This window comes from Camarhynchus parvulus, chromosome 15, assembly GCF_901933205.1.
Source record: "Camarhynchus parvulus chromosome 15, STF_HiC, whole genome shotgun sequence".
Taxonomy (NCBI): domain Eukaryota; kingdom Metazoa; phylum Chordata; class Aves; order Passeriformes; family Thraupidae; genus Camarhynchus; species Camarhynchus parvulus.
In genome coordinates this window covers 5,137,730-5,426,087 of record NC_044585.1, presented here as the reverse complement: position 1 = coordinate 5,426,087, position 288,358 = coordinate 5,137,730, and the positions used below count along the sequence as shown (strand labels likewise).

The 288,358-nt window shown below is 42.8% G+C and overlaps 1 protein-coding gene across 2 annotated transcripts; it reads left to right on the top strand.

Moving 5' to 3' along the window:
* The first annotated feature begins 72,278 nt into the window (after window positions 1–72,278).
* MED13L (mediator complex subunit 13L) lies at window positions 72,279–241,372 on the top strand. Of its 2 annotated transcripts, XM_030958861.1 has the most exons (31): window positions 72,279–72,990; window positions 91,749–91,986; window positions 154,413–154,497; window positions 158,750–158,833; window positions 196,400–196,545; window positions 197,690–197,884; window positions 198,271–198,462; window positions 202,383–202,545; window positions 203,379–203,483; window positions 205,791–206,519; window positions 207,184–207,406; window positions 207,844–207,949; window positions 208,336–208,460; window positions 209,400–209,499; window positions 212,839–213,059; window positions 216,132–216,337; window positions 218,587–219,533; window positions 220,189–220,368; window positions 222,009–222,232; window positions 222,829–223,021; window positions 223,427–223,874; window positions 225,163–225,382; window positions 227,670–227,858; window positions 229,252–229,475; window positions 229,923–230,065; window positions 231,246–231,404; window positions 232,596–232,772; window positions 234,873–235,027; window positions 236,924–237,085; window positions 237,384–237,496; window positions 238,534–241,372. In XM_030958861.1, exons 1-31 carry the CDS (start codon window positions 72,919–72,921, stop codon window positions 238,664–238,666), a joined length of 6,657 nt encoding a protein of 2,218 aa, XP_030814721.1. In that variant the 5' UTR covers window positions 72,279–72,918; the 3' UTR covers window positions 238,667–241,372. The 2 variants fall into 2 exon arrangements, with proteins under 2 accessions (XP_030814721.1, XP_030814722.1); XM_030958862.1 differs by lacking the exons at window positions 231,246–231,404; window positions 232,596–232,772; window positions 234,873–235,027; ... (1 more) ...; window positions 237,384–237,496; window positions 238,534–241,372 and adding an exon at window positions 230,656–231,206.
* Window positions 241,373–288,358: the final 46,986 nt, after the last annotated feature.

Genomic DNA, 288,358 nt, shown 5'->3' with positions numbered 1-288,358 from the left:
AGGCGCTATTGTAACAATAATGAAAAGAAGATGATTAGAATCTGCCTACTAGTGGCAGGGGTTGATGTTACTATACAGCAATAGAATGAAGATGGCATTCTGAGCTTCTTGCATTCTCCACTGATGTGAGCACAGCTTTATCTGCATCTCTGTTGTAAGGTAAAATGGAATTTTCAGAAGAGATAAACTGGGTAATTGCTGTTTTTATTTTAACTGATTCAAAAGCTAATTTTTTTCACATGGAACTGATGCCTTCCATGGAAATTTTGTCTGTGTTAACTTTGGTGAAAGCTTCAGACTATTTTTGGCAGCAATTAAAAGCATTCAAGAGATGCCTGTCACTTCAGCTCATATATTTCCACAGAGTACTTTATTTGTGCTTTATGAAAGAAATAGAAAACACAACAATATGGCTTCTGCTTAACTTGAACTATCTTGCATCTTGCGGCAGCAAGTGACAAGCAATTTTTCTTCATTGGAAGCTGCTCTTCTGGATATCACAGCATGGAGTTGCTGATAGGATTTTCACAAGAAAAATAATAACATCTAGCATTCACAAACACCTGCTGTCCAGTGATCTTAGACTGCTTTGGATAAATATTTATTACGATTCATGACTATGAAATTGGTAACATTTTATTGAACTGGGTTTACAAGAAAAGCTGATTGTTGTCTCTCTAATACTCAAAAGTGGCACTGATTCAAAATGTCAGTGTTTTTCAAGGCTTAATTTGAGGGAACCAGGTCCTGATGTTCAGAGCAGATTAGTTCCCACTTTCTTCAGAAGGGGTTAAATGTGAAGAAATTGAAGAGTTGGGCCAACAGTTTCCCAAAATTAAGAACCAGCTGTGAAGATGTTGCTGCAGAAAATCTGTCTAGTAATTGCTTAAAGGGTCGACAGTGTAGTAGTCAGGCTGAGAATAAAACTAAGAGCTATTTTATTTGCAGGATCCTCTTCTCATTCAAATATTTATGAAGCTTGTTGAATACTTCTCTGTGTGGATTCTGTGGGAGGAAGTATGAAATGTATGTGTGGTATCTCTGATAGAATTTAGCTTGCTGTGTGGGTATAATCTAAAAAAACATTAGATTAAGGGTACAACTGTGTTGAGCTCATCTGATGTATGACATACCCAGCTTCTAAAAGTGGCTCTACTGCAACACCTAATGCTTGGAGCTTTCACCAAAATTCTTCCCTCCACTGCATTCTGAATTTTAAAGTCTGTAATAGGGTTATCTGCCAGCAGTCCCTAATTAATACAGCGTTGAGCCAGCTGGAATCACAAGAGCAAATGGCTCTCCTGGCACACCACAGAGAGGCTTCTGAGGAGTCCCACTGCCTGTGTGCAGTGCCCATCACACTGCACACAGACTTCATCTGCTGGGGCAATTCTTGCCCCAATTAAAAGTCACTTCACAGTCACATTGGCAGCTAGACATCTCTGTGTTTTTTCCTGCTATGCCCAACTGGAAAAAGCAGGTGGAAGAAATAGAGTGGGATTTTTAGGAATGCCTCAGCAATGCTGTATTAAAGCATTGGTGTTTGGAACTCTTCAGAGTGCTGGGCACCAAGGCTGCTGTCCATGATGAAGGTGCAAATGTATGGGCTCAGGGTGGTAATGGGGGGTAATCACCACTGGGAATGAGAATGTGTGGTATGAGTAGAGATGGGTTATTGATGTAGCAGTTGATTTCCTCACAGCTCAGGGCTTGTTTGCAACTCTGCAACCTGGGGAGCTTGTCTGGAAGTTAAGACAGTTCTGTAGAGGAAAGAGTTTGATGCTGGGAGTAATTTTCTACCATCCTTATTCCTTGGTCTTTGTGTTCATGGTGCTGAGGCTACAGTGATATAGGCAGTAAAATTCTTCCTTGCCCCACCTTTGGGCTCTGTGCGACTATAGGACTCCCCGGAGTTCAGCTGTGAAAAGGAACAGAACAGTTTCCCTAAACACTGTACAAACAGGGAAAAAACCACCCCAAGAGTTCCTATATTCACTTATTTCTGGTTCATCACATTGCTACTAGTCCAGACAACGGGAAGGATAAAAATCCCAAGAGGAAATGATTCATGTCTGAGCAGGGAAATTCTGTTCAGAATTACAACTGGCTGCCAGAGTTTAGAATAAGGTTCCCTGCATGACAAGGCTGTGTGCCAGTTTTATAAAACATATAAGTATAATTCATGCAGCATTTCTGTTAATTCCACTCTCTGCTTAAGATATCCATTAAAGCCCATCATATTAATTCAATTGAAAAATTCTCTGGGAATTGTGTTAGATATTTTCCCCATTAAATTAATATTACGATCTTTAAATAGAATTTCTAGACACTCATTGTTGTTCTCAGAACTATCACGCAAATTGATATCTGCTCTCTGCCTTTTTGGGGTTTGACCACTACATCTTTTTCCTTTTTTCTCCTTTTTTCCTCCTGTCTTCTCCTTCCTCCTCAGCCTACATTTAATTATCTTCTTCCTTTTGATTTTTGGGGTCATTAACATGATGCGTGCTGGGACTTGTCACAGGACATTCGGTGTTTGTCTGTCGGTTTGGGCCTCTCTGAATTAATCTGCTAATTAATTAAGGTATGGAACTGTGAAGTGAAATTCCCCAGGTGGCAGCCTGGCCTTATGGTGAGGGAAAGGGCAGCTCGTGTCTCAGTGGTTGGGAGAGGGAAAATGCGATTAAGGTTGTTCAGGACTGACCTTTATGGGCCATTTCAGAGCCAAGGAGAGCTCTGGGCCAAGGGCTGGAGTGGTAGCTCTGCAGATTGATTGCCTGGATCCCAGGATGGTCCAAGGGTTTAGTGCATCCCCAGTATCTACCATGTGAGAAGCACACTGGGGGCACTGCCTGCTCTGGTTTTTAAGGAATGAAGCTGGGAGCCACTGTCCTTCTATCCCCTCACCCAGGTGATAGATGAGTGGGCTGTGCACTTCCTTGGGAATTGCTGCCCTTTTTGCCTCCTAGGGAACCTTGATAAATGCTGCCATGTCTCAATGCAGGTCACATTCAGGATCATCAAAACCCTTGCAGTTCTTTCCTAAAAAATAGTGCAGTTCCTTTTCTGCTTGTGAGCCCTCAGCTTCCCCCACATTGCATTTTGCCTTCTCCCAGACTTTGTTGGAGCTCTTTCTGTGTGGGGTGTCATTGTGTGAACCAGCAGCAATGAGGTAGGAGCCCTTTAAGAAGTTGGGGCATTACCCAAGCAGCTGCTGAATCTGAGAGCTGTGACTCCTCTGTGCTGGAGCACTGGGAACAGCTTGTGCTCACATGGAGAGGAGCAGGTGCCACTGCACAACTGGGGACGGCCGGACACAAGCACAAGAAAACAGCGTCTTGTTCAGCACTAATACTGTTCCACAGCCTGACACAGGCCATGGGCTGCTGCAGGGGTTTGTGCTTGTGAGCTGTCCACCTGCCTGACACCTCCCCTGGCCTTTCTTGATCCAACAGTGAGCTCACATTTCCCACTGGGATTCAGGACAGGAGATGGCCCTGGCTCCTGTCCTGTCACCCGGGCCCAGCCCACAGCGAGCAGCACAGAACTCAGTATAGCCTCTGGCCCAGGAATGGAGAATGCAAGAAGAGGGATTTCCTCTAATCAAGTAGCTCCAGGAGGCTGTTGTTGAGTTAGTGGGTCAATGTGTTTATCTTTCTTTTTTCTTTAGAAAAGTGCAAGTCCTTGCCCCCGTGGTTATTTTTGCCTAACACTGTGCTTCCGGTGAGCAGCTGGGAGAGCTGCCTGACTCAGCACATCTCCAGCCTCAGCACTTCCCAAATGCACTCGAGCAGGACTAGGAGTGCTGTGGGCAAAGCAGGGGGTCCCCTCCTCTGCCTCACAGCCAGTGGAGAGAGATGCTCAGTCACATGGATAGAGGTGTTTGGAGTGACAGGAATCACTTGCTCTGAAGACTGTGCCCACAGATAGGACAAATATGTGGTCTTTATTTGATCTTTATTTCAAAACTATAAACATATGGAAGTTACTGTCTGTAAAAGTACAAAATGATGTACAAAGAACCTGACACAGAGATGGTGTTCTGTAAGGAATAAGAGCCTCTTCCAGAACTTGGTCCTTGCCAGATCAGCCCTACAGAACACACCAAGCTATTACCATGCTTCAGTCCTATGACAACATGCAGTGTCTCACAAGCATCTTGAGTCACATTTTCCGGAAAGGTTCATCACATCCTTGGAGTGGGGCAGAATTTGACCACTCCACATGTGTTACTGAATTTGTAGGAGGTTTGCATGTTGCAGGATTTTGTGGGGTTTTGAGAGGGCAGATAAGGACTGGTGAGGGAGGAGGCTGGGAAGATACCTTTGCCTGGTGATTTGAGTAACAGAGTAAGAATATGAAGAAGTGAACTGTCTCTGCCTCTGTGTTCTGCCCTTTGATTCCATTGTATCTTTTGACTATAATTTTTGATATAAATGTGGTCCCTCTACATATGACTGTATAGTGTCTTACAGCTTAAAACAGCTTGAGGAGAACTTTTTGGGACTATTATGCTACAGGTTTGTAACAAAAATAATGTAAAAATCAATCTGTTCAGTAAAATGCACAGCAACTTGCATGAACAGCAAAATGCTAGCGAGAATGAGGAGGAATTAAATGTGTGATATAATTTGAGTCCATTGTAAAAAAACAAACAAAAAACCCAAAACAACAACAACAAAAAAAACCCACGTAAAATTCCAGTTGCTGTGGGGTTGTTTGTTGGGGGCAGCAGGAAAGGAACTTTGCCTGTTAGCATGGGAATTATTCTGCTTCACAGGGTGACAGTTTTATCATTTGCCTGTATAGGAAGAAAGGTTCTTTAACTAATATGATTTTCTGGCAGCATATCTGATTGGAATTGAGTCTTGTGGAAGCTCTCAAGTTTGTAGATTGATGGAGAAGAGCAAGAAAACTCTTTTTCTCCCCTGGGAGCATATACACCTTCCCTGTGTTTGTCTTTGGGTATTGTGCCTGTGGTAGAGGCAGGGTGTACTTCCCATTCCAAACAGAACAGACTGAGTTATGGGTCTGGCACAGAAGGACTGTTGTGTGTCCTAATGTAAGCACTGACTCTGGTGAGGATCTTTCCTTGTCCTGCCTCAGAGCCAGGCACAGGAGTCACAGCTGTCCAAGGCCAAGCTGCACTTTTCACCAGGTCTGGGAAGTGCTGTATCCTCATTAGAGGATCCACCTTGTTGTACAGAGCCCATCTGGAGATCTTGCTCCACCAACCCTTGCACACAGGCCACACTGCTTTACTCCTCACAGCCTTACACCTGGTCAGGCAGTGATGACGACACAGCCCTCCTTCAGAAAGCTTCAGCTGCACACCCCCCGTAGAAGGCATTAGAGGAGGCCTTCCTTCTTTCAGACTGTCTGCATGGTACAATTAGGATTTCATAGCAACAAGAGCTAATCCTTGTTTACTTATTTTCAAAATTGTAACTAAGGCATCTTTCTGAAGACAGTACTAGGAAAAAAAAAAAAAGGAAAAAGCCCAATCAAGTTTGAGGCTTCAATATTACTCACTTCAGCCAGCTTCAGAATTTGCCTCCGTGGACAGCAATGACTCCTTACACACTTGATTGCTCCATTTCCTCCCTTCCCCCTCAGCAGACTTTTTAATGCCAACTCATACAGAACTCACAGCAGCACAGGAAGCCTTTTGCTATGTAAGAGGGACTTGAGCCCTTTCACATGCTCTTGTGTCATTTTTGAAATTAGATGCACATGTAGCCTCAGTACTACCTGTGCTGATCCTCTGTGAAAAACAGGTTCTTTAAAAGCAAAACTACCCTAGTCCATCCATACATGTGAGTGAGCTTATGTGTGAGTAATACATATATGTGTATGCAGAGAGAGTGAGAGAACTTTGTCATGATTTGGGTTGACTCAGCGGGATTTGCAACCAATATTAGTTGTCACAGGGCTGTTGAGACAGAGATTTTAATGTATGAATAAATAACCAACATAATCTATGCCACACAGACTTGTTGAACCCTGTCCCATGGACATATGAATAGTGTCATTATGAAGGAAGGCTTCAGAGAGTCTTCCCACTTCATCTGTCCAGTCCTTTGCCATCACAGGCGGCTCCATCTCGTGCCTCTGTTCACACAGGGAGCACAGCCCTCGTCTGAAAGCCAAATCCTGTACTTTGCCCCTGTTTTGTGAGGGTGAATAAAGGGCCTCTTCTCTGCCCTCTTGTGCACACAGGACTGACAAAACACTTGTAGGTGGCTCAAAAGATCCTAAAAAGTGTTATCAGCACTACACCATTTCACTGCCTGCCCTCAACCTTGATAACTACTGTGATAAACAGCCATCCCTCTTCAAGGTCAGTCCTGTTTATTGAAGGAGTGGAAGCCTGTCATTTAATCTAGGTTTTTTCTTATGTGTAATAAATATCATGGCTTTTCTGCAGGTTATGCTAATGTTTTTGTTCTCACAGACCTTTAGATTAACCATTTAGATGGTGAACACTTTAAAATAATTTTAACTAAGTGCAGTGGTTAGTCTGGTTATATTGTTCAACCAGCTCCACAACTGAAACTGGCAATGAGAAAATCAGTCTGGTTAAGTTTACTCACCATCCTCCACCTGAGACTTCCAGGAATGACTTGTTTGGTGGGTGCTTGAGAGTACAGGCAGGGTAGGTACTAATCCCAAACCAGTCTGGCTGGGTTGTACAGAAAGAGGTGGAGGGAAGCACCTGACTGGTGTGTGAGAAAACAGCAAGCCTAAGTCAGCAGCATGGTTTGATGGGGCTATTCCTGTTCCTTCTTTCCAGTTAACAGGAAGGTGTTAGAAATTTGGCTCCTAGTCAGGAAAGATATCTTCCTTTCCCTGCCTTTCTCCCCTCTTGAGGGAAAAGAAACTCCCTTCACATCTTATGTATCCTCCCTCCTCTTCCTGAAGTTCTGGCTACTTCAGATTAAATCCAGTTTTCAAAGTGAAGCCCAGGATGGGCCACCCAGTCCATCCTCTACAATGTCTTTGCTGTAGGACCTTATCTTTCACATCCAATCTACCTAGATGGAAGAACTACTGTATCAGTAAATTGCACTTAACTCTTCTGTGGGTTCACTGTGTTCAGCACCTACTGCTGCACAGCATTTTGGCCAAGCATTCAGGAGCCATTTTTGCTTTCTCCCTTGTCTCATTTTTCCACAATTCTTTCCTTCTCATTAAATCACTGGCTATCCTGTGATTATTTAACGGCAGGAGCAGCACTTCCCCTTAACACCCCTGTCTGCCTGTGCAGGAGTTCCCCAGCCCTTTAGTACAAGTCACCCTTGAAAGAAAAAAGGTGGAGAGGGTACAAGGATTCCCACCAGCAGGAACAAAGGCAGGTGCCGGGTGCTGGGGCTGCCCCTGCTGTGTGATCCACCTTGCCTTGAGCCTATGGCTTTAACAGCATCTTTGTCCTCTGAAAGCCTGAGCCTGCACAGCACAATAAATAATGCCTTGGAGCAATGTGACCCGTGGCAAGCAGTAAGTGATGACATTGTCAGACACACACAACTGTTGAAACAACCAGGCTGTAATCATCGTGCTGTACCCACGGAAAGACATTTGGCAAATGAGATTCCATTTTCACATTGGTCTGTGCTGAGCATGTAAATTTCCAGCAGGACAAGCGGCATTAGAGATGTGTAATTGATTGTCTGAATTATAATAAACAATCTGTGACAGGTGATCATCCATCATATTCCTGCTGCATGTTCCAGCACCACAGTGAGACACAGGGAGAAAGGGAAAGATCTGGAACATGAGCAAGGGAAATGGGAAGTCGGGTTCACACAGAAATACAGAAGGAATAGAATAGAATAGAATAGAATAGAATAGAATAGAATAGAATAGAATAGAATAGAATAGAATAGAATAGAATAGAATAGAATAGAATAGAAAAAAGGGCCACAGTCGAAGTGAGAGGGGACCGCAACCGGGAGAAAGTGCAGAATGCCCTGAGTCCTGAGGGATGTGAAGGCCTGCGATGTGCAGTGGTGCTGCTTGAGAATCCAAGTGATGGGAATGATGGTTCTCTCCTAAGGGGGACAGCAGCCCAGAGCAGCTCAGCTCTTTTGTTTCTCAGACCAGCCTTTCCAGGGAAAAAATGGTTGCTCTTGGACAGAGTGTTGAAAAAAAGACATGCTAGGAAAAAATGATGAAAAAGGTGTTTCTGATTAGAAGGACAAAAGTATTTACAGGAATATTTGCAGGCATACCTCTTGGGAAGCCCCATGGTCTTATTTCCACCCTCTGTACTCAAGCTGACTAAGCAACTGTGGGAATAATTTGCCATTTAATACACCTGGTTTTTTTTGTGTAACTTGTCTTTGCAGTATGAATGATCACATTTTTTCCCCAAAAAAGTTTGGGAAACTTAATGTCTCTCAGATTTGCTTATGGACAGTTTTATGGCGTTAAGACAATCACCCATACTTTAATTGCCCCAGTATTGTTTATATTTGCTGCTTTATCAAATTGCTCAGACAGTTTCTCTATAGACCTTTGCCCATAAACATTCGAAATTCATTCTCTGCAAGCATGATAGTCACCAGAATTTGTGATGTAAGTGATTGTGTAAAATGGATGCGAACACAACTGGTACAAATTCACCTAAATGGGGTAGAAGAATGAAGTAAACATGGTGAAAATTCTTAAAATTATTATAAAAATCTTTAAAGATGTAATAACTTTTATTTGATCAAATAGTGGTTGAAATAGATTATGTGATGTGCCTGAGACATCAAGATTAAGCTTTGTTTCAGGGGGTAAAAATAATTCCATTCTTTTTGTGTAACAACTGACTGTGGACATATCTTCTACTGAGACTGCTCTGCCCAGATGTCAAAAATCAGTCCTGTTCCACTGAAATTCTGCCATCAGTGAAGCAGTGGCCATTTGTTCCTTGAAATCTTTCACAGGAATTTGATTGAGGCATCCAAGTTTTCTATGAGAACAGAAGTGGTGGAGGGGAAGGCACAGTGCAAACCACTGGTTTCTGAAACTGGAAACAAACTTTTTCCCAAGAAGGAGAAATGAGGGTGAGAATGGAAAAGCCTTGTAGCAAAGCAGGATATGTTCTGGACAGAGACTCCCTGAATCCAAGGCGCAATATTTACCCTCTCATAATTTTCTTTTCTGATGGTTATTCTGTGACTCAAGGAAAATATGGGAAGGGATGCAGTTGGAGAAGTGGAAAACCTCAGTGGAGGCTTTATCTCTGAAGGGAAATGGGAGATGGCTCAGACTGGGAAGCTGCAGGGCTATGCTGCCTGGCTTTGACTGTAAGTAACTGCTGCTGGCACAGTGGGGGTTTATTTTGGCCCAGACTGGCCCTGGGAACAGCAGAGAAACTAAGGCTCTTGGAATTCTCCCCTTTACGATTCACTCAGCAAATTGGCTTCAAAAGAGTATTAAAAAAAAAAATAAGAGACAGGAAATATATCCAAATATTGAAGCCAAGGTTTGTATGTGAAACTGTGAGAAGGAGATTAAAGACCCAACAACGCTGGGCTCCCTGAGTAGGGAATTTAAAGGGGACTGGAAGGAAGGGCTTGTGCAGATGGAGGGGAATGAACTCCTATTCTGAAGAGCTTGTTCAGCCCTGTGTGAAATCTGGTTGTGATCCCTGGGTGGGGAATAACCTCCTTCCCAGCAAACACAACAAATTCCCAGTATCTGTGGCAGGGACCAGGAAGGACTGAGGGGCTGCAAGGAAGGAGGCAGCCCAGGCTTTTTGTGTTTGTGTGTTTCAATCATCCCAATTTTTGCTGTTTCCATTAGTGCTGCTCCACTCCCCAGGGCTGCCCCCTTCCCTTCCCTTCCCTTCCCTTCCCTTCCCTTCCCTTCCCTTCCCTTCCCTTCCCTTCCCTTCCCTTCCCTTCCCTTCCCTTCCCTTCCCTTCCCTTCCCTTCCCTTCCCTTCCCTTCCCTTCCCTTCCCTTCCCTTCCCTTCCCTTCCCTTCCCTTCCCTTCCCTTCCCTTCCCTTCCCGACATCCTTTGGCTTAATGTTCATCTCCCATGCAGGAGGTGAACCACAGAGCACTGAACCAGCAAGGAATCTGGCAATGGCATGAACAAAGCACACTATAGGATCAAAGTCACCTGGTGCATAATGATTAAAACTAGTTCAGGTGAAAACATCAGAATCAGGATTTAAAAAAAAACTTAATTGCTACAAAGTCGTGTAGTCAGTTCATATGGGACACAGTTTAGTCCATGTGAAAGGAATGTAAAATATAATTTTCAGTATGAGTATTATTTGTTATATTATGTATTTTTAGCCTAGAGGATGAATTATATATCCTAAATACCTGTTTCAACACATAACCCACTAATTCTGAAGCATATGGCAAATGCTGGAACCTTCAGGTTATGTACAAACTGAACTGATTTTATTCCTGTCTTAATGGTTTGTGAAAAGGCAACATAATAGTTTCCATCACGGAACATTACTAGAAACAGTATTATTTAAAATCCAGACTTTGTTGCAAATGCAGTTCTTCTTTTTATTTTTCTTTTCTTTGTCCCAGCCAGATCATCAGTTAAGTTGGACATGACAATATTTTTCTCCTTCTTTTAATAAATGTAAACAGAACTAAGCAGAGAGCAGAAACTCTCTTCAGCCTTAAGATACCCAATTTTTCATTTGACCTTTATAAAAAGTCAATTTGTGCTTTGTTTCTTTAACGTGAAATCTAAAATGCCCTCCAGCCCCTTCCTCACAGAATTCATTTTTGGCCATAAGCAAAGCAATTCTGCCTTTGCTCTTTTCAGGCACTGCTGAAGCTCAGGAGGCAGGGGCGTCATTTCTGCTTTTTGTTTCTGCTGGAGGGTTCATGTTGCAGAGCTCTGGTGTCACTGCCCCTCTCTTGGCAGTTAACTGTGCTTTGCAGAACATCAGTGTGAGTTCCGTTTGAGGAGGGATAACTGTGGATGGAAGAGGGATGAACCCCCAGAGTGCTGGTGATGCATCTGTTGCTGAGAACAAGTTAGGCCAGTTCTTAAGTTCCTTAGGCCAGAAGTGGTGGCTCATTGAGGGTGACTCACCCTTTGGAGATCCCCCATCACAGCAGAAAGAGGCTGAATTTTCAGAACAGGGAAACACCTCTGTTTGCAGCTGATGGGTCACAGTTCTGCAGAACTCCTTTATTACATGGCGAACGTTTGATAGGAGTGGGCATGAAGCGTCCTCTGAATTAATTTGCTCATGTTCCACAAAGCATCACCTGGGGATTTTCTCACAGTAATTTGGATTCTGCCTCTAGGGGTTCAGTGGGAGAGTCACATTCTGTGATTTTTTGTGCCTTTAAAAACTCTGAGTAAATCTCATTACCTTCTTGACTGTCTATCAGTGACTTCCCGGGTAACGTGGTATGGAAAAGCCTTTCCAAAGAGCTCTGCTGTGTCTCTCCAGGTAAGCTCTCCTGCACCTGGGACCACTTCTTAGCTGGTACCCAGGCTGGAAGGGACACGTCCCTTGACCTTATTCCTGATACCACACCCACAGTGCATAGTTTTGGACGCAGGCATACATGCCTTATCATGCCAGCTGTGGTCAAGTATTCACATGAAACCCAGGTTTCCATGGGAGATGCTGCAGATTGAAAGTGTTATTGAAGAATCACAGTTTCCTGTCAGTAAAAATGTCCAGTTTATTTCTGGGTTAAATTTAAATATCAACACATTAGAAAGATGTGGCACTGGGTTGAAAACCCGTGATGGTGTGGTTGATCAAAACAGTCACATTTCTTTTCTGGCTGAACCAAAGTTTCTGATTTACAGGCTGCTTTGATGCCTTAGAGAGGCTGGAAGGTCACCAGAACTGCATGAATTGAACATTACCTTCTACAGACTTCTTTCAAATAACCATGATTTAATCAAGGATTGCATTTTTGGAAATTTAAACACTGTATATTATCCTGCCAATTGCTCAATGTTCTAAAAATAAAGTTAACACAAGAATCAGCCCTACAGAATCAATTTAGTGTCTCTTCTTTCCAAACTTTCTAATCTGTGATAATAAACATTCTTCTTGTAAGCTATTTTATGTATTTTGTGACAGTGCAAGGCATTTAAATTAGCACCTCAAAAAGCTCATGAGCACAGATTTGTTAAGTTTTCCAACACTCAGTGGAAGAAAGTGAAAGTTATTGCACTAGAAGTCTGCAACAGAGTTGGAAGGAGAAAAAAATTAAGGCCTCTGGATTCTGTGAACCCTTTTACTTTAACCACAAGATCTTCCTTTTGCATCTGTGACTCAAGAATAGAAGTTATTTTCTTTCATTGTAATGAGTTGTGGTAATTAGAATATGGAAACAATCTGTGGCCTCTGAAGCTGTGTAGAGATGTCACTACTGCATCTTAGAGTCACTTGGGGCTTTGTGGTCAACCAGAGATAGAATTTGAACTGTCCTGATCCAAAAGCAGAGGCTCTTCTTCATTGTTGGGCTACAAAAGGAATCTGCATTGGCATTTTGCTCTAAAGGGACTGTGGTGTTCACATGTGATAAGGTTTGGTTCTGACCACTCCAATGTTATGTCATCTGTGTCCATAGGAAGGATAGAGCAGCAGGAGTTCCTGGGCAGTGCTCAGTAGCTCTTGATGTCTGATTTACTTATCAGTCAATTCATTTACTGCAGCTTTGTGTGTGCAGTGATATGGCTCAGTGTTGTATAATTCATCTCCCTCTGCAAGAAACTCACTGTCCTGGTTTGCAATGAGACCTTGGAAATGTGTGAGTGTTGCTCAAGGAACTGCATTTTTCTCTCTTTCTGCCTCGGTTCCTATTTTTTACCATCTGCTTGGCTTTACTGATTGCCTTTTGAACTGACAGAACTTCCCAAGGCAGGGAAAACTGTACTGTCCAGCTCTTCTGTCAGTCTCTTCATTCCAGTATCACCCACCTACATTGCCAGGGAATAATAATACACAGAACTGTTTGAAAGCATCTTCATTTACATGCTTTCCAAAATGCCTTTGTGTCTTATCATCAGGAGGCCATTTAAAATTATGTCAGACCTGGAAACCAGTGTTTCGGAATTCATCAGAAATTGGTTGACTCTGTGTTGTTGGGGATCATAGTGGGTGTAGAACAGGAAGACATAACAGAATCATGGGATGGTTTGGGTTGGAAAGAACCTTAAAGGTAATCATGTTCCCATGGGCAGGGACACCTTCCACTATCCCAGATTGCCCCAAGCCCCGTCCAACCTGGCCTTGGACACTTCCAGAGATCCAGGGGCAGCCACAGCTTCTCTGGACAAAAGATTACACAATTATACTCCTTCATGATTTTAAAAGCAGGCAACGCTGGAAGGATGCCTTTGCTCCTGGATCTTCAGAGAAGAGTGAGTTGCCTGGTTTTGTGGGACTGGATAATGGATCCGATCTTCCTGGCCTTGTCCACAGAGAAACTTCCACCGACTGACCAGAGATGCAATTCCAGTGCTCCATCCATTCCAGCATATCTCACCATATGGATATGCTTATTCCTGTGTAAAAACATTCACCCAGGGAGTAATATTATTACAGCAGTAAATCTGTGTCATGCTTATCCTTGAGGATATGAGCTCTTTAAGTGCTGAAAGCTTTAAGGAAGGAACACTGGTAGCCAGTGAAGGGAAATAAGAAAGAAAAATTCTGTTACTCCAAGGAATCTTGTATTTGGCCTTGCCTAAGCTAAGGAGTAAATGGTATATTATCCCCTCATCTTAAGACAAGCCATATATGTGTGTCATCTTGACTAGGTTTTCTTTTTTCCCCCCTCCAAAATTATATTTTTTGGGTGGTATTTGAGGATTTTTTTCCATTCATCTGCAGTTTGAGCAGCTCAGCAGCAAGGTCAAAACAGGGGGTACTGCTGCAAGTAAGATACAAAGGAGGATCTTGCACCACTCATATCTGTTAAGCTCACTGTGCATGTGTCAGAAGCACAAAACCATGTTATTTTTACTCAGGATTTCCCCAAAGTAAATACAGCTTCCTACCTTCTTTTGAACTCACATGAACTCTTCTGATGCCCAGAGGCTGCAGCCACAGTTAAACCCAAGTTTTATTGTTCACCTGTGGGAAAAGCAAAGGCCCCACGTGTCTTCATCATTATGTGAGCAGGAAGTTTGGGTTAGCTGGAACCTGTGGCTGAAAGGAAAGGCCTTGGGATTGCTGTGTATCTCCTTTCTCAGGAATTATGCCTTTGCCTGGACTTGTCAGCAGTGGGACAGGTGGGTTACGGCGTCCAGATCCAGTCCTTGAGGATTAAAGCTATAGACCTTTTAGCTTAACATTAATGCAAGAAGGACTATTACCCATCTTGCACTTTGGGCCTGTGTAACTAGAGGAAGACAAATCAATGGAAACCAGGCCATGGCTGTTTCCCCCATTCTATATTTTAAATAACAATTGTCTTTCTAACTGTTCCTGGAGTCTGGAATAAAATAAATCCCTGGAGAGAAGGGTTACATACAGAACACAAGTGATGTGGCCAGTTTAGAATGGTTCCTTGGAGAGAAGGGTTATGTACAGAAGACAAGTGATGTAGTCAGGGTTAAGTGAAAAATATGATTTATTGTCTGTTTTTACAGTTTATCTTGCTACCATCTTGTATACACACTTTATAAAATACCATTATATTTAGTGCCAGCTCTTGTTTGTATGTGCTAGTCAGTTATAAAGCTTGACAAGGACACCCTACAGTTCTTAAAATAGCTAGACATATTTTTGTTCCAATGAGTTCACCATTTCTAACTACAAAATAAGTTTTAATTACTTCCTATATCTCTATTATGGCTTTTTGATCACTTTAGTCTGATTCTGTTCTTTCTTAATGGATAGATTCCAGACAGTAAAGGCAGAAGAGCTCAGGGAAGGCTGGATGTTGTTTCTGTTTAACAGCCTGAAACATTTCTACTGATGTTACGTGGGGATGATTAAAAGGAAATTCCCTCCATGTAGAAACCTTTGGGGGAAAACACGTTAGAAGAAGGAAGACAAAGAATATTACAAATAAACTCTGCCGCTCAGCAGATATTATGTCAGCAAACCCACTTCCAGCTGGGATCATCGCACAAAGCCCCTGGTTCCTCCAGCTCCAACAGGGAATCAGCCTTTTCCCAACAGAGCTCTTTGGGTGGAGGAGTGCTCATGTTTGCATTGGTCCTCATTGTCTCTGGAAACAGCCTCAACATCGATGGACAGGAGTTCAAGGACTACTCAAACTGCCAGATTTGCAAAATTTTCATTGTAGAGGCTCCTCCAGATCTGGAGTGCCTCTTGTCTCCAATTGTTTGTAAAACTGTGCTGCCTGCAGTAAGAGTGTTCATATGCATTTGTGGGAAAGCCCAGGCACAAGTAACCAGCAAGGATAAGGCAGCGGATGATCTGCTTTGGTGGAGGGGGGACAATTTTATTGTCTATTATCGAGCTACTCTGACATAGTTTTCAAAACAATAGCTTTCTGCTTTTAACAGATGTAATTGTCACTAGGAAAAGATGAGAAGAGGAGCCTCACTGCACCCTCTTGAAACATTTTCTTTCCATAGAAAACTGAGATTTTTAGTGTGGAAGAAAAATATTTCTCTTTTACCCCTTTCTTTTATGTAAGAGAAGACATGAATCCATTCACATTCCCCTATATCTAACAATGGTGAGGTTTCATAGTCTTCATAAAACATGACAAGTTTTTTAGCTAAAGAAGATTGGGACATAGCTACAAAGCTGCATTAAAATCAGAGACTCTTCATTAAGAGGTTATTGGATATTAATTGTCTATTGAAACTGACGAATATTTCATAAGTGAGTTCTTTTCTGCCTGAAGTCAGATCATTGGTGCATTTGCCAATGAGAGACCACTAATAGAGCTACAGCCTGTGGGCAAGTGCTACAGAGAATATTGTGGTGCTGTGTTACAGGAGAGAGATGTAATTTGAGGGCATTTATGTCCAAGAACTGTTGTTTTTGATGAGGCTGGGCACAGAAGGACAACACAGTGGCCAGCTGCACCGTACCACGGAGGTGACAGTGAGCTGGAGGTGCTCTCCCACTGCAAACTGGGGGACCAGTCCAATCAGCCAGAGATGGCAACAGGCCAGGTCATGGCAGATTGATTTGTCCTGAACCTGGGAAAATCCTTGGAGGGAAAGGAGCTTAAAGAAAGCTGTTGGTAATAAGCAGAATTGGCTTTTAATGGGGTTCACAGACATAGAACAGGAAATAAAATCTGTGTTTGCATATGATGGAAGGAAAAGCAGAAAGCGTAGAGCAGCAGTGACTGTCTTGATCTGAAAGGCTCAGCAAGCAGAGCTTAGGCAGCCAGGCTCCATTAAGATCCTATCCATAATGCATGAGGTTTGGAAACCCAGGGGACTGCCCAACAAAAATGGAAGAATCTTCCAAACTCCCCTTCCGAAAGCAAAAGCGCTAGGTTGTCTGTCCCAGAAGGGGCCTGTCAGGAGGGCACTTTGAGTAAGTAATGGCTCACTTTGGCGGAGGTGATGGAGCACTAATGCACTGCATGGAGAGTGCCCGCCCTCCCCGCACTCGCGTGCTCTGTGTTCAAGGATCACCGCGGGCAAACAGCGCTGGGCTTAGTTCATCAGCATTAGTCTGAATTTTGTTTTATTTTGGGCAGATTGTGGGACATAATTCCTGCCTTCAATTTTTTGTCAGACTGGGAACACCATTGCTCTCCCTTTAACTTAGTTAAACCTTAAACATTTAAATGTTAACCCTTTATTTCTCTGGTGTGGTTCTAAAAAGATTAGGTGTCTAGTTCACCAGTTCTGGAGTTTAGAAGAATTTACATGAAGAATGTTGGTTCACATGACTGAAGTACTAGAACAGAGTGGCCAGCCTGAAAATGTTCATTTGGACTTTTCTTGAGACACTGACTGATTTGGTCCTCACATGTTTTCCTGTCTTTTCTGCTGAAGTTGTGTGCCAGACCTGCTATCATTCACTGCAGTCCTGTTTCTCATTTCTCATTCGTGTGGTATTTTTGAGTCTTCAGCATAAATACAGTATTGAAAAAACAGAATCATTAACTGAAATAGTTTCTTCATTATAGTTATTTCTGCTGGAACAAAGATGCAACATGCACTGATTGGAATGACTGAATAAAATGGAGCTTGGAACTGAGGAGATATTTCCCAGCTGTCCATGTTTTATTTCCCTGTGGGCTTTGCATTGTACAGTAACACAGACCTGAGCTGACCTTTGGGATCTTCACAACTGTGGTGTCTGATCTTTTCCACCTCAAAGAAGACAGAGGATCTGTCAGTTCACACATGTCCAATTTATTTGCAGCAAACTACAGAATTTTGGAGAATATAAAGCCTCCATCCCAGACACCACAAAGTCTTTAGCTACCTTATTCTTTGGCATCAGCTGAGGGAACAGCTGGAACAGCAGGGATGGAAGTCACAGTACCAGAAACATCTTTGGCTCCACTGAAATCAAACTTGGCAAAGTATAATGGTAAATTTGCTTCTCAGGCCTGAAAGATGACAATTCCTTCTTCTTACCCAGTAAGGCCTGCTGCCTGGGGTTCAGTTTGACAAGTAAGAGAGATCTTGTTGAGAGATCTTCATGATCTTGAACTGGTGGAGTGTGTCTGGAGTGCAACAAAGAGAATATACCTGATTATTCAGATTTATAGCTCAATAGCTTGGGAGAGACTGCAAATACCGTTGATCCTTTGTCTGAAGCAAAAGCAGAAATATAATTCTTTACCCAACTATAAAAGGACCTAATATTAGTTTTAGAGTATATAAAAGGCTGATGTAAAGAGAGAAGGGATCCATTTTTCTTTATGGTGGATAAACTACGAGAAAACAGTCTACACTTAAGCAAGGAATCTCAGAAAATAGTTTAGGAAACCTTTTCAAATGATAATGGCAATAAAGTACTGAAATTGATTTCTTAGGGAAGTTGAAAGACTTTTTAGAAGAATTTACATAAGGACAAACGAATCTCACTGCAGAGCAGGGAGAAGGACTAGATTGCAAGGCTCTTCCAGGGTATGATCCCACAATTTTATAGTTTGGTTATAATTTGGGCAAAATCCTGGGCTTGTGCTGCAGAATTTGTTTTGCTCCTGTTCTATTCATCTGTCATAGACAGAATGGGACAAAGCCAGGAAAGTTTTTTCTTGTGCATCTTTCTTATTCTTGTACATCTCTCCATTTAGACACAGAGTGTTCTTGCCCCAGCCTGGAATCCAAAATCTAGCTCAATGAGTTTAAAATGACCGAGAAATTTAGAGAGAACTGTTTCTAAACTCTGTAGTTACACACTTGGCCTGTTCCCACATTGGCACATGATCCACCTGGATCCTGTGAGGCCAAGGTAAATGCTGAGCAAGTCTTTCTCAGCCTTTGTGCCAGCACTTGGGAGTCTGGCAGCACTGGCAGCAGTCTCCAGTGAGGCACTGTCCATCCAGATGTTTCAGGGCCAGCATGTGCCAGGTGGCTCCAGCTGCACACCCCACACCACTTGTTGAGGGAAGTCAAGACATAATTATGCTTCCTTTTAGGACAAACTGATTTATTAAAGCATGGTTGTCATTGTCACTGACCTTAGGTAGGTTTTGAAGAATATATGACCTATGGGTTTGTGTTTGGCCCATAAAAATTTTACTCCTTCTACCTATTTACAGACCTGTAAGACCCCATGTGACATTAGGTTAATCTGGGTGTGATTTAATACTTTTTTACCTCAAGACAGCTTCATTTATTGCATTAAAGGAAAAGGCTCTCAGTTTTGGGAGTTGTAGTTCTGTGTCTGTAATATTTTTCCCAGCCATTCTGTGCATTTGCCAGGGATTGTGTTACTTCCACTTAATGAGAGCTGAAAGTCACCTTGTAGGAGCAGCAACTGCAGGCAGTGGGCAATAACCTGCCTAGTGATGTTAATATTAACATTCAGTTATCATGAACCACACTCTCACTGCATATAGAACTCTCTCATAAAGACAATTCCACCAGGGATCAGCAATAGGGACCATGTTCAGAAAGTTACCAGGTGTATGGAGAAGCTCCTGAACATGGATGTTTCAGATTGACATGGAGGGACTGGTACTCTAGTTATGTTTGTTTCCTTTAAGTCCAAAATATTGCAGGATTTTCCCAGCAAAGCATCAGAAATCCTGAGGAAATTTTCTGATCTGTTATAAGGGATCTGTTAAAAGGAGCTAGAAAAAAAATCCATTTTAAAAAACAGAGTCTAAAATACTTTCTTTTCATTGGATATCTCTGCAGTTTTTCCGCAATGCCTTTGTATCCTTCGAAACAGGTCTGTGCCAGGCCTGGATTTTGCTGTGCCTGAGCAGGATGCATTAGGTCTGTTTGTCATTGCCATAACCTTTGTCTCTGGACTTGTCTTTGTGGCACTCATGTGCTGCAGCTCCTGGGAGCTTTTCCCTTCTCACCAATCGTTGAGCCGCTGGCAGCCGCTCTTCCAGTGGGACTGAACCATTTCTACCCTTCCCATCTCTGCACCCTGCCATTGGGAAACAGACCACCTAGAAGGAACAGGTGTGAGTTCTAAGTGATGAAAAGGTGTTAATTGATTGTATTTCTGTTTGAACTTTCTCTTCCCTCTCATATCCACTAGGTCGTCTGTACATTTTGCTGTAGATACTGAGAGAATATTGTAGCAAGTCTCTACTCAGATACCTTGGTCCAGAGTCCTCTGTTTCACTGTTGAAATACTGGTCTGACAAACTCAGAAGTGAGTTGTTGGTCTCTTCAGAATATTAAGAGGGTCCCAATAGAAGGTGAGATGGAAGGCTGGTGCTTCTTGCATAGTCCTGTCAGCAGATTCCCAGGCTCCTGTGCAGGGAGGAGGAACTGGGGGGAATCCTCCTCAGCCTGGGAGGAATTGGTCTCACTGTTGGAGACAGCAGTTCTGAGGAGAATCATGAAGAATAGAAGTCAACCTAGACTCTTGGAAAAGAGATTCCAGGTGAGTACAGGATCCTTTCATTGCTCCAGACATGATTTTGCAGCAAACCCAGAGTTCAGCTTGTTTTGAAAGCAGAGATACTTGTCAGCAATTATTGCTGAGCTAGGGAGGGCACAGTTAAGATAGATAAACTTGTCAGCTGTGTCAACTGTGTTGATGGAAGAGCAGAAGGGCCAGCTGGAAGGTTGAAAAAGACCTGAGATGCAGATAGTGAGGTGGTTCTTGCACAATGCTGCAAAATTGTTGAGAGTATTCTTGGTTCTTGTGTGCTAATTCCACAATTATTACAGAAATGAGCCATGAGTGATGGGTTAAGAGGGTCATATTATCACCAGGAATCATGTTTGGTGTTGGCAACATATTTTTGTAGGCATGCAGGGCTGAATCTTCTAATTTGAGCTCCCCTTGCTATCCTGGTGATTAATTAGGCTCCTCCTTCTGCACGCTATCAGTTTGCTTCTCATCCATCTTTCATATTTGTCGCTTTAAAATGATGGCTTGCTGATTTTCTCCTAAAGTTTTTCATAGTTGTGACTGTTACCTGAGTCTAATATACTTCTTTGGGAAAATCTGGTCGTATAGGATTCTGAGACACCTAATTTGAGACGGGCAGTTGAAGTGTTGCCTGCTCGGCTGCTGGACTTGGGTTGTCTCCATGGCTGGTGAGATCCCCTGAAGGGTCTCTTGGAAGGAAGACTGAATGGTCCTAGCAGGAATTTCCTTTAAATTCTACTCTTGTTTTTATATAAAACTAATCATAAACATATCTGGGGCTTGTAGGACCTAACCAAAACAGTCTCTTTGCTCCAGTGCCTGAGAGCCAGCAGAGGGAGTGTGAGGTAACACTGAACATCCCCAGGCAATGCAGGATGGAGACACCCAGAAAAAACTGGGGCACAAAAGTACTAAGCATCATATTCCTTTCAGATCCCATTAGGAAGGAAGGCTAAATAATCAGCTCACCAAACATAAAAATATGGTGGTAGTAGTAACAAAACCCATTTTAATTCCGTGCTTCTAAGTGGATATTAGCAACAATAACATTAAACAAAATTAAGCCATAAAAAAGTACTCAGGAGTGTCGTATTCCAAGCGAGCACTAGAACCTGATGAGACTTGGGATGTGCTCTCTCCATTACAAATGCTCCCAGGAAGGAGGTGAAAGTCTGTGCTTTGCCCTCGGCATGTTCAGACTGTTGTGTTTGTTTCTATATTGCTCTCTTTCTCTCCCCCTCTCAATAACTTCTGGGTTTCAATCACTGTTTTGCTCAGTCACAGCAAAAGATGTTTAATGCATCTTCATTAATATACATGAAATGCTGTTCCTGTTTTCTGTTGAGGAGGTAACTGGGGCTTTTCCATCTCAGGTCTGGGCTGTGTGGTGAAAGTGGGAGAGACAAAGAGAAAGGGAAGGGGAAGTGGGAGAGAGAGTTGGTTTGTGTCCATGTGTAGGTAGTTTAAAAAACCCAATCTTTTCTGTTCTTGTAGAATATATGTTACATATCCAGGAGACACTCAAAGCAGAGATTTGTGTCAAGCAGGGTGAGAAGGGGAGAAGGGGAGCTTTTTTCCAAACTGTTAAATTTTCAGGCTTGTCAGCCAGCTCTTAATCAAATTGGTGTGTGTCATGTTGGAATGTGTGTCATGTTCTGGCTTCTTCATCAGAATTTCCTATCACAGAAAATCAAACATCTTCTACAGAATTGAAAGTGGATGGCCCTTTTTCACTCCTCTGTTTGCATGACAGATCACGCTGGTACAGAAATCAGACTGAGATTCCTGTGTATCAGTGTATCAGAAATGATAGCAAAGGAATAACAAAAATAACAGGACATACACTTGGATTACTAATCAATCGTGAAAGTAATTACAGCTCATCAACCACTTGGCCTTGTCTAGGCCACTTCTTCTGCTAATAAAGGGAAATATTTTTGCTATCAAAATAAATACTAGTGTTTTCACTGCTCAGAACAGGAAGATTTACCATTGGGTCACTTTGAAATTACAGTGGTATGATAAGGATAAATTATCTGATGAAAATAAAACATCTTTTTCTGTGGCACAGTCAGGAACATTAACTTTTCCTTGGAAAGATTGTTCCTTGCTCCAGTCAGATCCTGTCCAGTGATTTTCTCCCTAAAAATGTATGCATTATAATCTGTGTGTAAGTTCTAGTCTAAGAAAATATTTTTGCAAAGCAGGGAAAAATCAGCATCAACTCGAAGCACGAAATATCTGGAGGTTTGACTCATAAGGCAAATCAAAAGAGTTTTTTTATGTACAACTTGGTAGAGAAATGTAAGAGAGAAATGGTCTCATAATGTAAAATGTTTCATAAAGTCACAAATGCTGTGAGGTTGCAAACGAAAACCCAGAACATGCAACATAAAACCCAAAGGAAAAAACTCTGGGGAAAATCCATTAAAGATGATACAAAGGAGGTAAAAAGAGATGATGAAATTTCTTCTTGACTGAGTCAGAGCACAGAGGAGCACATTTCTAGGAAATATGATAGAAGTACAGCCACTGACTAGGACTGAGTATCATTCCTAGAATTATTTAATTGCTGCACTACTCAGGATTAGGGACTAGAGACACTCTTCAATCTCAAAGATTTGTTCACTACTTCACTACATAGCAGGTAATATTTCATATTCTTGCAGCTCCTCTCAGCAACTGATTTTAAAGAGCTTTAATTAATGCTTCAAATTCCCTTTGTGATCAACAAATGCTGGGCTCCTTGCTCACGCAGGGGATGGGAGAGGAGTGTGAAGTGCAGCTCTGGAGGGATGGGCCTTTCCAAGCTCTGGGCACTGCTGAGTCAGTGCTGCCCAAAGAGAAGCACCTGGGCTGGGTAACCAAACACCTCAGCCTCAACTGTGCATGTGAACTGGCCACCAAAACCTGCCAGTGAATAAGTTTTCACATTGTTCTGATAAAAATATGTTCAAAAATTTGACATACAATATGTGAAGAAAGTGAAATTATTTGGCAACTTGTGCTGAGCTGTGGTAGACTTTTGTTCAATTGTTCTTGACAGAAAGGGTTTTATCCCAGATGACACCTCATAAGCATTATTTAGTCCCCATTTTATATAGTCCAGATGAAATCCAGAGTACTGGAGTGAAGAATGCTGGATTTTGACCCAGAAGTAGAGAATATCAGAATCTGAATCAATGTTTGAAAAGAATCAAAGGCTCTTTTGTCTACTTTGACACCTGATACTCTGCAGCAAAGATTTCCACTTCCAATGAATAAAACTGCCCTAGGCTTGTTTCTTCCTCCAAATATCAAGGGAGTAAATCTCTCCAATTGTTCCAAACTGCATCAATATACAATATCAGGAGGAATGTGCAGGAGAATGGGTATAATGTGAAAAATCTACAAGGCTGAAAATAAAAACTTAACAACCCTCTGATCTGCAGCCTAATCCCATGGTGCAGCTGACCCAGAATTGTAATGCAAATATTGTAGTTCAATCAGGCTATTTTAAGACAGGATAGGAATGAGGCTTCTACTTTCCCCAGAAGGAATGTACATCATTGCCTCTTCTTTAATTTCCTTTTGATTAAAAAAATATTAGACTGTCTGAAGAGTATGTGCTATCTTTTCTGTGTGTTGAGGGAAAGAGGAAAATCAAAAGGAATGAGAAATACAGGTGAACTTGTCAATTCAGGTTCACTGGGAAAAGCTTAGAACTCTTTGTTAGATGCTCTTTATGTGCTGTAATTTGGCTGATTAGAAAATGCAATTTTTTTTTTTTGCATTCTAAAATTCTGAGATCTTCCTGTGAGTTTCTAGACAAGGGGATAAGAGTCAAGTTTCTGTGTAGTTCTTCCCTCCCCAGTTGTTCCAGGTTTATTTGTATAGCCATTAGTTCAGTGAGATTCTATTCTCTCCTCTTCTCTGTGAGGTTTGATACCTAGAGCAGGCTGAAGCTGAGCTTTATTGCCACATTTCCTGCAGCCAACCCAAACAACCAGTGGCAAACCCTTTATTTTTGAGCTTCCCTTGTTTTTTTGAGGTTTGCAAAATATTTGCAAAATGAAAGAAGGTCTTAAAAAAATTTCCAACTGGTCTGCTATGTTTTTATTCTTGAATTGATTGTGCTGGCACTTTTCCATGTGTTCTTTGTCTGCTTTGGAGCCAAAGGGTTCACTTGTGTGGCTGACATGCAACTTTGGAGCAGCTGCCAGAGCCTTTGAATAGCTGATGGCTCAACCTATCCAGTCCCAAGAGATTTAGTGGAAACCGTTTTTACTGCTTTTCACATTCTCTCAAAAGTGTTTGGGAAATGTCAGATGCAGAAAGCATCCCTGAAATGACTCTCCAGGACATGATGGAGAGAGTGGCTTTTCCTGACAGCGTCATGGAGACTCCAGAGAACAGGATAATATTTAGACCAAAAAAACCCACAAAACCAAACCAAACCAAAAGAAAAACAAACAAATAAAAATCCAAACAAAAACAAAACAAAACAACCAGATGATGGCTTTGCTGTTCATCTGGAAGACAATATCAGAGAAGGCTGAGGAAAGAGAACTGCCGACAGAGAGAGTGAGCTATAGGTTTTATCAGGAATATCCTTAGACAAGGGAATGTTGATGAGGTTGAAGCTCTTGAATTTCTATTCTCATGTTTCATTTTACTGTCCCCTGACTGGTTTGCTTTTTGTAGCTGTGGAATGTCAACAGGGTGAATCTGGGGCTGAGATAATGATATTTTACATGAAGATTTGCATGTGGTAGTGAAAACCAGACTGCACTGTATGAACATACACATGCACGCAGGTAAAGTGATGCTTAGAAGTTCTTTAATGCCTGACTTTAGACAGCTCTGTTTCGTTGAGGTTTCTCCTCAGTAGTATGTACTATTATGTAACAGTTTCTGTTACTTTGTGTGTCGATCTGTCACTCCCACACTGCTCTGCTAAAGCCAAAGACAGTTGCTTCGCACATGAAACTTGAAAATGTGAAATTTTAAACTCTTCATGGATTTCAGACACTTATCTCTCCTAAAGATGATCGTTTGATGCAAACTATAAAAATGTTCCTGGATCTGAAAGCTTTGCAGTATTAACTGGAACATGGAGGAAATTATTTTTGCAGTTCTGCATGTTGATGAAGGGAATAAAATCTTTTTTTCATGCAGTCCAGGACTGTCTGGTACTGCAGTGCTCAGGGCCACAGAACTGTTGGGCTGAACATTTTATGTGAAACAAGTGACAAGGTCCTGAGTGAAATGGAGCTGGCAGTTCCAAACAAATGGCCACACAACTGTGCCTGCAATCTTCACAGTGTGTTTTTAGGTTTTGTAAAGACAATCCCCATATTTGGTTTTCATAATTTGTAAAGTTTCTCTTTTTTTTTTTTTTTTTAATCTTCTTCTTCTCTTTTGCAATGCATTAGTTACTATAGTAACTATGCTGGGAATGATATAGAAAGAGACTAGTGCACCCTAGCAGTGAAATAGAAAGCCACTTTATATAATAGCTGGAAATTTATATCATGGGTTTGAAAATACAGCAGTTTTGTGGTGGTTCCCATAACCACATATGTGATACAAGTATATATAGCACTCTTAGGTCATCACTGGTAATAACCCTCTGCTGCTGACATCCAAAGGATGGCAACTGGAATTTTTCACCTCAGACAAAGCTCTCTGACATCCACAGCCAAGCACTTCAACACCATCCACTGTCACCTCCTGAGGAACTTTGGTTGTTATGGAAAATTGCACTTGTAGGCACAACTCTCTGTTACACTGGATTGAACTTCTAACATTCAACAGGGGCTGCCACAGGGTTGTGTCTGCACTGGTCAGTCCAGCAGGGACACATTCCATGCCTATATTCCATGTCTATATTCCATGACTGTGCTCCCATCCCTCTAGTACAACAGCCACAGAGGTTGGGCTGTGATCCTGTTATCTCTTTAGCTGCCCTGCTCTGAGTCAGTGTTTTCACAGGGGAATGCCAAACATTGCAGGAAGCAAAGGCAGAGTAGAAAGTATTCCTGAAGCCAGTTCTGACCTGTTGCTCCTACATAGCTCCAGGAGACACTGAAGTATGAGCTATTTGTTGATAATGATGTATTACACACCTGGTAACTTTGGCCTCTTCTGGTAATAAGAGACTTTTTTCTTTTTCAGGGAGCATATTTAAGCACAGCCTGGTGTAAATTCATACTTTAGTAATTGTGCTCTACCTATCCCTAGAGTTCTGAGGGAAAGCATTACCATTCATTACTTCCTGTCCGAATCTCAGGGCTGCCAGCTCTTGTGATTTTATGGAGTCTCAGGATAGCTGTATTTTCAAAAAGTCCCAGCTCCTGAAGCAATGCAAATATGTGAACTCTATTTCATTACATAAAGGGCACACTTCTGGTTTTCTCAGCTGGGGAAATGTCTGAACTAGCAACTCAGTGCACTGTAAGAGACTGAGGGGGAAAATGTAATTTAAAAATATATTCTTTTTAACAAAGTCTCTTACTTAAGCATGACTGATAAGTTTTGTATGTTTGCACTTGATAACAAGGTATTGTTTGTTTATTTTTGCTGCCATGATCTACTTGGGAGCTTGGATATCCCTCTCTCACTGGTAGAACATCCTTTCCATTACCTCATAAAAGAGTGAAGATTAAACTAGAAACCTATTTAAAAATGTTTTGAGATCTTTGGATGGAAGCTGTGAAAAACACATCTGTCCTCTTAAATATGCATTAATGTCTAAAGCACATTAAAAATTCAGCCCTTAAAATCTTCATCACGTGACCTGAAAATCTGCTGATGTTTCTTTTGACTCTTGAAGGCAGATTCTCGAGGAGCTGCCTAATTTCTTACTTTAATTCCACAAACCCCTTCAGAGCTGCCTGGTTCTTAGGAGCAGAGAAGAACAGGGAATAGTTGAGAGAGAAAAATGGCAGGGAAAGGGAGGAAAAGTCTGTGTGTGCCTGTGGTTCCAGCACAGAGCTTTCAGGAAGTATGGAAAGCACTGAGCAGGGAAAAAATGGTGAGTAAATTGTTTCCCAACTACTGACTTTCTGCAGGTTGTCTTGGATTTAAACTCCTGGAACTGACCGCTGACACAACACTTGGCTGATGGTCTCACCTCATCCACTCCTCTCCCCTACACTGGCCATGGCCTGAGTTTCATCATATCCCCCATCCAAGCTTGTGTTTTTCCCTTGTGAATCCATTTGCTTACAGGATTCCTCACCATGCAGTAGTAGGATGTTTATTTCCATAACATGAACTGTTGGATTCCTGTAACTTGGAGCCCAGAGAAGGGGGAAGGAGCAGGAGAGAGAGAAATGTTTCTGTACAGACCTCTGGCTACAGAGCCCAGTAACCTCTCCAAAGCACTGTCAAATCTCAGCCAACTTTGAGAGGGGTTTGGAATTGTGCTCCAGGCAGGCCTAGGAGAAATTTGCATTGTTCACATTATTGCTGGTATTCTCTGCTTTCTGAACAACAGCCAACAGGAAATTCCTGGGACAAATCTTTCCACTTTTTTTTTTTAATAAAATATTTAGGGGAAAAAAAAAAGAAGGGCAGGAGAGTGAAACCAAGCTGTACAGAACAAAGAAGGCAATATCAAACTCAAATCACAGATATGTAAAATTTTGACCCTCCTTTGTGATTTTATTTATTCTTCTGAAGGATTTATGACTTCACGTGTGTTGTTCCTGTGACATCAGATGGTGTTGCCATGGGAACCATTTTATTGTCAAAAACAAAAGAATTTTGAAGAGTTCCTTAGCAGCACGGGACACAGAGTGCAGAGGATAAAGAAACTACTTTTTATCTAGATGATAAATCTGTTTTATTAGACCCATGATTTTTCAGCTCTGTCCTGCTAGAAGCAAAAATAAATCTGGCAAAAACAACAACTCTTGCACCTGTTAATCAGGGACTGAATTTTTCCCTACATGTAAAATCTTGGGAATTTCCTTTCTTGTCTCCCCCTCCAAAAGACTGATAGCTTCCAAATGCTTTAGCATATGAGGAGAAACAACAATCTGCTCATATAAGCTTTGCAGGAGCAAGTAACAGGAAGTTTGTGTTGCTGTGGGTTTGGTTGCTTTAAATTGATGAAGTATAATGAGCAAAATAAAATATTGACAATTCATATTTTGCTTCCATAATACCTCCAAAATGGAATTTCATGACAGATTTCATAGTTCACATTATTAAATGTAGAGCTCTATATTTTGTACTGAGACCTGCAGGAATGATGGATCCAATGAACCCATAGGTAAAAAAGACTAAAATGCTGTGATTAAGCATGGTTTAAATGTAGAATAATGTTCAAACCCTGCTAACAATGACATGGGATCAACCAGCTAAAAACTAACAGTTAACATGGAGCAAATCTGGTAGTTTTAGATTAATAAAAATAGCAAGTGTGTGGTGTATGAGCTCACTGGTAACACACACTGCCAAGTCCTACAATCCAATCTGAATGTGTATCTACACACAGCCCAGTTTTCCTTAAGGAAAATATCAACATGGGTTCTGAGAAAAAGTTGTTTGAGGAAATTTTAAAATTCCTTTCACATATGTATCCTGCCCTGGTTAAGATTCTGCAGCTGCTGAATTCAGTGCCCCAGCACTGTTGCTGTATTTTGAAAGACAAGTGATCTCATTGCCATATATTTGCTGGAGTAAAAGGAATATGCACAAGGGGATAGGTAGGTTAAATGCCATATGGTTAACCCCAACATTCCTGTTTTAAATGATTCCCCATCTTTGGATGGATATCAGTATTTCACAATATTTTGCTGATCTTTTCCTTTGTAACGAGGTAACCTGGGGAGAGAGAGAGAATGATAGTGACTGTAATTACTTCAAATTTATATCCGCTCTCTGTCCAATCCACCTCTACAAACGTATTCCTGTAGACCTAAACAGCTTAGAAGTGGATCTGAGGGAATATCAAGGATGCAGAATCCCAGCATGGGAAGGAGAAGGAAAGTGCTGCTTAAACATTGACACATTGCCAGATGTAGTGCTTTTTAACATTGGTGGAGGCTTGTTCACACTTGTCAAATCACACTGTGCTTGCTAATGTTGCATTTTCATCAAATATATTAGCTCGCTCTCTATTCCCACTCTCCAGCAATCCTTTTATTTTCATTTTTCCTTCCTTACCTTCATTCCACATTCTTTGTTTTCCCTTTTTGCCCTCATGGTTATTTTCTTTCTTTATTTCTGCCTGGCTCCCCTTGTCAGCTGAGAAAAATCAGTCTGACCCAATCCCCCTTTTTTTCAAACACGTAGGTTAAGCAGATGCCTGCCTGGAGGAATTTACAGTCTCAGCCTGATGTACAACATGCAAGGAATACATAGGCTGATATTCCAGAGTGGAAGTAGTTAGCTGTTAATCAGCAATTGAAGGATGCATGAAAGAAGCACATTTGGGATCTTCTTAGGGGAAAAAAATGGTAAAACAGTGAATGTCTGCCCTGAAGGAAAGGGATCTTTTTTTGGTGCACCAGTGGGTAGTGTCAGTGAAGAAATTGAGTTCAGACCTGAGGATCATTTTGTGTGGAATACTAGGATGCACCAGAAATAACAGGTTACAGTATCTGGGAGTTTCTGATAGGTGAAAAAGAGGGTCTTAAATTAGTTGCGTAAACAAGCTAAGGTTTATGAAGGGATTTAATAAAAATAACATAGAGTAGCAGAACATCCCCTCTTCCCTTTCATTTTAACTGCACACAAAAGCATCAGGATTGTCATTCCTTTGCCCCCTTAGCTCTTTTCCCCATTTCCACATGTCATGTGGAAGGATAAAAAGAGAGCATTGAACTCGGAGTGTCTGATTGGGTTGGACAGGAGAAATACTGAGAAGTCCTTTGCTGAGGGCAGGTCTGTAGGCAGGGAAGGAGGGTGAGGGGAAGGGAGTCGTCCTGAAAGGCTCTTATCTGGGGTCTTATCTGTTTCATCCAAGTGGGGGATGGCTGACAAGTGCAGACACTTAAACAAGGCCAGTGCTAAAGCAGAGCATTGCCCTTCAGTGGTTTGAGAGCTGCTGCTGGAGGGAGAATGTTCAGCAGAACAGAATCCTCGAGGATCACTGAGACAGCCTCAACTGCATAGGGTTTGCTGTCTAGCTGGCAGTGGGTGCTTTTAGGGGCAGGGATCATATTGTAAATAAATATTTTTTAATTTTAATACATAAGCCTTTGTCTTCTTATGGTGCAAAGTGCTAATGCTAAATCTACTCTTCACATAGACAGTTTTTTAGAAGCTCAAAAGGTTTTGCCAAGGAAAGGTTTCATCTTGGGTTCCCCCAGTAGGGTCTTGTACAATACAAATATGCACATTTGTCCAAAAAACAGCAGATGAATTGCTGAAGAAGCAAAGCCAGTGAAGACTCAGTTGTACCAGCCTTGCCATGCACCTGGCGCCTTTGTTGAGCGGGTTCAGTGCTGGGGTTTGGGTTTTGGGGCCTCTGTTGGGGAGTTCAGCTCCTTACATTGCCTTGGGGCAGTTACATATCAGATTTGGGACTAAAGGTATTGATTGTGGAGGATTCCTGTGCACTGCTGCATTGGAAGCCCATGGAAAATTCTGTTCCTTTATGTTGTAGAAGCAGAGAAAACTCCTTGATCCACCAGAATTAATGGAGGAAGAACTACAGACCTGCTCTGTCTCCATATCTTACCATCTTTTCAGCGGGCAATCCCTGTTTTTGTGCCAGCTTAGGGTATTGCATTTATCCTTGATGTGATGGAGATTCCTAAATCTGATGGTTCTCATCCACAGCCTAGACTGTAATGTTTTGGAGTCCTCATGTCCTATGCATAGCAAGGGGAACATATCCAAGTACTTCCTTAAATAGTCCCTCCTCTTTCTGTTCAGGGGAGGGATATGGGGTGTTCAGACATCGGCTTACCACAAACCATCACTCTTTCCATTGTGTGTAATCTGAGGCTTTCCTGTGTTTGGGGAAAGATTTGCAGGGGACTCAAGGAAATGAAGGATGGTAACATGTGCGAAGGTACAGAGCTGCTGGGATTCGCTGGAATGGCTGCAGCTATGATAATGAACCCTTATCAAACACCACTTGCTAAGCCCCTGCCTCTGTGATTACTTTTCAGCTGAAAGGAGCTTTACCTGAATTAGTGTTTTGATTTGAGCAAGAGTGCACTTTTGAAGGGAGTCCCCTCATCAGTTCTGCTTTCTCTGCATGGGAGTGGATTTAGAATGCATTGAATCAATTTATTCTGGAGGCACTTAAACACAAAACATGCTTTAGGAGTAGCACAACCTCCAGCCGGGATGTAAAGACCCAAACCAAGGATTGGTTTTGCAGATCCTCCTAAACCAAACACACAGCTGGGCTGCTCTGTGCATGGAACCAGTCTAAACATAGTCCAAAGCAGAATTCCAGAGCTGAATTCAGTGCTTGCTTTGATCCACTGAGGTGCTGATATTGTACAAAATTACTGGCAGGATGTAGCCAGAACTGGCTGCAGTTTAAATGTCAGAATTAAATGTAAAGATGAGGAACAGGATAAACAAGAATGACTCCCACAGAATGCATCAGTTCATCCCAGCATTTCGCATTGTGAGCAACCATGTGTCTGTCCCTCGGCTTTGTATCAGTGTCAGATACAACAGCTTCTGGTCACCTTTCCATACCACATCCCTGCACTGAAGTCAGCCCCTCTTTTCTCCACATGGGAGTACAACTGTCAGCTGAAAATTTGTGAAAATTCACTTATCAAAAAAGAATTAAAGCTAAAAACTTAATATCAAGAAATGGGAAGGGTAAATGGTGTGGTGTGGGAGTCACTAGTATGTCCCACGTGCCTATGCATTCCCTGCAGATTGGGCTCCCTGCAGTTCAAAGGACAGGGATACCGGAGGGAACTTGAATTTTCAATTCCCTCCATTCCCCACAAAGACCTTATGAAGAAGGAAGCTGGAGGTAAATGTTCCTGTTTTTCATCTCTGGGGTGGGGCAGCTGTTCTCTGCTCTGACTGTGAGCCATCAATTTTGCCAGTGTTTGCCACTGTTCTAAAAAGGGAAAGATTTTAAAACTTTCATCTTGGAGTCAGGGAACAGCTGGGGTGATTCAGGCACTCTGGGCCCTCTGGCTGGCCCTGATTTCCTAATGCTTCATGACCAGCATGAACATAATTGTTTGGTTCTCTTGAGAAGGGTTGTGTTTGTATTTTTGAGAAGGTTGTGTTTGGTTTTTTTTAACCATTAATGTGCATCCCTTGGATCCTGTATTGGTTTGCTGGTTACAGAGAAGAGAACCACTCTGAGTGTGGGTGCAAGGATAAGAGATTACAGCCAGACACACAGGGAGAGATGGGACACAATGGATTTATGGGCTGACGCAATACTGGAGGAATCCTGTCAGAGGACAGGGGGCTCTGCCATATTGAGCACTTCAGACGGGCTGAAGAACAAAGGAAAGCAGTGCTGGCATTGTTTTCAATTCCAGTTTTTGTTCTCCTTAGTCCTAGGAAATTTCATGGTGAAGCAGTCTAAATTATTACCTCCTAATGCTATTGCTTCTTGCTGTGTTTTTGTGGGAATATTATGATTCTTAATTTCTATGGTCCTTTCCACACTTGTGCAGGGATGTTTGGCCACACCATTCCCAGTGGTGGACTTGATGGATTTTCAGAGTTGGGTTATCTGTGTCTTCGATCTCTGATGTAATAAAAATACATTTTTATTGACTAAGCTTTGGTGGTTTTAGATTCTCAGCTGAGAATCTGAACTCAGAAGACTGTGTAGAAATAGAAAGGAGTTTTAGAGACCCTGTCTGCATGCAGGAATCATTTCTGGAATGTGCTGAGTCTTTTAGCTTAACACTTCTACAGGAAAAACCTAGAACATTACAGTTTCATTCCTTCAGACTGATTTATAAACTGGATTTTTAAAGGAGAGGAAAAACTCCAACTTAATTTTTTTTATATGACTATAGACCATTCAAAGTGTACCAAAGTCATAAATCAGATCCCAGAAACAGAGTTCAGGATTTTGCTTTCTGGATGGCCTTTAGGATTCAATTTTCTAGACTTTTGTACAATCTTGTAGTTGACAGAGGATACTGGTAAGTAATTTCTTAATTCCAGGAGGTGTGTCTATGTGAGAAATACAAAATGTATATAATACTGCAAGACCAGCTCCCCCCAAAAAGCCCGAAAACGTGATGTTTGCGTTATGACCACCATGGTTGCTGTAAATCTTGATTAAATTCTTCACCACTGTCTGGCTTTTACATATTCAAAATAATCTTTTTATCCCCCTAAGAGTAAGGGATGACATAGGGCTAGGGAGGAAAACACAAGGACAGTGCTATGCAAGACTTCCCTTAGAATTAATTTGGATAAAATTAGTTTTGGCGTTTTCTCCCCTATCTTATACTTCTCTTCTCCTGTGAAAGGGGAGGAGCGAATCCTGTGAATGCCAGGATTTTCAGGATAGAGTACAGGATTGTGGATCAAAGCAGGAGTCTGTGGGCAGCTTGCCAGCATGTACCCCTCACAGTTCTGTAATGCCTGTGATCCCTAAATCCTGCTCTGAAAGATAAAACCCATGTCTTTCTCAATGTCTACATGGGTAAAACAGGAAAGCCAGTGAGAAAAAGCCTTCCCAGACATGGTGCTTTAGAAATTTGGATTTGACTGCAACCATGTGCATCACATTCAGTTCAACCCACTGGGCAACACTGGATTTTTGCCTCAGCCTAAAAATTGTCTCCATCAAATAATGAATCCTTCCCTTTGTGGGTGTTTTCCAGAAATCTTCTCAGAAGCTTTGCAATATGTGCAAGAGAAAAAATAATTGCCAGGCTGATGCTGAATTCCACCCTCAGCCAGCCGGAGCTCTCCAGCTGCTGCCCCCATTTAGCTCCTAGTCTTGATCTCTCTTGATTTGAACAGGAATAATTTGGCAATTGCCTTTAAAGGTGCAATTGCCATTTGAGATGAGCATCAAGTCCATTTTTTAATGCGACCTATTCCTTCCTCCCTTGCTTTTAGTGGGAGTTGTACAGGTGAACTCATACCTCTTGTGTTCCAGGAGGTTCCAAGGCCTCAGCAGTTGATTTTAGGCTCCCTCCCCTTGTGCTGCTGCTCCTCCAGGCATGGCTGAGCCAGCAGCCCTGCAGGTCTCCTTAGCTGCATGGTAGAGGCAGGAAAATGTCCCTTTTCTGTCAGTAAATAGCACTCCTGAGTGCTTCCCAGCTGGTGGCCATAGTCCCCTGCAGCATTTTCATAGATTTTGCACAGTGCAAAGAGGGTAATTTCTATCTCAGAGAGCACAGGAGTCACACTGTGTTCCTCCAGACTGGGAAGAGCCAGCAGCATGTCAGAGTCATGGAATCATTAACGTTGGAAAAACCCTCTGAGATCATGGACTCCAACCATTCCCCAACACTGCCAAGGGCACCACTGACCCATGTGCCCAAGTGCTACATCCACAGGGCTTGTAAATCCCTCAGAGATGGGAACTGCAGCACTGCCCTGGGCAGCTGTGCCACCCTGACCAACCCTTCCATGAAGAAATTTTTAGAATATCCGACCTAACCCACTCCCCATTCCCCCATCCCCCCCCCCCCCAGCACAACTGAAGCCGTTTCCTCTCCTCCTGTCCCTGTTCCCTGGGAGCAGAGCCTTACCCCCCAGGCTGTTCCCTCCTGTCAGGGAGTTGTGCAGAGCCAGAAGGTCCCTTCTGAGCCTCCTTTTCTCCAGACTGAGCCCCTTTCCCAGCTCCCTCAGCTCCTCCTGGGGTTCCAGCCCTTCCCCCAGCTCCATTCCCTTCCCTGGACATGCTCCCACCCCTCAAGGTCCTCCTTGTCATGAGGGGCTCGGAACAAGGCTCAATGTGCCCCACTCTGGGATAAAATGTCCATTTGGGAAAGTAAGAGAGTGGGGTTGAAATCCTGGGAGAGAGAAGATCTCAGGACTGATGTAGGAATATGCTAGGAATCCAGTGAAATCAATATTTACCATCTTCACAAGGGAAGAAACAAAGTCACAGACTGGTTTATCTGTAGCAAACAGACTCTGGTACAGCCTGGGGACTGCTTACCTGTGTGCAGGTGAGGGACAAAGGTGCCTGTGCTATCTCGTTTCTGTTCTTCCATCTGACAATTGTTACATATCTGAAGAGCCCAGTCCACCAGGAAAGACATCCTACTTCTTTTGCAGGGAAGGTAAGGCTTCAAGGATGTTTGAGGTCACCTTTGTGGTGCTGAATTTCCCAGCTCACAAACCAAGGGAAGGATTTTGAGCCCTTTTTGGGTGCTTGGTTACACTGAGCTGCAGTGAGTGACAGTCCTTTGTGCTCAGTATTTGTTAGATGAACTGGAGCTGCTGCAGAGTCACTCCAGAAACCTCCTCAGCTCATGGGCTTGTTTCCTGAAGCTTTGTCTCTCCCTAGAAAATTAATTCTCCATGCTCTATCCATGCATTGGCATATTTTGTGAAATATTCATTTGTTTTCATATTGCACTTCATTTGGCCACTTCATTGACCTCACCATCAGTTCAGGTTTGGAGCACTGATCTTGTGCTGGTCTTTCATAAACATCTGCCCACTGAATGCTACTTTTTAAACTGGATTATGGCAAGGATGTTCAAAAAATGAATTCAAACCCACCACAAGATTATTGAAACTATGATTCTTTGGTGGTTTTTTCCCCCTTTTCTATCCACTATCCAGAACAGAAGGAAAAAGGTCTAATAAATTTGCTTTTGATTTTTCTAAAAGGAAAGTTCCAGTTGTGTGGCCACAGAAACTAGAGCCTAAAGAAAACATTATAAAACAAAGATTCATTACAAGACCTTGAGAGTGGACAAAGAACTCATCCTCATGGAACAGCTCTTGTGGTGGGCAACAAGAAAAACAAAAAACCCAAATACCACACATGGTGAGTGCTCGGGAGAAAATTCACAAAAAACCCACAGTGCACCAAAAAAACAAACAAACAAACAAAAAAAAACCCACCCCCAAATGAAAAAAACCCAAGTTATTTATTTGTATTAATGTCCTCCATCTGCTTTCTGACTTGTCTTTTTTCTAAACTGAATTGAGATCCTAAGGTCAAACACAAAATGAGAAATAAAGTTCAGAGAGTTTGGGGAAAGTGAACTTCACTGTATATGAGAAAAATTAATGAAAAATTTGGTAATAACTGCTTTATCTCTTTCACTGGACTCTAGCTCATCTTTACATTGTGTCCCTTTTTCTGTCCAGAATCTAAGTGTTTTACTTAGATTCAATAATGTAATTTGAACTTTTCTGTGTGGTAACATTTACAAACCCACCATGGGATCATAATTTACAAATGAAAAGGAAGATGATTTTGTCCATTGGTTGTAAATTTGCAGTGTTTCAGTTCCATCCCGGCTTTACCCATCTGGTGCAGGTTTCCTGGGAGGTGCTGGCACCACACAGCCACTGCAGACCTGGGATTTGTTCTTCTCTTCCTCTTTGCTGGACTGCCCTGCTGTCCCTCCCCACCACGCACTTCTTACACAGCCCAGTGCAGTGAGGCTTGGAAATAAAATTCATCTCCCTGGCATTCCAGGTTTGGAGTCCGAGCCTGGGCTCTTTGTCCCAAGTCTCTGTCTGTGTGTTTGTCCTTTGTGCTCACTCACAGCTCAGGGAATGCTGGAGTGGCTGCAGCACTGCAGTTGTGAGCATCCTTTGGCACTGCAGGAAACACTCGCTGGGGATTGCTGGATATTCAATCCACAATCACAAACCCATCCACAGCTTAAGGCATTTGCTTTTCCTAACACCACCTCAACCCTCACTGAATTGTTAGATGTAAAACTGTTCCATCTCCAGCAACTACTTTTGTTGTCTCTTTTTCCTTTTGGCCTTCTTCTGCATCCGGCTTCACTTTTAATGTATTTTCCTGCTTTTTTCTTTCTATTCAAAGTTCCTCTGGAGAGTGGCTTTGTCCTGCAAAAGCAGTTTGCAAGAGCACCCTCAAAACCTCCAACTACGTAAAGTGTGTACAAGGATCTACGTTTGGGAAGGGTGTCCTGTCTAAATCATTATGTTTTACTTGTCCATAAATCTTCAAAATAAATTAATGAAAAGTGAATCAAGTTCCAAGTCTCCCTTCAGCCCTTTGGTTCCTAAATCAAGTTAATAACCACGTGTGACCTTTAAGGTGGAGGTGCCAGGCCCTTTGGTGCCTGCAGTGGAGTGTAAATCAGGGGCTGCTCAGTTCAGTTCTGCCCCTGTCCTTGGCTGCTGTGCTTTCCCCTTTTTCATGATTTTCAATATATTTTCTGGTTTGGACTTTGAAAAATTTGGGTCGTCATTGGCTGAAAGCAGAGGATAGAGGAGATGTCTGATTGAAATAGGATTTACTGAGGATTCAGTATCCAGTACAGGATTCACTTGTAATAAGTTACTGCTAGGAAAGGTTCGTTAACAGTGTGTGTAACGCAGATATTCTGTGGCACCACGGCCATTCTCAGGTTCCAGCTAAAGGCACTTACAGCATTCACAATGGGGTTAGAAGTGAACATTTTTTCAGCCAAAGGAATCCCTTGAAGTCATTTATTTACTCCAGCAAAAGAAGGAGATCCTCCTGAGGCTGCTACTTCCAGGATTCCTTCTCAAAATCACCCCGTCATTTCATTTTTTGGGGTGTGTGGGTGTTGGTGTCTCTGTGATGGAGAAATAACATTCATGGAGCTTTTGTACCATTGGTGTAGAAGCTGCTCTGGCAACTCCCCATGGCTTATTGAATGCCAAGGTAAATAATAGCCAAAGACATGCATACACTATTATTCTCGTAATTTCCTGCTGCCCTTAGGCAGTAATAACTTACACACCCTATTTTCCAAATGTTTCTAATTTATTTCTCATGAGCAGAATTATCTCATAAGGAAAACTCCTCCCCTTTGCAACCAGTCCCTGTCTCTTCTTTTCCAGCTACCACAGACAAGGTACCAGTCAAGGAAAAAGCTTAGGGATCTCCTGCTCACTGTGGACTCCTGGAAGAGAGCATATTCCAACTCCTCAACTCATTCTCCTTGCTGGTCTGGAGCTCTGGAATTCTCTCTTCCCAAGCCCTAATCCTGCATGCAATGCTGCCTGGAACTCTGCAGAGAGATTTCATCCCTTATAATCCCATCTTGTGGCTCTCATACAGCTCCTGCTTTTCTCTCTGAGCCTGACTGGGATATCCCTGTTATTCCAGTCCCACCTCTGTCATGCACACCTGGAGCTGGATTTGCAACTTGCCTTTTGCATCAGCCACAAAGCTTCTCCTGTGAAAGAGCAAAACAGGGAGGAAGCAGCCAGTTCTATGTTTTCTTAACATTAAGGCAGAAGCATTGTTATAGGCCTTCAGTTCTCCTCTGTTAAGGGATATTTTTGTTTTTCCAATACTTTTTTCCACTTGATTACCGTCTATATTGACTCATGAATTGGTTTTGAGAGTGCAGCAAATGATGTGCAGTGGTGACTAAATGATAATTGAAAATGTAGGAGAAAAGACAACTCAAAATAAAATTCTGAAGATTGGTTAAGCAAATAAAATTACTCAAAATTACCATAAAACTATTTCCATGAATGCTTAGGTGAACCTACAGTTTGAAAAGGATGTTCCTAGGCTGGACTGTGATTCCACTTTGTGACTCCACTCTTGCTTGAACATCCTTTCACATGAAGCTCAGGAGTGGGAGAATCCAGTCCTGAAAGTACATTCATATTTTTTATCTTCCCTTTTAATTTTGAAGGGCTTGCAGAATATATTTTGCATTTTAGCTGTGAATAGACTGCAGTGGAAAAGGCATCTCCTCCATTAGTTTGCAGGAATCCTCAAAACAAAAAGGTTATTGTGCTTCCATGCTCAGTCTTGGAAACTAAAAACACAGAAATATACAGTGAAAATTTGTAGCCATGCTGCAAATTGTTATACAAAATAAATTATTGCTACAAACTGGTAGCTACTGATGTTTCTCTTCTCTACACTCGTGTTTAGCCTGTGAAGTGGTTAAGGGAGCTAGAAAGCAGGATTAGGGTTTTTTTAACACGTTTCCTCTTTCTCAGTCCCATGCACTAATTCAGTGTTGTGGTAACTGGGTTGCAAACACATCTGAGATGTTACTGTTCTCAGGGGTATATGAAGTAAGCAGGTTTTATTAATGTACTGGAAAGTAATCAAGAAAAATAAATTTTCATCCTCTTTCTATGCTATTTATTGTGTGCTCTGCCCCATTCTCCTCCCTGCAGCTTCCTGCTGTGAGAGATGTTCTGCTGCCTTGTCTCCTTCCAGCCCCAAAAGTTGCTTTTTTCCAGCAAAACATGGCTGGAGGAGGGAGAGGAAGGGCTGGGGAGGAGCAGGGTGGGCACAGCCTGGGCTCTGTGCTCACCTCAGGGGTTCCTGGCAGGCAAAGCTTTGTGTTCCTGAGGTGCTGCCTGCACAGCAAATGGCATTCCAGCAGGGAGATGGAAACAGGAGCATGACACATGGGATCAATCCATGAGGGTTGCATCCATTCCTTGGAACTGAGAAGAAAATATTTATGTGGGTTTTTTTTTTAATAAGCCTTTTTAAATTTTGTTCAGTTTAGGCTTTTATAGAACTCTTTTCTCCTTCTTCTTTTGCTTTTTGTGACTAAGTTTTTATCCCACTTTTTTGCTTGGCCATTTTCAAGGAACTCACTTACAAGGCTTTAATTCTGATCTAAGACATTTGCTTCTGTGCTAAATAAAGCAGCAATTAATTATTAAAACCATACCTTTTGTGGCTGAACGTTCTCCCTCATAGCTGTTAAACTCCAAGACATATTTTGCTTTTTAATTATTCATATTTTAAAATTTATTTTGTGAGTATACAGTAAGTGTTTTGTGGGAAACTGGGAGAAGGATGGTCTGGCTTTTGCTGGAGACTGCAGTGTGAGCCAGGAACAGCTCCAGCCCCAATACAACCTTCCTGGATGGCTGGCAGTGCCTAGAAATATCCCAAGTTTCTGCTCAATGCCTGTATGAAAGCATGTGTGGTGTTATTGATGAGCATCTTTGGTACCTCCCTTTCTGCCCCTCAGCCCCCTCAGGTGAGACCCCACCTGCAGAGCTGCCCCAGCCCTGGGGCTCAGCACAGGAAGGACCTGGAGCTGCTGGAGCAAATCTAGAGGAGGCACCAGCATGGTCAGAGTGATGGAGCAGCTCTGCTGGGAGGAAAGGCTGGGACAGTTGAGATTGTTCAGCTAGAGAAGAGAAGCTTGGGACAAGGGCCTGAAGTGCCAGGGCAAAGGGGAATGGCTTTCTCCTGACAGAAGGCAGAGAAGTTGGCTATTAGGAAAAAATTCTTCCCTGTGAAGGTAGAGAAGCCCTGGCACAGGTTGCCCAGAGAAGCTGTGGCACCCATCCCTAGAAGTGTGCCTGAGTCCAGTTTGGAGCAATCTGGGCTAGTGAGAAATGTCCCCACCCATGGCAGGGTAGGGAACAAGATGGACTTGAGGGACTACTCCCACCCAAACCATTCCATGATCCTCTTACAGGCCTGACAAGGACATTGCCCTTCAGTGTGTTCAGGGAGCAGTCCCAGAGATCTAAACTGTTCTGCAGTGCTAGAATAATCACAGGCACAGAGCAAGTGAACCAGATATGCCAACATGGAATGCTGTGTGTTCTCCTCCTCTCTACCCATTGATAAGCCCTGAGTTGGAACAGTACAAACCTCACATTTCTGTATGAACTGAACCACCGTTGCTTTGCCCTGAGAAAAACTGGTTCTGTATGATGAGAAAAATGGCAAATTTATTTGCTTAAGGTTTGAAAGATATTTATGAGCTTTGGTAAGGAGGAAATTCCATCTCTGAACAAAGCCTTACGCACCAGGTTCTTTGTGAACTGCCTGAAGCCCTTTGCTGTAATTATTCATCTGATTTGCGCAGGGTGGATTGGGCACAGCCTATTCCTGCCGACAAACGGAGCCTGACTGCTCCAGCAGTGCTCTTTAAGCCTTTGCCTCTGTGCTGGAAAAACCACAGGAGCCCAGGAAAGGGAGATCTGAACTCAGCTGGTGCCAGCAGCCTGTGCTGTTCAGTGTGGGAGTTATGGTGGCAAAGGGAAACATCTGATGGAACCAGACAGGTCACTGCTGAGTGACAGGGTCCCGTGCTGCTGACAGGGCCATTTTTTTCTAATGAGACTTAAGACTGGAGCTCTGACCTCCCATTGTGTGTTAGCACTTTCTGCAAGGGATGAGAAATTTGGTAGCTGGCCAGATTCCAGCCTGCAGTAAGTTCTTACATTTTGCCTGCTGAGATTCCCTCTGCAGTTTCAGGGACACAGAGTTCCCAACTCATTATCCTGGGGAAGAGCAGACCTCAAATCAGTCTGTACCTTCTTCCCAAGGGCCGCTCCAATCTCTGCTCAGGAACAGGACACAGGGAAAGGTGGAGCTGTGTCAGGGAAATTTAGGTTGGATATCAACAAAAGGTTCTTCCCTCAGAGGGTGCTGGGCACTGCCCAGGCCCCCCAGGGAATGGGCACAGTCCTGAGGGTGCCAAAGCTCCAGGAGTGTTTGGATAAGGCTCTCAGAGACAGGGTGGAATTTGGGGGTGTCTGTGCAGGGCCAGGAGCTGGACTGATGATCTCTTGGGATATCCCAATCCAATTGTTAACAGAGATACAGCAACCGTTTAACCTGTTCAAAAAGGGATGCACTGCAGCAGTAAAGCCCTCCCTGAGTGTACACATGGGTAAACAATGGGTGGTTCAGAAGGAAAACATATCCTTCTCTCCTCCCACACTAGCTTTGCCTGGAATGTGAGGGCAAGCCTTCCTTTTTTGAAGCAAGGATCGTATCAGTTCCAAACAAGAAATTATTTTCTCCCAGCTGATTGAGTGATTAGGAAGGTGCATTTTTGCCCTGCTGCTGCCAGCTTTGGATGGAGTCTTAAGGAGGGAGGTTGTCTCCACAGTTTTGACGTCAAATTATTAAATGATTCAGGAAGTACAATTTTAATTTCAGCCTATGTCTATTTAATGTGAAGAACCAGGCACTTGTGAGGAGATTCTAAAGGTCTAGAGGCTCTGAGTGAACAACAGCCCAAGGATCACTAAGAAAAGGCACTTCACGAAAAGAGAGGCTGTGGAAATTTGTTCTTTAGGGCTGGATATTTGTTTTGACTGGGCTAAAATTGATTTTCTTCACAGAAAAAAAAGGCTTGATGGGACTAAGACACTATTCCTGTGCCCTGTGCTTTCCAAACAAGAAACCAAGCTGTCTTGGAAGACTTCCAGTGTGAAACAAATGGGTGTACAAAATAAAGGGAAGCCTAGTGCACAAGTTCAGCAGTCAAACAGATATTCAGGCTCTTGCTGATCATAGGTATTTGTTCATTACCTTGGGCTTAGAACTGTTGCAAGGCAAACATGATGCTGTGGGCATTGGGAATTTCAAAATCAGATATCCAGCCCAATGCCATAACTTTTTCCCTTCTATTACTGGACTACTGGGACAAATTTTGTAAAAGTCTTGGGCACTGGAAGTCATCTTTTGGCTAGCTGGTCTGTTTTCTCGTATTCTTTTAAAGAAGTCTGCTTCTAATTGCTGGAAGGGCTGCATTGTTTTCTAAACCTCCCCTGGAGGCCCACTTAAAAATTAACATGAGTTTCCACAGTGCTGATGGTAGTGTTGGGTGCTGGATTCCCTCAGCCCAACTCTGTCTCTCTGGATGTGCTGAAGTCTCTGGTCATCTTGTGCTGGGATTTTTCAGCATTCATTTTGCCCATAAGACATGGCCTGGCTGCTGCCAGCTGAGCCTGAAGAGCAGTAGAGCTTCATGTTGCCAGCTCTTCCCACACATCTTATGGTGCCAAAACTATAGAATCATCCTGATCAGCAGAGTGACATGGGATAACCCATTTTTTCAGATTACATGTTTGACATTCCCATGAATTTCTCTCTACCCTTGAGTAGAACTTCATTGGGTGATGGAATTTCCATACATAGGATCTCCTTGGCATGGATTCCTTCCATTTCAGTGGTTTTATTTCCCTTGTGTGTGCACCTAATTTTAAAGATCTTTCTCCTTGGGATGATAGAATATTTTTTTAATAGTAATTAAGAAATGCTTTTGAATGATTATTCTGGAAAACAGCATTTACCTCTCAGTGGAAGTGACTATGCTACACTACTTCCTTACTGGAAACCAGGGATATTTAATATTCTGGAGACAAGAGGAGACCAGGGGTTTAGTTACAAGAGCACAGTGAATTTGGCAGGGACATTCAGTGTAATGCTGCTCAGACTGCCTATGAGAGCAGCAAGTCTGGAATGTGTGCTGTGCAAGCAAGGAATCAGAGAGATTTCAGCCCAAATTAATTAGCATTATGTAAGTGGAGAAAAAGCAGAAATTTAAAGGGGAGGGAGACATCTGTTATGTCTTTGAGTTTCCAAGTCTGCCTGCAAATACAGGTCTCCTGGAAAGACAGGAGGATCTCCATGCTCTTGAAACAGGCAGTAAGTGATGAGGAGCCACTGGCTGAAATCCAGAGGTGTGGTCAGTGCTAATCCTGGCTCTGTCTTGTGAGGGACGGTTTGCTCTTACAACTCTCTGGGACTATTTATTATTATGTTATGATGGGGATTATATGGCAGCAGACTGACACCTCCCTGTCCTCTCCCAACAAATCCAAGCAGAAGTGGCAGTGTCTATCAGACTGATGAATACAATTCCCAAACACTCTTCTGCAGAACAAGAAGTTTTCTGTGATAGCAAGAAATCCTTGCTGACGAATGTGTTGTGTTTTCTCCGAGCTGCTGCTGGCGAAGGCACAGTGGCTCTGGAATACTCCTGAATATCCCAGGCAAAGCAGTGATTGCAGTGGCAAGGTGGGAGGTAATGTTCCAGCAATTTGGAAATCACTGTTGAGAGTTATGATGTTTAGCTAAGGAAACACTTCTCTGAAATAAGACATTAAGGCAGACTGACTCCTTCTCCCCCCATTGCTTTCCTCTGGTGGAATCTATTACAGCATGTTGTGAGGAATAAAAGGAGCGAGGTCAGGTCAGACTGCATGGCCAGGGAGGTCAGACAGGGTTAAGCAGGTCAGGTCACATTTCTGTGTCTTCTGTGGTTCTCCAGGAATTTGGGGTCACTGCTTGGAAACTGCTATTTGACCAGCTGTTGGTAATTTGAGCATTACACAAGAGCAAGTGAAGTCAAAGATGATTCTTGGAGGTAATGATAAGTAAAAAGAGGAATGAATGGAACTCCGATACATTAAAAAATTAAATCCACCGTCTTTTGTTTTATTCCCATTTCAAATAAGCTGTCATGGTTAGCTGACCTAGAAACAAGGACTGTGTGTATTTCACTGTGCTTGAGAAATAAATGCAGCAGAGGCTGTGTGTCTGGGAAAGGAGGACAGGCAACTGAGATGTGCACAAGGTGTTGTTCTCCTGTGAAAATTAACTTGTCACTTCAAAAGTGGCCGGGCACCAAGCATGGACAAAAGCTACTTTGAATATCTACTAAGAGATGGAGCTGTGTTGAAGGGCTAAGAATCATCTTTATCCAGTAATTGCCAAGCATTTAATAACTTTTTTTAAAAGGTACATTATTGTGAGGTGGTTTTCATCACCATTCATCAGGCTGGCAAATGGAGACATCAGGAGGTTAAATAACTTGCCAAAGGTCAGCACAGACCAATGGCAGTGATGGCAGCAGTACCTGGTGCTGAACCTTCCCGGCTGAAATTATTGGCTCTGAAAGAAAGGAAACTCAAGGGCCATAAATTAACTGCTCTTGAATGATGGAAATGCCAGTAGAATCAAGTAAGGGGAGAAAAACCTGGCATCAGCAGCTTAGAGAGGGAAACTTAGGGATGGATTTCCTAATCCCAGGGGAATGGAAGAAGGTGGACTAAAACCATGTTTGCTTAGGGGTTTTATTACTTTTCTTCTGTTGTTTGAATTCTGAGTAAGAATTTGATGCAGGTGTTCCTAAATCTCTCTGTCTTTGCAGGCCAGTCTTATAAAGCTATGATTTTCAGGCCTAAAAGTAGCTACATAGAAGAAAAAGCAAATTCCCTTGAGACTGTTGGTTTATCAGTGATTTCTCCTCCAAGAGAGATGCATGTGGCTCTCTATCCCCTGACATCCTTCTTTTGGATCTCCTGCTCTTGAGTTCTCCAGCACCAGTAGAGGTAATGCTGAGAAAGCCCCAGTGTAGTGGGGAGCAGAGGGAATCCCCTGCCCCTTCACATTCAGTAAGCAAAATCATGTTGTGGGAAAAATAATTTATTTACAGCCCAGCAATACAAACTGAGTTTCAAGAAGACAAATTTTGTGCCTGTTTTACTGAAACTGTAAGGACTGACATCCCTGGTTATGTCACTCTGGGATTTCTACTCCAGCTCAGAGCCCCTACTCACCCTTCTCCTCTACCAACTTCTGCTTGGCAGTTCTTCCTCTGAGCATTGGGTTTGGAGCCATGACAGATCTCTGAACAAAACAGCAATTTCTCTGCACTGTGATTCCCATAGTGTTCTCTGATGTACCTGCAACCCCAGACTCTGAATATTCCATATGCCTTTGTGCAGGAATGTCTACTTTGGAGCTGGGCTGGAGCTGGAGCAGAAGAAGAAAGCCCAGCAAAATGCCACATTTATTAAAACATCCAAGGAACTTACAATGTGACTTAATTGTATACACCATAAAATTGTACTACTACAATAGTTTTATAGGGAGTGAGTGTTTTAAAATCACTTAAGTCTTCCAAACACATTTAATTCATGACAGATTTTCTGGTTTCTAGGTGCTGAAAATGCTCCTGTTACGGAGTACAAAAAGAATTACAAAGCTGATACTACAAGAAAGTTTTGATTTTTCTGCTTCACAAACAAGGGAGACACTTTGTGTGGATATTTGGTGATGGAAGGTTTGGAAAAGCAGGATTAGAGAGGTAAAAATTTGAAGAAGGGCAATTCACTGCCTAATCTTGAGGCACAGATCTCCCCCAGACATTTCACACTGCCAAGGCAGCTTTTCCTGTAGTTTGGGGTCTGTGCTCAGTCTGTGCTCTGCCTCTAGAAAGCATCTGTGAGAATTCTTTTTTCTCATCTATTTTGTAAAGGACAGCTCAAATCAAAAGTTGGTGATGAATTCTGGTGTTTTCTACATATCAATAAACCAACCACTTTAGTGTTTCCCTTTGGGCTATGAAAAACTTGAAATGTAGATACTCCAGTCCCACTGTCTTATTTTCAGTGGCTCGTTAATGGTGTGTACATTGGGTTTTCCTCCATAACATGAACAAGAATAATTCATTTAAAAACAACACAGCAAATGCACTCTTTTTATAGCAGAAGAGAGAAGGATAAGTGTCAGTCAAGACTAGCTCCAAATATGTCTCCAACGAGGCCTCCTACAGAATCAGTGATACTGGCTGGGTGCCATCGAGATTACTCAGGGCTATAACTCTTTAAACAGTGTTTGTTATGGATTTCCACAGGAGAGAAATTTACCAGGGAAGAACAAACAGACCCTGCTACCGGGTTTCCTTGTGCTCTGGAGAAGTGCTCTGAACTGTTTACAATATTGCCTCAGATTTTTCAGAATAGTTTCATTGTCTGGCTGTTGTTTTATCCTTCTCTATTTGTGGGGATGTGAAGTAGCTGAAACAGCACACCTGTTCCCCCCTGGATTTCCATGTTTTCCAAGGGGGCTCTTCCTCAGTTTTGGCCAGGGGTGCACAGAAGACTCCAAACTCACTCCAAAAAGGCCTGACTGTGGAGATGAGCCAGGCTTGGAAGTGCTTTAGCCTCTGCAAGCACACAAGTCTTCAAATGTAAACCAGTATTAAGCTTCAGAGTTATTCCAACAATTTCATTCTCTGATTCAGACAAAGCCTGGGAAATGTTTCTTCAGGACACAGCCACCCTCAAATCCCCATCGTTGGGAAATGGTGTCAGGTTGCACCAGGGGTGTTCAGGCTGGGTATCAGGAAAACTTTCTTCACTGGAAGAGTGGTTAAACATTGGAACAGACTCTAGAGGGCAGGGGTGGAGTCAGCATCCCTGGAAGTTTTCAAAAAGTAAGTGGAGACTTGTGGGCTCTTAATGATGTGTTTTAGTGAGCAGGGGGTCAAAGGTTGGATGTGATGACGTTGGAGGTGTTTTCCAAGCTTATCAATTCTCATCCTGACAACTTCCCTACCTGTTCTTTGGAGTAGGAGTGTTTGGGTTGTGTTGTACCTTCTGGGGGTGGAATGAATCTCCTGTACTTGTGCTTAAATGATGCAAAAAACTCAGTGTAAACTTGGAGATGAATTTCGCTTGGTAGCAATTCTTGGTTTTATTATAACCTCAAGATGTTTGCCTTATGCAGGAATTTCTCATATGGCTTGTCCTTGCTTTTTGGCTTCTCTTGAAAAAAGTTGTGTAGATTACTCCTTTAGGTTTACATAACTCTGAGTTCCTTGAGTATTTATTCAACATAAACCACAAAGGACCAAGAAAAGTTACTGCCTGTGGACAAATCAAGTATTTCAATAATTTATAATCTTTTTAAAAATGTACATCTGATTATTTTTGGGTGCATCCCTACATGACATTTGCCATTTTTACAGATGCTAGGATGACTTCTTTCTCACATGAAAAGCAGTGTAGACTTTTTGGTGCTGAGAGGACAGAGAGATGGAGAGAGCAGTGGTGACAGTGGAGGGATGGGAATTGTGGGGACTGAATGTCAGTGGTGTTTTCTGTTTGAACTGTGGCAAAAGAAAGCACAGGGGAAGAGCCTGGGCTAAAAGACAGTGGCTGCACTCAGGCTGGGATCAGGGGACTGCAGAAGGACTCAGGACTCCATCAGGAAATACAGGGACTGTGTAATATTAGAGACTGGAGCAATGTCTGGGGAACAAAGAGGCATCACGTGAAACAAGAAGAAAACTGTGTGACTGAAGCCCAGGGAAGGCTCCAGCCTGGCCAGGTGTTTGGGATTTGTTCCTCTTTTCCCTCTTGTTAAATGTTGAGGCCAATGGGCACAAAGGCAGGGACCTCCTGCTCTTGGGTATATCTCTGCTTTTACAGTCCTGTCAAGCAGCAGTAGTGTAGAGAAGCTGCTGGGAGCTGTTCAGACAATAATTAAAGCTGTACTGACAATTACAAGGAAAAACTCAGCTATTTTGATCTCAAAAAGGAACTTAAAATAGAAGAAAAGTCAGTTCAAATGTGTCAGTCAAACAGCAATGCTGGGCCAGCTCCTGCCTGACTTACAGACCTATTAAAAAGTCCAATAAAGACATGGCTGGGACCAGGAGAATCCACTCACTGCATAAGGTAACCAAAGCCAGCCCTCAGATAAAGTAGTGTGTGGCTGATCTTTCCATCCCACCACTGTTAATTCCCCATTTCAGCAGGAATGCTCTTGGCTCGAGCACAAACTTGTACAGGAGCACACGTTCTCTGTTCTCTGCATCGTGTGTGGCAAAGAGATCTGCTGTGAGGTGTCTCTAGTCCTTGTCTGAATCACAAGAGGCTTCTCTAATCTCTCTCTGGGAATTTTGATACAATCTATTACCTACAGCTTGGTCTGTGAAATGGATTCAAGAGTGAGGCTGGCAGAATTAAAGCACTGCAGAAGGGTGAAACTCCCAGCTTTCCTATAGTGTATCTTCCTGGGAAAGTTCAGCCTTCCAAGGGGCCAACACACCTGATCCATTGCTCTGCATGGCCAAAGGCAGGGCCACAGGAAATGGCACCACTCCCTAGAGGGTTTTGAGTGTCTGGAACAATGAACATCAGAGCCCACCGTGATTTGAAGATAACCTACCTTGCAAAAGTCTATCCATAGACGATGGGAAGGATCAGAGTTCATCCCTGAACCAGAGGTAGGACAGAAGACACTTTACCAGAGTCATTCTTGTGGCAGCTGCATGTGATACAGCCAATACCTTGCTGTGCTTCAAGGGCAGAGCACACATTTGCCTCTGGAGGAGGACGTGCACATGCTAATCCCACAGGAGCAGCTGCTTAATTAATAAAGCCATGAGGAAAATTCTGTCTGGCTTTTTTCTTGTTTTTCTGACTTCACAGTTGATGAGACCGAGGAACAGAGGACTACACAGAATCTGTTTGCTGCAATGTCTTGGGACCTTCCAGCAGCAGAGAACATGCTTTTTAATGGCTCTTTTGTAGGAAATAATAGTTGTGCATCTGTACAGAGTTGACGAACACTGTGCCATTCTATACAGGTTTAATAGAATCACATAATATGCTGAGCTTGAAGGGATCCAAAGGATCATTGAGTTCAACCCCCAGCCCTGCACAGACACCCCAACAATCCCATCCTGTGCCTGAGAGCATTGTCCAAATGCTCCCAGAGCTCTGGCAGCCTTGGGGCCGTGCCCATTCCCTGGAGAGCCTGTCCAGTGGTGCTTGAGCAGCTCCTGCCATATTAAAACCCCAGCATCGAGTAGCGCTTGGGCCATGTCACTCTGCAGCAGGAAAACATTGGAAAGTAGGTCGTGGAAATAATCCTGCTGGTTCCAGTATACAATGAGGTCGAAAGTTCAGAGTGAGCTGGGGAATGCAGAGAGTTTCTTCTGCCTGGGTGCTGGACATGAGGTACTCACTCTGAGGGGCTGTGGGAGGATGATTTCTCCTAAGTGGGATGTAGCCATCAGCTGGGCTAGATAAAAAATGCAAAATTTACAGAACCATTTCTTCCCAGGAACTTGGTGTCTTCCTTCCTCTCTGAAGTTCTCTGGAGCAGAGTGGGCAGAAAAGACTTGTAAGGTCTCTATATTCAGATGTGCAAGTCCTACATACTGGAAATATATCCAGGTTTCTGGGCAGCTCTGTGATGGTTTGCTCATTCCCAGTTAACAAATTTGTACACAGGATGAGGGAGAAAAGGAGAAAATTGGATGAAGGTCAAATTTAAGATGAACTTGGGGTTAGAAGCTGTGGGTGTCAATGTTTTTAACTCCTTTTTTTTACTTACAGGTTAAATTGTCTTCGAATTTCAAGTGGAATATTCCTGTGATATTTTGGCTGCCCTTGTCCCCAGGACAAGGACATAGAATCCAAATCCATCCTGTGGACTTGATTCAAATCCAGATATTTTTCTGATGCTTTGAAACAGGCATTTGTATCCTTGGTAATATAATCAGAATAACGGAATGATTGGATTGGAAGGACCTTTAAAGATCATCTATTTCCAAACCCCCTGCCATGGGCAGGGACACCTTCCACTATCCCAGGTTGCTCCAAGCCCTGTCCAATCTGACCTTGGACACTTACAGGAAAGGGGCAGCCACAGATTCCCTGGGCACCCTGTGCCAGGGCCTCAACACCCTGACAGAGAAGGGTTTCTTCCCTGCCCACTGGCAGTGGGAAGCCATTCCCTGTATCGTGCCTTTCCAAGCCCTTGTAAATGGTCTCCATGTTTCTTCTTGATCGCTTCAGGTGCTAAAAGGCCACAATCAGGTCACCCCAAAGCTTCTCTTTCCCAGGCTTAAGAATTCCAATTATTTCAGCCTTTCCTTGTAGGAGAGATGCTCCAGCCAGAATCACTCCAACAGCTCCATGTCTTCTCTACTCCTTTCAAAGCAGAAACTATTTGGAAAAACTCCCTGAGAACGCCAGGACTCCCCTCTGACTCCGGTGTCTATGGCACACAAATGACATAAACCCAGTAACTGGGAAAGCTCAAGCTGTGGGAGGGCTCTGCATAGCATAAGATCCTACTGCTGAATCCTCCTGGCTCCTGACAGGTGGTGGTTTATGTGTGTCCCCACAGGAGGGATGCACATAAACCATCATGTTTAATAACTGTCAGTGGATCACTCCTCCATGAAATAGCTTAAGTCCTTTCAGATCCTAGTGCCTCCACAACATCCTGCATCAGTGAATCCCACAGTTTCAATTATGAAGAAAAGCCCATCTTTTTGTCTGTTTTAAAATGGATTTAGCAGATTTCTTCACCATGGCTCCTTAATCATTGTAATGTGAGAAACAGCAAATAATAATATTTCATCCATTTTATCCATGGCACTTGGGATTTACATCTCTGTCTTCATTTTCTCTTCTCTGAGCTGAAGATAATGAGTTAGTCCAGGTTTTGTCACTGATGCAGAGTCCTAGCCTGGCTTTGCTCTTCCATTTGTGTGCATGTGAAACAAGGGCAACATTCTCCACACCATAATTGGTGCTTGTAAAGAATTTAAGGACTATTACACAGAAAAGCTGTTATTGTAACATTCCAAAAGCTGCTTATAAATTAATTCACAGGGATGAATACAGGTGACTTGAGAATAGTTTGGTCATTCTCATCCACAAATGGATTTTCTTACAAAATACAGGTATCAATTAGAGACATCAACTGCAAATTTGGTCATGTACATAATTCCCAGCATGCACACCCAAAATTCTCTTGTCTCTGAAATATGAATATTTGCATGTAAGAAAGGCATAGAGTGAGCCCATTCAGAGCTAATCAGTATTAACTGAAAGAAGAGTTTCCCACATTTTATTCATCGCCCGCCTCATGACTCACTGCTCTTGCAAGGCATCCATCATTCCTGGACCAAATGAAAGGAGAAGTGTGTAGTATTTCTTAAGTCATTTTAGCATAATTAAATTTTGATTTGTCTCTTTCAAAACCCTTTTTTCCTTGCTAAATCTTAGAAAGAGAGATTACTACAAGAGTTTAAATGGCAACTTTCAAAGTCCTACCGGGTTCTCTTCTGAAGGGTTTGTCTGTAGCTCATTTTTTTAATCTTGAAAGCCTCTTTTTCCCTTTCAGATTGTCTGTGCAGATCACTTTGTTTTACTTAATGTAAATACTCCAGCAAATTTCAGAACCAAATAGTGATAGACGTGATTAGAATCAGAGCTTTGTTAAGTAGCATGACAAGATCCTTTATTTCAGCAAGGGAGATCTATCACCTCGCTCACAAATTATCTCATGCTGACAGAGTGAAATGTTCTGTAACCTGATGAAAACAGAACATGATCTAACTGTATTGATACAGGACGGGAGAAATACACACCGTGTTCAAAACAAGTATGTCAGGAAGAGTTCCTTCTTCCCCTGTTTTCATTTTCTGAGGCAGAGTGAGGTAATTGTTTCTCTGATAGGAAAGTGCAGGCAGTGCCTAGTGGATAGGTGGATTTTACTTCTTTGCTCATTAATTGACAGTTCAGGGTCTGTATAACAGGGATGAGGAAGAGCCACCTCATACAGAACACATCACAGAATGCCATCTTGGGAAATTGGACACTGAAAACAGTGTAAAAGCCTTTTTTTCAGGAGGACTGATGTATTGTCTACAGGCAATTATTAAGAATGTCCCTTCCCTCAAATGCTTTTGGTGTCAGGACTAAATTTTATTTGCTGTTACATCAAATCTCAGATTAAGTAATTATCTACTTCATCTAAGCCACAGAAAGTCTGGATTAATACAGGGTTTGTGGAAGGAGTGTCAGCCTAAAGGGCGTATATACCAACAGAGAAAGAAAAACCCAATGGTGAAACCCAGCATCTTTGAGCACTGATATGGAGCAGAATTATCTGGGTCTGTGGCCTTGTTCACCTCTTTGCTGGGTACACTGGTTTGCTCAGTGGATGCCAGGATAGGTTGCAATTCACAGATTCAAGTGCCCACATAAAAATCTGTTGAGATTTCTTGAGGTCAGGCAGGGGGAGCAGGTCAGAGCTGGCTGCTCACACACAGGATTTTACAAATATATGAACAATATAATTTATCACTGGTGCAGGTTAAAGGAATCACCATCTTTAAACCAATGGAAAAGGAGGAGCAGGATTGTTACATGTGTTGTCCAGGCTGTCCTTTGCCACTCTCCCCACAGATTGTTTGATAGTACACTTGAAGCTGAAGCCTCTTGCATGGACTCACTGTACTCAATTTTCAAAGGCAGTTTGTATGCCAAAGCAAATTATTTTTGTATTTTTGGTCATTGACACCACCAAAGCTGCCCCTCTTACTACTCCACCAGCACACTCCTCACTCCAAGCCATTGCTACAAAACACATTTGTACTGAAGAAATGAATTTCCAGCTGAAACACAACACAAAGCTTTCACCACACTTACTGGGGAAGCAGAAGTAGCTATTTTTCAGATCATCAGGTGTATCAGTAAATGTACCTACTCCTTGTCAGTGTTTGTTAAACCTATACTTAAACTGGGCTTTGAAATGGCAGAAAATTACATGTTGGGTTTATCATTAAGGGGGTGCTGGGGGAGAGGAGGACAAAGAACTGTCTGGAATAGGAAAAAAGAAAAAAGAAGGGTTTTATTTCTCAAACACTGGCTGTTGCTGTAAAGGTGAAATGGAATGTTCCATGGTCTATGCTAGTCTCGACCAAATGTGTTAATTCTGAAATTTATCCCAAAATTTGAGTGAGGGAGAATGTGTGTACCCAAACTTAATTCTTGCTGTAATTTCAGCATTTAAATTTTATGCTGCATTCTCTTCTTGTTCTAAACTGCCAGGAAATGTTGTACTGATATGACTGCACACTGTTCCTATCAGATTAAAATCTCTTCTAACTTTGTTGATTATAGTTTGCTCCTGAATGGTGCTGGCTTTTAACCATATCAGTAGTGAAGAGGTATCTCTACACATTAGGTCAAGCTTCCCAAGTAGTTTTGAAAATTAGCAACAAAATAAATATATATGACCTGTGTCACCACTGCTAGTCTTAGAAATGCATGGGAACAAAAATATTTTTTAAAAATGACTTAGAAAAAAGTATTTTTTAATTACTTAGCAAAATGGCAGGGCAGTTATTTGGTTTTTTCACTTCTAAACTCCTCAGTTCTGTACTACCCAGATGATAATTTCCTGCACTTGTATAAAACAAAAATAGTTTTGCTCTAAAAGATGAGATTTGGCACTTAGGGCAAAATTCCCCTCTCCAATCTGCAATGCAGATGCTGTCACCGCAGAGCAGATTCCCAGCGCCTTCCTGCATTCAACTCATGCAGAAAACTTTCCTGACCTCCATGGGAGCTCCATGGAATGGGCCACAGGGGAGCATATTCCCCTGATGTACCTCCCATGTCCAGAACCAAATCAGGACAAGCACTGAATTCATGCTGGGAGGAGCCATTTTAAGCTGGTTCTTCTGTGATCAGATTTCCTTGGAATAACTGAGCAGAATCTGGTGCAAAAGCTCAGATTTTGGCAAGCCTTTGCACAAGTCTGTGAGTGGTTTCCCCTCCCGAATCGAGGTGACAGCTCTGCAAACCTACGAGTGAAAATTTGCCATCAAACCAAAATCCTGGCAGTCTGTGTTGTGTGCAGGAAGAATTAATTTCCCCACAGTGTTGCCCTTAAATTCCTTGTGTCCTTCCATTTCTTCCATCCTACCACTGTCCCCCCAACACATCCCATCTGTCACATGCCTCAGATAACATGGAAAAGTCCTACAGGGAGCACCCCTCGGGATGAAGTGGATCTGAATCCTTCTGGTATTTGTACTGGGGAAGGTCCCTTCCCCTGTGGAGGGAGAATGTGTTAAAGCCAGCCCCACTTGCTGGCTCTGTGTGCCTTGAGGCAATGAAAGCAGGATTTTCTCTTTAAAACACTGCTAATTAGAATGAATAAATCTAATGAAATAGCAACAGTGAATATTAATTGAAATAACCCCCCAAATCTCACCTAGATGCAGTTTGAATTTTTCCGTTGTTTTTTTGGCTATAAAGTCATACAAATAAATTTGTATATGAACATCTATGTCTGGGAAAGTGTGAAAAACCAAAAAATCAGAGACACTACTGAACATTTATTTTGTTAAAAATTTCCAGCAGATATATTTATTTAGCCATGTTGAAATCAATTTCCTTCTTCTCTCTAAATCATTGTATTTGTGGAAAAGAGGGAAAAGAAAGTCACCTAGTTCAGGTTTCTGTGCCAGATTTGGCAAATAATTGAAGGGGGAACTTTTGGAAAATAGTTTTTGTTAAAATGAGATCAGAGCCATCCTACTAAAAATGAGTAGGGCCTGGACACATTAGTTGTTTTAGAAGCTGTTATTTTGGTAGTTTTGAAATGTTATTCCTCCTGGTGCAAGGACTGAAGTCAGTCCAGGGGAGCTCATGAAACAGACCCCTGACATTCAAACTCTTCCTGTGCTGTGAACAGAAGGGGCTAAAGCCATGAAGGGAACTGGTGCTGAAAATGGTTCTGGTGCTGTTCCTTCTAGTTTTCCAAAAACAAGATCTTACCTCTGGAAAACATATTATAACATAAATCCAGAGAGTTTGGGTTATGTGGGTTATGTTATTTTCTTTGCATCTTATTACTGGCTTACTACTTAAAATGTCTGACTTCTTAAAATGAATTTCCTTTATAGGACAGCAAATGTTAAATGTGGTATCACATACACCTTTGTCTGGAATTTTGTTCTTTATAGAGATGTTATTTTTAAATTCCTTGGATGAGACAAGAGGCCTTTCTGTTTAAGTGCCTCACTTGATTCTGTGGTTTCTGTGTTAGGTTGCTCCTCTATAATTTTTTTCATAACCTTGGGCAAGTCACTTAATACCTGCATTTCATTCAAACCCAAATTGGGTGCCAAGAGCTAGAACCTGCCTGCTAAGTCTGCCTTCATCACAGACTTGAGGAGTTGCCTCAATAAGAAGGAAATTGCAAGATTAATTAATATCATGTGTTCTGGGATTAATTAACTCCAAAAATTTCAAGTGAGATACAATAGGAATAAATGATCAATATTGATTTAAGTATGTGGATGATTTTAGAAGAGGAGGTGCTGTCTCAACATCAAAAAAGGTTCTGAGAGGTTTTGCCTTGCTTACATGATTCATATATTTTAAATGCAGTATTGATCTTTGTCATTCAGTGAAAATGAAGGGATAAAATTCTCCTTTTCAATTGTAAAATAATACAAAAGAGACCACAATTATTTCAAAGCTTTCCTTTTCTAAGTTGTAATCAATGCCAGAACTAGAACACATCCCAGACTGTGGTATGCAAACTTATCAGCTGCAGTGTCCCAAACCAACTCAGAGAGGTCTTGTCTGATCCTCCAGGACAGACTCTGGCCTGTGGGAGAAATTCAGTGAAAATCCTGGTGATCAAGGTGTCTCCCAGAGAATGATTGCCCATCCCCTGCCTGTTACTGCATTACACAAGAAATCTCCAATTTAGCCTCTAATCCTGGCAAGCATTTCTTGGCCCACATCGCTGTCCTTTCATGTTGGCCAAGTTTAGAGGGGAGAAGGAGGAGGCTGAAGATGAGCCAGCTGGTTTTAAACCCTTCAGTGCATTCTGTGTTCCCTACACGGGGAATAAAGACAAGCTCTGGGCCTCTTGTTTGCCTTCTGGAGAATGGCTGGGTCATGTTGGGGAACAGAGCTCACGTTCTCTTGCACTTGTGCCTTGTGAGTGGTGTAGTGCCTAAAGACCAAGAGGGATAAACTTGTGCTCCAAAGGAAGTTGGCAATAAAGTTTGCTCTATAAAAAGAAACCTGCAGTTAGGATCCAGTTTCCTATTCTGAGTAAAGACAGGGTGTCGAGTCAGAAATTCCGACCCAGCGGGTCAGGAAGGATTCCAGGACATCTTGAATCACAGCTCCAATGTGTTCTCTTCCTTTCACCCTTTGGCCCAAGTCCCACTGGGATTACTACTCAGAACTATTTTATTCAATTCACTCTGTGCCTGGTGCTTGGTGTGAATACACACTGTGTTTTCCAAAGGCTGGAGCTTCTCTTCATGCCTTAACTGGCTACTCTTGTTTCTCCTCTACTTATTCTGCATTTGAACAGTTTCCCCCCTCCACTCAGAAGCCTTTTCTGTACCTAAACCACAGGAGACACATAATTCTACCCTAAACAATAAGTGGCCTTGCTGTTCCCAGTGTCCCTGTTCCTGATATTTCGCTTGTAAATTATTTGGGTGGTGATTTTATTCCATAATTATTTCTTAATGAGAATTATTTTGCTAAGGACACGGATGATTTTATGGACATATTTGTATTAGGAACTTTTTTCACCTATCTTTCTGGTTTTGTACTTGGCAACCCAGGTGGAGAATAGGAAATATTTCTCATAGTTGTCATTCTCAAGTGGTGCTGACTTCCAACTGTAAGGCCACAAAAATAGTATAAGAAACCATAAATTATATATACTGCGTATAACACATGGTTCTGTGATACTTTATAATGAGAAGAAGTGAAAATTTCAAATCTGTCTGCAAAGAAGACAAAAGGTAAAATAAGGAAATCACTTGTAGAATCACTTAAATTTGGTGAAATGGAGCCAGTGGGACACACTTTACCTGGATGGTTCTACTGAACATTTATTGAATCCCACTCTCCTGGTTTTCTTCCCCCCAACAGGACACTAAATGAGCTGACAATTCTGCAAGCAGCACATGCTAAGGATGAAATGTCCAAAGGTAAAGATAATGCAGTAATTAGCAAAGACAATAGACACCTAAAAATAGAAGAAAAATCTAAAAGGTACATTAACAACCTTAGAAGGAAAATATCCTTGCAGGTGAGTGGAATTCATGGGATGAGCCTATTCCCCATGGTTTCAGTGGTTCTGTGGTCGAAGAGATGTGTTTGCACAAGGCCTTACCTGTCATTAGGTAAAAGAGTCAGTGGCAAAAGAAGGCAAAAGAAGCCTGTGCTTTACTCATTAGGCTTTAATAATTCTTCTCTTTTGCCCAATGTATCTCTCACAGCGCTGCACACTGGGCTATCATCAAAGCAAGGGTGGGGAATGCTCCACCTGGAACAAACACCCTATAATTTAGTATTGAGGTCATTTCCATGGGAGATGTGGGCTTGACCCTCCTTAGGGAGATGTCTCCCATTTCCCTGCTACTGCAGGGACAGGGGACATTGCCCCAGTGTCTGCAGAGCATGTTTTCCAAAAGGATCAACTCAGGTACCTAAACTCGAGGGGAATGATCTTGGATGGAGCTCCAGTTCTGTGGGAGGTGAGCAGAGGAGCCCACAGAGGTCAGCACTTTGTACCTGAAGACCACAAGGTTTAAGCCTTGCTGGAGGAAGACATTCCAAACACCCCCCCTTGCTTCAGGGTTTCCACTGACATTTTGTCTCTGTGTCCATCTGCTGAGGAACCAAACTTTCCCCATGAACATGTGTGCCAAGGAAATCCTGAGAGAGTCGTGCCTTCCCTTGGGCAGAGTGATGCACAAGCCTGACCCCTCAGCCCTGCAAGCTCTGCAAGCTCTCCCTCAGCTCTTTCCCAGACAGATTAACATCTCTGGGAGCTCTCAGCCTCAGACCTAACCAACCATCAGGTTCATGCCATCACCTCAAACTCTTGACCCTTTGCTACAATTTATCAGGCAGGTATGAACTGATCAAGAATCCAAGATGTATTATCCCAGGTTAATTTGGGACATGTGTAAAGGACAGGGAGTTTGGACAATGGAGAATCTAGTTGTTTTTTTTCCCTTTGCCTGAGAAAATTCTGGATCAAAAATCCGATGCTGTGCTGCAAAGACTCAATTCCCTTCCCCTCCAGGACAGTGGCTGGTATTTTCCTTATTTTCCTCATTTGCTGGGCAGTTGCCTACAAGGCTTCAAACTGAGAGTCAGCAGGGAATGCCAGGCTTTCCTTCCCCGCCTTTACTCCAGCACATGCAGGTTGTTTTGGAGGACGATTCCTTTGAAGAAGAAACAATGAAATGTGTGAATCAAACGTTTTCACAGCGGTTGAAAACTGGAGCTTGGCAGAAAAAAGGAGCAGGCAAACATTAAAGACAGTGTAGCAATAAAAAGCAGGGAGCAAAGAGAGAGATGGGGTAGAAGATAACAGGGTATGGGGTAGAGCACACAAGCTAAGCAGGAAAATTAAGATGAGGAAAGGAATGTGGAAAAATGGAGAGGTAAAGATTGAGAAATCTGTTTGGCCAGGTAAGCAAGCTGAGCTGTCTCACTTTGGGAAAAGGGAAGGTTGGAACTGTTGACTGACCTCTGATGAAATCTAGCATGTACTTTCACAACCTCTTAATAAGAGCAGTAAAGTAGTTGTATTGCATAATGATCTGAGAAATGGATACTTGTAACACATTCCAGCACTCCAGCTGTGCTGTCACTGCCAGGACACCAAACTTGTACTGGGTACACTGGGGGTCCTGGGGGGCTGCTGCAGGTGCCTTCCACAAGGCAGGCTGTGCCCACACCTCACAGTTTTGGTGTTTTTTCCTGGAATCTCTGTTGGACTCCTACGTGTCACTTAAGTGCATGTTTCTTTCATCTGAGGTTCTCTTATGAAGGTGAAAGAAAAGGGTTGGTGACTGAGTTTGGTGTTTAGCAGTCATGGCATAACTGAAATTTCGGGGCTTGATGCTGTCGTATAATTGGTTCAAGGAGTTGGAAGGCCTGTCGCCAAGCGTGCACAGCTGATCTGTGGGTCTGTGGTGTGGATGTCCCTGTAGTGAAACCTGAAGAGCTGGGGAGTTTTCCCTATTCTTATCCTGGAAAATACCCTTAAATCTGTGTCCCACAGATATTTACAATGGCCTCTCTGTGCATTCCAGACTTTACAGCTGATTCTGAGCTGGGGTGACCATGCTGCCAAACCCCAAAGCCAGTGGATACTTCCCAAAGGCAGAGCCTGAAGGCTCCCAGGCTGTGGTTTGCTCCTGTGGTGGAGAAGCACATGGAGAGCATTTGTGATTGCACCTTCCCCACTGAGTGCTGCATTCCTTTATTCCTCCTTTACATCACATTTGCCTTGTTGTTGTTGTTTATTTGGGCACAAAATCTCCTGCACCTGCAGTCCCATCACAAATCCTCTGCAGGAGAGTGGTTTTTTCCTCTTGATCCTGGAGGCACTGCTGTGAGAACCTGCTGGTGACACTCCCACAACTCTGCCCTGAGCTGGATGAGCCCTGGGCTCAGGGGGCAAACCCCAGACCTGGAGCTGCTCCTCTTTTCCCTTGTGCGATCCCAAAACTGCTTCAAACCCCGGCAAATTTACACTGTGTGGTGTCATCTCACAGCCCCTGCCAGTGAATGTAAATGGCATAAAGAGCATGTGGAACAGATGGAATGAGACATGCACGTAAAGAATTAAAGTATTTGTGAGGGAATTTGGCAAGGAGGTTGGAATGTTTCAAGCACTGTGTACGGGGGTGGAGGGAGGCAGACCAGGATGAGTTGTGGGGGCCTCTATGCTGGTGATCCATTTCTTTCAGAAACAGTATGTGACCTATTTCTGTAATTGTGCTAAACATAGCAACAAATATTCCCTTCTTCCCACCTTCCTTCGGGAAGCTTGACAACTTTAGTTAGAGAAAAATGTTTCCTTGAGGAAGAGCTGTGAGCTGCTTGATTTTACATTGAAATATTAGATGAAATTAAAGAGAGCAAAGGGAAAAAGGAAGGTCTGAATGGGAATAGGATGGTTTGTTACAAGCAGGGACAGTGCCCTCACCTGTGGACAGTGCAGGGAACCAGTGGGAAAAATCCACAGCTGTTAAACTAACTTAGATGAAATGACTTGGAATTTTAATTTTAAAATGGCATTATGGATTGGATTAGGCCAATTATTTTAAAAGTGACATTTTAGGATATTTTATATATACACACAAAGAGTGACTATAAGTGGCTCACCAAACTGGAAAGAAATGGGATGAAATTTTTTGTAAAGGAGACACAGAAAAGCCACTGGGAAATGGAATAAAAAGTATGGAATTCTGCAGGCTTTTTCCTTTTACAATTGCTCAAAGCAAACTTGGTAACTCATATTTTTGATCAACTCATTACATAACCTTTATCTTGGAAGGTACCTCTTGAAGTTCATGATAATGGCTTGGATTGGCTTTGAGCAGGGACCTCTCCATGCCACAGGTAACACTCACACAGATTAGGGTGACAGTTTTGTAATCTCCAGTCTGTCTTTCTCAGAGAGAGGTGACAGAAGCCTAAATCTGAGGATAAATGTTCTTGTTTGCTGCACAAAACATCTAAATTCAGAGATGGGAAAGGAAGCTTTCCTGCAGCCACAGGAAAAGCTGAAATCTTAAATGAACAGATTTTTGAAAGAAAAAAGCGATGAGTTTGGAACAATGCAGACCAGCAGTTTAGGATATGGTAACACTTGATGGTTTTCATTAAATCCATAACACTTCTTGTGGTGCTACTGGACTTTAAAGGAAGCCCCCAGCCAGCGAGTTTGCCCCAAAAGAAATCTTGAAACAACAGTATGAATAGAAGATAGCAGTCAGGTTTCCCTTGATAATCATAAAAGGCTCAAATTACCTTCCTTTCCATCCCCAAAGGGGGCATAAATACTTCATTTATGAGATTGTTTACGCATGACTAATCTATTTCTACTTGCTAATTGTAATGACTAATGTGTGTTACAAGACAAATATTAGCTTGTAATAATACCTGAACAAGTAGATTTATAAGCGTTAAGCAAAAATACAAATAATTAGCAGAAGCTGACTGGCATTATCATCTAATTAAGTGTAAAGACACTTTCTATATGAAAGCAAAAGCCTGAAGATTTCTCAAGAAGCTGTAGGAATAACTAGGCCATGCTGCTCTCTCGATAAAAGGGCAGGAGTCAGGTAATATTTAATTTTCATGGGAGCTGCATTCAATCACGCTTCCCCCACTGACGTCAGTGCAAGAAAAGCACTTTCGGCCTGTTCCTACCTGCTGAGGCCATATGTCCACTGGGAAGAATTTGGCAGACATCTCCAAGTAGAAGTAATTACAAGAGACAGGAGCAGTCCAGAGAGCAGAGTTTGGGAGTTATTTCTGCACTGCCCAGCTCCCTGCCTACTGCTCCCAGAGAGGGAGTGCAGCTCACCAAGCACTGGGTGTGATACACAGACATACTTCTGGGCTGTGCTGCTTTGTTTAAATTAAATGTGAAAACGTTGCTTCATTAAAAGTGGGTTCTCTTTAGGTGAGGTGGAACATCACCTCACTTATTCCAGCATGTGGAATATGTCTGTATTTTCTGGAGATTCCATTATAAGGGGCACATTGACCAGAGGGATTTCCCAACTGCTACAAAGTAAATTTTGTATTCAGGTCAAAGCTCCACAGCTCATATTATATAAGAAAAGTGGATTTAAAGGGGCACCATTGAGTGTGGTACCTCCTGAAGGAACACAGAGGGCTCACAGGCCAGAAACTCCCATGGATTGTACCCTTCTTGCCTGAGAGCAGTGATTCCCAGACTGTCCTGGGTAGAAAGATAGCTGGTTAATCCCAGGCTGGAGCCAGAGCACACACAGTGAGCAGGCAGCCCTGGTGATGGGAGAATTTGACTCAAGAAGCAACTTGGGACAGAAGTGTGACACTGTGACACAGGGGCTGAAAATTTATGATAGTTGGCTCCAAAGGGACAAGTTGGCTCTAAGGGTACAAATTGGATTTTGGCTCATAGATGGTGTAATTACCTCAAAAATAGTATTCTAGAGCAGCTTATTACAGTAATAATGTAATCCTTCAGGTAACATCTGTGAGTAGCACATAAAATATTTGACCTGTATCACAGACAGGCAGCCAGGAGTCTTGCCTGAAACCACAAAGTAAGCTGAGGGTTGTGCTGGAATTGTTACCCTGCTGTCATGCTTCCAAAACCTTCTTTCCATTTTGACATGGTCCAAGTTTTCAGTATTCTGATAAGTGATTGGAATAGTTCACACTGAGGGACAGGATGAGGAGCTCCTCCCTGGCAGGTACCACAGGAGCACAAGGGGTGAGTCTGACCTTCAGCTGCAAATAATTCCAATGCCTGGACGTAGACTGGGAATGTGCTCCTCCTGCAGCCAAGGGGTCTGCACCCAGCTGAATCTTAGCAAAGATTTTGTGTATCTACAATGTAAACAACAACAAAGCAATGATTTGTGTGCCTTCATCCTGTCCATCTTAGTGGCTTAATATTGAGACGTAGAGATTCAGTAGAATTGCTACTCCTAAGTTTCTCCTTTTACTCAAACTCTGCAGCTCTAATGTGAGTTTAGATTTTACACAAACACATTTCTTCCAAATACAGATTTGGAACACCAACTGTGTTTTGTCAAAATACTGTATTAGCTTGAAGGTGTAGAATAGAATTTAGGCTTTGCAGAACACTGTGATCTGTAGCTTTGTCAATCATTTAAAAAATCTCTTTAGCAAAAAGCAAGCACATTTCAGAATAAGTTTGTATCCATCAAGCCCCAGATCAGCAAGTGCAAACAGCACTTGTTTCTGAATATGAGGAGGAGGGTTTGTTTAAATCAGCAGAGCTGGTCTTTATCTATTTAAGGTCCATGTGCCAGAAAACTGAAGGTCACCTCTGATTAGACTGGACCAGGACCCTCTGTGATTTCAGAAAATACAGGTGCTCATGTGAGCCATTCCCTGTTGGATCAAGAGGTGAATCTTGGGGAGGCAGGGACAGCTCCTTGGTTTGGAGCAGGAAACACTTTCCAGGACTGGGTCAGTGTTACCCTTTCTATCTCTTTGCAAACCCACTCAAATTTTTAATATTTCTTCTGCATAAAATCTCAGTCAAAGGATTGTCAGCCAAAATGATTGGCTGAAAGGGAATGCAGGTATTAGTTCTGTGTGTGACGAGGCCAAGAGGCTGCAGGCTCCACGCAGGAAAATAATAAATATCCCTGTGTAATTCCTTTCATTGTATGTCAAGGAAAGACAAACATTTCAGTTTCTTCTTGAAACAAGTGTCAGAAAAATCCAAAAAAGCAATATTCACTGGGCTGCAGGAAAACAGAAGGCTGAACAGATATCTCTGAGCTGAAAGATAGGTTCCCTTTACACAAACATTTCAAGGCATGGATAGTTTCTCGAGTAATCAAGAAAGCAGTTGATTAAATTAAAAGCAGTTGAAATATTTTATTGTATACGAGTATATTATCTTGTAAGGTGAATATTTTAAATTTTTGATAGTAGGAGTGGTAGCAAAATAGGATTTGCTCTGTAATTCCATTGTAAATTAGGGCATGTGCAACCTTAAAACCTCAGAAAAATGCATTGTTTCATTTAATAGGGCTTGGAAACAGGGATGTCAACACGGGCATCTCTGGAAGTCTTATGGCTCTAATTCCTTTATTCCTTCTCATAATTTTAGAGAAAGTTTTCAGCACAACATTTATCTGCAGTTGATGGATCACTGAATGCTTACAGCTGAAGAAAATGAACATCAAAGATATCCAGTAAATTATTTTAATGGTTGGATCTTTACCAGAGTGAGCTTCGCCTTTTGCATGTTTTGTTTCCCATAAAAACACAGTTCATATATGTTCTGAAGGCAGAATTTAGCCAGAGCTGACTATTTGCTTTGATTTACATTTCTTATAAGTGAGCTGTGAGTGAACTTGACAGCTCCATGGCCGAAGGGAAGTCCTGATACCGAGGTTCCAGAACAAAAGGGCCTTAATGAGGTCACAGTGGTAACAGAATGTAAAACAGAATATTTCTTATTCAATCTCATTATTACTGATGAGCCTCCACTGGGTTGTTCAGGCTCCAGTTCAGAATGGGGTGAGAGGAAGCAAAGACAGAAGGAAGAACAGACCTAAATGTGAATAATACAGAAATTATTACGAATGTGTGCTCTTGAGTGAAATACAGGGATATCACCTTTGCATTTTGGTGAGCACACCTGGCACTGAGCAGCTGATTTAGTCTGTGGATGAGTTCCTTTCAGGGGTATGACCTGAACCTCAGTCTCTCTTTAAATGGTGAAGTCCATGGCAGGGACATCTACTCCAAACCCTCTGCTCTCCAGCCCATAAATGCTCACTGACTGCACAGCTGCTCTCTCATCTTCAGATCCCAAACCTGTGGAATGGCTTGTTCTCTTTTCAGTTTACAACCTAGCCTTGTGCTCTCAGAAATCAAGATGTACAAAATTCGAGAGCACAACAATAAAACATGTTTTAATGACAAGAAAAATAAATCTAGAGGGAAAAGAAGAGGAGAAGTTGGCAACTCCTATTAAATAGTGCCTATAAGGATCTGAATTTGAACAAAAGAATCTGCACAGTGGTTGATGATGGCCTGAAGTTCCAGAGCTGCTGCCTAGAAAGTGTTTTTTATACCTTTCCAGATTGTGGTAACTGTTTTTGCCTATGGATATTTGAAGGAGGAATTGTTGGAAGATAACAGAAGGCAAAGAGCTGCATTAATCCAGGCTCTGATGTGGTCACTGATCACAGACAGGAGCCATAATTTTTATTAATCTTTTTTGTAACATTATTTGAGCATGACTTTCAAAAACCCCAAAGATTTCTTAGGGCTTAAAAGAAAAACTTCACTTTATCTTTTCCCACCACAGGAAAGGAAAATTATTTTTAGAATTCCAAAAAATATTTGGAGTAATGAATTGCATTTGCCCATTCTTTTCCTGCACTTTGTCCACAAAGGCCATACTGGCAGATTAATTTTTTGTTTGTTTTAATTTTAAACTGCAAAGTAAACCTTGTAAGTTTGGCAGGAGAAGCCCTTAGATATTTCAGTGCAATACTTCTCAATTCTTGTTTTTACAGTCATAAACACCTTCTAATGCCAGAGGGGAAGAGGACTTTAATCCAGATAAAATAAGAATTCTTAAACCCTGAAAACTGTACTCAGATTTATGGGCCAATTTGAATATTTGGGCTCCCATGCCAAAAGCTGCACATTCCACATGTGCAGCATGGGTGTTGCCTGCCTGGCTGATTCCAGGGTCATGGCACACCAAGCTGCATCACCCATCCAGAGTTACCCCACAACCTATTCCAACATATAAACTCTGAGTTTTGTTCTCAGAATGTGTTTGCCAAATGTTATTTCCATGTTTACTTTGCCTTTTAGATTTAAATATTTTATTTTTTTTCTCTTGTAGTATTTTTATCCTGTATCTTATTTAACACCTTTTAATAAGCTGAATTCTTACCAAGCGAGCACAACAACATCTGAAAGATGAAATCTCTCTCTTTGATGGTATGAAACCATGACCCAACAGGCCCATCCTCTGCCTGCAGGGCTACTGGGAGCTTCATGTTAGATTATTAAATCCTTCAGAAACTCAGGTATGTTTATTCCTAATGCAAGGTACCTTGCCAAATCACCATTCTTTCCTCTTTTGAGTGCAAAAATAATTTACAAGTTAAAAGTGTTTGCAGTTTTGCTCTGCCTAAATCACACTTCCCTTTTACTCCTAAGTAGTTTCAGTCGTCATTTGCTTCTCTCTGTTTTTCCAAGCAGCTCATTTGCTTTGGTTCTACAGAATATTTAAATGTCAAGTTGTAATGGTGTCTCACAGAAACCAACAGGACAAGCTGGAGCACAAAAGTGCTCCTCACTTCCACTTGAAGATAATTCCTTCCTCTGCCTTCCTTGCAAGGTCTTCTGGCCAGTTCTCTGTCCCACTTGCACCTGAAGCTCCCAAAGCCTTTGTGAAACACAGACCATTCTCATTCTTCCTTTAAAAAAAACTGAGTGAAAACCTGCTCACAGGTTTTGACACATTTTGACTGTCAAATGGGTCAGCATATATGGGACTGCCTGAAGCCTGATTTTTAAATCTTATCTCTATTTCCAACAACTTCTATTTTTTAGCATTACACTTGCTTGAAAGTGACAGTTTGCATTTACTACTTGCTCCATCCCTACCAGTTATACCTGAAATGTCATCTAAATATCACTGTGATGTAGGGAAGGAATCAATCTACTCTGCTCCTGAACTGTTTTTATCCTTTCATCCACAGCCACATTTCTAGAGATTTTCTCGGATTCATTGCTGGCAGTTTAAACTTCACACAGACAAATTTAGCCATCCTTTTTCCCTGGCTGCCTCACACTTCCATCACCAGTAAATGCACCCAGCTACAAGCATTGCTGTTCAGAATGAGTTGGGCACCTTTGGTACCTTCCTTTCTTTCACTGTTCCTTCTCTGTCCATCCCACTCCTCCCTGCTCTCACTGAGCTCCTGCTGCTCCTCCATCCGTAGCACTCAGAGATTATCTTTTCTCTCTTTCTAGAAAGCACAAGATTGTTTATCTCCCTTTGCCTGCCGCTGCTTCCTTTCCTGCCTCTCTTCTATCTTTTACAAGCCAGAGAACAAGCGGCTTCTAAGATAATTTTTCTGTTTTTTGATAAAAATATGGGAGCACATCTGCTCCTGAATCAGCTTAGACATCTCATTCTTGTCATTAGAACTCAAGTATTAATTTGAACTTTTTCTCTTCTCACTTTCCTAATGATGTGACCTTCGGTTAATGGAAGTCCTCTACAACTGTTTGCAGATTTCTTTCAACATTATCTTGGAGGTGGAAAAACTTCCCCAAATTGACTTTCCAGGTCATTAATCTTTCCTCAAACTGCTCTGTAATAGGCACTGTTAGTATAGGATTAAGACAAGCAAATAAAATAATTTTCAGGGAATTTTCATGTGTAGGACTCAGGGGGATGTGGAGCCCTTGACAAGGTTGGCTGATTCAATGGCCGCAGTCTGGTCAGTGGCAGGACATAAACTATGGGTCTATGAACAACTGCTCTACAAACAAACCTTTTACTGATGTTTTTAATTTTTTCTAGAAGTACCCATCCCTTCAGAAAATCAATATCTTGTTTTAAAACTCAGATAACTTTTTTATTTTTACCAGGATTAAATAAACTTGATAATGCAGCTATTCCTGTATCTTAACAAAAGTAAAATGAAAATGTGAGTTCACAGGCAATCTGTATTGGTGTTTAAAAAAAGAACTATTGGGTATTGGTTTGTTTTGTGAATTTTAAAGTTATTTTGATGTTAAAATTAGTTGTTGTTAATTAAGCCAGTGAATTAGTTTGGCTGGTTTGGTTTTGGATTTTTTCCCTCTTAAGTCTCCAATTTGTGGGAGTAAATTTTTTTGATTTAAGAACAAAATAATTTTGGGTTGTTGTTTATAAACACTTGAAAAAAATACGTAAGTATTGAATAAATTGAAAAACACTGTAAGTATTGAATAAATTGAAAAACACTTAAGAAATTTATGCAATCTCATAAAAAGTGAACAACGAGACCACTGAGAACATACCTGGAGTGACGCTGCTCAGCTGTGCTGTATCACAAGAACATACAAAAAGAGATTACATAAATCGTGGTCAAAATCTTCTAAAATTCTGTGACTTTTAATCTGTGCCACCGAACTTGCTCACTTGAATACAACTTATTTAAGGGCAGCCCAAGAGCGGGGGCAAACAGAATTTTTTATTTTTTGCTTTTTGCTATATAGAACAGTTGGAGATCGCTTGCTTGTGTAGTATTCATAATTTGGGTATCATCTCACCCTTCCCTCCCTGTTATTTCCATTACTGGGGAGGAAAACACAGAAAACAGTAAAAATAACACTTGATTAAATAAGACACAAGACAATCCTTAGTGGCACTGCAGCCGCTGGACTTGTTCTAGTGAGTAACCATAATGTTCAGCTAAAATACATAGAAAAATATGTTTCACCTGGAGATGAGTTGTCTTTGTCATGGAATGTTCAATGCTGCTGAAATTTGACATGGACAAAACTTGGCTGAACTCCACTTCTGCTCCTGGTGTGAGAAGGGCCGAATTCTACACCCAGAGCCAGGAGAGCCCTGTCTGAGCCTGCTGCTCCAGCCAGCTGTGTTCCTCCAGGAAATGCTCTTCCCATGGATTGGATGTAGAGCAAAGAGGCCAGACTCTGGGACAAAAAAAGCCAAGCCCCTGTTCACTATTCCATCTTTGCTGGAGCCTCCTGTGACACCTGTGTGCCTTCTCTCATGTCTAGTTTGAAGTTTAAGCAGCACCTGCTGGTGAAAACAAAGGCTATGGAAGTGCTGAGCCATCCTCCTGGAAGAACAGGTTTCATCATTACTCTGAGCTCTGGGTAAGTTGTTCTAGAATGGAATAAGCTGGGGTATCACTGTTTGGAGTAATTTTGTCAAGGTGAGGGCTGGCTCATTCCCAGCTCTGAAGGCTGAGTGTGACCCAACTGAGCTCCACCAGTTTGGGAACTTTCAGTGGCTAAACTTTGGAATTGCAAATTAATCCATTGACAGAATTAGTTAAGACTGTATCTTCCCACTACAGAAAATGGTTATTTTGTATAGTAGAAACCCCAGTGTTACTGTTCATATGAATTGATTTTTGAAAAGAGGTAAAAGAAAACAGGGAATAAAACTGGAATGCCCTGAGTTGAGGAACACGTTCCACCACATACCATCTCAGGTAATTATGCAGGAGGAAGTGTCACTCGTGTGTGATATCTGTAAGTGGAACAGTGTCTGTTTGAAATAGTGTTGCTGTCAGAGACAACAAGGGAACTTCCCTAGTTTGGTATTGGGAAGGGAAGGATTAGACTGTAATGATTTCCCTTCTCTGTGATAACTGAATGCAATATAAAGTCAAGTACCTGGCAAAGGGTACTTATAAAGAAATTCTACCTTTCTTTCAGTTTAAAGCCAAAATGGATTTGGCAGTGCAGGGCCATGATCAAAATGTGTAACCAGTACCAATTCCAAAATGCCAGAACCAGCCACTCAACTTCAGAACATTGCCACAAAACAGGTAATTGAATTACATTACATGATTTTTAGTAAAACTAAAGGAGGGGAGATTTAGATTAGATGGTAGGAGGAAATTGCTTATAGTGAGGATGGGGAGGCCCTGGCACAGGGTGCCCAGAAAAGCTGTGTCTGTCCCATTCCTGGAAGTGTCCAAAGCCAGGTTGGATGGGGCTGAGAGTAGCCTGGGATAGTGCAAGGTCTCCCTGCCCATGGCAGAGGGTGGCACTGGATGGTCTTTAAGGCCCCTCCCAACCCAGGCCATTCTGTGATTTCACAATTTTTAATGTATAAAGTATTTAACATTCATAAGAGTACTGGAAGGTGGCCAAAGCAGCACAGTATGAGTATGATAACATTTCTCCTCATGAAAACGGACCTGAATCATCTGTTAGACCCCACATTTTCCTGACAAAATAAAGCATAATAAGTCACCACTACTTGAAAGATGCAGATAAGAGGAATGGTGCTGACTGGAAACACCATTTGGAGGCTAAGCAGCATATGGAAAAAACAGGAATTCTGCAGTGTCCAATCCTGCACAGTATTTATCTGGATAAGTAATAATACGATTTGCAATTCCAAAATATTTTCTATAATAAGAAAAAATTTTTTTTCACAGTAATGGATGTTCTTTTATACCAGAAATAGGATGGATACTTCATCAAATGGTTTGTTGTCCCTGGGCCTCCTGTAGTGATAGGATGGGTGCGTGGTGCTGCAGTGGAGTTACAAAAGCTGTACTATTTTAATGCGGAAGGATGTGGTTTGGGGTTGGTTAATACACATTGCTTGACATATTTACAAGTGTCAGATTGTGTTCTCTGTTTATAAGACTTGTGCCAAAAGGAAGGGGAGTAACATGGGCCAAAGTACTTCCCTGATTGCGGGTGCCAGGATGCAACAAGCAGTTTCAAGGCTGTGACACTTGGGCTGAATAAATTACAATTGTAACTGAACATTAATAATTTGTATTTGAAAACATTTTTCCTCACAGTATAGGCCCAGTCTTTGCAAGACAGAATTCCTGCTTGGTGTGGCAGGGAAGGGATTGGATGGATGATGGATTTGTCAGAGGAAACACACACGCAGTAAGAACTCTGAGCTGGGTGGAACTTTTCTTTTGGCTTAAATTCTGTCTCTTACTCTGTGCACGTAATTCAGGTAAATGTGATGCCTGTTTGTGGGAGAAATTTGTTACTATGAGGTAAATCCAAACAAACTTCAGTCAGCCATTGCAAGAGATGCTAATCTTAATTTATTGCCAAGAAAAGTAAATTGCAAAAAAGACGCTTAAATGAGATTAAAATCACGATAAGGAAAGCTGCCATTGAGCACTGAGTGAGAACTTTTTCCACTGAGTCACATCATCTAAAATGTGCTGCATTTCTATATTAAAGCTTGAGCTGAAATGCTCCGTATCTTCACCTGTTAAACACAATATTTGCTTTCTACTACCAGTGGAACTCTCCAGTCAGGAGAAACTTAAGCAGGTGACCATAAATCTGCTCCCACTGGTTCAAACAAACGGGTCATTACAAACAGTAAAAATGATTTTTGTGATGAATTATCTCTTTTAAACCGGGTATCTTCTTCTTGCACGGTGCTGACTTAAGAGTTGGACTCCACCATCCTTGTGGGCCCCTGGCAACTCAGAATAATCTGTGGCTCTTCTCCAGACCATGATTATTTTGGGAATGAATTTTATTTGTTTATCTAACTCAAGTGTTTTCGAACTCCCTTTATAAAAAACTAATGCCACCCAAGCTCTTCGAAGCTGTTTCAGGTGAGCATGGGGTGGCTCCAGGGCTGTGCAGGATGTGGGGTTAAACTCGGCTGTGAAGGGGAGCTCGGCGTGCCTTGATACCGCAGTGACCACGGACGAGTTTTGAGGCCTTTTAAAAATTACTTTGAGCACTCTCAGGTGCTGGGGAAACCTCTGGTTATCCGCGGAACGGCCGGAATCAGGATTCCCCCGTGACTGGCACCCCGAGCGACTTCCCTCCCGCGACGGGACACGGTCCCCGTGCCACAGAACATCCCGAGGTGGAAGGGACCCACCGGGAGCACCCAGTCCAGCTCCTGGCCCTGCCAGGGCCGCCCCAATGATCTCCTGCTGTGCATTCCTGAGCGTTCTCCGAGTGCACCGGGAGCCTGGGCAGTGCCCGAAGAAAACCTTGCCCAAATGTCTGTGTAGCCCGTTTGTTTTTTTTGCTTTTTCTTGATGGGTAATAAGAGAATTCTGTCTGGTTCAGAGACAGTAAATAGTAACTTTCCTTATCCCGTTCTTTATGTATTTGGGAAAAAGAAAAAAAAAAAGCTCCTTTGGTGAACTTGTAACATCACAATGTGTAACTGTTTCACCTTTCCCAGGAAGACCCTGGTTTGCTTATGTCCTATGGCACTTTGCGACTTTCCAGTGGTCGCCGGGGAGCCCGTTCAGTGCCCGAGCACCCTCCTGGGGGAGAACCTGGCGTTGCTGTCCCGCCTCCCTGCCCGGGCCGGGCCGTTCCGGGCGCTGGCAGCGATCCCGTGCCGAGCGTCGGGACCCGACCCGGGACCCCCCCGGCCCCGCCGCTCCCGAGCGCCCCCAGCGGGCGGCGGGCGCAGCGCAGCGGCGGCGGGAGGTGCCCCGGCGCCGAGGCCCCGCCCCCGGGCTCGCATCACGTGGTGCGGCGGGGACCAATGGCGCGGCGCGGTGCGGGCCCGGGCGCCATTGCTGTCAGAGCGCAGGAGGCAGAGCGGGCGCGGAGCTGCGGCCGCTGCGGGCACGGCCGGCACAGCGCGGGCGGACAGCGCTCCCTGCCCGGGCCGGGCCGCGCCCGCACCGCCGTCACCCCGCGGGCAGCGCCGACGAGGCGGCGGCGCCGGCAGCAAGAGCGGGAGGAGGAGGAAAACACCATCCACGCACAGCCAGCGGCGGCAGCAGCGAGGGCGGCCGGGCGGGGCGGGGGAGGGGACACAGCGCCCCCCGCCCGCCGACGCCTCCGCACGGGGCCGGGACCGGGACCCCCCTCGCCTCGCCCGCCCCGTGTCCCGCACGGACCCGCCGCCCTCCGCGCGACCCCCGACCGGGGGGCCGCACCTGGACGCGGAAGGGCGGCCCCGGGCCCCCCTTCCTCCTCTTCTTCTCCCGGCCTGGAGGAGCGGGGGACGCGTCCCCCGCTTGCACCGGAGAAGGGCCTCCCGGCTCGAGGATTATCGGCGCGGGGGCGGGTAGCGAGGAGCAGCGCGCCCGCCCCGGCCTCGGCGCGTCCCCTCCCGGCCGCGGGGCCCCGCGGGGCCGAGGGGCCGGAGCGCGGCGGCCGCCCCGGGCAGTGACGGGGGTCGCCCCGGGGGTCGCCCGCCTTGCCCCTCGCCCCCCGGCCGTCCCCCCAGACATGCCCCGCCGTGGCGGCCCGGCTCGCCGAGGATCATGACTGCGGCAGCGAACTGGGTGGCGAACGGGGCCAGCCTGGAGGACTGTCACTCCAACCTCTTCTCGCTGGTGAGTGAGTGGGCGGGTGGGCGCCCGCGGGTGGCTCCGCGCCGGGTTTGCCGGTCGGGAGCAGCTGCCGGGGGTTTATAGGCAGGGCCCGGGGCTGCTCCTGCGCTGGCCCCTCCCCCGGCCCGGTCCCCGTGTTTATTTTGCTCCTTAGCGTGGTTTGCTGCGGGTCTGTGTATCGCGCTTGCAGCTGGAGAGCGGAGAGAGGACAGCTCTGTGTCCCCTGCACGACCATCTTCCCTGGGTAAACAGGCTCCTCTCCCCGCCTCCCTTGGCACTCCGTGCCCTGTGCGCTTTGTGCCACCGAACCGGGGGGTTTTCTCTCCTCTCACAATGACAAACGCCATTTCAGCAGCAACGAACGCTCATGTAGTGTGATCGACTGTCGGACTTAGCTCTGGGCTCCTGTGACGGCGTGTCAGCTGCTGTTACAGCCTGCTCTCCTCTTTGCACACATCGTGCTCGGGGGCAAGAGGTTAAAAAAAAAAACAAACCCAAACCTTTTAATTTTTTCTTCTCTGAAGAACAACAGCGTCTGACAGTAGTGTGCCGGATTGTTTGCATAGATGCCGTCTGCCCATCTCACTGGGAACTTCCGACGTGGATGGCATGGTTTAATGTTGCAGAAATCATGATATCAGTTTTGGCTGGCTATAGACCGGCAATTTAGATTTAAAATACACAAATAATTTGTGTGTAACGGCAAAGTCATTTGGAAATACTTTGCTTTATTTTACCTGGCACGCACAGGAACATTATCCCTTCTGGCTGGGCAACAGCTGAGTGAGCGAGAGGGCTGCTGGATCGTCGGGAGCCTTCCAGTGCTACAGGGATAATGTCGGAGGGGAGGAGGGACTTGTTCAGTGCGTGGTGTGGTGGAGTTAAAACCTTGTGATGCAACTTTGGGGGTAGCATGTGTGAAAGGATCGTGGTGGGTGCCCCCTCCCCGCAGCAGAGCTCTGCCAGAATTGGAGGTGGGTGCATATGTTCTTCTTCTGATAGAACGGAAGAGATTGTTTTTAGCTCCCTTATGAAAATAAGGGAGGGAAAAAAAGGAAATTACTTAGAAATGCAAATGATCAAGCTCTTTGTTTTATGCTTTTTAACGGTATTGTAGTGTATTTGTTATTTTGTCTCAGGATTTGTTTGTTGCTTTTTTTAATTTGGTGTATTTTGCTCGTACCTTTTAAGAATCTGGAACAAGAGCTGTAGTCTTTTGCTGCTAGAAAACTGCCCCAAGAGCTTGTTCTGTGAGAATGATACATTTCTAACTTTGGCTTTTTATCGAATTGTTACGTTATGTAAGCTTGTATCGGTGCTTCTGTTTGAAGGCATGTAGTAATATTTATAAATATGTAGCAGTGCTCTGTGTATCGAGATGCAGGAAGGGTGATTTGGGGGATTGTTATGGTGATTTTGACGACGGCTGCTCTTAGCCGGGGAGGAAAATAAATCGGGAAGCGTGAAGGGAACAATCGTATCTGATTGTAGAAGGGAGGCAGTGGAGGGTTTGCTCCTCGCAGAGTTGTGAAGTCCCCGTTCATTAATGCAGACTGGAGTGTGTGTTTGGAGAGGCGGAACTTCTCCTGCAGTTGCAATCTGCAAATCTGTCACTGGTAAAAATAATTGTTGGCATGCAATTAGCATAAATTATAAAGTGAAGCTATTTCATAGTTATTGTGGGCCTTTTTTCTCCCACCTGACTAGGCTAGGGAAATGTTCAATTTTAAATGGGTGTGTAATATCACTGAAATAAGTTAAACGAAATTCTTTTGCAAGTGGCTTTAATAATAATGAGTTTAATGTGCAACCCTTTAATCTCCTGTGTAATTTTGTGGGAGGTATCTGTGCCTTAATGTGGTGCTGTGTATGAAACTCTGTTTTTATTGTATTCTGGCTCTACAAAAATAAAAAAGGGGATCAAGTAGTAGTATTTTTAAAATACAGCCTATGTGAAAACTATTCAGAAGATTTATTTTATATTGTGTTAGGTTTTTTTGGGATTTATGTAGCAGAGAAAGATATTGAAAATGGAAACACTGACTGAAAATATGTGGCCAGCACCACTGACCCTTTAACCTCAGATTGTCATATTCATTTCAAAATTTATGAAGTGTTTAAGCTACAGTAGTCTGGATTAGTAGTTAGAGAAACTTTTGTTAATCATTTACTTTTTCAGTGTAACAGAACAAAATCTAAACCACTAGCTCGTGGGAATCCATTCATTCTTTAACAGCGCGGTAGATTACAAATATTTTGAAAATTGATTCTGCTATTAGAAGTTGGAGTTTTTTCAACTGCAGGCTTTGTTTTGTGTGTGAATCACAAATAAATGTTTGTGACTGGAGAATTACAGTTCTGAAATAATTATAGTCTATCATGATACTGTTTGTTCATGGTTAAATAATATTCCTTGCCACAGACATTTGTTTTGTGGAAGCAGGAACGCTGTCTCCCTGCCCTGGAGAAGCCAGAGCTCTGTGTCTGCTCTGTCTGGTTGCTGTGGTGGATTTGGGTTGGTTTAACAATTCATGATTTCTATTTTTCTGTCAGCTGTAGACATGCTAGAGAGGTTAGGAGTTGCTACTTCTGAATCTTTTAATGGGCAGTATTTTCTTAAAGCTTTTAGTAACTGATTCTCTTTTATCAGTGATGTCCAGACACTGTGCAGGCTCTCAGTGGCGTGGGCTCAGAATGTGTCACCTGAGGGTCTGAAGTGAAGGTTTTAAAGTTACCTTTGGCTGTGCAGGTGCTGGGGGTGGTGCTGGGCTGGCCCAGCTGGGTTCCATGGAATGTCCCTCTGGATTGCAGCGCTTGGTGGCACTGAGTGTGTGTGTTGTTCTCCAACAGCGTGGGGATCCAGTGCCACCCTGGGAAATGGATTCATGCTGGTGTGCTGTGGCAGGCAGAGCCCCCAGCCAGCCTGCACACACATCCCCAGTCCTGCTCTGAGTGTGGAGCCTTTCCCAGTAAGGTGGTGGAAGGGCTGGTTTGCATCTTTGTTATCAGAGTACTCCTCAAATAATAACTTGTTTAATCTGCTCAGTATAATAGCCTTGCTCATTAAAAATACACTTTCTGTCTGAAATTGCTGTTCCTAGCTCAGCAGTAGGAAAAATGATATTTATCCTCACTCTGTTTTTGCTGTAGTCAAAATGTCTGCTGCTGCTTCTGAAAAGAATGTCTGTTTTGATAAACAGTATTTAATAAGCCATTGTATGGGGCAGTTTATTTAAATACTAATTAAGAGCTGTCTAATAACTATTTAGAGACAAAATGTTCTGAGGTAATATGCTTTGTATTAAAACTTCAGCCTCAGCTGGCAGCAGTCTTCCTGTGAATAATCCTTAATCATAGAAGTAGTCTTACTGAAATTAATTTGACTTTTCCTATGAGTAAGGGTTACTCATATGACAGTGAGGGCTTTCATGAAGCTGTTTCCTCAACTATCTAGGCTTTGGTGCCGTGGTGGATCCAAAGGCACAACTCAGTCTTGGGAAACTGGGGCGAAGTTGCATAACATTGGATATACTGGAGCTGGAAAGAATACATCCAAGGGTGTCAGGAATGACCTGAAATTTGGAGGAGCTTACATGGGGTAGAAAGATTTGGCACTGTAGGAATCTTCATGCTGGAAAAGATACAATTGTGTTCTGGGGAAGTGAGACCAGGTTATAGAAGCTGCTATGGAAGATGTCCCATATTCTTGTAGAAGTGCATTCCTACAGAAACTCACTGCCAGAAGAGTCCAGGCAGTGGGAATTGTGTTCGTTCTTGTTTCAAAGGCAAAGTTTGCAGTTCACATCCAGGAACAGAAGTTGTCCCCTTTGACCAGTGAGCTTTGTTGATGTTTCCAGAATAAAATAAAAGGAATTAAAGCAACCTGAGGTGGCATTTGGCTTATTCTCCTAAAGGTTCTCCATGGCATCAGAAAGTGAAGGTTGCAGAGGCTGCTGTGAGCTATTCCTTGGTGTTGCATAATTGTCAGTAAAGGACTTCATAGTAAATGTTGATTGCTCAATGCCTTCAGTAGTAGTGAATTAACCAGTAGTCCTTGCTTGTTGTGTTTTCATAAATGCAGTGCTCGGAGCAGTGGGCTGGGATTTTGGCATGCTGAATGTTCAGCACTGCACAGTGTCTATCTTGCTTGTTTGGAATTTTATGTAGGTGTGAATTTACATGCATAAATAATTAAGAAATGGAATTAACCTCTCAAGTTGTGCAAAAGTATTTGATTCTATAGTTATCTTTGTCCTGAGTTTTATTAGGTAACAAGACAGAAGTAGAGAGATGACATTAGAAAGCTTGTTCACTTCTTGCTAATAAAAGATTATTTCAGGTTTTAAATCACTTCAGTGGTAGGTTTTTATTATGTCCTGTCAGAGTATTTGACAGTTTAATGGGACATACCAGGGAGAGGGTTTGAAGTGAACAGACCCAGATTTGCAAAGAGATTGGGACAGTGACATTCAGCATGCGTGCCCTGCTCCAGGAGGGAAATTGAGGGATCTGTTGGATAACCAACCTTTTGGGAATATTCCCCAAAAAATGGGAGGGTGCAGGAGTGACATTTGCAGCTCAGAATAAGTGTGCCCAAGCTAATCACTAAGAAATATTTCAGTGAGGTTTCCTTGAAATCCTGAGTATCTTGTGAATGTGCACATGTCCTGGGGCTGGAAATCCTTCCCCAGAGATTCTGTCCTGATTCTGGTGGCACTGTCAGTCCGGTTGTGTGACTGCTGTTGGGAACATCAGCACAAAAATATTAATACCCAAATATCAAGGTGAAGTATTAAAAAATATCCTAGGTAACTACACCTTAGGAACAGGAATTTTAATTTACTGTAACACTATCTGGAAATAGATTTTTCTATTTTTCTACATTTTTAATACAGAATTGACATCATAACCCCAGTTCTCAAACACCCTCCCCACCCTGACTCATTTGATCTTGGATTTTTTTGCCTTCTTCTGAGAGCGCTTCCTCATATGAAAGAATAAAGAAAGATCTACAGATAGAACTTTTAAATCCTTTCTTCTATTATTTTCCTTCTGGACAATGCAGTTCTTTTGAAGAAAATCTAAAGAAACTGAAGGTTTTGATCTTCGGTGGAAAAAATAAGTGTGGTGCATATGAGATATATTTGCTGAGCATGTTAACTTGAGTAACTTTGGTCATTAGATGAAGAAGGAATCTTTATGGATTTTGTTTTAATTTTTTAATCTCTCTAATTCTCAGAAGCATTACATGAAAGGATATGTGTGTTTTCAGATGCACTGCTTTTAAATACCAAAGCCCATCAGTGTTAGGGGGCTGTTGCACTTTGTGGTGAGGTGAACACCTGGGCTGGTTTGAAGCTTCCCTTTCCCTGAATGAGAATGCACCTGTTGTCTCTCCTTTCCTTGATCTCTCGATGGAATTACTCCCACCTCCCCACCTGCCCCAGTCCACTTTTGCATCGTAGTTGTGGCAGCACACTTTTATCAGGGTTTGGGTTTTGCTCTGATCGGAGCAGAGGTGCACCTACAAATTTTTTCTCACATCCTGTGGCTGCAATGGTTGGCACCTTGCTGCATTCCTTCATTGTCTCCCTGATGTTACACCTGCTCCCTCTGCCTGTATTTTTCCTTGAGTGCTGGCTCCAGTGTATGCCAGGATCACCTCATTATAGATTTATGTCCTTTGGTTTTTTCAAGTTGTTCTGTGGTAGCTGTGGAAGGTGGCAGTTGATGTCCACAGACCAACAAAACCCCTTTTCCTGAGCTTGTATGGGATCCTCTGGGCAACCCAGTAACACTGGGTAGTGGTTGGGCTGTTCCCACTGTTGTTAAGGCTGACAAGTGTAGTTTATACAAAACTTTGGAGTCTGTGTGTGTTCATTTACTGTTCTGTGGGTGAGTCGTGTACTTCGTTGTGTAGAGTCTGTCACGGTGGCATTTGCATCTTGTTGGTGCCATAGTAACACAAATAATAAGCAAAAATACTGCTCTGACTGAAAACATGCTTGTTTTAGTATTAACTTGCCAGTTTTAAAAGTGCACAAGTGTTTCCAACAGAAGATCCCAACCCAAATCCAGAAGATTTGCTTATAAGGAGTGTGTGTTTACATGGGGGCATCTTTGTTCCTCAGACCAGGCTGTTCCACTGCTTTCATTTTGAGCTCAAAGTATTCCTTTAAAAATAGATCCTCTTTCCTTGAGTTCCCTGACATCAACTGATAGTTTTAAAGAGAAACCAGCTAATAAAAATATTCTGCTCTGCGGACCTCAAAATCTGGCTAAAAGCTGGTGTTGGGCTCCCTGTGCACACAGTAGTGGAGTGAGCACACAGGGCAGGATAAGGGATACTGGCAATGACAGCTTTTGTTGTTTCCTGCTGTGGCCCAGCTCGTTACAGAGCTGTGCAATAGTGTGATCCCAGCACTGCAAAATGGTAATTAGGGCTGAGTAGAACCTGCTCTGATACCAGGGAAGAAGTTTAGCTTTTCACATTGGGAGGGTTCTCAGCATTTCCTCCTGTAGTAAGGAGCTGCCTTACTCACAAGTGTAAAACATTTAAGCAATCCTTCCTTTGGCTTGGGCTGTGAATATTCATTAATTTTGATGAATTCTGACTCTCACTTTCTACCTTAATCTGTAAAAATATGTTATTTCTCATTGAGTCATGTGTGGCTTAATCCATGAGCAGAATTGCAGTAGTGCATGTGGACATGTGGCTGGAGCTTTTAGTGGCATCCTTGCTTTTGTTTCTTTGAGATGGGGAATTTTATTGTGTGGTGCTGTTGTATAAGGTGCCCTGAGGCAATATTTACATTTATGTGACTAACACAGATGAGCTCAAACATACACAATGACCTTGTCCCTATATTAAGGAATGTATTTAATCAGCTTATGAAAATAGAGAAAAATGGCCAGGCTTCTATTACAAAAGTAATTAGATATGACACATGTTTTTCTGTATCACTTCTTGTGAGTCAGTTACCTCAGCTTTCTTTAATCAGACAGTGTTGCAGCTTAGTCTATTCTTGTTTATGAAAATTATAATTACAGAGGAAAAAATCCCCTCCCCCCTTACATTTTTGTTCCTTCCCCTTCACTTTTCTTCCATGCCTTGGTGGCTCCAGATAGGTCCCTAAATTCATATTTAAGCCTGGAGTGTGGAGCTGACCTAGTGAAAATCTTTTCCCCCTTCTCTCTCCCAGGGCAGCTCTGTTCCCCTCATTCCTCTCTCCCCACCATGTTTTGGCAGTGGTGTGGATTGAACGGAGATCAAAGTGGCTTTGTAACCACAATCCGTGTCTTAGAGAAGGAAATTTAAAGCTTGTTCAGTAAAACTTTATTTCATTCATCTTTTAGCTTTAAAAGAGCTATGCTGTGGTCAGGGCCTTGTGGTTGCCTGTTCTTATGACTCCATATTTGCCCATAAAATACAATATTTTGTGAGAACAGAGGATTGAAAGCAAAATTTAAATGAAAACTCTTCTTTACCTATTGATCAGGCATTGGCAGACTTCCAGTTTTTGATAACAGTGCATTCATAGCTGACAGCTATGAGGTGGAAGTGTCAAAATGTGTTGGTTTTTTACATTATAGACTCCTGACTTTTTACTTATAGGAGTCTCTGATTTACTAAGAAGTTTTCAAACCTAGTTTAATATATCTGCAGTCTCTTAGTGTTGGACTTTTATGAGTCTCACTTCATGTATGTCTACAATGTTACTGGATTTGTCGGCAGCTCTGGTGAGACACAAAATTAATTCCAGGAATATTTTGTACTGGCCATGTCAAGTATTTTTATAAAAAAAGTAATTTCTTTGCTGAGAGAAAATGTGAATTGGTTAAATTACTTTATTCTGAAAAAGCTGCTTTCAGTTTTAGCCCAGTGTTTCTAGTTATTTAATTTTCCATGTGTATTTTAATAAAATTTTGACTGGACCTCTCTGTGAATTTCCATAATTCCCTTCTGGCAAGAGGTGTTGGATTCTTGTCTTTGCAGGAATGACAGTGAGAGAGCTGGCAAAGTGAATCTACATGACCAGTCATGCAGTGGCTTTATTTACTACTTTCCATATTACAGGAGATTCATACACCAGGATTCTCCAGGTGTGGTTTTGAAAGGCTGAGGGATTTTGGCTGCTCCTGACAAGCTGGGCATTGCTGGGTGTCAGTGATGAGGCCAGGGGTGAAGCACTAGGGCTGGGGAATGGAATTCCTGTGCTGTTCCTGCTTTTCTGTCCCAGAGCAGGAGCCTGGGTTGGGCTCCTTTGAGAAGGGAGAGGTGTGCAGGGCAGGGATGGACGTGGGTTAAAACCGAGCTTTGCTGGGCAGGCAGGGATGGACGTGGGTTAAAACCGAGCTTTGCTGGGCAGGCAGGGATGGACGTGGGTTAAAACTGAGCTTTGCTGGGCAGGCAGGGATGGACACAGCTGTAAACCCGTGGGAGCTGCTGTGCTGCTCAGATGTGGGGCACAGGAATGTTCTGTGTCCTTGGTGCAGCTTTTTGTGTAATGGAAGAAAGGGAACCACAGTCTTTAACTCACTGTGCCAAGTTTACTCTGCTCGGGTTGTTACTTCCTCCAGCCTACCCTCCCCCCTGCTTTTTTCTGCCCATATGTCAGATTACTTGGTTTGGGAAACAGCTGATAGTCCATTGTATGACTGATGTTTGACATTTCCTTCCTCTTTCAGTTAAAAAAATCTAGAAAAGAAAGTTAAATTTGGGAAGAATATAGAGGATTCTTTTGTTTTCTTGCAGATTTGATTTTGTAATTTTTTTCATGTGTTGGACTGCTTTTCTGTAGTCCACCTTTCTCCAAGGGGGGACTTTTTTAAATTTGGAAAATAGGCAGTCAGTTCTGATTCTTTCTGAAGAAAGAAGTCAAACCTCATCATTCACCTGTCTGAAAACAAGGGAGGGATACTCTGGCTGCTGGCAAGTTGCATCTTTATTTGCTTTTTTTTGTGTGCTATTGAAGTTTGCAGTGGTAGTTTCCATTTTATTATCTGTTTTCAACCATCTACTCAGAAGTTAAAATATAATTGATTCCCTTTTGTGAAGAAACTGTCTGAAGTGATGGAGAACTCAGAGATGCCTTTCTGTAAAATAGTGTCTGTGACTTGAGCTGTGGGGTGGGTCACTACCTTAGCCCAGGGTTTGGTAATATGAAAAGAATTTCTTCAATTGCTTCTGTCTTTTGTCTTGGAGATGGCATTTTGCTTCCAGGCATTGTGTGCTTCCATACAGCATGCAGGGGTAAATGTTCAGCTCTGCCATGGGTAAACTTCATTCCATGTAGAATTATTAAGGTTGGAAAAGAGCTCCAAGATCAAGTCCTCTTCTTCCCCTTTTCCCAGTAATAACACCTAAACCAAAGCAAGCCCAGTCATGCCTTGTTACTTTTGGCTGCCACGGGTAGATGTTTGGACATGGGTGAGGTTTGTGCATCCTCTGAACCCCAAATTTCTGCCTATTCAGTTTTGTTGTGCAGGTTGGCTTTCCTGTTTCCCTTTTTCACTTCTGGTGATGGGATTCTGGCACAGCACCTTCCCATGTTGTGTGGCTGTGTTGGTGCAAGAGCCAGCAGGACACGTGTGTGGAAGTGCCTGTGTGAGTCTCAGTGCCATGCTGACCTGGGACAGTGCTGCTGCCATCTTTCTGTTTCCTTATGTTCATGTCTTGAATATTTTAGGCTTCAAAGTATCTTTTCAAGTGATGGCTGAGTCTCAGCCCTTTGGCTTCCAGCCATGCTTATCACATTATCCTTTCCCATCTCTGCTGGACTGGGTTACAGTGGAGGGAAGCTGCCAAGCCAGGCACCAGCGTGGGACCATGTTCTGAATTTGCTGGATTGGTTAAAGGCTGCAGATTTGCTAACCAAAGCCTTCACTGAAGGTGAAATATGTTGATGTAACTCAAAGGTCTTTCATCAAAAATTTCTTCTTTAATTCTTTATTGTTTTTAAATGATTCTTTAAGAGTTTTTTCAGTTAGTCCTGAATGACTATAGGTGCTTTTTAGGTGGACAGTGGGTTCTGGCTGAGGGTGGCAGATCTGAGAGTGACCATTGAGTGTTCTGTGTGCTGATGAGATTTCCTAGGTACCTCTTGGTACCTGGTTAAATGAAGGGGCATGGAACAGTGTTGTAGAATCACAATTCCACCAAAGTGTCCTGTCTCAGTGGTGGCCAGTGTTTGTTTGGCCTGCTGCATTTGCTGAAGTGGATGTAGTTGCACTTCCCTTGAATTATCTCCCAGGCTCTCTGTGTATTTGGTTGAGAGGTTTCTTGAACCAGGTAGATATTTTATAGAAAAACTCTAAACTAGTACATAAGTTTTTATCCTGATACAAAAATTTCAGCCACCTCATTTTGGTTTGAGTCTGTGTTCTGCTAATTTAATTTGATATCTGGAAGAAAACCAGCAGCTCTTCTCTAGAGAACCTCAGTTTGCCTCTTGTAAACCAACCAGACTTAATCCATGGATGATTTTTTAACTGTATGGAATATATATTTTTTGACCATTCTTGTAATTCTTCTGGTTTTGGTGTTGTGAAACAAGAGCTGCAGTTTGTGATGAATGTGCAGAGTTGCAGATGAATTGTAATGGCCTCAATTTTTGTGTCACCTTCTGTTTCTTTTATAAGAATTGCTCACATTTGGTTTTGTTTTGCCAACCTGTTTTTGCAGTGGACTGGAAGAAGATACTTTCTCTTTCAGTGTGTCAGTGTGTGCTCATTTTCCTTCTGCTGTGCTTGATTGTAGTCATCTACTTTAGTATTTAACCTTGAATTTCTGTGAGGGTTTGGATCCATATCAGTAATTTGGGTGCTTTTACCAGATTGCTCTTTCTTTTATGCTTGCCACTCAAAAAGCCTTTGTTGGTAACTCCCGCATCTGCCAGAGCTGCTGAAATTTGAGCATTAGTATTGGAGTCCTTTTATATTTTCCACTGGGAAAGATGGTACTTGGTTGCCACCTCAAATTCTTTTTGAGATGAGTCTGATTTTTGTTTCTTTGAAAGAAGCAATTAATCTTTCTGGCTGCCTCCTCTCCTACATGGGCAAAGTCACCCTCACGCTGGGGAGAAAGAGGAAAAAATACCTCATTTCTGTCAGTCCTGTTTACTTTTTAGGCATAAGAGCTCGTGTGTTAGTTTGTGGCCTTTAATAATGTGAAACCTATTATTTTAGAAATGCCTTGGTTTGCTGGTTTTGGATACTGTGATACGGGATCTCAGATGTCCCCAGGTACAGAAGTCCATCAGGGAGATATCTGATAATAGGATTTCGGTTACAGCTAAATCCTTCTCTGAGACTTGCAAAGGTAAAAGATGACACACAAATGCCCTGATACACTGTTGCTTGTCACAAACAGCTCTGGAGTAGGAGCATTTAGATAATCTGTTCCAGGGGGCATGAGGGAAGGAGGCATCATGGATTGCAGGGATTTATCCAGCAGAAAGCTGTTCTGGGCACATGTGCTGCATGCGCTGCCATGCTCGCTTTCATGTTGGTTTTAAGAGCCAAGGAATAACAACAAAAAAAAGGTAATTTTTTCATCCTTCATTTTTAAAAGCTTGTTAGTGGCTGCCCTTTATCCCTTTTTTTCCAGCCACTTGACTGTGTGCTTATGCAGGGAGAGGATTAAAGTCAAACATGTCATTCTGCTGCTGCTCAGTTGCATACTAAGAGGGCTGAGGCTGAGCACTGGGCTCCAAAGCACAAACCATGGCAGGGTGTTTTTTCTGCCGTGGGACACCCATTTCAGAATTAGCTATTTTTTGTTGTGCTATTTTTTGTCTACTCTTGATTTCAGAGCAAGTTTGGAGGACTTTGTGCAGTTATGGCAATACTTGGCCTCACAGAAATGTCCTTCTGAAGCTCATTCGGTGCATGCCAGGCCTCTGCACTGCCATGTGATCCCTCCCTCTTACAGGGACAGAAGGGATAAGCCCTGAGGGAAAGGAACACAAACCATTCCTTGCTTTTTTAAAATGGAAAGCATGAAGAGGAGAATGTTAATATGTAGTTCAGGGAACGATCTGATTTCAGGAGACTCTGCAGGGCTGAGCCGGTCAGTCTGCTGTGGGTTTTCAACCCCCAGAGATCTTCAGACCCAGCAGACAAGATGGGGAATGTCTGTGGACAGGTGCTGGCACGGCTTAGTTGTGCTGTGGGAATAGGAGCCTCTCTCAGGGTGTACAAACAGTCTGTAAAGCTGTGAAGAAAACGAATTTTTTAGTTAAGCAATCTCCTCTATTCCTTCAATTGGCTTGACAGGGATTTAGGCAGATGTTACTAAATACTTTATTTCACTGTGAGGGAGGATGGTGTTTGCCTCCTCCACAAGCAAGGTGTTGTTACAGAGTAGTTTTCAGTCCTCCTGTCCTCGTCCTTTTGTCCTTCCTTCCTAGTGAAGTGTATCAACATGACATAACTTTTATCTGGTATTTAAATGGCTGGAGTGGAGTGTGCAATGATATTTCGTTGCTGTGAGAGGATGATGCAGTGAAATGAGACACTGTAACCAAAACAGATGGTGCTAATCTTGAGTCTGTCTGCAAGATCTTACAGCATTTAATTAAAATGGTGGTGTAATTCCCATGACACCTTTAACTACAGTTTAAATTCTTGGACTATGAACTAAGGGCTTTCTTATGCAGATTTTCACTCATGTGAGTAGTCCTTAGTATGTGTCTCTGGTGGCTTCAGAATAGCTACTTACTAGAATGAAGCTCTCAAGATGAGACACTAATAAAACTGGCAAACATATATATGGCATTTACATGTTTTATGTTCCAATTTGAAGCATAAATTGTAGACTAAAGATACTTAGCAACTACTTTCCTACGTAGAAGCAAACAAAATTCTAAATTAGAGGAATTGTTTAGACTGAGCCTAACTTCAGAGGCTGGTAAATATAATGTTTTAAGGTACCCTGGGCAGTTTAACATTTTCCCCTGGGTTGGAAGGACATTTGATGAAAGCTTTTATATTCCTTTGTTTAACTGAAATGTGTTTGTAGAAGTGATGAGGTGTGGTTTGCTTTTTACATTGCTTGCATTGGTTTTTTAAGACCATTAAAGAAAGTTATGTTTGAAGCACTGGGAAGACCTGAATTTGTATGAGTGCCACCTTTTAGGCAGGCAACTGGGAAGTATTTTTATACTTGGTTTTTGTTTTGTTTCAAATTGGAGAAGTGTGAAAAATAAAATGACCTGAAATTTGCCATGTTGAAAGTCTTTTAGAAAGCAGGGTTGAAGCTGAAGGGCCTGTGTGATTGATATCTGGTTCTTTTATTCATGATATGATCTTACCTCCTTTCCAATGCATCCTTCCTATTTTAAAGTACCAGATGATTTTCTGCGCTCTGCAGCCTGACTCTGTCTTAGCTTTTCTTACTTTTCTGTATGATATGAAGCAGGGAAAAATAGCACATTTATATTGTTTTAGTCACTGTTTTTGATGTAGAGAAACACAAAATAGTTAAAAAATAGCTCTGCTTTGCACTTAATGTGGCCAAATGCAAGAATTGCTCAAACTTTTGATGCTCTCCCTCTTTCTCCTTCTGTTGTGTCTATATTATTGTATGATCTCTCCAAGGGAGCTTTGTGTATTAAAATGGGTGGAATTACTCAAGTGATCTGGAGAAGTTAATTTAGAGTTGGCCTGTCCATTTCCCATAAAACAGAGGCCAAAAAGCATTTGGTGGAGATGAGAAATAAAAGAGGAGGTGGAAGATGGGTTTGTTTGTGTTCCATCTGCAAGGGCTGCAGAAGAGGAAAGCAGTCACAGTGGCTACCCAGCACTAATTATATCTTCAGGGTTGCTGGGAGCATGCCAGCACCAAGTTGTGCACTGTGAAATGTTACTGGGGAATTGTGATTTTTAGCAGCCTAAACTCTACCAATCTGAGTGGAGCACGATGAGATCAGCAGAGGACCCTCCCAGGCTGCCTATTATTGTGATTTAAGCCTGAAGGGGGAAAAGAATGAGAGCTTAGGTTTTCTGTCTCCTAGGAATTCACAGTCGTGGATGGTGTCCTGGAGCCCTGAGCTGTGGCAGGTACATGTGGAGGTGTCTGTATTTAGGGCAGCAGGGTGTGAAAGAAAGTGCTAATTTGCTTTCTGTGTCTCTCTGTTTGTCTGTGTGTGCAGGGGGGATCAGAGGTTTGAACACTCTCAGCTCATCTCTTTTGAGGCTGTTTCACTCTGCAGGGTGTGGTGATGGTCACTGAAACCTGAGTTTGTGTTCCTTTCCAAGGGACTCTGTGTGATCACTCTAAGGCCATGCATCTGAATAAGGACATTGGCAATGCACTGTTTTCATTAATGCCTCTTTCTTGGGGATGTTTTGGGTGGTTTTGGATGCCTGTGTGGAATTTGAACACACTCTTCTACCCTGACAGCTGCTTTTGAAAACATCAGAAACAGATCTTTTTGTGTCTTGGGAATTACTCTGTAAGAAGTTGGATGTTAGTGAAGGGTTTGGGTATTACTGTTAGAGATCCAATTTCTCTGTTTCTTTACACGCTTGGCCCAGTGCATTTAGAACTGGCATCTCACAAATATTCTGTGTCCAAGTGCAGTTGCTGAACTTAGAAAAAAACTCCATTTCAAAACAGCCCCACTTATCTGAGCAAGTAAAAGCCTTCACAGCACAGTGCTCCATAACACATGTTCCTTTATAAACCAAAGCAAAAATCTCATTTAATGCATGATTTGCTTACAGTGTTGGATAATAATAAGTATTTGTAAGTTCTTTGGTTTTTTTGGTCAGGCTTTTTAGCTTTAAAAACATTGTAGCAACTGCAATAAGCCAAAACTATGCATATGGGAAGAGATGCAAGAAACACAGTCAGTTACATCACCTGGCAAGAGTTCTGCTTTGTTCTGCATTCATCTCTAGCCAGTTGTGAGTTAAACAGCATGTTCACAGTTTTGTCCTCAGGTTGGCAACTTTGGTTTCTGTCTCAGTGTTTCAGGCTGCTTTCAAACCAGCAGTTTTACTAATCAGAGCATCTCTGCCCTCCCTGACCTGCTTTGCTGTCCTCAGACTTCCCGGTACAAGCATCTCTGTGGCTGTTTAATGAATCAGGTGTGGGGACTGATCTGAGTAGAGGAAAAAGTCGTTTAATCCAACCCTTCTGGGTTTGAGTCAGCCCAGCTCAGTGTGAATGTCTGAGCAGCAGTTGAGTGCTGCAGGGAAGGCACCCAGGCCAAGCCTGCCCTGGCACCAGTGCTTGCTTGTATTGGTTGAGGTGTTCCCAGACCAGAACAGCAGTCTGGGTGCACTGAAGGCTCTGTTTTATCTGATTGGAGCTGTCCCTGACAGGGGAGATCCCACTCTGCTGTCTCTCCTCTCTTGGGGCTACTCAGGGATTCCTTGGCTGCAGGATGAGCTGTCAGGGTGCTAAGCCTGGAAATGTTTGTCTTTCTCTTGTTTAATTTGGTGAAGTGATCCCATTCACAGAGGGATTCCATGACCAGTAGATCCAGTGTCAGGCTGGGACATGGAAATGCATGGCTGGGGCTGAGGATGAGGCTGTGTTGGGTCAGCCTGAGCTCACTGCCAGTGAAGCACAAATGAAACCACATTTGGCTCTTCAGAACAGTTCCCAGAACCACAGCCCACTGCTTGTCTTGTCTGTGCAAACCCTGCTACAGATGGAGGCCTCTTCAAACCAGGGCTGTTGGTTTGTTTAAAGAAATTAATGTAAATAAATCCCCATGTGGATGCAGATCTTCTCCCTATAGTGTGTTAAATGCTTTACACAGAACATCAGCAGAGGCGTAGAATGTGTGTAAGTGTTTTGGGTGTAGTCTGCTCTTGTGTATTCCTTCTGGATTCAAATTTCTATTTGAATTCAGTTTTAATTAACATGAGGACACAATCCAGAAGTTCTGAGGGATTAGTACTGATGCTTACCTATTAAAAATTTAAACAGAAACAGACATATCCCAATACATGTGCTGAACCACATCTCTGCAGCTCAAACTGGGAAATGAGAGAGCTCATTTAATGCTGCTGCAGAGTTCAAAGCCCCAGGACTTGTCTCTCCCTTTTTTTTGAGACTCTGTGTGTGGGTGGGCACTGGTGTGATCCAGGTTAGTAGTTTATCATTCCTCACAGTCCACAGAATTACAGACTCCAGGAGTTAGCACAGAATTAAATTGGGTGCAGCTCTGCTGATTTCACTGTGCTTTCCTTGACTCTGTTTCATCCCTGCTCTGGGGGGGATGTTGGGGTGATACCTCTGAGCTGGCAGGAAGCCACAGGAGCCTCTTTGCTCTTTGAAACAGCTGAGCTCTGGCTTTTGCTGTGTGGATCAAGCGAGTGCTGCTGTTGGGTAACGTCCTTTGTTCAGTTGAGTTTTTTGGTTTTGGTTTTCATCATCTTCCTGTTCCAAGGTGACTTAGCATGTGTTCTTAGCTGGTTATGGCACAAACATTTAACCTTTTTTCACAGGTTGCCTATGCTGGCACTAATTCTTGGTGTTTTGTGGTCTGTAGTTACATTCATTGTCCTGTTCCAGAAGCTCTGCCCATTCCTTTCCAAGCTACAGCTGGGGATGCATCTAGAGCAGATGTAGATGTTCTGGAGGAGTGCATTTTCTTAGACTGTTTTTTTAGTGTATGAGGTGTTCTAGCACCTTGCTATGGAAAAAATAACTTTACTCCTTCCATTTTTTTCTCTTCCTCCTGCATTCCCCTGCCCTTATCATGCCAGGAAGGTGGCACATGGCTGTGTATCTCAGCCACTCTGGACTATCTTTTCCCCTTTCCTTTTCCATAGTTCCCAACGCTTTGGATGGCTGATCAGCATTTCTGTCTGAGTGCAAGAGCTGAGTGCAAGGGCTGTAGGGAGCCTCCAGCTGGGACAAGCCAGGACTGGTGTCCTGCTGGCAGGATATAGGATGGCAGTGTCCCTGCTGCCCTGTGGACCTAAAGATGTCTGGTGGTTTAGGGGCCTGCAAACAATAAACCCAATTTTCTTGCTGTTCAGTGTTCCATAGGTTTTTCCCCTTCTGAGTGCAGTACTGAGTGGCCATGTGCCTGGTGAGGCCTCTTCAGAAGTCAATTAAATGGGCAGTCTGGATAATCAGTATTTGGGGAAATAGTCCTTGAGGCAGAGTCCCAGGGACTGTAGCCATGGGCCAGAGTCCTGCTGTGCCAGGCAGTATACAGGAATGAGGTGAAACTTTTTCAGAGAATGTATTTACAAGATTCAAGAAATACTTGTGTTTTTTGCTCTGTTGTTGGTATGATGAGCATCACCTTCAGCTCCTCAGCAGTTCGCCAGCCACCTCTTGAACCAGGCTGGCTCCTTCCACCTACTGTGGTGGGCAGAAGTAAATTTTAGAGTTTAAACTTGTAAATGGACAAAGTTTGTGGACTTGAAAAAGGAAATCCTTCTGTGTGTGATGGGGAGTTTGGGTTTTGGAGGAGAAGTTGAATGTCCTTACACAGGTGGTGACAATGGGAGGAATATGTGATCCACAAATCTTTGATTTTCTTTAGGAGTAGAAATTCATTCCTGCAGTCAGTGTTTCCAGTGGGGGTCTTTCCCTAGTCCCTGGCAATTCCCTCTCTTGTCAGAGGTGTAGCTGCTGCCCTGGAGTGTTTGCAGTCCTTGTGGCAGACCAGCTGGCTGTTCCTGCAGGAGCACTTGGGAGCTGAGCACCAGCTGCTTCTGGGCAGCCAAGGGAAAGTGTGAACACTGGAAATGAAGCAGTGGAGGGAATAGCAAAAGCAGGAATGTGGTAACAGGTAGAGAATAGAGTACAAGCCCATTGTGAGCAGGGTATACACACACCAGTTGTGTTTGATAACAACCAGACTGTCCTGGGGGTACTCCCTGTCCTGTGCTGGAGAGTGGAGAGAAAGGGGGAGGCAACAACAGGGACGGGGCAAACTGGGAGTGGAGGAAAATCTCAGGAACACAGAACACCCTGTGTTGGAAGTGACCCATCAAGATCATTGAATCCAGCTCCTGGCCCTGCCCAGGACACCCCAACAATCCCACCCTGTGTATCCTTGAGAGCATTGTTCAAACACTCCTAGAGTTCTGGCAGCCTTGGGGCCTTGCCTGTTCCCTGGGGAAGCTGTTCAGTGCCCAAAGAAAATCTTTCCCAAATGTCTGTGTAGCAAATCTGTTTTTTTCATTTTTCCTTGATGGTTAATAAGGAAATTCCGTCTGGTTGAGAGGCAGGAAATGGCAACTTTCCATATTTTACTTTTGTTCATTTGGACAAAATAAAAATAAAAACTCCATTTGTTAAACCTGTAATGTCACAATGTGAAACTGTTTCAGCTTTTCCAGTAAGTCACTGGTTTTCTTAAGTACTGTGGTGCTTTGTTTGTGACTTTCAAGTGACCAACTTTTGGGCTGACACCAAGCTCACGTGGCCACCAAGCAGCCTGTAGGAAATGAACTTTATTCCCTCTCCCTGTTTGTTTTTTTTCCTTCCTAACTTGTAAGATGACAATAAGATAACAATAAGGCTACAAAAGTAATAAAGCTGTTGGAAATGAATAGAATAGCAATGAATAGAAGTGAGTCAGATTGTGGTGAAAACCTAAATGCAGGGGTAAGCCAGGTTTATTCAGTGCTGTTTCTAAATTCTTTTCCTTGAAGGGGAATATATGAATAGGAGGATTTTTGAACTTGAACTGAGGAATTAACCAATGAAAATGAATCAAACTGACTACAACTAAATTATGAAGTGATCCAATGACTCTTTTCTTTCTTTTTGTTTCCCACAGGCCGAACTCACGGGCATCAAATGGCGTAGGTACAACTTTGAAGGCCATGGGGACTGTGGGCCCATCATTTCAGCTCCAGCCCAGGATGATCCCATCCTGCTCAGCTTCATCCGCTGCCTGCAGGCCAACCTGCTGTGCGTGTGGCGCCGGGACGTCAAACCCGACTGCAAGGAGCTCTGGATATTCTGGTGGGGGGATGAGCCCAACCTGGTCGATGTCATCCACCGCGAGCTGCACAGTAAGCCACTCTTTGCTTCTCAATTACCTCCATTTCTTCCAGTGAAAAAGGAAGTTTTTGTAATGCTTTAACTTCATACCTTATGTGATTTTGTCATAGTTCACGTTTTAAGACCTGCAGGAAAACAAAAACCTGTAAATTTGACTTTCTTTGCCGCATGATAAAATGCAAAGTGAAACTTGAACTCAGGAGGCCTGTAGTCAATATCATGACTTGGATTTTTGTGGAACCTCTGAAAGTAGAGTATATTCTAGTTCCAAGGGATGATGATGATGATAATAATAATAATAATACCTCAGCTCTGGCATAAGGTAGTAGCTGATGGAATAAATATGGAGTCAGGTGAACTCCATGGCACCCCAGGTAAATCTGTGAGGTCAGGACTTGCTCCTTGCTCGTGCTGCAGGATTTAAGCATGATCCAAGGCGAGTTGCAACAAGTGAGTGGAATAGGAGGCAGAAAGAGGCAGGTAGGTCAGAGGTGACAGTGATAATTTGGTGATTATAGGCTTTGTGCAACTGGAGTTGTCCTCAGAGTCACCAGAATGTGGAGCCTTAACATGATAAAGTTACTTCTACTGTGTCTGCTGTGATCCTGTTTGGGTTGACTATATCCAGTATGTATTATTTTCTTTTCAGTGGTGTATTGTTGCTATGACAAGTCTTAGTTTGCCTGAACTACAAGGTGTTTTATTAGGCTGATGAATTTTACCTTCATTTTCACCTTGTGTCTTGCAAGAAAACAACTGAAGTTCACCAGTTCTGGAATAATAACAGTAGTTTAAAAACCCAAGACAATCATAAGGATCAAGTTCTGGTTTCTTGCAATAATTTTTTATCCTTGTGGCCTTTAGACCTTCTAGTGGCTTGGTGATAAAATTTATTTCAAGTACACAGAATATTTTGTTTATCAAGTGTGCTTGAGTTGTCCTTTATCTCCCACCTGTACCCTGCACTGTTTAGTCCTGGATTATGATATATTCATTTATTTTCATTCTGTTCTAAGCACAGTTCCAAACTTCCTGCTTTGATGGCTGCCAGATTGTTTATTTGGCACCAGAGCCTGTGAAATCACAGATATGGAGGCCTGAGTACCTTGGAGCATGTTCCACACAGGTAGCCCTGTGATCATGTATAATTAAAGAGATGGCTCACAAGTGCTGTGCTGAGCCATTCCACTGACATTCATTTTTTATGAGGCACCTGTTTTGAATGAGGGAATGGGTAATATTTCTACTTACCCAGCAAAGCTTTAATAATATATGCTTTTCTCTTAGTGAAATATTGTTTATTTAATATTTCAAATGCAGTAGATGGGACTTAAGTGTCTTTTTATTTGAGGAGAGTTGCAAGTGATACTTCTGTTTCTGTAAATTGATGGAGCTTGTTTATATCTGACATCTTGGTTACAACAATGTGATGCTGCTTCCAGTGGTGGTGGTCTGGAAATCCACTTAAATGTCTGGACAGCTGAACCTGCTTCTGCTGGGTGCACTGTGGGGCAGAATATAGCAAAGCAGCACTGTCACACATTGTCTGCCTGGTTCAAAATTGTATGGAATCACAGAATTATTTAGTTTGGAAAAGACTTCCAAGGTCATTGAGTCCAACCTGTGTCTGATCCCCCAGCTGGAGCACTGAGTGCCACATCCAGGTGTTCCTTGGACACCTCCAAGGATGGGAGCTCCACCACCTCCCTGGGCAGCCCCAGCCAATGTTTAACAACCCCTTCCATGCAGAAATTCCTCCTGGTGTCCAACCTGAGCCTCCTCTGGCACAACTGAGGCTGTTCCCTCTCCTCCTGTCCCTGGGAGCAGAGCGCAAACCCCCTGGCTGTCCCCTCCTGTCAGGAGTTGTGCAGAGCCAGAAGGGCCCTCTGAGCCTCCTTTTCTCCAGACTGAGCCCCTTCCCAGCTACCTCAGCCCCTCCTGGGGCTCCAGCCCCTTCCTCAGCTCTGTTCCCTTCCCTGGACATGCTCTAGCCCCTCAAAGTCCTTCCTGAGCTGAGGGGCTCAGAACTGGACACAGCACTTGAGGTGTCCCCACATCCAGGCTGGAGCCTTGAGAACAGTAACTTCTGAGTGGAATTCAATCTGAAACTCGTTTGTTGTCATGTGTGTAAATCCTACAAGGATAGATTTCCTTGTTCTATATTAAAAGCACATTGAAACACTTGTAGTGACTTATCAGATATAGTTCAAAGTGATGTAAATTGTGTAAGTGTTGTACATTTTCTGCTGATAGAGCTGTTGGGCTCTGTTCAGTACATTTTAGAGTTCAAACATCAGTACCGACAAAATATTGAGCCTCAAATTCAGCCAGAACAAGGCATTTATGTCCATTGATTCCTCGAGATAGGACAAAGGACACAGTTTGTGTTCACTGCTTCATGCAGCCAGAAGGCAAACTGAACAAGTTTATTCTGCTTTTTATAGTATAAACAGGCCACAATACTGAACTATTTGATAGTTGAAATTAGCTTCCTGAAAATATAAAGGGCTTTTCCATGTGGGCATACAAACAGAAAACAGGAAAGTTACTGAAGCAGAGTTTTCCTTGCCTGTCAGCTGGGCCAGGGTAACATGATGCCTTTTTCTGGTGTAACCTACTCAGGAAATGAACTGCTTTGGCTTAAAATGCTGTTCCTGCAGGTTGGATTGTCACTGTGACTTAAGAGTTCCATGGCCAGAACTTTGTTGTTGTGCTGTCACATCTTCAGGAGCACAAGTCCCAGGAATCTGATGCTGCAAATCCAAGAGGAAGCCTAGAGTCTCTGCAAAACATTAACATCTGAGATATAGGGACTATAGGGAATAATGCCTGTTAGTAAGATCATGAATTCTTATCAAGAATAATGTTTTGGATTTCTCTTTTCCTGCCTAGGACTTGTGTCTTGAAAGTGAAATATTTTATTGATAATTAAATTGTAAAGAATTTAATTTTTAAATATTATGTTAATTCAAGTCTAAATTATAATTTTTGATTTTTTTCTGGATAAGAGAGTTGCTGCAATAGTGCTGAATCATATTTACTGCTTTCAGTAAACAGAGGAAAAGTCCAAACTGAGGCTTTGCTTTCAGAAGCACTTCAAAAACTTTTGCTCATGAACTCTTTATCTTTATAACATTGAAGATTTGGTAAACAACAAATCTGCCATTAATAAAAGAATTTCAAATAGTCATAGGAAAACAACTTAGTGGTTGTAAACAGGAGGTATGAGGAGAGTTGTTTATGTAGTAGCTTTCCAAAACTGTGGATAATTAAATGCTGTCATGGGAGATTAAGTAAAAACAATTATTTGCAGAGCAGTTATAGATCAGTGGAGTGGTTGGATTAACCAGGCAGCTGGGAACTTCAGAACTGTCTCTTGCACATTCTCCTACATTTCTTCTTCCTGACAGCCTTGACTGTGGTGTTCTGGTTTTTATTGTGCTGGCATTTAAAACTGGATGAGAGGTTGAAGACCTTTATTCAATCCTGGGTGGGGAAAAGGTGATTGGGGTGGGGTCAGTGAGTGAGGAAAAACTGGAGTGATTCTGTAAGTCTGAAAAAGTTGGGCACGCTTAAGTTTGTTGAAGTTTGGTTTTCTGAAGGATAAATGCTATTTAATGATATTGCCTGGAGAGGTTTGGCAACAGTTGCAGCTCTGGTACCTTTCCCCACAAATCCATTTTTTTGTACATCCGACAGAAGAAGTGGAAGGAGAGGAGGGAGTGTCTGACTGTTGGCAGCGTTTTTGACAGGAACGTTGTGGATTTGCAACTTGCAGAGCTCTCATTTGCATTTGGTGGCCAAATACCATCTGGAGCATCACAGAGAATTTAGACTCAACTCTTGGGTTTTCTTTCTTCTCCCACCCCTGCCCTAGACCCTGTGGGTTCCACAGAGATTATAGGGAAGGGAGATCTGTTCCTCAGTTCCCTTCTTGGCTTTTGCAAAGAGCACTTTGCCCTGACATTTTACACCACTCCAAGAGTTGGACTTGATGATCTTGTGGGTCTTTTTCAACTCAGAATATTCTGTAATTCTCTCACAGTTTTGTCTATCGATTTATAATCTCTGGTCTGGATTTATGGATCTATTCCACTTTGTTTGCTGCATTTGTGGTACAGAATATTGGAATTCTCAGGGATAATGCAGGGATTATAATGTGTACCACTACTAAGAATACAGGTTGGTGACTGTGAGCACAGCACTGGAGGTGGACTCTGGAAGGCTGGCAGGATGTGAGACAGAGCTTGAAAATGAATAAATTCTGGGGTTTTGATAGTTCTTTAGGTAAAACTGCATCTTTCTATCAGCTTAGTAGCTTGTGTGCCTGAACTCAGATTCTGGTAGGTATTTGGGATTTCCATCTATATATTGCACTTGATCCATTAATTTCTGGAGCTGCTTCCCCAGAAAAATGATACTATTTCACTTTCTGCTGTGGAGAATATAAGAATTGGGATGGAAATGCTTATGAAGAATAGATGATCTTGAATGAATTAGGCAAGTCTTTCCTGAAGGATTATTGTACACAATCTTTGCAGCTTGGTAAGTTTAAAAATGTAGCTGAAATTTGAGCTATGACAGGAAAAACCTGGAGCTTCAGCTCGTTCCTGTTTATGAATTCTTGGCATATCGGGCTGGCGCAGCCGTAATCCCCTGGTGCTGATAAAAGTGAGGAGGGAAAAATGCTGCCTGCAGGAAGAGCTGAGTGCAGGGCACCCACATTAACCCACGTGGTTGTGCCCAAAATTAATATTTCTTATTGTTTCTCTACCTGAAATTTCCTGATTTTTACCTACAGGAAAGCAGAACATGTCAGCTCTGTTTTTAAGGATCTTCTCCTGAGGAGAACAACTTGCCCCAGAACTCAATTTAGTTGTTTTTATTCCTGCTAGGAAGGGTTCTTGATGCTCCCTTATGAACTGCCAGATTTCAAAGTTTCATTTAGCAGTCAAGTCAGTGTTTAAACTGTAAATGTTTAGTAGTTAGTGCTTGTCAGCATTTAGTAGGGATTGAAAGAAAAATAAGGGAAAATTTGGAAAAAATTATATTTTTTGGTTCCACTAATGTAAAAGAGAATAAAGTAGTGAAAAATCTACTTTCCATCTCAATTTGAGCCTATTTAAGGTTCTTTCAGGGTACTATATTATTTATGCAATTGTGAGGAATTGGGAGCTCTGTCAGGAATTAGAGTATCTTCGAAGCTGTGTGTAGTGAGATACGTTAATTATTGAATGAGAAGATGTTCCTGTCTATTCAAACACATTTGAAGTGTGGGAAGCAATGCGTGAAATGAAGACTGAGCCCCCTTGCTGTGAAATGGGTGTTCAAATGAGAGTGCTCCTCAGTCTTTTCATTCTGCCATAAGATTATGGCAGCGGGCAAGAAGGGAGGGAGTTGCTGCTGGAATTGCATTACAGCTGACTTGGAGACTTCCTTGGATTTGCCCAAAGGTTATTCCTGGGATCCCTGGGCTTTAGTGAAAGCATGGGATGTGTATTACAACAAGTTTCTGCACTCTGAGTAACTCGATAAACCCCAGAACTCTTGCATGCCCAGTGGTACCAGGAAGGAGAGCAGCCAGGGCATGGAAAAGCAGTTCATGAACAAGGAATAAAGGATCTGAAATGCAAGGCTTTTGGAAGGCTTTCCATTTAAAAAGCAGCAATGAATATCAAGCAGCTGAGTACCACTTATTAATAATTTGAAGTGAAATCTGAAAATGGTTAATTGCCGGTTCTTGAGCGCAGAGTGGAATTAACAAGTAGGTTCCTGTGACAGAAGACTTTATTGGAATATTAAGTTTCTGAAAAGTCTGTTTCTGGCTTGATTATTTTCAATAAGATAAGTAATTTGCATTTTCTTAATTGCCTAGCATAGATTATTCCCAAAGACATGAAAACAAAGTTCAACTTTTCCATTCTTTTGGCAAGAAGATGGGATTGAAAAGTGAATTCCTACTTTCTCAGCCTGTGGAATTGTTCTGTGACCCTTATATCTGACACTGGTAATTGGTGTCCAGTGATTGCCAGTTGAAGTTCAGCTTAGACAAAATAAACTTTTTCTTTTAAGCAGGCATATTAAATGAGGTTATTATGCCATCATTTGGGATTACGGAATTGCTTCATGGGAAAATGCCAACTCCTTTTATACACATGAAGTTGACAAGAGCCTTATTGTGTCTGGGTGAGATGTCTTCATTTTGTTTTGCTTTCTTTTAAAAATAAATGTTCTTCCCACCACTTCTACTCCTTTTACTTAAAAGTTGGTTTACGGGAGTCTTAAAAAAAAATTAAAACTGAGTGTCCTGTTTGGAATTCTGATTGCACTTACCTTTGCCTTAATTCCTCTTTCCTTCAGTGGTTTTGTCTCCACATGAACAGGGAATCTCAGTGTTCAGAGCAGGATCCAATGAGTACATGTGGCATTTGTGAATTCATTACCAATTCTAGTCAAGAAATGGACCTTACTGATCCTTGTGGGTCCCTTCCAGCTCAGGATATTCCATGGATCATTGTCACATAGTGTGTTTTCCCTCTTCTTACAGCTGGCAATATCTAAGGCTAAAAAGTTATTAAGAAGTCTGAAATCTACCGAAGTGCCATATGTAAAAAAGCCTAATGCTTTTTGTTGTTCTATTTTATTTGTATCACTCAAGAATTAACATCCTAATTTTGTTCATGGCTGGGAATTTGGAGGTTTTTCTGTTGATTGCAGCAAATTACCTTCTGAAAACAGTTTAGAGGAAAGACACTGATGGAAGGCAAAGCCAAGAAATTCTCTACTGAATCCATGTGCTTCCTCGTAATCTTTCTGCTTTCCAAATATAAGCTCAGTTCAACTGAAATAGTTGAAATTTTGTGTAATTAACCTTTAGGTTTTCTTTGCCACACAATAGTTCTTGTTTTTCTCTGGTGTTTTTGTGAGAAAAGGAGTTGGCGTTCCAGAGGCAATATTAACAGCTGCCTTCTGGAGGGAAATTTGATGGTCCTTTGGCAGAACTGTTTCAGCAAGGCCAGACTTAGAGCAAATCCAGGATATTTAAAGTGGGATAGAACTGTGGGAGTGGAACTGCCTGGAAAGCACTGGAATTCCAAGCAAGGTTCCAATAGCTGGGAATCCCTCCCAATAACAGCGGAGTGAGGTGTTACTAATGAATCCAGGAGAACTATTGTGTAAAATGGGCTTGGAATTAACTGGAGTGCTGAGAACAAACTCAAGTCCAAATTTTGAATGTAAATAAAATTGATGTGTTACCACAGGCAATTTGGTGAACCACGTAATTAAGTTTTTTCCATGAAAAACGAGACATTATGCTGCAGCTGCAGCAAAGCAGTATGTAAAGGATTTATATTCTAGTTATATGAAAATTAAACAATCATTAAAAGACTGTATTTTTTAAAGTGCTGCTCGGGGAGGGGAGAAATGAAAAAAATCCAATCGGTAGAATTTATTTTTCAGCAATGTATTGGGCAATATCAGCCTCAGTAGTTGATGTTTTTTCCTTTAGGGAATCTCTTTTTCCAGTGAAATGAACTCACTTAACTGTGTGAAGTAAATCTACGTTAGCTTGAAGTGAAATCTGCATTAATAGGGCTCATTACTAATGTTTGTATTTGGATGTATTGAGTAATTCTAATAACACAGGGTAAGCTCTACTGGAAGATTTAGACTTTAAAAATAGATGAAATGCCACCTTCTGAAGAAAATTATAAAAAAATTGCATACAATTGTATTTTGGTAATGGCGTTTTTAGAATAATTAATGAACTTTAAGTGACAATGACAGTGCTGAATTGCAAACAGAAAACACTGAAACACAGCTCTGCTGATGTTAACACATCATTCCTCTTAAGAGAGACATGGTTTTCATTATATAAAAGTCACTTTCTTTATAATGAAGTTCCTGTTAAAGGTCATAAATCTTACTACAGAATTCTTGTACCCCAAGCCTGAGACTGGTTTCATTTTAAGTGGGCTTCATTATACACCTGCACTTACTTATCCTGGGATTTGACTGTAATCTGTAGGGCAAGTGCCTTGGATAGCTGGCAGTGTGTCCATGTAGCAATTCCCAGATGTGATCCATGGCTTGGGGTGTCAGTGATCAGCCAGGAAAATGGGGGGAGGCAGCTTTGGAAATGTGAAGTTTGTTCCTGATGTTCATTGAAACCTCAGGGCCCTGAAACTGGAATATGGCCTTTCCAAAGAAGCAGACAAAACCATATTTCTGTGTGGAATGAAGAGAGGAGCAAGTGGAAAACAACTGAGTACATTGGATAGGCTAAGAATGAGGATGGGCTCTTACCTTTGCTCTTTGCCCATGGGAAGTGGGGGTTTCAGAAGGCAAAGGCTGGAGTTGTGCTGTTAGTTAAGTATTAGTCTCTTCGTTAAAAAAAAAACCAAACAAACCAACCAAGCACCTGTGTCTTGCAGTCACTCATATAATAAGTAGAGCTTTGAGTGGAACAGTGTAAAATTGATTTTCCAAGGCTGAAATGCTCAGTAGTTTGAAGTGAAGGTACAAACCGGAGGAAAGGCATGCTGCAGAGTGAGCACAGCTGAAATGCTTTTGCCTCTTTGTTGATGTAAACCATGCTTAAATGTGTCCTTGGAGCTGAGCAGAGCCAGCAGGAGCTGCAGCCCAGCTCTGGGTGCTGAGCCTGGCTCAGAGCAGCAAAGGCTGCAGTGCTGTTTTGGTCCCAGCAGTGCCCTGCAGCTGTCCCTGTGCTCTCTCAGCTCAGGGCTGCTGGGAGCCCAGCACAGTTTCAGTTTCTGTTCCAGTGCTGAGGGCTGGGAGCTCCCTGAGCTGCCTCTGCCTCTTCCCAGCCCTGCCTCTGCCTTGGCACGAGCCCAGCGCTGGGCTGGGCCCTGGCACACGCACCTCCAGTGTTCCCTGGCTGTCCCGACAGCCATTCCTGCTCCACCTTCACAGCCCTGGTCTCTCTGCTCCTCCTGGACAGTGTCTGCACCAAATCCTGGGACATTGATTGCTTTGGAATAGTCAGTGACCCAGAGGAGTCAAACTGAAATGCTTAGAATTTTTGTAACAAATTGATGGGTGGATCATACAAATAACCAGGCAGAAGTAGCCTCTCAAATTCCTGGAGAAATTGAAATGTGAATTTACTATATTAAAGTGCTTATGTTGATAAACTTGGTCTTAGAAGGAGGAGCAGAAGGTGACAGGTGTGGCAGTTTCTAAGCAGGAAATAAATATCAGATTTGCAATAAAAGATTTCTATTTTGTAGTTGTTCCATGACATTCTGGTTCCTTCTGAAACACAAGTAATAGAACACCTTTCCCACGAAGGAAACTTCTAGTCATAGGTGATGAAAGGGTCATTTTATAGGATTTTTTTTTTACTGGAATGGCTTTAAGAATTTAAAGTACTTATTCTTTAAAGCTCTCTAAAGAGATGGGAAGTATGGACAGTGTTATTGTGTCAACAGGAGCAGCAGGGCTTGGAGTCTGATGAGTTTATGGTTCTGGGGAGCTGGAAGGAAAATTTCTTGGTCCCTTTGGAGTTTGACAAAATTTATTCTATACAATACTTGGCTACATATGTCAACAAAATTCCCTGGAATCTGTTCTCTAAGGGAGCTGAAGGGGAAGTGTGTGGTGTTTGTCTGCCCTGTCATATTTTTTTTGTCTCTTCTATATGAAAAGGATGTGATTTCTGATATTATGGTAATGAGCAGTGTGACTGCAAAGCAAGTTTGGCTTCTGTATTTGAGTGATGTCCTCTGCTCTTATTAAGGGACGGACGTGACATAGGACTGTGCTGGGATAGAATGGTGAAGGGCTTAACTGACAATCCTGACAATCCTGCCCTTTCCAGAGATATTCCTGGGAGTTCTACCACTTTAACTGGCTGCTGGCCAAGAGGAGTCTGTGTCCCTGACAAAAGCTTTATAGGTTTTCTTTAATGTGTAGTTGGCTTATTGGAAGATAACATTTTATTTTTATTTTGTAATAACATTGTAGTTTGAATAACTTACAGGTAACTTAAGCAGTCTCTTGTCATCTCTAATAGCCCTGAGTTGGGAGTCTAATTTGGATTTTCTATACAAAGCAAAGCAAGATTTCCATTGCTGCACCATAGTAAAATAAATTAAATACTTCACTAAAACTGGGGTGTCCTGAAGTGGTGTCTCTATCGTTGCTGCTGCTTCTCTGCTGGTGTTGGTGTTTCCAGCTTCATTAAGGCCTTCTAGTCCTCTGCACAAACCCATGGAATTTATACCCAGCAGGGTTTTGCAGTCCAAATGGAGGAGCTCCCACTTGTTTATTCCTGTTCTTTGGGAAATAGTGTATTCAGGAGCTAATAAGCAGGTGAGGTAAAGCTGAGAGTAAGAAACAGCAGTGTGCTGGAGAGATCTCCCCAGAGAGCCTTTGTACCTGGACAGGCTGTCCTTGGAAGTGGAAAACTTCCAGACAGATATCCCCTGTCCTAGGTGTATGTGGAATTATGGCTCAGTCCCTCTCTGCCTTTTTCCTAAACTAAACCAGACTGCAGGAAGCATTATTTTATTTCTATTTCTTTTGCTGTAAACCACAGTTAAGGCCTGGAAAGTGTGAAGAAAAATGTTTTGCCTGCAAGACTGTTACTGCTTAGTCTCAAAAGTAATGCACTCTAGTACTGAAATTCCTAATCCCTCCCTTTTGGGATAGGGGTTCCTGCCTGGCCTCCTCCTGAGAGGTTCTCAGTAAGCCCACAAAAGGGTAATTGGTGAGCAAACATTACACTCAGCACTGTTTGCTTGTCCTGTCCCAGACAGCTGCTGTAGGATGGCTGAGCCTGGAGGTGAGACGCTGCTCACATTCAAGGGCTCAGATTATTGTGTAGGAACAGCAGAGACAAAAGATCCTGGTGCTTAGAGGTACGCTAAATATATATTTGTATTAAATAAAGAAAATGATACTGCCTTAAAAATAAGTGATTTTTGAATTTAATATGAATTTACATAAGTTCAGTTTTCAGTTCTTCAATGAGTTCTTCCAATTATTTTATGCATTTATTTATTACTGCATAGTAAACATGCCAGCAAACCTGTGTTATAAATCCCCTAGTGAAGTGTTAATTTGCTTCATTTTCCCTCTTCAGGTACTGACTATAGTTTACATTTTGTCATTACTGCACTGAGCAGGAGTTCCTGTAACTTTCTGAAACTCAAAATGTTAAAATTAAGCACCAACCCCAAATTGCCACTTGCTGCCTCTTTAGGATTCCTGATTGTCCTCCCCAAATGCTGGAAGAAGCAACTGAATTTTTTTAGTAGCTTCTTGTGAATTTACTTACTTTGTTTAATTGACATGTAATCACTGAAAAAGTGGAGACCTTGGATTACTGGTACATTGGGAAATCTGGAAGCTCTTCATTGTCCAAGATGCCATTTTCTGGAGCTGGCTGGATATCAGTGCGGTGATGCTGATGTAGCCAAAATAAGGGGGGCTGTGGAAGGAGCTGCCCATAGAGAAGGCTCTGTGATTCATTTCTGTGTGAGTTCAGAATCTTCCTGTGCTCAAACTGCTGAGCTTGGGAGTTCTCTGCTGTCATTTGTCTTTGTTTTAATGGGATTAAGTAATTATGTGTGCATTTTCTTTCAACTAACCAGCCTGATAAAAGCAGGCACAACTGAAGAGCCCATAAATTGTCAGCTCTTCTGTTCCAGCAGAAGTGCTTTGATGGCTCTGCAGATTTTATGTCTTGGTGCATATATTTAGCTGCCCTGCTAAGGTGAGTAAGACTAGAGAGCAGTTTATGTAATCGATGAGCTGAGGGTCTCCCCTGGGGAATGTGCCTGGGGAAAAATGGATCTCAGCTACAGGGCAGTTCTAAAGGAGAAATCCCTGGCACTTCCAAGCAGAAGTAGAAGCTGTTCTTCCAAACACTGGATTAACTTAATTGGAACTAATCATGTCTGGTATTGATGTTTTGGCAGTATCAGTCTTGGTTCAAATTTTGCTGCTGCTTTGCAAAACCTCTGCCTGTGTCCTGCAGCTGTTAAGACTCAGTAGTTTTTTGTAAGTTTGACATCCATCTGATTTTTCAAGTAGGAACTGCTCCCTGTATCATGGCATCTGCAACCCTTTGTGTTTAATGAATTCATCAGGTGTTTGCTATGTGATATCATCAAACCACTTAATTCTTTTCAGAACTTCATTCTTTCTGCATGGCGTGTTTATGCATTCAATTTTATCTTTACTATTAATTCAAATTAAGTCTTGGTTTGAGAGTTTATGTAATCACTTTAATGAAGTGGCTGTGCCTGCTCACTGCTTCTTGTTTATTTTAAATATTGGTCTGAGGAAGTAAAGGTTTTAATGTATTCCAAATTATAACCAGCAGTAACTATGCAATAGACCTCTATTAATTCAGTTTCAAGAGCTCTGCATATAAGATGACTTTTGCACTATTGTGCTGTCTCATAATTTTATGTGAGAACAGGCTGCTGTTAATTTGTTTTCCTGTTAGTCCACATGTGTCAGAGGCAAAATTTGTCATTCCTCTTCTGGCTTGAAGTTGTGCTGTCAGCAGATCCTCTTCTTTTCTGGAGTTTCCCTATTACGCTTAACAATGCAGTTTCTGCATTTTTGGGCTTGTGGCCACTTAATCCCAGGTATCAATTTAAATTAACATGTTAGGATGAGGAATTATTTACTGCATCCTAAAAATTACTTTTCTTGTCACTTATACAGTTTGTTAAAAGCTTTCTGTGGTTACTTTGCACATGTTAAGTGGTCTTGGTTTAAGAACAGTGACTTGTGATGGAAATCCACAACTTCCCAATGCCTGTGGGGCCAATAATCAGTCCAGCCCCCTTGTTTGCCTGTCTTACATGTGGAACTGTTGGTGTCCTGGCTTCCTCCCGCAGTGGACAAGTTCTGTGGGAATGCTGAGCTCTGAGATCCTTACACCCTCCTTCCCTGGCTGTTTGCAGTGGTTTGCAAACCACACCAGTGGCTGCTCTTGCTTTGGGATATGGAGCTGCAGATCTGACTGGAACCAGGAACTGGGAGCTGCCTCAGCCAAAGCTTTGTGTTCAGCTTTTCCCCCCTGGCCACCAGCTCTAAGCTGTGAAGTTATCCAGGATGTGTGTGCAGGATGTGGGATGGAGGAGGAGGAGGGAGCCCTGCTGTAAGTGCTGTGCTGAACAAGCAGGCAATGCAAATGTGAATGGAAGGGAAGGTTGGTTATTGCTCCACCTTGTCTCTGTGTTCTGGGAGCTGGGGAAATTGAGAAAAGGAGACAGAGTTGCTGTGGAACTGTTTTAAACCAGCAGATACCCAGTTTCGCCTCCCATTGCTCACACTACTCCCAGCTAAGTCTTTCTGCTAATCTTCATGTGATTAAGAATGTTGGATGGTGACACAAAGAACTCTACAACGTAATGCTTAAGGATATCCCGCTGTGTGCATTTGATGCCACATCTGGGATGAGATTATAAATAAATAAATGAAAAGGAAAAAGAACAAAAGAAAATACAACCCTGAAATCCCATGAACTGTAACTTTTTAAAGCCTTTGAATATACAGTGCTTGAGGAAAATGGAAGAAGATATTTTGTACAAATATATTAGAAAAGAATACAGAATGCATTTGGAGTACAAAGACTCCCAGAGTTTTATTGGCTGTGGTTGTTGTCAGTGTTAACAAAACACAGTCAGCATGGCCCCAGTCTGTCACTGTGACATGTTGAGCATTTGCAGATGTAAATCCCCATCATATGTCAGAAATATGACATTTTGCAATCAAATAAAAACACACAGAAACTTGGGATTCACAGAACTTTCTGCCATGTACCATAACTCTGGTCATAGCTTCTGTTCAGCATCACAGCTGCCCAGTGGATAAAGGGAATTTTCAAAACCATATGTGCTGTGAAAATGGGGCTGTTTATGTAATGATAGTTTATTTAATGGGAGCTTTGCAAAGAATTGACTGTGCTGTGCAGTGTCCAAGACGGTGAGACACAAAGGAAGTGGCAGGCACAGCCATCATAACCTGAAATCCCATCATCAGATTTTTGTGGAAGTGGATTCAGTTTTTCAGAGCTCAGTATTTCATTGCTGCCAAAAGAATCCTTTTTGTACATACCAAAAGGGGCAGAGCAATGAGAATTGGTGATTGCCCAGCCTTTATTGTTCCTCAATACCAGTGTGATAGTTGGGTTTGTCACTCACCTGCAGCGGCTGCATTACATGGGTGGCATTAGGCCCTGGTGCGTATTCCCCTCAGGAGGCACCATTTGTTGTGACAACGGGTATTTGTGTCACATGCCCTGCTTTGGGTGTGTGAGGGATGTGTTGCACCCTGACCCTGGTGTGCAAGCACAGCAAACGTGTTCAGCACGTGTGCCTGAGCTGAGCTGGTTGTGGCTAAATTCCGCTTCTGCAGGGCTGGGGGCAGCTGCCAAATGGCTGCAAATCACCCCTAAATGCTCAGAGTCCCTGTGTTTCAGCATGGCTTTGAGGTTTGAAGAGATGTAGCCACTGGAGGTGTGTAGGTTCTGACTGTGGATGCACATTTCCTTGAATTCCATGGATTTTGAACTCTGAACAGCAGTGGTTCTGTGAAGGGCTGCCTGTGCTCCTGGCCCATCCATTAAGCTAGACCATCAACCACCCTTCTCTCTCTGAGTTAATAAATATTTTAACATTTCATCAATATTTATTAAATAAAAAACGATCAGCACTATGGAATCCAAATGTAAAGGGGCTTTTTTGGCTGTTATCTGGAATAGAGTTGGGAAAAGATAAGTAGCCTTTAGTGCCTCTTGGATTCCTCTCTGATTTAGCCTTGTAGGAAACGTGGTCATGCTTGGCTTTGTGTTGTTCTGGTTTAAAACTAAACCACCAGATTCTCTGATTTACATAGCAGAAATTATTTTGCTATTATTCTATTTACATTAGTATTTCCTTGTGTATTTGTTAGGCAAATGAATTCCTTGTTAAATGGCTGGGAAGAGGATTTCGAAACACTGGGATTAGTTCCTTTCTCTTGGAAGAAATAGTTAACAAATAGGAAAATGCTCGTGGAGAGCTGAGTTTCTGGCAAGCCCCGGCGGTACAGAGTGTACTGAGCTGGAAATGTTGCCGAGTTAGCACAAACTGTCTGATATAAAAAGCACGTTTTTGTTATAAACACTGCCTGCTCAACAGAGTTGTTGGTCTTACAAAACAGCTTTAAACAGGGACTGTTGCTTTTGAGTAATATTAAATATTTGTCTTCTGGTGAATGTTTTCTTAGGAAAAATCACTGTAGATAGCAAACAAACCAATTCTTTTATTATCCAGTATAAGTGCATTTGAACTTCCTTGTTTTTATCTTGACAGTTTCACTTGAATTTATATGTTTTTGGAGAGGTTATTTTTCACTTGAAAAAGTTTTGGGTTATTTTTCTTCAAAAAAAAAGTATTTGTACAGGTGTCTTCAGATTTCAAAACAGGCTTTGTTCTTTCTGAGCTTTGTCTTGTTGTTTTTCTGGCTTTGTACTGACACTTTGTGGCTGTTTCTGTGGTGTTTCAAATGACAGGAGTCACAACAGCAATGGAAAATAGCAACTTAAATAAACATTTTCAGGAAGTATAAAGCAGGGTGAGTGTGGAAACCTTCCCCAGCTCAAACTCTGTACAAATGTTTTCTACAGCTCTGCCCTGGGAGTAGATTTATAGGAGGGAGATATGAGGCTTCTAGATTTATTTTCTGTGGCTTTTTTTCAATAGTAAATGCTGTGAACAATATGCCTCTAGACACAGTATTTTGTGAACAATCTGTTGGGCATTAACTTATAATAAGCATAAAATTTTCTCTTTTACTGTACAGGGTGATTGGTGTAGTCTCAGTTCTAGGCTGTGTCACCATTCCTCACTTGATCCTGCAGTGTATAAATTACTTTTTTCCAGCTGTCTCTGTGTATGCAATCAAGAAGGTGATGCCATCCTTTTTCTTTCTTTTCTTTGTTTTGTTTTGTGTGGTAGTACACAGTAAGAACAGGATGGAAAAAAAGATAATTTTGGAGCCAAATTCCATTTTTTAGTTACGAGAGCTGATTTAGAGTCAGGGATGATAATTTCTATCTGTGTGAAGATTTGTGGCTGTGTTGGAAGAAGAGCACAACACATTAATTTAACTTATCTCTTCAAAATTCCTCCCCAATATCCCATCCATCCCTGCCTTCTGGCAGTGGGAAGTGGTTCCCTGTGCCCTGTCCCTCCAGGCCCTTGTTTCATTTAGGCCATTTCTGAGTGTCCACTTGGAAGAAACTTCTTGGAGGGTAAAAAAGCACTGAGGGGCAGCTTTGGGTTTAGATCATAACTGAGCAACGTGTTTATTCTCTCCTTAACAACAAGGCAAATCTAATTACTTAATGCTTAACCAATGAATCAAAGCAAACCTTAATCCATGCCTTTTCTTTTGTGCAAATTAAGTGGGCATGTCATTATTTAAATATCCAGCAAGATTCTGGAAAATTTGATTAAACCTCCTAAGAAAACCTTGTGAAATGCAGTAGAGGTGAAGGAAGAATTACACTGCAATTGAGCATAAATAATTATTTTTATCAAATAGCATTGCTCAGTAATGATGTGTGTGATTATATTTCTTTTCTTCTTTGCTTGTTTTGTTGTGGTTTGTGTTTTTACTTCTGCAAGTGTCAGTCTCCTGCTGTCTGTTCCGGGGAGATGCTGTGCAGTCAAATACTTTTTGAGTAAGGAAGAAAGGAACTTGTTTATTGCTGATAATCCAGCCAGACATCAAGGGAAGAAAATATCAAAAGGAAATTTATTAGTCGTCAGCCAATTTTGTTTGGAAATGAAAGATTTGAAAATTACAGGCCAGTCTGAAAGGAAGTTGGAAAACTGTCGTTTTCCCTGTAAAACATGGCCCTTTTCACTTTAAATGCTGCATTTTGAGAGCCCCTGGCTGTTTGTCCTTGCACACTCACCCTGTGTGGATTCCTGTGCCTTGCCACTGGGTGAATGATTAGCAATGGGAAAATGTTACACAAGAAATACTTTGGAATGTTAATTGTAAATCTAATTATTTCCTTCTAAAATGAACCTGAAGCAAATTTCTAGTGACTGTTATTAGGAGAAAAGAGAGGTGGGAGTATAAAGTAGCTGAAACTTGGGGTAGTTGAAAGGGGATCTAGTGATTTGGGCAGAAAGGAGACTTTCCACTGCAATTTCTAAGACATTTTGGAGGATAATTGAAAGGGAGATTTTGTTTCAGAATACTCCGTAGCTTTATTTTAAATGTGTTGCATGGAGTCACACAATCATTTAGGTTGAAAAAGACTTTTGACTTTTGAGATCAGGATATTTTGCAGCTTATAATGGAGCAGCTCATGGGATCAGGTTGTGAAGCTGATGCATTTCTCCTCAGAAATAGTTTTAATTAAACTGTTCGAATTTTAGGTCAAAAAATCTATTTGGAAAACTGAAGGAAATGCAGTTTTGGCTGCCTGTGTTTGGTGGGGGGATGTGTGGGCAGCAGTAGCTCTTGTGTCAATCAGTGCTCATTTAGTGTGGGAGTACAGGTGGGTCGGAACTCACCTCCTCTGACACCCAGTTAAAGACCCAACACACAGAAAGCTCACAACACCCTTCTTCCCCCAACAGCTCACACCTGATTTGACGTTTTCAGCTCCTCTCTTTTTAAATTTAATTTTAAAATTGAAATATCTTGAAATTTATTGGCCAATGTAGTATTATTTCAGCAGTAACCATGTATGAGTGCAAGAAAAGAGTCCCAAAAGAACTCAGGGAAAGTTCAGAGTTAGCAACAAAACTGAAAAATAAAAATTTCAAGCAATGCTTGCTACAAATTTTCTTGTTTTGCTACTAGTAATTTAGAGACTCATTTGCTGTTTTCTAAAATACATGAGAAACTACACAAGTAAGGGCTTTGCAAAACAGAAGTTCTGCCAAAGCATAAACAGTTGTGTGTTTGTATCCCTGTGTGTCTGCAAAACTGGGAAGTCAGGATTATCCTTCCTGTTTCAAGCTGGACATAAAACTCACCCTGAATTCTTTGTGAATATCTGGAACTCTGTGTGTTGAAGGTGGATGTAAGAAATGCTGATGATCATGGGGAGGAATAAAGTTGTTCTAAACTGGGTTAGAAATGACTCCTTCCCACCCCCTTTCAGTGTTTGATATAAAAAAAGAATCTGGTAGAAGATCTCTTCGCTCATTCTGCCCCAACAAACCACAAGAAGAGAAGCTGTTTTTAACTAGATGACATATTTAGTAGTTGCCTTGCCAAAAAAACTTTTTCCTTTCAAACTGGAAATAGTTTTTTGTTCTGCAATAATGATCTTTATTATCTGCATCACTTTTTTTTTTTCCTCTGAAGCTGGTCCCTTCTTCGTGGAAGTTTATTTTTGTAAGGCTTTTCCAGATTTAGGAACTGCATTTGGTGACTCATAGGATTTTTTTTCCTTTGCTTTCTGCCAGGTAGGAGCAGCTGTGTACTTGGTAATTAGCTTACTCTGCCTTTGCTTAACCACTGTGCTCTCACTGTATTCTGGCTGAGGGGGAAAATGCTGCATTTTTCTCCTGTTTGTTTTTTGTGTTCAGTCTACAAAAGCCAGTTTCACCAAGCACTTGAAACAGCCAGAATATTTAAATAGAGCATCGAAGTAAAAGGAGGGCTGTAGAACTGCTGTAAATAATTCTTTTTTCCTCCCCTCTGTGTTCACTTTCTCTGAACATGGTCATTCTGGACAGTATTGTAAGAGCACAGAGGCAACAAAAAGCAGATGGTTACTATAGTTTCAGTGAATGGAGCCAGTTTTACTTGGCTGAAGGTATTTTCTAATTTCTGTCCTCTTGCCTAACATTCATGAAAGGCCTTTCTGAACGCATTGAAGTCCTGACTGTTTTCATATAACATTTGATCTCTTTTACTTATAAAAGCACAAGGACCATCTCTGATGTTTTTAAGTACATCCTTATGCCCAGGGTTTTATTGCCACTGTGGTTGACTCACATCTGTGGAGGAGCACAACCACTTTCCTTATGCCTTGTCCAGCGAAGCTGTGGCTGCCCCTGGATCCCTGAAAGTGCCCAAGGCCAGGTTGGATGGGGCTTGGAGCAGCCTGGGGTAGTGGAAGGTGTCCCTGCCATGGCAGGGGGTGGCACTGGATGGGCTGTAAGGTGCCCCCAACCCAGTCCATGGTTCTGTAATTCAGTGACAAACAACACCTGTAACCATGGGCAGAGTTGGATACGCTTGAACTTCAGGAAACAAAGCAGCAGCCACAGCTTCCTTGTGCCCAGCTGGGGCTGTGCTATGGGAAATTAATTGGGATTGCAGAGGAAGTGATTAGATGACATTTTCAGGAAGCTGCAGTATGTCTGTGGTCATCTAGTGGATGATGGTGAGGATGAAGCTGTGTTATGATTAAATAGACACTTGAAAATGTGAAAGTTTGCTGTTGTTTCATTAAATGAGCATCTGTTGCAACCTTGTTATTTTAAAGCTCATTTTACAGTGCTTAAATCTGAATTTTCTTTGTGAATTGCATAAAGCAAACCTTTCTCCTTGTCCATATGTGCCTTCTTATGTTGTGAGATCGTAATGTCTTTTGTGTGAAACTTGCTGTGTTCTGCCCTAATACTTTGTCAGGTCTGTGACATCCGATTTGGTAGCTGTGAATAGCTGTGAACCCAACTGAAATTCCTGTCACTTGAGGGGCTCAGGAGGAAGAACACTCAGCAACAGCCTCCCCTCCACCAGGATGAAGGATCTGCACAAACGTCTGCCAAGGAGAAATTGCAAGAGATGGCCTTTGCAGTATCTGCAACATTTTATTTTGCTTAGTGTTTAATACTGAAGCCTGAAACGGGTAGAAGAGGTTTTGCAGAGCATAAGGGCTGACAGCAGCATCCCCACGTGGGTCTGTGCATTTTGTCACTGCCAGATGCACATGGATGGGCTTTGTTCCTGTTCCTGGTGTTGTGGAGCAGAGTTTGACAGAAATTATCTATTTTAGTGTGTGCACTCAAGTGCAGGTATCAGTGTTCAGGCAGAGGGCTAAAAATTACAAGCTTAAATCTTTGATTTAAATTCCATGGAAATTTCATGAAACTTGCATGACTTTCTGAGAGCAAAATTGCAAAACACTCAAAAAACAAAGTCCAAGACAAGTTTTGTGGCTTAGGTTTGTTCAGTTCTTCTTTCCACACCCCCTGTGCCTTGTTCTGAACCTGCCGTCAAGAGTTTGGCATCAGGGGAGACAGAGGTGATATTTTACAAGGTCTCTGACTCTAAGGAGATGTGGCCAGTGGGGCTTTGGGGGTTGTTGTGTTTGTTTTCTTTTTTCTTTTCCCAACCCTTATCTCCCGGCTGCCTGATGGCAGGAATTTACTGCAGAGCTCTGACCTCTGCCTGCTGGCCCAGGCACAACCTGGAGTAACACTTTAAACCCTGAGTAGCTCTGTAGTAGTTGGCAGACTCGTGGAAAAGGATTTTTGTTCAGAAGCTGTGCCCAAAAATATTTTCAACTTTAAAAAAAAAATTGTTATAAATTCAGGTGTTTTAATCAGAATTGGTGTTATCACTGCAGTGCTTCCTCTCTGGAGTTGCTGAGGTTTTTAGCTCATGGCTTGAGTTCTTAAGCCATGGCGAAGCAGAAATCCTTTGGCTGATATTTTTTAATTACTTTAGTAGCTGAGGAGTGTTTGTATGTATCCACACAAATATATATATTTAATATATAAGAAAAGCAGCATTTGGTTGGAGTATTAAGCATCTGTTGTGCTTCAAATTCAATTAGCAACTCAACATCTTCATAAAAATACCCAGCACTGTTCACAGTTAATGAGTATTTAATTTTATTAAGGTGCACACTTGGGGTGTGTGTGGGCATGTGAACCCAGAAAATACTTGGAGTTTGCTAATTGTACACTACTCATACTGTATTAAAAATCACAATTAAAAATTTTAGTATTGCTTTGCACTGTGCATTGTGACTTTGGCATTTCTCAGGTGTTCATTTTGGCAGTAGTGCTGTTTTCTGATAATTTTTTCAGTATTTGAATTGGCATGTAGAACTGAGTGGAGTAAACAATCCCAACTATTTTAAATTACAGTTATGATTTGTTTTTTAAGATTGGATGAAAATCAGCTTAAACCTCCTTTGTGCCAACACTGGAATAGCAAGTAAGAAAAGAATTACCATTTAAAAAACAGTGACTGTGAAGAATCTGCAAGTGAATTGTTTTGATTAATTGGTACCACCTTGAGCTGATGGGACTTTATATTAAAATTTATTCCTTACTTTAGGGAACAGATTTTTCCTTGATAGGTGTTATTGTGACTGTAATAGTGCTTTTGCTTTAGAAAAATCTTCAGTTTTGTTGTCTTTCATGCTCTCTGTAATATGCCAGCATAATTTGGCATGAATCCACCTGGATTTTTTTCTTATTTTATTGCTCTGTGAGAAAAGGCAGAACAACTGGAATGGTAAAAACATGGGAGAGATGATGTGAGCTGGGAGCTGGAGCAGGACAGGCAGAGCCTGCGAGGTTGATGGCTCCTCAGAGAGGTCCCTGGTGATAAAAGGTTTGGAGGAGTGGCTGATCCCCTGAGGGCTGTGCAGCCCTTCAGAGGGACCAGGACAGGTGGGAGAGATGGGCAGAGAGGAACATTTGGAAATGCCACAAAGGCAAATGCAGGTCCTGCACCTGGGCAGGAACAGCCCCAGCACCAGCAGAGGCTGGGGTGACCTGTGGGAATCAGCTCTGTGGAGAAGGGCTGGGGTGCTGAGTGTATATGAATACATGGGGTGGAATTTTAGAAATCAGGTGTCCTGTTGGAGACTGAAGGGTTTGGAGAGCTACAAAGACACCAGAACAGTTGCAGCTATAAAAGCCAACAGAGAACTTTTTTTTTGGTATAGAGAATGAGTGTTAAAGTCAAAGGCAGGATAGGAAATAATGTGAATTAGGGAACAGAGATGACCCTGGTGCTTTGTAGGTATAAACCTACTCAGAGTTCAGTTGTTGTCTTGAATTTTCCACCCACACCTTCCCCTATCTCAAAATTTGGCTTTAATAAATGCAGTTCATACCTCTGGCTAGAAGCCAGGTGGAGACTTTGGAGAGAAACTGGTGCCAGGACAGGAAGATCCCACAAAGGGTTGCTATTTCCAGTTAAAAGGTTGGTTAGACTCAAACACTGAGGAGGCTTTACGCAATCTGTGGGGAGGGAAACGAATGATTCAACAGTGTTTCCAGTTAAGAAAGTTATTAACTATTCCTGGCCTTGTCCCTTCATCTTCAGGGAGCAGCTGTTCAAATCCAACCAGGCAAAACTTGAGCAGCTTATCTAAACCAGGTGGCATGTAAGGAACTTTGGTGTGCAGAAGAAAATAAGTTTTGTCTCTAGGCAAACAGATTGTTGCAGGGTTTATCTGTGGCTCTGTGCTCCTCTAGACCCCGAGAGAAGCCAGGTGCTGATAACTATCAAAGAAAGATACCTGGGAACCAGGTCAGGCAGCCTGACCCAAAATACAGCCTTTAGCCCAGATCAGAACCTGAGATGGGATTGTGGAATCACAGAGCTTGATCATTCTGCCTTGTACAGCAATCCTGAGATATTCAGAATTCGTGCTTTTACTGCTGAGTCTGATTCCCAGCAGGCTGGGGTTGGGTGGAGCAGGGGATGCTCAGAGGATCATGACTCCAGTGCTATTTGGGAATTCCTGTTCAACCCTGCCAGCCTGGCCTGGAGCTGCACGCCCCACTCCTCACATGCTGAAATGAATCAAAGTTGTTTAGTCTGCTTGAGTAACCAGCATTCCTGGGGTCAAATAAAAATTCTCTGTGAAGCAGATGGAGCAGTTCAGCCCTAATTGCCCAGCTTGCTTCAGATTTCCACAGCTCATATTTTTGTGTAACATCAGCTTTTGAAAAGTCAGGAAGAGAAAAGAAATGAATAGATAATAACTAAATTCATAAAAAATCAAGAGACTGAAATAACACAGTTTTATTCCTGCTACCCAGAAGGCAAAAGTTTATTAAGGATCTGCTGGAGCTTCAGCTGCTTTCCTACTTAGTCCTGCAGAGGATGTGTCCAAACCCTAAATATGTTAATATCCCAAAAGGGTGACACAGGGTTTTTCCTGTTGTTAAGACCTGGAAGACTTTGAGGTTTACAAATAGAAGGGGGAGTAATTGCAAGGTACTGTACTGTATTTATAGTGGTCTTTTAATAGGTAATAAAATTACAGATGGACCATCATAGGAAAATAACTTGCTGCAGGAAAAATTCCTCAGGATACCTGGTTATTCTCAATATCTACTGCTATAATTTAGGGAAAGACGGACAACAAGCCATGTCTGAATAACAATATATTAATGTTGTGCTCTCTTCCTGAGTCTGCTCTCAAAAGATCTGTGATTGACAAAGAGAAAGGAATTTTAAGAGCTGTTTTGGTTATTTCAGAGAAAGTTTAAAAGGGAGAAGGGACTGGGGTGATGAGGAGGCTGTCATTACCTATCATTTTCAGTCCTGTCTATTGTAGCAAAAATGATAAATGTGCCCTGCTGGTGTTTAGATTTTCTGAGTCCCTCAGCTGTGAGTTGGGTTCCTGCTTTCTCTCCTGCCTTCCTTTGTCTGCTCTTTTTCCTTTCCAGTGTCTCTCTTTACCTGTGGCAGCTCCCAGCTAAAGACCCTCCGCTGATTTTTTTTCCTTCCCCATCCAGGTGCTCAAACAGCCCTGGATGAAGTTATGGAGGCTGGCAGTGAAATGTCTTTGTAAGATCTTGCTCTGCTTGTGTCTTGGCCCCTTCAGAATTTTGCCTTGAAGGGCAGGAACATCTTTTCCTTGCTGGAAGCTGGAATTCCAGCCCATTGCAGTGTGTGCCAGAGATCTCAGAGGGCAATTTCTGAGGCTGCCAGGGTGCTGCTCCTGGGAGCTGTGCAGGAGCAGGGTCAAGCTCCAGCAGCTGGCTGGGCTCCCTGAGCAGACAGCAAAGGTGGCTTTGCTGCACATTCTCCAGCTGGAAGCAGAGGGAAGAAGGGAAGGGAGTCCCTGACAGAACCCTGGAATACTTGTGGCTGGAAGGAACCTGTCCATGGTTCCATCCAGGGTTAAGATGCCATGAGGGAGAGATGCCTCTGCCCCAATAAAGGCACAAATGAGACCATAGGAGAACAAAACCAGATTTTTTTGGACATGGATTTTATTGGACAAGAAATGGGAGCTAGGGAGATAGAAGTATGAAAGAGGTCTTGGAGAGAAAGAGAGCTCAGAAGATGATCAGTTGGAAGTAGATACTTTTTAAGGTCTTTTCCTGCATACTGGTATTCTAGAAGATGTGTAGATGTGCATTTTGATTTAATAGTCTTCTTCTTTCTCTCTCTTCTTCTTTCTCTCTCTTCTTCTTTCTCTCTCTTCTTCTTTCTCTCTCTTCTTCTTTCTCTCTCTTCTTCTTTCTCTCTCTTCTTCTTTCTCTCTCTTCTCTTTTCTTACTATTCTTTTTTCTTCTTTAAAATATTCTTCTTATTCTCGTTCTAATTAATCTTATTCACTTGTTATGCTTACTTACTATGTAATTCTTATTTTTTTAATATTCTTATATTAATTACTACATTTTCATCTTCCTCTTCATCTTCTTATTCCTATTCTCATTCTTATTATTCTTACTAAATTTACTACTACTATTTCTTCTTCATCTTCTTATTCCTATTCTTATTATTCTTACTAAATTTACTACTACTATTTCTTCTTTTCTTCTTCTTAATCTTCTTATTCCTATTATTTTAAAAAAAATTTTAAAAATACTTTTTGTGTAAGTTTTTTTAAAAATTTTTTTTTTTACTACTACTATTTCTTAAACTCTAATTTGTTTTGGAAGAATGGTATGAGTGAAAGTCCTGCAGTCACCTCCCATCTGTGCCCATTCTTCAGGGATATAATCCCAAAGGACCAGCACGGAATCCTTTCAAGAGGAGAATAAATGGCCTTTGATGGCACGAGGGGAGGTTCCGATTCAATATCGGAAGGAATTTTTCTCTGACCGAGGGGTGAGGCATTGGAAGAAGTTGCCCAGGGAGGCACTGGAGTCGCTGTCTCTGAGGTGTTGAGGAGTTGTGCAGATGTGGCCCTTGGGGACGCGGTTTTGCAGTGACGATGGTGCTGCCGGGGTGCCAGTGGCACTGGGTGACCGTCAGGGTCTCTTCCCACCTTGACGACTCAGGGATTCCCTGCTGAGTGCTCTGGCACCAATCGTGTCCCATGCCTGCTGTTTGGGGCTGGCCACAGCAGTGACTGTGGGTGTTGGGGAGATGCTCCAGGGCAGCCGGGGCAGCTGAGGCTGTGAGGCCATGTCCAGGCTGAGGTCGCCTGCGCAGGGAGCCATCCACCATCGACCGGTCCGGGCTGGGCAGGGCCATGGGCGCTACTCCTGCAGCTGCCGCGCCAGGCAGGGCCCACAGAGCAGCGCCCGCAGTGCCCGCAGCGCCCGCCTGAGGCGGCCGGGCCGTTTGCTCGGGGCAGCCGGCTGCTGCCTGCGGGCCTGTGCTCCTGGCTGCGGAGTTGAGGCGCCGCCAGGGCGCTGCAGGGCAGGCCCCAGGCTCTGTGGCCCTGCCTCGGGCCCCCACTGTTCCACGGAGGTTTCGCTGAACAGGGAGGGAAGCGAGGCACACAGTGACTCCGGTGCCTGCCCCTCAACCCAGACCTCGTGAGGGACGGGCGGTGCCAGCCCATCTGCCACAAGATCTGCCGGCCTTTGGGCCCTGCCTTCTGCTTCATACAGCTCGAGGACGCTGACTTCATCCCAGTCATCGTCCTCCTCCTCCTCCTCCCACAGCAAGGGAGTGGGCCCGAAGCTGAAGATGCTTACACGTTCACAGCAGTCCTGTGGGAGATCTGTGCTGCTGCTGTCTTCTTCCATGGAGTCTTGGAATTCTCTGAGCTCCGGTTCGCTGCCATCTTCCCAGTTGGAGAGGTCTTGGGAGCTGCTGAACTCTCCCTGGGACAGCTCTGGCTCTTGGCACTCTTGGGAGAGCTCAGTCTGGCTATAGAATTCCCAGTCTTCAGGATCGCCAGCTGAGCTCTCTTCCTTATTCTCCTCCTCTGCCAGCAGTGACCCCTGCTCTGCCTCTTCCAGCTGCTCACTGTGGGTTTGGGCTCCCAGTGGGCTGGGTGGGGGGTTGGAGGGGTAGCAGGGGCTGTATGGAGCAGAGACTGGGCTCTGTGTCCCTGCTGATGGCACCTCTTCACTGGAGGCAGGAGAATGTGCCTGGGTCTCCCGGCTGCTCATACCTCCTTCCCCTCGCTGGGTCAGCTCTGGGTCAGTCACCTCATTTTCCATTTGGGGCAGCTCCTGAACTGTTGCCCTTTGCTGCCATTGGTAGGGCTGTTGCTGTGCCCCATCTCCGCACAGCACCCTCACAGCTGCCTTCCAGTGGTGCAACTCGTGGGCACTTCTTCCTCTGCATGGGGACGCTTCCTTTGCTGTCATTGCTTGTACCGACGGGTAGAATTCCCAGCTTGTCCCGTCTTGGGCCCCAACATCACCCCACTTGTCATCCATGTCGGGTTTCTTCTCTTCTTCTGTGATGGGTCTCTCCTCTTCCTCAGTGTCTGGTTGTGGCCAGGCCGAGGCACCCACTGCCCCCACCAAGTGCCCACTGAGGGCCTGGTCTTGCTTCCAGCTGGGCAGGGGGCTGGATGACTGGAAGCAGTTGAGGTTTGTCTTGTTCTCTTCTCGCTCTACAGGGAGGTGCTGTAGCATGGACAGATCCCGGGAGCTGCTTCCTTCTACAAGAGCAGTTCTCACGGGACTGGGCACCCCAGGGCTCTGCGCCCCCTGGACATGCACAACACTCATGGTGGGGCTCTCTGATGTCACAAGGGTCTCAGGGCACCACCATGTCCTGCATCATCAAGGGCCCTGTGTCACAAAGGGCCACACCCAGTGCCCCTTCAGCAGCTGGACCCACTGGAAGCTGCATGGAGAAGCCCCTGGATGTGGGCACTTGCAGCCCTTGCTGTGCCCAGGCCTTTCCTGCAGTCCCACAGTGCACCCACGGTGTCATGGTCCCACTTGACAGTCTGACCTGCATCCTGCAGAGCCCTGCCCTGGCAGACTGGGCTGCTGTGGGCACGAGCCATTGGCCAGATGGACGCAGCCAGGCACTTGTGGGCAGTGGCTCTATTGTGCAGCTCAGGCTGGGGATGGGGGGTGTCTCTCAGGGCTCTGCCTTGGCCCTGGGGCTCTTTTGTGGCTTCCCCAATGACACAGGCAGTGGATCAGTCTCCCCCTCAGCATGTTTGCAGGGAATGGGGGAAGCTGAGAGGGGCAGGGGCGCCACGGCAGGATTTGGACATGCACAGGAACCTGGACAAGCTTGAGAAGTGGGAGACAACCTCATCTGACAACCTCATGAGGTCCCACAAGGCCAAGTGCCAGGTGCTGCACCTGGCCCAGGGCAATTCCTGAATCCCGGATTCATCCAGGCCAGAAGAGACCTTCAGATGTGCCCGTTTGGTGCTGCCTCCCTGGCTGCTCCCAGCACCTCCAGAACCAGCACTTGGCTGGCTCCTGGCCTTGCCCATGCCCACTTGCAGCAGGGCTGGCCAGAGGGGAGCCCCCCCAGGCTGTGTCTCTGCCCCCCAGCCCCTGTAGGCAGTGTGTGGCTGCTGGGGACGGCTCCAGAGGGGAACGGCCTTGCAGCAGAAAGTGCCAGAGAGAGCCCAGGGCCAAAGACTCTCTCCCTGCAGGCACTGCTTCTTCAGTGCATTGAAATATCTCCAGTGCTGGAGCGGGCTAATGGCTGTTCCTCATCCCACCCAAAAAGAAGCTGATGGTTGGATATTATTGGAGAATTTCTCTCAAGTTGAGCCTGGCAGGGGATTATTTACAGGGGGAAGCTGCTACAATAAATACCCTGATGCCTCCCCCAGGGTCTGTGTGTTTCAACACTCTTGGCTTTTCTTGATGCTTCTCAAATGAAAAGAAATTCCTGGGGCAGCAGCAGGATTTACCTCTCACCATCAAATACTGTTAAGTAAGTTGGTTTTCCAGTCCATCCAGCTCTTACAGTGGCCATCCTGGCATGCGAGGAATTCTGCATCCTTTTCTGTAGCCACTGTGTCCTTGTCCATCACCCAGATGTGCTGTTTGCATCTGGGGGGGCAGTAAATATCAGCTCCTGCTCTGTGCTGCTGCTGTGGTCTCAGGGAATGTGCTGGCACTGTTCCCCATCTTCTGAGCATTCTCTTCCTTCAATAAATTCTACCAAGCCCTGTAAGCTTTTTTAGAAAGAATCTACCAAGTCATTTTATTGCTTTGAATTTCTGTTTGTTAAATGTGGATTTTGTCAGGCCATTGTTCCTCTTTGCTTTCCTTCTGAGGGCAGGGTCCTGCACAGTCCATCCCTTCCCAGCTCCAACGTTCCACTTGGATTGGTCTTTTTTTTCCAGCCCTGGGGAGACTGGGCTAGAGTGAGAACACCAGCTCTGGTGACTGGTTTTTGTTTGCCTTAACTAGAATGAGCAGGTTTTCCCATCAGTCAGAGGAGATACACCCAAAAGCTAAATTTATATGATTTCAGAAAGTTGAGCACATAATGCTTAAACACAAATGGCTTTTGGAGATTTGTGTAGGTTAATTTAGTCTTTGTTGGGATCTGATGGTTGTTGGTGCCCCAATTCACAGAACAGCTGATGCTTTTTTCTTTTTTTTAGCCACTTGCTTAATTGTTTTTCCTCTTCTGACTCTCATTTTAAATGAGGGAAGAACCTTGTCAGCTGTAAAAATATTTGACTATACTTTAGAATATGTTTATTTGTTCAAACAAAGAAATACTGTCTCTAGAAAAAGGCTGAGTGGAAGATGAGCATGAGTGTTATATTGTGGTGTTGAGTCACATTGGGGGCTTTATTTGTGTCAAGGGTAAACAAAATTTTAAATTATTCCTCTTGTGGTGTTTGTAGATCCTATGACAAGACCTGTTTTGGTTTGTAAATGCAGTATTTTAGTGTCTGGGCTGAACTGGGCGAGTTACAGGAGAGCTAGAGAGTCAGGGGGCGCTCAGGGATTTCGGGGTGGGGGCACTGGGATTTATTTTCCTGCATAATTTGTCTTTGTTTAATCCAGATTCACCGAACTGCTGCCATTCCTTACTTCACTTAAACAGTGTGGAGCCTGCTCCACGGAGGGAGGATCCACATCCCCTGTCACGTTTTCCAGGGAGGAATTGGCACTCCCTGGAGTGAGCCAAATCCGAAATGGCAGTGTCTTTATTTGCATTTTTAGTAACCTCACTTGTATTTGTCATAATTGCTCTCAGTTTTCAATATTTATCTGCTTCTTGATGGCTTCAGGCAAGTGATTAAACCCCTGAATGTGTTGGGTGTTAGAGATCCTCTTGTTGCATCTCACAGGTATTAATCCAGATGTGCTGTGTAAGGGAAAACTGTAGGAGAACTTGCTGCTTCAAATGGGAAAAAATATGTTGTTACTTATGTTTTAATAACATTTGCAATAAGGCCTCGTGGATGGTGTAAGGCACTCTGCTAAAAAAGAATTAAAATAACCTTTCTGCTGAATAATAGCTTTTACTTTTGTAATTACATAATTCTCTCGTTAGATCTAACAATTCTTTTTTAAAGAATTAATGGAAGTGGTTTAAAGGGATTCCCTCACTATAAGAGATACCTGATAGCAGTGGTGAGTGGGAAGCACTAACTGTGATTTGCAGGTGTCCTCAGCACTGGCAGAAATAGATGCATTTAAGACACGCAAGAAAGGAGGAGGAAAGAGGGGGAAATGCTCTGAAGCCACATCCTTTTTTAAAATTGATTTGTTGCATAAAAGTGCAGCTCAGAGCTTTCTTACTGCCTTGCCCTGCCCTGCCCTGTGTGACTGCAGAGCAGCCCCTGTGAGGCAGGAGAGCAGGAGCTGCATTTTGGGTGCCTTTCCTCTGGGAAAACACAGGTCTGAGGGTCGCTGGTGCTGTGAACTGTGAGGTCTGAATCTCAGCCAAGAGATAAAACCATTGACACAGTGAACTGCTCCTTGACATCAACACACTTGTTGGGAATCCACTTTCAAGGCTGCCCTGGATGTGAAGGGTGTTGCTAAAATGATCAGGGAAATGTTATATAGCTGTTTTTATGAGACTGTATTGAATAGTTATTTATTACCTGCTTTTCAATGGTTATTCTCAGTGTTATTGCATTCCAGTATTACAGAAAAAAGGTGCAGAAAAAATCGTGGCTGAATTGTGTCTCCAGGGGCTCCCTTTCTTAGCTTAGACCAAGCAATGTCATCTTCAGCTCAGAATTGTAAATAAAATTCCTGAAATTTGGGCGTTTTGTCCAAGGGCACTAAAGGTGAGCACAGGATTTGGTCACCACACCTGTCCAAGGGCTCACCTTGCAGACAGGAATTGTTCCATTTCCTGGGATCTCTTTAGGAAAAGAGAGGAGGGTGCACACAAACATATGGAACAGATTCCCTGGCCAGGCCATGCCAGCTTTATTTGGATACATAATGAGCTGTGTGAGGGTTTGAATCCTTGCATTGTAGAGCTGGGACTTGGCTTTTACTGCTTTTTTCTTCTCTTTTTCTTTTTTATCCTGGCCCATATGTGGGTTTAGCTACACTGATTTTCTGGAGCCATCAGAGTTGTGTGGAGCAATTTTAGATCACTTGAGCAAGTCCATGAAGCTGAGTTGATGTTGATCACTTGAAACATTGGGTTTTTCTTGCAGTTTAATGGTGCAGCCTATATTTCTACCCAGGCCTGAGGCTCAGCATGACATATAATATACTGCTCCATAAATGTATAGTTTAGTAAAACTCCTGAAAGAGGCAGGATTATTTATCTAGAAATTGTTGACAGAATTGGCCTTTTGTGAAGGGATAGGGTAGTCTCATTCTCATTCACAATGAGGCATTCCTAAAGATTTTCTGAAGTGAAACATTTTTTGATCTTTCTCAAAAATTAGTCTGTGTGGAAGCAGAAAAGGTGTTGATAAAACAGATTTTTAGCTTGTTTTGGGGTTGGTTTTGTTTCAGCTGCTCCAAAGCAGCCTCTAGAATTCCTGCAACTTCCAGAAAGGTGGATCCATCCTGCTCTCCCCTACCAGGCCCTTCTGCAGTGGACTTTGCCTTCTTAATTTCTTGCTGCCCCAGAGCTGCATTTTAAGAACAAAAAGGAGTCTTTTCCTGTAGAGCAAATCCAATTTTACTGGGATGGCAACCCAGGAAGACTGACAAGATTAAGGCCTGCTGGCTGAGGTGTGGATTCATTAGGCAAACTGCCCTTGGAGTTACATGGAATAACCCTTCTAGTGCAGCCTTGGCAATATTGTCCCCTGGGAGCTGTGTTCTTATATTTATTGCAATTCATGTTGTCTGATAAGCATTTCTTAAAGATTTTAAGCATGGCCAATTGCTTTCCTGGCCCTGAGAGCAGTGTCTGTAGGTACTGAGATCCCTGTCATCATTTCTTGAAACTTGAAATTCTGCTGCTGTTATTTTGCTGCAAAAAAACCCCAAACAAATCCTGGAGATGAAGATGAGCACAGTGTTACTTTCACTCTACGTTTGCAGGAGAGGCCATGTAGTCAATTATTACATTATTTCTACTTTGCACACTCACATTTGGGAAACAAGTGCAAAATTGTAACCTGACTGTTGGATTTCACCCTCTCTTAACTTCCATAACTGGAATACTTCGTGCTTCTAATCCCTAATCACTTTTCAATATGTTCTTGCAAAGGGCACCTTCCACTGTCCCAGGCTGCTCCAAGCCCTGTCCAGCCTGGCCTTGGACACTTCCAGGGTTCCAGGGGCAGCTCCAGCTTCTCTGGGCACCTGTGCCAGGGCATCCCCACCCTCCCAGGGAGCAATTCCTTACCAATATCCCGCTTAAACCTACTCTCAGATTAAAATTCTCAAGCTCTTTCCCTCTTGCCTTTTGAAAAAATTGAACTGGCTCACCTGGAATAAACACAATGATATAATTTACTAGGAATTTTTAAGTGCTGTTTGGTGTTAAAATTGAAAATAAGAGTTTGAACAGGCACAGACTTGATGGAAAAAGTTGGATCATCTTTCAGAGTTAGCAGAGATGGTCATGTGTAGGTGGACTCTTTAAAATGTAAATCAGGCTAAAATGAGCTGTTAAAAGCATACTGTGAGTAGGTTTTGTTGGATTTGTTTGTGATCAAATAATGCAGACAGGGATTTGGGAAACAAAAAGCAAAAAATCCTCCTTTATGGATGGTTTTTGATAAGCCCCAAAAAAGTAATAACTGCTCCTCTAAGCTGTCCCTCCTGCAGCTCGGGATATTGCACACCTGTAGCTCAGGCTGAGCTGGAATCCAGCACAGGTATCCATATGCATGGCAGTGCTTTTTTGCAAGGCAACAAAACCAGTTTTCCATTCCCTTTGTCCTTATGAAAAGTCAAGTCTTGTGCTTGATGATCCTGCAGTTGGGAAAATGAGCTGCAGCCAGATGGGGCTGGGTTTTATAGGAAAGCTGTTTAATTATCTGCCTTTCTCCTGCCTTTATGGGCTCAAAATGTGAGTTTGGAGGCATTAAGTGTTTTATTAGACTGACTGTTGTCATTAATGGCATTACAGGTCAGTTGGTGCTGTTAAATCAAATTTGCTGCTCTCACAGTAGTTGAGAGAGGGGGCTGAGGTGAAGCTGAGGATAAACCCCAGTGCTTTGGGGAGTTTCAGACACTGGTGCTGGCTGGGTCAGGAATAGTCAGGGCTAGAAGATATTCAAGTACTCTTGAACCCCCTGTACATCATTCTAATGATTTTACTTGAATGGTGAGAGTGAGCTTTAATTTGTGGCCTTTTGTTATTGTGAGCATTACTTCTTTTTTTTTGTGGAAAAGAGTGATAATTTCTGTGATGTCAGAAGTCAGTGATCACCTGTGCTGCTGCTTCTATTTATGAGCCTCTGTTTACAGACTCTTTATTTAGTTCTTTGAAAAATACACTTTATTAACATAGTCACAACAGCCTGGACTAATGGAAGGTGTGTTTGGAAATAATGGTGTGTGTTGCAGAAACACCCTTATTGCATTGTGCAGCAGGTTTTTGACAGAGCTCCATGAGAAGCAGTTGAAAGTAAGTTCAAGTTGAATTATTAATGGTGTCCAGAGCAAGCAGTCGCCTGTGCATTGCAGTGAATATCTGAATTCCATTAATTGTTTTGAGAAATTACCTAAAAAATTATTTTAGCTAACAACAACAACAACAATAACAACAATAATGTACAGTATAATTATTTAATTTTTAATGTAAATTCTGTACAGTTAGTGTTGCTTAGTGCACAAGATGAATTGCTGGGTAGTAATAATTTTCTGATCAAGAAAAGCCTTCTGTAGGTGCAACAACAAAACCCTTTGCTCTTGGATTCTGTTGACTTAGAGACTGGATTCACTCGCTGCTGTGAATTGGCTGAGTGGGAATGGGCAGGCATTGGTGGTCCTGCCATTCCCACAGGAATACCTTTCTTCTGGAAGATGTTTCATTTCTGCTTTAGCTCACACTTTCAACTTTTCAAGTTTCAGAAGTAGTTTTGTTACTGACAAAATATGAACACCAAATGAGTATGAAAATATTAAATACCTCCTTTGTTTGCAGGAAAGATGGAGTAGAAGTATATGAAAGTGTGTGTCCTACCAGGGATGGTTTGTGTAAAGTTTCCATCCCTGACATGAAAATGGCAAATGAATTAATTGATTTGTTGTACAGGGTGGAGTTGTCAGCCTGGCTTTGGGATTCTGTTCACAAAATTTTTTCCCTTCCCTGTGCCTGCAGCAGAGCTGTCAAGGAGTTGAACTGCTGAGTCCTTTGCTGTTTGCTGCTGCCTGTTCTGGGATCCCAGGTCTGAACTCATGGAAAGGGCACCCTGTGTTCCTTATAGAGCCTTGGTAAGGTTGGCAGCTCCACAGAGCTGGAGCATCAAAGCTCAGCCACCTCTTCTGGGCAGTGCCTGACAGTTCTGGGTGCCAGTGGCTGAGTTACTACGGCAGGGAGCCCCAGAATGTCAGTCCTGAATTCCCCTAGCAGCAGAGAGTGTGCAGTGTAACACACACTCTGCACTCCATGCTCTTCATGGAAGTCTTGGCTTAAATATTTCCTCCTTGAAAGCCTCAGACTCCATGTTCAGCAATGTGACATCTGTGGAATTTGGACTCTGATGTCACAATGCTCATGCAACTTGGGAGGCTTTGCCATTCTGAGCTGCCCTACATGAATTCCACTGAATTCTTCACATCCTGAGCTTAACTGATGAGGTTTTAATATGGACATCAAATTAATCTGCCTCAACTGTCCTGTAGGACTGATGACAATTATTTCTGGTATTTTAGCTGTTGTGCTGTGCTACTCTTTGTGGGGAGCTGTAGCAGGCAGGTTTGGGGTATATTCCTGATTCCTTCCCTTGTGTAACCTCCCATCCACCTTTTCTGCCTGTGTCCTTACAGAGAAGATGTCTGGAGTGCCTGTGGACAACAGGAGACCCCGAAGGCATTCATGTAGTCTTTCATGATTTATGGGCTTGGCAACAAAGGTCTTATCTTTCTCCAGAAGTAAAAGAAAACAAAATTAACAGAAATGCCAGAAAATGAACAGTGGCATGTTTCTGCTTTTAAATCAAGGGAGAAATCAAGCAAACAAAACATTTACCGCTAATCTATAAAACAGACTTTCAGCCAGTCTTAGATTCCTCATTTATTGTTCTCCTGTTCTTATTATTTTGCTCTTATTATTCCTTCATAAAACAGCCGAGAAAATAATTTTCTCTGTGTGGATTTTTTAATGAAGCTCTTTTACCCTATTATTTTTGCTTTTGTTTCCAAAACTTTACAACTCCTTTTTGTGAGAAACGAGACTTTGGTGACCACTGTTGGTTTGGTTGTGTTGTAGTTTATTCTCTGCTATAAACACGCCAGCATTTCCAGGCCTCTTTGTACTTATTTTTCTTTGGGCAGTGCTCAAAAAAGTTAAAATGTTATTGTTTGAAGTGTTTCAGAGTTATTCCTGGCAGGGAATGGGCTTTGTCTCAGCCAGCATCTGCTGCCTGGAACCGTTTCCTGATGGGAGGCCGGATCCGGGAGCTCCTTCCACGCCGAGAGGGGCTGAGAGGCACCTGAGGACAGAGACCTCTGCCACTTGTGCCTGGCTGCAGGGCCACAGCTCAGCCAGCAGTGGCACTTGTGCCTTTTGGAAAGTGTCTGGAATAGAAAAATCCCTTTCCAATGAAATTATCTTATCAAAGTGCCTGGGGAATGCTCAGTGGCTGTGCACGGCTGCGTTACCTTTGCTGTCAAACACCACTTCCATACCTATGGGTTTTTTATGGATCCTGTGGATTTTTTTCTCTCCCAAGTTAGGCTTTCCTTTCCCTCTGCAGCAACATCTGGTTTTGATATAAGGAGGAATAAAGTTGAACACTTCTTCAGAGCTGTATACTATATTGCAAATATCTTCAGAAATTTTCTACTGTTTGGTAATAAAATTTAGTTTGTTTTATAGAAAAATTCCTCTGCAAGTTTCATTTTATCAGAGCCTGGAAGTTTTATCTGACAGGGATGATATTCAATCATTTTCTATTTGAGCCATTTTTATTGGTTATTCTTTCAAGAATTAGGCAATGGTTATTACTTGTTCTGGAAGGGCTTTACCACAATCTACCGAAGTTATAGCATGTACTGTTCCTGCTGTTGAGAGAAAATAAATCTCTTACCAGAGTTGGGGTTTTTTTTTTGCTTAAATTCAGATTAATCAGCTGTGGTAGGAGTTGTTCTTTTAATAATTTCTAACAAGGTCATACACTGAACAATACCATCCATAAAAGGCTGCAGCAGCAGCAGAGAGGGTGTAGTCCTGGAGGTAAGCACTTTGTGTGACAGGTAATCCACTGGAGACAGCCATGTTGTTCATCATTCCAGGCATGAAAAAGCCATTAAATCCAGGGAATGAATGAGGAATGTGGCGCTGCTCTGGCTCCCTCTCCTCTGCAGACTCCGTGTAGGCAGGGCAGACTCTTCTCTTGCTGTTTTCAAGAGGCCATTTGCTGGTTTTTGTCAAAAAGAAAAGCCTCCCTCCCTCCCTCCCTCCCTCCTGTTTTTTTTTAAGCAAAAGCTCTCCAGGCCCTGTGAATTATTAAGATCTGTTAGCACAGTTGCTCTTTCTTTGGGAAATTGGCTGTCAGAAGTAGCAAGAGAGCTCTTAGAAGTCTCTTTGCTTTTGATTAAGTGGAACAGTTGGATCGGTAACAGATTCCAGATTTTATGTGACAGTTCCTCATTTCTGCACAACCTGTGTGATTCCAAGGCCTCCTCTGCCATGTGCCTGTGCAGCTCCCTGTGCATGCATGGAAGTCAGGGTTGGGCACACACACATGCATGGTCACCCACTGGACACTGCCACAGCATTCCCTTTGCTTTCCCTGGAGCACAGAATGCTAACAATGCTCATGGAGATGGATTTCCTACAGCTGCTTCCTTAGGGAGCAGCTTCTGCAGTGATCCAGTAAATATTGTGTCACTCAGAGCAGAACATCATTTGTATGTGCCACCTATTAATGAAGTCATGGTACCAATTCCTTACATTTATGAAGTGTTGCTTTGGAAAATAATCTTTGGGAGAAAATAATCACCATGCACAGCTTCCCTACGTTGTACAAGGAGGGAGACTGGCAGTGTTTGATATTTTTAGAGTGGTCTCATTTCTTCTTTAAAGAGAAAAGGATTTTTCCCCCACAAGTCCATCTTCTCCATCAGTTCTGGACAAATGGATGCACTTGGTTCAGGTTTCTGTCAAGCCCAATTGCAAATGTACCAAGCTGTGGTACATCCATGCCTGCAAGGTAATGAATATGGATTTCAGTGGAAGCTTTTTTGAGAAATGTTTTGAAGTTTACCTCCTCTTGAAACAGGTTTTCAGCTCAGAGGATTAGCTTGCCTAATTAGCATATATTAGCATACACAACTTGCTGTATGGTGGAAGGAGATCTGTTCAGTGCGGGAGCATGGTACCAAATATGTTTGCATCTTTTAAATGAATATTTTATTCTTACTGGACAATTTTGGCCTGGGCAGGTTTAAAAAGCTGGAAAGCCTTCAAAGGGACAACAGGGCATGGGGATCTTGGAATTTTCTGATTTCACTGCTGTCTTCTGGACTTGACTTTGGACAAAGAGGGCTTTGGGGATGGTTTTGGTCTCTGGCATGGAGCACAGGCGGAGCTGCTGGGCTCAGAGGGAATGGTTCAGGGTCCAGTTGGCATTCTAGGTTAGCAACACCCTTCTCCAGAGTCAGACCTGGGTTTGATGCCAGAGGTTGCACCTGAGATGGAGTAAAATCCTGCACTGACAACCACTTATAGCCTGGGGACAGCAAAGCAGCTTTTGTAGGGAAGGATCTGGGCTCCTGGTGGACAAGGACCTCAATATGGATCAGTAGCAGTTCCCCTGTGGATAATTCCCTTCTGCTCTGGGAATGGCTTATTATTCCTCACTCTTAGGCACTGGTGGGACCACCTGGAGCCCTGGGTTCCATGGGAACCCCTCAGGTGGGCAGGCTGTGGGGGCAGCAGGCAGGGGTAGCAGGTTCCTGCTCTGGATGTGCTCAAGGGAAATGAAAAACAACATAAAAAGTTACCTCAATGGGCAGAAATTTCCATTTTGGATCAGAATACTTGTTTCCAAGGAGGATGTTCAAACACTGGAACAAGTTGTCCAGGGAGATGATGGAATCTTCATCCCTGGAGATGTTCCAGACTTGTGTGAGCAGTCTTAGCTAACTTTTGATTTGGTTACAGGCCATGGCCTCAGGAGGGTTCTGGGCTAAATTTTACTGTGATTCCTTTGCTTTTTGGAAGCCACCACCTCAGTCGAGGAGTGTTGTGGCCCAGAAGAGCTGTGGATGCAGACTTGGGCTGTGGGAAGAAGCTGCTTTGGTTTGGTACAAGATTGCTGTCAAGAGATTGGACACAAAGGGCAAATGAACATTAGGAATAGAATTTCCCTGCCAGGTCCCCTCTGTGCCACAGTGTGGATCTTCCCCCTTTTATTTCACTTGTTTTCTGAGGCAGGAGCATTTTTCCTGGAGTATTTGAATCTCAAAGAAATTAAAGTTCTCTGAGCTGAGACACCCAGTTTGCTATTTAGAGCTCTTGGAACATTCACTGGTGGTGATACATTGTGCTCTGACCCTTTTTATATCCCAAAAAGCATTGTTCCCATTCCATAATACAGCCTGGAAGGAGGAGTACAGCATTTACCATCCCTCTGTCCTTTCACTCTTGTTTTCTTCCTTTTTAATGGGCTTTCTGGTGGAATTTAGAATTGTAATTCCCTGCAGTACAGCACTCAGGACTCAGGATGATGTAAATTGAACAAAAAGAGGTTTTTCTGCTGGGTTATACAAAAGACATCAAAATTCCAAGCCAAACCTTGGAACTATAAATGCCTGAGCCAGTCTGGGGGTTGTTACCTGGTCACTGCCTGGCAGGGATGTGTGTGCTGTGCCAGATCTCCTTTCCTCCCTGGAGAATGGGTGCTGTTGGTGCCTTAATTCCCTGCTGCCTTCCTCCTCCCTACTGGAATTTAAACATCAGGATGTTCTGTGATTTCTAATAAACTTTTTAAATAAGAAAGATACTTTGAGAGGCCCTTATTGTTAACAAGGCTTAATGTGCTGTTTTGGTGGTGGTGACCAGTTGGTGTGAGATCCTGGGCTCCTTTTGTTTTCCACCTCGGAATTACATGTCAGAAAATTACAGGAAGTTGGTAAGAGGGAGCAAATAATTTGTGAGATACAATCAAGCTATGTTTTTTTAGCATGTTATCTGCTTCCTCTTTCAGGAAAATATTTCCTCTGAACTATCATCATGTAAAGGTCCTTCATGGGATTTTCTACTCTCAAACCAGCTCCTGCTCTTGGGGAAGTTGCTAATTAGGCAGAAATGGGATTTTAACCTGTCTTATCTTTAAAGGCCAATTCATCCTGTCAAGTCTACGTTCAGTTGTGAGAGCACAACCATAAATCTTTTTAATGCACAACCAAGTCCTGGCTTTTCGTGTGTTGGATATTTTCACCAATTTCTGTGGGGCAGAACTGGTTGTTCCTTGCTTGCAGACAGATTGTTGAGTGTCCAAAGAAAAGTGGTTTGGTAGCTCCAGTGGGATTGCTTGGCACACATCTGTGGGAGGAAAAGTTACTGAAATTAAGGAGCAATTAATTTGTCCTTAAAAAGAAATTAAGGTAAGGAGTGGGGCTGGGTTTATGTAGTGCAGTCCCCAAGCTTAAGGGAGGTCAGGGTTAAATAGAGCCATATTTATGTTTGGGGTGGCTGTAGATCGAGTTCTGTCAATACATAAGGATTTTGGAAAGGCTGAGCAAGAGATGCACCAGGCAAGGTGAAAGAAAGGCTTCCTGGAGGTAACACAGCAGGAATGCCCCTGGTGGTTTTAGGGAGGCAGAGAAAGTATCAGAGTGTCAGGCAAGCTGGAGCCATGAATTACCTTTGGAGTGGAGCCGTAAGAAAAGCTCAGAACTTCTTAGGATCATTTGTTGTGTGGAAGGAAACTTGGAGCTGTGACCTGAAGTGCTGTTTGATTTCAGCTCAGCATCCAGTCGTGGTCTCCTGCTCTGGGAATAAAACCATCTGCAGGTGGTGCCCAGGCTGATTCAGAGGGGCAGAACATCCCCAGCCAGCCAGACTCAGGCCTGGATCCCTCTTGCTCTGATAAATAGATAAAACAGCTTAGGAGAGCTTTTGTTAAATCCTTTGTTACTTGGATACCCCTCTGTGCCTTCGGGGAAGCTGGAATGGTTTGTGGGGTAAAGCATGAGATTTATAACTGAAGAAATGTTGGATTTGGTTGTTACTCAGCTCCTCTGGGAACTCCCATGGAAGGAGGGCTGTGTTTCCAATGTTTTGTGTTATCCTAAAGCTGTTGGAGCTGTGTGTTTGAAAATATTATTATTGATAACATGCATGTACATTATTAAAAGAAAGGTTAGAAACTCATTATAGTTTATACAGGCACAGTGCTTTGGACTTCAGATTGCTGTAGAATGAGGTCAGGATAAGAAATTCACTTTGGAGTGACCCACAGAGCAGCTCCAAACAGTTCTGAAACCTGCAGAATTATTAGATGCTAATTAAAAAAAAAAAAAAAGTCCCTTTTCTTACTGTGTGGATTGTCTTCCTAGAACAGTCTCCCTGTGAGCAGTGCCTTGAGTGCAGTTCCCATTCCAGAAGCACAGAACTCAGGGAGCACCTGCAGTATTTACATTTACATTTACACCAGGGCTCAGACCACTCCTCCTTTCCCTCTGCTTCAGTTTTCCATGCCAACTTTGTCTCCCGGGCCCAGATTTTCATTGTAACTCCGATGTCACATTGTGAAACTCTGCTGGAATAAAGTGGGCCTGGTTTTTGGAACCTCAGGGCAGCCAATAACTTAAATTTGGGCAACGATGCCTTAGACTTACAGGAATTCCGGGTGTGCTGGCACAAGACAGTGGTGATTTCCTGTTTGTTGATTTATCTCTTTTCCATAGGTAAGCTTCAGATAAGATCCACAGGGAATTTTCTCTTGTAGCTCCAGACACTTGTTGCACTGATTAATGGCTGTAAAGAATTTAATGAGTGGAGACAGAGGAGAAAACACAAAGTAAATTATGACCTCAAGCCCTCAAATTAACACACAGATAATCTATGTATTTTAACTAATTTCAATAGCATGTACCTTTATAAAAGATAGGTTGGAGTTGTGGCCCCAGGGGAAGGGTAAGGATATAAAACTTCAGCTATTGTTTTCTCGCTGTGATTTAACATCACCTGGGAGTGATTTGACACTGCTCATTGGGTGCACAGCTGGCTGTGAGAGGACAGCAGATTTTGATGTCATTGCAGGTGGAATTGCTGCCTGACAACCACCCAAATCAATGTAATACTGGAAAACAATTGAATAATTAAATTTATTGTGTAGGTGGAAGGATAAGACACATCTAAGTCATTATGAAGCTCAAGAGTTATCTGGAAGTTCTGATTTACTTCTGAGCTGATAAGGATTGCAGTGTTTTAGTGGTGCAGTGTGGATTACAACTTCAGATCTTACTAGCAATGCAATTTTTCTTATTGTGAGCTGGAAGGAAGCCACAATTAAATAAAAACATCTAGTTTTGCTGTCCAGGAAAGAGATCATACCCCAGCTAATGGTATCAGCTCCTCCAAGCCTCTGGGTGTGGGCAGTGCAACTGAATGATCTCCCTTATCAAAACCAGGTTGGCCCTTGGGATGGAAGAATGATACAGAAGGAGAATGAATAATTAGAAGTTAGGTTTTGTTTTTTGGCAAATGAGACATTCATAAGTAGCCAGACAGACACTAACCTAATAAAACGTTTAAGATCTTTTTTCTCATTACATGAAAAAAATGTGAACAGCTACAAAAACTAATCAGCATCTATTGAGTGCAGGTAAAAAATTAAAACCAGAAATGTGCAGTTTTCATAAATGGTTGTGTTTGCCTGCACAGAGGGGAGGTTCAGCATCCTCCTTCCTTTTGATCTGTTCTCTTAAGGTTCAGAAAGCAAAAAGCCTCTGAGGGAGGTGAGACCCCGGTGTGGGATGGACTTGCCTCGGTGAAATGTCCTTGCCAGTGCCTGGAATGCTGACAGTCCTCAGGTGCAGCATGGCAATGATAACACAGAGTTTAGATTTTGTAAATTTACTTTTGACTTGCACACTGCTGAATTGCTGGCTGCCTTCTATGTATTTTTTTCCATATGTTTAATAGCGGGAGAAACATTATTTTATCAGTGTCTTTCTTTAAACTCCAAATTAGGGTAAATTAATCACAGTTAGTGGCTGCTGCTGCAGGAAGCACTGGCAGGATGGATGGCTTTTGTGTGTGTTTAATATGTTGATACTTCTTGTCAAATAGACTTTCTCCTACTGAGTGTGTTCTGAGTAATGGAAGATGAGAGGGGAAGGGAATTAAATCCCATTTATTCAGTGGTTTATTGTTTCTCTCTCTCATCCCTGAAACCCTCCAAAAGATTAATTAATGGATGACAAACATCTCAGCTTCAGCTATCCAGCTGAAATACATGATGGATCTTGGAGCTCATCAATTTATTATTAGCTTAGCAGTAAAATGATAGGAAATAGTGCAAAATGGACAGAAAGCCCCAAATCCTCACGCTAATCCTGATAAAAGGACAAAGAATTGCTCCTAAATTCCTGTACCAATGGGGATCTTTCTGCTCTTCAGAAATCCTGGCCACATTCCCAGGAGGAAGCAGAGCAAACAGGTGGGGGGGGATTGGGGGGTGGGATGTGGCTCCTGACTTTTGTCCTCGTTGTAACAGCAGAAATCCAAAGTTTGTTCTTACAAAGCGCTAAAAATGACATAACATAGAATGTCCTTTTTAGGCTTGCCTGGATGCTCCGCAGAGCAGTTATTTATGTGTTGCAGCTTTTTGCCACTGAAGCACAATTTCAATATTTTAGATATTCTGGGAACTGTTTTTAAGCCCTTTAGGCACCACAGAAACACAACATTTATTTGTAATTGCTGTGTGTGTTCCATGTGCAGCTTGTTTCAATGTTCTGGACAGGGACGTGTTGCTTACACCGTGTGAGCCCTGAAGAGCACTCATGTATGCAGCAGAAATTCTGATTAAACACCAATTGATCAGGCAATTTATTATCTATTTCTAGATTATTTTCCCCTCAGCTCACATTCTGAGTGCTATTGGAAGGCTTGGGTGCTTTTGCCTCTAGGAGAAGATGCTTCCAGCTGTGTTTGCAGGATCATCTGAATTTCAATCTGATCTGCTTCCAAAAAAGGGACCAATTCCTCCCAGCTGGGCTTTTCTGCCCTAATCTTTGTCACTGTTGGTGGCTGCACCTCTCCAGAGATGCTGGCAGAATAAGTTTGAGGGAAAAGTGGGGATGCAAGAATGGGAGAGAAATAGGGGGAGGAAGGTGATGCTGAGAGGGGTCAGGCTGTGAGAGCTGGGGAGCAAATGTCACCCCAGTGAGGGAGCCATGTCCAGCCTGGGCCCTGGCATGGATGGCACCCTGGGAAATTGCAGACCTTGGAATACCCTGAGGGCCTCGGTGCAGCAGCATTAAAGTGCAGCGAACTCAGAGTGAGGCTCAAGTGCTTCTCCAAAGTTCAGACAGAACTTTGCATCCCTGAATGCTGTGCCTCAGCAACCCCCCTGTGCCCTGCCAGGCCAGGCTGCCCCACAAGGATCTCTGACATAAACAGATTAAAAAACATTAGAAAGGGAAGAAGACCTAAATCTTCTAATTTTCCTTTTCAAGGTTTACTTTAATCTCCATTGCATGCAAAGGTTGAAACAATTGCTGGTGTTTTGTCCCTTCCCACAGGTCCCCATAACTGCTGCACCCCTGGCACGTGATTCAGTCAGATCTCAGTCTGGGTTTGACACCAAAATCCCTGTAGTTCCTAATTTTTTGAATGATGCCATCACATTTTGAGTGTGTGTTAGTCATGGATGGGAAAGGATGGAGTTCTTCTGTGTCTTTTTAAGATGAATGAACTCACTTTGGTCTTTATGGATGGTGGTGCCAAAGCACAAATATTGAGTTACTCCAGCTGAAGTCATTGCTTTGGGAAGAAGAGAAGGAATAGAACACAGGCTTTTTCGTTTTTATTTATTTTTAGAGCCTTACCCATTGTTTCCTGTATTTTTTTTTTATCTTTTAAGGTAGTAAGTCTTGTACAAAAAGCTTTTTTTCCCCTGCATTTTGATGATTTCCTTTAACAAATACTCTAAGTCATAAATATTCCATTGCTTTATTAAAAAAACCAAACCCCACCCAAAGGAAAAAACCCAAACCCACACAAAACCCTCCCACAAATGCAAGGCAAACCCAAGCAAATCTGTTTTTATTTGAAGGATTAGTTTCTGTTTCCCTGTGGCTGTAGCCCAAAGACATAGATCAGGACAGACAGTGTGGTTTTGTGGGGAACAGAGAGAATAAAATTTCCTAGTATTTTCTTTGAAACCATATTTTCTGTTTATAAATGTTATAATATTTAAAATATTTTTATTTGATTTCCTCTCCCTCTTTTCAGATGGGGATATTTTCCTGCATAGTAAATTCAGCTATGTGTAGAAAAACCCTGGGTTTGAATTCTTGAAAGTTAAAAAGGTCTTGTTTTTCAGAAATCAACCCATTCCAGATTGGTTTTAACCTAGATATTTCAAACGTGATTTGGGTTGAGAGAAACAGTTCTGTGAGTGCTCCCAGCAAATATCTCATCCCTCTGGGCAGATGCCATTAAATAAACATGTGTTCACTACTACATAAGAACATTATTTTTCTAATGTGGCATATGCATGACAAGCACAGAAGGCTCAACTGTCAAACTTGGAAAAATATCTGTATAGCTAATTCTGGGCTTGCTCTGCAACCAGCTTTTGCATATGCTGCAAGTGTTGTTTTTCTGCATAAAATGCTTTTGCTTTTCAGTATCCAGTATAATCCTGGGAGTAGAATAAGCCATGAAGTAACAGAATGTCACTGAAGGCCTGTGAGGGACCTGCTGTGAAGCAGAGTAGGTGCAGGTAGAATTTAGATGGTATTAAACCACTGGACATGTCAATGTAATTCATGATTAATTCAATGGTATTGGATGATTTTGGAGGGAAGAGCCTTTTCCCAGTATCCAACCTAAACCTCCCTGGCAGGGCTCTCCTTGAAGAGGGAAGATGAGTGCTTTCAGCATATCCTGAGAATTGATCAGGATTAATTTATGGAATTAGCCAGCCCTCAGAAAGATCGGCCCACTCTCCTTCTGCTGACAGGTGCCCCTAAATGTGTCCTTTTCTCTGGCCAAGGTGTGTGTGAGCAGCATGGAAGCCTCTCCTTTGGAAACTTGCCCTGGAAAGCTTTTCCAAGCTTGCAGGGGATGAGCACCATGGAATAATTGCCTTTAGAGGTCCATGGAAACTGAAATAGAATTGTCAACTGGGGTTACATTATTAACAGCATCTCCCTTTCCTGGATGCTGCACAACCATGATGTAATTAATTAAATATATCTGGACAGTGGGAATAGAGGATCTGGCAGAGGGGCTTGTCTGGAGAGCAGGAGCAGATGCTGCTGTGTCTGGGGCCTGCAGAGTCACGGGGGTGGCACTGGGATGGAGTCACTGGGCACTTCTGTGTAAGGCTCCAGGTGAAATTGTTTTAGCCACAAATTCATCCATGGATTTCACATTGGCTGTGTTACAGACCCAAAAGTGATTCAGTGAAACTGAGCTGTCTGGAAGTTTTAGGCAGCAGAGACAACAAAATAATGTGTGTCACCTGCCAGCCATGTGTGTTGGCTATAAAAGATCACTCATTTCTGACTTTGAAGTCGTACATTTCCCCAAACTTACCCAAAATGATGGGCAAAAATAAGTACAGCCCATTGTACCTCTGCTCACTTACTTCTTGTGTGTCATATTTATATAATCAGTTGCATCTTTTAATAAATTTTGAAAAATTGGGGCTCACTTATATTCCAGACACGGTCGATTACTTTTTTTGGTTTAAAAAAATGGAAGTTAAATAATCACAATGCTGAGAATTGTCTGAGAATGATTGTTGTAGATTTTTCCAAGTAGTAATCACAGGCCCTGCTTAACCAGCTCCATATGGCCCAAGGCATGTAGGCAGCTCTAAGTGGGACAAAGAGTGTTGGAGTGGTAATGAAATATGCAGTAATCATCAGGGCTGTGTGAGCTCTTTACATTATTTCACACTGCTGCTTTGAAACAAAGAACAGGATGTGGCACATTTAATGCTTTCCCCTTGAGAATCTGTTAGAGAAAAGTTCAATTTTTAATTCAAAACGCAAGGGAAGCTGCTACAGAATTAAAGATGTGGATGCTGCCCAGATGATCTATAAATAACTTATCCATGAACAGCAAACCCTCTCGAACAGTCATGAGGAGATAAATGTGCCCCTCCGACAGCACACTCACCCTGAGCCCTTCCTCTCACATTTGGGCTTTTTCTGCTGAGTAATTTCGCTGTCAAAATGGCCCCCAGTTAAACTGGGAGATGCTGATGAGAGCTGTACACTGCAGATAGAATCACAAGTGCCTTTTGTTTTGTTCTTCCATGAATCTTTTCTGTTTGTTTTGCTCTTCCCACTTTGTGCTGGTGCCTGGTGTGATGTCCCCAAGCTGTGCTGCCTCAGGTGCAGAGGCACACCAGCATTGGCTCTCTTGCCCTCCAGCATTATTTTGCCCATTGGCCATCCCTGTCCAATTCCCTGTTTGGCTCCTGCTGCTCAGTTGCTGATCCAGGGGTTTGATTTTAAGGCATGTCCAAGTGTGGAGATCAGCATCATGGAAGATGGTTCTTGGATACAAACACCACACCAAAAAACAGTTACTGCACAGAGCTCCCAAAGTAAAAATGTTGTATTGAGGTAATATTTCAATTTTCATAGATCTGAAATTGCTTCTGAGCTTCCTCCCTCCCATTCTCTTGCTTGGATGCAGATGTATCCTGGTATCTGCTGGGGAGCCAGCCAGGAATAAATGAACATCTTCAAGTGACAAGGTTCTAGTGTGCACTGGTTTGATGTGAATATCTGAGTTTGGACGATTCCTTAGCATTAGAAGTACTTAATACATTAAGTACTTTCTTTAAAATTGTGTTTAAAAGCATCTGTGGTGCTGTCCATAATGTTTTCTAGAATAATGAATTTATTTAATGTTTATTAAGGGTGTTGTAGAATATGAGACTCTTCAGTATATATATGTGTGAGTGTACATATATATTTGTATATGTATATACAAGAGTCTTATGTTCCTTTGATACACCAAAATAAGAGCTTATTAACCAGCAGTGGGATGAAGCCAGTTACTTCCACTTCTTTCTTAAATTGGAGTTTGAAAATGAGCCAAACGAGAAGTTAATTTGTTTTTTCCTCTTAGCTAATCTTGTGTGTATTTGATTGTGTAACTTTCACCAAAATTAGCTTATTTACAAAAAAGCATGGGGCTGGGATGCTGCAGGAGGGAGTCCCTGGTGCCTGGGCTGCTCAGCTCTTGGAAATGAGCACTTCAGGGTTTGGGGTGGATGGGGCAAGGAGAGGCTGTATGGTACTGCTGGAATCTGAGCAAGGGACACCATGCAGGAACTTTGAAGTCTTCTGGACTAATTTATGCTTGATGTCATGTGAAAATGCATTTAAAATATAGAGAGACCAAAAGGAAGTTGAGGAGGGTGTATTTTATTTTAGCTGCAGATTAAATGCAGCATTCCAATGGTGATGTCTTGGCAAGGAAAAGACATTCAGACCACTTCTGTGAAATGCAAAAGTGACAGCAGTGAGAACAGGGATCTATTGCCTTACAGATTTGCTGACAATGCATGGGGAAATTGTTGGGAATGAGGAGAATTTTAGGTGTAAAACACTGCTCATCAGGCACGTTTCCCCACTGCAGTATGAATCACTTGCCAAAACATACCCCAGCAGAAGTGAAGGACTGGTTAAATAATGTGTCTGTCTCCTACTGGTCTGTCTTGGAAAAGATTCTCATGCGTGGTGAAATTATTTCTCTTCCCTGAACATTAGGCATTCCACGAACTTTAGACATTTTCTACTAAGGTTCTTGTAGGTTTTCGTGACCTGATTGATTTTATTTTGCAAAATGAAAAATATCAATAATTTTCCAGAATTACTCCCACTGATCTGACTTTTATTCCTTTCTTATAGCCCAGGTGGAACTCACCACTGTTATTGCTGAAAGTTAAGTTTTGGAGATAAAGGTTAAATACCGACAGTAGTGACCTTTATTTTTGTATTTTTAAGTAAAACAGAGATGGTGCAGTTACTTTAGACATTAAGTCCTCTCTAGCAATTTTAGTAGAAAGAAGCTGCATGTTGATAATTTTGGTGTGCTAATGCTGCAATGAAATAAAGCACCACAGAACATAGGTATTAAATGTGAAGAAATCAAGATTTCTTTTGTTTCTGATGTGATACTTTCTGCAAATTACTTTCTGAGAATTAATTTAGGGGCAGCCCATTTCTACCATGATTATGTGGAAAGCTCAGGGAGGTGCAGGACACTGGTGGTGGGGAAGGAGCACAGCTGGGTTGGGAGGTGCAGCTGGACACAAACTGTGCTCCCAAGGTAAGGGGCACAAGGAGTGACCCAGGGCACGGATTTTATGTAAGACAGCTTGAGATGGTAGCTCAGAGCAATTACATGCAGAGTTATTAAACTGGGATTATCTCCCTTTTGCTACCCTCTTTAAACAACCCAGACATGTTTTGTGGAAATTTAAATGCATTGTAGCTGGGGTTTTATGCCAGCAAAATAATGTCTGGAGTTATTGTGATGCTTTGTGCTCGAAGGCAAAGGTCTCTTACAGGCCATGGGGTATCACATAAACAAGAAGGGAAGCATAAAAGAAAATAAATTGTCAGTAGCATCAGTCATTGATCTGTTGGTTGTATTTGATAACTTTTATCAGGATGAAGAATGTATAATGGAGTACATTTCCAAGAGGATATCTTTCCAGCTGTTTTATATTCTACTTGAGAGGGGACAAGTAAGCAAAGCCAGTGTTTTAGTAATCTTCAGCTGAAGCTTCATTTGCTGTTGGATTATGTTTAAATGTTACCAGTGAGTGCAATTCTTTGGCCCAGAGAGATGGAGCTGGGTGGGGCTGCCAGGGCACTGGGAGATTTCACAGGGGCAGGGGGATTTTTCCCTGTTAATTTGCAGTGAAACTCAAGGGCTGTGATTTGTATTTAGCCATGGTTTGCAGTAGTTAGGAGTTGTTTTTTACATCCCTAGCGTGACAAAGTCAATTAAGTCTGGCTTTGCTGCTTCTGGGGTAAGTAGGTGAGAATTTGGGTTTGGCTGTAGGCGTTCTGAAGTGCAAGATGCATCAGCGATGGAAAATCAGCTTATTTTTGTTCCACGAGGGACAACCGTGGTTGTTGCAGGCACTCTGTGGGGATTGAGCCATGTGTGTGCTTGCTTTTTGACACTAAAATTGTTGACAGAAAGGCAAAATGCCGATGTCCATTGCAGGCTCCAAATGGCAGCTGGCACAGCCTGGCAGCAGATCCCTCCCTCCTCGCCCCACCAGGAATGATCCTGCGGGTTCCCTGTCACACTGGCTCGGGGTCCTGCAAGGGCTGGCTCCTTGCCGGGGTGTCCAGGGGCTGTGCCAATGTTCTGGGCGGGCTGTGCCCAGGGCAGGCTGTGCTCAGTGAAGGCTGTGCCCAAGGCAGGCTGTGCCCAGTGGAGGCTGTGCCCAGTGGAGGTTGTGCCCAGGGTGGGCTGTGCCCAGGGCACACCGAGAGCCCTGTGGATCTCACGGGGTCACCCTGCAGTCCAGCTCAGTCTCAGTCCAGTTCACTTCTCTGGGTGGCTCCTTCTGCATGACAGCCAAGGGCTTTCGTGGAGATGCAGAAATGGATGGTTGTTATTTACTGAAATATTAGGGGAAATTAAGTAGGCTGAGCTGTAATCTTCTTACTGCTGTGCTTTTAAACAGAACTAGATTTTTTAATAAAAGCTCCATTTATAATTATTTTTATTTTAGAAATAGCATTTTGTGTTCTCCTGTGCAGTGAACCCCTGGGCTACGTGCACAGAACCCTCGTGATTTAGAGAGAAGCTGCAGAGTGCTGTGTGCAGAGCACTGTTCTTGGGTGGCTTTGGCTGGATAGCTGTGGGATGCAGCTCAGGAGCGTGCTCTGGGAGGGGAATTTGATGAAAGCCCTTCATATTGCATCCCAGAGGTGTTTTCCCAACACCTGTGCTGCTCCGGTCTGATCGCAGTGTCTGGTGTTCCAGCATGGTGCTATGGTGTGTTCAGGCTGCCCTGTGGGGCTTGTTGACCTTCTACTGCCCTTTGACCCTGGACTTCCAGTCTGTAGGACTGTAGGAGACAGATCCTTCAAGGGCAATAAATTCTCAATATTACTGCTCACAGAGCAGCTATTGCTTAACTGTTCAGAGCAGGGGCCATGGCAGAGTTTCTGTGTTGGGTGGCTCCCCTAGAATAGGGACCCACTGGGTCTGGGAATTGAATTAAATGGTTCCAATCAAGAAGTATTTCAGAAGTCAGCAATTAATGGGGATCTGCAGCCTTGGCTTCTCTGAAAACCTTATAACAGCCTTCCAGGGCCTTAAAGGGGCTCCAGGAGAGCTGGAGGGGGCAACACCTGATGCACCAGTGCAGCTGCCATGGAGTCAGTGGGAGTGGTGCCATCACCAAGAAATGCAGCTGGTGAGAGGGACTGGGCTAAACTGGGAGGGGGACTATTCACTGCGTTTTACTGGCAGCAGGAGCTCTCATAAGCAAGTGAATTAAACAAGTTTAGCCAAGAAAGTTGAACATCTCCCAAACTAGTAAGGCTGCAATTACAGAACACCTTTTTTAAAAAGATGTCAAGAAACTTATTTTTGTTTTCTATTTGTTCAGCTGTTCAGTAGTCTCTTAAGTCTTGGAGATATTGGAATGGTGAGCACACCTTTTGAGGAGTATTCCTCCTCCCCTAAATGGGTGGGGTCATAGGAACAAAAGGTATTTAATGAATTTTGATGGAGAGTTAAGGCTGAGAGACTTGGAGGAACAGGTTAAGACTCCTGATTAGATGGAATGCAGAAGTGGAAGCCACAGACAAGACCAGGGAAGATACTCTTGGGTTGTTGAAGATGAGATCTGTTCTGTTGTCTGAACTGTGGGAATGTGGGATGCTCTATTTCAATAGAGCAGTGCAGGAAGGCTGTGCATCTATCCCATTCCATATGCAGTTCAAGGGAGTTTGGAAATGGAACACCTCACCACTGTAAGAGGATGGCTTCCTCACCTTTGAATGGGTAGACTTAGAAGTGCCACAAGAGCCCAGAAATGAAGGCCAGGTGTGAGGCTTTTTTGTCCTGTTGGAGCTGCCAAAGGAAATGCTCAGGAGCTGAGGAGTGCCTGGGTTTCCTGGCACTGCAGTCTGGAGGGGGGTCAGACAGCACCAGGATTCTCCTTGGCCCAGTGCTGCTCCACCTCTGTGTGCCTGTTTGGTGACAGTGGAAGGGAGTGGGGATGTGTTTGTCCCTATTCCCAGGCAGTTACTCCTTGGCAGGTCAGCAGAGGTGCCCATTCATTCCCCACTTGCTGTGTGTCTTTCGACTTAGTTAAATCCACTCTCAGCAAAGCTAAACTGTTTGGGAAAAAGATTAAACCAGACAGTTTGACTAATTGAAAATGAGGGAAATCCTCTGTGACTGTGAACACTGGGTGTGCTTTGTACTGTATTCCGCTTTTCTCTAAGCTAAATCATTCTTTTCTCTGTGTGTATATCTACAGATAAAGTAGATTAACTTGTTGTAATCTTAGCTACTGTTTTAATAAGGCAAAGGAACATTTTGTTACTGTTGATTCCTGGACTCCTTGGAGAGGAAAAACTTCAGGAATACTTGTCAGTAATAATTTTTAAGGGCAACCCACAATCCTGATTTTTAGAAAATTAAGTACTTGCTATGGCCTATATGCCATGAATGGAATTGGTCAGTCAAAAACTCTCTGGAATGAAAGGAAAAGCAGGGACAAGACATGTTGGCATTGCTGGGATGGTTGGCCACTGCCTGATAATTTAAAGTAGAGTTGAGAAACTGATGTTTCCAACAGAAAAATATATTTCCAGCCATAGTGAAAAGCTGAATTTCAGAAGTGCTGTTCCATCTGTTGCTGAGGAGGTCCCACTGTGCAGGTAACAGTCCAGTAAAAAAATTCAATAGGGAATTTGGAATCTTTTAGGAAGCACTTACATTCAACAGCACTAAATTAAAATACACATTTATATGCCTCTTTTTTCTTTGTGATTTGTACAACAGTTGCTTATTCTTAAATATGCTTGGTTAGATGAGTTCTTATTCTTCTCCTGCTTCCAAGCCCTTTCATTTTGTTTCTGCAATGAAGATGTAACAATTTATGACATCACATTAATATCCATGGCAACAGCCTGTAAAGTGAACAACATATTGCATTTGCATTGCAGAACCAGCAGTGAGGGAGACGGCTCCTGCTGAAATATGGATATGGGAAAGAACTCCAGCAGTGAGCACAGGGGATGCCTGGGAAGGGGAATTCTTTTGTAGTGGTCAAATGTGGTCAGTTGGCTCAAATTTTATGAATGTGATCTTTAGAAGGAGTCCCAAGAGCAGAGGAGTCAGAAGTTGCAGTGCTTTTTTTGACTGAATAGAAAGTTAAATCACAACTTTCTATTCCTGGGTGTTCCTCTGGGAGCCTGCTCATCCCCAAGGGAATCCTGCTCAATTGGGTTCTTGTTTGCAGTAATTCTCACAGGAGAGATCTTACAGAACAGGTCTGGCTTTAAATTAATAATTGCTGTATATATGTTCAGCCTTAAAGATCATGAGAAAAGCTGAGTACTTGGTAGTCTCAGTCTGTAAAATCTTGTACTTTAATTTATTACTGTGTGGAATTGCAAGGACTCCTCTATTTCAGAGCAGCTTTCCAGACCTCAGTAATTTGTTTCTTCCATTCCCAATGCCTTGTTGTGTCTTCCTCATTATTTTTCCCCTGTAATACCTTCTGTTTATAAACAGCAGTAAATAAACATGCTATTATAAATAAGAATGTGCTGCTGAAGAAATTATTTTTCTGTGCCCATCTGAAAGAGCATCTGCAGTAGTCCCTGCTTAGAAAGGCAGGGATGGGGAGGAGGAGGGGTTGTTTTCCTACACTGAGCTTTTGGTACCTGTTTGGGGCAAGTATCTGTTCAGCCAGCAGAAGTAATGGACATCAGGATTTCAGGGATCTTCCAGAACCTTTTCCACATTTGATCAGATTACTTTCCAAGGAAGTTTCTCTGCTTTCAAAGCTGTTTCATATGGAGGGTTTTATTTTAAAAGGAGCACTTACACTGTCCCCACTCCAGACCTGCTCTCTCCTAATATGTTTATTATTGCATGTGGTCGATTTTTTTTTCCCTGAAGTTTTATTTTTAGCCTGTGTGATCTTGGATCCTTTTCTTAATTGAAAAAGCAGCCCCTGGGTGAAGAGCCCAGACCGGGTCCCAGCCAGCTCCCTCTGCTGGCTTCCTCAAAGGACAAAAATAGATCAAAAAACCTGCTTAAAAACCTGCTTGACATTCTGCTGCCTCCAGTTCAGGCCCTTCACTGCCAGAGCTCAACACAGAACTGTTATTTTGCTTTTGCTTCTGTTCAAGTAGCAGCAAACTCCAGTAAACATTTGCTTACAGAAGAGCACAAAGTATTTTGGCATGTTTTATGGGGAGTAAAGAACAAACAAAATGACAAAAATATGCTTGTTTTGTCTTTGAAGTCTGTTCTGCGTTTTTATTCTGTGCCTGTGGTTTTGGAAGGCTCCTGGCCTCTCCAAAAAGACATGGATATGAGGGAAAAGGTTCTCACTGGCACATTTATAAAAAGATATTTCATTTACACTGTTCTTCATACCTCAACTTAAGATGCATTTTCAGTTTTTTTTTTAATTACCAAAAATGGTTGCAAAACTGAGAATATTTTCTTTTGAAAATATATTTTCCAAGTATTTTATTTGCAAGCATCAGGTCTGACCATAACCATTTTTGTGCTGATGTTGATTATTGCTCTAGCCTCACCCTCTGTTTCTGATTAATATAAACCTTGTAAGCTGAAATTTATTCCCTAATTGATAAAAATCCCAAGCTGAAAGTCATGTTTGGAAAGACCTACAGGATCATGTTATGGTTTGGATTGGAAGGGACCTTTGCTTAACTTTGCTACTCAAAAAAACTGCCAGCAATATTAAATTTGGGGTTGCCTGCTGCTAACTCTTACTTTTGTATTTTTTGGACATTGTTTGTTGGGGTTTAGGTTTTTTGCATCCTTCAGCTTTTGCTACAGCAAGGTTTTAAGTACGCAACTTGAAAAGTCAATTTTGTTGTTTATTCCTGCGTAAAATATAATGAATTCCAGCAGGGAGGTAGGAAAACAAGTAGTAAAATAAGCTTTAAAACATTACTTTGAAAGTATGTACAACCTAGAAAAAGAATATATTTATTCACATATTTTCCTATTTTCAAACAGTAACATGAAGGAGGACTTATCTAATATGTTCCATGTATAATGGAATTAGTGTTGTAGTTCATACATACAACCTTTGGCTATTTTGTGTGGGGAACATGATGTGTATTTAACACCGGAAACTGCTCTAAAAATACTTCCTGTATCCCTTACTTAAATCCAGATCTTGTTTTCTCACAATACAGCATTACAAGTAAGTTAAGGAAAATAAGATTTCCTAATGAAAAGTGTTATTTCTATTACCATCAGGTTGGGGGGGGGGGGGAAAGGAAGAAAATAGGAGCCTGGGGGCTGCAAGTAGTGATACAGGACCAAAAGCAAAAGTGAACTGAGGAAAAATAAGCACAATTCTTAATTTTTATGCAGAAGGGTAAACTTAAATTTGAACTGATGGAAACCCAAATGTTGACTTCGTTAAGTCAGCGTACAGCTGAGGTGGAAATACCACCAGTTCTTGTTCCGCAGAGCAGAGCCCAGCTGGGAGGAAGCAGAGCTCCGGGAGCCTGGGGAGACTGGGCACGTTACACCCGGGATTTCTCCATAAATGTCTCCTTGGATGTGTTGGAGATCTCGTCTTTCCTCCAGCTGTCGTCCTAACATATCGATTAAGGGCTGTGGCACTCAGCAGCCGTGAAGCAGCGAGGAATGCTGCCCGGGCTGCCGTGCTGCGGGATGAGGATGGAGACTCATTCCAGGGCCGGGGCCGGGGCCGCGCTGCCCTCCCGGGACGGCGGCGGGAAGCGGCCCCATGGCGGGCACGGCGGTGACTCGTGTGGCCCCGGTCCCCTTGGGCACGGCGGTGACTCGTGTCCATGTCCCCTTGGCCGGGGGAGCTCCCTGTGGGTGTGGGGGTGGATGACCGGGAGGCACGGCCAGAGGGCGGGGTGGGATTGGGAGTGGGAATGGGAATGGGAGCGAGGCGGGCCAGGACTGCAGAGTCTGAGCGGAATCGCCTGTCTGGAGCCGTGCGGGCGTTTCTGAGGCGAAGCCGTGTGGAAGGGCAGGGAGGGCTCAGCCCGGTGCCGCGCTCCGAACCGAGCTGTGCTCCAGCAGTGACGTCCTGCATGCTTGAGAAGTGAGGGAAGACTCTGGGTTCCTTTCGCTTTCCAAGTAGGGATTAATAGGGACGGCATTTTTCCTCAGAACAAGCCCTGAACTCGGGCTTGTTCTGAGGAAGCGGGGATGGCTGGACTCGCTCTGATTTCTCCGGAGAGACTCGCTGCCCTGGTACATTCTGTTACCTCCAGAAGAGCTCTGGGAACAGGGAATGCAGTCAGTGTCCCATCAGTGCTGGTAAACACCAGTTGTGTTCAGAGAGGAAAAATACAAGTCCTCCTCATCGCATTGATGGTGATGGGGAAGGTCTCCCTGCTGCACAGGCACTGCAGGAATTCCATATTCTTTGAACCTGGAGAGATCAAAAGGCAGAAGTGGGGGTTGCAGCTGATGCATGGAATTGAGGGTCACACTGGCTGCAAGGCCCAGGTGGTCACTGGAAATGGCAATGAAGAAAACTTGGGCGATTTGGAAGGGGAAAGAAGAGAGCAAATCAGGTTTGGAGAGTACAGATTGTTTCTGGGATTAGGAAAGTGTAGTATACTTTTAAAAATTGTATTTTCCTTCAAAGTTTTTTGGGTTGATTTATGTTCTTCTGACAAACTACCTTTAATGTCTTTATTCCAAAGAGTTGAACACGTGATGGAAAATGAAAAGTTCAGAAATGTGAGAGGACATTCTAGAAACTCCAAGGAATAAAGTTAAGAAAATACTTCTTTTCTACTGGTATCCTTAGCCTGGTACATTTTAGGAAATCATGGTGAAAATCTTCCCAAACCTTTAGTGCCTTTTCACTGTGGTCAGGTTATGCTTTTCATTTATAGGAAATACCTCTGCAAAGAAATATAAAGTGCCTTGGAAATAAGCCTGCTTAACACAAACACATGGTGGGACAAATGAAGCAGTGTAAATCAGGGATTGGAGGGATTTTCTGGCATGCAAGAGCAGGTTTCCCATTGCATACAACTTCCTGCTCTGCTTTGGGAAACTGTGTAAACCACATAAAATTGTGCCTTATTTCTGTTCCTTTCACTTTTCTGGTGATTGTAAAAAGCATTCAAAACAAAAACCACACGGCAAATCCATGGTTTGATTTGGAATCTGTCCTGTCTCAGGAGCAAGCAGCTCAGCTCTGTGCACAGCTCATCTGCATTCCTACAGAGAGAGCAGACTCGAGCTGTAATTGCACAGAAATGCTCATTCTGATTTCATAGATAACAATTTTGGTTAACCAAGCTGTTGAGAAACCTTCCCTGTGAAGATCTGGCTGCGGTGTCCTCTGGTGAAAGGCAGGAGAGGCCGTGTGGGAGCTCAGGAATGTGAGTGTGTGGGCCAGGGAGAGGATGTAACATTTAATGTATATTTTATAAAAAACAACTCTGTACCTACTGGGATTGGGGAAGCGATAAAAGTATTACATTAAGTAGTGCTAACACAATCTAAGTGCAGATAGTTACCTACCATCTGTTTTTCAATAAATAGCTATTATGCTAATTTCTGTTTCAATGCGCAACAATTAAAGCCTCGGAGTATTCCTGTGATATTCAACAGCTGTTGCCTTTGAAGGTTTTATTTATCCTTCTGAAGTGCAACAATTTTAGTTTCATAGTCAACTCTGCTTGCAAGTGTTGGTTTTTATATCGAAAATTGCGGTGCATTGAGATGCAAACTCAGGCCGTGCCTGAGCAGCAATCTCCAGCCATGGTCTCCATTAATATTCTGATTTTCCTGGAAGCTGTTAAGGATACCTTGGGAGGATATGGATTGGAAACGCCTCTGTGCATGTCCAGTGAATATTCCCTGTGTTTGGAAATAGGAGAACACAAATGAATCATTCTGGGGAGCATTTGCGGTGTTTTGGTTCATTTTGTGATGAGCTGACTTGGGGAAGAGAGCCAAGATGGATTCTCAGGCCTGTACGAGTGAGCGGCACAATTTCCCTACGATCATAACCAGCACAAGGAAATTAGATCTCTAAGTGGGTTGAATCTGATTTAGTAATAAGTCAATTTAATCACTAATGACTTCAAACGCAGATTTTACAAGGTGATCAATGGCAGTATAGCAATGATCGATCAATGGCGTTGTCTTTAATTGGATTTTTATGGGTATAATATAGTTTTTCAGAATTAATGTACCATTGCATTGTGTTGTTACTCTCTTAACTCAATTTTTTAGGAGAAATGATGCTTCAAAATGCTTGTTGGTTTTTGAAAGATTGTTTTAAGGGTATGCTAATAAAAATACAGATGAAAAATTAAATGCTTGCTTTTAGTAATTTTATGTCTGATTTTGTTGGAGTTGTTTAGCCATGTGTTTTTAAAACATTGAAAAAACCTCACATCCTTCATATTTCATGGCAACGAGGAGGCAAAATATCAAAGGCTAGGAAGGAGCATGTGCTGCTCTGAATGCGAATGTTGAGGAGCTGAGTAAGTCCCTGTCCTCAGCAGTTTGACATAGTAATCTTCCCTGGAAGTAATCTCCTTGTCCCATGTGTCCTGCTTTAATCTATCAGTATTTCTGCAGTGTGCAGCAAGAAATTGATTTTCAGTAATTTTAATGGCTGAATAACTGGTGCTGTCCCAGAGTGTTTTTTCATATTTGCAGTGGCCAATGTGGTAACTGAGGGCAGTGTTCTGGATAATGGGTTTCATTAGCTCTGATGCCTGAGGTAAAAAAGCAGTAGGTGGGAATAAAGCCTTGTTTTTGATGTCTAGACGTTCATTTCAGCTGTTGCTGCAATATGATACATTAAAAGGAAATATGTAACATAGCTCTGAGGAAATATGTATTCTTTGAAACTAATTCTGCTTTTAAACTGCACAAGGCAGTGTGACCTGAATTATTAAAATGTGGGTGGCTGGATTTCTTAAAGGTATAACTGTCTCTGCAGCGCCGACACAGCCTCGACTTGCCTCCTCTCCTTCCTTCCTATATTTCTTTTAAGTAAAATATGTCAGTTTGGCCACTGAAGCAGAACAGAGATCTTATTATCTTTCCAGTATCTCTGCTGGGAGACCTAAAATTATTGAAGTATTTGCTTTGATATTTTGCTGTGACTTCTCTCCTTTAAATTTTTATAATGGATCTTTTTTTTTTGAAAATATGGCTGGCTTCATAAAAATTGTTGGACACTTTGAAGACCTTAATATCTCTGACTTGAAAATAAAAAAGATCCCAAGCCAACTAATCTGCTCATTAATGTATGTTTAAATTATAAATTTCCTGTGTAAGTCTAAATTATTGTAGTTGCCTTTCATTCTTTTAATGTTTGATCTGCAAGAATAAACATAAAAATCAGGACAAACGTTTTATCCATTTTTTGAACCTATGAAAAAAAAAATCACAACAAATGCCTAAAAACTTTATATATGAAGGCTATTGATTAGTTCCCATTCTGTTTGAACGCTAGCAGTGAGATTAACACTTCCACTGTTATCCATTATAAGTGTCAGATACACATTTTTCTTGTCCTGGATTTTCTGCTATTCTTGATAGGGTTTTTTTCTGAGAATCCAGATTTTTAGAGACAGAATATTAATAGACTTAGTGGTTTATTTTGGGAGATGATTTCATTTTAAAAAAATAACAAAACATAACTACAGGAAAGCAGTTGCTTCTTTTGGTGAGAAATGACGTGGTGAAGGTCTCCCTCTGTTGCAGGGCAGCGAGAAGGGGATGAGCTGCCTGTTAAAGTAAAAGCTTCTTCCAGGTGTTATCCTTCTCCAGAGTGTACAGAAGCTTGAATAGGGTAGTTAACATATAGAGAAATATATGGATTTATACACAGAGCTATAGCTACATGTGTGCATAAACCTGTCCCAGTGCAGTCACCTGACAGATCACTCTGGTGAGAAGGAGCCTGGGCTCCTGGAGGTCACCCAGCCTGACACCTGCCCAGGATGGGATTGCTGCAAACAGGGATCTCATTAGCCATGGCTTTGTCTCCCCATGACCTGGCAAGCAGTGACCCACAGTTTGTCCCCTCTGCTTTGCTGCCTCTCCAAACTCATCCTCTGCTCTGACTTCCGTGGAGGAAAAATGTGCTTTCTTGTGCTTTCCCTCTCTAAAACATTCCATCTGTCCTTGATTGTTCTCCTAGAAGTTATCTGTTTTGGAAGATGCCTTTCACACCAGTTGTTCAGTGTTGCATTTGTTGGGTCTAAAGAGAAATATTTCAACTGAAGTAACAGAAATGCCTCCAGGACAGGCCAGAGGTGTTCCCAAGTTTTGGAACCTGCACAGCACCTGTGTTCTGCTGGCTGTGCCTGGAAATGCTATCAGGAGCATGGGAAAGCTGAGGGGGGCTGGAGCTGAACGTTGTGAGTGTTCAAAGCATTAGAAATCATCATGTAGAGAGACAGAGATCATTTCCTAGGCTTCAATTTGCTATAAGGAATTTAAAATACTCTTCAAAATCTGAAGTCTAGTTAAGTAATAAGTGTCAGAAACTTTGGAATTTACAGGGATAGTCTAACTTCTAGTGTTTTGCCAAGCTTTTTTATTGGTCACCATATGCATCTTGAAGTTGTAACTTGCTCCAGTCATTTCAACACTTTTCTTGTGGAGTCTGGATCAGGGAGCCAAAGAGCAGAGAGAAAGTGAAATGCTGCACTTCTAATTTTTCCTCCTCATTTTTATGGCATCAGACATATGTACATGCTCTTAATTGTAAGATGTACTTTTTTAGTAGGATAAAGAAGCATTAGAGATAATTACAGTAACTATAGTGCTTTAATATAGCTGGGAATTAAAGGCATTATTTATTATAGGAAAATGGTTATGGCAATGTCTTATGATACACTTAGAGTTAAATTTAATAGGGAAGTAATTTTATTTCTATTTCATATATAATTTATGTGAATTCTGTGTACTAAGAAAGGCAGTTTGGAAAATTACAATATTGAGGGTTGATACCACTCCAGATTTCCCCCTTTTCCCTGTCCCACTCCACTGCTGCTCCTCAGCCAGTCTGACCTCATGGCCCACTTGACCCTTGGGACTTGGCTGCAAGGTTAACATTGCCTTTCCCTGCTTTTCCTAGGATTTTGGACACCTTCCCCTCAACCATTTCCTCTGCTGAGTGCAGGACAGCCATGGATGCAGCTGTGGTGGTGGGTAGGGAGGGGGAGTGCTGCCAGTTTCCATTCCCTCATCCAATCCCTCCTGCTGGGATGTGTAGTGCTTTCATGTCTGGGATTGTGGAGGAATAACAGGCTGGGGTAGCCCAGGGAAACTGAGCAGGGAAAAAGAATACAGGTGATGTCCAGACACAAAAGAATTCTGGATTCAAATCATCCCATCTCTACAGGATATTACATTCAGTGGTGTAAAGCAGTGTGATCTGATCTGAATTCTTCTGAAATGACAAAATTATACTTGCAGAAAATAGTTCTGAGAGATGATATAAGCTGTGACAGGGTCCTGTTAGTCTGTTGTGTATACCTAGGAGTAGGTAGGGAGTTAGGATTGAGAACTTCAGAACTGGTGGTGGCAACTTTCCTGTAAAATCTGACTTGGTTCTTGTCTCCCCTATTTTGCATGAAGTTCCTAAAGCAGGGGCAGTACTGGCAGTACAGCCTAGTGAATTTATTTTGACTTTTACAGGTTTGTCAACTTCATGATGTTGTCCAAAATTTTGATTTTTTAATTTAAATACTGAATTTTCATGCAGATGTGATCTCTCATAGTGTAACTAATCTGTAGTTTTTCATATATTTGAGGATTATGAAAATTTTTAGTGCAAGACTCGACCTGCCTCGCAGCTTCTGGGGCTTCAGTAGTTCTGAGCTGTTGAGAATTTATACATCAATAGCTCTGACCATGCACGGGGGTTCTGAGTCCCTTAAGCACAGTGTTTTACCCATGAAAGCAGAGTTCTGTGCAATAAATAGCCGTGGCCCATTACATCTTCAGTGTCAGCGAGGCTGGCAAGCATTAAAGGGCTTGCAGTGGTTTCTAAGGAAAAGCTCCTTGGCTGCTGCTTGTGCCCAGGGGCACAGGTCTGTGTCTCCATTCTCCCGGCAAGTCCTGTGCTGTCAGATAAGGTGATTTTAGGTAATAAAACCCGGCTTTTTCCATTCTGCACGAAGAGAGAGGCTGTTACCGACATTAACATATCACAACATTGCACATGCAAAAAATACTCCTTTTGCTGTCTGAGTGTGTGAGTTACAGCTCCTGCAGAAGCAGCAGAACAGTGGCTCGAGGCTTTGAAGGCTGCTGACAATATTGGTATTTTCCATGGAGCACTAACTCCTTAGAAGCTTGCCTTTAAACATGGTTGTAAACTATGCTGAGATAATCATCTCTGAGCGATAGACGCGCTGCTGGGAGGTCTCGTCCTGCAAATTGGCCAGGGAGGGGTGTGAAGTATTCAGCGCTTTTAAGGTGCAGTAGAATTTTATGTTTGCACTTTTAAAGATTTGCCGACTACTCTTGTGAAATTGAAATGACAGAACTCAGACAATTAACGAATTCTTACTCCTTGAACAAGTTGTTTTATCGTCTGTTTTCACTCTGCTTCTTCTGGCTGAGTAAGATTTAGAATCTGGTGCAGGCATACCAGAAATAGTGCTACTCCTGGTAGTTTTAGCACCCAAAAGCCATGAGTAAGGACAGCAGATATTTCTGAGGGTTGTCTGTCCTTCAGGTGACTAATTCAGGCTGCATTCTACTCTGAGAGATAATTAGACTTACTTTTTTAAACTCTGAAATCTCTGCAGTTCAGTACTGAGTGTACAGTTTTTATTTTGGTATAAAATCTGCTGTGTATTGCTGAAACTGCAATAGTTGAAGTCAGCACAATGGAGGAATTGCACTTGAGTGTGACAGCGAGAGATTCAGGGGAGTTGTTTCATGTTGTTTCAGTTATGTAAATTGATTTTACACCTTTAATGATTCACTTTGTTTCTTGATTGTCGGCATCTGTGGTTAAGTTTTAAAGCATCTCTCAGCAGTGGTGGCAAAGAATGATCGTGCATTCCTCACCCCTGTACTTGAATATGGAATGCTACAAACAAATGGGTTTTCTTTTATGCTTTTGTGTTTGCTTTTTTTTTTTTTTTTAAATTCAAAGGCTGCGTCTTCGGCTAGTAAAGATTAAAGCTGCTCGGGTGATATAGGTAATAGTTGAAATAGTTTAATGAAACATGCTACTTTGAAAATTAAAGCTGTTGAAGATATGTTTTGGATAAATGTTTGTATTTCCCTGTTCTGAGCATATTGACATTTTGTGTTTTTGTAGTGGTGGAAGAAGGATTCTGGGAGAATGGACTTTCCTATGAGTGTAGGACCCTGCTCTTCAAAGCAATTCATAATCTTCTGGAAAGGTAAGAAAAACTCCAGTGCTCTCAAATATTTCATTTTGAGAGCAATTATATTATTATGGATCTTAAATTACGTTTTTTAGAGTTAGACTTTGAATCCAAGAGAATAGGATAGAGATGAATCTCTTAAGTCATTGACTGGTAATTTATCATAAAATGCTGTGCAAACAAATTAAACACTCATACAAACAATAATGTTGATACATATTTCTGCTCGGGTTTTTGCTAAGGAGCTGTTTTAAAAGCAGAGAAGGGGGAGTTTTCACCTTCTGCAAGTGCTTAGAGAGTGTAATTGTATCTGACCTTCAGTGCCTTGATGAGGTTAAATGATACATATCTTAAAAGCTCTTAACTCTCTTCTCTCAATTATGCTGGTTACCTGAATGTTAAAATTTGACTACATTTGTGCACAATATTCAGAGTGAAGCTTAACAGTTCCTGCTCTGATGAGCCATATATATACACATATATATATATATATATATATATATATATATATATATATATATAACTTGACTGCAGAGTTATTCTGTGGTTAGTTAATACACTTATGCCCTTTTTCTTCTTAATCCAGCTATCACCTTTTAAGATTACCTTCTTCTCTAGGCCCATTGAGTGGGACATGGCATCTTGGGCTATATAATTTTATTATTTCTGTTTCTGCAGTTCTTCAGGTCATCATCACCTTCCTGTATTACATCCTAGTTCTTACAAATTTGGATATCTTCTTACAATTAAATGTTATTAGACTATTTCCACTTTCTCTGAAGTTCTAATAATAATAATAACAATAATAACAAAATAGAATGCACCTTTGTGTTGCAGTAATTTTGTAGAATACAGCCTTGGATATTTTTTCTTTCAGAAAATAAGCAAATGGAGAACACTTTCATCTTGTCTCATTTAGTGTCCTGTTTGCTTTGATGTAGATTTACTGGTAATGAGGTTTGCATTATGTTCCCGAGGCTGTGTTTCCATGGGGTGACTGAGTTACCTGTGTGCATATCCCCAGGTACAAGGATTAGTTGTTGTATTCCCTGTCTTCTATCCCATCAGTCTCTTGAGGGGATTTTTATAAAACTTGTGGGGTACTTAGAATGAATGAAAGTGTAAAAATTAAATTCCAAGTCTAGAATGTTCATTTAGTTCTTTTGCAGCTGTATAATATAAAAGGGAAAGTTAATTTGATATGTGTTTATTAATCTGTGGTACCCAGCCAGCTGACTTTTAAGTGTAAAGTGGCTAATTTTATTCTTTGGACCTCTTTAAACTTGTGAAATAAATTTAATTTTTTTTAATATATAACTTAATTGAAATCAGTTGGCAGAGTCAGCAGAACTGTTCTGTCCAGCTGTGACTGGAAAGTCTTTTTCTTCCAGCAGTAGTTGGTGAACATACCTCAGGTGTTTGCTGACAGCCTCAGTTCATGTCCTGATAGACTGAAACAATTCATGTCACGATAAGCTGATATGATTAATGTTGTGAAAAGCTGATATGATTCATGTCATGATAAGCTGATACAACTCCTGCTGCAGTCCCAGCCTTGGACATGAGCATCTTCTCGCTGCTCTGCTGACTACAGTTTTTACACTTTCATAGTTGAATTTAATTCAAGTTATTCACTTTTTATTTATTATTTTTAATGGCCTGCCGTACCAAATCTGAACTTAACATAATTATTACTTCATTTAAAGTAATAGCAACATGTGTGCGGGCTTTATTAAACAGCGCTTTAAAGTCCTATTTTACCCGGTATTTAGGAAAAGCCCCATTAATATGGCAGAAGGCTCGGATCCGTTTCTGGCCCATCAGTGCCGGGTGGTGCCGGCGGTTGCGGTTTTGCAGGGTTTGGGGTTTATTTCGTGTTTATTTTGCTGGAGGCTGAGAGGTATCGGCCGTGGCGGGAAGGAAATGGCGGGAGGAGGAGCCGTGAGGGGGGAGCGGCCCCTCATGGAGGAGCCCGAGGGATCTGTGGGGACAACTTTTACCTAACCCTGGCAAAGGCAAGAAAAAGGGCCTTTACACAACTGATTGTGGTTTTTATAAATTTTTTTTTCCTTCCTCCCCCTCGTATGGACACTAATGCTCAGATTATGTTAATTTGCAGTATAGAAAACATCAGAAGATTTGAGGGATGAGTACTCAAAATATTATGGTGTCGTTTCGTAACGATTGGTGTGCCCTTGGCAGGTCATTTTTTCATGGAAAAATCAGAAATACAGGAGGTCAGGCGCCAGTGAAGTGCTGGAACAGCTGTGCTGCTGAGGGAGGGATCGCCCAGCCCTGAGCGGGGAGAGAAGCCAGGACCTGCAGGGTGTTTCATGTCCTTATATCATGAACTAACTGCTTTTTATGACCATGTATTAGGGTTGTTTGTTTGTTTTTTTTTGTCCCAAGTCCATTGTTGCAGCTCACTGTGAAAGACTAGTTACCTTTGGTGCTTATACAGTAAAAATAACTATACTATCATGAACTGCCCACCCGGCCACATCTGAGATCCATGCTGCTGCAGGCATGGCTCCGATTTTATGTGGGATTATTCCTTAAATAACCCGTGATTTAGTTTAGCATGGAGGGTTGACTGATTTTTAAGGACAAATCTTCCCATGAAGACTTTTTTTCCAGGAAAGCAGCATTAGCTTGAGGCAGTTAAACCTGCTGTGGTGAGACACAGCAATGTGGCATTGAAGTGTGTGTGATGGGAAGAGTTTATTACATTTTTTTGCTACTACAGATTATTTTCTTTAGGGATATGATGTAAACTTCACAGACTTCCTTTTGTTTGTATAAAACATGCTGGCACTGACAGACTCTCTGATAGCAAATATTTCCTAGGGAAATAGTTGCTGAAGCTTTTTTTTCCCCACCTCTACTAATGTCTTTAGATCTCTGCTGCCTTAGCTTTCATAGTCAGTTTAAGATATTGGTTATTCAACTGAAGTGGATTATTTTTGCTTTAATTGAGAAAGTGCTGGTAGAATTTTCTTCAGCTTTAACTTTAGAAAGTCCTGCCAAGTTTATAGAGAAAAATTAGGAGCATATTAGTATTTACGTTGTCAGTCGTCCATTTCCTGTGTCTTCTAGGTATGCTTTTGAAGTGTAGATCACACAGCTTTTTGAACCTTGCAGAATGTACTTGCCCAGAAAGTTTCATGTGATTTTTAGGTTTTTTTTCCCCTTTGTTTTGGCTAATCTCTAGCAGCTGCTATAGAAATAAACTATTGGAAAATTTAGAAGAGGGGAAAATTTCAATTCTTTCATCTGAATAAAAAATACTGAATAGATGTGAAATGTATGGGCAAGGCTTGCATATTGCTTGTAATGGCGTAAAAACCACTAGCAACAAATAACCAGTTTTACAGAATTTTTGAAGCATATTATTTACCTTACTGAAAAATATGCCTTAATTATGAATTTCTGTGTGTGGTCCCTTGGGCAGCATGTTTGACTGTACATGTTTAATGTATGAGGCATACTCAGGGTTGGCAAATTGCTCCTGTGATTCATCTGCACAGGTGGACTTAGAAAGGCACCAGGCACTCCCTAACTTGTCCATTTAAATTGGGTATTGATCACTTTGAGTCCTCACTGTTGGGGTTTTTTTAAGAAGAATATGCAGTTTCTAAAAAGAAACTGTGGACTTTCAAAGGGACCACAGAAAATGGAACTTATTGCTCTAATTTTGGTGATGTGGGAGTATATTTGATGAAGTGAGGTTTCTGACAGAGGGAGCAGTAATTGTGGGAGTTTCAGCGCCTGAAATCATGCTGGGGATCATGTGAAGGGAAAATTGAATCCTTGTTAATATTCCCTTAATGCAATTTTCTGTCATTCCTATACTGTACCATTTACGTGCCAAAATAAGGGAATGCATATTCTTTATCTTCTGAAATCTGAAAGACTGGATAGGAAAGAATCAGTACTAATGAATGGCCTTTGTTCAAGAAGAGGAGTGTGAAAAGTAGAATGAGGGATCAGTCAGCAAAAAGAGTAGCACAGAGTGGAAAAGATTGTGGCAAAAGTGAGGGGAAAATGCATGTGTGAAGTTCAGCATCAGTGACAACATCATGACGTGGGGCAGGGATTTTCTATGACTGATGTGGGAAAACAAAAAGTGGAACCCAAAACCTACAAACTTTTTTTTCAGTCTGATTGAAATTCAGCTGCTTAATCCCTCAGAGTCACTGTCTTCAAAGGCTCCCTTTAATTACACTGTTAGATGTAACTAGTAATTGTTGCTGTAATTATTTTCTAGATGCCTGATGGATAAAAACTTCGTAAGAATTGGGAAATGGTTCATACGGCCCTATGACAAGGATGAGAAGCCAGTTAATAAAAGGTAAGGAGATCTCTGCATCAAATCCTGCTCCTGTCAGTGTTGTGGATTGTGGGATGGTAATTGGATGCTGAATTTTGGTGGTAGTTTTCCTGCTTCTTTTGCCATGTAACAAGTAAAAACACAGACACCATGTTCACATCAGTAATACATAGAAAGCAATTAAGTAAATTTTCAGGCCTTGTTATGATAATTTAAGATAAGAAGGCGAGGTTGGTATTTATCCATTAGCTCCACAGAAATGTCACATTTATTAATATATTTTGAGCAGCATCTGCCTTTTCCTCTCATTATACAACAGAATTGCAGGCAGTTATAACGAATTATTTTAATTTCTGGACACTAAACCCCAGCCTGACATTTTAAGCTGTAAAATAAGTCATCTATAGATTTCCTGATTTATTTTCCTTAAAGATGCCACCCTCGATACATGGCTTTCCGTGCTCAGGCAGGCTGACAGATCAGACCTATAGGAGTGATTAATGTGCTTCTCCCACAGCAACACAGCCATGGAACAGGGGTAGCTGGCTCCACTGCTCGCTATTTCCTCTCGAGCTCTAAAGGTTACAATGTTCTCAGATCTTCTGGTACTTGCATTTATAGTCATCCGCTAAACAAGTTCTGTCAAAAATAATCTGAGTTAAGCTGAAACACAGATTTTCTAACGGGAATCATTTTGACAGAACTGGGTTAGGAAGTGACTAAACATGCAGTTATGCTGGGAGATTTGAAGGTAATGAGCAGTGGAGATGAAGTGGGGTGGCAACTTCTTCATCCATCCAGCACAGCTGCAGTCACACAGCGTCTGATGGCAGGGTGGGGACAGGTGGAAATCATCCTGCACATCAGACCTGTCTTTTCCCTCTCATCATGATGTCACTGCAAGGTTTAGCTGCAGAAATGTTACAGTGCAATGCTACAAACCATTGGCTTCCTTCTGTAGCAAACTTGGTGCAAGCCAGCTGCTTATAAACTGCATTTGGTTTTGAGAGAATTCAGGAATTGACCATGGATTTGTCTCCTTTCTAAAACCCGAAAGTGTTAACATAGCTTTGTTACTGTTTACTTTGTGGCTGACACTGTGTGTGTAACCTTTGATTTCACATTGATCTAATGGCAAGGAGCCATGGAAAGGTCCAGGTTTTTCCGTACCTTCCCCTGTCCTGGCTGTGCGTAACCACCTTTCTCCCTCGTGTTTTCCCTGCTGCTTTTCTGATCATACCAACATCAGCTTAATTTTCTGCAAGATTAATTCCCTTAAGTGACGTAAGTAGGGGTCAATTCCAGTTTCTGGAAAAGAGAGGCAGCTCCTTTCAGCAAAAGCTGTTTGTTTTATCCACGTCACTGCAGCCTGAGTGCTCAGATTAAATGTGCTTGTGAGTCTCCTGCCTGTTCCTGGTGTGTATCAATTTAATAAATTAAGTATCTGATACAGTAGATGATGTCTGTCAAAAACAGCAGCAGCACTGGCGTGGGAGGTAATGTCACCTTAGAATTCTGCCAGATTAGTAAATCCTGTGTCTGATTTACTTGTGTGTAACACCAAATCAACCTGCACAGTGAGGCTCCTGTAGGGGATAATTGCGTTTGCAAACAGAAGTGCAGTCTGCACATAAAGAAATCTGGCCTGGAAGATGTCACAAAACCCGAGTTCACGTTAAACTCAGTTTGTGTTTAAAGTACTCCATATATAAATCTGACAATGAGGGACAATGAGGACTTAAGGGTTTGAGGGTGCACTCTTGATTTGAAGAAGATAATGTTTGTTGTTGGTTGAGGGGGGTGTTAGTTTCTCTGTTTATTTTTATAAAGTTCTTGTCACTATAGATCCTTTGGATATGCACCATTTCAAAAGTGTTTATGTAGCAATAATAATTATGCCTAATTTGAAATAGGTTTTGTGTAATTTCAGGTTAATTTTTTTGCTATATATATAACATTAAATTAACTAATCTTCCTGAAAGATTGCACTAAAGACTGCAAAAATGGACAGTAAAGTCAATTGTGGACAGTAGCAACAAGTAGAAGGAGGCTTTGGGGACTAATCTGTCCAGGCACCTTTTATTTAATCTTTTAAGCTTTCTCAGCATAGCACAAAAAGCTATCTTCACAAATTGATTCATGTTAATTCCAGATAAATTCTTTGTGAAGCTCTTGGTCTAAGCAGCAGCTTGTTCTAGATAAAGCAATAAGGAATCATTGCAGGAAAGAGGCCAACTGAGGGTGTTTAGGTATTTTAACATAAAACCTTAATAGCCAAGAAAAGACATTTTATAAAATATTACTTAAGGCCATATTATTATACAAAGTAATTGAAATAAGTTGCATGTGTGTACAGTGATCAAATTGGAGTCTGGGAACTGGCAATCCCTGTTGAAAACACGTGCTCTGTTCTCCTTGAGTGTGGAAAGAGATCCATATGGATATATCCCCCCTTGAGTGGAGGAAACCAGCAGGTGTCTTTCTGCTAAAAAATAGAACCATCTCTAAAGTCTGCTTTTTTACTTTTTTGCTTGTAGCAGAGTTGCTCATCTCAAGTTTCCAATGTCCAGAGTTACTGATGCCATTTCTGGAATACACTGAGAGGTCCTGGGCTGGGTGTAAGGGGACAGGGAAGGAGTTAAAAGTCGTGGGCTGGCTTTCAAGGAGTAAAGTCCTTCAGGGCCTGTGGTTTTTGTGAATGGCATTAAAGGAGAAGGATGGGAGGGCTGTGATTTCAGAATGAAGTCAAAGATGAAGTGAAGCATGGCAGTGGCCATGACCTACTTATGCTGAGATGTGAGAGGGAAGCCTAAGAACAACAGAGGGCCTGGCCTGCCTTCCCAGGCAGTGCTGGGAGCTGAGTGCAGGATGAGCTTTACTGCTCTTCCAGGAGGACTGAGGGAACAGCAGAGGGAGTTCCAGACAGATCCCTGTATGCTTGTGTTTTGTTTTGCTTTCAGTGCAGACCAGATGCTTTTGACAGGAAATTTAGTGCAGAACTTGTGGGGTTCCTTTCCTAAGTATCTTCAGTATTATGTGTCACTTCCTAAATAATTCTACACATTTTATTGTCATCCTACAGCAGTGTCTAAAATAGGTTTCACACTACTGATGGGAAATGACAAACTTGATTATTTTTTCACACAGCTTTCTAAAGGAGATATGTATGTTTGGAGTTCACAGAACTTGTCTTATCTGAGGCACTGGTAGTGCCTTTACTGTATGATGAAAATTCATTCTCACAGTCTATATAGGGGGGGATTTGGTTTTGGACCACAATGAAGTGTTAAACAACTTACTGAAAAGAAAAAATGATGACCATCTTATGTAAGAATCTTTGCTAATTGTTTTAGTGATGAACTGTACGAGCAGCTTAAGTTGTTAAGCTGTTTTTAATGAAATGCAATGTAAAGAACACATTAAAAAAATAATTGTTGCTTTTTGTAGCTTAAATAATTTATGGGTCATCCCCTCTTCCAAAAGCGTGCTGGGTATTTTTAGCTTTAAGAAGAAAACTACTCCATCAGTAGAATATTTAGAATTAGAGCTTGTTCCTCTCCTCGTTACTCAGTGAGAAGGCTGACAGGTAGGAACGGGGTTTAGGCAGCCCCTGTTGCCCTCTGTGAACCAGCGTGGATGGGGCAGTGGCATTGCAGTCAGGCTGCAGGGACATGCAGCTCTTGGACTGCCATTCCCAAACAGATTTCTAGCTGTCTGTCCCATACTTGACAACCTCATGTGATGTGCTGGAACACAGAGATCTCTTGAGTTATGAGCATTCCATGTCAGCTCTAGTCCTGTAGACCTAATCCAGGAACTTTTCCCTCTGTGAAAGCTCAATCAGTGCATCCACAGCCAGTTTTGGTCAATAGCTGTGTTCACTTCTATGTGAGCATGAAAACTGGGTATTAATCAGTGCCATCAAAATCTGAAGACTGCAGACACTTAAAGCACTGCTGCCTCTCTCAGATCCTTGAAATCATCATTGCCTTCAGTTTCCTGGGAGTAGCCATAGGATTCATCCAAGGAATACCTAAATCAATGATACCAGAGTTGACACTGAGCGTTGCTGCAAGCTGCATTTGCTTTGTGCCATGCCAGGAGCTCCTGCCAGTCAGGTCAGTGTCTTCACATGGAAACATCAGGGTTGGGGAGCCCTGGAGACGAACTGCTGTGCCAGCAACAGTGGAAGCACCAGAGCACCCTGGCTGAATCCCGCACAGGGCTTTGCTCCTGGCACAGAAAATGTCTTCTGGCAAATGGCACTCAGGTGTTTCATTACATGGTGACATAGTGCAGTAAAAGCACAGTAAAATAAGTTGAAGTGCTCTATTTAAATTTTTATGAAGATTTGAATTCCTCAGCAGAGAAGAAGTAACTGACTGTGCATGTGCCGTTTGCTGTGATGCAGTGAAGAGGGTTTTATTTCCTTGACTCTGAGAAAAAGAAGTCTTATAAGTTATTTTAATGCTGCACATTTGTGTACTTGTATTTTAGCCATCTTAAAAAATTCAGCAATGTGATCATATATGTGCCTTGAAAGTGGTATCTAGTGATGCTATAGTAATATATATGTACAGTATTGCCAAAACCATTATAAATGAGGAGAGACTAGGCAGCAAAATAACAAAAATCAATCTGACTTAATTTTAAATAATGTGTTCTTATTCCTGACTTGTCAAAATAAATGTGATAGAAATATGGAGTAATAAGAAATGCTGTGTATTTTCCAATAATTCTTCGTACCTCTGTAAAAATAAGCTTTTCTATTTCAGTTTAAGAGGCTTAGTTCCCAGAGAAATATTTTCATATTTTCAAGGTTTAAGTTCTGAAATGTTATGTTCATCTTTGTTGAGTTTCTTCTGAGGATTACTTATGGTTTCAGTAAAACCCTACACCAAGCTGGTGTGTTATATCTGTGGCTGGTGTTATTTTAATTGGTAATCTTGTGTGTGCTAAAGCTGAATTAACTCTTACTTACTCTGAAAATTTGTGTAGTGTACCCAATGTGATATAGTCTGCATTTGTATTTTCGCAGAAGAAATAGTTCTAAAATAGAGATTTAAAAATAAGTGTTTCCACATGCATTTTTCAGGCAAAAGTTGCAAATATATGAAGGTCAGATCAAGGTGTTCTTGATATAAACATGCTTATGTTTATAGAGTTTTCCAAGCAATTTAATATCATTTTATTCAAGTGTATTAATCTAATACCATTAATAAATATAACATATTTTTATGTTTTATAGGCAAAACAACAAAATATTATTAGCAGCTTAGGGTTACTTAAGGATACTATTATGATGTTTTGGGAAAAGGCTATTCAAGCATTACCATTTTAATAACTTACCTATTCTTATATATGCTACTGGTAGTCTCGGATTATTTTCTGTGTTTGTATTTCTGGAAACTTGTATGTCAAATTCTTGATTGAAAATGTTAGCACACTGTGTAGGGAAAAAGCATTTTGCACTGAACATCTCAATGTTCATGTGCTTTTATCGTGAAAATAACCTTCTAGATAAGCTATAAATTAAGGGATATTTGGTATTCAGTTATCTTTTTATTGTTTTTTTTTTTTAATTTAATGAGGAAGATAATAAACCAGTATTTTCTAAAAGCTGGTAAGAACCGTGCTGGGGCGTGCTGTAAAATTTCCATTGCTGTTTGAAGTGTGTGACCCAGTTTGCAGAGGCTGTGCCCAGCTGTGCATCGGGGCGTGGGGCCGGCCTTTGTGCGGTGTCCTTCAGGAACGGAACCGAGCAGCTGGAGCCCAGCGCTGCCGGCCCCAGCCTCAGGGCCCGGCCTTTTCATCTCCTTTCCTGGCTAAAACCATTAAAAACACAGTAGCAAAGCAACCCCAGGCTCCGATTCTTCAGATTCCTTGCCCCTTGCCAATCAGGATAACGTCCTGGGAACAATAGAAGGGCTCCCGGCATGGGGTCATTGGTGAGATGTCACTGGAGTTGTGCTTCCAGTTTGCTGCATGTCCCTGCTCCAGCCAATTCAGGTGATGCTGTGCAGTGTCTTACCCTGCTGCTTGCTGAGGGCGTGGACCTGAGCCAGGCGCCTCAGATAAAGCAGCAGGGATGTTGGAAGGTGTGCTGGGGGCTCTTCAGTCATGCCATAGCTTGTATTTTGGTGATAGAAGTGAGGTAGAAGTTGTTTCTTCACAAGTGCGCCCTGCTAAGGGAGGTTCTGTGACTGGAGTGACCTCCTTGTCTGGATTATGTCAGTGCTGCTGCTGCAGCTGAGGGGGCCCTTGCCTGGTGTGTCTGCAGTGCCTGTGTGTCTCTGGCAGCCAGCAGGCAGATCAGAGTCCCTCCTGTCACACAGGAATTCCCAGCGGGAGGCAGCAGGGTTGGTACTCACAGAATAATCTGGTGGGGCAGAGTCTCGTAGAAGGACCTATGTAAACTCGAGGTGTTTGGCTCCTCATGAGCTTCCAGCACAGGAGGCAGATACTCCTGACCACCATCCCCCAGTCTGAAATGAATTGGTAGCAGAGTTCTCATCCCTTTCTGTCCTGAGAAAGAAGAATTCCATCATGCCTGCTGCTTCCAAAGGCACACCCTCCTTCCTGGGCTGTGTTTGAGCCAGGACAGACATTCAGGGTGCTGTCACAGAGTGTCACAGTCTGATCTTTGTGAGGTACCCAAGACTTTGGACTGCCTTTTCCCCTTTGAAATACTTGGAATCTGTCTACTTTGAGTGTGTATTTGTAACTACCACTTCCTTGTAGGATTTTGGGGAAGCCAGGACTTCCAGGATATGTGTGTTAGGGTATGTTTCCATGTGTTTCCTCTTTTACCATCTGGGGGGGATGTGCTGGCACATACTTATATGGATTCCAGTTTATAAGGCAGAAGAGCTGTCTCTGCAGTTTTGGAGTTAAGGATCTTCTTTACCGATTTAATGAATGTAAATGAACAAATATATAAAGTGGATCCAGTAATCTTTAACTTCTGGATGCTGTAAAACATTCTCTTGTAGTTATTTTTTCTGGGCAATGTTATTTATATATATAAGGTTACTGGAATGCCTGTATATATTCTAAATATTTGCATTGTTTAATGTAATTGAGAGATTATCTTTACGTTTTCTTAATTTAAAAAAATGTAGTTATTTAAATGATTGAAATATTTTGCACAAGGAGTGTACACAAGGCAGGTAGTTCAGGTAAATAAGTTGCCTATTTCTTTGTTTCTTTCCTTTTTTGTGCCTTATTTTTTATTTGTATAGTTTAGAAGTTACTATCTTCATTAAGCGTTTTTGGATACATTTGTGTCAGATACTTGAATTTCAGTAATTATATATGAAGCCTGGCTTAATCAGGACTTGGTGACCAATTAGTGCAGTCCCACTAAAGTTTAAGCTCCTTTTCTCATTATACACTCAGTACTGGCGCTGTGTGTGAAGGATAATCTAAGTGCCCCTGATGTGCTGTTAATGAGATTTGTCAGGGCTCCCAGTTGCACTGTCTGCCAAACACAAGTGTTGTCACTTACTGTATCAGTAATGAATTGACTTAAGGGCTTCTGTAGATATTTAGAGGGCCTTAGTTTGGAATATTTAACTCTGTTGCAACTCTCATTGTAGGTGCAGTGCAGCTCTGCTCCCTGTGCTGCAGGAACCTCCAGGAACGGGAGAGAATGGCTTGTCTGGGTGTCTAAAAATTAAGCTGCATTTGGGCCTTAGACTGATTTAAAATGCTCATATATAGTCTTGTGAGTTCTGCAAAAACAGTACCACCATGGCGTTGTTTTCAGTCCAATTCAGCAAATACACTTTCTCATATTCACCAATAAAATTGGTGTCCAAAGCAAAAAAAAAATCTTCAATCTCTCTCCAAAAACAGGAAAGAAAACTCCAATTGAAAGCAATTCCATTTAATTATTTCTCTCATCAATAATACCTTTTTCATTTATTTTTCTGATGCTTTTATCTCTTTTAAATAACTTAATCTTGAATTAAAGCTTTGTTTCATAACAGTTATGTAGGTTCTTTATTCTCAAAGTCTGTTTTCTGAGACTTCCCTTAAAAATTCTTGCAAACCCTTCTTTTCTGAAGACTCAGACTAAAATGGTGGTGACAGGGGAATGGTTTTAAACTGAAAGAGAGTAGGTTTAAATTAAATGTCAGGAATGTGAATTAAATATGAGAGTGGGGAGAGCCTGGCAGAGATTGCCCAGAAAAGCTGTGGCTGCCCCTGGATCCCTGGCAGTGTCCAAGGCCAGGCTGGACAGGGCTTGGAGCAACCTGGGATAGTGGAAGGTGTCCCTGCCATGGCAGGGGGTGGAACAGGTCCTTTAAATACTGCAAAATAATGTGATTTTTGTGCAATACTACATGATCCATTAGGTGTTGTGCAACCAGGTCCCTTGTTTAAGAAGTCCTCAAATGATAGGAATATAAACAGGCTATTTTGTGACTGCTATGCAGCAAAAAATGTTATGGAAATGCTTATTTTTAAACACTAATTGTCTGGAACCATTTACAAAGTTGAGCAAAAACTGTATTCATCTTCTGAATGCCTGTAGTGTTTTAACTTAATAAATGGTCCGATTGAGGATAATGACACAGCTTTAAAGTAGCTTTGGTAGAAATTTACTGCTGGTTTAGAAGACAGCAAACTTGAATGAACACTTGATATATCCTGTATAAGCTAAACGAGGCTGTATAAACCAGTTTCTCTGGGTGGGCCTCTAGCACAAACAAATGCCTATCTGAACAATGAACAGGGAGCTGTAGACCAGCCTTTCCGAGGCTGAAGTGAACATTGCAGAGGACCAATCTGCTGATACAATTACTCAGCAGATTCATCTTAAAATGCTTCACCATTTGTGAACTCTGTTGGCAACTGAGAAAGCAAAATTCTGAATTTTGGCTGCAGTATGTTGGTGAGAGGACAGAGGTAATGCTCACTGCTTCTCCCTTCTGTTTGCTTCCAATGGCTCATTCTCTTCTCCTGCATAATCACTTTCACCAAACTCTGTCCTGAGCTTAGCAATATTTACTTTTAAACCTGTCTGGAATGGGAGGAGGTACAGTTGGAGCAATGATGTTTGGTGGGACAAACTGGGTAGAGTTGGATTAGTAAAGTGCATTAAGAAGCCACTGGTTGTTATTCTTGGATACTCCCTCTAAGTTGTAGCAAGAGGTACTGAGGTACTGACTGGTGACAGGGCTTTTACTTCTCCTCTTTGAGAAATCTCATATGGTTAAAAATAGCTTTTTTGTTGAAAAGAGTGGGGCAGGAGGGGGAGGCCAGGAGAGGTTCTGGCAATGGATGTGTGATCCATTGCTGCCATACTTCCCGCAAACTGGGATTTTGGGGTAAATTGTTGAGGAATTTTGCCCTTTGAAGGGCAAATCTTCAGGGAAAAGCCTCTTCTCCTCCTGCTTGGGATTGCAGGGCAGACCTTGTTCTTTCAGTTTGAACTCTGCACAAGTTGCATGTGGCCTGAGCTGGAGGCAGGGTGAGAGGAGCATGTGTGGAGCAGCTCCTTCCTCAATCCCAAATGCTGGGCAGCTCTCAAGGGCTCTCACTTGGGCAGAGAAGTGACTTTTTACGTTCTGAGTGTCTGCACTTCGGAAGTTGAGAATTCCTGGACAAGTGACTGGATAACATTTTGGAAGGAAGAATTGGATTCTCTAGCAGTGTGTGTGTCTGGGCTGTCTGGATTCCTTGAGGTAGGATAGATAAACCCACTTGTCTGGACCTGCATGTGGGCACCCTCTGCTTCACAGTCACGGCGCACAGTGCATTTATGTCAAGTTTTCTTTCTGAAAAATCAATAATCATAAAATGTTGTTGTAATAAATCAGACTGCATTTAGTCTCTGAACTCTACCCTGTTAATAAAGCTAAGAGTGGATAACTCCTAAGGAGCAGACCTTTTTTCCAGGTGCCCAGCAAAATACTCTTCCAGCATTGCCAAAATAATCTTTGCCAATACTGTGCTTGATGCTGCCACCTACTGCCGTGAGGTCTGGGGATGCAGCAGGGATCAAAGCATGGCTTTTTTCTGTGGCAACACGTGTGGTCCTGACTTCTTTGCTGTGATGACATCTCTGCAGATTTGCTGTTATAAGGCTTGGAAGTGGATACTGTTCTTCAGGATGGGAAATACTACTTCTGGGGTAGCTTATGTGAGTTACAGAGAGTTTGCACTACTCAGGGAAAAGGCTCTGACACTGTGTGTGCAGAGATGCCTCAGTGAGTATTTTGGTCAGTGTTCACCTGCCCAGGGAATTGCAGATGAACTATCCTGTGGTCTCAGGCCATGCCACCAAATCTGTGGTCATCCCTGAGGAAAAACCCAACAGGAATTCCTCATGCATCGCTGGATTTAGCAATGCCTGTGTGAAACTCACCTGTGTGAGACTTGCAAGATACTTTCTTCCTGCAGGAGTAGACTTCTCCCTTTTCCCCCCACCCTTTCTTCTTGCCTTGTTGCTCAAGTTTTATCTGGATTTCTGAGAACCAGTCCAATTTTGGACTGAAAAACAGTTTTCTGACTGTACATTGTGTAATGCTGGCCATCTTTAAGTGCAGCAATGCGCTGCTAGACACTGGAATATTTGGGTAAATGGAAACTTGCATGGAGGGCTGTTGCCTTCCCTGATTTCTGTCAGTCTGAATGTCATGGTGACAATTTTTGGAGTTTCCTCCCTGGAGGAGTGGGAGGGGGAAGGCATTCCAGAGAAGTGGGAGTTGTGGGTGCCTATGTGAAGGATCCAAGGATTTCCAAAATATGGTCCCATGACTGATGATGTGACATGGCTGAGTAAGAGACTAATGCTGATGGCCGGTCTGCAGGCATGACTGGACTGTGGGGAGAAAAATCTTGAAAGACAAGGTGGTAATACAGAGGTAAATTGAATTTTCCACCAGCCAAGGGGATTTTCTGTCTCCTGAGGAAAGCAAGCTGCAAAAATTACTTGGAGGGATCTCATCTCTTTTTAATCTCTTCATGTTGCCAGCTGTTAAAGACACGGGGAACTGCAAGTGTTTTTTGGATGATGATGTCAGTACAACTAATTATATAATTTCCATCTGCTGACTGGAAAGCTGATGGAGAAGAGCTGAAGGAAGAACATTAAAATATCTTCCTTTGTTTTCCTTGTTGAAGGATCCAACAGTCTAAAATATGGAACTGGATGTCTAATGTAAAGAATTCTCTCTTTTCTACATAATCTGAAAGCTAGGAATGCCTATGTTTGCACACAGTGTTGCTGAAACCATGTTTAGATCTGACATTTTGGAGAGCAGTTCCCTAGGACAGACACATACAGAGAAATTATTTATTGCCCTGCCCAATTCCTAGAAAAAGATTTAATTTAGGAAGGAGTGGAAATGTTGCCTGAAGAGTATCAGATTCTGCCTACTTTGGCCCCAGCCATGAGACAAATGTAGCATTTGGCCAAGTCAGATAAAAATCAGTGTAATAGTTACTTTGGGCATTTCAGGAAGCTGCCTATGATTATGTGCTTCTAATTTCTTAAAAAGGAATATACCCAGATCCTAAATAATCCCTTACCAAAAAAATTGTCTCCAGCAGTGGTCAGAAGTGGGACATCTCAGGGAAGAGTCTTCAGATCATATCAAGGATTCAGTTGTTTTTCTGTACACTCGGTCAGGTTCCTGCTGGGTTTGACAATACAACTTGACATATTTTTATGTTTAACAACTGTTGATGAATTTTTCTTTTGTGCATTTAATTGAGTTTGAACCCACACAGAATTTCAGCCTGCATAAATACTTGTTGGTAATTAATACCATAGCTCATCTATGCAATGGGTGGAAAAAAGGTTGGGATTTTTGGTTTAATTTTTTCATTCATTAGTGTACTTTAGGGCTCCTGCTTCCTGTGTGGATGAGAGAATGTAACTCTATATCCTTCTTTGTCTCAAGCCTTTTGATTTTAGTACACATCTGCTCTCTCTGTTCAGTTCATCTCCTTCACAATGAAAACTCCTTATGTTCTTTGTATGGAATTATTATTTTTGCCTCCCGTTCCTTTTCTTTATGTTTATTTCTAATGAATTTAATTTTGGTGGGTTTTGGTGGGGTTTTTTTCCCCTGTTGGTTTTTTTCCTTTCCCCTGATCCTGTCTTTGACTTATCTGAAGTTGTACTACAGTTCTTTGCCTTAAATTCTAGTTTTTCCAGTATCATAATCAGAGCAGAATTTGTTTCTGTGCTGTTTGCCTTCTTCTTTTAATTCTCATTATTTAGCCTTAATAATTGTGATGTCTCTTTTAAATGCAAAGTTAAGTCAAGGACTGTGTCTCAATGCTGGAAGAAATCAAAGAGGGCTAAGTGATCTCAGGAGAGGCACTTAAGTAGCTGTAGTGTTTGTATAAGTGAGAGAATTAAAAGAACTAATTAAAGTAAGCTGGAGCACTTTATGAACTGCCCACACAGACCTGTTTAATACAGTTCAGTCCAAACTTGAAGCACTTGTATTAATGGTAAAAATTACAGAGAAAAAAATATCTCATTGGTGGAAGTTAGCACAGAGAAGGCTGTTCTAAATGAAGGAATTAAATCTTGTGAACCAGTTGATTGGGAAGTTCTACTGGCCAGTCAGTTTAACTGTCCATTCCCCCACCCTGTGCATTATTTACAGGAGCTAACACTGTCAGTGACACCAAATCTCTCCTCTTCTCTTATAGTGGCTGTTCTGTGTAATAAAGTGTGCAGTGTAGCAGGATTTGCTCTTGTACTGCATTATTCTTAAGGCCACTCTTCTCACAAATCCATGATTGTTCCCATTTGTGTCACACACATATACACACACTCTGGTAATTTCAACTGCATTTCCATTTCCCTTTATGTAGCATTTATGATCTTTGAAGATTCATTTTGGATGTAAATTACCGGTTCAAGAGTATAAAAAGAGAAATCTATTTAATGTTCCAATTTTGAATGATGGTTTTGCATGAGTGGAGATGATTTACTTTGAGTTAAAAAATAAACCAATCAATCCTTTCACAATACATTGTCACAATAGAGATCTTGAAATAAGAGTGTTAGTTTGGTGGGGTTTTGTTTTGCTCAAGTTGCAAACTGTAAACCACTGTTTTGAGGCTGGACTGACTTTGGTTTATTACATGTTTTCCTGGAAATTCTTTTGATTACATATTTATATTTAAGGATATCTTCGCGTACTGCAGCTCTGTCATTTGTGTAGTATTACAGAAAAATTGAAGTCTCCTGGAGAACAGATGGACCAATAAAGTCTCCACCAAACCTCCATACTTATTTTAGAATCTATTTCTGGTACAGTGCAATGAACAGCAACAAAGAACTAAAAATAGCAGCGCTTTATTTTAGGCTGTCCTGATGCCTCTCTGCTTTTCTGGCAGTGTGCTTTGTGTCACTGACGTGCTCGTGTGACCTGTCTGCTACTTGGAAGTGGATTTTTGCAATTTGCTCCCTGTTTTGGTTTGAACTGCTCTAATAAAGCTGAGCACACAATTTCCTTGCTGTAAAACTCCAGAGATTAAACAAGGAAGAAGTGACTTCCACCACCTCTGGAGCCAGGGCATGTTCTGTCCTCACCGTGCTGGGTTACAAGAGCTTTGGAGATACAGTTGGTTCACACCTCAAGAGTTTCTGAGATCTTTTGAGAAGGTTCAGCAATATTCTCTAAATAAAGACACTGATTATTTGAAGAAATAATGTGGACCAAAGTCTTTAAAAAATAACAATATTGTCTGTAAATGTTAATAAACAATGAGAATCACACCTGAAGTCCAGTACTTAGGCAGTTGGCAATGCTGCAGTAATTTCACCAGATGCATCCTGCACTGGAATTCCACTGCTTTGTCTGAAAAAGTACTGAGCTGACTTTATTGATGTGATTTTACTGTTAAGCTTTTAAATATTATTACTTTTTCTCAAAGTCTCTATAAAAGCCAGTCAAGTGAATTTTTACATACTGCGCTGGTAGCATGTTAAACCAAATAAATAGTTTAAAGCAGTTGATAGTAAAAAGCACACTGGAAATGTAAATATGGATTAAGCAAGACAAAGATGTGGTTAGTTACACACACAAACCAAACAGGAGATCACAGAGAAGCAGCCCTATTTATTAAACAGTCAGATGGCACTGCAAAATAATATCGGTGTCATTGTGCCAAAAGCAGCAGATTGCCACCTGGGCTGGGTGAAAGAATCATCTCTGTGCTACTGTTCCAAAATCTGTAAGAGATTTTTATGTTGTAGTTAAAAATCTTGGGTTTGGAGGCAGTTAAGAGCATGCCTGTGATTTAATGTGCGGGTAGCTTCTTGTAGGGTTTGCTGGCACCATTGGGCACCTACTTCATGTTTCTGTCAGTGGGAATTGGGCATTATTTGTTTCTTCAAGATCCTGCTTGGTGTCTTTTTCCTTCTAACAGCAACCAATTGCTTTTAAAATCTAGCTCTGAAGTTGGTTTGTGGTGTAAGTCCTGTGTTCAGTGAGTAAAGGATATTAAATCCAACTGCAGTTCAATATGAAAGCTTTAATTTTGTCACTCCTGTTTACTTTCCTTTGTAGCTTCTCAAGTAATTCTTGTTAAATGAGGAGGCTAATCCACCTGTTCTGAGAGTGGCAATAGAAATATATATTTGTTGAAATGTTTAATTATGGATAGAATTATTTAGCTCTGCATTCATGGGGCTGTTTGTGTGCATATGCACATAATCCCAAGCACAAATTTTATGCACACAGTTTCTGTCAGCATGTTAGAGAATATGGTTTGTGGGCAAAACCCCTGAGCTGACACACTGCTCTTCCTGGCTTTCTTGTTTCGAAACAATTCTGGAGCATCTGTCATTGTTTCACACAATTTCCTGTAAAGCTGCCTGTGGCAGTTGCACTCATTCTTTATTACCCAAGGGCTTTGCAAGCTATAAAATAATATATCTGACTACCTAATAGCCTAATATTCAGCCTTCCCAGGAGAAGGGGGAGTGGAAAGCTGGTTCTACTTTCTTTTTTGCTGACCATGCAAACCTGACCCTCGATGAGGTGCTTTTATCTGTGTTGTCAGTGAAGTCAAAGGATTTCCTGTGATAATGGCTTTTCTAGCTAGGAGATGGCTCCTTCCATGCTCCAAAGAATGGCTCTGATCAAATGAGATTCAAGTTCTGCTTTAATACAAATGGCATATCTGCATGTGATTATCTTTTTAACAGCCCCTTGTTTTTTTGCTTTGTTTATTAGTTGAGAGGCCCATTAAACTGTAAAAGCAGTCCAAAAATGTGATGCCTACGGATGCTGGACTGTGCCTGTGGATCCTTGCTGCATATGCACACACATTACATCATTGCTATAGATAGATATGTGTTGCTGCTCTTGTTTTTAACTAGTTTTTTTTGTTAAGGAGAATAGTTTTCAGATATTTTTAGTTAAAAACCAAAGTGCTTATACAGAGCCTCTTTTCTGTTTTGTAGCTGAATACATGAATATTTTTTCTGTAGATTTTTTTCTATAAAAAACCTGAATAACAGTAATTAGAATTAATTTAAATTTCCTAAGCCTAATGGAATCACTTTAAGATCAATATGTGGTGAACGCTTCACTCTTAGTTCATTTTGCATGACAACAGTTCCATTGGGGTTACTTATAAAACCTTATTAAGGTATGTTTGAAAAATTAAATTATGCTTGTGTCGATTGGGGCTGGAAAACCCCAACCACAGATCTACTGTACCAATGCACCCTAAAACTTGGTGTTTTCGATGACAAACAAACCCCAAACACAACAGAAGACTTGTCCTAAAATATTAATAATTGTGGAGCAAAGGAATACTTAACCACTGTTTAAGTTTTTGTCTTTCAAGTGAGTTTCTTGGGAATACAAGAATGTTGCTGTAGGTTTGAGGGAAGCCTTGTGAGTAATGACAAGTGGAGTGAGCTGGGGAGGGCAGTGCTCAGAGCCAGGTTTTGGGGGTGAGCTCCTCCCAGGGAGCAGCACCAGCACCCAGCCGTGCAGGGAGTTCTGACCTGGGGAAGGCAAGGGCTGCGAGCTGCACTCTGAGTGGCTCAGCTGCACCATCAGCTACAGAGGGTTGTGTGTGATGCCTGCTGGTTTGAGAGTGCTCTGCCTCCTTCCCTGTGGTTGGATTCCTTCAAGTTCTTATTTAAAAAACACTTGAGCTGCACATAATTTCAGACTATCACATTCCAGTGGAGCCGTTGTAACCACATGATTGTTTAAAGCTATGTCCTGCCTTCCCTGTCTGGCTGAATTAGGGTACAGTCTTCATTTGTACATTCCAAACTCATGAGCAGCTTCAAAGAGATTATTTTCCCAGCCCAGTCTGCTGCCAGGGATCCTCCAGCTTTCTGATCTGAGTGTGGAACCATGGCTCTGTTTAAAATTGGGCAACTTTTGGCCTGCATCCTCAGGGAGATGTTAGCTATGTTTGGGATAGAAGATTGTGTGATGGGAGGGCTCAGCCAGCATCTAAGCTGCCTAATTCACTGCTGGACTTTGCACTTGCAAAGCCCTTCAGCAATCCTGAATGGGTATTAATAAAACCCCTCCTGCTGTACCAACACATTTAGAAACAGGAACTGTGTATTTCTGTCCTTCTGTCTAAATGCTAAATGCTTATATTCACATATTTTTGGGATTAATTTATCTGCTACCAGATAATTTATCTGCTACCAGCCATGCACCTCTGCAAACTTAACACTTCCCACCATGACATGAGGTTCCAAAGTACACAGTGTGTACGGAAAACCTTGGCTGGGTTTCCTCACAGGATGAAGGGAGTTTGCTGCTTCCTCCCTACTCCCCTGGTGACCTTTAGATTTTGTCCTGGTGATTATTTGAGATTGCTGAGAAATGGCTGTGTATGTAGCTCTGGATGTATATTTACAAATGCCATGGTCTCCTCACAGTTGTATTTCTTTTTTCTAATTGATTCCATGGGAATTCTTTGCTGGCAGAGTGCACACAATAGAGCTTGCATTTCAAGGAGCACTTCAAATATTTAGTTGTATTTTTAGAAGCTTAATATTATGTGACAATTTTATGGCCAGGTAACATAGTTTTAAGTCAATATTTAGATTTTTCTTGTCTGCTACTTGCTCTGACCTAGTCTTCTTAACAGATAATAGCATCTGAAGAATCTTAACAGATTTTATTAAAATTTTGTCTTTCAACAGGAGCATTAGGAAAACATTCTCTAATGGTTCAAAAATGTGAGCTGAGCTGTTCCACCCGGGCTATTTTAATATTGGGAGAGTGTTTGTTGTTGCAAGTAAGAAAGGAACTACCTAGTCGGATTCTTTTCCAAAGAAATAAATTATCCCAGTGCAGAGTTCTAATTTAATATCTGCCTCTCCACAGTCAGGTGTACTGAAGTGTTGTGTGGAGCAGTGACACAGGATTGGCCTCCAGGCAGTCACAGGAACCTCCCCTGAGGCAAACAGGCAGGGTTCTGTTGCAGAGCAGGGAACAGACACTTCCTCCAGGAGTGGGGTGGGCTTTGCCCCCACCCAGGTGCCTGCAGTCAGGAATGGTGCATCTTGCAGGACACCTTGGGTTGCAGGAATTAGTGAAGTTTATATTCTTGCATCAAGTGCCATCAATGAAACAGCCAAGCCTTAGAAAGTGGTTGAATTCAACATTTTTTACATGTATGTCTGGTTTTACTCAAACTTTTCCTTTGTTCTGCTGAGAATCTACTTTAAATATTGAGATTTAAGGTGGGCTCTAATAAAAATTTTATTAGTTTGTGAGTTTTACCTTTTTTACTGCAGATTTCAAAAAGAAATTGAGCAACCTTACCCTGAAGGGTAATCCTTCACCCTGAAGCACAGGGTAGGAATAGCATCAGGAACAATCCTAATTTTTTTTTCTGGTTGTACTTTAATGTTGCTATACTTTTTTAACCACTTAATTCCATGTGGGAAGGGATGACACTTGTGTGTTACAGATGGAGAATACAAAGGTGTAAGGCAGGGTTTTGGCTTACACAGGCCAGCAGAATGAAACACAAACCTCTTCATCTGCCCTCTGGAAGGGAAGGGTCAAATCCTGTTAGTGTTTAATCCAGGGAAGTGCTGCTGCAGAGTGGGAGCTTTTCCTGAGAGTCTAGAACTCACACCCAGATTTCTATCTGCCTCCATGCTGCCAAATTTGGCTGCTTCACTTGCCGTCTGTGCTTCTGGAAAGAAAGAAATCAGAGAGAAATGTGTTTCTTCAAGTGACCTAAATAATTCTCCTGCTTCCTCTGCTCGGCTCCGTGTTACTCCGTTGCCTGCACCATTAATAGGATCAGATAATATCGGAGACTTGCGGGTGTTTTTTCATAATTATCTGTTTAACCTTGTGATTGAGGGTAATGCATCTCCTCCATCTGTTACTAATTCAGCTAAAGTAAAACTAGTTTGTCTGTTTGGAGGCTGTTGGAGCAAACGCTGATGGATAATCGTGAGGAGCCATTAATGATGTCATTAACTGACTTGGTGCCATCTTTAAAGGTAGAAATGGTTATTGGTGCAGGCCACCAGTCTGAATTCTAGGTCAAAATATCTCAAAGCTCTGCTGATTCTGATAGATGTTTTGCAATCATTGTGTGAAGAAATTTTGTAGGTGCTGTTTCACCTTCCATATTCTAAACCTCGTCACCGCACTTCACATTAATGAGCAGGCTGGGGAAAGAAGCCAAGAAATTAATGGACCATAGAAACTAAATTACCCTTTCAACCCTGAAGGAAGTCTTCCCTTGTGCTCAGCTCATGAATTGATCCCAACACAAGAAAAACAGAACCTGCTAAAGCCATTTGCTGGCAGTGTCTTACCTTGGTATTAAATCTATGTAGTTTTATACAAAAACATACTGTGTCTTCTTTCTAAATAACTTTCCTAGATTTAGATTTCATTCAGACTTCCACGTGTGATAAAATTTGGCATCTATCTGAAATGATTTCCCCCCCTTCCTGCTCCTCTGAATTCCCATGGCTGCTGGAAAATTGAAATCCTTTCCGCTTTATGGAGAGAGGTTTAGAAATGGAAATTTCAGGGCTAGCTTAGATTACTATTGCACTACTTATCATCAGCCTTTATGTTATAGAAGGAAAAATTGTGAGGAAAAACACAGTTAACTGCAAAGTTCTCATGAGACACATGTTTTTAGGTACTTAGAGAATCTTGGTATTGTTTGGTTAAGAAAAAATGAAGCTGTATGGAATCCAGAAAATGTATTTTCTCACTTGGCTGAACTTATCCTTACAGCTCACCTGTACTCTGTGGGACCAGTGTATGTATATTTTTACTGACAAGGTGTTTAAAACCCTAAGACAGACGTCTTGTTTTCAGTAGCACTTCACCATTCCCACCTCAGACAGTGACTGTAGTGACCTAACAAGTAGGACTACTGAAAAATCTCTCTCTACTTGGGGTTTATGAAGAAATGAAAAGCACCAAACCTGATGTTGGCGTAGCTTCAATTTGCAAAAAAATATTCTATTCTAACAGTTTAAAGCTGGTCTTGAGAAGCTGTATTAACAGAAGAAGGGAACTCTTGGGTTATAGAGATTAATTTCCAGTGGAGCTTTTGCCAGCATCGTTATCTCTGTGAGGAGAAGACAGGTTGGAGCTCTGCTCCTTACATCAGCAAATGTTCTCAAGGGCTGGCTGTGCTTTGGTAGGATTTTTACACCTAAAAAGCCTCTCAAAGTGTTCCATGCTCATCTCAGCTTAAGCTGGGTCATTGTATTTGTTCTCTTGATGTTTTTGTGGGGCTTTTTTCCCAAGAAGAAATCAGTGAAATGAGTCAGAAGTGACAAGAAGTCTGGAATGAGAGGAGCTGCTTGTGAATCTCTGAAGTCACTCTGGATATTATTAGGAGTCCCAGGAAGAACAGCTTCCCTGGAAGCTTGCTGCAGGACTGCTTGTGTGATTGAAATAAGAATATCATGTTCCATCACTATGCACTCAAACTTCCTTGTAGAAGGATCCATGGCACATTTAGCTGACAGTTTCCAGCCATTACAGAACTTAGGCCCTGCTCCTGCTGGGGTAAAACAACAGGAGATTCCTGCTGGATTTTGGACACAGATCTCCCTTTGAAGCTGATGGTGTGACAAAAGTAATTTCACAAACACATCATTCCATTTCCATCATGGAAACGTGTCTTCCTCCAGCAGGTACCTGTTGAAAGTTCCATTTCTGTAAAATACAAAAGTGTAGCTTTTTATGTGATGTTAGCAATTTCTGTGTGATTCAGATGCACCGACAGAAACAAATTGTCTCATTGCTGGTACTTGCTGCAAATTGCTGGCTGGCTGAGTAGAAAATGTTCACAGCTTCTGTCACTTAGGGATTATTGGCCAGTGTGACAGAACCTCTCACTTGATGGGTTTTAATGTTAATGAATGATAACTTTACACTTAATTTTTACATAAGGACTGTGTTCTTTGGTACTCTCAGGGAATTTTTTTTTCTTCTGAAAGCCTGTCTTAAAAATGTCTTAGTGTGTGAAAGAGGGAAGATGTAGTTCACAGCATGCATAAGAAATGTAGGTACTTGGATCTTTAGGCCACTGGAGTACCAAGAGGCTGTGAAATCCCTCATGCCTCTGGTTAATGTAGCTGGGGAGTTGTGTTGGGCATGGGGGCCTTCCCTTCTTTTTGAAGTTTGAGTGATTCCTGTCAAATCCTGTTGCTGATGATTGAAGCTCAATAACATTTAATAACTTCAAGCTGCTGCACTGCTGCTTCTGCTCGTTTGCACTTGGGACATGGTGTGTGATCTTTTGCTTCCTCCAGATCATAAACGTTCTGCTCCTTGGTTTGTTTTTGCTTCATTGACTTCTCTGTGGACTTTATGAAGTTGCCTAATAAACTTCATTTCACTGAGAAATGTAGATGGAGTTGTGTGCTTAAGTCTAAGTGGTTGTGTTTGACCAGAAGTTACATTGATGAGATGAGAATATAAATCAATTTCCTTTCCCATCTTCAGTCTTTTAATCATCCAGCCTGCCCTTCAAGGCTCTCATTTCTCTCATTAAAGTGCCAATCCTCCGTGTTTGCAGAAATTCTTTGAGTTCATTCATTCATTCATTCACTCAGCCTTTTCTCTTCCATGGGTAGGAATTTGATTCTCGTGGAGTCCTGCTCCAGTGAAAACTAATGAAGGAACAGATTTTTATGTATTTATTGGGTTGGGTAATGTTTAAGTCTCCTGTAAGTGCCAAGAACACAGACACCTGAGAGGTGACACCCCTGCCTTGTCAGCTGGTCAGTGTTGCCATCCAGTGCTGCAGTGGGAACCAAGCTGAAGCAAAACCCTGTGGGAGGCTGTTCATTGCTTCTCTTGTTCCTGTCTGCAGTGCTGGCCACATCCTAAAGCGATTCCTGCCCCAGTGCCATTATCTCTGCCTTGCTGCAGTCAGACAGCATGAATGTAACTTCATGGATGGATCTAAAGAGTGATTTCCTACATCTGCTTTTGGATTTTGTTCTTGAAACAGGATGAGTGGGAACAAAAAACCATTTTCTTCCATTTGGGCATTTTGCTTGATCGCTTACTGTAGCATCTTAACTTAATGGCAAATTTTAGAGGCTTGTGTTTGTTTTACCTTTTTGACTCCTAATTTGTAGTCATTTTGTTGAATGTAGAATAATGGCAGAACCTTCTTTTTTTTTTTCTCTGCTGAAACAGGATGTGTTGTTTCTTAGAAAACATTTCGTAAGCCAGTTGTTCAGGTGCTTTCTTTAAACTGATTTGTCTATAGCTTCTCTCATCCAGGAGCAGTAGTATTTTTCCTCATGTTTCCATTATGTGGAATTATTGCTGTATATAGGAAGTTGCAAAGTACTTATAGTTGGAAGTGGCATTTCTCTGCTCTGTGTAGGTATGTGATAAGTTTTTCATTGCTAAATATTGAATTAAGACATTCAAAACCTTTTGTTTACACTATGTTGGGCTTACTGGACTACATTGTTATTTAAGAGCAGTTGTAATTTCTGTTATGCCAGTGCTGTTAAAAATACAAACAGGCAATTCCATCAGTGACACAAGAAGTGCTACAGTGGGATTGTTTATTTTGCCTTCTCTGCCAAAGAGGAAGGTGCAGTTCCCAGGGATGTGCTTTCTGCAGTCTGTTCTTTGAGGGAGTAACAAAATAAGATGTAACTGTAGGAATGGTGTGTGGAACAAGCAGAGTTCCCAGCAGGAGTGCAGCAGATCCTTTATAGCTCATGACACGTTCCCTGCTCTTGGATGTAAAGCACTCCTGTGATTTTCTTTCTAGCAAACACTTGACTTACTCTGAATCTACATTCACAGTACCTATACCTCAAAAAACACCCAAACACAGCAAACCCCCACAAACAAAACTGCTGTACTCCACTTTCCAGAATAAGGATCTTGATTTTCCCCTCTCTAAAAAGAAACATATTTTACAAGCTTAGTATTTTCCTTTGCTCTGTGTCTCCTTAACTTGGTAGCCTATTTTACAGGTCATGTTTTCTGCCTGCCCAGAAAATGTCAGATCCATTCAGATTTTTTTTCTCAGTGGGACTACTAAGAGAATCTCCTCTTGCTGATTAATTCCTTTTAAAATAATTAAAAGAAAATCAGGGCTAAGAAAATACTCTTTTAGGATGATGTTCGTGGCACTTTTAAGCATTTTTCTTGTATTTTGGCCATTTTCTATTAAATCTGTGGATTTTTGGGGGAACAATTTCCTCTTATATGTTAGACTTCAATTCTGGAATGAAATGCAAGTGTGGCCTTGCCCTTGCTGCCATTCTCTTGGTGAGGACATGTCCCTAGGCCAGTTCTGCTGTTTCCAGGGCAGTGAGGTCAGGGAACTTTTTGAGACAGAATAAAGGACCTCAGTGGTACCTTTTTGTGTGATGTAACCACTGCCACCAGTAAATAATAGTATCTCTGCTTCTCAAGACCTTCTGCAGCACCTGAAACATCTCATTTTACACTGGGAGTTTTGAATAAGTCACTGAGCATCAACAAAGAAGGCTTTTGTTTTGCTGATGGGTAGATTGGGTGGGCAGCCTGGCTACTGAGGAAAAAGGGGAATAATTTGCATGTTTTTTACTTCATTCATCTTCAATCTTAGCATTTCCAACCAATTCCACACAAAAGACCATGCACTAGAAATAACCTTCACTCTGACTTTGCTCTCCTGCTCACCTGCATTTACAGGTCCTTTTTTCTGGAATTGTCAATGTATCCCCTGCAGTAGCTGATTGTGCTGAAACAAGGGAGCCTGAGCCAGGCCTGTATGCAGAGGCCTGACATCTCTGTGGGAACAGTGCTGAGATTTTGCAGCCTATTGTGCTCACACCCTCAAAAACCTGCTCGTGTTTCCTGATAGGGATCAGGCTGGTGACCAGTCCCACCATTTACCAGAATATTTTCAAAAGGAAGCCACCTCCTCTTTCACAGGTCAGCTAAACACAATGTTGTGAGGACTCTGCCTGTCTTCAGGTGCCTGGGGTGGAAGAGAGCTATTCAGTGTTACCAGAGAATTTCCTTTTCTGCTCTCAGCTGTCTTCCCTTTGGAGCAGAGGTGGGTGCAGCTCAGGGCTGGTAGATCTCCCTGGAGAGCAGATTGAAGATGGGGTAAGGCTGCACGTGGCACAGAACAGTTGTCCACAGCAGAGGGGTGGATGTGACAATACAGAGACAACATTTGAAGAGCCACCAGAGACTCTTGTTGATGTTAAAAAAGATGAGAGGAAATGGATATAAAATTCCTTTTTTTGTGGTTCCATTTATTAATTGTAGTGTGAGACAGTTTCTCTGGGCTAGACAGGAAAAATTTGGATCCTGAAGCTGCAGACTACACTGAGAGATATCACTGTGATTTCAGTCTAACTCATTTCCCCTCTCCTATGTTCACTCTAAAACTGTGTTTTCTCTGTTCCTGGAACCTTCAGGAATAGGATGGTAGCTGTAACACACACTGGAGTTTGAATGTCCAGAAATTTTGGCAGCCTGTCAAGTGACCAGGTTGAAGGTGGAAGAATTAGAATTGGGAAGAGGTTATTTGCTTTTCCTTCACCCTATACTTCAGTCAAAAATTAACAGTATTTAATTGAAAGCCTGAAGAGAATGTCTGACCTTGAGGAAAATCCTGCCAAATCTTGGTGACCTGTTAGAAATAATGATGTTTTGAGGGTTGTCAGAGCTAAGTTTTGTGAACTTGAACAGTTTGAGCAGTGTAGAGTCCATGTAAGCATGGCTGCTTTACCTTTTAACAGCTGAGTTCATGGAGCTCAGCTTTTCCTTGTGGTTACATTCCCTTCCAATGCTGAGTCTGCTGACAAGAGGTCTGGTTGGAAGATCAGGGCAAGCTGTGTGTTTTTTTCCCTGCACGCTGTCTGTGGGTTTGCACTGTGCACTGATGCTCAGCATTACCCATGGCAGAGCAGTGTCATTTCTGCCTGGCAATTAATAGGCTAATCCAGCTTTTAGAACAATTTCTTTCATTTTATATCCATGTTTGGGTCAAAGTCATTCTGAACATCAAACAAACCTGTGCCACCATCACAGGCAGCACCGCAGAAGAAGCCTGAAAGTCTGAAATATTGAATTGTGTCTGTGGGTGAGAATGGAGCACAAAGCAGGGCTGCAGCACATTCCTGCCTCAGGAATTGTTTGGCCTGGCAGAGATCCTGAGTCAGCACTCTGGCAGCACAGGCCAGGGCACAGGCCCTGGGCTTGCAGGGGCTGAGCCCTCTGAGGCTGCACAAAGCTCCCCAGGTCTCAGAAGGGAGAAATCAGGAGCTGCTGGAGGTGGGGTAGGGATAAAGGTCCTGGTTTCCCTTTCTCTGGGGGTCACTCTGTGTCTGTGGCCCATGGTGGGTGGTGCTGGCCACCAGGGCTCTGTCTGCTTCACTCACTTGGGTGGAGTTTCAGTCCTGCCAAGACACAGAATTGGTATTTCAGGCATTTCTGTAAAATACTTTTCACTGCAGAAATGTTTTCTGCAGTGGTGGGGTTAGGGTTTTTTCTTTTGATTTTCTGACAGAAACTTGTTCTTAATTCAAGAAGAAAATGAGGCAGAAAATAATTTATATTATAAGATTACTTGGTGGAACTGAAAACACAAAATCTTACATTTGATACGAGAATAATTATTTTTCCTTCTCATGATTTTTCATTAATTGTGTTATTGGAACATACTTTCTTTAGGTTTCAGATAATTTGTTTATTATGTGTCTATGTAAATGTTTAAAATGCAATAAGCTTTGGATTTATGTGCAAAAATAATACTTTCATTTCTACTTGAGCTTAATGTGGTTTCAGGAGCTGTTTTTAGCTTATTTGAAATAATTTTTCTTTTCAAGCTTTTTTCTTGGTTGAGCACCTTACAGAAGGAGTGAAGTCCCTGGCTCATTTTCAGACTTACTTTATTGTTTAAATAGGGAAATACTACCTTCATTCTGATACTTTTAAGGTGTTATTTTGTGAGACAATAAAATGTCCTGTCCCATTCCAGTATTGATGAGATTGTGAATGGTTTTAATAGTCAAAAAAACCTCAATATGTTGGGATTTTTGCCTCCTCTTAAGATTGTGTTGCTGGAAGTTACTGGTTTGGTGTCCAATACCTCTGTTCCCCACCTCAGGAATGATCCCCTTGGTGACAAATCCATCTCTCCCCATCTTTGACACTGAATTATTTCCACGTGCCTTGTAAAAAAAATGAAGAGAGGAGCAGTAGGTAGGTGAGGACTAGAAAGTAACAAAAATTAAAATAATTATGTGTGACCTGCAATTGTCATTTAAAGCCCCCCAAACATTCAGGATGTGATTGGGAGCTGGAGTAATGGAGATCAGGGAGTGAACGTGGTTGACTGAATCGTGCATCTTTAATGCTTTGTATCCCTGCTAGTGCAGTTCTTTCTCCATTCCTAAATGTGATTTGTGTGCCACCTGTTTCAACTGCAGTCACTCTCCAGGGACATCAAATGGGAGGCAGCATGTAGGAGCTAAATTATTTGGAGAGGATTCAGTGATTGACTTAAATGTAAAGGGATTAATTGGTCTCTAAACTAGTCAATTAAACCGTACTCCAAAAGTGGAAAGATCACAAATGCATGGCAATGAATAAATTAATGCATTTTTCATGGTTTTAGAATTTTCTACATGTTGCTTAATTTGTTTTGAATCATAAAATTTATTCCATTAATTGTGATCATGCTGCATAATGGACGCATGTGAAATAATTTTGTGCAGCCATCCTCCTAAAGGACAGCTGGCAGCAGGCTTACAGCACAAATTTCAGTGTGCATTAGGAGGTGTTTACAGCCTTTGCAGGCTCTTTTACACACCATACAGCAAAGGAGAACAAATTTTCTCTGAGACCATGCTGTAAAATGAGGTTCAGGTCTCTTAAAACTTTGTCTCGGTTCTGTGTAGCTCATTAAACCTTGTGCTCTTCCATAGAAGTGTGAAGGGCATTTTATGCTCAGACCTTGGTGCTTGAGCAAGGTGTGCTCTGTGAGGTAGTCTGGAGAGATTTAGGCTCTTGGCTTTGTTTGTAATTTGGGGGTGAGGGGGTTTGGTTTTGTGTTTAATTTTATCAGGATGTACTTGAGCATTATTTCCTTCCATTTTGCAGTAGTGCTGTTGTCCCATCACATTTAAGGGTTCAGCTGTGAGTCCTGGGAATATTAAAGCTCTCCATCAGGATTCACCTCTCTTTGTGTTCTGTAATTGAAAATACCTGAGTTACTATTATAGATTTATAATCATGTAAAGATATCAGAAGATTTGGTTTGTGGGAAGAAAATAATTTAGAGGGGGATCAAGTCTTGCAGCACTTACAAGTCCTGTTTCCAGTTGCCACTTTTGAATGGATGTGAGATGGTCAGAAGGTCCCCAGCTCCCACGTTCTGACAGCAGGGCTGCTTCCTCTCTGGAGAGCTCCCAGTGCTGGTGTTCTCCTGCCAGAAAAACCAAACTTTGCTCACACTGGAGAGAGGGTACAGGGATTTAATGCCTGGAGAGTCTGAATTTCTTTTTAAAGCTTGTGTGAATCTATGACATAAAACTCACAATATAATCCTTTACTTCTCCTTTTCCCTTGGGGAGCCCACAATAAGCAGCACAAATCAAAACTGCATTAATAGTTTTGAGATTTTGAGAACAATATTCTTGTTATTATTTCTGTGTTGAACAACCTGGGTAACCACAGTTCCCCCTGTTGATGTACTTGCTTTGTGAATGAAACCAATAAATTTAATTTCATATGGAGTGAACTTAATGAAAACAAGAAATGGTTGTGTGGCCCTTCTTCCCCTTCAGTTTGCTGTCTTTTTTCCAGGAATCTCTTTTCTGAACGGCCTTAATCTAATATAATGCTGCTTTGGATAATAGCTCAGCCTCCATGGGGTGAAGGGGAGAAGGGTGCATTAACCTACATTAGCAGGCAGGAAAAACAAGGCAGTGCTGGCCCTGCAGAGCAGAGGAGGAGCCTCGGCTGGGCTGGGCTTTATTTCTACAGCTCCGACGTGGGCAGGACACACCCTGGTTGTGCTCTGGCTGTGGTGACAGAGCCTGTGTGCACGTCTGGAGAGCATCCCTGTGACTGACACTGCAGGAATTTAAATTGGGAGAGAGCAAATGAATTGTGATGTCTGTTAACTTGTGAATTACTGGGCACTGTTACCGTGCCACTGCTGCTTAACTTACAAAGCAGGGAGAGAAGCCTGGCTGCTTGGGAGAAAATTTGCTTCTAAGAAACATGTATCTTTTCTTTTATGGCATTTTAGTTTTCATTATTTTTGAGCTTCATTTTTAGGATTTGTGTAGGACTGATTATCTTGAAAGAATTTGGTTAAAATAATTTTAAAGCTTCACACAACCCCTCGCTAAATAAAACATGTGGTGCAAGCAAAAGTGTCAGTGGCTGCTTCACTTTCCTTCCCCATGCTGTGAGCAGTCTGAGAATGATGTGATGTTCACATATTATTTCCCCTTATACCTCATACCTGCTAATCAAGGTTCTTGTAGAGCATTGACAGCTGGTTTTATTCCCGTATTTTAAATTTTTTTAGGTCTCCCTAGCCTGGTCTGCAGAGCACTGGGCGGTTGTTGCAGCTCGGTGTTCCCAGGTGAGGGAATGTTTGCTTTCTGAAGAACTCAGAGCTGTTATTTGTAAGAACACCACGTGTGTTACGTAAACAAATAACGTGACCTTTCAGACTCTGCCTCCATAATAACAGAGTAGCCCTGTAAAACACACAGCAGTGCTTATCCACATCACAGTGTTCATTCAGGTTACAGGGGTTTCACAGTAGTCATTTCTAACAAATGGCTGTTGAGATCAAAGCCATTTCAAGTCAAATCAGACTAACAGATGCATTGAATTTCTAGCTTTCAGAGCTAATTGTGATATAAAACAAGTCAGAATTTAGGTAATTTTTGATAATTGGTTACAGATAAATTGCTGTGGTATTCCCTGTTGATGCTCTTCTTAAATGTGCAGTTTTAAATCCAGTAGAGCACAGAGCAGATATTGGTGACAAACTCAGCTGTGGCTTTGAGTGAATCTGTGCTACAAGGACATATTAAAGTAAGGAATTGTCTGAAGCAATTACTAAGGGACCACTGATGACTTGTGGCTTTACTCCTAGAGCAACATAATTTATGAAAATGAAGCTCCCAACATAAATGTGGTTTGATACTCCCCCATACCTGAGTGTTAAATACTCTTTTTGTTTCTCTGCTGAACATGATTTCATCACTGACTTCACACACAACTCCTGCAATTCAGGTGTGAGACTGAAAACTGGGCTGACTTAATTGGATAAAGTTAACTGCCCACTGATGGCCAGTGTGCAACACAAACCTTAGTAGAAAGGACATTTTTACCCCTTTATGAGGGGTAGAGGGAAGCCTTTTTCCAAAGCTTCAGCTCTGTTTGGGTCTGTCACCTGCAGACAAATCATTTTGACTGTGCCAGTCAACCATCCAGCTGGAGTTGAGAGCCAGAGTAACTGATAGCTGTGTTATCTGAGATAAAACTGCCACAGAAAGCTTCAATTTAAGGGAGCCCAGCATTTAAACTTTGCAGGGCCGAGCTGTTAAGGAAAGGTCAGTTTATGCCTAAGGCTGAAAAAAAAAAGGCAGTAGTTGGTTGGCGAACCTCCATCAGCGCTCGTCAGGCTCGTGCTGGAGTTTGGGCTTATTAATATTCAAAAGGATTTTTTCAGTCCTGATCTCCAGAGCACAACTGCTCATGACAATTCTGAGGCCTGGATGGTTTTTAAGAAATGCTGAGACTACCAGCACAAAAAGAGGGCTTTTGGGGAGATTCCACATATAACTAACATGTCACTTATTCATGTGCCATGAATAACTTATGGGGCACATTGAATATATGAGCTTATCTGCCTGCATTCTTGTTTGAAAGGGTATCAGATCTCTCATGGAAATTAATTTTCCAAAGGACCCATTTCAGACCCTGTGTGGAAACACAGTGCTTCAGACAGAGAGAGAGAGATGGCAGGCGGGTGATAACAGCAGGGATTTTAGAAGCTTTATATGCAATTTTTCCTGATGTGTTGGTATTTTGAGTATGCTAAAGCAAGAAATATTGCATCCGTTCTGACAATCTTCTAGTTAATTATAATCCATTTTGTAGTTTTCACCAGCTGGTACTATTGTTTTTATAATACCTGGTAATGCTGGTACAGATATAAGCAAGTTCCTGAATTCTAAGGACATATATCTTAAAAAGCTCAGAATTTCCAGTGAAAAATATGTGTTTGTTTTGGCATTAACCTGAAAATAACTTTAATAACTTCCATGTTTCCTTTTTGGTATGCATTTATATAGTATTTTAAAGTCTATATCCTGTAGTACAGTAGAAATATGGTCACAGCAACTTCTGTGTTTTCTAAATAGGGCAGGATCCAGAGTTTCATCACAATGAATTTTAATTCATAATGAATATAATAAACTTGCAGAATCACTTTTTGGTACTGACATCTTAAATAACTCAAAATAGTTGCTGTTCTAAATCAGCACGGCTCTGAAGTGTGGCACAAATGTAACAAATAATGGACTCAGTAATCCTCAGTGCCTCGAGCTACATGGTGTGGTACAGTCCTGACTGCCAAGGGAGGAATGTTCACTGGGATTTCACTGCAGGACTTTTATTTCAGAGATCCAGGAGGCTAAATATTGAACACTGCTTCAGTACATTAAAACATGCTTATTTCTGTGTGTAGTTTCCAGGGCAAGCATGGGATGGCTGTTGCTGCAGAACCTGTTCCTCCCTGCAGGAGCTGTGGGGCGAAGCTCTGCTTCCCTAAGGTGCTAACTCCTCAGCAGGAGCACTGTCACTGTAGTATTTACTCACAGCCAAACCTGTTCTGCTGTTCTGTATCTCCAAAAATCCCAGACCTGGAGCTGTCCCAGCCTGAGACATTGGGATAAGCCAGGGCAGGGAATGGGAGCAGTTTGTGCCGTGCTCCCATCGAAGGTTACGGACGCTGGATGTGACCTTGCCTCCAGCACAGACTTGGTGTGGGTCTTGTTCCAAGTGATCCTACAATGGAATTGCTGCTCAGAATGGGCTGATGGGATGTGCAGCATTTCCCAGGACTCATGCAGGTGCTGCTGTTCTTACCCTGTCACACTGCAGATTGATGGATGCACTGGAGGAATAGCCCCCCCGTGTCCACAGGCTGGCAGCTCACCCCGTGCATACATTTATACACAGGGGAGGGTGGGAGCCTGCTGGAGATGGGATCAGGGAGGGAATCCCGTTAGGGAGGTGTGTGTTGGCCTTGGCAAGGGCTTTGCTGGTGACAACTGAGGCAGTGTTGAGACAATAAGTCTGTTACACAGCAAGTGTTTAGATAATGTTATCTAAATGCTTGCTGCATTGTGAAACTGTTATCTTAGTGCTTTACTTCACTACTGGGAAAACATTAAAGGCAATCGAAATGTATACAAAGTTTCTGTCTGTGCATCTCATAATTTTTAAAAAATCCAACCAAGACAACAAATGGACTTAAGAGATAATTAAAGATCTGGTAGTTCTGGGAACTGATGTTCTGTTCCCTGCTCTTCTTTTTATTTCTTTGAGTTGGGGAAGAGAAAGAGATAACAAAATCAAGAGACAAGGAGTCATTGCCAAAGCAATATGATTTAATCTGCAGCTTGACCTCCTGTGTTCTTACTCTGTGCTATACAAAAACTAGTGACTTTGGGCAGAGATGTATAACCAGACATCAGTTTCCCTTGTTCATGAGCCAGCAGTGTGTTCACCTGAAGAAAAGTTGTTTCAGGTGCTGTGATACAGTGAAATAATTGCCCAGTTGGTTTCAGCTGGGTGTTCATTAGCCTTGGGACAAGCTCCAGGTGCTGGGCTGTGTCAGCCCTCAGCCCTGTTCTGGCTCCAGCACACAGGGAATTCTGGATCCAGTTGGGCAGGGAGTCCTTGTTTCCCAGGGATTGATGTGTGGAGTGACAGAGCCCCAAGCAGGCTCCAGGTTGGTGTTTCCATATTTCAGTGTGGATCTGTGTCTGGGGCCACAGCAGAGAGAACCTGGCTGTGGGGGTCCCATGCTAGTGCAGAAATGGGGGCTGGGTGCTCTTGGGGGGCTGTGGTGTCCAGAAAACTCTGGAATTGTCTCATGCATGGAAATGCTTTCCTTTTAGCTTTAGTTGTGGTTTGCAATGTGTGATTTCCCCTAAGGGCCAGAAAATGGCCTGGCCTTTTTTGTTTGCTGCTCCAGGTGCTCCTCTGCTCTCTTGGTGTGTGTGAGGAAGCTTTCTCTGCTACCACAGTGGCCTGGCAGGGCCCTGCAGCTCCTGCCTGGACCATGGTGTGTCCTGGAGGATCTGGGTGCTCTGGGAGTGCATCCCTGCCCTCAGCTAAGGGAAGTGCCTGACTGGGAACTGGCACATTTAAACCCACTCTGCACTGGGACTGAGGCTCTGCCTTCTCTCAAATCAAAGCAGGCAACCTTTCTTCTCCTCCCTTAGTGGGAGCTTGTTCAAGTTCAGGCTTCTCTGGGGATATTTATTTCCAGAAGATTTAAGAAGAGGTGATTTACATACTGGACTGTTAATTTACTGCAGTGTTGGAGTGTTATTGGCTGTAGGGGTGTCCAGGTGCTGCCATCTCCTGCCCAAACCCCACTGTGACCTGCTCCTGTCCTGTTGCTTTAGCAGCTTTAAAGGAAAGTATTTTATTTTGCTCTCACTTATTCTTCTATTTCAGATTTGCCTTTTGATGCCCTCTTTTTTGTAATCCGCATCAAACAAGTGATTTGACAGTTTTCCTACTGCCTGTGCCTTGCTGCTGCCTCTTTTCTGACATTAGACTTGATGAAGCTGTTTTGGGGTAACTGTGATTTGAGGGCTTTCGGATCTCAGTCTTAACTTTGAGGAGAATTTAAGCAGCTGTACAATTTATTGGTCAGAAAATGCAATTAATCATACACAGTCAGTGGCTTTGTGGACAATTACTTACAAAGTAGAGGAGAAACAAGAAGTCTGCAGCCTGGAGGGCAGAGCATGGCAGCTCTAGCTCCTCTGTGGAGAAATAAGTATTTAAAAAATGCTCAGCCCTGAAAATAGGATGGATATGTACAAATATAGGATTCTTAAATTTTCACTGTGTTTTTCTAAGGAACCTTTAGTGTCAGTCCAGGCATCTGGCTCCCAACTGCACTTTCCAGGTGTGTCAGGAGGTTGCAATGTTTGGGACAAAGCAATCTTAGACACTGTGCACTGCATGGCAGCAAGGGGTTTTCAGGGAATGGTTTCAAGTCCTTAAAATAATAAGGATAAAATTCATACCATAAAACTATTGTTTTAATATCCCTCTAATAAGAAAAAGAATCAGTTGTGTTCAATTTGTTTTTTTGTAGGATCTTCTTCCCCAAATCCCAAAGTAATTGTTACTGGCAGTTTGACTTCCACATTTGTGGTATATTTTGAAATCTGTAGGGGGCAGTTTAACTTTATACAAGATATACATTAGTACATACATTCCAAACTCTGTTAGGAATTGCAGTATCTTGGCATTTTTTTCATGTACAGTTTGAAAGCAGAACAGGTTCCACTGGGTATTTATCCAAACCTCCCAAAAAATGGAAACAACACCTGAATCCATCAGTTGTTCCCTTTCTCTGCCAATATTGTGGAGTTTAAATGTAGTTGAGTTTTCATAATCCTCATCTGATTTTTTATATGTAAGTAAATGTAATGTAATGTTGTTTTCTTTAAGTCATTTATAGTAACTGAGGAATTGGCATTCATAAAGTTTATGGGAAGCCTTAAATATTACATTGCCAAGGTATTCAGCTACATTTTTAGGCATCTCAAAAGTTATTTGAGGTAATTAAGGTCCCAGAGGAAACACCTGAAAGACAGCTAATGTCAGCTGCAGGTGATTAGGTGCCAAAGTGAAGGCTTGATTCTTCTGTGTTACAGAGAAAAAGTACCTGTAATACTTAAAAGGACACAGATCTTTTGTTACAAAAGGTTATTTGACATTGCTATTTCTTTGCATTTCTGTTAATAGATGCCTTTTATTTAAGCAGTTGTTTTAATTTTAGCACACAAGTCTCAGTGAAGGTAGTGGAAATATTGTTGAAGGTGTGTGCCAAAGTGTTCTGCTGGCTACAGACCAGTGCTCAACATTTTTCCCACCTCACCTTTCATGCAGCCGGAGTAGAAAATAACATATATTCTGTATATGTTCTATACATTCCATGGGGGGAGGTGACATCCTAACCAAGGCAGCTGTAAGGCACTGGGAAAGCAAAGAAAAGATTCTGAAGAAGTACCTGTAAAAAAGAGTTCCTGCATGGTGTGACCAGAGTACTGGCACACATTTGCACTCTGTTGTGGTTTGGCACTGGCTGAAATGCCGGGTACCCACAAAAACTGTTCACTCACTGTCCTCTGCTACAGCTGGGCAGAGGAAGGGGAAAAATGGGTTCATGAGTTGAGATAAAGACTGGGAGAAAACAGTTTAAGGGCAAAACAGGCTCAAATTTAAAGGTATAAAGTAAATTTATTATTAACAGAGTCAGAGGAGTCAAACTGTGCCTCTGACTGCCCTTTGTTCCTGGTGTAATTCCTTAGTGTGTGCAAAGTGAATGTATAGCACAGCTGTGTGAGATTAGCAACTTTTGCATTATTGTACTTGTCCTGAGCTGGCAGCTTGAGGTGTTCCAACAGACTCTGAGGAGTAGGGGGATAATTTGAAAGCATTTCATGTACCTTCCTGGTGGTTTCTGATAGTTTTATCTTCTGATCAGAAAAGAATACAGAAATGAGAGTGATTAAAAACCTGCAGAGAGTGAATTCTGAAAAGCCTGTCAACTTCGCTTTTTGAACTGGGTTGAAATAAATGTAAATAAAATAAAATAAAAAATCAATCTGAACATCGTGTTGAATGTTTTTTGGAATCCTGGTCTGATCTGCATTTTGTGTTCAGTTTTTTGTTGGTGCAAAGAGAAGTGGATCTTGTAGGAAAACTGGATATTGGTAATCTTGGAAGACTCTGGTGAGGACCTGAACAATTTGTGAGTTTTGGAACTTTATAGGTACAGTGGAGCTCAGTGGTGGATCAGGTGAAGCCTCGTGCTGGGGCTGTGTGAAGGGCTGGCTGCTTGGAGCTTGGTGTGGTTTCTCCACTTGGATTTTATTCCAAGATCTGGCTCACATTTGTAGCCAGAGTGATTTCTTTGGGCAGGTATTTCAGGAATGGTGTGAGCTGTGCTGCATGCAGGAATGTCAGGGGGCTGGGAGCACATGCCAGAGTGGGACACAGTCCAGCAGCTGTGCTCAAATCAAATTCTTATTTGTTACTAAAGGAAACTTTCACCTGGGGACTGCAGGAAGTCCTCAGGCCTTGATCTTGATTATTTTTGGTCTTGAAAGCTGAGCTTATGGCAGTGACTGGCACCAGAGGGAGCTTCACTTGTGTGTCAGTGCCTTTCCTATGGCAAAGCTCTGGGGGGTCAGGGAGGGCAGCAGGACACAGGGTCTGGCTGGAGCTGCACCTGCTGGGCAGGGGGGCTTGTGCCAGCAGCTCCACCAGCTCTGGTCTGAAGGAAAGCACTGCTGGACTGAGTGAGCTTTGTTGTACTCTTCCTGGAGCTGGGCATGGTTTAATTTGGGTCCAGTCTAGAAATGATCCATCTTTCACTGATGAAGTCCTTATTGCTGGGTGTGAGCAGGAACATTGATTACTGTTATTCCTTAATCTGGCATTCAGGGAAGAGAAATGGGCTGATGCTGTATTTGTACACCTCTTCCCCCCGTAATTAGTTGTCTGCACTCTTAGTCTGAAGCTGTCTAATTCTGTGATCTCAGTTACTAATTCTGCTGTTAGGTGATTCTCAGTTGAAAGTTAGTGGCATGCATTGCCTGTCCTCCAAAACCAAATGAATCTTTGACTTTCAGGCTCTGATTTGGTGTGTTCTTTATCCTCACAGTGTTTATGGGTAGCTGTGAGTATTGCATAAGATTTCACATGATTTGTTCATGCCAGAGCACTTTGCAAGACACTTGAGAGGGTCCCTGGATGGTCCCAATTTTTTCCCTTCAGTTCAATAGCAGCCAAGCAAGACCCACAGTTAAATCCTGTAGGAAGCTTGCAGAATCCAGAGTGTTTCTGTGCATATCCTAAAGACAGGAGCTAAAAAATCCAGTTTTGCTCTCTGCTTTGGAAATGCTGACCTGCTGCACGTGAACTCTCTGCAGACATTATCCCCACCTGATCTTACACCAGATTTCTCATGGGGTTTTTATTTATTAAAACCTTCTTTATATTAAAGGTGTTCATGCTGTGTAAGGAAACTAATGGGCTTTGTTTAAATGATTGGACTTTGCTGAAATTTTGTATTTCTTGTATGTGCAGAAATCCACTGTTCAGGGGGTTTTATTACATTAATTGATTTGCTTCTCTTCTTGGGGCAGGATAGAAATACCTGGAGTCTGACCCACTTTGTCCCATGTCCTGTTCCCTCCTTTCCCCCCATGTAACTTAACGATCCATTTACCACTTCATCACTGAGGACAGTGAAATTTCTTTCCTTTGTGAAAATTGAAACATAATGAAACCTTTCATTTACTGGAATTATTGTTACAAAGTACTTCAGAATTGTGGATGGCAGCACCAGGGAAGTGTGGCTGTTGCCTGTCACTTCAGTAACCTTTTCTCTCCAGATTTTTCTCAGCTGAACTTTTCCTTTTGGTCTCTTTTTGTGGTAGGATTTGAGCTTCACAGAAGAGTAACTTGGGCTACAGGATGAGAAGTTACTCTGCCCAACGTGTGAAATCATACAGAGATTTAGTGAGATTAGAGCAGCTCCCAATTCTGGACCATCAGTGCCTTTGTTTAAAACCCACTGGCAGCAGTAGCAGAGATGTTGATTGACTTAAACGCCGAAGTGAGATGGTTGTAATTGCCTCTGGTTTTTCCTCTAGGTGCAGGTAGTGAGAGCTGTGTGTAAAACACAGGTCCCCTTAGGGCTGGCCCTGTGCCAAAGCCAACACCCATAAAACTGTGCACAGCTCTTGAATTGGACAGAAAAATCTCTGCAAGCTTACTGCAGCTCTGCACATTTTTAGTTGATTAAAATGAGGATTAAAAACATGAAGTGTGCTTTGTTTTCTTACTTCTTGTGGCTTTGTAGCAAGGAATATTTAAGCAAATACTTTGCTGTGATGTGAGTCACTCTATGTGTAGGATGAAGTGAAAATATTTTCAATGCAGTTCATTTCAAGTTAAATTTGGCCAGCAGTGGCAAATCCACGGTTCACCTTAGGTTGTTGACAACTTTCTGTAATATTCACGTGCTTTTATATTTTTTAATCAAGATTCTCATTAGCTGTTAGGCAAACATCTTTCCTATTCCTTTGTTTCTTTTCAGCTGGATCTCATTGTGGGTTTGTGATAGATGAGTAATGCAATGATTGACTCTCACAATTAACAGACAAATGTCATGTATATAGGTTAAGAAAAGTTTTTTTTTTTTGCCCCTTGAGTTGTTATCAAGGGACAGCCGGGGTTGGGATATTTGGGAGGATTGGCTTGTCACTATGGTGACATCTGACCTCTAATCAAGATTTGAGAAAGTAAACTCCACCACTGGACAGTGAAGATGGAGTCGATGGACAGAAATTTTGGGAGGGATTAAAAGGCAAAACCTCCATTGTGTGGGGGAGCGCATGGTGGGGAAAATCTTTTGCTCCCGGCCCTGTAACATTTTCTCTATTCAGTCTTCTGTTTAATAAACCTATCTAAATTTATGAAAAGTGGGTGGCTATTTCTCACAGGGTGAACTTCGAAGAATTTCTAAAGACCTATCATTTTATCGCTTGAATTCTGGTTAAAATCCCATTTATTTGTAATGAGACAAGTAGGAAAACACATCGACGAGACAGCTGCCAGCATTGTCGGTTATTTGTCTGGTGACAGATCCCTCTCTTTATATGATTCCCGGCCAGGCAGTGAGCCTCAGGATAGGACAGGAGCGTGTGTGCTTGGCCTCGGAGCTCTGAATTTCCCTCCCGGAGCCCATTAACACCGATAAATGTTTCCTTTTGTCTCCTGTGTCCTGCAGTGAGCACTTGTCGTGTGCCTTCACGTTCTTCCTGCACGGGGAGAGCAACGTGTGCACGAGCGTGGAGATCGCCCAGCACCAGCCCATCTACCTGATCACCGAGGAGCACATCCAGATGGCCCAGAACTCCCCCTCGCCCTTCCAAGGTACCGAGCTTCCCGGGACATCGGCCCTAGGGGGATGGTTCTCCAGAACTCGCTATCTGTTCACACTGTTGGTAACATTCCACGCCAAACCAATCAGTCATTGCAGTTTAAAAAGATGTAGTATTTAAGAAAGTCAGTGCACACATGTGGTTTTCTGACATGGTCTCTCTGTGAATCCCATGTGGATGCAAATACTGAGCTTATCTGGTTCGGGACTGCTTTTCATTCATACATTGGCAACTATTTACTGTTTTATTTTAAAAACAAGGGGTGGGTGGGTATGAAAATGTAGTAGAAACAATGAAAAACTTTAAGTATCTGTGACTATTTATTTGCCAGAGTAAGAAATTAAAATTTTACAGAATTAAGTTGATGGCTTAATAAATTCATAATGCAGTTTTCATGTGATGCTCTAAAAAAAAAAGAAAAACATTAAGAATTTTGAGTCATTGCATTATGCTGTCTTTACTACAGTCTGAAATTATAATTTCAAAGCAATTAAAGCAAGAAATCTTAGTAAAGTTCAACACAGAGTCAAAAAAAACCCACCCAGAGACACATGAAATGATCATTTATAGAGATGTTAATTTATAGAAGCTTTATTGAAAACATTTTGTGTCTACACATAAAGCTTTGACAGAGGCTCAGGCACTTCAGTCATACATTTTATTTCAGTGAGCTGAATTCATGACTCAAATCAAATACAGCTAAAAGCAAAATTGAGTCAGAATGGAAATACCTGTTGTTAAGCAAGTCATTTTCCTTGTTTGTTGTGACTCTTCTTTATGTATTATCTATCCTTTTAAAGCTGAGAAGTCTCAAATGTCCCTGTCCTCACTTCTTTCCATGAGTGCTCATCCCTGAATGCTGTTTCACTACACTGGGGTTGCTGGAATTTCATTCACAGTGGAAATGATGAACCCAAACTGCCACGGGGTCCTGTGTTAGCTCGGGAGGGCTCAGTGCTCTGTGGCTTTGGATTCCCACCTGCACTGGGTTTTGCAGTGGCTTTCCCTGGACCCTTCAGTCCTCAGGCAGTGGAGGAGTGGCTCAGGCAGAGCTGGAGCAGCCCTGCTGTGGGACTGTTGCTTGTTCTCCTGCAGTGCTGCTGAGTCCTTCAGGGCTGCTGTTTGTTGTGTTGCAGTGCTGGTGAGTCCTTATGGCCTGAACGGGACCCTGACGGGCCAGTCCTACAAAATGTCAGACCCTGCCACTCGGAAGCTGATGGAGGAGTGGCAGTACTTCTACCCCATGGTGCTGAAGAAAAAGGAAGGCATGAAAGAGGAGGAAGAGCTGGGATATGACAACGATTTCCCTGTGGCAGTTGAAGTCATTGTTGGTAAGTTTCAATATTCTGCCTGAAAGATTATTTTCCTCCCCGTGATTTGAAAAAAAAAAAAGTCATCTAATTAATCAGAAAGAGCCATTATAATTTTCCTGTATTCTCTTGTAGCTCTCTTGACACCAGAACATCTGAGTAGTTCTGTCGCCTCAAGCTTTTGTACTCCCTGTATCCCTCATGCCATTATTCACTGGATTGAGCTACTTGTTTCAGCTCTGTGCTGGTTACAGAGGGCTGGATGTATATTAGCATGGAAATTCTTAGCTCTTTGTATTTCAGATAATAAGTTTTGTCAAATTGACATTGAAAACAAGTGGAAGTAGCTGTGGTTGCTGGATATTTTCAGGTATGTCTAAGACTTGTGGTTTCCCATTTTTCTGCAGGAGGTGTGAGGATGGTGTATCCTTCAGCCTTTGTTCTCATCTCCCAGAGTGACATCCCAGTGTCACAGAGCTCTGCCAGTGCTGCAGGCCATATAAATGTGGGACAGCAGGGGCTTGGAAGCGTGAAGGATCCTGTCAGTACCTGTGGGATGCCCCTGACTCCCCCCACCTCTCCAGAGCAGGCTGTTATGGGTAAGCAGTGGGCTGGGGAGATGGGCTCAGACTCTGGGCTTTGCTTAGCTCCTGGGGAGTGCATGTGTGAGCAGGGGCAGGGTAAAGGCAGGCAGTGGAGGAGGGTTGGGGGGGGACTTTGTAGGTCTGTGGTGAAGGGAAGGCAGTGCTGTGAACACCCCTTTACACAAAACAGGGTAAACTCAGTTCAGCTCCCTTTCCTGTAGGCACATCTGTGTGCAGTGCTGCAAAGCAACACAAACCTCTCACCACTGGGCAACCTTCTGCTTGAATTCTGAAAATTTTTGAACCTGTTGGGGAGCTCTTACTAAAATTCACAGAGCAATAGAAGTGTCAAAGACGCTACAAGTTTCTGTGAGACTGTGCAGCCAGATGGGGCTAAAGAATCCTTGTTGTGCCCTCACTGAGGAGCTCCCAAGCTTAACCTTTATGGGATAGTTCTGTCACATAACAGGGTCAGTCCTGGAATAACAGAGTCATTGAGGTTGGAGCAGACCTGTAAGATCATCAAGTCCAACCTTTGAACCTTGATGCAAAGGCAGAGAAAACGTGTCTGGATTCACTTGTCCATGATTAGAGCCTATAGACGAAGACAATCAAAGTATTTAGTATTTACTGCTAATAAGTCAGAACATGAGATGTAAATTCACTTGGAATGGTGTTTTTCAAAGGAACTGAGAGTTAAAAGAAGCAAGAAGCCAATTAATAACTAACTGAAGCAAGACAATCACCATTTAAATAACAATCTCTGTTCAAGTATTGATGCATATTTTAATGTGCTATTGTATTTTTAAGATTTTCAAAACCCTGTTACACTTGTACAGTACTACAAGGGGGATTCTATTTTTGAATATTCATAGACTGTATTTTATATAAAAGTGTTCATGTTGTCCAATCTGGCAGTCACAGCTTCTGTTTGATCTCTGCTATTGTTTGAGGGCAGCATGAATTTGTATCAGAGGGGTGCCTCTCCAGCAAACAATGAAAGAATTCTTTTTTTATCAAAAACCATTTTAAACTGGAGAAATGGATTGGAAAAGCATGTCATGCAGTCCAGAATCACTAGTGGGACCCAGAAACTGGATTAGTGTGAGGCACAGGAATAATACTTCAGTTCTGCCCAATACTGTTTAAAATGTGGGTTTAGTGCCATGTCCAGCTTGGAGCACCTAAAGATGTGGACAAACTGTCTGGAGTCCAAGAAAGTACAGTGAGAGTGATCCTGGATTTTGCAAACAGGACCTCCAGGAAAAGATGGACAGAATTGAGGTGTTTTAGTCTAAAGAAGTGGAATTTCAAGGAGAAAAAGAATATGCTTTTCTCTGCAACCAGTATGTAATGAATCTAAACTGGAGCAAAGCAAAACTAGGTTAAACAGGAGGAAAAACTTGCTCTGAGGGAGGATAATGAAATGTTGGAATAAGTTAGCTGTTGGGAAGCTACAGAAGTTCCATTAGCAGATGGGTGATGGGTTTTGGAAGGTTTAGTGGGGGCATTTTGGAAGGTTGTTCTTAAGAAACAGATTAGCTAAATTTGTTGATCCAGCTTTAAAGCAAGGACTGGACTAGATGATCTCTTCAGTTCTCTTTTTATCACATTTTCCATGGTTGTGTCTAAAGTATGTAACAAAACAAATTGTTGCTGCAACTGGAGAATGGCATTTTTCACCAGTGGAACCAGTCTGCACTGCAGGGGTTGTGCAGTGGCCTCTGGTGGGGGCTGCTGTGTCCTCCACTCACTGTACCATTACCTGCCAGAGGTACCTCTGTGTGTTCCAGGACTGTGCCAGGGATGTTCTTGGCCAAAAATTAGTGTCAGTGTGTGAGAACAAAGTGGTTTTGCCTGCTGTGCAGTTCTGTCTCCTGTTATGCTGTATATTGCTGTACTGTAGTACAGCAATAGTATAAAAATATTACATAATTATAGAAAGCAATATTTAATGCATTCCAATGTAACTTGAAAGCCCTGGTAGTTCCTTGGTTATCCCCTCGTGCCTCCTGTCCTTCCCTTCCCGTCAGACTTATCCTTGTTTTCCTCCTGCTGTTGACGTGATGCCTCTGTGTCCATGTGATGTTTGTCTATACACGCATTCCTTCTCCAAAGAAGGGCACATTTGCCAATTCTGAAGTTCTGACCTGTTTGTTTTTTGATTATCTGTCAAGTTCCCACTTGCTGGAGAACATTAAAGCCTGTGAAGTACATGGTTAGAGGCACAAGCCTCAGTATGGCCAGGGGTTTCCATATTTGACTTTACAAAAAGATAATCAAGGAAGATCTAACTGGAGAAAGAAATATATAACGTGAAGAATGAAAGAAGATGCAGGGTTAGGCAGCTTGTGCACCATTTCAGAAGTTGTTTTGCAAATCACCTGGTGGCAAGCAGCAGGATTCCCTGTTAGCTGCAGTGATGTGCAGCACCGAGTCCCTTCAGCACGTCACACTTGAGGCTGCTTGGATTGCGTCAGCAGGAGGACGAAGTGTTCTGTACCCTGGTGTGACCTTGTGAAAATGCAGCAGATCCCTCCTGGCTGTTCCAGCCCAGAGCAGCGACTCCTGCCCGGGCCAGTGGACCCAAAGCTCCCTCTGCTGCTGCAGCTCGGCCTTGGCAAGATGGATGTGCTGGAGTTCAGTTCAGCTAAACAGAAACACATTGCAGGGCAGGAAAAGAAGCATCTGCTTGTACAATAGCTGGTAAAAGCTGCTGCATCACAGGAAGGAATGGAGTGGAGAGAGTTTTCAGGCTTTCAAACATGTTGAAGTAATATTTTCATTTGTTATCTCTTTGATAACCACACAGAAAATACATACTGAGAATATCATATGCTGTGTTAATAGTGTATCTACTGGTGATAAGCTGTTGGAAATTTCTGTAGTAGTGTAGACCTCAACTGGAAAATCTCACCAAAGCCAGTTTTGATTTTAGTATTTCAGTTCAAGCATATTGTAAAGAAAGGGCATAGAATCCCAGAGTGGTTTGGGTTGGAAAGGACCTCAGCCTCAATCCACCCCTGCCATGGGCAGGGACATCTTCCACTGTCCCAGGCTGCTCCAAGCCCTGTCCAGCCTGGCCTTGGACACTGCCAGGGATGCAGAGGCAGCCACAGCTTCTCTGTGCCAGGGCCTGCCACCCTCCCAGGGAACAATTCCTTACCAATCTATCCCTGCCCTCTGGCAGTGGGCAGCCATTCTCTGTGTCCTGTCCCTCTGTCCCTTGTCCCAAGTCCCTCTCCAACCCAGAGGGGGGCTCTGTCGCAGAGCCCCCTCTCCAGGAAGGGGCTCTGAGCTATCCCTGGAGCCTTCTCTTCCCCAGGCTGAGCACCCCCAGCTCTCCCAGCCTGTGTCTGTAGGAAAGCATCAGTGATCCATTCATTTCTTCGCTGAGGTTTAATATTGAGTATAAAGAACTGATCCTTGCTTTGAAATATTCTACATAAATTATTAGTTTTCTTTAATAGATGCTTTTAGGACCATCCATATTATTATAAATTTCATCTTTAAAGCAACTCACCAAAGACTATATAAATTCAAGTTTAACATACAGGATAATAATGGAAAAGCTCTATCTTCACTACTTCTTGGTGATTCAGTCCAGAGCTGTAGGGGCTATCTAAAGTACCTCCATTTATTAGGGAGTGTATTTTTTATAGATACACAGAGATATAGAATATACAGAGTGTGTCACATCACATGAGGTGCAGTACTTGCACAACTCTATTGCCCATGCCTGTGGTACAACTCAGTGCCATCTTTGTTACCTCAAAGGGAGTGTTGCTTTAAATGTGTTTGTAAGGATGCTCTGAGCATTCCCAGTGAATGTGAACATTGGTGTAGTCAGCAGCCTGCTAAGAGACTTCCAGGAAAAAATAGCAAGTGACAATATGAAGAACAGTTCTGACATTAATGCTTTATTTCTCTTGCAGGAGAAAGTGGCTGCTCTCAGAGCAGCATCAGCCATCCAGCTGTGCAGGAGGGGACAGTCAGTGTCCACAGTCCAAAGAAATCAAGCAAGATTACTCCCAAATTTCACAACCGTATTGTTCACCGTGTGTGGAAGGAATGCATCCTCAACAGGGCACAGTCCAAGTATGGCAGCAGTCCTCATGCTTTGCTTATTTGTAACACATAATATACAGCTAAAATTGTCATAGTTTGCCCTAATGTTATTCTTTATAGGGTTCCTTTGCCACCAATCAGAGCTAATGATGCCAAACACCATTATCAAAGAAAATGTTGTATTATTAAAGAAAATTTATCCCTCTGTTCAGCTGAGAGCTCCTGACACTTCCCATTGAATTTGCAGATGTGTACCCTAATTGTGACAGTCCTTAAGGCCACACATCCATAGGTTGTGCCTTCAGCCAAGTGCTCTCAGAGTTAGAGATAGCAACTTCCATCTCCTGTTGTAGTTACTACACTGAAAGCTGGGTGGCTGCAGGACACATTGTATATATTTGATATTTAGGGCTCTAAGGGGAGTATATGTGAAACCTTACATGAGTTGGACTAAAATTTCAATTGACAAGAGTGTATAAATAGATGATAGTATCATAGACCTTTAGTACTGGAGATTTAAAGTGTATCATGGCATGGTGAGCCCTGAAATATTTCTTTTTTCCTATATCCATGCAATTTTCTCATTTGGTATGTCAGACTAATTTCCAGAAACAGTTTAAATGGCTTTCCCCTTGCTTCTTGTGCTTGGACTCCAGACAGAGTTATCTGACACAGAGCTGAGACCTTCCTCCTACATAAATCAAACTGTAAATTTAAGGAGTAGTACAGGGATCTGCTGTCAATTTCAAAGGTCAGGTAGAAGGAAATAATTTATCTGAGGGGAACATATATTAATTATGTACATTTTAAAAATTTTGTTCTTCAGAAGGTGATGATTACTAAAATAATTTTCTCTTCTTCAGGAGGAGTCAAATTACAGCTGCAAATTTGGAGGAGGAAGTTCCTAACAACAGTGTTTCATGGGATTTTGTGGATCCAGTCCAAAGAGTCAGTTGTTCTTGTTCCAGGTGAGCTTTGAAGAGAATAAACATTTGTCATATTGTGAGAGCCCTGCTTAATTCAGACAGAGGTACACTTACAGAAGAGAGTTATCTCAGCTTTAGCTGAGACAAGAAGAAATTGTAATATCAAACCTCTGATCACATTTGGGGGATGAATCTGCATCTCAGCCCACTGTCACTTGCAGGAGCCAATCCACGTGGAAATAGGATGGTACTGGGGCCAGAATCACTCCAACAGTTCCCATTCATAAGGAACTCATCCTGCAGCTTTTCAGACTGTAACCTTTGGTTAAGTGGTTAAGGCTTGTGGTGAAGAGGGCAGGCTCTTCCTAAGTTTGTGATTATCCTGATATTTGAAGGAAGAGGGGAAACATCCCTGCAAATCACTTCATGTGCCTCTGGTTGATCTGCCATGGCACCAAACCCACACAAGAGAATATGAAACCTTTGCAGCCTGGTCACCCTCTGTCACTGGATCAGAAAGAATTCACAGCTCACTCACACAAACACTTTAGGAGGTTATTAAAGTTATCTGTCATCTTTGGGTGGTTAGAATTTCAGAACTCCTCACTCAGGAAAGGCAAACCATCATCACCAATATGCTTAACCATTCTTAAAACTATCAGAGAGATGTTACAGAACTAGAAAAGCCCCCAGTTTGCAGTAAAATAGTCCAGTGAAACACTTCTACTGAAATTCTGAATTCCCAAGGTCACCATCTACTCGTAAGATAGGTGATAAAAGCACCTTGACCAAAAGAAGTTATTCCTTAAGGATGCAGTTCTTCTTTGTGTAGTCAGAGGAAGGGATGAAGGGACTGTGCATCCTACAAGGGTGGAATGTTCAACCTGGAGACTCTCTGCTCTATCCCAAGTGAGAGGATGCTTTCTGCTGCTCTTCTTCCCTGATTATACACATTGTTTGTATTTATATACCCAAGAATTTGGAACAGATAAATGTTTTGTCAGAATGCCAAGTGTTCCTGTGGAAAACTGAGGTCCAGCTTTGCCTGGAAAGCATGGGGATCAACAGTGGGCAGTGGGAGCCTGGCTCTGTGGATAGGTTCAGCTGCACTTGGAATTTCACACTGTCTGTTCATCCCTCCACTGATAACTGCATCATGCTGGAGCTGGTAAACACAGCAGCTGGGAAATGGAAACATTATCCTTAAAATGAAGGCAGTACCTGATTTCAAACAGCAATAAGTTCTTTGTGTGTAGCTGCAGAACCTGAGCAGCAACTGGCATATAGAAATTGTTTTAGTCATTTCTGTGCCCATTCCATGTACTGGATAAATGTCAGGATATGATCTTAGATCTGGAGTCTCAAAGGGCTGTCTGGTACTCAGCATCAAATTCAGTCTCCTGCAGACCCAGCTTGGTGTGTGAGGAGCAGAATGTCTGAAATAATTCTCTGCAGTCAGTTAAAATACGGTGAATGATGGAGAATTAAGGCAATGAAATGTTACAAGAACATGCTTAAGGCAAATCTCCAGTTACCAGGGCATTAGCTGCACATTAGGGTGATTGCAGGCACAGACCATCTGCTGCTGCAGGGAATCTGCAGCATGTCCTGGGAACAGCAAAGCCCTGCAGAAAGCTGGGATAACCCCACAAGCCTGGATGCTTCCAGGGAACAGGGACAGCAAGCACAAAATGTTGTGTCTGCACCCACAAACAGAGTTGAGTATCTCCAATGTAGCCCACTTCACTTGTGATCATGTAAGTTATCTTTTTTAAGTAAAAAGCACATTACATGTTTTGAAATGGGTTTTTGTTGTCCTGTTGTTCATAAAATAGGAATGGAGTGATTCCTTTTGAAATGGTGTTTATTTTTAAACAGGTTTCAATGTTAAGCACAAACACATCTTTCAATTTCTGTTTAGCTTAATAAAATCAAATAAACAGCTAAACAAAAAGCCCTGAACAACAAAAAAGACCAACAAAAGTATGGGCAGAGTTATATCCCTGTTGTCACATCATTGGGAATCATCATCAGTATGATGAAAATACTTTTTAGCAGGACCTGAAACACTGAAATTCAATCCTGTGCTTCTCAGTCTCAAAGATACTGGATACAAAGTGAAAAAAGCCACATGAAGCCAGTAATAAGATTGTATGTTACTGCATTATTTTGTTTTGAATATTTAAAAATATTTATTCAAACTTCCTGCATCAGGCAGAAATTAAAAGGCTGTTAAAAGATCAGGAGCAGACAGGAGGTTTCTCAGGGCTGTTCTTTAGGTTTGCCTTTCCCCTGCGGTGGGTAACTGCCCGGAGCATGCAGTGAGTGCTTTCTCTCCTCCTCCTCCAGGCACAAGGTGTTCAAGCAGCGCTGCGCCGGTGCCTCGGGCCGGCCCCCCACGCTGCCCCAGCCCGGCTTCCCCGTGGGGACGGCGGCGGCCTCGGCACTGCCCCCTCCTGCCTCCTCAAAGCACAAAACCACCGAGCGGCAGGACAAGGGAGAGAAACTGCAGAAAAGGCCCCTGATGCCTTTCCACCATCGGCCCTCGGTGACTGAAGAGCTCTGCATGGAGCAGGAGGCGGCCGGGCAGAAGCTGGGCCTGGCCGGGATGGAGGCCGCCTTGGAAGTCCCCAGTTCCAGGAAATACGAGAAGCCGCTCCCGCTACCTGCTAGAAATGCAAGCAAGCAAATTAATATGAATCCTATGGATTCACCCCATTCCCCCACTTCCCCTCTGCCTCCCACCCTGAGCCCCCAGCCCAGAGGTCAGGAGGCAGAGAACCTGGACCCCCCTTCCGTTCCTGTGAACCCAGCACTCTACGGCAGCGGGCTGGAGCTGCAGCCACTGCCCACCTTAGATGACAGGACAGTCCTGGTGGGACAGAGGTTACCTCTGATGGCAGAGGTCAGTGAGACAGCCTTGTACTGTGGCATAACTCAGAGCAACGAGGCCGTGGACGTGTGGAGGACCTATAGTGTCCCTTCAAGTGACGACCCCGAGTTCCGGCCGCCAGAGCTGCCGTGTGAGAGGTATGATGGCAGGATGGAGATCAACCCTGACAGCACTGCACTGAAAAGGTGAGAGAGCACTCTGAGCAGGGGAGCTGGGCAGCTCTAATCATCACCAAACTCTAATTTCTGCTTTTCAACTCAGAAAGGCTAAGGCTTCACCATCACAGATGCTGCAGAGAGCACCAAATAGTTAAATAGAAACACTCTAGTGCAGGATGCTTGCCTTTTCCATATCTGGCTTTCTGTTGGACACTACAAGAACTGATCAATCTCTTTGTAGCCTATTTTTGTATTTTTTGCTAACCTAAAAATTACTGTAGCATTCTGATAATGCATTTTAAAAAAATGCACTAGAGAGAGTAGTTAATGAAAATGTATAGGAAAAATTACTGAGGAAGAGTTATTGAGTTAAAAGACTATTGGGTTTGGTAATTACAATGGAGTTTGCTAGGCTGAAAAGGGTTTCAGCCTGAAAAACACAGGAAGACTGGACTTCAAAGTGTTTTCATTTATACAGTGACAAAATTGATTCTTCTTTCATTGTCCCAAAGTAGGTCTTAATACAGTAAGGTATTTAATGTTTAAATGTATCCAATACATCCTTTATTTGATGAGATAGTGCTCATAACATTTCTACTTGATCAAGGGGGAGTGAGCTGTGTTTGTGTGACAGCTGCAGATTGTGCTGGTTTTGTTTCATGTTGGCCTTACTTGTTTATTTTCACTTCAGGCTCTTAGCACAACCTAATAAACGGTTTAAAATTTTGGAAGAGCAGAAACCAGTGCAGACCTTGAACTATCTTGACCCCTTGCCTCTACTACAACCTCCTGGAGAAGGCTGGGGGGACACCAGTGATCCTTACACCTTCGAAGATGGAGACATCAAGTACAGTTTCACTGTCAATAAAAAATGCAAACTTGGGGCTGAGAAAGATCCTTTGAAAAAGAACAAGGTAAGGTGTAAATCCAGTCTTTGGCATTAATGTTCTTGTGGGATTTATCCTGTAGCACAGTGTTTGCTCTACAGCTCTCTGGAAGACACAAGTCTTGTTCCACAGAACAAAATCAGACATGTATATATTTATATTTAATTTTTTAAAAAAATATTATTTTATATTATCATGTGCACGATGCTCCTTATGTATGTTATCCTTTATGGAGTTGTTTTGGTGTTTGGCTGTGCAAGTAAACATTCTAAAAGATGTTTTTTCCTGGAGAATTTAAGGTGGTTAATTACCTGGACTGGCTGTCAGAGTTCAATGATGTCCATGGAATCCTTTGTAAATCTTATATTTAACTCAGACCCCTGAGTCTGGCTGGACATAGCAAAACATTTGTTCTTACATAGCCTAAATTCACAGCCATGAAATCTCTTTGGTTTTTTGTATAGTCAGAAGATGGGATTGGTTCCAAGGAAATCCCCCCAACGGGCCATTCCACACCAGTTCCTGATGGAAAAGATGCCATGTCTATTTTCAGTTCTGCTCCTAAGACTGGTGAGTTACAGCTTTTTAATTTGGTCTGCAAAGCAAAAATACCTATATGCCATAACATGTGGAGGGAAAAATCACATCTGAACTTTTGTCTGTAACATCAGAGCTACAGACAGTCCCAAGCTGGAAAAAACTTGGTTTTCCTTGTCCTTTTTATAAAAACAATTATATATTTTTTAGAATATTAAATGAGCAGCAGCAGCTCCTTCCTTGTATCTTGGCTGACCCTGGGTGGTCGCTGCTCAGCCTGCAAGGCTCCAGCAGAGCAGAGGGCTCAGTGCTGCGGGGCAGAGGTGCTGCTCTGCTGCTGCCCGTGCTGCGTTTCCCTGACTCTGCTCAGTTTCCCTGCCCGTGCTCCGTTTCCCTGACTGTTCCATTCGTGCTGGCAGACCCGCGGCAGGAGGGCGCTGCCGGCAGGGCCGGCTCCGGCAGCCTCACCCAGGTCACCGACCTGGCCCCGTCCCTGCACGACCTCGACAACATCTTCGACAACTCCGACGAGGATGAGCTTGGGGTGAGTCCTTGTGGGGATGGGTGTTCTGTAGGCCAAGAAACAGATTTCTAGTGGGAATGATTATCCCTAATAGATGGGAGAGAGAGGGTTTCCAGGTAGGCGGGCTATTAATTGGTGATGGGTTCTTTTACGTTGTCTGAGAACCTGCCCAAAGAAAAGTAAATTCAACCTTACAGGATTCCAGTAATCCTCTGAGTCATGTTACCTCATATTCCTCCAAGCACTTCATTTCAGTGCAAAGAGAAATAGTTGCTGCATGTTTGGAAATGCAGAGGGAAGTGCAGATTTATATCAGTTATGGGGGGCAGTAAATTGCCTGGGAAGGCAAAAATTTGGATAGTCACTATCTTTAAGCATAATCCAATACAACCATAATGATCCAGAAGGTGGTCTTAAAGTGACTGTTAGTAGATAACAGTGTTTAAAAGTCTTATGCCTTTTCTTGGCAGGACTTTTCCACACAAACTGCACTTCAGATGCCACAGTTAATATGCAAATCTACCAGAGGACTGATCTGTCAAAATAAAAATTTACTTTCTTCCCAGAAGTTACCCTGGACAGCCCTAATGTTTCTCCTGTCTTAACATTTGCCTGTGTTGGGCTCACTCTGTGTCATATTCCCATTACTACCTTGGAGTAATCCAAACATGGAAATAGAGCAGCCACATGCATTTCAAGCCCAGGGCTTGTGATAACATTTTGAATATAATGTGTGTATGTATAGAACTATAAAAATGTATAGTTATATGTATGCATTAGTTTATGGGGGGATATATAGACAGGCAAATATTTCTTTCTGTTTTTAGTGTTGAAAGAGGGGAAAAAATCCAGACTCCTTGTGGGCAGCGGGTGGGGGATTAGAAAAGCAGCGATTGTGTTTGCTGTGTGGTGCCACTGAGAGGTGTCAGGCTGTGCTGACTGCAGCGTTTGGTGTTGCAGGCCGTGTCCCCAGCCCTGCGCTCCTCCAAGCTGCCGGCAGCGGGCTCCGAGGAGCGGCCGCTGGGCAAGGACGGCCGGACCGCGGTTCCTTATCCTCCCAGTGAGTACCGAGCTCCTCAGCTCACACCCCCCCCGGCTCACTGCACAGCCCTGCAGGGACACTGGGCTCACTGCACAGCCCTGCAGGGACACTGGGCTCACTGAGGGTGATCCTGTGCTGCAATTGTCAGATTTAATGAGGGCAGTGGTAATACAGACATGGATTTTTAATGAGCCTACTGATATGTGAGGTACTCTTCTGTTGACATTGTTGTCTTAGTTGTCTAGAACTATGGGAGGGATTTGTTACAAATCTTCCTTTGGAAGCTTTCCCCTTTCTTCTCTGCTCGCTGTTGGGCACTTCAACCACTACCAAATCCCTCTTTAAGTATAAATCCTTCTACTTAACAAAATTGAAGAATTTAAAACCATGGCCATGATGGTGCAACCTGTCTTGGAAGAAAATTGCATTGAACATTTGACAAATTAAAACTAAAATCACCTTCAGGGTTTAATCTGGATTTGGAAGTGCATGATTAAAATCAAAATGCTGGGTTCTAATTGGAGGTGTGGTGTGGACCTTTTATAGATGGTTGTGCTAGTGATGCTTGTGCAGGCTCTGCACATGGACAAGGGAGGTTATGGGAGTGCAGGAAACTTCTGAAATTGTATGAAATAAGATTGCTTTTTTTCTAAGGACTGTTCCAACAGCTCTTGGGAATAGTAACTTGTACTCTGAGGTTTGAGGGCTTTGCTGCATTTCTTGCACCCGACAGGAGAGGGCAGCTGGGGGAGTCGGGCTCTGCTCCCAGGGAACAGGGACAGGAGGAGAGGGAACGGCCTCAGGTGTGCCGGGGAGGCTCACGTTGGATATTGGGAAAATTCCTTCACTGAAAGGATTGTAAAGCCCTGGCACAGCTGCCCAAGGCAGTGCTGCAGTCCCCATCTCTGGAGGGATTTACCAGCCCTGTGCATGTGGCACCTGGGGACGTGGGTCAATGGGGCCTTGGCGGTGCTGGGAGTGGTTGGAGTTGATGATCTCAGAGGGCTTTTCTGACCTGAACAGGTCTCTGATTCTATTGGTGTAGGTGGCATTTCTCTTGAGATGAAGGAGAAATGTGTCTGTGTTTGTGGGACAGGAGGAAGGTGAGAATTTTTGGTATAATAGTAACAAATCAAATTACAAATTACTTTGTGGTGAGAAGGAAAGTGTTTGATTTCTGTGGCCACTATAAGCAGAAATCCAATCTCTCTACAAATCATTCTTTAATACCTTCTCATTAACTTCAGCTGGTAATGAGAACAAATTGAGGTGAAGAAAAAAACCAGTCTGAAGGAGATGAGTCAGAGTTTTATGGACCCATAAAAGCTGTGCTGATTTACTTAAATGTAGAAGTCTGAAGTATACAGAGATTGGATTTTGACAGGTTTAGTTGATCCATAGCTTTTTAAAATATGCAAAGCTTTTTCAAGCATGACACACATGAAAATGAATGATGATAGTTGCCTGTTGCTGTAGGGGTGGGGGATTTTTTGTAATTAAACTTTTTTATGAATCTGCACTGCAGAATTTTGCTAAGTGGAGTGAGCTGGAGGTGAGAAAATGATGTAGTGTGAAGTCAAACAGATACCCTCCACTTGTAGCCGTGGCCTTGCCACCAGCTGTGGAGGCACAGCAGTGTCTGTGGGGAGCTGAAGTGCCTTGTACAGCATCATAAATTCCTACTGGTCACCTTTCATTTTCACCTTCCTCCCTGTCCCCTTCCAGTGCCTAAAGCACCTCTCTCTGCTGAGAAACAGAAGGAGCCAATCCAGCTGCCAGCCTGAACATTGTATTCCATACTAATGTTGGTGGAAAAGAGTTTCTTCCATCCTGCTGAACTTTTTTTCAGCTTTAATTTATCCTGTATCAGGACAAGACTAAGGGCTTTTAAATTCAGATACTGAAAGAGTGGGGAAAAAAATATGGACGAAGTGGGAGTAATTCACAGCCCACTGTTTACTCTGCTGCTCCAGATTGTGGAGGACTGGGTTCAGCTGGGACAGCTGTTACCAACAGAACTGCATTTTGAGAGGACTGCCCCTGTTTGAGTGGTATCCCTTTGTCTAAAGAGTTCAGTAGCCTGGCTGTGTCATCTCTGAGCACAACAGTATCCCATGCAGGGCTGGCTCTGTTAAGGCAGAGTGAAGGCACATCCTGAGGCTGCAGCATCCTACACAAATGTCCTGTTAGTGCAGGTATTCATAGTCCATAGATAATTCTAATCCCATCTCTTATTTCTGCCTTTTTCTGTTCGTTTTTGAGAACAGTACTTCTTCTTACCTGTTTGAATTTCCACAACACAGTGTTGGCCAGTCAGAAACCCATCTGTATTAATTTATGAATTTTCCATAATCTTTAGGCTGCAGATGTTATTGAGTATAAGAGTGTCCTTGTGTCCCATCAGCTTGGATATGGAAATGGGATTGGGCATTAAATCTGTCCAAAAAAGTATCTAAGAGGAGACACTTATGGGAATTCACCCTCCTCTAATTAGAGTGGTTAACCACTGATGGTTTTGTCCAGAGAGGATCTGTCCTAATTTAAGTCAGGAAAAGAGAGCATTTATGCTGAATGTGACACAAAATAAATATGGAAGCTGTAGTTGGAAGGAGAACATGCAAGACTTTGCTATGATTTGTGTTTGATTGCATTACACTGTATAGAGCATCTCTGTTGGGGTTGGTTCTGCTTAAAGAAGAAATATAGGCAATGGATGATTCCATTACATTCATTTCCTGAGAAGTCATTTAGGGATCTTCCTGACTTAATGTCTTGTGATGGAAAATGATAATTTTGTGGCTTCTCTGGCACTGGAACTTCGGGATTCCTGGAAGTTGCTCCTGGGCAGAACTGCCTGTGTTTGTGGCAGGACTTGTGTTGCCATGGACCAGACAAGGCTACAGTGACTGAGTAGAGAAATTCAGCTCAGGGCACATGAATTCCAAAGGCCTCCTGGTTTAGGGCTAGGTCAGCTCTGGCAAAGGGAGGAAACTCTGCTGTGGCTTCTTAGAAACAGTCACTGGGGTGAGCTTGGTGTTAATGCCAATTCAGCTCTCCAGTTATGAAGGATTTATTAGTTGCTGGTAAACTCTGCATTTGTTTGTCCATCTACCAGGTTGTTGTTTCTGCTGAGCAATAACCTTGCAGAGTATCCCTAGGAATTTGGGGAATTTATCCCTAGGAGTTAACTTTTGGCTACACTTACACTACTGTCAGAACCCCAGTAAGTCTGGAGCAGCTTTGCTAGTTTTAAACTAATGAAATAAGAGCTAGCATTGAATTGGTCTCTTCTGTTTTATTGAATTTCCTTGAGAATTTGTATTTGAATGATTAACTGTGTTATTTCATCCTCTTCAGCTGTGGCAGATCTCCAAAGGATGTTCCCAACACCACCCTCTTTAGAACAGCACCCTGCCTTCTCCCCAGTGATGAGTTACAAAGATGGAATAAGTTCAGAGACTGTGACTGCCTTGGGAATGATGGAGAGTCCTATGGTCAACATGGTTCCAACACAGCTGGCTGAGTTTAAAATGGAGGTGGAGGATGGATTAGGTAGCCCTAAACCTGAAGAAATTAAGGTAACACGCCTGAAATGTGGGATTTTTACAAACTCCTCTATGCACACTTTGAGTTTTATAAACAAGTCCCATGTAGTGTGTGTAGCAACTAACAAATGTGAACTGGACCTGTGTAAAGAACCTGTCAGCCTGGAGCTGGAAAAATATTCTTTTCTAGTAGAAGAGCTTTTTAGTTGTTTCCCTGATTTTAACTGTAGACATTTTGTAATATTATGTTTGTAGTGGTCCTGGGTGTTCTCAGGAAACAAACAGTATTGTCTGTGAAATGAGCCCTGTGCCTAACAGAAAGCATGTCCATGTGTGGAAAACCCCACACTTGTGGCTAAGTAGCTGTTAAATGATGTATTTCTTTAGATAATTTCTCTGCGGCACCTTTGCTGTGCCCCCCTCCCTGCTGCCAGGTTGGCACACAGTGGGATAAAGTGGTGCATGTAGAAAGGCTGCCTTTATCTCTCTGAAATGTTCCTTTTTTGGTTAGGGTTGAAACTCTCTGAGAAAGCCCAGGGGTTGAACTTGCTCTGTTTCTTCTTCAGCTGATGTTACTTCACAAGTTTTAAGGCCAGATGGGACCATTCTTATCTGACTTTCTGTATAACACAGGTCAGGTAATGTCACCTAGTTCCTCCTCTCTCGAGTCCTGTAGTGTCTCAGTTAAGAGCTGTTTGTAGCTGGGGACTCTGGGTTCCTGTGACATCCCAGTGTGGCCATTTCTCCATAGCATCCCATGGAGGGACCCAGCATCAGCACTGATATACATTGGTTGTGTCATCGTTCCATCACAGGGTAAGAGCAGGGCACAAATCATTCTGCCTGTGTGTCCTGCATTACTGAACTTCTGGGGCTGCCTTTTGTCACCTTTGTCAGAAGGTACTGTTGCCATATTTCCATGCATACAGCCTGAGGGTTTTTTTTTAAATAAAAAATGCACTTTTTGTGTGGAAATGCACAGCATGTTGTTCTGCAGCAAGCTGCTCTGTACACAGGGAATAAAAAGGGAGATGCCCACTCTAACTGTGGCTTCCTGGTAGTCCCCAGCCTTTGATTGTATAGCCTAATTCTTCTCCTTCAGACCCACTTGTCCCTCCTGTGCCACAGCCTGTTCCTTCTATTTCAGCAGCCATCTCTCTCCCCAGCACCACCTCCTTCCCTCTTCTTTGTGCCCAGTTGGAATTGATTGAGGGCTGATTTTTAGGGGTCTGCATTGCTGAGCCAGGGGCACACTGGCAGCTGCATGGACAAGAAGTGGCTGTGTGTTGGTGTGAGGATACTGATGGATGCCTTTGTTCAGTGTAAATGATGTGCTCAGCTGTCAGCCAGGACATTTTCCTGCCAGCAGGAATAGCATCCCTCAGGCAGACTGCAAGGGAGGCTGTGGCAAGTCCCACAGGGTGACTTCTTCCACAGGAGCTTTCAGTTTTGTCCCTGGGAGAGAAGGGAGTCCCTGTCCCTGCCAGGGAGTGGGGCAGTGTGTGGGACAGAATTCCAGGGTTGTGCTCCCATGTTGTGGTGCCAGTCCAGAGTGCCCAGTCAGACCCCAGAATTCCCAGCTCATTCCCCTGCCAAGGGCTGAGCTGTAGGGAGCTTGTCCCAGCACTTCTGTGGAGAAAGGGGCTTTGCAGATGTGGGAGGGAATTCCCAGTGTCCCTCCTGATGGCAGAAGCCAGCTGGACATCAGGACATGGTGCAGGTCTGCTTTGGTACTGCCAGATCTCTCCTTCCTTCCTTCCTCCCTCCCTGAGCTCTCACTTGGAGGCACACTGGGAAGAGGCACCTTCTCAGTGTGTGCTCCAGGACAGTCTCCATTGCCCATCTTGAGCTGAGGCATCCACAAGTTGTTATGCCACTACAAGGGTTTGAAATAAGGTTTTTTTATAAGGTTTGTAAGACTTTGCCTTGCCACAGACCTTGCTGGTTTTTCTCTTCTGCTTGTGCAGTAAATTGTTTGTTCAAGAATAGGAAAACTTGGGCCTGGGAAAAAGAAAAGTGTGTCTTGGAATTTGTTGAGTTGAAGGTTTTGGAGTGGGAGCAGATTTCAGGACGTCACTGATACCAAAGATATTTTAATCTCCCTCACAGCCATTACAGGAGTATTAAAATACTTCAATTCTGCCTGAGAACATTTCCAACAGCACAATTGACTTGCTTCTGTGTGTGTCACACCTGCTCATACACACCAGTGGGGGAAACAAGCACTAAACCCATTGCTGATCATCCTGAGAACATGGAAGTAGATTCCTTGTGCTGAGCATTCAGCAGCTGGAGATAGAAATCCACACATTCCTCATCCCTCAGTGCTTGACACGGTGCAAGGGAAAAAAATACAAAGCTCTAATGAGATGTTAAATACTGAGACTGCTGTTACTGTTTTCGTGCTGATTTTTACTTTGCAGTAGTGCCTCAAGAGGACTAATTCTGTTCTCCTGAAAGAGCTGGAATAGCTCTAGAAACTCTGGCTGAAGTTCTTGTCATCACTCTCTGCAAGCAAATGTGACAGTCACTGCAAGCCCAGCTGGGCTGAACTTCATTGATAGTTAATACTGTGTTTGCTGGATTGTTTAGATATTTGGATTTAACACTTCATGTAATGATTGGCAAAGTGTGCACTGTTATTGCCAAAGTGATGTGAACCCCCACAGTGGGGGTTATTTAGAGGCTGCCTCAAGGCACCTCAGGGTTCCTCACACTGTGACAGCCTCTCCTCACTGTCAGTACAGAAGTCTTGCAAAGATCAACCTTTTAAGTGCCTAAATGAGGTGCTAAAAGTTAGGTAGTGTGAAATTTTCATAGTGCACTGCTCATGTTTCAGGCACAGCTTGTCTGAAATGAGCCTGATGCAATTGTGAAACCTCCTGCCATAAAGCTGTGCAGCATCTCAGGATAACAGGGAGCCTCAGCTGAGTTTCCTTGGAGGAACTACTCTTGAATGCCTTGTAGAAGGAATAAATATAGTTCTTTTTGGGGGAAAAAGGTAATTGTAGAGGGTTCAAACAGTACAACAGATTTTAATTTTAAAAACTATCTAAAGAACAGCCTGACCACATTGTTGTAACCAAAGTCACTTTGATGTTACAGGATTTTTCATATGTGCACAAAGTTCCATCATTTCAACCTTTTGTGGGCTCTTCCCTGTTTGCTCCACTCAAGATCCTGCCCAGCCAGTGCCTCCTACCTCTGAAGATTCCAGATGCCTGCATCTTCAGGCCTTCTTGGGCTGTCCCTCCAAAAATTGAACAACTTCCATTGCCACCTGCAGCCACTTTCATCAGAGATGGCTACAAGTAAGTACAGCCTTGGAGGAAATGGGTCTGTCAAGCCCATGCCTAAAGCTGGGTAACTAAAATGGTTGTTTGTGTTGACAGTGCTTTAGCCTGCAAATGTATTTTAAACCTTTTAGGTTTGTTATTGACTGAGATCAAAACAGTTCTGAGAGCAGGAACATTTAACCCTGGCTTTGGCAGTCAGGGGTGTTACAGTGTGTGTCCACTCAGTGCTTTTAAAAGAACTGGAACATGCAGTGCCTGAGTTAATGGTAATGTCTGATACAAGAAAATAATTGTAATTCAACTGAAACCGCAAGTGTTGGGGAACAAAATGAATGCACTGAACCCATCACATCTCTGCTGTCCCATTTCCATGTCCAGCCTCCAGCCAGGCTCCCTTGTGTCACTTTGAGCTCCAGCCTCGTGAGCTCTGGTCCTGGTGATTCCATTTGCCATTCTGAAGGCTCTGGAAATGTTGGGTGGGCCAGTGAGAGCTCCCCAGTCTGTGTTCCCATGGGAGCTCCTCCGAGCTCCTGTGGTGTCCCTGAGTGGGGCTGTGGGGAGCTGCTGATCAGACAGATGTTGGTCCATTCCTGGCCTGTCCCACCCTTCCTGATACCAAAAGAGGAGGGTGACCTACAGGGAACCACTGACATTCATTTTCAAAGCTTGGATTCCTCACTCAGTTGTCAGAAATTAGCAATGTTTATGGAGGAAATTCATTGCTGGAGGTTTTGAAAGCTAGCAAGAATTGCACCATTAAATTACTAAAACCTCTTAAAAAGCATAGTAATAGTACAAAGGTCTCCTGCTGCACTACTTCACTTCTAGAGGAAGCAGTCTGTATCTTTAAATCAGTCTGTAAATCCTTTAAATCAGTTCTTTTGCAGCCCCAAAGGGTCCTTCAGTGTTCTCAAAAGAATTGCAAAGAAGAAATTGTAAACCCTTGATATAGTGCCTAGGGAGCAATTTAATTCTCAGGTTTTTTCATAATAGTAACTGATGCACCGGGCCTGAGCTGGTTATTAATTTCAGGTATTTGTTGGGGGGAAAAGCCCTTTCATTTTCAATCTAATCCAATTAGAGTGAGGATTATTACTGCAGGCTTCCGACAGAGTGGTGATTGCCAATCAGGGTTTCTAGGTCACCTTTTCTTATTAGTCTGAGGCGCACACTCTGCTGCAGCTCCACAACTCCTTCAGACTCTGCTTCATTATTTTCCCCTCTCCTGCTTTGAGTTGGACACACATCAGTTCAAGGTAATAAAATGGTTGCAAGGAAAGAGGTCTTCAATGTTTTCCTTTTCAAGTCACTAATGATAGGTGGGCATTCAAATGCTAGTCCTTTCCAGTGACACACAAAATACACTGTGAGGACAGACAAACATGGAAAAATCCTGTTTCCCTTTCCTTATCCAGAGACTCATTGAGATCTTACACTCTTTCCTCATTCTAATATGTAATTAACACATTACAAGAAAAGTAAGCAGGTTAGAAGTGACGTGGAAAGAGAAAAGTAAGATCTTTTTCTTTGATTGGTCCCTTATTACCTGTTTCTTGAAACGAGTCCTTGCAGATGGAAGACACATCTCATGGGAATGTACAAATGGTTCTGTGGTCACTTGAATTTGGCAGGAAATGACAAAAACAGAGTAATAAAACTCATTCATGAATGAAGATGACCCAAAAATGCAATTCTTAGCTTTACTGGACTAAGAGTTTGTAATGGAACATATCCCATTGTGCCATAGACTGTGTAATTCGAAATAACTATTTGAATTTATAGAATCAGACATACAGAATGTGTCCATGAGGTGACACCATGTATCAGAGCCACATGTCTGACTTTTGACAGCCATTTCAAGTGATCATTTCTAAAATAGACTTCTCTCTGAAATACTTTCATTCTTACTAATCTGTATCTCTTTACAGAGTAGTGTTTAAAATAAAAGCTACTATTCTTTTTTTCTCTAAAAAAGTTGCAAACATTCTAAATCTTAACTCGATCATTTATCTAGAAATTGTTCTCAAGAGGATTTGAGTTTTAAGCCATAAGAACAATCTTTAAGAGGGTGAAGTAATACTTTTTATCACAATGATAAGAAACAGTGGTGAGAATTCTGAGTTCTGCTGAAAGCCATGAGTCAAGGTTATGACCAGAGTATTCTTTACTGCAGTTTCAATGAGTTCCTTCAGGTTCCACTATCTTAATGTATTTAAAAATGAGCTTTGACAGAACGGGTCTCTGTTCCCATCCCTTCCCTGCAGCAACGTGCCCAGCGTGGGCAGCCTGGCGGACCAGGACTACCTGCAGATGAGCACGCCCCAGATGAGCACACCGGTGACGCTCAACAGCGCGGCCCCCGCCAGCAACAGCGGCGCGGGGGTGCTGCCGTCGCCGGCCACGCCGCGCTTCTCGGTGCCCACGCCGCGCACGCCGCGCACACCCAGGACTCCCCGGGGCGGGGGCACCGCCAGCGGCCAGGGCTCCGTCAAGTACGACAGCACGGACCAGGGCTCCCCTGCCTCCACCCCCTCCACCACGCGGCCGCTCAACTCGGTGGAGCCGGGCACGGTGCAGCCCATCCCGGAGGCGCACAGCCTGTACGTGACCCTGATCCTCTCCGACTCCGTGCTCAACATCTTCAAGGACAGGAACTTTGACAGCTGCTGCATCTGCGCCTGCAACATGAACATCAAGGGCGCCGATGTGGGGCTGTACATCCCCGACTCCTCCAACGAGGATCAGTACCGCTGCACCTGCGGCTTCAGCGCCATCATGAACCGCAAGCTCGGCTACAACTCTGGGCTCTTCATCGAGGACGAGCTGGATATTTTCGGCAAGACCTCGGACATTGGCCAGGCTGCAGAAAGGCGACTGATGATCTGCCAGAGCAACCTGATCTCGCAGATGGGAGAGGGAGCCAGGAGGAGCCAGGAGCCTCCCATGAGCCTCCTGCTGCTGCTGCAGAACCAGCACACGCAGCCCTTCACCTCGCTGAGCTGCCTGGATTACATGGCCTCCAACAACCGCCAGACGCTGCCCTGCGTCAACTTGAGCTACGACCGGCTGCAGGCTGACAGCAACGACTCCTGGGTGGAATGTTTCAATGCCCTGGAGCAGGGCAGGCAGTACGTGGACAACCCCACAGGGGGCAAGGTGGACGAAGCCCTTGTCCGAAGTGCCACTGTCCATTCCTGGCCTCACAGCAATGGTACATGCACAGCTGAGCCTTTTGTCTCTGAATGTGTTGTGACCTCTGTAAATTTGTTTAGTTGTGACCCACATCATCTTTATGTGGGAAATGACAGGACTAAAAATATGCTAGAGATAAAGTAGATTTCTGAAAGCTTGTAAATTACACCTAAAATACCAATAATCTAGTTGTCCTCAGACTTTGTGGCCTAAATTGGGAATGAGTCTGTGGAAGTTCACAAATCTGAAGCAGATTCAGGTATTTGGGGGGGAGGCAAAATTCGGGGCCCTTTTTGATTTTGGAGAAGGGTATAAGCAGTCAGCAGAAAAGAATTGCTCTGAGTTAGGGCGGAAAAAGGGGAAAAAGTACCAAGGGGTGGGGACATTATAATTAAATATTACTTGTTTGTATACTGAAGATATATAGCTCTGACATCTTGTGACCTGAGCTGGACACCAGTGGTACTGAAATATGTGTGTAAAGGCCTGTGGTGACAGCAACGTTTTTGAAAATGCCAAGAAATGGCAATTGAGTACTATCCACCTAATTAGAAGTGTCCAGATTCCATGGGCAGTATGCAGAGCAATTCAAGGAACAATCCACAAAAGCTGTTGCTGTGTCTGAGGGATTGCTGTCCCTCCCTGAAGTGATTGCTGCTCCTTGTCCCTTGCAGTGCTGGACATCAGCATGCTGTCCTCCCAGGACGTGGTGCGCATGCTGCTCTCCCTGCAGCCCTTTCTCCAGGATGCCATCCAGAAGAAGCGGACAGGAAGGACCTGGGAGAACATCCAGCACGTGCAGGGACCACTCACCTGGCAGCAATTCCATAAGATGGCAGGACGAGGGACCTATGGTACTTACACTGGGCTCTGTGCCAAATTAGAGTGCATCTTCCTAGAAATGGGCACTTTGTCCTGGAAATTATAGAAAGGGGCTGTTCATACAGCTTGGGGTCATGGGCTGGGGGACTCTTCACAGAGGTTTCAAGTGCCTCAAAAGGCCTTTGTGACACCCTGGTGAAGGTTTTACCCCTCCAGGTGATGCACATTTAACAGGGAGCAGAAACTGTGGGTGAGGCTCAGCTCCCCACCTGAAGGGGGGCTGGCTCAGACCAAAGCAGGGTTAGACCAGGGTTAGGTTAGACCAAAGCAACCTGGTGTAGACAAAATGGGAGCAGAGGGAGCTGCTGAAATCAGCCACATCATAATGGGAACAGACTCTGTGTGAGCTCTGCAAATCCCAAAAAACTGGGAATGCTTTCTCCATGCAGGTTCCTGTAGCCTTAATGAGAAGTATTCAGTATCTCCTGGCTGTAAGTGGCACTTCTGTAAAATGCAAAATAACAAACCAGACTTTGTGTGTGTAGGTTTGGCAGAATAACGACTGACATTTCAATCTGTGTATTTCTTGCTTGCAGTTTATTTCAGGCTTAACCAGTGCAGTCTGGTTTAATGTTTTTCCTACCAGCTCCACCACACTTTGCTTTCTGTTGGTATTTGATATATTGCTCCTTTCCTTGGGGCTGGGACAACTGGGGGTAACTCCAGTTCCTGTCTAAAGCTGTTGTGCCCCATCAACAGCACTTCTAATAATTTTCCCAGCATTTGTAATTTGAAGAGTTAGGATTTGCCAATTGTTACCAGACAATAGCACCAAAATTTCCATGGAGTGCAGAGCAGAACCTTTGATGGAAAGTCAGTGAATTTTACTAGATGCTGACTTTTTAATAAAGTTGAATTATATTCTGCAGGCACTACTGGGTATATTTTAGCTTGACGTTTTCAGCAATATTTCTTCTACTGAGGCAGTATCTGGGAGACACCCTGTTACACTGGGTAATAATCCTCTCTATGGGGACAGCAGTGCTTGGAGCACATCCTATGGAGAAGGGCAGGAGGCAATTTTTAGAATTATAAGTTGTGTAGTATTATCTGCCTGGGAATGAATTTCTCTAAGCCTCAGTAATTTTGCACAACCAGGTGGAGGTGGATGAAGAGCTGTAAGGACAGATTTTGTGTGTTCCTGTTATTACTTGTGACTGAACAGGAACTCCATGGCTGTGGTTGTAGGTATGACAAAGGAAAACCAGGAGATGAAGCTTTGGGAAGGGCAGTACATGAGCTCGGAGTACACTGGGAGATGTTTTATTGCAGCTTTCTAGGAAAGTTTAAGTGGTGCTTGGATCAGCTCCCTCTACTTCAGCCAACAACTTTGATTATATGACATTCCTTAAGTATGATATAAATCTTCCCTCTCCTTTATTAAATATCTTTTCCAAGAAGAAAGGCTGGGAGCACATGGTTTATCAGGCATGTCACACCCTTGATAACCATTTCCGCTCCATGATAAACATGTAGGACACTCAGAACAGCAAGGGATGAGTGATTTCCAGTATTCCTGTAAAAGAACCCACTTCCTGGGCCATCAGAGACCCACTGTTATTAAACCAGATATTTTAACATTTTTTCTTTTTTTGTTTTTTCTCCTGTGAAGGCTCTGAGGAATCTCCTGAGCCTCTCCCGATCCCGACGCTGCTGGTGGGCTATGACAAGGACTTCCTGACAATCTCTCCCTTCTCCCTGCCCTTCTGGGAGAGGCTCCTGCTGGATCCCTACGGGGGCCATCGGGATGTCGCCTACATCGTGGTGTGTCCGGAAAATGAGGCCTTGCTCGACGGAGCCAAAACTTTCTTCAGGGACTTGAGTGCTGTATACGAGGTTGGAAAGAGGGACCACATTGAATTATTGCTTCTTAAGTGTCGTTGCTGTTTCAGTGCATGTCCACTGGGAGAAATCTATGGCGTTTAAAGTAACAACTATTAGAATAAGGGATTTTTTTTCATTTTGAGGGCTTTCTGCACTTTCAGAGTCCACAAATGCTGTCTGAGTGACACTGGGATTCTCTGGGCATTTTGGAGTGTTTGTTGCTGTCTGCTCTTCCCAGTGCACACTCATTTCACAGAGGAGGCAGCAGTGGCATTAACAGAGCTGCAGCTTCCCAGTGACAGCCTGATGGCCCAACCAAGCCTAAAGAGCAAGGAGCGTGCTAAAGAAGCTGTTGGTTTCTCACAGTTGCTAGGCTGGGGATAAAAGCATTTATTTCTTTATGTACTCCCCAATATGTCAGATTCCTCAGTTTTGCTGTGAGTGCATTTCAAGCCAACAGATAAATGTAACCTTTTTTTTTAGATATTTATTAAGAAGCCTCTAGCTGTGTGCTGAGAATGAGGCACTTAAGCCACAAGCCAGTCTCTGTAACGTCCTGGGGTGGCTGGCATCTCCTTACAGGCATTTGTGCTTCTCTCCCCTGGCAGATGTGCAGACTTGGGCAGCACAAACCCATCTGCAAAGTGCTGCGGGACGGGATCATGCGGGTGGGCAAGAGCGTGGCGCAGAAGCTGACGGACGAGCTGGTGAGCGAGTGGTTCAGCCAGCCCTGGGGCTCCGAGGACTGTGACAATCATTCCAGGCTCAAGCTCTACGCGCAGGTCTGCCGCCATCACCTCGGTGAGTGACACCCCACGGCTCTGGGCACTGCGAGGGGCATCTGCAAACCCACTGGGGGTTTACTAAAGGTGCAGATTATGGTCTGTTTAAAAATTTAAAAGATATTACAAGGCTTTGTATTTGTATTTACACAGTTTGGCCAGAGAGCAGAAGATGTCAGTACCAGCTTAAAGTCACAAAGCCCTGCAAAGTCAGTCCTGGTTTTAAAGACAATTGATCCATATCAGTTTGAACTGACACACTGAGAAATGGATTCCAAAGCAAACATTGGTCATGGAGATTCAATTCTCTCAGCATTTGTGTACACTTAGAATGTAAAAGTGCAGGGAACGTCATCCGATTTGCAGGCTGATGCAGGTCCCTTTGATCTGACTGTCATTAATCCCTCTTTCCATGCCATTCCAGCACCTTACTTGGCCACTCTGCAGCTGGACAGCAGCCTTCTGCTGCCCCCCAAGTACCAAACGCCGGCTCCGAGCCAGCCGCAGGCAGCTCCCGGGAGCTCGGGGCCCGCTCCCTCCAGCTCCTCCTCGTGTCTCTCGGCCGCCGCTGGGGCCCCTGCCACGGGCAGCTCCTTCAGCTCCACGCCCAGCGCGGGCACCACGAGCCTTCCGGCGGGGAGCGCGTCCTCCTCAGGCTCCTCGGTGCCACAGCTGTCAGCATCCTCTGCCACGCCCGGCGCCAGCCAGATGGGCGCCTCCTCCACGCCGGGCTTCAGCGGCAATGCCGGCTCGGGGCAGAGCAGCAGCGCCGCGGGAGGCTCAGCCGAGCGCTCGCAGGGCAGCGCGGGCCCCGGGGCAGACACCGAGCCGGGCCCCAACCTGCCACAGCAGCAGCAAGAGGGACAGGAAGGGTAAGCGCTCACATGGCTCAGAGTGCTGCTCACTAATCCCCTGTCCTGTGCTCACACAGCCTCTAAGCCTTAGGGAAACCCTTCAAAGGAGAGGCCTCTCTGACAGGTGCAGCACAGCTGAGCAGGTGGGAGCAGAGCAGGACCTGTGCCTGTGTGAAGCACTCAATGACAAAGGGGAGCTGGAAAAAACACCCCTCCCCTTTGCCATCACAAGAATCCTAGCCTGATTGAGCTGCATGGATGTGGAGCTGCCTTAGGACCCCTCCACCTGCCCTGTCCTTGCAGCACCAGGAGCACATAGGGTGTGCTTCACCTGTGGCTTGGCACTTGCATGTACCCCATGGAGTTGAGTGCCTCTTGCTCCAGCACACGTGCAACATTAACAGATGCAAAATGCAAGCCATGGATTTATTTTTTTCCTAATATTTTTGCATTGCAGGTGTTGTTTTGCAAGCAGGCACACTGTAAGGTCAGGAGGCACAATTGTAGTCCTGTTACTTTAAAATACATTTGGGCAGCACAACTTTTTTAAAGACTTCATTATGAATAGCTGTCCCATCACATAAAAATTAAGAAAAGGTTTTTTAGCACTGTATGTAAGTAACTTCCTGAGGCAGCATGTTTTTCATTACTCTTATAATAATGCACATTGCTGATGGTCCTGGTGTGTATTACAGAGAGGGAAATGCCCACATCCTGCTGTGGCTGGGCTTGTCCTTGAGACATCTGTTCCCTGATCTGTGCAAAACACCCTTTGAGCAGCTGCAGGGGCTTCTGACAGAGGCTGAGCTGCTTTGATCACTTACAGATGTTGAGCCTCACTCTCCTGGCTGAGGCCAGGGAGGAGCATTTTACCAAGTAAGAAATTCTCAATTGCTTGTTCTGTTGCCAGTGGAGCCTTCCCTGGACCTGAGCACGACCCCAAGCTCCATGAATTGCTTTGATACTTCTAAATTCCTACTCTTCCCCTTCCACCTCTCCCAAAAGCAAACCCTAAACTGCACCAAAACCCAGACATACAGCTAAAGAGTCAACTTTTCCATGTTCTTCAGGTATAATGTGGTCTGATTTAATTCAGTGAGATGCTGTTAGACTGTAGGGTACCTTTAATGCCTGATTAACCCCAGGTATTTTGGGTTAGGAGCTGCTGTGAGCACAACTCATCTCAATGCCTGTCCTCATGGGTTTTAGTTTTGCTTCTGGATGTTAGAATTGCTCGTGCTTTCCTTCCCTCTGGCTCAGCCTGGCCCCAGACACAAGCAGTACTGACCTGTGGCTCTGCCCCCAGCACGTCGGAGCGGGAGCGGATCGGGATCCCCACGGAGCCGGACGCTGCGGACAGCAACGCCTACCCCCCCGCCGTGGTCATCTACATGGTGGACCCCTTCACCTACACTGCCGACGAGGAGTCTGCCTCCACCAACTTCTGGCTCCTGAGCCTCATGAGATGCTACACAGAAATGTTGGACAACTTGCCTGAGAATATGAGGAATTCTTTCATTCTCCAGGTAATTCTGCCTTCCTTTGTATCTTCACACTGAGTTTCTGTGTCACAGCACACTTGTGATATGGACACTGTGCTGAAAGAGATAAATGAGAGATAATGCATGAAATGTAGGTGGCATTTACAAATTATTTTGTTGACAGTGCAAGGCTGTATATTAAAACAACCCCTTGTGCTTGTTTTGATGAGGAAATTAATTAGAGCAGCCGCAGTATCCCTGCATTGACCCTGTCCTGTGGTCCCAGCAATCCTGTCTGCTCAATGCTTCCTGGAGAGGGATATCAGTTATTTAAGTTGTAACTCAAGTTGCCATTGCCAAAACCAACCAGTTGCTCCTTTGATTACTTTACATGTTGAGTTGTTTGCTGTTTATATTCCCTTGATTTATACTATTTAATCCAAAATAAGTACGTGAAACCAGACATTTAATGTATAATATAACTATTGTATTGTTATTATCTGCTTCTTAAAAATAATTTACCATGTAACTTGGCATATAAAAACAGTTACTTACTATGGAATTGCTGAAGAATTTAATTTGTGCAGCCAGAGGCAGCTCTTGGCCTCTTGCCCAGGCTGGTTGTGTTTTGCCAGGCCTCCTGTCACAGAGGCTGAGCCTCAATAAATGTGGGGGGAATGGGAGCCCAGAGGCCACAGGCAGGAACAGTGTGGGAAGGATTTCTGTGCACCTTATCCACGTCTGCTCACCTTGGTTTAAAGGTATTTCAAATTAGTTAAAAAAAAAAAAAAAATGGAAGTTCTTGTGGTGTCTCAAGCTGGCCATGGAAAACTGTTGTTTTTGATAGTTTTGACCTCATTGTCCCCTGAAAGGATGGGGGAAACTGTCACCAAAATATTTTAGGCTTGGGAATGAAATGAAAATCATATTCACAGCTTCATATTGTTAGGCTGCAGGGAACTGATTGATCCAGACCTGGAGACACTAAAACCAAAGCAGCCACTGATACCACAGTGTCTGGCACACAAGAACTGTGTAATTTCTGCACTGCCATTGGAGCTGAGGCTGTAGCACACTGACCCTTTTCCTCAGTGCTGTTTGTTTCCACATTCACTGTTTGTTCCCCAAAATACATTTTGCCAGTTGAAGTCAAAACAGCAATTTTCTCTAAGTCAAGGGAAACGTGATCCTGTTCCAGCACTGTATCCTCACAGCTGTACCACAGCACACACAACATGCAGTTACTTCAAAATAAATCAAACCCAAATGTTTGCAGCTTTATTACTGTTCCTGTACAGAGGGGGAAAGCCCAGCTCCTGAAATCCTTGGGTAAAGCTGGCTTTTAAAAACACACAGGCACATTTAGTAAGCAGAATGTGCTGCCAAGGTTCTGAAGGTTCAAGCAAGAACCATAAAGTAGTTAAAGTTTTGTGACACTTAAGTTTTATTACTACTGAAAATATTTGTTGAAAGAATCTGTTTGAGTCTTGTAGTGTTGGCAACAATGTAAATGTTTTATATTGACAGCTTCTGCTCCAAAGATCTCACTGTAAAAGGAAAGACACTTTAACAGCCATAGGACTTGTACAATAAAAACAGTGAGGTTACAGGGATTTAATTCTAATTTTAAAATTGGTTTGTTCTGAAAACTGGGATTTTGTCATGCTTTGTTTCCTTCTGAAGGAGTGTTGTGCCATTTCTCCTTCCTGCTCTTGTTGTGTAGTCGGGTCTTAACCCCCAAACTCATCTCCCGGGCAGATCTCCCTGTAGCTCTGGTTCTTGCTGGTTGAAACCTTGTGGGCTGCTTCCCTTGGCTTTCTGAAACAAATGAAACTGAGCAGCAGCTGAGGCTGCTGAGCTTCCACTGGGAGCTAAGTTGAAAAGGGGAAATAACCAGAATCTTAATCTTACCCCTGTGTAAGGATGACACCACAGTGCCAATTCCCACAAGGACAGCAAATAATTCCTGACCATGAGCCACAGAGCCAAACCTGCTGAACACAACAGTCAGGGACTGTGTGGTTCAGACCACCTGCAAGTGAAGATGTTGCCCAGAAAAACACTTGTAAAAAATTCAGGGTGTTTGAATACAAGTGTTTGGGTTTTATGGATTAAAATTCACTCTCATTGTGATGGAAGCAGTTTTGTCCCAGAGAATGTAATCCCTGTCTGCTGCAGCCACTCCTGCCAAGGGACCTGTCATGCAAATCGTGGAGCCATCCCAGTGTGCTGGGTGTTTGGTGACTAATGACTGTGTGGATCTGGTTGGACATTAATGAGCAGCTCCTGGAAGCCTCTCAGCCCTGTTTTATTGTGTGTCTGAATTCCACAGATTGTGCCTTGCCAGTACATGCTGCAGACAATGAAGGATGAACAGGTTTTCTACATTCAGCACTTGAAGTCTCTGGCGTTTTCTGTGTACTGCCAGTGCAGGAGGCCCCTGCCCACACAGATCCACATCAAGTCCCTCACAGGCTTTGGGCCAGCTGCCAGCATTGAGATGACCCTCAAAAACCCTGAGGTTGGTATTGGTGGCAAGAAAATCAAAGTCTGTTAATGAACTGTAACCACTTTCCTCAAATATCAAAGACTAGAGAAAATACTTGTTGGGGGAATTTTTTCAAGATATAGAAGACAATGATGATACAAAAGGAAAAGGCAAGCTAATATGGAATAGAAAATAATAACAAAAACATTAGGCTATCTTGCTACATTTTAAGCTTCTGATTTTGACTCATAAAGTAAAAGGTTAAAGTGTGAAAGAAGAGAAAATGAACATCGTTAGTTGGGATTCTGAGTCATTTTGTGGTTTCAGTCTATAGTGCTCCAACCAGAGTTTAAACCCAGCCTTTATTTCTATTCACATCTATATGCATATATATGAAATAAGTTCCTGTGCCTAATTGCAGATGTTATATTAATTCCCTGAGGTAATGGAGAAATCCCCCTCTTCGATGGGCTTATCTTTTATCTATTTTAAACTGTAAATATTAAAGCCCTGATTCTGGAATTTCAGGGATTTCAAAGGAAGAATAATCCATCCTACTTTCTATTAATGTTTTGCATTCTTTGAAAGATAACTATGAATATTTTATTTAGATCTAACGGACCAACAAAACACTTAAACATTTACCTTGGCATAAAGAGCTGCTTGGGAGGGTTTAAAAACCTACTTGCAAAGCCAAACCTATTGGCATTTACTTACTGCATTTAATTAATCTCTGTTTATTGCATTTTATACATTTTCTCTCAGTCTGCATTGCAGACTCCCAAACTTTGCTGAAGAATTAAGAAAATACCCTGACAGTTTTTTAATTATGGAATGTCTGGTGAGGCCCCTCCTGTGTGTTCTCCAGACAGGAGTTCCAAGGCAAAGATGGGTTTGAGGTGCCCATGTGGGAAGCAGCTCTGCAGAAGATGACCTGGAGGTCCTGTTGGACATGATGGAGGCTCCCAAGGAGCAGCAGTTGGGCTGCCTTGGGAAGGTGCTGCAGCCCAGCCGGGGAGGTGCTTGTCCTCCTCCCTTCTGGGCTCCTCAGAACAGGAAACTTGGATGCACTGGAGCAAATCCAGCCAAGGGCCTAAAGATGATTAAGGGATAGGAGGATCTGACAGCTGAGGGGGTTTAAACTCCTGCCTGTGTCAGAGACTGGTCCAAAGACTGCTTTCATATCCTGGGTTACCTGTACATAAAAAGAAATCTTTAGATAAGGTTTGAACACATCAGCTTTAACTGGCAGCAGTGAATTGTCTATAACCCCCCTTTTCCCAATCACCCTCCTGACTAGGAATGCTTTGAATTTGCTCATTGTGTCACGCTTGCCTGTCTGTGTACTCACTGCCAGTGTGTGTGTGTTCCTTGTGTTCAGTAGTTTCTGATCTATCCCCTGATGGTTGTCCTGACTCTGTTGCAGAGGCCCAGCCCAATCCAGCTGTACTCACCTCCTTTCATCCTGGCCCCCATCAAAGACAAGCAGACAGAGCTGGGAGAGACGTTTGGAGAGGCCAGTCAGAAATACAACGTGCTCTTTGTCGGGTACTGCCTGTCCCACGACCAGCGCTGGCTCCTGGCGTCCTGCACCGACCTGCACGGGGAGCTGCTGGAGACCTGCATTGTCAACATCGACCTGCCCAGCAGGTACTCACTGCCCCTGGCTTCTCCCATGGATCCATGGCTGGAGTCATCCCTCACCAGCTCCTTGCACATCCCTTCCATCCCCTTTCCTGCTCAGGAGATCATGCTGGTGTTACAGAGAGAACATTTCAGTTGGCACTTCCAGATTTTCAGATCTGCACAGGGAAAAGTGACTGAGTTAACACTTGTTTGACAAATTGTTTTAAAATTTTTTTGCTTACAAATCTTACCTTGAGGAACACCTGGTGTGTTGTTCAGCAGTTTAATGGCACTGCAGTAACAGTGCTGAAAGCAGACATGTAGTTTTTCTTGTTAGTAGTAGTAAAAGGTAAGCTAGGGACTGCCCAGAACTCTGTAGGTGGTAAACAGTGACATAATTAGAGAGAACAGAAATCTGAATATTGTCCTTGATTGTCCTCTCATTCTTGTGTTTAATTCCTTCCCCTGCAGGTCAAGGAGGAGCAAGCTGTCTGCCCGGAAGATCGGGCTGCAGAAGCTCTGGGAGTGGTGCATTGGCATTGTCCAGATGACATCCCTGCCCTGGAGAGTCGTCATCGGCCGCCTGGGCCGCCTGGGCCACGGGGAGCTGAAAGGTGTGCAATTGTCAGGGCTGCCACTCCCAGGGTGTGGAGTGGGACAAGGACCCAGGGTACAAGGCAGGATGGCTCTGACCTCATCACAAACCTGTCAAAATTGAGAGTGATAATCACCTAACCACAGAATTGTTTAGATTGGAAAAGTCCTCTGAGCTCATCAAGTCCAACTGTCCCGCAGTACTGCTGAAGCCACCACTGATCCATGTCCCCAAGTGCCACATCCACACAGCTTTTGAACACTTCCAGGAGTGGGGACTCAGCCATTCCTCTCAGTTTTGCATTACCTGCAGACTTGCTGAGACTCTGCCATCACACAGTGGCGTTAGATGGGGTGAATTTGGCTTAACCTTCCCAAGTCCTGTCTCTGCTTCCTTGAACCATGACCTTACAAAAGGTAGACAAGGTGTGCCAAATTCTATCACAGACAAGATAGACTGTTGTTTATTTTGCCAGAGTTTAGTGAGGGCAAACATGAATGGGAAGCCAGATATCCAGGCTTCTCAGGCAGGGCTCCTTAGGAGTTTATAATCAACACCAGAGCTGCTGAAGCCTTTTCTCTCCCTTTGTCCCCATTGTTGTCTTGATAGTGATGCCCACTTGACCAAGTGGATCTGAGTGTAAAGTACCTGGCAGAGAAATCATCAAGATCCTCCAAACTGGAATTTCCTGGGCCATGACAGCATGGATTACAGGAGAGCTGGCTGCAGTCCTGCCCTGGCACTGAATTCCTGTATTGGTTTCCATAAACCTTTCCTTGCTTGTGCCCTGGGTCTGGTGCTACTCCCTCATGTTGTGCAGGATTTGCACACTGTCCTTCCAAGGGAAGTTGGGGGCCTTATCAGAGGTTAGAGAAAGTTCTGAACGGAGTTATGCTGATGCAGAAATAGAGACAGGATTCAGCTGTGATTCCTCAACTGAAACGTCACTAAGCAAACAAAAAGGTCTTGGGAAAAAATGTATTGAACAAAGGAAACCCAACAGACTGCCATGGAATAAAAACATGCCACAGGAACTCCTCGAGCACTCAGTTTGCAGGGCCAGACCCCTCGTGTGCACAGGAGTCAGTCCTGGAGAGTTTGGGATTAGGGAAATGCCAAGTGTTGGGAAAGTTTTGCTGTTTCCAGGTGGGTGCTGGCTCTGCATCAGCTCTGTGCTCGCATGATGTTTTCCCTTGCAGACTGGAGTATCCTGCTCGGGGAGTGCTCCCTGCAGACAATCAGCAAACAGCTGAAGGAGGTTTGCCGCATGTGTGGCATCTCTGCAGCAGATTCCCCCTCCATCCTCAGTGCCTGCCTCGTTGCCATGGAGCCACAGGGATCATTTGTGGTGATGCCAGGTATGTTTTAGCCAACTATGGCAATGCCAGAAAAACTGTTCTTTGATCACATTTCACACTTAGGCACATTAATCTTGGGATTTCTGTGAAGAACTTGACTAGCATGGCTACTTGTGGCAGAAAATAGGTTGAGCCAGCAGAATTCCACAAAATACCATGGAGAGATGCTATGTGAGGTGAGCAGTCTCCTGAGGGAAGGTGACTGTAGGCCACTGCCAAAGTGCTGATCTGTTCCCTGAGGAGCCCATGGGCTGGAAGTGGTGTCACAGACAGCCTCGTGCCCGGAGGAGGCACAGTGGGAATGAGTAAGAGCCTGTGGAAATGGGAATTAGAATAAGCCCATTTGCCTTCTCACATGCTGAAATTTATTTAGAGAGTTCACTTACAAGCAGCAGTCCATGGGCTTAAGTTAAAGTGAAATTTAATGCTGAGGTTCCCTTTGTTGTTTTACCTAAGCATGTACTTTTTAATGTATGTGGTGACATATCCTTACAAACCACTCTGGGGTTTTTTAAGTTTAGAAAGAAAAGACTAATACAGAGCAGAATTAATTGAGCTTGAAAATTACTTATCATGTTAAATATTTTCAAAGCAGAGATTTTGTAATGTGAGAAAACAGATGGCAAATGAGGCTTTTTTCATATCACAGTAAAACACAAAGAAAGACCCAAATCCTTCAACAGATTTTTTTTTTCCTTTAGATCCTGACACATAATTAGGTCAACAGCAAGCAAAAATTAGGTTAAAATTGAAGGTGCTGACTAAATACTGCCAAAGAATGTGTCTCTGCATTGAGTATTTGCACCTTCCAAGTTAATTGTCGGTGGGTAATTGAGAAGAATAGAGCAGGAGGAGAGAGAAATTTTATTGTTGTGTGGCTTTATTTTTGTGTTTGTGTTCATATCGACCAAAGTGGGGTGTATTTAATAATTCTACAGAGATGTGTGCGAAAAATCAATTTAACTTGCTCATTTAACAAGTAAATATTTGATTAAGGGCCAGCAGAATGACAGGAGAGGTGGGGCTGGTGATTTTAATGTCAAGATCTTGCAGCAACGTAATCTTTTGAAGATAAGGCCCTTCAGCTGTGTCTGTGTGTTTGCAGAGCAGGTGGGATGGTCAGAGGTGTCCCTGGACACGTGTTTGGGAGGTGATGCAGTGACACCTGTGCCGTTGTGTCTGTCCCCACAGACGCGGTGACGATGGGCTCGGTGTTCGGGCGCAGCACGGCGCTGAACCTGCAGTCGTCCCAGCTCAACACCCCCCAGGATGCCTCCTGCACACACATCCTGGTGTTCCCCACCTCTGCCACCATCCAGGTGGCACCTGCAAATTACCCCAATGAGGATGGCTTCAGCCCCACCAACGGTGAGTGAGGGGGAAATCCCCTGGGGCCTTTCCAGGGCGTCAGCAGAGCTGAGCTGGGCAGGAATGAACCCCCAAGGGGGCCGGGGTTCTGCACAGACCCCAGCAAGGCTGGGCTACCTTGCAGGGCTGTAGCTACAGGGGAGACTCTGTGCTCTCCCTGAGTGTATTTTGGAGTCACACTGATTTATTTCAGAAGGGACAAGGACCAGCCAATGCACCAAGTGGCACAGAGCAGAATGTGCTTTGTCTTGTTGTGACTTGCTCAGGCCAGCCATTGATTTCCAATTGTGCTTCACATCATGCCCTGTTGTGTGCAGAGCTGACACAAAGGAGGCACTTGTGGTTGAGTAGGGAAAATATCCCAACCTGAGATTTCCTGATGCCCCCAGAGTGCTTTTACACTGAACCTGCAGTTTGAGTCAGCAAGACTCTAGTTAATGCTTTATATCCAAATAAGCATTTTCCTGCTTTGTTCCAAATCCTTTAAAGTGCAAAGCAATTTAAACCAAGAGTAGCTGCAAACACGTACAGTGGCTGTATTAATGAGGAGAGCAGTTGGGCTGGAGACAAAGGCAGGCTACTGCTTTTAAGGCTTTGATCTGTCCCTCCTGGAATGTCCCAGGGCCTCTGAAGGGAAGTTGCCCCTCTCAATCCCTGTCCCAGGAGGCACTGGGATCCCTCCCAAGCATGACAAACATTAACCTGCATTAACCTGCCCGTTGGTGCTGCAGATGTTAATTAGAGTCAGGTACAAGAATGGCCTTTTCCAAAATGGTGTTAAATTTAATTTTCTTAACTCTGCTCTACTTAATGATTAAGCTGCTTCCTACTGCCATTAGCCAGCTCATTTCTGCTCTAGGGGCCAAGCAGAGCACGATATTAGCTCTGGTTTGTTTACTGAGGCTGTAGGACACAAGTTAATAAACTTCAGTTATAACATTGCTCTGGCAATCCAAAGGTTCTCTTTGGGAGATGAAGGAAAACAACCACCTGCCTGTTTCAATACTGAGGTTTTAGGTGACATTAGTTCAGGACACACAAACTTTTCCATTTTAAATGGAGTAAATTAATATTTTTCAAGAGAAATTGTTATTTATTGTTTATTATATGTAGGATGCATGACTTCTATTTAGGGCTTTGTGTTTTAGTATAAATTTGGTTACAATTCTAATTAATGCAGTTAATTCGGACAGCTCCCACTGTACCTGTCTACCTACTAAAATACACTTTAAATGGCAATATACACTTGGATTTCTTCGCCTGCTGAGAAATCTGGATAAGAAAAACCCCTCTAAACCATATTGTGATGCTGTAATTTTTGGCTGTGTTGATGGTGCCATATCCTTCTCTCCTGTAACTTACTCAGAGTATTGTAACCTGTGTGAGATGATGAGTAATGGAATGCATAAGGCAAACACATCTTCCCTGTATCTTTAGCCCTCCCCCTGTATTAACATAAACCAAATTAATCCAGCCAATTATACTAACGAGCTATGTGGAACTCCTGAGGTGAAAGTGGGATATGAAGGCAGCTTTGTTGGGGATCCTGGTGCAGTGTCTGAAAGAATCACAAGTCTCTGGCTGTGAGGAATCCTCGCAGATTCCAGGGGCAGTTTCCCTGGAGCTGCCAGGGCTGTTCCCAGATGTTGGAGCTGGTGTGCAGCTCTGGGAGCCTGAGGAGCAGCACCTGTGGCAGCAGCACCTGGAGCCATGTGTGATGATTCCAAGTTTTAGGGGTTTAGTGTTTAGGGGTCTCTGTGACCAACTGCACAGAGGTGTCAGTTGTTCTGTTACAAAATTCAGTCTGGATTTTATGGAGTTGCTACAATGGGAATTCTGTTCACTGTGGCCCCTGCTAAAACTCATTATCCCAATAGCTGCCTGCCAACTCTCCCTTTTATGTCTGTGTGGTTGCAGTCAAAGGTTCTAAGGGGGATTAAACATTAAAATTTTTATCTCTGCTTTCATCTATCTTGGTAGTATGTAAAAGAAAAAAGGGAATGTCAATAAATTAAAGGGAAAGGTAATAAATTATAAAAATTTCTTGGAGGAAAGAGTATAGCACATTGGAAATTATTTTCCTTTTTTTTTCCTTTTCAGATGACATGTTTGACCTCCCATTCCCAGATGACATGGACAATGACATTAGAATTTTGATAACAGGGAATCTTCACTCTTCACCAAATTCCTCCCCAGTTCCTTCCCCTGGATCACCATCTGGCACTGGAGTGGGATCTCACTACCATCACAGTAGGGTAAGGCTGCAGCACCACAGGGAACAGTGCTTAAAATAAAATACAAAGCAAGACCCAAATCCTCCAACAAAATCTTTTTCCTTTAGATCCTGACACATAATTAGCTCAACAGCAAGCAAAAATTAGTTTAAAATTGAAGGTTAAATACTGCTGGAGGTGTCTCTGCAATGGCTGTTTGCACCCTCCAAGTTTGTTGGTTGATAATTGAGAGGGAGAGAGCAGTAGGAGAGCAGCTTTATTTTTGTGTGGCACAGCCATAGCTGATGACCCTGCATAGATTTAATCTGTACTCATCCATTCTCTCCTGGAAATCCTACGGAATGTCTCTGGCATGAAGTGACAAGTCTTTGAGAGAAGGGAAGCTGTGACAGCCCTGTTCCCATGCATTTCAGGGGAGGCAAGAGGGAGAGAATTCTCCCAGTGATGAAACTCTGCCCATGGAAACTCCGCAGGTGCTGGATGGTTATGCAGATGTTGTTTTCTTAGGAATATTTAGCCCAGAGCACACAGCGTTTGGGAGTTATTTTTGTTTGAAGTGGCTTTTATAAAGTCAGTTCCAACATCAGTGATTACTTAAAATGCAAATTATTTTCAGTAATTCATGGGGTTTTTTTTTGAATTGGGTAGCTTGGATCAGGTTTGATGGAACTCTTTCACTCCTACATTTAATCACGTAAGACTGAGCTGTTCTCTTAAAATGGTTTCCATCACAATTAGGTCGAAGTTCTGTGATTTGCAAGTTTCTGTGAAGTTTTGTTCTAGAAGTATTAACTTGGAAGTAGTAGCATATTACTTCTTTACTAAATAATAGAGTATTTTATGAGAGAAACAGGGTAACTTTTATACCATTTTTTACGTATCAATGAGACATCTCCAGATCAGAATTCTAACTCCTGAATATGACTGACTAAATGGTGGTAGTTTCACCCCTGGAAGTAGAAAGTCCTACCTTATTTCCCTTGCAAACTCTGCCAAAATGCCTCAGTGGAGCTTTAATACAGTCAGTGAGGGAGAAATGCCTCCTGCCTCAGCCACAGAAATACTAATACTGTATTTTGTGAGCTCAGTCTGCAACCACCTTGTGTGGATTGTGTAACTCTCCCATCAAAGGCTTGATAACAGCACATTGCTGTCCCAGTTATTCCAGACTGGTGTGTGGGCAAATGAAAACTTCTAAATTCTGCTGCCAAACCCTGCAGCCATAAATCAAAACTCCTCACTTTCTCTCTCCCCAGTTCCCTCAGCAATCTATTCTGTCCCACTTCTATGCAGAGCTTGCTTTCAGTGGAGCTGCATCCATTGGGAGCAGCCCTGGGAGGTTCATGGCCTGAGCCCAGAGCCCTGGACAAGCCCCTTCCAGCTGAACCCGAGTAATTCCCATTAACCATTAAGCCAAGCCTGGTAATTGCAGTGTAATGTTTGGCTTTAGCAGAGCAGCAGTGTGTGATCATCCCCCCGTGGGCCTGGGGTCAGGGCAATAATTGATGACTGGGCACCAGCCCCGTGTGCTGGGCTCCCTGTGCCCCTGCTCCAGGCTTTTTTCCTGCCTTGGATTCCTGTCCAGACCCACTGGAAGGGATTGGCAGGGAGGGATTTGTAATTGAGCTGCTTTCTGTGCTGTGGAATCTTTGCCTTTTTTTCTTAACCTATTGACATTTATGGATGAATTGAACTGCTGTCCCAGCTGTTTGGGAATCTACAGTGCTTCTGAAACATAAGCTTGGAGAAACCAACCACAGGGGAATAAGGCAGGGCCTGGGTAACTTTGAGTGAGATTCCTGACTGACTGAAGGAGGGCTCATTTGTCACAGGACAGTAATTAGCAAATGAAGTCACTGTTCCAGGAGTGGGCTGTATTGACAGCACCCCCAGAGCTGCCTTTTCCCTGTCTTGCAGAGCCAAGGCGAACGTCTCCTCTCCAGAGAAGCCCCCGAGGAGCTGAAGCAGCAGCCCCTGGCTCTGGGCTACTTTGTGTCGACTGCCAAAGCGGAGAACCTCCCGCAGTGGTTCTGGTCCTCCTGTCCTCAGGCGCAGAACCAGTGTCCCCTCTTCCTGAAGGTCTGTCATGCTCCACATGGAGCACTCATTATCCACTGCTGTTTCCATGCCTGTCCTAAGTTGGAGTGTGTGGTGTCAGAGTGAACCTGAGACCTCCCACTCCAGAACTGCAGAACTCCCGTCCATTTATTCAAAATTGTTACCATTAATTTGGAAATACACGTGGTCATGGGGGGTTCAACACAGAATTGCCAACTTCCCACGCTGTCCTGAGGTGGTTCACAATGGATGTTTCTTGGGAATCTTTAGCAGTACATGCTGTATGAGAAGTTAAGTTTTGCTCTTTCCCTCTGCGCAGGCCTCTCTCCATCACCACATCTCTGTAGCGCAGACAGACGAGCTTCTACCTGCCAGAAATTCTCAGCGAGTTCCTCACCCCCTCGACTCTAAAACTACATCAGATGTCTTGAGGTAACACCCTTTAGGTTTTCATTTCTGCCCTAAACATTAGGGGACTGAGCTCAGTGGTTTCAGAGTAACCTTTCCAACCTATCACAATTACTTATCAGCACATTTTAGCCCTGCCATGCCCTATGTGTCTTGGGGCATTTCCTCCTCCAAGATGCCAGAGCAGGGTTTTGAGGGGGAATTCTGTGGGTTTCCCTCTGCTGTGCACAATGATGCCAGGCAAACTCAAAACAGCTCAGCCTTGCCAGGGGGACATCATGGTTTGCCTCCCACCCAGACTCTCTGTTCCCCTAGCATCTAATCTGAGCTGTACCATTCATTATCTTACCTCACCGAACCCAATAGATTTTTAGGAGGAGATAAAAGTACTCCCTGATGCTACTGTGCTAGCATTGGGGTATAAAGGAGACACTGTTCCTGAATGCATGTAGGGTGTGTGTTTTATTGATCAGGATGGTGTGGGGCCTGTTTGCCTCCATCCCACCTTTGGGGACTGGGCACAGATCTGTGTGATGAGAGCACACAGTGTGGGACACCCCAGTGGACAAACAAACATCAGCAGGGAACAGGAATGCCTAATCTAAGGAAATTGGGGGTGTGCTATTCTAGAAGATATGAATTTGTATCCTCTTGGAGGACTGAGCTCTCACTGGTGTCCCGGGTATTGAGTAAAATGAGAATGCAGTGGACAGGAAAAGGATAAGATGCAACAGACACAAGTTACAAGATGAGAAATTGCAATTAGATAGAGGATCACAGGAACAGTGTGAGCAAATAGTGGTACAGGGTGCCCAGAGAGGCAGAGTTGTTCAATCCCCAAGGCATTTACAGCAGTGGCATTTGAACCAATGTGAGTCTAGAGTCTGTGTGTGTTTGGAGGGCTTTCATGCAAATAGTTCAGACATAGCAAAGCTGAACCCTCCTGCTTTTCAGTGAGGTTCCTCCTTTGCCAACACACTGGCAGCTCAGTTAGGGTGTAGGCCCAGGAGAGCCCATTATAACCCCCAGAGCAGGCTGTGATGTCTGTGCCTCCCATGCAGGTTCGTGCTGGAGCAGTACAACGCCCTGTCCTGGCTCACGTGTAACCCGGCCACGCAGGACCGCAGCTCCTGCCTGCCCGTGCACTTCGTGGTGCTCACCCAGCTCTACAACGCCATCATGAACATCCTGTAGGACACACACAAGCACTTGTTCTTCTGGCTGCTTCTCCCCTCCGCCCGGGAACGTGCCACGACCTGCAAAGAGCTCCGTTTGCTTCTCTTCAGACCAGTCCTGTGCTGTGCTTCTGTTCCTCCAAAAGCACATGTGAATTCTGCAGTGTTCAAAACTAAACTACCCATTAACATCTCTGGCAGCTTCAGTCCAAAATCTGGGAACATCCAAGAACAGTGAACACAGAGTAACCTCAAGCCAGTGTTAGTTTGGTGGCTCAGTAACTACTGGTCAGCGTGATTATTTTTTTTAATATTTTATTTTTTTAAAGAAGACTACAGGATCTTTTTGCATTAGGAACTGATAAAGACCCATGAGCAGTGTCAGCCCTCCGAGTAAAAACCACCTTGTAGTGACCAGTTCAGGTGTTTTGTTGTTTGATCGTCGTAAACTGGGACTTTGCAGGAAGAAAAAACCACAAACACAAAACCACACAGTTGTAGTCTCGTATAAATATTGGAGTTTTCTGTCTACCTGGAGTTCCTGTCAGAGTGGATTGGGATGAATGCATGCATTTGTTACCTGTCCATGTAGATATGAATGGTCTGGAGATACTTTATTTATTTTTAGGTTTGGGGAGGGGAGGGATTAAATTATAAAGGACCAGGAACAGTAGAAATACCTTAAAAATCCAGCTCCGTTCCACTGTAGGGTTATTTATCTACAGACCTCTCACTCTTCTGACCTGGAAATCAAAAGAAGCTCATAACAATCAAAGTCTGGGAAGGGAAATGTGTTCTGGTAAGGATACCTTGTATTTTAAGGAATTCTCCCCTGTGTTTAGCCTGGTTAAAGCAAGGAATGGCCAGTGTTTAATGAAGGATAACACTACCTAAGGGAGAAGAGTGAGAGGGAGGTAGGGAGGAAAAAATACTTTAAAGCCCAGTTCAGGGCAAGTGGAAAGTGGCAAATTATTCTATTGTAGAGCTATGATTGAAATATATTTCCAGTAAATTTAGTGATGCTAGAAAAGTATTTACTGAAAGCCAAGTCGCCCTTGAATTCTGGGCAGACTCGTCCATGTACATATCCAAAAATACGGTTTTTGTTTACACTAAATCAGTCACAAATCTGGTGTATTTTTTCTGACTATAGGAATATTATTTCAAAGAAATAATTTTTAAAAATTATATCATTAAATTAGTACTTGAAGTTACACCACTGTGGTGGCAAAGTTACTTTGTTTAGTGAAATGATCGCCATTGGGAAGGTTAATGGCTAAATTGAAGTATTTTTATGACTCCTTCATTCCAGGCTCCCAGGGGTTCCTATTCCAGCCCCATTCCCTCATTTCTGGGGGTGCACTGGGCAGCAGGAGGGGGCCAGGGTCAGGCACTTGCATCAGGCTGGGTGACCCCTCCCCTGGCTGTGAAGAAAAACTACCAAGTTTAGAGTTCTTCCAAAAGACTTTCATGTTCTGGTTAAAAAAAATGAAATTCTATGATTTTAAAAAGTATTTTTCTTGAGATAATGTAACATTTAAAACAAATTATATAAAATAATAAAAGAAAAAAAAAAGAATTGCTTGTGTAATGAGAAGGTGAAGGCAGGAGAGGAACCTGTAAATGGATTATTTCCTTCCCTGCTCCACCCCTCCATGTGGGCGTCCTCTTTGCAATGTATAGGTTAAAAAAATCTGATATCAAACCATTTGTATCTAATGTGTACAGTGTAAAATTGACTTTAAAAATATTGCAGTACTATTTTTTCTTAATCAGAAAAGAAAATTCTCAAGGCCTTTTGAAGAGCATAAAAAGATGAAGATTGTAAACTTGTATAAAAAAATTTAACTTGGGGAGGAAAACAGTGTAAAGTAGACATTTGTAATCTTTTACCATTTGGGGGTTATTTGTTCCCAGGATTCATCTGAACTTTGGATTATTATTTTGCTTATTGTTTTTAAATGGGCCGTTTTTATCCAGGGGCGTTTCTTCCCCACAAACCTGGTTCTAAGCAAAAATTAGAAATTAAAAAAAGGGCAGCAAGGAGTAGTTTTCATCTGGTGTCTTTTATTTAATTTTTTTAAGTTAAGAGAAGCTGGTGACATATTTATACGTTTTTGTGCAAAATAAATGAATGGCAATAGATTTTAAAGAAAAATCTTATGTACTTCAGTGTGAGAAGTTCTGTATAATATTTCTCTTAAATATGCATTATTTTACTTGTGAGTTTTTTACTGAATTAATCTGAAATGTACAAGCCCTGGCTTTCCTACAGAGTGAAGAAAGTTATTTTTTTTTTTATTTCTAACTTTGGAAAATCATGCCTAAATCAGAATTATTATTACAGTTGTTTGAGCTAAAGGGAGCGGGAGGGTGGGGAATGTCCAGCATGCTTGTATGTATATTTCAGAACCTTTTTTAAATGTAAAAGCTGTACATTTCTGGGGAGTTCTGAATTTCTTTTTGTTTTCTTTTTTTTTTTTTTCCTCTGAGCATTTTGCAGTGAGCTTCTTTTATATATAGCCGACAATTTGAAAGAAAACAAAAAAAAATGTGAAGTTCATTTTAAATCTACAGTATATCGCTGGTACAATACACTAAAAAAGACTTTGATAAAAAGAAACAATAATAATAAAAGACCTCCATTTTAAATGTCATTCATATATACCTTGTGGATGAGAGCTATATACTTTTACACACTTTTTTAGATGAATAAATTATTGAATTACTGAAACTGTTGGTGCAGTTTTATTCTTGTATTGAGCTCTGAGTTTTGGCATTCCCAGGGAAGGAATTGCAAGGTGCAGATCCAGGGCTGTGAGTGGAACTGCAATGAAATGTTTCAAACCATGGCTGTTGTGAGGGGACAGGGGGTGTCACTGATGCCAAGGATGGGAAATCCTGCCAGAGGTGTGAGTGGGAGCAGCCTGGGATAATCCAGTGCCACGGGAGCAGTGGCTGCTTTCCACGGGCAACTCCAAACCCAGGGGTCCATCAATGATGGATGAACTTCTCCAGGTGCAGCAGGTGAGTCTCCACCAGGGGCTGTCAGGGGCAGGTCAGGCCTGGCCCCTGTCCCTGCACAGGGATGGGGACAGGGCCATGGTGGCTGCAGGACAGCCCTAGATGAGGGACCAGAGCCATGGCCTCAGGCTTCCCAGAGGAGCTGCAGAATCCCCAGCCCACAGGAGCTGGACTCCATGATCCTGGTGGGTCCCTCCCAGCTCAGGATACTCTGAGATTCTGTGCTAAGTGTGGATTCTGTGCTAAGTGTAACTGCTGTGTGCAGGGCTGGGTTGGACTGTTGCACCCCAGGAGGTCTCTTCAGAGTGAGACACTCTGGGATTAGCAGAGTCATTCCCAAATACAGAAGTGCCAAAAATGATATTTAATGAACAGCTGTGACATCCCAGGATGTGGGAAGGGGAGCCAGCTGTGCCACCCCAGGCTGCAAGGACAGCCCCCGTTACAGCAGTGCTGGCTGGCAAAAGGGGATGGAGGAGTTTCTGCAGACTCCAAGCATCTCACAGGTGATCTTTGTGGCTCACTCCCTTAAAAAGTATCCTGAAAGAACTCATTTTCCATAATAGCTGGAGCCCATATGAGCATCCTATGACATCTCCAGTGACTGGATGGAGGAACTGCCACTCCTTTCCATGCCTCTTTAATGGGATTTGGGATTTCCTCAGTAGATATTATTTCTTGTCCGTTTGAATTTTGGTGCTTCTTAGTTCTGAATTCAAATACTTACAAAAATAGTCCCTAAGATTTTACTTTTTTTTTTAACTTTCAAGCTTGTATCTTTTAGTTCACTGTACTACTGTAAATTATGGTACTAAATGACACTGTTCAATTACCCTATCTAAGTTTTTACAGAACAGTTACATTTTGGTCTTTTCCTGTGAGAGCTGCAAGTACCTGGAATTACTGCAGAGCAGTGTTTGTTACATGGAGATTACTTTGTATCTAATTCACTAGCTTCACAGACAAAATCTACCAATTAAAGATTCCATTCCATGAGGACTGTAAGGAAGACCTGAATGAAAAAACTGAAATCTCAGTTGATTTGTAACAATAATGGAATATCTACAAGGGTGTGCAACACTGTGGTGATGGCCTCAGCTCTTTAACTCCAGTAAAGAAAATGCTTTTTACGATTAGGCTGACATTAAACTACTTTTCCTTTCCCAGCTGCCATCTCTATTTTTGACAAAATGTCATGGCCACTTGAAAGCTGTTTCAGCACATGTAGAAAGCATCAGAAACAGTGAAGTAAACATGAGGTTTATGGGCAGTCTCTCACCATTTACAGTGGAAATGGAACAGCCTTGCATCCCCAAACAGGAAGGCTTTGGTCTTTGGCAACAAAACAGGATTTATAAAATTATGCAGCTTCCACTTCCCTATTTTGACCCTGAACCTTAACCCTTGGACAAAAGTTGATGTGACACTGCTGGTTTGTGCTTCATTGGCTGTTTCCCTACCGGGTATCAAAGGAGCAATCCCACAGCACATCCCACAGGCTATGGAAACCTCAGGGCTGTTTGCAACCTGAAATACTCTGCAGAGGCCTGGAAGAAGACAGCCCCAGTGTCTGTGTGAGGCCAGCTGGGAACTCAGGCTGCCCTGAGCTGTCAGTGCTGGGATCTCTCAGGAGCTCTGCTCCAGGCAGGGCAGGCTCCAGTCTGAGCCATTCTGTATGAGCAGCTCCTGCTCTGCTACACGCCGGGCCCTGTCTGCCCCTGCAACCATGGACACACACGTCCAGTACAGCTGATAGAAGCCAAAACCACACAGCACATGCTCCTTTATCTGATAAACATCAGCTTTTCCCTCTAAGAGCTACTTACTGAAATCTCTCAGAATCATGGTTAAAAACCAGCTTAGCACAAGGGCCCCTTTGCAGCAAACCAGCAGGACATGGCGTGCTGGGGACTCTTTCTACAGGAGCATGTTTTGTGGTCCTGCAACACCTGCTGGAATTCACTGCTCCCTCTGGTTGCCCCACAGGGTCTGGTTCCATTCCATGGCCACTCCCATGTGGCTCTGAGGATACTACAGCAGCCTCTGCTGTTGACACCTCCTCCGTTCCCCAAAGCTTTCAGCTCTTAGCCAACCCCTGGTACCCAGCCACCTCCTCCACCTTCACATTGCAGGAATATGGGTTCCTTCCCACAGCACACACACCTTTTCCTGTTGGACAGATGTTTCATTTCAGCAATACCTGCCCCTGTAGGACCTCTGTCATCTACCCAGCAACATCAGCTGCTCCCCAGGCAGCGATGCTCACTCCAGCTGGCCCCTTTTAAAAGACACAGCCAGGCCAGCAGGGAACTGCTGCAGCCCACGTGGCAACCAGGGCAGGGCTAGGGCCCTCACAAGTGGAATTTATTTTCCTTACACACTAAATTAGACATATGTTTAAAAAACTCCTACCAGCCTGACGCTCTCTTTGTTTTTATTTAAATATTTTGCCATTGGGAAAATGTCAGGCTGGTATAAATCTAGGAACAAACTACATCCTCAAATGCACTGCTGCCACTACAAGTGTTTGGAGAACTTTCTGCCAGGAGATTTGATATCCAGGACTCCCATTAAAAAAAAAATTACACACACACAGAGCCCTGCAGGAAAGCTCACTGGTTCTTGCAATTCTGTAAAACACAATCACATGCATGAAAAAAACCCCAAAAATAAAACCAAAACCACAACCAACCAACCAAAACACAATATCCGGAAAAATTTTTTTACCTTTGCATTTGGGTGAATAAGAATTCTTCTTAAGCCAACCTTTTTTTAGTCGTCTGTGATTTCCTGCAGCCAGTGACAGCTGTATCATATCACATTAATCACATCTGCGCCGTTCTCTGTGTGGAGTTGTCCCTATGAATAACTGAAAGTCACATCCTTGGTCCTCCAGCAGGGGTCATGTTTTGATGGCAAATGAAACTCCAGCTTCTCCCTAAACCAGGCTTTAAAAAACCAAATTAAACTGCAGAGCTACAGAGCTGGATCATTAAAGGTCAACCACGCGAGCAGGTGTGGGTTCATTGGTCAAAGTGCTCCACCCCACTTGTAATCAGTCTCGGTGGTAATTTCATTAGTGCCTGGGGAAAAGACAGGCCGGGAGAGGCAGGTGATGGGGCAGGGTGCGCATGGCAGGGCAGGGGGCTCTTAATCCCAGCAGGGTAATGGCCCATGGAAGTGCTAAAAGAACGGTGCTGTGAGCAGCTCTCTGGGCTCCTGGCTCCAGCAACGTTTCAGTTCCAAGTAATTGCCCTTGGATTTCTTTCCCCCTGTTAGGCTGTGGTGAGTGGGGAAGGTTCTGCTGCAATGGCACACACTGCAATGGCACGCACTGCAGTGGCATGCACTGCAATAGCACACACACTGCAGTGCCCCATGGTGCAACAGCACACACACTGCAGGGCCCCATGGTGCAACGGCACACACACTGCAGTGCCCCATGGTGCAATGGCACACACTGCAGGGCCCCATGGTGCAACAGCACACACACTGCAGGGCCCCATGGTGCAATGGCACACACTGCAGTGCCCCATGGTGCAACGGCACACACACTGCAGTGCCCCATGGTGCAATGGCACACACTGCAGGGCCCCATGGTGCAATGGCACACACTGCAATGGCACACACACTGCAGTGCCCCATGGTGCAATGGCACACACACTGCAGTGCCCCATGGTGCAATGGCACACACTGCAATGGCACACACTGCAGTGCCCCATGGTGCAACAGCACACACACTGCAGGGCCCCATGGTGCAATGGCACACACACTGCAGGGCCCCATGGTGCAATGGCACACACTGCTGCACCGCCTTGGTATCCAGGGACAGGCAGAGGACAGAAAAGGGACTTGCATGGGCCCAAGCCTGGTCTCAGGGCGACTTGAGCTGTAAACAACAAGGAGAGCCCAAGTGGAAAACAACTTGTACCACCAAGGGCCATGTTGCTTTTATGGCAACAGAGGGACAGAGGACACCCTTCCTTTGCTTGGAGATTCCCCTCATCATCACTGGTTTGCCCTTCTCTTTGCACTTTATGTTGCTAACATTTTTTTTGATGTTGGGCCCTTTCACTAGTGAAAGTTACTTTTATTTAAAAGAAATATCCCACACAAGTGAGCACCCCTTTCCACAAAACATAACCTTCCCTCCCTAAACAAACTCAGTCAGAAGCTGAGAGGATTTTTTTTCTCATTTTCCCAGAATCTCTCTGCTTTTTTCATTTAGGTGACTTGGATGAGTCCCCCGTCCATTCAGGAAGCACAAATCTTTTGCTATAGTCTATAGATTCCTAATCAGGGAAGGGTATTTGGGGTGACCTCTGTTCCATGTGCAGCACCCTGGTGTGGGCTCCTCCACCCCAGTTCCCTGTTCCTTTGGAGACTTGGAGATGGCAGCCCAGGGTGCCTGTGCAGGTGAGGGGCATTGGCACTCAGTGTTAATGCATAACCTCAGAGTGCCTGAGGCCAGCACTCATGGAATGGAACTGCTTTTCCAGGTTTCTGTGCAACTACAGCCCACCCCTTCAGCCTCCTGAGCAATGGCTTTGCAGTTATTAAGGGTGCAGTTAATCAGAAGAACAGCTCCAGATTTAATAAGCAAGTAAGGAAGGCATGCTAAAGGGATTGAGAGGAGAGGAAAGATCAAAACTCTAAAGCTGCCCAAACCAATGTGGGATTTTGGGCAAACTGTCGGCTTTGCTACTCCTTGCCTGTATAACAATCAATGCCACTGGCTCACTTGAGCTCTGGTTTGTTTTAAGGCTCTCAGGCAGCAGAGTGCAGAGCATTAGTTTGCAAACTCTAGTCAAGTTCACATAAAATTAATTAGGATAACAAAAACTACAGTCCTCTGCAAAGACTTACAGAAAGATCCCAGAATGTTGTGGAACTGGCCAATAAAATATCAGAAGTAATTCATAGTAAGACACACACACAAAATCTAAACCATTAAGCCAAACACATAGATGTGGAATGGCCTCTAAACTAGGATATAGATCAGGATCATTCACTTCAGGAAAGAAGAAGTAGGATGTCTGAGCCAAAAATGACCCCAGCAGGTGTGTGGTAATGCCACTCAGACAGCCCAAGCCCAGCCCAATGGCTCAGCTCCATTCTGCCTGTGGCATGTCCCCACCCCAGGAATTGGGCAGGACTTGAGGGCAGGGGAGAAGACCCTGAGCCCCTTCCCAGGACTGCGCCAAGCTCTGTGTGTGTCCCAGAGCACTGCAGGCCCTGTGGGGAGCTGCAGGCAGGACTGCAGCCACAGCTCCGTGGAGATGTGCCTGATCCTTCCCTCAGCTCCCTTTGTCCTGGGCCACCTCCCAGCTCCCGGTGGCAAATCCCCTCCAGACCCCACAGGATCAAGACACCACTTGCACACCATCCTGCACCTTCCATAAAATGGCTTCGTCCCAGGCCCGGAGGCTTGGGAAATGCCAAGATCCACTGGTGCGTCGGTAAGTTGGTAACAGCCAGGGGCTGCACCTTCACTTCCCTCTTCCAGGTGCTCTGATGGCTCCTCTGGCTGCGCTACAGGTAAAAGTGCCCGGTCTACATCAGGTTTTTATTAAAGAACTCCTCTCCTCATTCCCAACCCAGCATGTCTGAGGAGCTTGGCTGAAATTTTAGCATCGTTAACACCCCATCAATGCTGTGTGAAACATGCCTGTAGGCCAACTCTGGGGAAGTATCCATCTGGAATCCATCCCTGGCATGGATCAAAGTCACATGAGAGCCTGCCCCTGGACATTCTGGTGACTCTGCTGTGGGGAGAGGAGGCTGCAGGAGTCCTCAGCATTTGAGAAAACTGATCGGGTCTAGCTGTCAGTAGCCCAAGCTCTGTCTATAAATTGCACTCATCTGACCAGAAGGAGCCAGGTGAACCCTCACTGCTTTGTAAGATGAAACAAAGCTGAAGCTTCCAGCAAGGAATGAGTCCCAGCTAAAGGTGAAAATTCTGAACTCTTGTAGTTAATCTGAGGAGGAAGAAGAGCAGACATTCAGCAGCTGGCTGAACTAAGAAGCAAATCAGTGCAGAGATGGGACAGGGAAAGAAGATATTCCTACACAAAAGGCCTGCTTTGTTCCTCTTGTACTTTGTGTCAAGGCAGCAGAGAAGGAACTGTAAAATCTAGAACTCTTTTCAGAGCCTGATAAAAAATGCAGGCCATAAATATATTACATCCCTAAAACACTTCTGCAGTGCATCCAGGGCCTACACAAAATTTACCAGGCACACTGATCCAGCTGGGGACAGAGCCACTGTACCCAGTTTTCTTTGCTGGCCTGGACCAAATTCTGAACTTCTGCAGAGATGTGCATTGTCCACTGACCAGAACAGTGCAGAGGAAGGGAGTTTCATTTAGGACAGTGTTCCCACACAGTGAGCTGGCTGAAGGCTAAATCATCTGCTTCAGAGCAGTGAAGGATTGATATGCTTGAACTCTGTAAGCTTGGAATTACTCAAACACCTCCTCTGACTTCAAGACTTTGGAAATAAATCAGAAGGGGGCTGATTAATGCCAAGCTCACACCCTGCTCCCCCTAAAGGCTCAAGAATTCAGGCATAGCATCTTTGATCCAAGAGAAGACCTTGCAATTGTATCTGTTGTGCCTTTCTCTCAACAAATGGACTCCTTTTCCCAGAAATTTTAAATCTGGCAGCACTTGGCCCCCAACACATATCAGCTGATGTATAGTGCTTGTCTGGACACATTTGGACCAGTCCTGGCTCTGTGTCCCTTTCTTCTCTCCCCTGCTTTCCAAATAGCCATCCGTGACTGTTTACTTTGGCAACGCCTGCAAAAAAAATAGTCTCAATGAAAAGGCAAAATCCATTAGGAAAAGCCAGCTGAGTGCTAAAAGGCCCCTAATCAGTAGAAAGTTTAAAGAGCACCGCTCAGAGAGAGGCTGCGGTGCCTTTCCAACACCTCCCCAGCAATGTGTGAGGCTACGACATGTCAGAGTGAAGCCCCAAACACAGGCACGCTGCCAGGGGAGCTGTTTCCTCAGGGCTGAGCAGAGCCTGTGTCTGGTTGGGTGCTGGGGAGGGAGCTGCTGATGGAGGAGCAGCAGCATCACAGCAAATAACTGCAACCAAACTGGTAAAAGTTCACCCAGCTGCTTCCAGCCTCGGCTCTTCTCAGCCAAAGAAAGAGAGAGAGGGCTGATCTCAGCTCAGCATTACAACTGGACCAAAGCAGGAACTTGGGGTTTAAGGGCCAGTGCAGGTCCAATAAGGGGATCTCAGCAAAGACAGCTCAGATGTCAGAAAGGCGGTACTAGAAAAGCAGCTGCTGCTGTGGAGAAAGAAATGCCCTCAGCACGTCTTGTCTGAAACACTAAACTCAGCCAAGAGCTGAATACAGTTCAAGCTAAACTGCAGTTGCCCCAAAACACCTCTCAGCTGTGGATTCAAGGTGAGAAATGACTGCTCACTTCGGCTGTATGAGGTAGCAAATGCTCCAGCCTGGGTAGATTTACTTGCTTTGAGCTGAAATTATTTCAAACCATCATCCAACATTTCACAAGTGCACAGAATTACAGATTTCAAAGCACCATGAAGAAGTCAACAAACCACTCCTTTCAGTTCCCCTACGAAGAAGAAAGTTGCCTGTTTTTCTTTCAGGGAACAATCAAAATATTTGTAATGAATCTGCTGCTCTATGAACTGTGTTTTTAAAGCTTGATAGAAACAATCAGGCTCAGGTTTAATTCATTCTCCTTCATCTTTAGAGACTAATATGGAGTGTAAGGGAATTCAGGCACAATTCACCTCTAGCAGCTTTATGCCACTAAAGGATGTGCATGTCACAGTCCACAGGTGAGCTATTTTCTGTCACCTAAGCTATGTAGACCCTCCACTCTGTACAAAATTCTAAGACATGCTTAAAGAAGCGTCAGTAATTGAAATTATGAATGCTTTATACATGCACTGAAAACCATATGAAGGAATGTATAAGAACAGACAAAATTACATTTTATGCAGAATTGATGAGGATGAAGTTTAGGAGGTAAAAGTAGCCCAAAAAGTGTGTGCTTTCATGTTCTATTCATTTTTTTTCTCCCCAGTTTTTTCACCTTGGGGTTAAATTCATGACTTCTTATGTCTGAGCAGGACTAAGGTGTTGCTTTTCCTCACGTGCTGGGTGTAGGTAGTGCCAGTGTCCCACTCCCATCCCTGCAAGGAGCAGCTCTCCCAGCCAGGTTCAGCTGAGGATGTGTCACTTGGGCAGCAAGTCTGGGAGCCTGAACCATTTGTAGTTCCTGAGTGTCTCTGGAACACTGAGGGCCATAAAAGCCCTTCTGAATGGGCACTTCACTGACAGTGCTCACCTTTAATGGCCTTTTTGTGAAGTTACAGCTTGGCTTTTAGGCCCTTTTTGCAATTCATCACTTAATCCATATATGCTACCTTGGCCAAGAGCCGGACAAAGGGGGCCCACTGTGTCTGGTTTTGTTATGGAGCAGCCGGCAATGGCTTTTAACTAAAACAACGTAACTGAAGGAGAAAAATGTATTCACCTTGAATTCCCAACGGCTTCAACTTACTTAAGGTAGCTCTGCAGACACTGGTGTGTGCAATCAATGAAATCAGAACTGTAGCCATGTAAGGATGGCAGAAAGGAGTAAGAATGTATATGCCTTTGCATGTATAAAATATGAGGGGAGGAAATGTACAGGGAGGAAGGAAATAGCTATCCTTGCAGCTAGGTCTGGAAAAAAGCATTTTTCTGATATGAAATTTTTCATGATCAAATATAAAGGTATATTAGATTGGCAGGGAAGGACTGTTACACAGGCCTGAAACCAACTGGGGGACCTTCTAAAGGGCCTTTTAAAAACAATGTGTCTTCTGGTACAGATCAATCCTATAACCCATTTGTCAGTTCCTTTTTGAATGGGAGGTGAAAAGATGGTAAAACTTATCCCCCTCCCGTTAGCAGTCTTCCAATGCTGCTGCACATACAACATACGGTTTGGCTCTGAACATGTAAGTCCAGGGTGCTGTGGTGGCAAACAGGGGCCAGCTCAAACCTGCTGAGACTTGGATTACATCAAACTAACTTGCTTAACTCTCCCACTGCAACACTTTCCGGTACAGAGAGAAAAGGTGGATACCCTTACTTGGGGGGAAAGGGGAAAGACTCCTTCTCTAGGCACCAGGAAGTGTGGAGTTGCCTTCTAGCACTGCTGTCAATCCTTCACAGAAATCAGTAATCCCTTACCACAGAATGGCCTGGGTTGGAAGGGACCTCAAAGATCCTCCAGTTCCATCCCCCTGCCATGGGCAGGGAACCTTCCATTAGACCAGGTTGTTCAGAGCTCCACTCACTCCTTGACAGAAACCCTTGGCTGGAGGAGGGAGTACCCCACTGAAATCCACTTGTGATCCTTCACACGCTTTCTCTTTCCAGGGTGCTAACTATGTGAATCCAGTGGGAGCAGGGACACCTGGTACAGGGAAGGACTGAGCTTCAAAGAGTATCCATATAATCACCCTTTGGCTCAGGTAGCCCAGGGACTTGTCACTTCAAGGTGGAGCCCTCAAAGCGGACCACTTGGCAAAGGCTAATCTTTATTTTCTTTTATTAATCTAAAATTTCAGCTGTCAAATTTGGATTATTTTTTAAAATGAGATGAGATTTTTGGCTTAGGTTCCAGTTAAGCTAAAATGTGGAAAGCTATACATCTCTGCAGGCTTCTAGAAGCACTTCAAAAGACTAAAGTCTTGAGAAACCCAGCAGGAAACACTATGGACATGGATAAATTCCACTACCCTTCTGTGGAATCTATCCCACTTTAATTTGGCTCTAGGCACCCAAAGTGAAGCCACAAATTTGGCAATCAAATAAGTGAGTGGCCAGTCCAACACTTAAAGAGTAGCAACCACTGACCTCCGTTAATTTTCTTTCTACAGCTGATCCCTTTCTACACTCAGCCATTCCACCCACGTCCTGATTTTTATCAGGCCTTCAGTCTTCCAAAGAATCTCCCTCAGAGAGCGAAGCAGGATGCATTCCCCGCCTAGACTTAAATGTGTAAGTGAAACCAAAGCAGGCAAGAGGAACTGGGCACCAGTGGCATTTGGCTGCAGAGCTGGAGCTGAGGGCCTGTGTACAGCAGGCCTGCTGAAGCATTAGCTCCATTTGCTTTTTGTCTCTTAGCCCCCCACACCTGCCTGCCATTTAGCTGCCTCTGAAGGCTGGCCAAGGGACATCAGATCAAATAATAAAAGCCACATTGAAGCAGTGTTTCAGCTGAAACAGTATGAGTGGAGGCGAGATGGGGCTTGGAAAAGGCTCCCTCTCAAAGAGCCCACACATACATGCGAGAAGGTCATTAACTTGTGCCTTGCGCTATCTTTGCCGTCTCCGCTCCCTCTCTCTCAATTATTACATCAGAAGGAAATGAGAGAGCACTTTGCCAAATACTAATGGACTTGATGTTTTCATAATCTCAAGTGCACAACAATCAGAGCTGTTTATTTTCCAAAGAAGATGGGAACCAGGGGAGGAGGCTGAAGACTGTGCCATTCTGTTAAGGAGGGAAAAAAAAACCCCTTATGGCCAAGAGCTGAGACTGAAAAACAAGCATCCAGGAACACTCTTGCTGTTACAACTCTAGCACTCATTTCTGAGGGAAAGGTAGTGAGAGTGCTTAGATACTGTCCTGTCCCACTGCCCCCTGCACAGCAACTGACAGCAAGGGTCCAAGTTGGCAGAACACTTTAAAGTCCCACTTCAGCTTGAACTCAGATGATTTAGTGTGCTTTTTAGTGTCTGAATGTAATGATACCACTACGTATTTGTTTCTGAAGTGTAGCAAGAACCACTCTTTTCTGAATCAAACATGCTCAGGAGACAGGATGTGACTGAGCTGACAGGAGGGGTCTCTGCAGTGACATGAAAAAGTCAGTCCCAATTCTTGTTCTCAGTAGCCAGTTTCCCCACAACTTGAGCGCATATGAAATCTCAGGTTTTGCTTACAAAGGGAGCTTAGCAGGATACTTGTGCATCCTTAGATCTATGTTGGTGTACAAACACTGGAATTCCCACAAAGGGCCAGCTAGGACTGTGAGGCTTCTGTCCTGGAGTGACCAGGCTGTTCTCCTGGTAAAGGACTGGCATCCCATTGGGGTGTGAGGAACTACAGAGGGCATTTGGTGTTACTAAGTGAGCCCAAGTCATCAGCAGGAAGATAAGGACATTTTGTGTTCTTCCTTGCTGCTCAGATTTTGGAAGCTTCTGCCTTTGACAGGGGTTTTAAATTCTCAGTACTCTCTGGAGTGTGACAGACACCACTGATAGGAACCTGCACAGGGGCTGATGTGGGAATGACTTACCCAGTTACACCACAACTGACTTACCAAAGGATTCCCCAAGAGAGTCCTCCATTCTCATACATCACTTTTCAAAGGTCATAAACAGAACAAAGGCTTTGTATAATTTGGGAGTCTTTGGGCTGAACTGGGGCACAGCAACTTTCCTACTGTGTGCAGGTGCTTATTGATCCCTATGATCCAATTCCAGGGCCAGCGTTTGTCCATACAGGCAAACGTTCTGGGCCTTCGACTGGGTTAAGAAGCAAAAAGGGCTCTTAACTACCACTGTTCAAGCATTTTTCACCCACTTAGCAGCTAAATTCCAGGCACCTTCTATAGAAAATAGCTTAGAATCCTGTGTCCTACAGCTTAATACTGGTTTTCTGTGCAAGATCAGAAGTTTTCCTGACAGAAAAACAAAGGGCTACTTCTCTGAGGAATGAACATAAATGTCAAATAGGGAAAGTTTCTGGACCCCATGTTAAAAATCAAAAGGCTATCTCTAAATAGTGGATCGGACAAGAGCCGGGGCAGCGGAGGAGTGGGGGCTGCTCCTGTGCCGTCAGCTCCCGGGAGGTGTCGCCGCAGCCCAAGGCTGGAGGCGCCAGGACACACTGGCTGCGTCCTCACATGCTGTGTCCCCGTTGCACCGGGACACTGGCTGAGGGGACGCCTCAGCCTCAGGTGGCAGAACCACACTCCAGCGCACCACCTGTGTGATGCTGTGCCAGCAGCAAGCCGAGGTTCCCCTTGCCGATCTCATTCCCACGTTCCCCGTTGTCAGCGCTCCCTGTGCACACCGGAGGCTTCACCTGCAGCAGGGCTGAGGGCGAGGGGCTCTCCCTGCCGGCTCTCCCTGCTGCCGGCTGGGTTGTGTTCTGTGGGTGACCTTTGTGCTAAAGCCTCATAAATGTTCAAAACCAGAGGGATTTTGGATTTGGTCTGACAAAAAAAATGAGATTATGTATATGGATAGATCTGATAAAGAGCTGCTTTACTTGTATTAAAGAAGACATATTTAAAGAGGCTTTCACTGAAGACATGGTTGGTGTAGAATACTGGGACTGTATCTTGAGAGTTAAAGGCAGTACTGAGCATCTCGTGCACCATTTAATTAACTTGATTTTTGGGCATCTTGAGTGCCATTAGACTTGAATGAGACATGACTGCAAGCACTTGTGTTTGTGGTCATCAAAGGTACCCCTTTGTTGTACTTGAAAATACAGCAGCCAGTGGAACAGAGGCTGGTCTGGTGCTGTTTGCAAAGTACAAACTGGGCACCAATGGACAATGTAGTGTGGGGACATGTAGCCTCACACATCAGACTGAGATGTTTTCTGTACACCTCTGATGCAAGAATACTTTAGCAGCAAGCTTTAAAATTGTATTATATCCCAAACTTACATTGATTATAAGTTGGTATACAGGAAGAGGCTAATGTAGCTGAGATAGGAAGTGATGATTATCCCTGACATAAAATTTAACTGTAGATAGGAATACTGAATGGGGATGAACTGCCTGTGTCACTCTTAGAAAAAGGAAACATCTCGGACTGCAGAGGCCATACTTAGTGGAAGAGAGGTTAAATAAACCCCAAAGAATCCAAGAATGCTAACACAACCTCAAACCTCTGGGGAATCACTCTAATCCTTTGGAGTTGAGAGCTGGAAACATACCTGAACTATGTCATGAGTAGAAAGTCCATCCTCCACAAGGAATCAGATGTTCTGTGGCCCACAGAACACCCTCCCTGTATATTCACTTCTGTGCTACTCCTTAGAATCTCATGGAAATCTCTAATTCAATGAAATCAGCCTTCTCACACTCCCTGGTGCAGTGTTCCTTCAGTTACAACTAAATGTTTCTTTACAATTCCCACCAAAAAAGGTGTGTTAGTGACAAGGAGAGGCAAATGCAATCATCAAGGGCTGGGAGCATGGGCATCAGGCTTACAGGTGTGTTCAAAAATACCTGAAAGCTGGACCATCTCACACCTGCTCTGGATCTATTCTCCCCCTGGCTCTGCTCTCAGGCAACCCAGCAAGGTTAGAGGGTTTCCCCCATCAGTCTCTAACACTGTGTTTGTCCTTCACACCCACTGGTGACCCCTTCAAAGCACCTCATTTACTATTTTCAGATTCCTCCTAAGTTATTTCTGGATGCACCATTCAGTAGTTCTCCTTCTAGGAGTTACACTTGCATTATTAGTGCTCTGAGATTTCTATTAACTCTGTCCCATTTTTTTCCCTCTCTTAAGCATTTAAGTATATAGCTCAGGCAGATATTTGTCTCACTTTAAGCAGTGGCCAAGAGCTATTTAATGATTTGGGTTTATACAGTGCACACTGCCTGCCTAAGTACCTGTGATACATGGTAAAAGCACAAATTCTTCTGTTAGAAACAGGTTTGTGTTTAAAAGAAATGTTTCCTCAAAGTTTTCCTCAATGACAGCCAGATGAAACCTGTCCAGCTCAAATAAGTCAGGTTCCAGCTCTCAAAACTTTCCTTCTCCTTTGTAGAGAGTGTGGAGTGTTAGTTTCTGGTTAAAACTTTTATCAGAATCAACAGTGAGGGACAGGAGTAGTGGCCTGATTTTTAGCCCTTTTGTCTTCATCTACTTAAGATCATAGTGGATTTTTATACATGTTGAATTTTCCTCCTAAAACTTCTCAAGTCTGGAGAACCTGAATTACTGAAATATCACTGAGTGATTACTGCCCCTCACTCAGGACAATTATGTAGCCCTGAAAATCTTGCTTGCACTGTTTGTTTTGTTGGTTTTTTTCACTTTGGATCCTCTCCACTGTCAGTCTGTGTCTGTGTAAAGATACCCCAGAAAAGGAACAACTTCATAGGTCTCAATGCTGGTGACAAAAGAGGTTAAACTTGTAAGCAACCAATGTAATTTGTCTTAGCATGAAATGATTGTCTCACCACTCAGATGGTCAAGTACCTGTACTGATAAACCCCTTCCTTACCGTGTTGTGGGGCAGTACAAGGCAGTCCTGTTTGGTACATCTGTGCCTCAGGGTTAGAAGGGCCTCATCTCTTGCTGGGGCTCCCCAGGCTGTACTTCCACTTGTGATCCGCCTGGACTGAAGTCTGGGGACAGAAGGGAAGGGCTGATCCAGCTGTAGGACATTAAAGTTGTTTCCATAAATACTCCTGCTGGAAAACAGAAGTTAGGGTACCTTAGAACATGAATGGCCTATTAGAAAATACTACTCTCAAGAGAGGAGAATATTATTTTAAATAGTCATCCCTCACCTGAAAACTTCGGACTTTGATGAGTTTTAATTCAAATACTTTGAATGAAGTTAAACTTCTGAGTGAAGAAGGCCCATAGAAAGACTGTGGCTTTCTTTAAAAAGCCTCAGTACAAGAGCAGAAATGTGGAAGAGAGGCATTGATAGCTAAAGATGTGAAAGAAAAATGTGTAATAGAAGAAATGTAGGCAAATACTATGCAGCCTTTTGACAGCTTTGGAACAGTGTTGTCCAGCTACAGCATCACCCATCAGAAAAAATATCTGAAGGTCACATTATCAGCCTCCCAGAGCACTTGAATCTAGGGCAAGTGTTATGGGGACAGATCCAGGTCTGCTACTCTGCATGGCATTCTTCCTTTTGTGCATCACCATGGTAAACAGAGAGGGTTGCCAGGAGCCTGGATGCATTGTTTGTGTCAGTCCCTCATCCCCTCTCCCCCTCCTTCCCCAAATGCTTTCTCAGTGATTAGTTACTGAGTAGAAGGGGCTCCAGTTACCATGCAGCTTGCCATCCCTCCTCATTTTATTGGACTAATATCCCACCTGCGATGATAAGGTTTAAACTTGTTTAATCTCCCAGCTTAGCTGTGGTGTTTTAATATTTTTAAAATGGTTGTTTCAGAAAAAGGGGGATTTAAACAGGTTTTGAATAAATAATAAAAGCCCTTCTCACAGGTTGCAATGCAGGCTGGGAGGCATGAACCATTTTCATCAGGTCAGATTTCACGTTGGGTTATCCCAAGGTGGCCTGACTTTGTGGCTACGGATTTACAATGGAACAGTCAGATGCAAAGCAGTTTATGGAGGAGAAACTGCTTTAATAATGCATTTCCTGCTCAGCAAACAGCAGATACAATGACATTCATAGGGAATGGGAGAGTGAGCAAAGTCTCACAGGAAAGGAACCAGTTTCTCCCCAGAGTTTAATAACTTCTTTTGCTCCTATGATACATTTCAAGAGATAAAGGTTGACCTGAGAGACATCAGAATGTACAGCTTTGAACTGATAAAAAAGACAGGTTTGCACATCTCAGGCCTCATGACCTGGAGCTCCATCTGCATTGTTTCAAATCTAAGGGGTTCTCATTTCATGGCAAAACTTCACAGGCATAAACATAAGGCTCTTTGTCTGGAATTATCTGGACAAAGTGCCTTGTGTTGATGTGTAGAACACCTTGGTTTGTCTCTTGCTCTTTGCTCCCTGGACTGGAAATGCTGTTTTCAGTCTCAAGAGGAGCACTGACAAGCTCCTGACTTCTCTGAGCCAAGCCAAAGTTGTAACACCAGGCCTACAGGAGAGTCTTGCTCTCAGTCCAAGCCACTGGGATGTACAGGCTTCCAGGAGCACACGTGTAGGACTGGGACTGTAAAGCCAGAAAAACCAGGCGAGACTTCTCTAGCTTTGTTCAAGACTTCTCCTGCACACTTAGGCACAATTTGTGTGGAAATTGGAGTAAAGCAAAGCAAAATAACTGAAGCAGGGGTGGCAAAAGGCTGCCAGAAAGGAGCCCACTGATCCATGGCTCAGCTCCAGAAGAGCCCAAGCAGCACCAGCTCGATGACTCTGTGCTGTCCAGTTCGTCTCCTAAGGCTTCAGAAAAGACAAGGCGGGCACAGAGCTGTTTTGTACAAATACTGTTTATATAATTTCTGTCAAACACAGTAATTCAGTGATACCAGAAGGGAACTTGGCTGTGGTCAGCTTTGAGTGAAGGGAGGACCATTGTGTCTCAAAGATGGGCCATGCCAAGCTGTGAGCTTGTGTTTCCACAGATGAATTTGCAAGTGCAGCTCATAAGCAAATTAGCTCTGAGTAGCTCAGTTAGTCCAGCCACCCCAGATGGGCTCCTTCCTAACCTGGTGGAGAAGGAGAGGGGGAACCCAAATCACTTTCTGGCTGCTAAGAGGACAGGGAAGAGGATAATGCTTTCATTGGTGCATAAACCCCACTCTGAGATAGCTAAAATTACCTTTGAGCTCCTAGCTCCCCCAAGAAGCTTTTATGGAGAAAACAGCAAATAAGAGCAATTTACTTCACAGCCTATAATCATATTTCCCATATTCTTCCCTATTTGACATAACCACAGGGCAAAAACATGTAAAATCTAGATGAGATTGGGTAAATACATAATAATAACAAACTGCTGCCTCCATTACACCTTCTATTTGAGGGAAAAGAGGCTGTTTCAGCATGATTTCAAGCACTACTCTAGTTTTGTATCACCTTGAAATAGTGAAGTATTATCCCTATCTTTTTAGCGATGCCATAGAAGTCAAGTAATAACTTGCTACACACTGCTCACTCTGTGAGAAGCCCTGTGGGCACAACCTAAATACCCTCAACTGCAGTTTTCTGCCTCAACATAAAAGCATCCTTCCTCAGCAAACCAAACAAACCCCACACCTAAATTCTTTATGGAAAGATGTGGTAGCTTGGAGTAATGGGATGGAGGAATCCAGGGGAAGATCTGCTTCAGAAGAGTTTGCTGATGGTAGAAGGATTTTGTGGATATACCCTTTTAATTTTGAAAGATTTGATCTGCAAATCTCATACTCCAGGAATAAATCCTATTCACAAAATCTTGTTGGCTTCAATCAATCCCCCAAGAACACAATTTGTAACAAAGAGCCAAGACTTAAGCTTCTGCATCAGAAGAGAACTTTTGCTCGGATTTCATATTTAAAAATACATTAGAAACAAAAGTATGTTTTTTTCAGGTAAAACTAGCCCAGTGCCCTATGTGTCAGACGGTCTGCATTGTTTTGAAGGAAGCAGCTGTTCCCTGCCAGCCCCCAGAGTCCTCAGGTGCAGGACACACATATAATTTGCTCTTATACCTCAATCAGTGAACAAGCAGAAAAATAGGACTAAATTAATTTCTCTCGTTCCTTTCCACTCTGTCCTATTTTTTACAAGAGCCTTTTAAAAATGTTGCTTACTATATGATTATGCACAGCAGGGGTTTGTAACAACCTCATCTTAACTACCTCTGCCCTTGCTGTGGAATGATTGGTTGCCTTGGCAATTTTCTCCATGTGGTGCTCAGGAGCTACAATTATAGTGCTTTTCTCAGTAGTGATCCTCTTAGTTCCCTTTCTTAGGAGTTCATGATAAGGAGATACAAAATTATATATATAATGGATTTTATTGCTCCAGCCTCCTGTCTCCTTCAGCCCTGAAGGAAGCAAATCTGCACTATCTAAACCTGTTTGCTCTGTAGCAAGGAGAAAAACCCTCTGTTTGTGTAGGATGAAGAATTGTGTTAGCTGGAGGTCACAACCAGGTGGGTCAAGCCACCTGAGGTGGTAACTCTGAGTCCCACATAAACCCTGAGGATTTGAACAAGAGCCTTTTGGGCCATTTCCCAGCGAGAAGGGAGCATTGTTCTGTATTGCATTCCGTAGACCTCAGCTCAAATGTGCTGTCTCTGCAAGTGAAGTGAGGCAACTTGAACTGCTGGCTCTGCAAAGCCAGGCTAAATGCAGATGAGCAGGACTTCACACTGAAATGGGAGGGGGAGCTGCCTCGGCCTCCCTCAGCTCAGCTTTATAGGCCAAGTCTGGTGCTAAACGACACCATCACATATTGTCTGTGTACATAGTTATGGACAAAAGTAAAACCTGTGTCAGCTCTGTGACATTAGCAAAAGATTCAGTGATAAAAATGCACTATTTCCTTGACTGTACTTGTTCTTCAAGAGTAACAGGGGGGTTTAAAATTAAAAAAAAAAAAAATCTGTCCCTGAATTTGAATATGACTGGCTGCCAAGTAAGCAGTCACATAGCAGACCATTAGTTTAGGGAGAAATCTAAGGACAGCACTGAGGTTAGTTCTACCTCTTCTCTCTGTAAGCAGTGCATGGATGCACAGAATGGCCACATATTGCTCAATTTACATGTGAGGCTCTGTATTGTGTGCCTGTGAGTACCTGAGAAGGGACGTGTGGTTTTCTTGCTGCTGAGGTTGGTACGCTCCAGTTCGTGCTCAGGGAGGGAAGTTGTTCTCACCACGCACAAACTGTGAGGCTTCACAACAGAAATGCTTAATTGCAGCTGGCATTTTGGACACTCTCAGTGCCTGTGCCAGTGGGCACTTGGCTGATGAGAGACATCCCTTCTGACACAAGCAACGTGAAAATTGCAGAGGAGACTGAAATGCTGAACTGCTTGTTCAACAATTAAGAACCTAAAAAAAAATTAAGCAGTCCTAAACAGTTCAGTTCTAACTGCTAAAACACAATCAAGCAGAAGATAGGTTTCCAATTCTGTGCACATGGGTCTCCTCGTTTTCTCTTCCCCTGGACCCTCTGCTGTCAGTGTGACCTGAGATGTACTCTGCTCTAAGCCGGCAGCCACCAGCAGCTGCCTGAGATGCCATCATTAATTAAAGTCTTGGTTCTCAAGTGCTGCTCAGATTCAGAAAAGGGTGAGAAATACCACCTCTGAGAGCCACAAAACCAGAACTATCTCTCAATCAAAATCACTGATGCTGAGGACTTCCAGGTGGATCACACAAATGCTTGGCATACACAAACCAAATTCAAATCTGACTCGAAGGAACAAAACTCCACCACCACCAAAAGCTCTTAATACAACTTAACAGTTACATGAAGAGTATAAGAAGGAGCTCTTCTTGCACTAGATACTATTTTAGTACTCCTTTGAAGAAGAAACTAAATGGCAAGGTATTAATCTGATCTGTTTTGTTAAGTTTGACACTGTATCAGTAATTTGCCCATTTCGGACCATAGGAAGGCTCTGTGCCTCCAGTTAAACAGCAGAGCACTCACAGCTACCCTTGACTTTCTTGTATCAGCACACTCCGAGCCAGGTGTGAAGTCCACGTTTGCTTTTTCTTTCAAGAAACAAGAAATCCAATAGAATAGTTGGAGCAAGTTTCTGCTTCAGCAAGGACCCAAGCTTGTTTTGGGTCAAAGAAGGAGTAGCATTAATCCTCCACTTAATTGCAGCCTGCTTCAGGGCAGAAATTGGCAGCAGTTTAATGTGATGGAGGAATGTTACACATGAGCTCAGGACAAAGAAAGGAATGATGTCTCCATTGAAAATGCAATGAGACATTAATGGAGAGAAAACAATTACAGCTGGAATTTGGAGGGGTTGTCAGGTTTAGCACCTCTGAACTTGCAAAGGCTGCTGCAGCATGTTTAGAAACCCTACTGATCTACGTCACTACCTGCAGTACTGCATTAACTTGGGAGCTCTTATCATTTATTGCTCTGGAATTATTTTTAAAATGCTTGGAATCTGACAAGATATCTTGAGGTGGCACGCAAGCTTCAACTGCAGTTCACTAAATCTCAAAGAATTTATGCATCTTTACATTTTGCCCTTTTATTTTTCTCATGTTTGTTGCACAAAGGAAACAGCTTTTTATGTGAATGATGATTAATAAGCAGCCCTGCTGAAGGGTGACAGAGCTGGTGCTAAGAACAGGCTCCTTTGACAGACACTTTAAAATGTGTTCTAACATGTGAAAATGATAGGCTGTCAAATCACCATTCAGGTGTACACAGAGATAATAACATGCATTTGAGAAAAATGATAAGGTAAAATACACATTTCTACAGTATGAAGATAAATAGTGAAATACACACTTGCATGCCTCTATGTAAAGTAAGGAGGAAAAAAGAAAAAAATCAATTCAGAATGGAATTGTGAATAGTCTGGACATCTCTATTGCCTTGTGGTTGAAATATCATCTCAACTGAGTGTGTCTGGTTGTATTTGTGCTTGAACTAAAGATAAAAAGCATTTGCAGTGTCCATGCTATCAAATCTTCCTGCATGGTTGAAGGCATCTCAGGACAGGACTTAGTTTAAAGGTTATGGGCATACTTTCAGTATGTGAATTTCTAGGCAGAAATAGAAATGGGATCTTTCTGGAAAATAGTTTGATTAATAGGAAGCTTCTAATGAAAATGAAGCAGTAGAATGTCTGGTTTGCTTGATATCAACAAGAAAGCATCACCTTTCTTATATGGGAAGCAAGTTGACAAGTAGCAACTAAAGTTATGGACTAGTGAAAGGATAATTGTCTTTTCCCATTTTTTGGAAGTATACTGCAGCCAAGAATCCCCTTCCCTGATTGCTACTTTGACCTCTTAAGAACGAAGTGCTCAAGCATTTGAAGTTTAACCTTAGAAACATGCAGTGAATAACAGGCATTTTCCCATTCCTGTTCATGTTGCCATTTTCAAACATCTGATAAATGTCAAGCCCTCTCCCTTTATAAAACGTTTTACTTTTGTATCAGGGAAAAACAAAACAAACCAGCAATGTGCAGAATGCCAGTGTGAACCATGAAGGCAACTTTCCTCACCTGAGCAGATTGCCCTGGGGAGACAGAGTAGATACCCTTCATGGAGCTGTTCCAAGCTCTTCAAACCCAGCATCAAAGCAACAACCCTCTGGCTTAGAGGTGAGAAAATGATGCCCTGAGGCACAGCTTCTGTGTCAGGCAGGTAGCAAGCAATGGGCTCGTAAAACAACATTTGAAGAAAGGTAAAAAAACATGAGGGAAAGGGAAGAGTTGCTTATTAGCTGCAAAGTAAGGCTTTTCGATCACAATCTCTGACAAAGAACAGCACTATTTGGACAGTAAATCATTGTGGCCCACTGAGGAACCTGTGCTGATAAGAGCCTGACAGGCCAGGGAAGAGGTTCAGGGCTTGCAGGGAAAATCTTTCATTCCAAACACACACAGCAGACCAGCAGAGGCAGGAGGAGCAGGTACAGGCAGGCAGTTCTGAACAGGAGGGTGAAATGGGATTTCTGCTCTTTTTACAAAGAGGAGAGGAAAGCCCCTCTGATGCTTTTAGTTGGGAATAAAGAGGGCTGCCTTAAGAATAAGGTTCTTTAACCTGTCTTCTTCCCATCAGTTCCTGGGTCTAGTGACACAACCCAAAATGAAATTGAGTGTGTCCAGAGACTCCCCTTTGTGCTCTGGGCAGGCAGGCGGCAGGGGATGGGTGACTTGGCATGCTGTGCATTTCCTGTAAAACTTAAGACTGTTTTGGACCTGTTTACTTCGTAGTGCACGAATATCATGTTCTTTCCCTTCCTTTTCCCTTCCCACTCTTCCCCTTGTGCGCGTAGTTTTGTCCTCACAGCAAGAGGGAGTTTAATATGTTGTAATTTACATTGGCAAAGAAGGAGGGAGATTAGAGGAAAAACAGATAATTGAAGAGTTTAAGCACTTTCCTCTTGATTCCTCAAACACTGTAAGCATGATATCTCACTATTCTGCAGTACTTCTGAGACATAGTTGAAATCTGAAAGATCTAAATTCAAGAGGTGACTGGAAAAGAAAATAAAAAACCAAAGGTTTAATTAATGTTCAGCAGATTTTCTTGTTCCTTTGCCAATGCAAGGACAGATGTAGAAGACTGCACTTTGCCCTTGACACTGACCTGCCCATTATTCCCTTTTTAATTATTCCATCTTTCCAGGGACTGCTCCACAGCATTAGTGTAGAACCATCCAAATACTCGTATTACTCCTATTTTCCAGTGTTCCTCTTGTGTTACCATTGCTCTTAAGTTTCAGAGAGCTCCATACAAGACTGGATGATGAGAGAGAGCTCCCCATGCCGTAATCGGCCCCTGAGCCCTTACTGCCAGTCCTGCAAGGGTATTATGTGCTAACAGAGCAGCAGAGAGGTTCAAAACACATTGAAGAGTCTATTTCTAATATTTTAAGCAGTTAAGAGTTCATTGAGGCTATTCTGTGATACCTAAAGACATAAATCAGCAATGCTGAGGTTTCCTCCCCTCTCTATTTACCTTCTACTGGTCATAGATTCTCTCTGCAGTCAACAGCTTGCTGCATCCTTTTTTTTTTTTGTATTTTACTACTGGTCCAGCTAACCTGGCATTCACACTCTAATTGCAATTCACTTATGAACTTTCTTGGTACAGTTGAGGGAATGGGGGGGGAGTAAACATACATAGGTGTAAAAGCACTACGCTGTGCTATGAATGAGCAAAACTACATCTAGAAAGTATTAAACAGTATTTTGAAAAGGCAAGAAAACCCAACAAACAGCCAGAGCGTCCTGTCTTCCTTGTCTCCTGTGGAAAAAGGGGAATTCTGGCTCCTGCCATTAGAAATAAATTGCCAGAAGCCAGGAGGTACTAACTAGTCTGACACGGTACTTTCCCCAGGAGAAGAGAATCCTGTTATAGCATTGAGAAACATTCTCACCTCAGGCAACTGATCTTAACAGTTCAGTGTCTTAAATTTAGGGAGCAAGAAGGGAACGATGATAGCACTTGCTTTTCACTATGGCACTTGCCTCGAGAGGCCTCTCAGTCCCACTTCAGATGAACAAAGTCACTGTCCTTCTGTCAAGCACTTAGAGGCACCACAGCTCCCTAACCCCACTGATGGGGACTACTCAAATTGGGTAAACCTTGTAAATCTTCTCTCTGGAGAGACAGTGTCTTGGAGCCACTATCAAATCACACAAGAGGAGTCAGATTGGATTAGATCACAGCTAGATCTATCCCAGCATCCTGTCTGTTACAATGGTCATTATTAGATGCAAATGGAAAGCAAGAAACAAGGCAAGTATAAAGTGATCTTGTACCAACCCAGTCCCCCCAGGAATTAGGGATTAGGTGACTAATGTTCTCATAACAGGCTTTCACTGCAGTGAGACCCACCTCTCCTACCTTCTTGTCTCTGCTTTGAAACTGCCACCCTGCAGTCAAGATGTTTGCAGAAAAATGCATCTGTAATGTGTTAAGATTGGAAAATTTCTCAGCAAAATTCCCCACGTGTTGACAGAAATTAATGTTGAGATGACAGAAGACTTCATCTGTAGGGAGGGGTTAAAACAAAGTTGAGGGCTTGACAAAGTCTTCATCCTTGGAACTAATAAGCTGGCTTAAAAGCCCTCATTTGATTTTTGACTAAACCCTGGATCTTGCATGTTCCTTAAAGCACTGACACAAGGCTGATGGATATTTGAGAACACAGAGATATTCTTGATGCTCAGGTTTAGTTCTATTCCATTTTTTAAAAATAAAATATTTAGCTTAGGCACAAGAAAGATTTAAGTACACTGTTCAGGCCAGTCAGAGAATTAGATGTGGGTTCAGCTTACTTCAAAAAGAAAGGGGGCATGAAACTGGGGTTTCTAAATTCTTTTTCTGTTCCAATTTTCTGGGCTGATCCAGGAAGTTACAACCATGCAGAGTTTTCCCAACCCAGATCACATGTATGTGAGTAGGTAACAAAACATCCAGACAAAATCCTTCTCTTTTCAAAAACCAGATCCAGTGAAGCTGGAAGAGGACATAATGAGAAATTCCTTAAAGACTCACACAGTCCTCTTCTGTATATGGTGTCATGCAGAAAAACACATTGCTACTCTTGGTGCTTTATAAATGTATCAAAATTCAGGTGGATTAAATAGTGTTGTATAACAGCTGGGGAAATATAATGCTATGGCTTCACAGTCAGGTATTCAAATGAAAATACCTAATTTTATATATAATTACCTCACTATCAGTTTCTATAACCTACCTGCCAATTAATCCCCCAGTGTGGGAGGCTCTCATTTGAGGAATGGAGTGTAATCCTAGACAATTCCCCAAGCCATGTGTGTGCTCAGGGATGTCTCTGGTTTGTCTCTGTGTCCTTGTAAGGGAACACATGCCACAACTGTCCTGCAGACCCTGAGAGGCAGGAGCAGGTACAGCCCAGTCCTCCCTGAGCCTTGCCAAAGTCAGGATGCAGAGCCCCTGAGGCAGCCCTGACCTGTCTCACCACGGCACAGATACTCTGCTCTTCTGACAGCCTGGCAGTTCATCACCCAGATGAAAGCTCTGATCTCCCCTGTTTGTCAGCAGAGCTGTCACAGGTGAAATTTTGCAGATTTCCCAAGGTAGGTGAAATATGACTGGGGGGCAGAGGCAGAGAGGAGGGCAGGGAATGTGCAGTTATTTAAGTCTTCCAGATGTCTCGGGCACAGAGGTTGGTGCTTCTGCCTGGCTCTTGCCCGTGAGTCTACTGGAAGAAGCCTAAGGGACTGTTCTTGGAATTCTCCTGATTGTCAGGGACCAGCTGCTCAGCCAATGGGCTACATATGGATTCCTCAGCTCTAGGAAGGAAAGATGTAAGCCCTGTACTGAGCCATCTTCTAGACTTTCAGACTTCTAATGTTCACATTAAGGAGGCCCTTCTGAGCCCTAAACTTTTATTTTCTTATACACTACATGTTAATTAGTTGTCCATAAAGTCTTACATTTTGAAGTAGTTAGGTTTCTTATAAACATGGAAATTAGAATCCTGTATATCCTGCAGAAAGTCCTGATATAGGGCTCTGAATCTGGTGGCAATTCCAATGCTGTGGTTCAAAGCTCTCTCTCTGTCAGAGTGCAGAATGAGACTTAATTTTTGATGTTGGGTTGTGAATAACAACAATGAACATCAGCTAGTCATGTTGTGGTTATATAGCAGACACTTGAAAACAGCCACAAACCAACAATCATTTGAAGAACTCCTCAAAAAACAAGGAGCAGATGTCTTCGGAAAAACCTAACCGTGACTGGTAGTGGAGGAAAGGGAAAGCTTACAGGTTTATCAAACAGGAAAACTAGTCACAGTAAAAGGAAGTGTAGCAGGCAGAACTGATCCATCTTTATCTCTCTTAGGTATTCCCTAGCTAATCTCACTGATATTCCAATAAGAATTTGACAGTGCTCTACTTTCTCTGTAACTGGTCAAGCATTTTGCAAATAAAAAGCAAACCCTGGTGAGTTTCATTAAACAATACATTTTCTTCCCTTTCCCACTGGTATTCAAGTAGATCCAGTGCCATGCTGGAAGGTGAGAGAGCTTCCACCCTATCAGTCCATTTTGTATTTAATAAATCCTACCTTTTCCTAAGTTCAGTTCATTCCAAACAGCTAATTTTGTGATAGCCTGAGGATGCAGGGGGGTCAATACTTTTTGCAGAGAAAGTTGGGGTCAAAATCTGATACGTGCACACTGAGTACTTCCATCTTCCCTGACATAATGTACACTGAATCTACTTGTGTGATTCTAGCACCCTTAGTCCCCTCTTTCTGGTCTCTCTAATATCCATGACACAACACACTTTCCTTGTGAGGAAAAAAGTGGTGAAAGTGATCAAAATAGATAATTCGGAAGCCTGTGCCAGGTGTCAGTGCAGGAACTGTCTCAAGTAACTGAGCCACAATTTCAATCCTATGAAATAATTTGGTTCTAACAGATCTACCACCCCAAGTTTTCCTAGATGGACCTGTGTTGTTGTGTATGTATTTATTTTATAGCTTTGGCCAGTCAAGCATTGGAGGTACAGGGCTCCTTTCCATGCAGTTCTGGGCCCTGACATCCCAGTCACCAATTCCCTGAGAGCTGAGCAGGGTTTTCCCAAAGGTTCCTCAGGTACACCATTCACAGCATTTATGTGGACATGGTCTTTACCTAACTAATGCCATCAAACTGTCTCAAAGGAAAATAAAGCAGAACAGAAATAGCTCAGGTTCATATCATGTGCTGCTCTGAATAATGAGGAAAAGATGATGTAAAATGTGCAACCACTTTTTTTTTTTTCCAAATTTATTTATCTATTTTGTATTTGGAATGAACTGCCCAACTGAAATATTTCTAAATGGCAGCAGAAATGTTTGGAGATTAGGAACACTCCAGAGATGAGATTTCCCCAGTGTCCCCTACACAGGCATATGGTGATTCTCTATTATCAAAATAAACACTCCTTTCTACTAAAAACTGTTTATATATGAAAGAATTGCCATAGACAAATAACTTGTAGTTTACGTAAGCCAAGATTCTCTTACAGGACCAACTGCTACCAATGAAGGTGAAACAAAATAAAAATTGATAGGACAACTCACCCCAAGGAGAATTCTTCCTAATTGTGAGAAGTTAGAGAGTGGCTGAAAGTTGAGTTCAGAAGTACAAAAGGAAATAGACATCAAAAAAGGGACAAATGCAGGGAGAGTCTCGCCAGTTATACAACCTTGCGTAAGCTAAGCTGTTTTTTTCCACAGAAAGTTTCTTGCATGTTGGTTTTTTATAATCATGGAAGCAAACAATCTCTGTGGTTGTGCCAGGACACCACAGAGGGCAGCTTTCTCCCCAGCATCCATGTATCCCTGGAGCTGGTTGTGCGGGGTGAACACTTCCTGGAGGACTCCCAGTTTCCCAGCATAGCCCATCAGGAGGGTCACAGTGGAGCTATGGTGCATCTGGAAGGGGTGTCTGGTTTCTGAGGTGAGTGGCAGAAGCGGGACCCCAAGGGAAGGCTCTGTCCCTGACCCCCTTTGCCCTCCCTTGTTCTGATCTTTATTGGGCCGTCTGCCTCGTAGCATCAAAGGCAAAAGCAGGCCCGTGATTTGTCCTACAACAGCTCTATAAAAAACATAATTGCCCAATAACCCTCTGTCTGCAAACCAAGCCATCTTCCTGTTTCTTCTCTCATAAAGACTATTTGACAAGCCTGTTCCATCAGCTTATAAAAACCTAGAAAGAGTAGCCTTCCCTAGAAAGAAATTTTACAGAAAAACAGAAAAGAAACTCATTTACTTATATATATATATATATATATATATATATATATATATATATATGTAGTATGTGTATACACACAAATACACTAAGACTTCCACAACAAGTAAAACATATAAATCACATAAAACAGCCAAGTATTAGCAAGACAAGCAAAGGAATTATTCCTTCCTAAAGTAAGGATGTAACCCTACATAGTGAATTTATAGTGTTAGAAATGTTCTGTTAAAAAAATGAACAAAAATGAGGTAGGGGTGTGTTGCTAAACTAAATGGGGAATTATTTAAAAATGATTCATCAAGAATTATCCTGGATATCCTCACATTGTTCTGAAGCTGGATATGATCAGAGACCATTTGGAATTTTTTTTCCTCTTTTTCTCTTAAGAGCTTGTTTTCCCACATAATAACATTGTTGCAAGACTCACCAACAAAAATGATTCTTCAGCCTTCCTTTCAATAAATATACAGATGTAAATTGTCCAGTCACCTTCTGGTTAGTGTAAGGAGTAGTTCATTCAGGTGACAATCTGTCCTCAAGCATCCTTGAGAAAATACAGAGAAACTTCAAATTAAATTGCTATTCTTAAACTTTAAATCGAGACTGTTTCATGCTTCAGCCACTAAAAAGTGGTTTGAAGTAATCCTTTGAATAATCTTGCACTGATGTTTTTAAAAGATCAGTTATCGAACAACTTGTCTGACTGTCACAGGTTTCATTTGAAATATTGGACATAGATATACAATTAATTTGATTTGTGGTGCTCAGATTTACACTCCTGGCAAATGTAGGAATATTGCATTTTAATTTACTTTCAATACAAAATAGTTGCTTTGATATGCCTGAGAACAAACGCCTTGGGATCTGTTCCTCCCAAATGATGTCAAATAAGAATTCCTCTATTAACATCAGTGGATGAAGGATCAGGCCTTCAAAAACAAAGAATTTATGACTCCTGCTATGGGCCAAATCTTGACGTGTTTACTTTATTACACATGCAATACTGTTGAAATCAATGAGGACAAAATGAGAAAGGTGATGCCAAAGCTAAGGGAAGGTCCTGACTTCAGATTCCACTGCTTTAAATCCAGGGATATGTCAGAATTCTCCAATTTCACACCGCTGTTTTGTGTAAGCAAAAAACCCCAAATCTGGAACAAGGGTAAAACCACAAACTCTAAGTGGCCCTTGCAGATACGGCCATTCTGAGTAGATATATACATAGGGTGTTGAATAATGCTTGAAATTTAGAAGTTTCAAATAATATAATAATTTCACTCATGGTACATAGGACGTCTCTTCACCTATTTTTCCTAGCTTTTTTTCAGTCTTATACAGGAATGAAATATTTCTTTTCCATTCATTTATCTGTGCTCTGGTTTGTATTCACATAACTAATTGTCTCTGTGGGACTGACTCTTGATTACAATTATCTGTCTCCAGAATTTTACACAGCTGTCAGTTGTTGCTGGCTAACAGTCGCTTCCAACACCCACTCTCTTGGTTTCTTATCATGCACTGGTTCATCTCTCTTCAGGGTCCTCCTGAGATTAGACAATCGAGTTGTCAAAAAAGAACCATTTTCCAAGCCTTCTCTACTTTTCCTGCATTCTTTCTGTTCAACACAAGGTCATCTACACAGAGGACTGAGCTCTGCACTCCCCTAGCAAATTCCACTGCATCTTTTCAGTAGTTACACTCCTGAACTATCTTCTGCTCCCTCTGCAGGCTCCTTCCTTCCCCTTGTACCTAGTGGAGAAGCAACTCTCTGCAATTTTTCACAAACTGGAAGGAATTAATGTCCCAAGGAGCTACATTCAGAGTGACCTGCCTGGTGTGGACCTGTGGCTCAAGGCAATCCAGTAGGCCTGTCTTCCACCGTGAGATGATGCAGGAGTCCTATGTGTTATCTCAACCAATGTAAGTCCAGGCTTAAGAGAACTAAACTCAGTGTCTGCCTCTTTCTAATGATGTTTCAACTCTTCTCTCAGATCTTCTTAGTGCTCCCCCTATCTTCTCCCTGCAGAGCTCTCTCCCTCTTAGTTCATCTAGGTGTTGAATACAAATATTCTTGGAACACTTTCAGCAGTAATGCAGAAATACAGAGAATGCTGAGCCCATCCTATGATGGCAAGATGGCATTTTTGCTCAATGAAGATGTCAGGCAGAAACTCACAACTCACCCAGAACAGTGGACAGAGAGTGAGCAGTCATACCTTGGGCATCAGTTCTACCTACTTCTCAAGCTGGGAATTCCTCCTTCTTCATGTCTCCAGCAGACTTCTGTTCAGCAGCCTCCTCCTCCCACCTAGTTTGTCTCAGGGACCCCCTAGTGATTTATTCTCCCCTCTGCCGAGGAAAGCTCTTAGTAGAGGCCATGCCCATCTCAGAACCATGCCAGCACAGATACCTCCACCTGGGGGAAGCAGAGAACCACACTGAGCTCCTTACTTTTGGAAGGTGCACAAGTACTCTCATGCTTCAGGTAGCTCCTAAATATGCCAAACTCCAGGCTTAAAATTTGTGCCAGGTCCAACACCAGCACTAAACAACCATAACTTGGACCAAAACCACACATGGGAAGGAGGTTTCACTCAAAAGAGACACTGGGTTGGTTGGCATCCTCATACCTCCAATCTACCTGTTTTGAGGGTTTCTCCCAAGGAAAAACTGGACCCAAATGTGGGGTTTAACCTGTAGCTTTGGGACTGATGCAATACAGGGAGGTTATAAAAAGCAAATAACACGATTTTGTACAGAATCATAGCTCCTGAATTTGGCAGGTTAAGCTTGTCTGGGCCACCAGACTGTAATGCTGTATGTGTTACACACATCGCATGATTCCTACAGTAGTAATTCCTAATTCTATAGAATTGTAGAAGAAACTGTATACCATTTGTGAAGATATGTACTCTTAGGATGCAATATTTATGTAGTATATTCTACTGATTTCTATGAGGGAAGCAGAAAGGTGCTGGACAGAGCACTAAGCACAACAGACTGAATTTTTGAGCAAAAACTAGAAATTAAACTCAGTTTTTAAAAAACGGATCGATGTGTCAGTGGTGAAAAAACCGTCCATGATGACTTTTTTCCCAGCAGGAATGTATTGTATTTAGTCTCCTCCATAGATGCTGGTATAGTAAAAATATAACTTGTCTTGAAACATTAGAGAAATTGAGTTGACCACTGTGATACTGAGTTCTGTGGCGCAGAACCTTCCAGCCCAGAGTTTAACTTCAAGCCTCCCTGCTCAGCAACTGTTCACAAAGTTGTTTAAAATGAAGGTCTCAATCCTGCTTAGCAAATCTGCATGGTATAAAGTTGAGCTAAACCAGAGCCTTGTTAAACAAAATAGGGCTCAGTGGTGGCTTGGCAGTTTGCTCCTGTTGTACAGAACTGAGATTCAAAGTAGAAGCAGATTTTAAAAATTGTGGAAGAGCAAAACTTTCCTCTTGTTCCATCACTTGGGCTCTTAAACATGTTGAAAAATAAACAGCCAGCAACTTTTACAGCAGCAGAACTTGGAGTGTGCTATTGGGAAACCCACTAAATCTTTAAAGGAGGTATACCTTTGGAAATATTTTATAGACACTCATCTCCCCAGCAGGAAAGCTAGTGCTGCAAAGAGACATCTTTAACAAATAAATAATAGTTTATTAAGTCACTTGTCTCCACAGCAGGAAATAAAGTGGGGGGTGGGAAGGAGGGCGGTGGGGTGACAAAGGAAGGCAAACAAAAACGTTACCCTTGCAACCCCTCTGCTCCAACAGAGCTGTATTTATTTAAAACACTCTTCTCCTAAGACAGATGGAAAAAATAATTAACCCAGCCACCCACCCCTTTTATTAAACTCCTTTGTGACCACCAGGGATACGATTAACATGGCCACCATAAAAAACCCAGTCCCCTACTCTCAAAATAAAGAGAAAAACACAAGCAAGAGTGAGATACCGTGCAGGGCAGGAAGTAAATTAAGAACCTGCCTTTAGGGCACTGAAATATTTTTCTGAGTACCTGCTGGAAAATTTCACAGAATCACAGTGAAGCATTCAGTTTATCTCAGTATGGCCTTGAGGACTCACTTCTGTGAGAGTCTTCCTCTTGGGCAACCAACTTCTGTGGAATCTGTGTGGACGTGCCACCAGCAAAGTGCCATCAGCAGAGTAGGGACAGAGGACACAGTGCCACTTGGGAGGACAAAAGGGCAATTTATAAGCTGTCCCATGGTTTCCCAGTTTTGAAGCTTGCCCAGATCCTCTCATGTCCCATGTGTAATCACAGAAATTCTTGGGGTGCTAAGTATCTATCTAAATTTTTTATTCACTGGACTTTCCTATCATCTTCCTATCGCTGCTTGAAGGCATTCCATGCCTATGGAAGGCCAGGCCAGATTTCCCAGGAAAAGCTATCTTCATTTATACAGGGGAAGTCTGGATTTCTCTAGTTGTTTACACAGCACCATGGCAAATCCAAGTACATTGATCCCAAACAGCAGATTTTTTTTCTCTCTCTACTACTGCCTTTTACAGTCATCTATACCTCTGTTTCCAGTTCAAACTAGCCTCTTGTCCAGAAGATCAAAGATGCTCATGTCAAACAACCTTCACCCCTTTGTGATGGCTCTTCTGGGATGTCTTGAACTCCACAACACTCCACGCCATCAGAATTATAGGAGAAACAGACCTTATACCTATACACATGTTCTCATGGGCCAACTGACTACAAAGCCAGATGAAAACAAATTAATAGAAAGTTCTAGCAGGCTCTGTGTGCCTGAGCCTGCAGTTACGGGAGTCCATACTGAGGGCATCACCACACTTAGATACTGACTTCACTGTGCTACTTCCATGTTATCTTTAGCAATAAACTTGCCCTTTCTGAACATGTGTATACTGACATTCACTCCTGACTGCAGCACTTCATTTGTTAGGATTACCCCAGGCAAGAGGAGATCAGCCAGAATCACTGTGTAGAAAAGGCTTTTCATCATAGCAGCCTGACTAAAAAATGTTACGTATTTTGTCTACCAGAGCATAATGCTGATGAGAAAGCATGCCAAATGTGGCAGCCTAGAACTACAAGCTGCCAGGGTAAAATGATAGTCATCTCTAAGGTTTAAGATCTGTCAGCTTCCCAAACCAAAGATTTCTATTCTGTGTTTGCCAAGGAAGCTCCTTGCACACTGCCATCATTATGTAAGGAAGTACTGAAAACATTCTGAATATCTTGTGAGAACACATTCAAAGAAAATATTCCTCAATACATTTGATTTCAAGCTGACCTGGGAAGCATTTTGCTCACCTTCTATTAACCACAGACCTGAGTGTTCTGTTCTTTGTCCCCTAGGAAAAACTGGAGGCCTGAGGGCTTAGTCAGAACCTGTTTCTATTGAACATTAGTATCTCCTGTGCTGTAGTAGATGGCGACAGTGGGAGTATAAGTGGTACCAGCTCAAGTAAAGGATGAACAAATCCACTTGTTGTATGGACAGAAGGTCTGCATTGAGCTCTCCCAGTGACAGCTGTTTACAGTTTTCTGTAAATACAGAGAAGAAATACCTGGAGTGCAGGTAAAAGGAACACAGAACCCATACTGATAATCTGGACTGAAGTAGATGTTCCCATTTTAATAAGGAAGCATTTTAAATAGCAGCACTGTATAGGTCAAAATCTCTCCAGACCCCTAGGTAGAGTGAAGTTTTATTTAGCGAATGGTTTCAAAATACATGATTGAGTAGGAACAGAGGGATGGGGAGGTGGTAACTATGATACTATCTATTTAGGGCAATGGTAATCAAAATCAGAAAATTATACCTAATATTTGCTAGTCTCTCATTTCTTAGAAGAGCCAAACACTACAGTACATGTTGTTACAGATAATAGGGGTTGATAACCAAGCTACTGCATGAGATTGCAGATATTAGGGAATGTTAGACTAGCACAATGTGGTTCAGCAAAAGGGCACTGAGTCAGGAAACTGCATTTACTGCTGGCTCTGCCACTCACTGGAGTGTTTTGAGTAAATAATTTTGTCCCTATCTGTGAAATGATAAGGACAAATGGGTTTTCTTTATAAGACATATATTGACATAAATTGATAAAAAATGTTCAAATTAAAGATAAATGTTATTGGATAGCTGAGACTGGACTTAGAGCATTACTGGAAGGTACAGTCTAGTTGGAACTGGGGATATGCTGAGCTGGATGTGGAAGTCTCATAAAAGTATCTTTTGTGACTATGTGGAGATGACAGCATCATCATAACTTTAATGTCTTGTCTGGATGGTTTTTATACAGCAATGTGCATCCTGTTTGGCAGAGCTTAGGATACCTTCACACAAATATTTTAATGCCTAGCTGTTACCTATCTAACTACTTTTAAAGCAGTTTTAGTTTATATGAATTTTATCACATTGTCAGGGGGGATCAGAAGTCAGTATCTGAGCATTGGGATCAGAGGGAGAGACTGACCTTGCCAGATTTTCAACTTCTGGTTATTGGCAGTCCAAGTTATTTCTCCGGCTGCTCTGACAACCAATCTGTTTGTCTGGCAAGCAGTCATGAAACAGTTGATGTGGGCTGGCCCTGCTCACTGGCATTTCATCATCACTTGTAGCATTCATCCGCTGCTTGTGGAGATGGATCTCAAAAGAGAGATTTTGAGGGGTTTAATCAATTTCCTGAGTTCTGCCCATCAACAGTGTCTTCATTTCCCGCCACTTCGTAAAACAGGCTCAAGTTACAGTAACAGATTTGTTTTGGGTTATTCTAAATAACTCCACTGAGCTGCTTCAAGTATACACTCATGCGGGATCCTGCTGCAAAGACTATGGGGATTGATGGGAATCTCCATATCAGCCTCGATTCTTCATTGTTCAAACCCATCAAAATTTTACCATTCACTTGAATAGAAGCAGGAATAAATGCCTAAATAAGTGGTAGAAATCCCTCATCCTGTAAATTGTTCATGGATTGGAAAAAGTAACAAAGCAGTTAAAAAACTAGTCTGAATCCTGTACTGAATGAATGCCATAAATTTTGCATTTAAGGAATTTCATCTAATATTTAACTAAGAACTAATGGGTGCTGCTCTCTTGTTTTCTTCTGAAAGAAATCAATTTCTTAGCTGTATGGCAGTATTGTATGAAAAAGGATTACTGTGTACATAAAAAAATTCAGTATTTGGCTCTTACCTAGGCATTTCTGGTAGAGTTTAGCTTCTATGGGACAAAACTTTTCCTCATTAAAACGTTAAAGTTTCAGGACTGTGAAATAAACTTACACTAGTTGTAGGTTGGAGAGGTATCAGGGACCAGACTGGAGATGCTAAAAAAAGCTGAACTGCATTAGGTACATTGATTGCCCATTTAATTTAAAATGGGTTTCTCAAACAAGCTTCACTGTTTTTCTATTGACATGATTTCCCTAAACAACTTTGTCTCACTGATATCCAGATCCACAATCCATTCACGCACAGGACACTGGGTTAAAGGCACCTTCTGATGTGACAGCTAGAAGGTTTTTTAGAAAAAGTGGGGTTTATGTTTTTTTCCCTGTTATTTGGCAGGTGAAGAATGAAAGCAGATAATCTAAACCAGCAGAATTACAGATGACAGTGGGGGATTAGAGAGAGAAAAACTGCTCAGCATTGACCATCTTCAGTAAGCATGGCTGTGCTGTCCCAAAGTTGCTCGAGCTGATCTTTAATTACTGTGAGGTAACAGACTACATAAGAGCACATGATCTAATAAGATTTTATAGGACCCAAAGTTTAGGTTTAAGTTTTTAACAGCAAGTGATTACAAAACTGAAATTCTCCACCTTATTTACATTTTACTTTCAAATAAAATGGTATGTTCCTGAGTGCTTAACTTCTGTACCACAGTAAAATGGGTTTGCTTGTACTTGAACAAGTTTAATACATTTCAGCACTGTCACTGTCTCAACTAATACCTATAATTTTGCTTTTGAGTTTAGCCCACTTTTGACAGACAATTCAAAGAGATGGCTCAATTGTGTCAGGAAAAAAAATCTTTCTAGGACCTGATACTTAACCAAAATTTTCTGCTTAAATCAACAAACCATTTGTCTTGAATTATTGATAGCTTTTCACAACATAACAAACTTGAATTGAATATTCTTTTCTGTTCACTTTTTGTATCTCCTTCTGTAATGATAAAGCTGAGGAGGCTAGGAACCTGGCTTGTTCAGAGGGAATGTGACAAGCACAAATGTGTGCTTTGGCACAAAGATTCCTGGTCTTAGGGAAAACAAGTGTTAGAAAGCAGGAAATCTTGATCCTGGAAGAAAACTACTTTATGTACTTCTGAAAACTTGGGGCAAATTTAATTAGCTGGCACAAGGAGACAAAAAAAAAATTTGCATATGCTTTCAAAGTACTGTGCATGGTCAGGTGTTCTAAAAACGCTGTCAAGAGTTACTGTGATTAATCAATACTACTGTGCCACTTGCATGAAAATGCATTATCTGGCAAATGAATGATGATTTCAGGCAGAGCAGCCTAATTAGATAGGATATCTATTTATGTAGCCATCTACTTTATACCATAATAATAAACAGTAATAATAAATAATAGGTGAAAATGGATTCTAAGAACCTGACCAAATATGCATTTAGTTGAACATGCACTTTCCATTGGCTTGGACCATTGTTCATGCTGGAATGCTGAAGAGTATTGAAAACAAAAGATTTAGTAAAAAGGATAGGAATTTGTCATTGGAGAGGATGTTGACATTTATCCAACACACAGAAATCCTAAAACTCTGCGAGGCACTAAGTATGGTTAATACACTCTCTCATGATATGTCTAGTTTAAATTGCTGTGGCTCTGACTCACTGAAGCACTTAGCCTTGTGTTTGACTGCAGGAACTCCTGAAACACACAACAGGTCAGATTAGGTATATGCTAAAATGCTTTTGGAGATTCAAATTAGGAAGCTCCAAATTCATTACATGATCAGACTTCTAAATGGAAAGAGATACTATTAAATTACGTCTTTTTCTATATCTGTTTTCCAAACAAATATCATGGACAAAGAACATGAAAAATCAAGTACTCAGTTTGGGAAACGAATCAAGGCTGTTTGTGTACAACTGCACCTCTAACAGTGTACTCAGCCCCAGCTGTGTGTATGACAAAGGAGATGCCAGACACAGGCATTATGTGCTGGGTCTTTTCCTACTCTTTCTGCCACTCCTAGTTCAAGCAAATATCTTTAAAAAGAATAAGAAAAACTCAAGGGAAGTTTGGTCTGGATTAAAAACTCAGGAAAAAAATGGGCAAGGAAATTAGAACAAAGTGAGGCTCACAACCTTAGTGAAGACAGCTGATGTAAAATCTTTTTGTAACTGAATGATCTGGATTTTGCAGCAGTCTGATTCCCTGATAGAATAATCAGTAATCTTTCCTCAGTCACTGTCTGTAAAATAATAAAACCTACTTTCTCCTCATTTATATATTCAAATGTTACACTAAGTCTTGGCCTATTACTAGGAGAACCTTCCAAGAAAATTATTGCAGCAATTTTCTTAGTCCAAGAGCAAGTTACATGCTCAGATCTGGTTTGATTTTTTAATTCTTTCCTTTAAAGCAGTATATATAAAGACAGATTAATGATTCTGATTGGGCTCATAATAACAACAGCCCGCCCTTTACAAAACTCTCAAGGCTTATCTTGAGGGAAATCCCAGCATCCACACAATAGTTGGTGCTCCTACTCCTGCTTTTGTCAAGTGTCTGAAATTTTAGCCCCTACTGACCTGAGTCATTTAATCACTGCCATGTAATGGACATAAGAATCAGTCAAATATGCAATTTATTTCTCCACAAAATTCCTAAAAAGACTTGCAATTTAGTTGCACTGAAAATGTGGGAATGGACAAGGTCAATATAAGAAACAGGAAAGGAAAAAAGTAAAGAAAAGGCTATAGCTGCAGCATTTTGTGAAAAGATGTTGCTTTGGTTGCTAGCACAGTAAGAGGCATGATGTGATAGCAGGTTTATTCATTTTTAATTATGGACATGGCTTTATCTGCAAGTCTTCCTCCCCCTCCACTAACTGCCCCCCTCCTTTTTCCTCCCGTCCCCTGGGGCAGCACTGTGGTGGGGCTCAATCACTCTTTTATTAGTTGTGATATACTGTGGCTAATTCCCTTAATCTGGACCTTGCTTTCCTATAAAGCCCAGACCTCAGGTATTGAATTTCCCTGATCAAAGTGCAACCAGTGTGGGACACAGCAATCTCCACTAAACAGGGGAGCTTGGGAAAGCTCGTAAATGGAGTCAAAGAAATACACACACACAACGCACTCACAAGATGGTGCAATCAATTGGTAGAACAATCACCTGTGAAATATTACTGGCTCCTTAAAGTGCTGGTTCTGGGATTTACTGCAGTGTATTAATCTGCTATGCTTAATGCATTGACCTTTCACCCCCAGCAATTCAGTAGACAGGGCTTGAATTGCCAGGAGCTGATACAATGGATTAGGAGCAGAAAGACCCCACCACACTCAAGTGCCATGGCAGCCCTAAAGCATACCACCAGTAACTTCTCCATCTTTCCTAATAGATACTGCCAGACAATGTGGCTACCACAGAAAAGACTGTATTGACAGCAGAATTTCTGGAAGGGGAGATAGTGGAAATAAGTCTTGTGTTTATTGTTATAAAACAATAGAGAAGGGAGTCTTGTGACTGAGTCACAAGACAGGGATTTAAAAGAATTGGTTTTATTCGTGCAGTCATTCTCTCCTTGTGTGTGACCTTAGGCAAGACAATTGACTTCTTAGGATCGTGTCTTTCCTATCTGGGATAATGGAACTTCTCTGATTTTCTCAGGGGCAGGCTTTGTTCGCCCACATTTGGAAGGCCCTTTAGGATCACAGGATTAAAGGTGTTATATGATATGTTCATGCAAAATAGTATGGCATTTTGTACATTAAATTTCCATCTGGATAGAGAAGACAATGAAGAGAATCTCCCTTCATATGTAGGCCAGGAAACTCAATCATTAATCTAAGTTTTCTCTTCAGAGCACTGTGTTGAACTAAAAAGTTAACCCAGATCTAAAAATCAGGGCTATGCAGGCTTGAGAAAATGTGTAGAAATAAATGAGATGGAGAGCAATGCATATCTATAATTGTGAGATAATCATACGTCCTTCTCCTGCTTCCTTGGTCATTCAAAATCTCAACATTTCACGTACAGAAAACCCTTTGGAATTCAATTTCTAACATTAACTCTTCAATGTGAACTTTATTCCACATAATTAAACAAACAGTGCAACTGAATTTGAGAGGAGTGTCCAAAAACCCTCATAAAGGAGATTATTCTAAGTAATTGCTATCAAATACCATTAAATTCTGAATAGCTTTAAGCCCCCTCCACCCGCCTGCACAGGCACTCTCATTTAGGATTAAAAGGACCTTTATTTGATTTGTTTTACTTCAATACAAAATAAATTAGGTTGACCTGAATTAAGGCCTCTTTGATACTCAGGAAGAGTGTCTACACAGGGATTTACTATGGTTTAATTGGTCCACTTCAAAAGTTAATTTGGATATTTTTTCCCAACATGCTCCAAAGCTACCCCAGAGTACATGTGTCATATTTATAAAATGGCAGAGAAATTCAAGCACAGGGCTCTGTGAATCTACATTCAGAATTTACCATTTCAACAAGCATATTGGCACTGCAGAGTAGCCCTCAGAACTGGAATATACTTAAATGATATATGGTGAGATTCACTTCACCAAACTTTGGTTGTCCAAAGGGAGGTCTCTAAGATCGTTACATGTCCTAACACCACAGAGAGATGTGCAAACCTAGAGGACGACAAAGCCATCATGGTAGGCATCTCTGAGGCTGCTGTTACAGGGTTGCTGTAGATCCACATAAGGGGAGGTTATCCACAAAAGTTCACCTCATATTCCCTTGTCCTTTGCTGCATGTTTCCCCATGTTTCATGTGCCAGCAAGCATTCATACAGCCGCGGAACAAATCAAGTCAGGAAATGGATCCAACCCAAACTAACTCTGAACAATACCAACAACGAGAAGAGAGAGAAAAACATGAGTTATGCATCTTGACTTAAGCTGGCTTAATTTTGATTGTGCGACCGTATCCGAAAAAAACAAGATGAATTATTTTCCAGAGATATTTCTTTCAGCCTACCAATTACATGAGTTTGCAAGTTAATTTATAGCAAACACCTAACTGAAGACAACTGAGGAGAAAGAAACTTAGCCCCAAGAAATAGTACTTGTGCCAGCTCCTATGAATGGAAGTACATCTGAGTTTCTGAGCAATATTTATACCTCGGAACTTGTGGTTAAGTGTCTTTCCTTCAATTTTTCACAGCAAACATTGAAAAGACAGTTGAAAACTTTTAAGTGCACAATTAATAGTACCTTAAAGGGACCTGGTTTTCAGAAAATGCTGGGAGCCAGTCCTGTGAAAACCATCACTCACATAGGGCATTCAGAACTGCTAACCAGTTTTGAGACTCTTGGCCCTATCTAAAAAGAGTTGAGTTCGCATGAATTAGCTTTAAAATAAATCCATACATATATATTTTAATCCAACCATGTGCACATCAAGAAATAATTTTTGTATGTGCGGCACTGCTGATCCTGTTACACGTGGATCAGACAACACATCATGTGTTTCAAGAGCATCTTGACTCATGGTCAAAAGGCCTGAGTGCTCAACTTGAACAGCCTGGAAACCAGAACCCCTGGAATCATAACACAAGGACTTGGGAGTAGCAAAGGGCAGAAGAGATGAATAGTGTAAGAGTTGAGAATGGATCTGAAGGAAAGGGATGTCACAGGGCCAAAAAGGACAGTTGGGACATTTCTTTGCCCTGGTGGGTTTGTGGGCCCTGCTGCTCACTGCCTGACATCAGCCACTTGGAATGCCAGTAATATAACACCCCTGTGACACTCGTGCTCCTGCCGTACAGTTTTATTGCCCTGCTTCCACTCCCTCTGGTTTATATCGGATTGTGTTTTCCAAAGACAGGCAATAAAGAAGGGAGGAGGGGAAGGGGGATTTATAGCCTGCTAAACTAAACTTCCCTGGGCTTGCTGTCCTCTGTCCCAGCACTCCTCTCGCTGCCCTGACTGGTCTGGAGGAGCAGTGCTTTCAGCAAAGTCTCAGGGTGTGAAGGACGAGGCTTGTCAGAGACTACTTGGGTTCTCTTCTTGGGAGGTCAGGGAGCACACCCCGGTCACCCCCCAGCTCTGCTCCCTCGTGTCCCAGGCACTGTGCCCTGCTGCCATGGAAAAGCATGGTGGTGGAGTCATATGCTAATAATCTTTACTCACATACTTACAGTTTGCCACACAAGTCTCTCACTGTCTGTGGAAGAATTGTGGAACAGCTAAAGGCTTACAAAAATCTGCCTCAGTGCAGGCATCTTTGGCACTTCTGCTTCTGTGAAATGATTGCCAAGGTCTCTATCTCAGCTGATTTGAGCTGAGGATATGCAGCTGAAAACAATTGCAACTGCAGTTTTCTGGAAGAGGGAGCTAAAATCCTGAAAGGCTGCGATTTAGACATATCTGTTTTGTGACAGGCACAATAATAGCACTACATGATTATGGCATTCTCTGTAAACATGAGAGGTGGGACAGAGGATATGGAGATGGATTTGGGACAGGGAGAATCATTTCTACACAGCAAATATGTGGTGAAATGCTCATAAAAGGCATAAGTCTCTAAAAAAAATTCAAAAATTTTTTTTTGAAAAATCACAAAAATTCCACCTAGTGGAACACTCAAACTCCTGTGCTATTCAGAGTTTTTAAAACATCCAGTCTTTGCCAGTATTTCCTGGAAGATGGGATAAATAGATGGCATTCTTCCCTATTGGATTTTCAGTGCGATGTGGTATAATACAGAGAGGGTGAGAGCAAAGTAACTTTGTGACTCAAGTCACTGCATTCAGGTAACTGTGGTGGGGAGGTGGACAAACACCAGTAAAATGCAAGCACATGCACCATGTAAACAGTGAAATTACAGTGTGCTCTGCTGTGATAAAACTATCAAGTGTCTCTGAACTGCCTGTCATCAACAGAAATTTTAAACCAGCTCTTACTAGTGTGATCTCACAGTGCCAGATGCTCCCCTCTGCTCTCTCCATCACTGCTTCCTGCTCACCTCCACCTCTGGCAGCTGCCCCAGCCGTGGTGAGCAAGGGGAACACACCAGGCAGTGGAAAGGATTGCCTCAGCTTCTCTGGGGAGTAGAACAAGTAGGATGGCATGAAATGCAGAATGGTAAGTGCAATCTGCAAGGGTCTTGTTAAACTATGATCAAATTGTTTTACGACAGCACTGAACAAAGAACAAGAGAAAATACTGTGTTGTGAGGAAAATATCGGCAGAGATGAGTGGTGTAATGGGACTCCTGAATGTACCACTTTCTGAAAGCCTGCCTGTCACAGCACCTCAGCCCAGTTCAGCTGCACACCACCGGACATGCCAAATGATACCAACCAAAAACCACCCACCCTTTAGGTTAGCAAGTGGGTTTTTTCACTTTTTGTCTTTCCTTTTTAAATTTCTGTCATGAACCAAAGTGGTGTTGTGCTCCATAGTGCAACACGTAAAAAAGAAAAAGGGAATCTGTATTGGACACTGGTCACTTCTCCCATTGCACTTGTAAGCTAAGACTGGTTTTTCTCACAAAAAGCAGAAAGATGGTTCCAACTTCAGGAGCTTTTTATTTCCTTCTTAGTTTTGTACAGAGGTAGCAACTCCTGTAAATGGTTTCCCTACAGGTCTTGAGGGTAAAACACTACTCAGGGCAGGTTCTTGTGTTTTTATGCTTTGTTATTATCGGCTGTAAGAAGAAAAAAAACATAATGGGGCAGAGGGAGAAGGCAAACCTGATGCTTTGAAAGTGTCCACTACATTCAGAGCGAAATCCCTCATCTCTTCTCTAGCTGTAGGGACAAGATCTTTTGTGTATTGTGCACTCATAATTTATTTACATCTCTCCTCCTTATGCTTTGTGTATTTTTAGAAACTGGAACTTAATCAATATTAATAATAATAATAACATTCCAATTATTATTTAAATAAAATTCCAGCTTCACAAAGTCTCAGGGAATGCAACCAAGCTATTCTCTGTGGTGCATCACACAGATGTGCAAGGCTTGAAGCGGCAGCCAAAATTCTCAAAAAACTCAGAGAAACACAAGCTGAGTATTAAAATCGGGTTTACCTTTTGCTGCAATGACAGGGCATGTTAAATGCAAAAGTGTCTCTAGACAGTATTACAGACTGATAAGCAAAGACCACATCAGAATAATTAAATCCAACTTCTTTAAAAAGAGAACCAGCATAAACTGGCTAAGGACTCATTTTCACCTGTTAGTTCTTGGAAGATCAACTGCTCTGGACACTTCTAAATAAACTGGCATTACTCATCCATAACATATCTATTCATACTTCCTTAAATTCTCCCTGTTCAGAGCAAGAGATAAAGGTACCATTTACACTCCAGAATTACAGATTAGGTCTAAGTGGAAGTTATATTTGCTCACCCTTCAGTGATCATCTACTTGGGAATTAATTTTGCTGTTTGTGAGTGAGAATGCAAGTATTCTTGTGGGGTTTTCTTTCCACAGGGAAGTTTCACATTAAACTTTGTCTATATTCTGAAATATTTAACATAACCCTCTGCAAAGACTCCTGACAAAACCAGTGCTCATTAAACAGCTACAGACCCTTAACTTATCTTGAATGGTTTCCAGTCTGGCAATACACAAGTTAGAGCAGTATTTCCTGCCAGGTTTTCAGTATGTTAATCTGATATAAATATCTCTCCCACCTTCATGCTTTTATTTCCTGCTTGCCCTGCATAGTATTTAATGCATTTAACAATTGCTTCATCTGAAGTATTTCTAGTGAAATAAAAACAAATCCTGGACTCCTTCCTTCTCCATTTCTGCTGCTTATTAACCCAAGGTGATTTAGGACGTCCTTGAGCCTTACAGCAACTGAAATTTATTTTGGGAGCTGTGTGCTTAGGGACATGTGGAAGAGGTTATTTATTCCAAAGAGCCATCCAGCAGTGATGATGTCACCAACAAAACGCGGTATCAGCCCAGTTGGTTTGCTACCAAATCACTGCCTTGAATTTCCCATACATGGTGGCACCTGCTGATATACAGAGTGCTTGTATATAACTGGCATATAGATTACTTATTTTGTTATAAATACTTAAAGTTAGCTTTTGGACTCTTATTTTTTGCCTTCTTGAAACCCCTAGATGCAATCTTTTGCAGTAGACAAATATATATTGTAAAGAAGTTCCATCCCAATCTAAAGTGAAATGCAGCTCAGTCATGGCAGGATGAACTCACAGGCAGCTCTTTGACTGCTTCCTTTGCATATACAACAAGAGATGACAGATTTGTGAATAAAGTGATCTAAAATGAGGATACTTTTCTGTAGACTACTATGCAGATGTAGTCGAGTTTGAAGAAATTCTGCTACAGGTATCTTATCATCTTATTTTCAGTGCTGCTTCTAAAATTCCTGGCTTCTTCCTGAGACTAGCAGTATTCTTATTTTGCCTTTGGTTCTAGACAACACATACTGGTAAAAACTGTCCAGGGTGATGAGTAGACATAGTCCCTTCACTGGGATTTTTCAACTAGTTATAACTTGGCTGCTCCAAAATCCAAGCAGCATAGTGTCAGACTTACTTTATGGAACACAGCAGAGAGTCATAGAAAACAGGCCAGAAAGGAAGCCTAACAAATCTCCTAAGCCATCCCTTCCCTGGGACAGCTATACTTGCAGTCTTCCTCAATGAGGAGTGAAGGATTGGGATGGGATGGGATGGGATGGGATGGGATGGGATGGGATGGGATGGGATGGGATGGGATGGGATGGGATGGGATGGGATGGGATGGGATGGGATGGGATGGGATGGGATGGGATGGGATGCTTTTTACCAGCTGAATTACAGGTTACCTACACAATCTTTAGGAAATGATTCAGCACAGCACAAGCAAAGCCATATGACCTCTCTGGTTTTCATATGGGTCTTGAGCTTAAATACTGCTGATAAAATGCTGTAGGGCCATGCACTGCTGGATTGAAATGCATATAAAGGTGTCCAAAGTGGTTTTTTCTCATGGTTTTGCCTCTCTTAGCATCTGATTCAGTGGGACTTAAATACCCAAGGGAAGATTCTGTCTGAGTACTGAATTAGGCTCTTTATACTATTGAGCCATTTGTAAGTGGATTGTGACATTCTGAAATTTCAGATGCTTTACTACCTGTAAGTGTTAGTGTGCAATACTGCTTGTTGCAAATAGCTCAGAACCAGGCCGCTGTGAACATCCCACCTGCAAATTCACCCCAAGTGAGCCAGTCACAGGACCCAGGTGACAGAAATACTGTACACCCACTGGTGACTGAACAGCACATTCCAAGTATGCCATGAACAACTGCTCATTCAGTGTGTGCTTTCTGCAGATATTCAGATGTTAAATTCTCCCTTATCTAGGTACACTGCTATATACAATGAACATTTGCTGGCCCACAGAGTATCCTGCTATGATTAAGTCCATAACGCTTTCAAGATTATAGGATATGTTCATAAAAATATTACTCAACCCTTAGCTATAACAAGTACAGGAGTGGGGTTCTGTGCTAGAGAAATGGACAGAGTATTATTGGGACATAATGGGAGTAACAGTTATTTGCTACCTGGAAACTTGGGAGGGACAGAAGATAAGTGTAAAGAAGGACCACACATCCAGTGTAAGGGTGAGTGGGTCACTTGGTGCTGTTGCTGTCTCAAGAAGTCCAGTCTGCACTAAGTGAGGACCCACACACCTTTGACACCTTTCTTGCATGATGTCCTGAAGCCAGAAGTGGTGCCACTGCACTTGTTTTTAATTTACACCCAACACCTCTAGATATCCTTCACTAGGATGGTACAGGTAGTCACTGCTATCAGTCACTCTAAGCAAACACATTCTTTTAACATGATCTGTCCCACACTTTCCCATGGAAGCTTTTTCTTCCCCTTCAAAATCCATTGTTTCCTACCAATTCCTCTTCTCCATTCCCTTAACTTCAAGCAAAGCAGATCGTGTCTCACAGAATAGGACAATGTCACCTCTAGGGAAGAGTAAGGCTCTCACGTTCCTCTCCTACTTCAATAATTCTATTCATAGACCTTTTTTTATTCCTATGCTAATTTCTCATCTGTTATTTCTTTGCTTTTGTTCACTTCTTATTCCCATCATGGATCAGAATCTTTCCTATATCTGCTACAGACTTCTTAAGGTGTCCGTGTACGGTTAAAGGGTCCTATTAACAACAGAGATTGTTTGTATGACCTAATTAGATCTCCAAAGAGACAGCCTTAATAGGCCCTTTTGGTTTTTTTGGATTGTCTGCAAAGTAATAGTGCAATGGCAGTGTTCATTTTGCTTGGCTGTATCAGGCCATATATCACATCCTTTTCCTTCCAGTCCTTCAAATAAGCTTGTCTCATTCTTATTTTGGTTTCAAATTATAGATTATAAATTTCACTTCTCTCCACTTTTCCCTATAATTTGACCCCCAGCTGTTGAAACTACTTCGAGTGATTCCCCCTGCCCACCATCCACCCCATGGTTTCATATGAAAGACAGCCCTGACTTTAGGAATAAATGACGTCCCTTGGACCAGCTGTGCCTAATAAAAATCCAACCTCCAACCCTCACTTCCCTTCCTCAAAAGGGTAAAACTGATTTGAGAGTGCTGATGATAAGATACATGGGAATACAAAATCCACCTCAGTCAATAGACCAAAGCTGTGCACTGTGACATCATTGTATCCAAAAGAAACGATTCTGTCAGTTCCTCCACTGCCCTATAACTCCAAGTTATTGCACTTGTCCTAGAGACAGGATCTTTTTTTCATTTAATTTAGCCTTGTTTAGTCTGGCAAGAGTTATTTTCATTCCTGAAGTGCCATAGCAAATACTAGAAAATACCAGTTGCCCTCTAGGGCCCATTAGAATCAGTTCATGTTGTGAAAAACACTCCCTAGTACTGGATGGCCACTTGAAGCAGTTTTCCAGTAACCCTGTGGAATGCCTAACTGGGAAAACAAGGTGGCTTTCAGCTGGCAGCAAGCCTGCAGCACCTGCTGTGCACAGCCAGGGCTGGGAGGTGGCAGGAGCTGACACTGCTCACTCTTACCCGAGTGTCCTGGCAGGCAGACCAAAGGCGGCCTGCACATGGCTGTGTGACAAAACACAGCTGTACCAGAGCACATTTCAAACCACTCCACTGCCTGGGCACTGAACATTCAAAACATCTTCTGTTTCCCTCTTTTCCTCTCATCAGCCAAAGCAGGTATTTCTGTAATACTTCGTGCTGAGGCAAAACCAATTACTTTTATTTTTTTCCCTGTTTCTTACTGTAGATTTATTCTGTTCAGTACTCCCAAACTTCTTTAAAAATTTGCATC

What these genes read in the sequence shown, in the direction of transcription:
- MED13L (XM_030958861.1), top strand. Translation starts at nt 72,919, where the DNA reads ATGACTGCGGCAGCGAACTGGGTGGCGAACGGGGCCAGCCTGGAGGAC. An exon ending in ACTCCAACCTCTTCTCGCTG is followed by an intron (nt 72,991 to 91,748) that starts GTGAGTGAGTGG and finishes TGTTTCCCACAG; the next exon opens with GCCGAACTCACGGGCATCAA. An exon ending in GGCAGTTGAAGTCATTGTTG is followed by an intron (nt 197,885 to 198,270) that starts GTAAGTTTCAAT and finishes ATTTTTCTGCAG; the next exon opens with GAGGTGTGAGGATGGTGTAT.